This window comes from Pleurodeles waltl, chromosome 1_1, assembly GCF_031143425.1.
Source record: "Pleurodeles waltl isolate 20211129_DDA chromosome 1_1, aPleWal1.hap1.20221129, whole genome shotgun sequence".
NCBI classification, from domain to species: domain Eukaryota; kingdom Metazoa; phylum Chordata; class Amphibia; order Caudata; family Salamandridae; genus Pleurodeles; species Pleurodeles waltl.
The window spans coordinates 939,570,176-939,775,771 of record NC_090436.1 but is presented as its reverse complement, the minus strand read 5'-3'; the positions used below and the strand labels follow the sequence as shown (position 1 = coordinate 939,775,771).

General features: G+C 43.5%; 1 protein-coding gene across 2 annotated transcripts; it reads right to left on the bottom strand.

Moving 5' to 3' along the window:
• Positions 1-3,799: 3,799 nt before the first annotated feature.
• MYOZ2 (myozenin 2) lies at positions 3,800-204,930 on the bottom strand. Of its 2 annotated transcripts, XM_069230166.1 has the most exons (6): positions 204,785-204,930; positions 202,319-202,422; positions 146,525-146,694; positions 99,558-99,687; positions 92,524-92,704; positions 3,800-4,328 (listed from the first exon to the last, which is right to left on the bottom strand). In XM_069230166.1, the coding sequence occupies exons 2-6, from the start codon at positions 202,392-202,394 to the stop codon at positions 4,097-4,099; spliced, it is 789 nt and encodes a 262-aa protein (XP_069086267.1). In that variant the 5' UTR covers positions 202,395-202,422; positions 204,785-204,930; the 3' UTR covers positions 3,800-4,096. The 2 variants fall into 2 exon arrangements, with proteins under 2 accessions (XP_069086267.1, XP_069086266.1); XM_069230165.1 differs by lacking the exons at positions 202,319-202,422; positions 204,785-204,930 and adding an exon at positions 202,160-202,273.
• Between the last annotated feature and the right edge of the window lie 666 nt (positions 204,931-205,596).

Here is a 205,596-nt window from a genome sequence, read left to right as displayed (position 1 = left end):
CGTTGTATTATCGATGAGGTTTTTTAATGTTTCGAAAAAAATAATATCTGTAGACTGGTATCATTTTCAAGTGAAAAAGCACGCTAAAAATGTATTTGGTAGTGGGAGTGTGTTCATGCGAATGAACCCAGCACGGAATAGGGATTATATATAAAGGTTGTGGAATGTTGTGCTGAGGGTTTTTTGCGCAGCACAGAATTTCCAGGAGAGTGGGCAGTGTGTTTTAAATGTCTTACTTTTTAAAACTCTGTCACCCGCAAGTGCTTTATTTCGTTTTTTCTTACAGGCAAAGCTCCTTGTTACTTTAGGAAGCAGCCTTTACTGAACACACTAATGTCTGCTTTAATAAAGAAAAAATCCTGCTTTCTGCACCTTTGTCAATGTAAAACTTAGACTTGAATATGAAGAATATTTTCCCTTCCACGTTAAAACAAGCATTTCAGAGCAGACCTTTCGGCTTTTCCATTTTTTTTTGTTTTTCCATGGCAGAAGTCCATATACACGAACTGCAGCCATCTTAGTCTGCTTATTCTCAGAGTAAAGGGAAAAGCTTTGCAAGACGGCCGCATGTGCACAACGACCTTTCTGGAATATTGTTTTCTTAAAGGAACAGAAAAACCTTGGAATGGTTTTTCATATAGCAAAAACATTCTCTGATGGTGACTGAGCACACATGTACATGCATACAGGTTGCCAAATTGAAATGGCTTCAAAATAGTACAATGATGGCTACCTGCTAATGGCAGCAGCGGTCAGAGCAGGGCTAGGGAAGAGTTGTAACTGTGCACCAAAGGTAGAAATGATTTGAATAAAGAGAGTGGATTAGGTGGGAAATTTGAGGGGGAGCCGACAGGCTTGAGCGAGAGAGATTAAGTCGTCTTCCACACACTGCAATGTAAGTTCCTGAAGTCAGCAAGGGAAGGATAGGCCTTCTGCAATCAGCACAGAGTGAGTCGAAATTCTCCTGGGGTAGGGCACACTCAAAAAGATTGTGCAAAGCCATTGAATCAGGAGCAGGGAACTCAAGTAAACAAGAAAGCCATCAAATCACGAGAAAGGGGAAAACCCCAAACTCTCTGGGGGTCATTCTGACCCCGGCCGGCGGCAGAAGCCGCCGGCCTGGCTGGGACCGCCAGAATACCGCTGCGCGGTCAAAAGACCGCCGCTGGTATTCTGGGTTTCCCGCTGGGCTGGCGGGCGACCGCCAGAAGGCCGCCCGCCAGCCCAGCGGGAAACACCCTTCCATGAGGATGCCGGCTCCGAATGGAGCCGGCGGAGTGGAAGGGGTGCGACGGGTGCAGTTGCACCCGTCGCGATTTTCAGTGTCTGCATGGCAGACACTGAAAATCTTTGTGGGGCCCTGTTACGGGGGCCCCTGCAGTGCACTGCAGGGGCCCCCAGGGGCCCCACGACACCCCATACCGCCATTCTGTTCCCGGCGGCCACAACCGCCAGGAACAGGATGGCGGTGTGGGGGTCGGAATCCCCATGGCGGCGCAGCAAGCTGCGCCGCCATGGAGGATTCCCCAGGGCAGCGGGAAACCGGCGGTACACCGCCGGTTTTCCGTTTCTGACCGCGGCTGTACCGCCGCGGTCAGAATGCCCATGGGAGCACCGCCAGCCTGTTGGCGGTGCTCTCGCGGTCGTTGGCCCTGGCGGATTTTACCGCCAGGGTCAGAATGACCCCCTCTATCTTATTCTTTTTTGGATAGAATAGGTTTGTTGCCAACAGTGTAAGCAAGATCTTTGAAAAGTGTACTAGAACAATTTGTTCCTTACTGTCTTTTAAAAGGATGCAGCAATTATCATGTGTGCCTAGGTTATCAAAAGGCAATTGGCAAAACACTAAGGGCTTGATTTAGATCCTGGTGGATGGAATACTCCGTCACTAACATGACAGAGATCCCATCCACCGTTTTACCATCCCAATAGGTTATGATGGGATCATAATATGTTGAATGGGATATGCGTCACATTTGTGACGGAATAACCTCCTCCGTCAGGATCTAAATCAGGCCCTAACTCACAAACTAGTGCATGTAAAAATTGACTAGGAATTTCAACTGTGCTGGGTAAGGGAGGTGTCAGCAGTGAGCTTAGTAAGGAACAGGACAGCCCTCTTTTTCTTGTGTCTCAGAAGAATAGACTGGAAGTAGATGTCAGTGAAGTCACACTGTTGTATCTAAATTAACCCAGAATGAACATCACTTAACCTTCGCCTATAGTGACATGATACAGGCTCATTTAAATAGTTGAATAGCAAGTATGCAATGGTTCTTAATACAAGTTAGTTAAATGATCTCCAACCACCAGGTTGGTTATTAAATGACACCCACACTATGGCTTGAGTGGGCTCCTAGCCCTGGTGCCAGGAAACTTGATACACTAATGATAGCTAAGGCCTTGCTTGCTGTTGTTGACATGCCGGATAGGATGCACCAGTCTTTGTAACTCTGAAAGTATTTCCTTCGCAAGAGGATATAGTGGAGAGGGCTGGTATGGTCCATGATTGGACAGATTTTTGTAGATTTATGCATATAAAGGGCCACTTTTTTTTAGAAGCGGATTTACATTTCCTATTTTTAGGGAAGTCAGGATTGAGCTCTCAAATAATGAGGCACTGATGAGGTTCAGACAAGATAGTATGACTGCCACGTTGATGCCATTTAAGAGGTGGATGGAACTGGACCAGGTAATCGGAGGATGGATTTTTTGTGGAGAATATTTTAGTCAGTTCCTTCAAGCTGACTTCTCTTGAAACTAGACTAACATGCTGGGGTTTTCGAGACAAAGGTTATAGTGCATGGCTCTTTGGCATGTCTGTGAAGGAAAGATTAATCATTCTTATTTTGTAGGTGAAGAAGTCAGAGAATTCTTCACATTTTCATTTGAAGATGTGTAATTGCGCCAGTTGTGTTCCAGAATCACAGGAATATTTTGTCATCATTTAGTTCCTTTAACTACCAGGTAGCTGAGAGTTTAGTGTTTTTAAGGAATTTTATAGCTACTTTGTCAAGAATTGCTTGCTTCATTTCAAAGTAGTGTTGTGTGAAATTGTTCACTTTGCTGACTTGCGGATTGATTTTGATTGTTTGGGCGACTTTACTGGAGACTAATGATTCATTGATATCTCTTACGTTTTGCACCCATTGCTCAGTCTCGTGGATTGCCCAGATCTAGAATGGCCCCTTTACAGTGGGTAGACCTTAAACAGTGTTGTGAGAGATTATTTCTGGTGAGCTGCAAAGTTAGAAGTGATACCAAAGGGTCTTTCTTATTGTCCCAGTATAATTTGAGGTCTCCAAGAAAGATGTTGCTTTCCAATTTGATTGCTATCTGTAAAATAATATCTAGGAACAATTCTATAAATATTCCGTTGTTTCTCGGGGAAATATAGATGCGGTGGAACTTCAGAAGTCAGGCTATCCACTTTTAGCTCACTTAGTAAGCTATCGCACCGGTCTTTTATTATTTCCTAACAGGAGTCTCTACTTACAAATGCACAAGCATTTCCGGGACTGGAAACAGTGCTCAGGTAAGGAGTCAAACTTATCACCATCAAACAAAAGTAGTGAAATACATAACTCTGAGGTAGGTCCCACACTGATGGTCTACTTAAAACACAGATAATAAATACTTTTTATACATATCTCTGGATATCTTAAAAGTTGAAAATAATAGAAGAACATAAATGAAGAATGATTCCAGTATTCATTGAAAACGAATTTTTAATATTATTCATCTTTCCCCAAAGTATTCTATGGAGCAAATCATGCATGAAAAAAGAAAAGGAAGAGACTAATAGGCAAGTAGTATCTTTATTAACCCTACTCTGATGTGTACTGTTGTTTTCTCAGAATGACAGGACTAAGTAATTATTAGGCAATCTGTATCTGGGACAGCATGGCCTAAGAGCATGCAAGAACCACAATTCTGTTCATGAGCGATTGTAAATGATTTTATTTTGAATCTATAAAAGTTGCTCCCATAAAGAGACACCCCATCAAAAGCCAGAGCTACACAGTTGCTGATAATGGCGCCTTAATCAACCTGCTTTGACTCTTCCGCCCATGTTTCAGTTGCTGAGCGACAACACTCACAGGTCCTCTGTTTCTGGAGCCGTGGGGTCTGCAAGCTGGGAGATCAGCACAATAGGGGTGTACTCTCCTGTCCAACCCTGTGCCATCCTGTTGAAGGAGCGCCTGTAGCGTAGAGGATTGAGCATCAAGGCAAAGGCCGGGTCATTTAACGGAGACAGGTCGATCTTAGGGAGCCTGAATGTTACCAGCCGTGATGCTTTCTCAAAACCTCCAAATGGCATAGCAGCTCTGTTAATGTTGACACAGAAAGAGAAAAATAGAGTTGTTGTAAATAACAACGTTTTGGTTGAAAAATTCCTAACTCCTACGTTAGTATGGAGCATACAGTGTTGTGGCATACCCCAACATTTCAGCAAGATTTTTAACACCTTGCCACAAGTGAGTTTCATTTAACAGTGGCAGTCATAGAATAAAGATAAGATTCAGAATGTGTGCACCCAAGTGTACCTGAAGCAAGATTCAGAGTTATAAAGGAATGGCCATTTTACAAATAAAGACACAACATGTGGTATTCACATATATGTTCAGCTGAATAGTCTTTTGTCTGAAACATTTTCATCAATCCTTATGAAAAATTTAATACAGGGGCAGGTTTATTTTCTATATATATGATAACACCAATAATAATAAAATAATAATGTCTTAGCTCCCTGTAGTGCTACAAATCAGTTTTAATTCTTCTAAACAATGTAAATAACAAGTATGTCCCAATTTAACAGTATTTAATTTACCATCCCTGGAAGATGGAAGACTGAGCTGGCATTGAAGGAATCGGAAATTGTGACCTAATAGTCACAGAAAATGTCAATGATAAATACCTAATTCAGTACAGGAACTTTCTGGCTAAAATAGTGGTACAGGGGGTCTGGACGTGGTCATCACAAAAGGGTATCCTACAACCAACACACAAAATTTGTTTTATTCGGCGTCAAGGTGGAGAACAATAGCATGTAACCCATAGAAAGTCTCACTTGTTTTTAAAGCCCCTCACCCACTCTATTAGTGTCATGATTCATCACTGGCTCTCATCCTGGTCCATATAAACCAGGATGGACTCACTCGTTCTCCAAGGAGCACTTATGATACTTTCCTGCCAGGGTCTTTTAGGAGATAAAAAACGTATGAACACTGAGGTATTCCTTTAATAATTGATATACAGGTATGACTAAAAACAGACTTAGGAAGTTACCAGGGTAAAATCACCCTGTACCCTTTCTAGTGTTGACACGTTCCTGCCTTTTCCTATCGGCTATTTAAAAGAATAGTGGTGACCCACAGTCCTTTGGATTTCCAATAAAGAGATGGTAAAAGAACTTTTGATTTTCTTTGATCATGTGAACTCAAAACACTATGGCCAATATTTATACTTTTTAGTGCTGCACTTGCGCCGCTTTTTGATGCAAAAACACGCGCAAACTTACAAAATACAATTGTATTTTGCAAGTTTGCGACGCTTTTGCATCAAAAAAATGCTGCAAATGTTACACTAAAAAAGTATAAATATAGGTCTAGGAATAAATATTGTGGCACATGGAGCTGCTCTCAATGATTTCTGGCTACAGAGTGGCACCAAGCAGGAATTCATTCAGTTTCCAACTATTTTTAAACACTTTCTTTAAACTAGTAATTCATTTTTATGGAATGTCGGTTGCAGATAAAGAGTATAAGATGAAGTACAATGATGACAAATTGGTAGTCGTGCTCAATCCTGTCTCCTGTTTTCACATCCTTTTAGAGCTTACAGAAGGAATTTCCTTCTATTTCCGGTTATAAGGAGAATTGACCCAAATCACATGTTCTTGCCATCCCTAAGGGATGTGAAAAGTAAAAAAATATTCAATGGTCATTTCAAAGGTCTCTTAAATGTATTAAAACCCATTGTGATTCTTGTGGAGATAATCTAATCTCACTAAATCTGCATTATTTAATCAAAGGTACATTATTGATTTTGAAAGAAGATCCCTTCTGGATTTTAGTTTATAGGCAGAGATCGGTTATTGTAACATCATGTTCCTATTTTTAGCAGGAGACTATTCCTGAGTAAGTTACTTTTTAAAAAGATTTTAAAGGCATGAGACCTTTATTGCCAACTGTATACTCAGCAAATTAAGGTCCTTACAAAGGTAGCTAATAGTGTATTGACATTCACCTCTTTATTTCAGTACCCATATGGAACAGTATGCATATTAAAATGAAAGGGAAGTGGCTAACATAGAAATCTTGGAATGTTGGAAATTTCGCATTCTGGCATAAAGATTTACTGACGCTCTTTACATCTCTTAGTCCTCCAGTCAGGAAACCCACAAGTACTGGCTATTGGCAAGTTTGTTAAAAGCAGCTGGTTCTGTAAAGCTGTAATTGCCTCAGTTAAATTGGCATGTACTTCTCTTGTGCTCAAGAAATTATCTAGAGGGAACACTTGAAAAATGGATAAAACTCTTGGACCTCAAGGCACAGATTGTAGGCTAAGTGTGACAAATACAATAAATGTAGATGTGTGGATTCAATTTTATCCCAATTATTGAAACAATATTCTGACTTGCTAAACCAAATGTATATTGATCGACAACTCATCAATTTCAGGTTCTACTGGGCTTCCCTGAAGATCTAAAAGTTAGAGTTGGCTGACTTGGATTAATGTTGGGCATACTTAACATATGCCCAGTAGAGTCTACAAGCACATTTTTACTGAATACAGTCAAGTGTTGGAGTTCTTGGAACTGTTACAGAAAAGGTATATTTATTAATTTGTCACTGTCAGTAAGAAAACAGATAGCATTGTCTTTAATTTATTAAAGCTGTTATCTGAAAGCGGAACTATAGCTTGTGTTTTCAAAAGCACCATACGCATATTATTTCGAGAATGAAAAAGTGTAATGAAACCAAACATAGAGGAACTGACTTGTGACTCAGCTTCCTCGAAAGAGTATCTTATCAAAATAAGATATCAGTGTTCCTTTCTCTGTAGATAGATCATGGGAGCTTAGTGTTGCTATCTGAATTTGGAACTTCTTCTTTATTATTATTAGTGTACGTGCCAGAATCCCCTAAATGTGGACACCCCAAAATACTACCTCAACGACTTGCCCACAGACTGATTAATAAGAGACTCAGTAAACCTCAATTTTGAGGCAATGTGTCCCTGAGATAAGACACCCCACAACATATAAAAAATACAGTCAATTAATTAAGCACAGACTACTTGAGTTCTGGAGTGGAATATAAGTTTTAGCTATTTATATTATAACTTCGAAAGATGCAATACAGACTTTAAAAATGAAAATAAGTGAAGTCAAAGCCATGAAGGCTCTCAGCCTAGGCCAAGTCAGAATAATGTACAAATCAGAAAAAAATCCCATGTAAGCAGCAAAAACAATAGAGAACTGGGGAGCATCACTAATAGCTTCAGAAAGTCTCTTACGCAGAAAATCAGTAGTTCTGTTGAATCATCATGGTGTGAGCAAAATTATTACATTCTCAGCAAATCAGAGCAAAGCTTTATTAAACATCACTTGCCCTCCAAGCCCTATGCCCCTGGATGAATATTAATTCTACCTACTCTTTTCTAAAGTCATATGAAGATGGCAGGACAAACTACTTACATGAAGATCAGTGCACTATTATTAATGTATGGGATACAGAGAGATAGAGGAAGGACCTTGGAAAAAAAAACATTATTGTGCCCTTGCTGGAAACTTCTCATTGAGAACAGCAAGAGCAATGTTAATGGACAGAACAGTGTTAATGTAATAACAAACATGAGTCTTCTTGACAGTGTGCTTCAACAATTATGGACAGAAGTGTACATGCAGGAGAACACATCACTTTTGAACAAGATGGCATGTATGCCTAAACTGAGGCAAAGAAAACACACTTTAACAAGACATAGCAAATGTGTTTCAAATGCAATAACATCATGTCACATGTACATGTAAATTTGAGAGCATATCCATGTTCTGAACATTATTACTTATGCACAAAAAAATAAAAATGTACAAAAACCTTCACAAATGTTGCCCCGCTAATTACCCCATAATCAGTAAAATTCTAAATTGATCTAACATATGCTGTATAACTTTCTGCGTCTTCCAATCTAATTTCTTCAACACCTTCAGGTATAATAATTTGCTTCATATATAATATATTCAGTCTCAGGCATCCTCCATCTCAATGTCATATATTTTTCCTCTTAGATGAACCTCTTTTCTCATTTCATCCCCAATTTAGAAACCTAATTTCAAAGAACTCTAACAAAAGAAACAGGGCAATTTCACAAATCAACCTAATAATTACTGGGGTTAATATGGTCCAAACCACTCACCAACCTTATTAAACCCATTTCTTATATCACTATCCCAGGAACCAAATGCCTCCCAGAAGCCATGCTATTCTAAATATTGACTTCACAAGAGGATTGTCAGTTATGTTGTTGACATAGATATTAATACCCCTACTGGTATCAGGGATGACTGTTCAGCACTCTCTCACCTTCAAGACCCTGCAAGCAATGCCTTTCTTTGTGAGAGGGATATCTAGTACTAAGGGGTTTTGTATAATCATTGCACATATAGTGATCAATTAAAGTTAATCTGTTAATGTGTTAGTAAACCTGCTGAATTAGAAGACAATTTAAATCAAAAAGTGTAGACAGTCTTCTAATTTTCACATCATCCATAGCCACCCTATAGAAGGAAACATAGCTGCTATTATAGCTAACACTACCTGTCTGGAACCACGCTTCATTCTCCTCAAACGATTACATCTTTCACTCCAATCACATGATAGACTCTGAGAAATACTAAAGCCAAATAGCAAGAACCCACTCAATTATGAGGCAGCTTGAAGTAACCAGTCTTACCACGAGGTTAAACCAGACCTCTCAAATGTAGTTCTTACTCAGCCAGGAAATCACCACTAACAACTTCTTTCACACACAAACTCTATTGATTTCCCCTGTATGTTCATGATGCAGCATACACAGTTCAACCATTCTCTCATACTCAATTCTCAATCTTGGATGCAAATAAATCTGAGAATCTAAATCCTCCTCAGCCTTCATCTTTCCAATCGCTCAAATATTTTCATTCTCCTTTCATTACATAACCTAACAAATTCACAATCTTCTTTGCTCAAACTGCACACTATGAGCCTGATGTATCAAATACAATTTAGCATTTCCTAAATAGCAACTCCATAGAAATCCTTATTTAGGAAATGCAAAATGATATGTATGAAATTACCGATTTCCTAATAGGAAATCTCAAAGCATGTGTTCCAATGTTTAGCAAAACATCCAACCATTTGCTAAACCAAGGATGGCTATGGGCATAAGGCCCTTGTGAGTCACCTCAAAAATAGTGTTGCATATGTAGAGCACGCATATGCCCTAGGGGCATGTGTGTGTTGTACTGCACTTGAAAAAAAGCATTTTTGGTTGCTTTTTAAAATTTCACATGGTTACCACCGACTTGGAATCGATAGTAATTGCATTTCCTACATGCCCAATTCACATTTAGGAAATTATTTGTACATGTGAAATAGGAATCCCAAATAGGTAATTCCTATTTGCGATTTTCTTTTTAGGGGATCGCAATTTGCAATTTCTGCTGAGTAGAAATCTCAATTTGCGACTGCTTACAGGGCTTTGTACATCTGAAAAGCCCATTTAGTACTTCTTAAGAGCCTGAAATATTGATTCGGACCAATAGGAAATGCTAAATGGTTTTGTACATCTGGCCCATACTCCCTATTAGTCTGTTTCATCTTATTGTTAGTTTGTACAACTGTATTCAAATATTTACCATAAGTTACCCTATAACCAACATCTTCAGAAACAGAAAGATTCTCCAGCAAAATATTGAAACTTGCCACATATGACGATAGAAACTCTTGCTTATGAAAATACTAACAAAAACATTACAAAACAGTCCATATTACCCAGATAACTATAAATAAGTTTCACCTTCAGCTGCAGAAAAGGCTAAAAGTACACACCATGCAATTCGTATTCCCCCAGATGCCAATATATTAGCCCAACATTTCTGTAAAAATATTATCACTAAATTCACTAAGATTCCAATATGTACCAATGTATAATCAACCCTAGTGTATACTGTGGCTTCTTCACAAGAATCTAATCACATGGATGCAATGGATGGCAATTAGTTTCTTTTGACATTGCTGTTGCCAAATACACCTAATGAGAAACTAATTTCACCACATCAGCCACACTTTTGCAGTAATTTACTATGATGTCATCAGTTATTGACACGAGTGTTGCTGAAGAAATGTAGGACAATCCCATAGCTCTGCTCTTTAGCACTTTATGAAGTGAGAGACCAGTCTTTTTGTCTGGGGTACTTCTAATGCTCATCAGAAAAAGAGGAAGAGCAACTCCCTCTTTCAGACTAGTGGATGCAGACTTTTGCCAGCTTGTGATTGTCAAATTTACCTTCTCCATCATACCAGATGATTGAGAACAATAGCTACAATGAAACCTTTGCGCAATCTGGAGTGCTGTACAAATCAACTTTAGGATCTCATTTTTAAAATGAGTCCCACAATCTGTCTCAATAGAGGACTGTCATGTTGTCTGATCTCCTGGTGGGGTGGGCCTCAACCCATTTAAAGAGGAAACACACAATCATGAGCATACATTTAATGCCTTTGTAGATTGGCATCTCAATGAAGCACGCTGAGAGCCTCACAAATGGGCCCCTGATTTGCAATCATGACTCAGAACCACCAGATTCTGTTTTGCTGGATTATTTATCTGAAAAATGATGCAGCTCTAACACGTTTCTTGTGCAACATTTGTGAAATTTGTATTAAACTAGCATTGTCTGACATTTCTAGTCATCAGATCCCTTCCTAGATGAGTCTGGCCAACAAAGAGTGGGCCATTGATTAAAGCATTCTGTCAGGTTAAACATATGTATATTCAGGAATTACCTAGATATCATTATACCTTCTCTTGCAAACTGCTTGTTCTCATTTCTGTCGGTTTTCCTTTGGTACCATCTTCTGGAGTTCTCTCAGTATGCTAAATGAAGTCTGTATTGAGTTCAACAAGAAACGATTTTCAAAAGGTCTTTCACTAGATTAATTTTTGTCTGCTTCTCACATTTCAATCTCCTCATTTAATCTCACGGTTTCATTGTCAAGTGCACTGTATCTTGCCAGCCGGCCCACTTGTTTATTAACCAGTGTAAACAAATAATTTACAGCCTTACGGGCAGCACACTTGGCAGTCACAGTTTCTTTTGGTTGCTGTTTGGCTTTCAACAAATCAAGACTATAGGAACCCGTCCGGATGGGCCTACCAGAGGATGTCATAAAACCTCTTGGAATCACAACTTCTTAAAGTCATGCAGTACTCCTAAACCATATTGGCTGTCTGTATAAATCATCACATCACATTCAGATTATTTGCAGAGCAACAAGCTCTCGTCACTGCAATCAACTCTGCCACTTGTGCTGAAGCAAGATGCTTCCATAATTTTTTTAATGGAACACACACATATGCAGCCTTCAATGCTTCGCAATGGTCTCTCAGACAAGAACCATCCAAAAAGAAATTCAGATAAGCCATTTCAAGAGGAATTTCTTTGATTCTGGTCTTGGTTTGGTACATAATTCTGTGACATTTATACAATCATGTCCAGGTTCATCATTATCACTGACACCATCATTTCTGTATCTCTTCTTTGCTACCTGAGACAGGAAGCAGTTTTGATGGGTCCAAAAAGCTACACCTTCTGATAGAGATGTTTTCAGCTATAATTATGAAATTATGACGTGCTCATGCCTTGTCAGGGGGCTGTTTGTCATGTGCTGAGTTCTAGTCCGGGTCAGCAAAATCACAAGTGAAGGAGGAACAAACACAATAAGGGCATGTCCCATTACAATTCCTTCACTTTTTTTGTTGAAATGAAAACAGCTGCCACTGATTTCAAACACCTGGGAACACCTGTACCTACTGGTTCCAACACAGCAGACAAGTTTACAACCGCTTTGTGATCCCTCCATGCTTTTGGGTCAATACAGACAGAGAAACTTGCCTTTTTCAGGACAGAAGAGGTGGAACTCTTTAGAACTCTTTAGAACTCTTTATCGTAATCAGGCTTTCAAAGGCATTGCATAATTTTACACCTAAGTCCTTGAGGGCCTTCATACATTTTCTCATCAAATGTTATTGGGTCTCTGAAATCACTATGAGCTAGCCTTAGTCAGGGAAAGGTTTGGAATCCACTGACAACAATAGCCAACAACTCACAGGAACATCATCATCTCCTTCTGGATGGTATGAGGACCCATCTTTTTTTACTGCTGATACACTGTCTTTGAGACTTTCCTTCCTCCTTTTTCAATGAGATAACCAAGATAAATCACTTCCCTTTTACAATAGTGCATCATTGTGGGGGAACCCTGGTGCCCATTGTCAGCTAAATGATTCAGAAGTGCAACTGTATTCAATTTACAGTCCTCTTTTGTCTTTGATGCCACAACTCGGTCATCAATATATTGCACCCACCAGGACTGATTATATGGCAACTGTAAATTCTCTAAATCTTTCTTTAGAATCTGACTACTAATCAAAGACTCAGTATAGCCTTCTGAAATCCAACAACAAATGAGGACTTTAACTTGAAACTGGAATGTGAAAGGAAATTGACTATCCTCATAAAGAGGAATTTAGAAAAACACTTCGCATAAGTCAATGACTGTATATCATTCTTCATTTGTAGGAATCTGGAAATATATCACAGCAGGGTTTGGTACCATTGGTCAACATGGAAGCACTATTTTATTTATTCTCCTCAGATCTTGGACAATTCTCCATTTAACACTTGTTTTTAATGCCTAATATTGATGAGATGGAAGGGTTACTAAGCATCTCCTACAGAAAGCTCTGTTCTACCATTTGTTCAATAACAGGCTTTATTCCCTCTCCTGCTTCGTTTGAAAGTCTGTGTTACCTAATTCTAGGGAAGACTACATTGGGTTTGACATTATCCTTGATAGGTTTTGCACTATTCGTCAATCATGTATCTTTGCCCGTGAAATCCGATGCTTCTTCTGTGACAGTATGCCTTAAGTCCAGAAGCAGGTCATCTTTTGTAATAACTGGGATCACCTGAACTCTTGAATGCTGTTATTCATTTTTAAACACTGAGTTTTCATCTTTAGCTTCATTTGCAACACCATCCTGTGTGCAATAAATCACACAGTTCATCTTGTAAAGCAAGTCTCTGCACAACAGATTAGCAGGACTTGAATTACACATTATAAACCAATGATTGTTCTCCACAGATCCTATTAGAAAATAAACATCTGCTGTAACTTGTTTAGCAGTCTATTTATTGCAAATGCCTACAACTTGGACCTCTATTTCCGAATGGGGTAGGTTTGGATACTCCACAAAACGAACCGGAAAGCAGTAGCGCCTGTATTGATTAGAAATGACACTGGATGACCATTCACCTCTATGTTTACATATGGGCCACAATGGACTACCTCCAGGACTGCACCAAACATAAAATCCTTCTCCTCCCTCAGGTACCAATGTGGAAATTAGTCTCTAATGAATACTGAGGAAAATCATTATTCAGATTAAATGGATTCTACTAGAACCCAGAACTATAAAGCATTTTATTTGTTATCTTTTTCTACATCACTAGAGCTACAGGCATATTAGTACAGCATTGTCCTTAATTTTGCCAGCATATTTTGCACAGGAACTGGTTGGACTGGAGTCACTGACTAGGTCTGCATCTGATTTGCATTCCACTGCACACAGCCATTCTGGATTTGATCTGGTTTCTGTCTACACCCACACTTCCAGTGGCTGAATTTGGTGCAGAAATGACATGCAGTTTTCTTCTTCAGCAAATTCATATTCCAGAATTACTCACAACTCCTCTGCCATAACCGTGCAGCTGCAACATTTCATTTCCCATTCTTGCACCTTGAATAATATGAGCTATATTATCTTTTATTACTATACTTGGCATACTTTAAGATCTCATGAATAACCTTAGTCTGCCAACATATCACACTGTGCTGAATATGTGAACTAAACTCATGACACAAACTCATAACAGCTAACACCATCTTTCTCGGTATCTTCAACTCTGCTATGTGCTTTTATAAATCTGCAAATGCCTCTTCCAATAAGCATGCACTGACTCCTTTGGCTCTTGTGTAGCTCTCAAGATCTTTGCCTAAATCACTTCCTTTTCTGACATCCTATTTTTCAAATGTTCTACCACTGCTCTAAATTTGTCAGCAATAACATCAGCTGGAGCACTGTTAGAACCAAATCGTGACAGGTTCCTCAGTCTCCCAAGCAACATCATTCTTACACGCAGTCCACAGATCACTAAGAATAACAATTTCAAATAATGTCTCTAAATGAATCCAAAGCATTTTTGAAATTGCCACTTATCTATGAACCTCCTTGTACCATCTGTCAAGTTCTTCTCTCAAGTTTGGAAAATTTGTTGTAAATGCATAAAGATTATCTCTAGTCCAAGGTACCTGCACATAATTCCCTCAGTGCACTTCGCTCAAGGGAAATTCTGACACTGTCTCTGGTTCTGAATCACTAATAGATCCCTTTGTTTTCTTACTACATCCCTCCAGTATTTAATTTTCATAAATACATGCTTAACGTGAGCTTGTAAAGTTAACAAACCCAATTCTTGTATTTCCTCTTCAGGCAAATCCATTTTATAATGTATCTGTATATTCCTCATTCTGCTTATGTCCACCTCATATTTTTCAACGAATTCCTAAAGCTTATCATGTGCTTCATTTGCACACCTTGCTGTCTCTCTAATCAAATATCTCACTTCATCCATACTGTAGGACATCTGGCTGTTTAAATCAACTCTTCAATGTACCATTCTACAAATTCAGTACTTAAAAGTCTGATATTAACATCCCTCTCTTTAGAAAGTTCAGCAGGAACAGTAACAGGCATGTCAATTTAAACTTATGAGATGACAGTAGAATCGCTGCTGGTACTTGGCAAAGTTATCAATGTATTCTCGGGTGGGGCATGCATTGATGTATCCACTACTTCAGGTGCAATCAATCACTATGCTTGTACACTCATACCTTATCCTGACGCATGCCTATTAGGAACTATGGAGGCCTCCACCTATCTCTGCATCCTATCAATGTATGGATATGGAGAAGGTCTAAAATTCAAAAGATCATTTAAAAAGTTATCTTCCTCATCTGAACCCTGTTCTTGGCCCTGCTTCTCTCTGGCTTCCACATCAACTTTCTTGTTGTCTCCTGTTTTCTTTGACTTTTGCAGGAAGAACTGTCCCCCATTCTATCATATCCTCTCCCCAGCATCTCTCTTGGGTGTCCCAGTTGCTTTATAACTATTGTCTAAATGAACCCTTCACCTGCTTCTTCATTTTCTTCCTTTTCTTCTTAGTACCCATCTAATCCCTCAAACTGTGTATGGCTTTCTTTCATTCAGTGTCAGTCTCAAGAAATATATTTTTCTAATGTTAAAGGTACCTTCTAAAGAAAATTGCAAACCTTATCACCAGAGGTGTAATCATGCCAATTGTAAAAGTACATCAGTACATCAGTATTACAATGACCAAACCTCCAATTGAACCAAGAATCAGCATCACATAACCAAACATTTCACATGCACCATAACAACCCATCACTCAACACAAACCACTATCTCAATAAACACCAGAACACTCTTGAACACAAGAATAATTCTGCCCTATTCATTCTTACAGTCCTCTTTGTTCAGGAACAGCACTTCAAGTCAGGAACTCGGCAAGTAACCCACTCTGGAAAATCCACTAAGGCTATGAACCGGACAAAAAGAGATCCCTAAAGAAGAAAGGAGGTGCTCTTATACTACAACCATCCTCTGCTACCAAATAATTGTGTGCACAGGGGACACCTACATTTGTACACCCCCAAATATTACCTCAATAATTTGCCCATTGATTGATGAAATGGAGACGGTGTTAAACCTCAGTTTCATTAGGCAGTGTGTCTCCAAGATAAGGCACCCCACACCACATCAAACATGTAGTCAATTAAATAAGGGCAGGCTCAATAATTGAGTTCTAGAGTGGAACAGAAATGTTAAAGGTGTATTACAAAAATTTGAAAAATGCAGTACAGAGATCACAAAATGCAAATGCATGAAGTCAAATCCATGAAGGCACTCCAAATAGGGCAATTCAGAATAATATGCAAATCAGAAAAAGTCCAAGCCCAAAGTGAGCAGCAAAAAAATATTGAAACGGACAGCATCCCTAGTAGCATCGGCAAGTCTTCAGGAAAATTCTGGCTCACCCACAAAATCAAGAGTTGAAATACATTTCTCTTACATAGAGAATCATCAGTTGCAACATCATCATAGTGGGAGCAAAAGGATTGCATTTTCAGCAAATCTGAGCAAAGCTTTATAAAATGTCATATCACCTTAGCCTCTATACTCTATCCCACCACATGAACATTGATTCTGCCCACTCTATTCTAATGTCATCCAGAGATGACAAGACAAGCTAGTTACATGAACAAAATTTATGAATGAATAAGGTACAGTAAGCTAACGGAAGGTTCTTGGGAAAAGAAACATTATTGTGACCATACAGAAAATATTTCGTTGAGAACACCAAGAAACACAATAGAGGAACTAACAAACATGAATCTGCTTGACAGTGTAAAGAAGAAATGTAACTATTATGCATAGAGGAGGAGAAGGCATCCATTTTGAGCAAGATGGCATCTAGGCATTGAGGCCTAGTTAGCAGGAGCCAGGAAAGCACACTTTAGCAAGTACTCCAAATTCCTTTATTCATGCCTAAGTATGTAAAACATTTGCATGATTAGATACAAAACTTTAAAATTAGTGTAGAACAATGCATGATAAATCAATTTAAAACAGATAAATTCCTTCCACTTTATAGGATATGGCGTTCCTAAAATATTGTAGGTCATATAACTCACATTTAGAGACACAGTTTCATGCTCAAATGTTCATGCTTTCGTTTCTTTACTGCCAGTATTAGGAAATTTTACAAAAAGCTAATTGGGGTCTAACAAGTGAATAATAGATTGCCGTATATTAAACAGTTGACTTAACAGGTTTCATCTTTCCGTTAAGAGGACCAGACAAATGCAGACTAAATGGATTAGAGAAACATCTACTTTTTTAGACAGTCTGCACAATATATTGTCCCTCTCTGTGGCCCATCTCAAGACTTGATCAGGGGCTAGTAGGTAACCTAGACGGTCTAACCTGAATTTATGTTTAATGCAACTTATCCAGCTGAAACAAGGTTGGCCGCACAGTGTTGTGACCATCCAAGAATGAAATTGTTTTGTTAAAACCAATTGATCCTGACTGCGTGACAGTGTTCTTGTGCTCTCATTAATATATTTCTTAAAAACGTGTGTATTCCAAAGTTATTGCGCTTAGAAGTTAGGGCCTTTTTCATATATACTCAAGCAGGGAATTTGGGGCCAGATGTATGAAATTTTGGGTTTGCGACTTGCAGATTACGAGTCTGAGCGACTTGCAATTTGCGAGACGCAAAACCTGATGCAGGATGGTGTCCCTGACACCAACTGCGAATCGCAAGGGGGTCACAAAGACCCACCTCATTAATATTAATGAGGTGGTTCGCAATATGCTGGAGACAACAGACCACCATGTCTGTGACTGCTTTTAAATAAAGCAGATTTTTTTTTTGTATTGCAGCCCGTTTTCCTTAAAGGAAAACGAGTTGCAATACAAACGAAAAAATGAAACGTTTTTATTTCATTTTTTCTGAGCAGGCAGTGGTCCATCGGAAAAAAAATTCAGGGCCATTCACAAAGGGGAAGGGGTCCCAGTGTCACACTGGTGGTAACTGCGAATTGATTTGCGACCGCGTTCGCGGTCACAAAGCAATTCTACACCCCTTTCTATTTGCGAGTCGCATTCCCATTTTGCGAGTCGGTAACCAGGTTACCGACTCGCAAAATGGGAATGAGCATCGCGATGTGCTTTTTGCATGGCGCAAACAGCGAAATTCGCTGTTTGCGCCATGCAAAAAGCTTGCTACATCTGGCAATTAGCATCACAGTATGACATTTTGACCCAAAGCAGAAGGTTTAACGAATAAGTCTTTGCTGATCTGAGTTTATAACAGTAATTTAGAAAGGCCCCTTGCATTGCAATGACTTGCTTAACAATGCAAAATTCTAATCGCACCTGAGCGGGGCATGTAGCTCTTGGTTGGCGGAATAGTTGTTTATACGTTTTTATGACAATTGTATCCAGTGTAGTTGATTATCTCCCTCACAAGCGTTCACAGACATGGTTAATGATAGGTAGCAATTTTGTATCAACTACTTTCACCATTGGGTCACCTAGTGCCCTTAACAGTTTTATATAAAGTTACAAAAGCTGATAATAAAGCATGAGCCTTTGCGTGGATTTGCTTCTTATGAGCGGGGAATTATCTACTCCAATCGATAATTAGCCCAAGTATTTAACAAGACTATAGCAAATTTGTTTTAAATGCGATAGCATCATATCAGTGTGCCCATGTATATTTGAGAGTAAATCCACTTTTTGAACATTATTAATAATGCACAAACATATAGAATCTACAAATGTTCACTTTTGTATTTGCTGTTAGTACGGTACATTCCATTACAGTTTTGGAGTATCTTTTTGTAAGTTCATGCTTCTTTGCTCATCTTATATATTTATGTTCATTAAACTGCACTATAATCTTGGACTGTAGGTTCATATCTAGTGTTGGTACTTTACTTGTTTGGCATTTTCCATGATGTGTTGTGAATATTTTATGATGGCCCTTGCAAATGTGTAGTTGTTTTTATTGCTAAACAAATAATTTGAAAAATGGAATAAAAGAATCAGGATAAACAATGAATTGCATTCGAAGTAGGATTAGGCCGGTGGTAAAGTAATAAGACTGCTGAAGAACATTTGGGAAAACATATACAGATGCAGGGATTGGGTGAGTACTCCAAGTAAAAAGAAACAGAGAGGATGGAAATGGGGTATCATAAAGAGGTGTCAGAGCTGGTGTTTGGTGTCAGGCTGAGTGTTTCATACATGCCAACAGACCCAATTCAGGTGGAGGACTCCCGATTTTCGATGCCAAAACTGGCTTTCTTTTAGGCGTCTCCCACCTAAAATTGCCTCTGCTTCAATATAAGCCAAAGGAGAAAGTACACTACCCTGATTTATTTAGCAAAATCTCCCACTTCCCCGTTTGAAAATGTTGGCATGTATAGTGTTTAATTGTGCCCTACTTTTAAGCTGGTTTCTTTGTTTTGATTGGCTCCCAAAAAAATGTCTCACTTCTTAGCTGTTTCCTACCTCTGACATTTGCAGTTTTTCTTGTGAATGAACACACCACTAACAAAGAACATCCATATTAACACTTCTGCATGAAGCTTGTATTTTTTTTCAAAGTGGCAAATTCCCAAAAAAGAGTTTGGTCACCAAAACAGGATAAATATTTCCATCTTGGTTTGGCTATCACTTAATATTTGCATATGTGGTCCTCTGACTTTCTCACTCTATCCTGTACTCACAATTTTATTCGCAACCATAGGTCAGTTCTCACTCGAGATTTATTTACTTATTCATTGTGAGTTTTGTATAGCTTTGTTTGTTACCTTTCCATTGCTTAGAGCACTACGAGAATGACAACACGCAAAACCAGGAAGAGAAAACAAACAAAAAGAGGTTAGAGTCGGATTGCGTGCGCTGGACCCGCATATCCATATTCTTCCATGGGACCCTTAAAACACAAAGATTAAACAAGTATGTTATTCTTCCTAATTACGATACATGCTTTGCTGGTGCACTCTTTGTATAAGCATTGTAAGGTATCGAGATGAATCATATGTAGATTTTACATAAAAGCAAACATTTAGCACACTGATTGGATTCATGCATTTACTTATGTAAAAAGCAATACAGCAAAGTAATGAGGTTCCAAGAAAGCTCAACATTACCCTTATGAATCGAATTCTCAGTTCTCTCAGCTGGGACAAACTGATGCAACATTCTCAACCAACGCACCGTGTGATGTGCCACACATTCCCAGGGGCCGATTAGTAATTTCCTGGTGGTGTTCTCTCGAGCTGAACACCGAGTCAACATTGTTTGTAGAACTAAGCATTCTTAAGCGTAATACTACCATTTCCGCTTTCGGTGTTATTAGTACATGTGCAGTTTGTATGACTAACTTCCGCCATGAAAGAAGCTGGCTAACTCGACAGGCGCGTGTATTTTCTTTACTTTTTTGGAACAAGCAAGTAGTATTCTCAAGTACATTTTATATAAGCGCTTTAACGTTAGCAGATTACGACACAACCAAAACATTTTAGAAGGAAAGCCACGCATTGAAAGAACAGGTGTGCCTGTAAATATCTGAGGCGTTTTATTTTTGTAAAGCACGTGTCTTTGTGACGTCAGTAAAATTACAAAAGTGTGGTGATTACTACAGAAGTGGAAAAAAAAAAAAAAGGTTCACGTCCGAATGCCGAGTGCTTTACAGGACATACTCTTTGTTGGCCGGGTGTTTTTTTTTTCGAGTGTGATTTTTTTCCTTCTATGTATTGAATTGATCTGTGCAAATTTTCCGGAATCTTTTAAAAAGGATGTAGTGGCAAGTATGAAGGATGCGAGGGAGACAGATTTCATGTTAATATCTTTTATTCTTGCCACAAGAAATAAGGCCCACGAGCAGCCGGCCGGCCGCAACACCGCGCTTTGTTCGCGCCTCTGCCTTTCCGCCGCACCGCCCCCTGACGTCACGACCGTCCTCGTTACAGATTGGTCGTGGCGTCATGAGGCGCCTAAACATAGAAGACAGACTAGTTCTGTCCCTCCGGCCTCGTGCGTTAACTCACGTACGACATCTCCCTTTTCAACAGAACAAGAAACTTAAGGAACTTCACCTCATAACAAAATCTTCGAACCTCTTGGGTGCTCGGATACGCCTAATTGGCCTGCTCGGGGTAACATACTGAAGTGAATTCGCCTTGACGGCGCACGCATCCTCTAGGCTTGACCCCATTACATTGTGACTGTCGCTCTCCACAGATTCGGGCCTGCAACCATTCTGTCCTGAGGCAGCCGTCAAGCCACGCCATGCCTTCTCGCATCGCTCCGCACTCCCCTGTCCACTTATTCCTGGCCTGGAAGGCGTATTCACACATTCCTCCTCATCAATGACTACATCCCTGGCTTCGTGAGTTTGCCACTCGTCAACATCATCCGTGCCTTCGGCCCCATCCACACGGACATCTTCCATGATGATTTTCTCTTGCCCAGCCTTGAGCCTAACTATGTCGTCCTTGCTCCGCCATCCCGCTCCTTCCAGACAGACTGCCCCTCTTGTCACTCCTTGCACACGCACCGGGGTTTGAAACACAGACTCCCCCTTCATCACCCTGTTGGGTTTCTTCACCAATACCCAATCCCCTTGCGCTATATTTTTAGTTTTGGCTCTATTCACCATGTCAGCGTACCTCTTATTGTTTTCCTGTTTGGCCACTATTCTTGCTTTGACTCTCAATCTCTCATCAGATTCTGCCTCAATTTCCCGGTTCATGTCATACCACTTATTGAATTTGGGGGTAAGCTCACTCATGCATCTTCTCCCTCTCATCAAATAAAACGGAGTGTGTCCAGTAACCTCACTGGGCGTGTTATGGAAAGTGTTCACCTTGTCCGCCAGAAACGTTTTCACATTCATGTTGGAAGCGATCGCCTGTTGCACGCCCTCTTTGAGGAATCTATTCATACGCTCAACCTGCCCATTGCTCTTCGGGCTGTACAGCGGGGTTTTCTCCTGCTTAATCCCCAACCTGGACAGAAAATCCGTCATCCGCCTGGACACTAGCTGGGTGCCGTTGTCCGACACCATGATCTTCGGCTGTCCCTCAATCGCGAAAATTTTCGTCAATGCCTTGATCACTCGTTCAGTGGTAACTTCCCTGACGAACTTGTAGTGAATCCATTTGGAGAAGTAATCCGTAAGGACGATGAGATGTCTACACTCGTCAGGTAGCCTTGTAAATGGGCCCGCAAAATCAATGGCAATCTTGTTCCACGGGCCGGCAGGTATGTCCACCAGCTGCAGCTCCCCTTTTGTCGTCTTCCAGTGCTTGTCGGCCCTTAAGCACGGTCCACACCGATCAATGAATCTGCTGACATCGCTGCACATCCCTGGCCACCAGTAGTACTGCTTGAGGAGATTCTTTGTAGCGGTATTGCCCGGGTGGCCTTTATGGGCAATCCTGATTAGCTTGTCTCTTAAACTTTCCGGAGGTACAAACAGCTCGTGTCTCTTCACAAAGCCGCCTTCGATGGTGAGTTCGGGACTGATCTGTTGGAAACATCTGAGTGCCCCGTGCAAGTTCCGGATAGGGGGCCAATGAGCCTTCATGTGGTCCATCACCCTCCGCATAGTCACGTCCTTCTCCTGAGCCGTCAACCATTCTTCCTCTGATATGGATCCCTCGCACATGGCTGTTGCGTCAACCATTGCCACAACGCACTCCGTGTCGTCCAGGGAGTCATTCTCCTCATCCGGGATCGGTATGCGAGATAGGCAATCCGCCCTGCAGTTGAGGCCCCCTTTGATGTGTCTGACGGTGAAGTGATATTCTTGCAACTTAGACAGTAGACGTAGGAGCCTAGAGCTGGCTTTGCCATTGCCACGTCCTTCACCGTCCATCATGTATATCAAGGGTTTGTGGTCGGTGACTAATTCGAACTCCCTGCCCCACAAATAATTTCTCAGTTTCTCGACGGCCCAGACGCACGCGAGCGTCTCCCGCTCGATGGTGCTGTAGTGCTTCTCTGCTTCGCTCAATGACCGCGATATGAATGCAACAGTGTTCTCCTTCTTCCCTTGGAATTGGCAAAATACTGCACCGATTCCCTTGGCACTAGCGTCAACCGTGATTACATTCCGGAGGTCCTTGTTGTACGGTCGTAATACTGGGGCCGCGGCGATTGCCTGTTTGACGGATTCGAAGGCAGCGCTTTGTTCCTGTGTCCACGTATACTTTTCGTTCTTCCGTAGCAGTTTCCTTAGAGGCTCCACAGTGGTTGCGTATCCTTGCATGAACTTGGAATAGTATTCGCTGAGTCCCAGGAACGATCGCAAGGCGTCTTTGTCTCCTGGGCAAGGGGCATCTCGTATGGCCCTCACTAAATCATCTTTCGGCGCGATGCCATTTGGGGTAAGCACGTGCCCTAAGTATTCTATCTTGTCTTTCATGAATTTGCACTTGTCTTTGGAGACTGTCATCCCCCTTTTTTGTAGCACCTCCAACACTCTGCGCAGCAGTTCTAAGTGCCCCTTCTCGTCTTCCGTGTGTATCAGAATGTCGTCCTGAAATGCTTCAACCCCCTTCATATCGCAGAAGAGGAGGTCCATTAGCTTTTGAAAGACGCCCGAGGCCGATGCAAGGCCGAATGGAAGACGGATGTACCTGTATGCTCCAAACGGGGTAATAAAGGTGGTAAGTTCCTTGGATTCCTCCGTGAGACATACCTGGTGGTATGCAGACTTCAGGTCTATCAGGGTGAAAAACTTCGATCCTGCTGTGGCCGACAATATCTCCTGAATGTTGGGCAGTGGATGGCAGTTCACCAGGATATTTCTGTTCAGTGATCGCAGGTCTACACACAACCGAATATCCCCTGTCCTCTTCTTCTTGGACACCACGATTGCGGACACCCATTCTGATGCACCTGCTTCCTCTATTACTCCTTCCCTTTTCAGCTTATCAAGAACAGCCTTAAGCTCCCCCCTTACTGAAAGAGGAATCGTTCTGACTTTGTTTTTTATTGGTAGGGCACCCTTTTTTAACCGTATAGCATGCACAAATCCTCTTACACACCCTACCTTGTTTTCAAAAACGGAGTCAAACATTTCGAGGACCTCCGCTAATCCATCATGTAAATCATCAGGCTGCACATAATTGACCCAGTCATCTCTCAGAACTATGGGATCTTCTGCCCCAGGGACTAGCATCACACCTAGCTTCGCCAGGTCCTTCCATCCCACAAGGCTCCTCCCATTTTCAGCCACATATATCTTTGTTCTCACAGTGCGCCCTCGAAAGGTGAGGGAGTCCCAGAAGTAACCTTTCATCACTATGTCGTGTTCCCCGAAGGCCTTTGGACTCACATCCGTCTCGTGCAGTCGTACATCTTGCCACTTCGAATCAAATGTCCTATCAGAGATCAGGGTAAGGGGGGAACCAGAATCAGCCGTAAATGGCAATTTTATCACACCAATCATGACGGAGCCAATGGGACCCTTCACTCTACCGTCTTCACCATCAATGGACAACACCATGTCCGCATCCGCATCAGTATCATTCTCGCTTACCGAGCTCACTTTCATGCCCGTATTATATTTTTTTGCTTTGCATACTGCCGCAAAGTGGCCCAACTTCCTGCATTTAGAACAGCTTTTGTGCACGGCAGGGCAGGCCCTGCTATCCGCTAAGTGATCTTTTGACCCACATCTATAACAGACGAGCTGCCTCCTGCCTCCCCCTCTATCACTCGCTGCCCTTTCTGAATTTCCGGGCACATGTTTACGGCTGTCCTGTACATAGAACACATTTGAAGCCTGACTAGTGTTCGCCAGTTCCTTGGAAGATACCATGGAGCGTTCCACTGCCTTTGCAATGGCAATTACGTCCTTCAGCGAAGGATTCCTGCATGAAAGCAAACGTTCCTGCACTTTCTTTGAATGGCAGTAGAACACCACCTGGTCTCTAATGTACGTATCAGTCATCACTGCAAATTCACAATCTTGAGCTAGAACACGTAGACATGCAATATACTCTTCGATAGTCTCTCCTTCCTCTTGTTTCCGCAGTGCGAATTTATGGCGCCCCACCATGATGTTGCACTCCTCTGCATACTGCAACTCAAGCCGCCGTACAGCCTCCTGGTACTCATTCAGCGGAGCTGTGGCTCCATGGGGATTCACATAGACCGGCAGGCTATCGAAGACCTCTTGTCCAGCCTTCCCCAACAGTCCGAATAACAAATACTTTTTCCGTTCGGGGCTATACCCCTGACCATCAATTGAGATAATATAGTTCTCAAATGCGCGCAGCCATCCTTTCCACTTCATGCATGGCTTACCAGGAGAGTCCAGGAAGAGAGGAGGCACGCAGATATGACCTGTCTGCGACATGGCCGGAAAGCGGGAGGCTACTGGGCTGCGCAGAACGGTAGGAGTCGTCAAAGTCAATCGTGTGGAGACCGCAGCATCAGCGCCTTAGGGGTTGCATGTAGTCCCCAGTGAAGAGATATCAGCGCTTTCCACTGGCCTCCCGAAACACCAGGTAAGGTGGGCTACACTTGTGGGCCTTGGTAGAAGCTGTGACCCTCGTCGCCATTTGTAGTGGCAAGTATGAAGGATGCGAGGGAGACAGATTTCATGTTAATATCTTTTATTCTTGCCACAAGAAATAAGGCCCACGAGCAGCCGGCCGGCCGCAACACCGCGCTTTGTTCGCGCCTCTGCCTTTCCGCCGCGCCGCCCCCTGACGTCACGACCGTCCTCGTTACAGATTGGTCGTGGCGTCATGAGGCGCCTAAACATAGAAGACAGACTAGTTCTGTCCCTCCGGCCTCGTGCGTTAACTCACGTACGACAAAGGACCGTTTCGTTTAGTAGCACGTTAACCTGGGACGTCATTTATGGGTTGTCAGGGGTCGCAGCTGAGACCCCTGGCTTGCCCCTTGTGAGCCCTAGCACTGTCTCTGCGACTCCTGGGCTCTAAGTCAGTGGGCGAAATCAGTGCCAGGAACAGAGTGGCAGTTCGTCCTTATGGATGTTGGCTGGGGCTCCACTCAATTTGTTTTCTCTGGATTTTTTTTATTACACTAACGGTGAATAATGTCTTATCGTTCACTATTAGTGTAATAAAAAATGGACAATTAGCTGCAATAAGGCCTTTCCTGACAGCTATGGTAAGTAAAATACAAGTTTTTAAGCGTGCTTCAGGTGAGTTTGTGTTTACATTAAAGAGAGTGCGGGTAAGTAAGTGTGAATGTATGTTGTGTAAGAATGTGTGGGTGAGTGAAACTGAAGGTCAAAGGGCATGTGATGTCACTTCCGCTCCCCCTAGCATTTTGCGGAACTGACGTTCATGACAGTAACGAAACGGACAAGCATGGGCCTGGTTTTGAGCTGGACGATGCAAAGCTACTCTAGTTGCACGACAAGTTTAATCGACCAGAAATCAAGTACTGAGTAGAATTATGTTTTCTTTATGAATTAGTTTATCATAAAGTGGTAGCAAATTTGCTATGAGTGCGATTATACAAAAAGGCTCCAGTAATGTTTATTACATGAAGAATTGTTTTAAGTACAAGAACTGCATGAAACGTCAAACAAAAATTTAGTTTTCAGCAGTGCTTGAAATGGAAAAATAGAAGTGCAGGTACTCTGTGCAGGGGTACCTGCTTATTTCTGAGATGTGCCAGTACGCTCCAATTAAAAGTATTACGTTTTTCTTGGGAAGTGCAGGTACTCTCCCTCAAAAAATAAAAAAGTGCCGGTACTCCGTACCGGACAGTACCGGCCTATTTGAAGTACTGGTTTTCAGATAATACCAAAAACATTCTGGCTTTCAACATTTTTCCCAGGTGTATCACAAAGTCTGAAATTATACAGTGCCTTGTATGTGCACATTCAAAACCTTTTTAAAGAGGTGGGCACCTGTGTGCATGTCTGGAGCTTGGTTACTTAGGCTGTGGTAAGTCTACTCAAAATGTCAATGATCTAGTAGGTAATAGCTACTTCATAATACATAGAACACCAAATAATCAACAACAGGTCTCCCAGTGACAGCAGCAGGACTTTCAGAAGGCTAACTTGGAATATCACCAAAGTGAGGATGGTGTTAGAACTTGCATATTCACTCACTAATCAACATTTACAATCATCTGAGTGAGTAAAGCCCCAGCTCCATAGATCTGCCTGTCCCCTACATGCCAGTCATGCCTTAACTGTGCATGGTTGGTGAGAGATGTACCCTGCTGGTTTTGTTCTGTGAGAATTAAAGATTGAATTTATTGTCTGCTGCTTGAAAGGGGAGCTTGGTTTCCTAATGACATGCTGTCCCAGTTCCAGTGCACTGCTTTTGCCCAATATGTACTTGTTCTGTGATGGGAACAGCATGTGCTAATGCTACTGTAGCTGTACCTGTCCCCTGAAGGAGGTAAGCCAGCACTGTTTCTGCCTGTGGTGTACATGTTCTGTGAAGAGGAACGCTTACACTACTGTTGCCCAATCTTGCAAAAAAAAGGATGTCTAGAATGTACTTGCATAACATCCCTAGCCTAGTCAGAAGCTTTTGTTGGATTCAGAACAGAAACAGTCACTGGGCCCTGACCCTGGTTTCAATCACAGCTTCCCAGCTTGACCAAACTGTGTGACCACAGGGAGTTACATTTCTTCATTCTTCCTTCTTTTCTGTGATCATATTTGAAAATACCTTGAAACATTTCTGTGCAGAATATACACTGCATAAAAATCTCTTTTTTTGTGTATGATTTAATAGACCATAATGTTGATCCATACTGTAGGAAGTTGGCTCTGTATGCACTATTTCAAAGTAAGAAATAGCATGCACAGAGTCCAAGGGTTCCCCTTAGAGGTAAGATAGTGGCAAAAATAGATAATTCTAATGCTCTATTTTGTGGTAGTTTGGTCGAGCAGTAGGCTTATCAGAGGGTAGTGTTAAGCATTTGTTGTACACACACAGGCAATAAATGAGGAACACACACTCAAAGACAATTCCATGCCTATAGGTTTTTGTATAGAAAAATATATTTTCTTAGTTTATTTTAAGAACCACAGGTTCAAGATTTACATGTAATACTTCAAATGAAAGGTATTGCAGGTAGGTACTTTAGGAACTTTGAATTAGCAAAATAGCATATACACTTTTTACATAAATCACATATAGCTATTTTAAAACTAGACACAGTGCAATTTTCAACAGTTCCTGGGGGAGTAAGAGTTTGTTAGTTTTTGCAGGTAAGTAAACCACCTACGGGGTTCAAGTTTGGGTCCAAGGTAGCCCACCGTTGGGGGTTCAGAGCCACCCAAAAGTTACCACACCAGCAGCTCAGGGCCAGTCAGGTGCAGAGGTCAAAGTGGTGCCCAAACCGCATAGGCTTCAATGGAGAAGGGGGTGCCCCTGTTCCAGTCTGCCAGCAGGTAAGTACCCGTGTCTTCGGAGGGCAGACCAGGGGGGTTTTGTAGGGCACTGGGGGGGACACAAGTCCACACAGAAAGTACACTCTCAGCAGCGCGGGGGCGGCCGGGTGCAGTGTGCAAACATGCGTCAGGTTTGTAATTGAAATCAATGGGAGACCAAGGGGTCTCTTCAGCGATGCAGGCAGGCAAGGGGGGGGCTCCTCGGGGTAGCCACCACCTGGGCAAGGGAGAGGGCCTCCTGGGGGTCACTCCTGCACTGGAGTTCCGATCTTTCAGGTCCTGGGGGCTGCGGGTGCAGAGTCTTTATCAGGCGTCGGGATCTGGGAAGCAGGCAGTCGCGGTCAGGGGGAGCCTCGGGATTCCCTCTGCAGGCGTCGCTGTGGGGGCTCAGGGGGGGCAACTCTGGCTACTCACGGTCTCACAGTTGCCGGGGAGTCCTTCCTGAAGTGGTTGTTCTCCACAAGTCTAGCCGGGGGCGTCGGGTGCAGAGTGTCAAGTCTCACGCTTCCGGCGGGAAACGCAAGTTGTTTCAAAGTTGCTTCTTTGTTTCAAAGTTGCAGTCTTTGGTGAACAGGGCCGCTGTCCTCGGGAGTTCTTGGTCCTTCTAGAGCAGGGCAGTCCTCTGAGGATTCAGAGGTCGCTGGTCACTGGGGAAAGCATCGCTGGAGCAGTGTCTTTAGAAGGGGGGGAGACAGGCCGGTAGAGCTTGGGCCAAAGCAGTTGGTGTCTCCGTCTTCTCTGCAGGGCTTTTCAGCTTAGCAGTCCTCTTCTTCTTAGGTTGCAGGAATCTGGTTTCCTAGGTTCTGGGGAGCCCCTAAATACTGAATTTAGGGGTGTGTTTAGGTCTGGGAGGGCAGTAGCCAATGGCTACTGTCCTTGAGGGTGGCTACACCCTCTTTGTGTCTCCTCCCTGAGGGGAGGGGGGCACATCCCTAATCCTAGTGGGGGAATCCTCCATCTGCAAGATGGAGGATTTCTAAAAGTCAGAGTCACCTCAGCTCAGGACACCTTAGGGGCTGTCCTGACTGGCCAGTGACTCCTCCTTGTTTTTCTCATTATCTCTCCTGGACTTGCCGCCAAAAGTGGAGGCTGTGTCCAGGGGGCGGGCATCTCCACTAGCTGGAGTGCCCTGGGGCATTGTAACACGAAGCCTGAGTCTTTGAGGCTCACTGCTAGGTGTTACAGTTCCTGCAGGGGGGAGGTGTGAAGCACCTCCACCCAGAGCAGGCTTTTGTTTCTGTCCTCAGAGAGCACAAAGGCCCTCACCACATGGGGTCAGAAACTCGTCTCTCAGCAGCAAGCTGGCACAGACCAGTCAGTCCTGCACTGAACAATTGGGTAAAATACAGGGGGATCTCTAAGATGCCCTCTGTGTGCATTTTATAATAAATCCAACACTGGCATCAGTGTGGGTTTATTATTCTGAGAAGTTTGATACCAAACTTCCCAGTATTCAGGGTAGCCTTTATGGAGCTGTGGAGTTCGTTTTTGACAGACTCCCAGACCATATACTCTTATGGCTACCCTGCACTTACAATGTCTAAAGTTTTGCTTAGACACTGTAGGGGCATAGTGCTCATGCACCTATGCCCTCACCTGTGGTATAGTGCACCCTGCCTTAGGGCTGTAAGGCCTGTTAGAGGGGTGACTTACCTATGCCATAGGCAGTGTGCGGCTGGCATGGCACCCTGAGGGGAGTGCCATGTCGACTTAGTCATTTTATCCCCACCAGCACACACAAGCTGGCAAGCAGTGTGTCTGTGCTGAGTGAGGGGTCCCTAGGGTGGCATAAGACATGCTGCAGCCCTTAGAGACCTTCCCTGGCATCAGGGCCCTTGGTACCAGGGGTACCAGTTACAAGGGACTTACCTGGATGCCAGGGTTGTGCCAATTGTGAAGACAATGGTACATTTTAGGTAAAAGAACACTGGTGCTGGGGCCTGGTTAGCAGGGTCCCAGCACACTTCTCAGTCAAGTCAGCATCAGTATCAGGCAAAAAGTGGGGGGTAACTGCAACAGGGAGCCTTTTCTTTACACATACATAAAAACAAAGACTTACATAGGAGAAACAAGACAATTGACTTGAGTCAGTAATACAATTGTCATAGTAGAAAGGATGTGGGTCACTAACTCCAATAAAGGCCACTCATTGCAATGATGTAATCTAAGGTTCTAAAGTGAAACAATCCAAAAGATAAATTTTTATGGGAAAGTTCATACTTTAGCTACATAAGTAAAATGACAGTCAGTGAAACTTGCAATAGGAGAAGAGGGCCAGGCTGAGCTAAGAGCTGTTCTCCTCAACCTCAATTTCATTGCTTTTTCAAAGAGAGTGCAATATACATAAGGCTGTGGAGAATTATGGGATCCAGAGATCACTGCTCACCACAACTGCCCTATCGCACTGGTAGTGAGCAGGAGATGGCTTGATGTTGGGCGAGGAGTTTGAAGTCTTGAGGCCTGTGCAATCCCACTTCCCACACCCAGCCATCTGTGAGTGTGGCTTGGCAGCATGGCCATAGCCTGTTTCATAGTACAGGCTATGATTGCAGTGACTCTCCATGTGACAGTTGCATGTGAAAAACACATTTATTGATGCTTTCCTTTCTCACAGCAAACTCCAACATGTTTTGGAATTGAACATCCCCAGGATGTGGTGCACCATCTTTTTAAGCAAATTAGTTATGTCATTTTTTAAACTATCCATTTTAAATATGCACATACAGAATTGCAGAGGGCATGCGTTACTGCAGCATTCATATAGTGCTTCATACCCCATTGCGTACAGCATCACAAAAAATATTGGCAAAGCCAATTGTTCCCAAAGACAAGACCTATTGGCTTTGCCAGTGCTTGTTTCTTGTGGGCGCTCACAGGTTAAACAGCTCGTTGGGCAAGACAGCCTTTAAAATGCAAATGCAAGCATCTCAGTGCTAATGGATTAACATTACTACTTCTTGGCAAAATGGCAGAAAACATTGTTTACCATAAAGGTGCGAGCTGCAGAAGTTACAGGTGTCTAGGAGGCAGAAAAGGAAAAATAATGCTCTTTCACTCCTCGTCCGTAGCAAAATGTTAGGGCACCCTGTGTTGAATACGTGCAATATAAGCTGCAGGTGCTGTCCAGAGAAAGCTGCAGATGAAGCCAGTCATCGCCTATCTGCAGCATTTGTTGTTCAAGATGGTGGAGAGGGATCCTGTGTGTGTGAAATATTTTGTGCATTAGTGACTGGTTGTATTTTCACTCCAGGCAACCATTCGAAGTTGGTTCCCATCTTAAGGGTGAGGGCAGTGGTGAGGTCCTCGTTATAGACTTTAATTTGGAAGGTGGAACGTCTCAGGTGAGCCCCATTTACTGCACGTCATCTAGGATTTGTATTGTGTGTTGTAGCCAACGTGGGTCTTTTTCTATGAACCTGCAGCATAGCTGGTGAATTTGAATCAGGTGAGTAGCGATACAGACAGTGATATTGGCATGATGTATAAAGGGACTAAGACTAGGTTAATGGTGTTTTTTAACTTAATGTTACATTGCATTTCCAAGAACTGTTTAACAAAGAGCTTCCACAATAAACGGTGGAATATCTGTCATCTTTGGCTTACATGTTTCTTAATGAGCTTTATATAAAGGTCTTAAATTAGTTAGTTTTCCCTTTACTATGGGCTTTGATTCATAATAAAGGAGGACCTCTGATTAAACGGTATATTCATTTATTTATTTTCAGAAGTTAAACCCCTAGTGTGGATGTTTAATAAAAGGGTAAGTAGGATTCCTCACTAGCTTTAACACACCCAATTAATGTTTAAAGGGGGTGATCTATTCAAAAGAGTTTCCTAGAATACACAAGAGCTTCCCCTTCATTGTCTGTGCTTCTATGATCTTGAGAACGTAAAGTTGTGTAATTTATGTGGGTTTTGTTAGACATAGAGAAGCACATCTTCTGTTGTTGGAAGGGTTCAACAACGTGCCTAAGATAACTATTTTTAATCCTTTACAGTTTTAAGCATGAAGTGTTTTGAATACAGGAAGTGTCATACAGGACTGGAGTGTTTTTTTTTACCTATGACATGCTTCAGGTTGTTCTGTATGAATTGTGTTAATTTATATATTGATGCCATTTAGGTTTGTCTTCAAAGTTTCCCTGGTCCTAAAATTGGCTACTATCTTTTGAGGTTTCACAAGGATATATGGTCTCAGGTCCTTAAAGGTTGTCTTCTGTGCAAAACAACAATTTATATTTCATGTTGTTATATGTTATATATGTAACAAGTTATGTTTATGTCTGTTTTTAGGCAAATGTATACGAAATTCAAACTTAAAGATTCAAAATGTGTAAGGCCCGAAGAAGATGTTTTTAAGCATGTCAACCAACCAAAACTCGTTGACAAGCACAAAGGCTCATTTCTTGTCATGTATGAAGAAAAATACCATACAGTTTGCGATTGAAGGAGCCAGAGATTTTATTGTATACATTTTAATGAAATCTTCCCTATTCGTTTTGTTTATGTCTTTTATTGTATGCTGTTAATTTATTAGATATATGTCAATATAGTTTTGTACACTGTTGAACTGCTGTGCAACATGTCTTCAAGTTAAAAGAAAAGTTCTATGATGCAGTCAATGCTGGCTGCATCATAATGCTTTTTTTTTTAAACTTTAAGCCATGCTGCACGGCAGCCCCGCTGCTGTGCAACATGTGAAAAAAAACATTGACAATGCCGAAACATTTCTCACAGGTGAAACCTATTGTCTCTGCGTAAGTTTGCTGTGATTTGGTATAGTTTTGAATAAATGAGGTTCAAAAGCGTTGAATATTTCACACTGCAGAGGATCTGGGCAGCCAGCAGATCTGAACATGAGATCTGATTAGCTGCCATTACATCAGCAAAGATGTTTTGGCAGCCATTTTAGGACTTGGTGACTGTGTCCCCAGTCCTGAAAAGAATGTTGTAAAAAGATATATGGGGCAAGATAGTGATACCCTGACCCCTTAGGCCTAGTGTGTGTGTGGGGGTGTCCTCCACCCTGGGGCCATAAACAATATATCTTTTTTTATTTTACCACAAATTAGAAGTGGATCTGCGAACCCACTGTAAAATGTAAAAATGAAAGTGTGGGCTTATTAAAAAGTTAAAACACGTTGGGTGGGGCAGGGCACGTGGCCCCCCTCCCTTAGGAGAAGCAGAAGGCTGCTCCTGCTGGGTTGGAGAACAAAGGTTTCTCCCTGCCTAGACTCTCAAGGGCAGGGGAAAAACAGAATTGTTCTCACCAGAAGGAAGCAAAAGAAAACTGCTCCTGTGGGGTGTGAACAATGCTGTCTCCCACTGCACCCGGGACGGGTGCAGGCAGTGGTGTGGGGTGCCCAGGGTGGGCACCTGGGCACCCCATTAACAAAAATGTAAGAACGTTTTGCTGCCTCCTGCAGCAGCAGGGAGCCGGCAAGATCACTGGGGCCCACGGACTCCCCTTGCAGCCCCAGCATAAAAAAATGCTCCGGGGTCCTCTGGGTAGGCATCAGACACCTCAATTTAAAACTTAAAAAAATGTAAACAAAGAGTTGCTGGCTCCTGTGCGGCCAGTGGGCCAACTTTCAGGCAGCCCACAGGACCACGGGGCTCCCCCTGCTAACTCCAAGGAAAATTAAATATGTGAATGTCCTGGGTGGGCCACAGGGCACCCAAAAAATTAAATAAATAATAACTGAAGGACAAAGCCACTCATTTATCATTCACTACTCCAAGGAAGGAGTGCCACATAATGCCCTATGAGGGCTTTTAATTTAAATTTCTTAGATCTTTTTGTTGCCCCTAGAGTGGGCAAAGGCACCATCAATCTTTTTTAATGTTGTGGGGGGCTGCAACCCCCTCTCCCTCCAAAAACATTAATAAACAACAAATCCCCTAGGTCATTAAATCTAAGAACCCAAAAGAACTTACCATTTTTTAAACACTCCTAGGTGAAGCTCTATGCTCTTTAGCTGGAGTGCAAGGCCCTCTGTGGCTGTATTTATGATTGTGTGTTGTGGGTTGAAAAATGTTAAAAGAAAGACTCAGAGACATGTTGGTTTAAAAAAAAAAAAAAACATGTCTCTGAGTCTTTTATTTAACATTTATCAGTCCACATAATACAATCATAACACTATGTTAAGAGTAAGACTCACAGACAAGGTGACTTAATTTTTTTAATTAAAACTTTATTAAGTATTTTTACAACAATCACAATTATTTAACATTGCATTGTGTGAGGTACTGAATTATATATTTGGCAAAGTCGGTAACTCTCCTTGGGTGTGGCCAGGATGTGTGAGACCAGCCGCATGCTGTGCATACCAGAAAACTGTATGCTGCAGGCCAAGCCCTGCGGCCAACCCCACACCACTCACTGCTGAAGGCTGTGAGTGGTGTGCTGTTGGCTTTATGTATGGTGCTAAAATATTAGTTTACGTTTAAATAAAATCAAGAAATTCACAGAAAAAAACAAAAGTTAAAGTAATGTTGTATGTAGGAATTGTAATCATATCTTTCTTTGTATTGCAAAACCTTAGATAGGGTGCTAAGGTATTTTGTGGGGTTTATAGTTGGGAACGGGTATATGGTAGTAAGGGTACATTGGAGGTGGCACTTTTTAGCTGGCTGAGGCCAGGCTCTAGTCAGACACTGCCTACCACTCCCATCAGGGGTGGGTGATTACACTCAATGTATAACCTGCGCTCACCCTTGGGTATCTTGGCACAGAACAGTCAGTCTTATCACAGAGGCAATGTGCAAAGCATTGGCCCAGCATGTCCACACAATAAGTACTCTGAGCGTCAGAAACGAGACTTCACACAAGGTTCAGTGTAATTAAAATTTGTATTCAACACACACATTAATTAACACTGTATGAACATCAGGTACATCCGGGCATAAATCACAATCAGAAAGGTCGGTAGTAGTACGAGGGCCAACCGTGTTAATATATCAGCAGTATATACATGTGAGAAAAACAATACTTTTCCTCCACGCACCCACATGCGGTACTATCGTGATGACATGCCACGACCCAACTCAGCAATCACCCAACTCAATATAAAATAGTTGTAGGATGCATCCCGGTTCCCAACGATAGCAGCAATGTAGACATACAGAGAACTATAGGACTTTTGAACTAGCTCCGCAGCCAAGGCTGCACCAGTAAACGTCAATGCCAACCACTGTTGTAAACAATGTTCCTAGCAATGCTACTGCATGGGGGAATCAAGCCCAGAAACTTGCTCCCACACGCTCACTTGGCACAGCTACGTGGTGCCATGGAAACAGTCACTCTAGCCTACACGCATTTATACACACTTGCTTCCAGCACCCTAATCCGGTTCTCTGATAGCTGGCAGGTGAGGTGTAAATGAGTGTGCAGACCCCTGTTGGACTAAAACCTTGCTCCACCTCCAAGCAACTCCTACCCCCCTCAGAGTTAGAAACAAAGCAACGTTTACCTGGATACTGGGCCGCTCATGGGCGGTGGTTACACTTAGTCAGGTTCCTGGAGCAAAGGTACAGGGGAAAAAAGAGTGAATGGCTGACCAAACAACAGTCGATAAATGAAGGTTTGGTCCCCACTCGCAAAGTTCACTCAGGGGTCTCCAGACCAGCCTTTGGGCATGGGTCCCAGTCTGCAATGCACAGGGAAAGGGTTGCCTTGAGACACGCTGTTCACAGTGGTGCCAAGACAGACACTCCACTTCACAGATAGTTACCAATCTGGCACCCCCCAAGGCAGGAGGCACCACATCTGGGGTGAGATAACTTTGATCGCCCCAGGTGTCCTTGTTGCACATGAAAAGTTTACCAAATTCAGTGCCCTCCTGTTATGGGCACAAGGTCTGGTGAGCGATGACCTGAGTTGCACCAGACACTTCTGAATGTACATGTAAAGTGCTCAATGCAGGGCCTCCACTGGATGAGGCCCAACATCTGGTGCACGAGGACTTGAGTTGCACCAGACAGTTCCACTCGTACACAAAAGGTTATCAATGCTGTGCACCCCTGGAATGAGGCACAATGTGTGGTGCACGATGACTTGGCTTACACCCGACAATCCCACTTGCACACAAGTTACCAATGCAGTGCCCCCCTGGAATGAGGCACAGTGTCTGGTGCGCGATGAAGTCACACCAGGCAATCCCGTTTGCACACAACAAGTTACAATGCAGTGTCTCCCTGGAATGAGGCACAACATCTGGTGTGCGATGACTTGAGTTGCACCAGGCAGTTCTGAACACACAGCAACACAAAAGGATGATGGACGGAATGCTGAAACTTTTCAAACACTCACCCCCAGTCACAGATCTGGATTTAATCCATTGTTCCTTTGGTCACCATGCCACCCAAGTTTGGACCCAGCCATATGCAAATCAGCCTTGATCCTGCTTGGTTTACGTGGCGAGTAAAATAATGATGGATTAAACCCAGACCTGCAATTGGGAGTGAGTGTTTGAAAAGTTTCAGCACTCTGTCCATCATTTTATTTTGTGATGTTACTTCTGAACACACAATCAGTTCCCGTTCTGTACCTCCCTGTAATGAGGCACAACATCTTGTGCAAGATGACTTGAGCTGCACCAGACCAGTCCGATCATGCACACAGATGCCAGTTCAGCTTTACTGCTTGAAGGAGAATGCAGCAGTGCTTCGGGTACACCCCCACCTCCGAGAGTCGCAACCAGTGACACGGCCACCGCACGCAATCAGCATGAAGAAAATGTGTGTCTCACAAGAGAAATGAGGCACACTCAACAACAGCAGGCCATGCGGGGTCCAGCAACCAGTAATCTGTTCACTACTAACCTAACACTTATGTGCTGTGTGGCCCCACAATGAAAGTCCGGACTCCTTGAATGCGGGCAGTACTTTGCAGGCTCCACACCAGGCAAATCCAGTCTCCAGGCACAATTTTTGGTTCTATGGTCACACCGCTGCTACCTGGTGGATGCATAGGAGAGCATCACTCTCTAAATGACACAGTGGAAGGTGTAGGTCCCTCAAAGGAGGTATTTAATGTTCCTGAGACCTCTACACAGAATAGGGGGCAAGCCATCAAGCCCTTGGAGAGCACACTTCAGAGTGTCACACTGCAACAAGCAGAGCGCTCAGACGAGCCACAACGCAAAAAGGGTGCACGATCCCTTCCCAGGACAGTAAATACTACTGTGGACAACAGATTCCTCTGGCATTGTGCACAGTTCAGGGACTCAGTCCTGCGTTCGTGCAAGTGTATCTCTGTCACAGTGTCCTTTCCTCAGGATCTGCACGTCGCTGAACAAAAGGCCCACCTTCCGGCATCACCAACTCAGAAAGCTATTATAGCACAGAGTTATGATGAAGCCAGTCGGGGGGAAGGGCATTACAGTAGGGAACAGCAGGGAGAGAGATCTGAAAAGTAAAGGTTAGAACAAATATGCATTTACTCATTCATAGAAATGTAACTCATCAATAGACTCTTGACTAAATGCGTCTCCAAGATATCAGGTGGAGACCCCTTTTGAAATGAGGGCAAAGCCCCTTCTTTGAAACATGGAACAAGTGTAAACTACGACCTCAGAATCAAGAGATGGCAAGAAATCTGAACTATGATTATACACAGAATACCAATCCTGTAACATCTATGTATTCACAACATAAACCTTTGATCATGACTTAGAAAATCTCAAAGAATTAAATATGCTTTTCACATCTTAAGCTTTTCAAAGAACAATGAAAAACTATGATTTGTTTATCTTCAGAAATACTTTCACATTCACAACAATAAAGGCCAACATGTTTTTACTCCTAGAACTTGAAACGCTTTGGTTAATAATACCAGGAAGCGCTTTTACGTGTCTTGCCTTAAAGCACTATGCTCATTCTACTAAGGGGGAGCTTTTACTCAAGTGGCCTAAATCACTTTGATTGTTGTGCCAAGAACCTTCTGCTCCTGTGAACTAAAGCGATTGAATTGTCGTGCCAAGAGCGCTTTACATCTGTTAACTGAAGCGCTTGAATTGCTGTGCCAAGAACGCTTTACATATATGAACTGATGCGCTTGAATTGCCGTGCCAAGAGCGCTTTACATCTGTGAACGGAAGCGCTTGAATTATCGTGCCAAGAGCTCTTTACATCTGTGAACTGAAGCGCTTGAATTGCCGTGCCAAGAGCGCTTTACATGTGTGAACTGAAGCGCTTGAATTTGCCGAGCCAAGAGCGCTTTACATCTGTGAAATGAAGTGCTTGAATTGTCATGCCAAGAGCGCTTTACATCTGTGACCTGAAGCGCTTGAATTGTCATGCCAAGAGCGCTTTACATCTGTGAACTGAAGCGCTTGAATTGTCGTGCCAAGAGCGCTTTACATCTGTGAACTGAAGCGCTTGAACTGCCGTGCCAAGAGCGCTTTACCGTTTGGAAGTAACAAATTCCTCCAAACTTGGATTCAGCAAGGCCTTACCGCTACGAGTACGACCTACTCGTTTTTTAATGCACAATGGAAACAAGGATACTTTGGTTGGATGACACTCTGCCATTCAGGAACTCTGCTCTTCTCCAGAGAAACGACCACGAGGTCTGGCTGCATCGAAGCCTTCAAAATAGTGAGCAACGTGCTTGGGTGCGGCTTGGCTTTATAGGCCTGCCACACCCCAAGATGGCTGCTGCCTCTAAAAACATTGAAATTGTAGTCCCTTCATAGAATAGCACTGATAAGTGCATCTTGTCCACCAATGTCCTGAACCTGTAGCTCTGTGAGCTTTGCCACAGGGCAGACGACGCTGATGGTCACCTTTGGAACAAGAAGGGATGATAAGTGGTGCGCATAAAGCACCGCAAAGTCGCGCAGCGGAGTTTCGGGCGAGACCTGGACCGCGCATGGCCTTATTCCTGACAATCTCTAAAATTGCTGAAGTGTGGTACTCATAGTTATACTCAAGTGAGCCTTTGAAGTTGGAGGTGGTTCAAAGTGTTGCTCTTTGAACCATACACGTCTCCCCTAAATTTCGGTCCTTTCTGCCATGGTGCCATGGAATGCAAATCTTTATCTTTAGTGGTGCCATCATCTGGCTTCGAGAGGCGAAGTGTCAGAACCTCTCCCACCAGTCTATCCAGCCAGGCCCTCAAATGGCAGAGGTATGTTGTTCCAGTTGACTAAGTTTTATAGCTGTCACTTGTGAATGCACAGATGTGTTTTACCCCAGCCCTCAGTGGAATGAAGCTTGAATTAAAAAGGCACACAAAAAGGAATTTTAGTACATGGAAATGCCCACTTGCTAGAAGTGGCATTTCCAAGGTATTACTGACAAAACCACCTTTACCAATGGAAAGGGTTTGTCTTCAGGAATCTAATGGCAGCACACATTATGAGGCTTCTCCATTGCAATCCACTATTTCAGCTTGGATTAATTGTAAAATTTCCCCCATATTAACCTATGGGCAGAGCAGCTTTCAATGGTAGTGAAAACACGCAAGGGCATTCTTCACTCCGTGGGCACATGTGCCCAGGCGAACGCACAAGACTGCAGGGACAGGCTAGATACAATCTTTGAGAATACCACAAGGGTGCAAGTGCACCCATATAGGCATGCTTTAACAGGCTCAGTAAATATTTAAAACCACTAATGTGCAAGTTTGCACATACTGGCAAACTGTGTCAGGCTCAGTTTACATATGAACACACCAGTGTGCAAGTGTACACATTCTGGCAAGCTATGCTAGGCTCAGGTTATACATATGAAAGCACCAATGTGCATGTGTGCAGATACTGCAAGCCATGCTAGGCTCAGTATGTACATATGAAAACACCAATGTGCAAGTGTGCACATAGTGGCAAGCCATGCTAGTTTCAGTATATACATGCAAACACCTATGTGCAAGTGTGCACATTTCGACAAGCCATGCCAGGCTCTGTATATACATGAAAACACCAACGTGAAAGTGTGCACATACTGGCAAGCCATGCTAGGCTCAGTATATACATGGGAAATACCATTGTGCAAGTTTGCACAGATAGGTACGCCTTGCCAAGCTCAGTAAGTACATGGAAAACACCAATGTGCAAGTGTGCGCAAATAGGTAAGCCATGCCAGACTCCGTATATACATGAAAACACCAATGTGCAAGTGTGCACATATCGGTAAGCCATGCCAGGCCCATTACATACAGGGAAAACACCAATACGCAAATCTTCATGTACTGGTAGGTGCCACTTCCTAACTTATGTAAGGAGGACGTGCATGCATTGTCACACTTTAAGTACAGTGGGAAAGTGCCCAGGGCCCTAAGGCCACTCAGGAAGGATCAGCATAACCTCCTAGAAAAAAAGAAAAAAAGTTTGGGGAACTACTATCCCCGCGTATAAGGTCTAACAGGGTAACTTTAGGGTGTAGGGGTGGGTAGGGTTATACAGCGGTGGTGGTATTTGTAGGGTTTTGCAATAGTTAGGCGAATAGCGTGGTATGGGTATTTTTTAGGATTTTGGTGGTGGTAAGGGGATGGGGTGGTAAGGGTAATTTTAGGGTTTGTGGTGGTTAGGAGTATAGGGTATTTTTAGGGTTTAGGGGTCAGTTGAGGTACAGGGTAGTAAAGATTATAAGATTAAAAAGTGGGGGTTGAGGTCTCCCCTGAAAAACAAAAAAATGAAACATATATATCTAAATATTTCATTATATATTTATATCTCTCTCTGTCTCTGTCTCACTGTCTCTCTCTCTCTCTCTCTCTTCTCTCTCTCTCTCTCTCTATATATATATATATATATATATATATATAAACATATACTACCTAGTGGTGGTCACCACTAGGTCTAGGTAGATTTGTATAGGACCTAGTTTCCATAGCAGGAGCGTTTTTTGTTTTGCCTATAACTTTGGGGCTGCTTGGTGTATCTTTATGAAATTTTCCAAACTTATACCTATTATTTGGTCGATTCAGCTGCTGTCTTGAAAGTGAAAGTTTTGGGGTGATCCATCAAGCACGGGCCAAGAAAAAGGGTGGGTCCCAAAATGCGTTTTCCCCATTAATTTCCCCCATAGGACGTTTAAATACGCCTACAACCCAAACCGCTGAACTGAATTACACCAGATTTGGCAGGAAGCTAGATCCTTGTTGTGCAGAGCATGCTTTTTGTGGTTTGGAATGAATCCATTCAGTAGTTTTGGAGTAATTTAAGGCCAAAAAATGTAGATATATACGAACGCAAATCCTCTGTGGAATTGGAACAGCGAATCCATGAATCTATAACTGGATCGGTAGATCCATGGATCCACAGGTGGATCTATTGATTCAGAAACAAAAATGAAAAAAAACACCATCTGCATCCAAGCTCATGCTGTGCACGGCTGAAGGTAGTGCGCAGTCTGGGTTTAGGAGCATGCAGGAGGGTTGGCCACAGGGCAGGCACAACGCAGGGTTGGGATGTTATAGCAGATGGCCGCAGGGCAGGACCTGCGGTCAACCCTTGCTTCACACGGTCAAAGGCCATGCGCTGCACGGGGTTGGATGGTTATAGGGGTTGGCTGCAGGGGCTGGCTGCAGGTCAGGCCATGCGGCCAACCACTGCCGCGCAAATGTGGTGGTAGTTGGAATAATATTTAGTAATGAAAATTACTTTAGATTAAAAAAAACTTCGAAGTTCACTGAAAAAAACAAAGGTTACAGGGACGTTATAGTTAGGCACAGTTTTTAAACATACAAAACCATAGAAATTCACCTGTTATAGTTAGAATTATTTCAAGTAACTTTAACTTGTGCCCTATGCTAACTATAACTCGTAATCATGCACAGTTATGTGATCAATAATTTTACTGCAGATCTTACAGTGACATTATCAATGATATTATCAAAGGTGTCATGAGTGCTGTAATTTGTGGGATAATTATCAGTGCATTGTGAGGGAGCGAGTTATAGTTACCTTAGGGCACAAGTTATAGCTACTTGAGATAACTCTAACTATAACAGTTATGTATGAGTAAATTCAGAATCTAACTATAACGTCCCTGTAACCTTTGTTTTTTTCAGTGAATTTCAAAGGTTTTTTAAATTCTATTTCCTAAGTATAATGTCCCTGTAACCTTTGTTTTTTTCAGTGAATTTCTATGGCTTTTTAAATGTAAAGTAATTTTAATTACTATACGTTAATCCAACCACTGCCGCGCATAGTCTTTGACCGTGCACTGCAGGGGTTGGCAGCAGGACCTGGCCTGTGGCCAGGCCCGGAGCCCAACCCCTATAACAACCCACTCCTGTGCTGCTCATGGTCTTTGGCCTTGTGCAGGAGGGGTTGGCTGCAGAGTCTGGCCTGCGACCAGGCCCTGCGGCACAACCCCTATAACACCCAATCCTGCGCGGCGCACGGCTTTTGGCTGTGAGCAGCCGGGGTTGGCCACAGGGCCTGGCATGCAGCCAGTCCCTGCGGCCAACCTCTATAACAACTCCACCCCGCATGGCCCCTCTCCACAAGCCAAACTCAGCTTCAAGGACCCTATAACTAGGGGTCCAGCCTAAATATTTTTTGGGGAGGAGAGGGGGGCCACACAGCCCCCACCAGGCCAATCTTGGCCCGAGGATGCCATCCCCTGTGGCCTGGCCTAAACATTTAATTTGTTTTTTTATGAAGGGGGCTGTGTAACCCCCCTCCCCAGACCAACCTCAGCCTCAGGGACCCCATCCCCTGGAGCCCGGCCTAAACATTTCATCTTTTTGGGGAGGAGTGCACCCGACTCCCCAAGTTGATCTCGGCCACAGGGACCCTATCCCCCAAGGCCTTGAACTGATATTTTTGTAGGTAAAAGGGACTGCACAGCCCCCCTCCACAGGCCGATCATCCTGGAGACACCATCCCCCGGAGTGCTGGGGTAGTGGCCCCCCTGCATTAATTTTGAGCAAAACCCTAGGAGGTGGTGGTTCCTGGGGCTGCGGGGGTGCTGGGTGACCCCCTGCATATATAAATAAATGCCCCGAGACCTGGCCCACCAGGGGGCTCTATAGAATACAAGCACAGTAGCACGCACTTGTTTTTTTTTTTCTGCCGGATCCTTTGTGAATTGAGGCAACATTTAAAAGAAATAATGCTTTTTAGCTCTGGGGGGTTCCCTCTGGGTCCCCATCACCAGAGCTAAGGGCTCAGAGTGACTCTACCCAGGTCCCTTGTTTTTTGTTTTTTACTTTTTTAGTGGGACTCGGCTGAAGCCGAGTCCCAAGATGGCTGCCAACACTTCCTGGTTTGAAGTGTTGGCAGCCAATCAGAGCTGTGCATTTCCCTGAACGAGCTTGTCTTATTTCGCAAAGTTGTTGCGGCCAGAGATATACAAATGTATTTTCTCTTTGATATCTCCAAAACTACTGAACGGATTTACACCAAATAAGCAAAACCATAATCAGTGTCCCAAAAGATAGCTTTCTGCCAAACTTGGTGTAATTCCGTCCAGTGGTTTGGGCTGTAGCCTTGTTCAAATGTCGTATGGGAATTAACATGGGAAACACAACTTTTTTGATCCACCTTTTTCTCGGCCCCTGTTTGACAGATCACCCTTAAACTTTCCGTGCGCAACAAGAATCACTGGGACACATTTTGGGAAAATTTCAAATTGCATGAAGATCTGCCAAATGTTGCTAAAGATATAGGCAAGTAAAAAAAAATACGGATATATATATATGTCTTTAGAAAATGAAACCACCAGAACCACTCAACCCTGCTCGGCGTAGGTGCCCAGCAACAGGTGGTGAATCAAATTTATTTCAGATAACTCGTTTCCGCGCACTTTGCCTTCTTAGGAACCGGAATAAAGGAGTGCACCGAAACGGGGAATTGGAAGGAGGCATAAACGGGTATATACGTATGTATACATTTATATGTAGAGGTTTAACTTAACTTCCAGTTACAAAGAGTAACAAGTATTTCTTCACTCACTCATGCACCTTGATCACAGCATGCTCATTAACACAAATATACTTTGCACATACAGCCAATACTTTCACTGTGGAAACTATCAGACGCATTAATAAACGTGTGCTTCCGATTTCAAATGAGAAATATTTTTTCACTCAGAGATCACAGACACACCACCAAAAGGCTTACTATTTCCATCATATTACCTTAAAAAAATAGACCGCTTCCATTCAGTCGATATCAGCACTGACATTCTGATGAATGGGCTGTATCTGATACCGTAGGAGATGCACACGTTGAATTTACCTGTTCATTATGAAATTGATTTTCATGGAAAATTTTAGAAATATTTAAAAATAGTTTCAGCAAGATACAGTCTAATACTTACATGCACTCTAAGTTGAAAATCGTCCTATACTTTTGTACTACTTTTCAGATTACTATGTTTACGAATCCAAGTGACATTCATAATATCAAACCTAAAAAACTCTTTCCGCCCGTAACTCTGCGTGTGTGGTAGTCTAATCGTCAAAATTAATTTTTTGAACTACCATGCATTGTATAGCATTGCCCCCCAAGGGGAAAACTCACGCTAACTTTATTCTGCATTTACCAGTGAATCTCTGTGGGTAACCCTGCCAATAGTTAGCTGAATGCTGCAGGCTGTGTCAGAAACCAGTGACAGTAAATCATGCCTTAGGAAGTAAACTCACCACCTGACATATTGCATGTCTTCCTTCATGGGTAATCTGTCAAAGTAATGCAAATAGGACAAGTATCCATAATACGTCACTGTCCATGTGACATAATGATGTCCACGCAACTGAACATTTTTGCACGAAAGCAGCGCAGACTATGTGATCCAGTCTTCCCTACATGACCTCTACGTCCACAGAAATCTCACATTTACTTAGCCTGATGCCCTGACCTCAAGCGCCACCCCACAGGAAGTGACAGTGCACACACAGGCATGTGTTATTGCAGCCCAAAAAAGAACGAGATCCCCTGAAGCTCACTGGGCCAGAGCAGGAGCAACAACCTCTGCAAATATTGTATACAGCGGCGGTAGTGCGGGGAGAGGTCAAAGATCCATACTAAATTACAGGGCATCGCCAGCCTTTGTATTAGAAAGAAAGGGGGAGTGGAATGGGTTACACATAGGCCTTTGTGGATGGATTCAGTATTCATCATGAAGTCATGCACTATTAAAGGTGAGACAGACAGTCCAAAGCTGCCTATCACTGTCATGTCAAATGTCACACTAATAACCTGTTAAAGAAGTCTGCTCACTAATGAAGCTCTGACACCAATACATTCATGCTGCTTGAGTGTCACATATTGTTCCACAGCCAGTGCACAATACATAGGGCCCCCTTCAGCACTCACCTACTGGGAACAGAGTCTGGGCAGCAGTCAACCCACCACTACCACCACGGTTCACCAACATGCAAACAATGGATGAAAGTTGCACAGTCGAACAAATTGGCCACAAAACACTACTTTCTCCTTGCTTGAAAACTTGGCTCCTCTCTACTAACACTCAGTGCCAGCAAACATTACTCGTCTTATTACAAATGCACAGCCATTTCCACTTCCCAATAAATGACATCTCACCAACACACACACACACTTGTCTGTGAGCCTGCATAGGTGGCCACACTGTCTACCATGGCTCTTTAATCTATATTTGTTATTGGTACAGGCCCCTGCATCTGGGAGTATTCATATCCATAATTATGTTACCATGTACTTCCATGTGATATCCTACACACACAGCACAACCTAACAACACAGAAAGAAAGTGGTAAATAAGCATCAGAGGCAGTCAAACAGACCAGTGCCTCTAAATGATGACGGGCTGTAGGCACATCGACAGATAAAACAGGTAATGCCTGCTATGTTACCGAAACAGTGCCATCTATAAAAACAGGTTGAGGCACCGGCCACCTCTGCAAGCTCCACATACGTTTAGAGCTCAATGCAAAATTACAAAACGTGTGTTGAGTCTGATAAAATATGTGTTCGCAACTTCTGCTGGAATCATGCAATCTGTTTAAAGATACACCAGGTATCTATGTTGGAAAGGCACACAACTACAAATGACCACAATGCTAGCCCAAATGCACTTTTACATCCACCCAGCCTACTGCACCAAAAGCACCATGCCAAAAACATCACAGATGCCACCTCTGTTGGCCACTGGACATGACCGATGGAGTCTGTTGATGTTATCTCACAAGGGCAATCTTGGCACAAGATAACACCTACACACCATTGCATTGCATCCGTTCCCATCCAGAACTGGACCACACAATATCCTTGCACCGCCTTTTGCCCTCGTTGTCCGTGAATGGCCATTTCCAGTATATTTGCTCTTCATCCTGCCACAAATGTGAAGCACCTTGTATCCTAGAACACTTCCTACTACCATGGTGGATGCCAAACTACCTTTAACATTGCTACTGCATGCATATCATTACAGCCATGTAGAGCATGTATACCCAGAAGGGGCTGTAGGTTAAATAACATTATGTACATGTGGAGGTCTGCCACGTGCACTTTTCACACTGGTTTACAGAGATCTTGAAAACCGAGCAAATCACTGCAAATCAGCCACTTATAAAGGAGTCAGCAGAAAGACAGGCCAGGACAACCAGAGAAACATTGGAAATATTTTCTCACGGAAACCAGTAATCAAAAGGAATGTGGATTATCTTGATGATGGGGCCCGTTGCTGCAGGATGAATATTTTAAGGGCAAATTAGAAGAATGGCTCCTTTTAGTTCATTGACCACTCTCACAGAGTAGCATCTGTCAGAAAGGAACTGATCATTCATGTACCACTATTCAGAGAAAGCCTACAAGTTCAAATGGACGGTTTGGAGGCCAATGACACACCAAAATATGCATCCTGTGTAAGGTCATGCCTCTTTTTGTAGTCACATCTTAGAGTTTCAAACACCAGAAGTGTGCACTTCATCAAACCAGGAAATAACTTGAAGATGCTGTTTATGTTTCTCTTCATCGTTGGGATTTAGGGAAACAATTTAAAATTCATAAGATTTCTAACTTCCATTACCAAGGCAAATTCCGAGGTAGCTTGGAAGGGAAGTAATGAAACATTTAAAGAGTTTCGACATACCCTACCACGAAGTCCACTATAACAGACTAACTGCATTGCAGCAGTTACAACCCTACATGGTTCACAGTGCCTGCTTAATGTGCACCCTAGAAAGGAGTGGGCTCTAGACAAACAAAGAGCCAATTATGGGCCCTGTACATGTCTAGCTAAAGGATAGCCTCATTCTTTGCCACAGGAACTGTTCTACCCAGGGCTTGTTCTGTCCTGGGCCCATGCACAGAGGTCTAATCAAGAACTAGAGTGTTATCAAACCCAAAGAAAGTATGAAACCAGGATACAATGCTTCTGGACAAAGCCTACTTAGAATTCTGTAATTTTCTATGCAACTGAATGAGTTAGTAACACATTATGGGTGTCTCGTTCTATTGTCTCCCAGGTTATGCTTTCAAATCAAATCAAATAAAACAGTATACAATTATAAAATATAATCATGAAAGTCACAAATACAATAAAGGCAATAGCAAACATTTTAAGAAGGAACACATTGCAAGCTAAACAACAGGTTCAGACAGTATTTGCAAAAACTATAACGCAAGCCTACATTTGGTAATATGGAATTTCTTGAGCAATAGTATTATAACCCTTGTTCCAAAGTGACGACAAAATTCACAAATGTGCTAACTGTAAAAGAGATTGGACACATCTCTCATCGCAGGGGCACAAGCCTATTTTTTCAAAACCGTATTGGCCTAGAGAAAAGCACAGAAGTTGGTGACCAGTACCAATTCTGAATCCGGCCACAAGTGGTCTTTTCCATGATTTACAAGTGAACAGATAATGGGGGTCATTATGACCCTTGCGGTATTATGACCGCCAGGGCCAAAACTACGGGAGCACCGCCAACAGGCTGGTGGTGCCTCCCTGCGTATTTGGACCGCTGCGGTATAACCGCGGTCACACCGCCGGGGCCGGCGGTATACCGCCATTTTAGCCCCAGCGGTGATAATCCGCCAGGGCAGCGCTGCAAGCAGTGCTGCCCTGGGGATTATGACTCCCCTACCGCCAGCCTGTTTCTGGCGGTTTGCACCGCCAGGAAGAGGCTGGCGGTAAGGGGACTCAGGGGGCCCCTGGGGGCCTCTGCACTGCCCATGCACTTGGCATGGGTAGTGCAGGGGCCCCAGGCAGAGCCCCGTCGCGCATTTCACTGCCCGAATTTCGGGCAGTGAAATGCGCGACGGGTGCTACTGCACCCGCTGCACATCAGCATTGCTCTGTTACCGTCCACTGGCCCAGCGGAAAAGTCAAAATACGGAGCGAGCCATACCGCCAGCTCTGGCGGTATTTTGGCTCCCGCAACCTCGGCGGTCTGCTTGTTGTAATGACCCCCAATATGTCTCATTACCGCTGCAAGTTTATAACTTGACATTTTGCCTTAACATTACCTTAGCTAATTCGGACAATTCTCTCCCATACTTCAACACTCTTTCAAAAGGTTCTTAGCCCATGCTTTATCAGGCTTTATTAAATTGGGCCTATCTGCCCAGGTCACTCACACTTTATCTGATGTACATAAGACACCCAGGGAATATCCACACGTTTATCACTAAATCTGACTCACTTTCTGCAGAGATTAGCTTCTTCCAAACGTTCCTTTGCCAGTGATACCCGATGTCCCTGTTGTGCAAGACAGTCCTAAAACTCCCCTCCCCTCCAGCTGTTTCTATGTTTCTGTTAATCTACTCCTGATAGCCTCACCACTTTCTCCTTCCTGTCCTTTTTATCATACTGTGTTAATCAATAAAATAATTGCATTGAAAATGGCTTTCTTTTTCAGTCTCAATAATTTCTGTCATTGTTTCTTGTTAAACATAATGCCACTTCTTGTACAATAGGCAGTATGTGATATGCAGCTTTTTCCAGAGAAATACATCTACCAAGAATCCAAAAGAATATATAATAGGTACAGCTCAAACCCTAGTGTAGCTACCTGAAATTACTTAAATTGTGAACCTTTTAATTTCATTGCAAGGCTGGAGGATATCATTGAGCATAAACCTTTATTGCTGCCCCCAACATGCAGTCCTTCAAAGAACAAAACATACATCATAAAGAAAAATATTCCATTGTGGAATCCTCTACAGCATATATGGTTAGCAACAGCCATCTTCCTCTTTTACTAGCTGCTCCCATACAGATAAGTACTTGATTTCTATCTTCTGGATATTTTGGTGATATATGTGTTTTTAATACGTACATGTCAATGCAGCTATTCCAATTTATGGAACACCTCTCCTCCGCGGCCTCCATTCCCTCATGGGTCTCCTGACAACAAGGAGACCAGGCTGGGAGGAAAGGACGTGTGCCTGTCACGCCAGCAGCGTTCAGATTTACTCATCACATGGACATAACTCAGCAGAAGCTCCTGCTGCATCACGGCCTCGGTTGTGATTTCCCCTTTTTATTGAGATATGACCCATGCCCCCCTAAGTAATAGAAAGTAAAAACGTACTCTCAGAGAAAAAAAATAGGCTGAACCTTTGTTTCTACTGCTGGTTACCATAATTACCCTGTTTGAAAAAAAAGAGCTAGTTGGAATAACAGCCTCATAATATTTATCGAATGCCTCTCTTATTTCTCATTATCCCCAATCTAACTTGGCTAACTGCATACTAACGGAAAATTATACTAATTCGAATTATTATAAATTTCTAATCATTAGATAGTAGAAAGGGTAAATTTTATTACTTCGTTTTTTATTATTATAAGGCCTATAATTAATCTTATAGTACGGTTGAGGGAAGTAGATTACTTCAGATGGAGTTCGGGGAAGAGATACTGTGAGAAAACTGGGCTGATTTCAGAAGCCCCCTAACTTTTGCCCCCATTTTTCCCTTTTTGCTGATGTTTTCCTGATTCTGATGGTGGCCTGGGTACTGCTAACCAGTCCCAGGACCTGGGCTCTGATTAAAATGAGCATGCAAATTAGGCTAATTATAATTGGCCGTATCAACCTACCTATAAGTCTCTAGTATATGATTGGGCATGTAGGTTTAGGGATCCCAGCATAGGTAGTGCACCCAAAGGTGCACTACTGAGGTGCCCGGCGTCATTTTAAAGGCAGGTCTGTCTTGCTGGTTGCTTTTAAATTAAAGTTACATGCAAATTTGACTTTGGAATTAAAAGTACTTCCAAAGTCTTGAACTACCTTATTTTTACATATAAGGCACCCCTAAGGTGTGTCTAAAGTGCCCCTAGGGCGGGGTGCTATGTAACTATAAGCAGGGACCTTATACAAATGTTTTATGAACCGTGGTGGGATAAAATAGCAAAATTAGTTTTCCCCTCACTGTAGTAAATTGGCTCCATAGGCTAAAATGGGGAGACTTTATTTCAATTAATAGAGTCCCAATAGGAGCCAGATATATCAGGTTTGGTATCGAACTGATTGTTATAATAAATGCAACAACTTGCCATTGCTGAATTTAATATGACTAGTTCAAGGAAAGAGTTTTAGAACTCTACCTGAAAGTTGCCGACTTCAGCTCTGTAGTGCCCTTCTCTGATTGGCCAGCCTCTGTCAGCCTGGCCAGGCTTCCTTGGTGACGTGTGAAGTTGCCTGGACTGAACACAAAGAAAGTGCCTGGAGGAGAAGATCTGCCTCAGCAGACGGTGAAACAGGATGGGAAGAACGGCCAAACTGGTCTTCAAAGGAGGGAAGGACCTTTGGAGCAGCTCCGGACCAGACAACCAGGAGCCCTCTTGATTAGATTAGGAGAGTGCAGGAGAGGGGTGTGTTAAGGATTTTTAGCCACACCAGTGGGTGGGCTCAGCCAGACCTAACCTCCAAAATTCAGTTTCTGCCAATTTGTTTTTTTAGGAATGTTGCTTCCTGGGATTGATTTTTGCCACACTTCCCAGGAAGTGGTCACCCAAGAGGGTAGTGGCCTGCCTGTAATTGGACAGTTGCCCCCCCCATCCCTGCTTTCCACCCCAGGAGCTAAATATGGCAGAGTGTAGTGACTTCACCGACAAGGTATTTGATGTAAAGCACTTTATTGCCTGGAGCCTCTGGGGAAATCGACTCCTCCAACTGCTTCCCCGTTCGATTTCCACACACGTTCCACACAGCGCATAGCAACAGTGGAAGGCGTTCGATTATAAACATAACACATCCCCTTCCTTTCAATACAGAGATACAAAAAAATATAATAAATACAAATAAGAAAAATAAATGATTGAAATGAACATAAACCAACATTGAAATTTAACAGAAGTTCTAAAGAAGTTCTAACAGCTGTACTTAAAATATATTATATACATACGACTCCTATGAATACATACAATTCCTATAAGTTACTTAATGAACTCAAACAAACCTTCTCCCCCCACACAAAATCCTTAAGCCAACCGGGTGGTTTCCTCACTCTTCCTCTCCCTCCATCCAAAGCCTCACTAACACCGCCTTCAACATCCTTGTTTGCTTCAGCACTAACCACATATCCACCAATCTCCTCATTCACCTCCGCACTATTCTCACTTTCACCAGCACAAACCTCTGCATTATTCTCACATTCAACACTCTCCATACATAGTCCTTCACTACTTACAGTATCACCTTCTTCCCCTTCCAACCATCTAAAATTAGACGTAGAGGAATTGTGACTCCTAACTTCCCTACGCACCTTGGCCACCCGTTCAAGATTCCATACCTTTTCATTGCTCAACCTGACTGCATTGTTCAAAACCTCTACAACTTCTTCTGGTTCATAAAATTGACTATGTCCTTTCATGACCTTAACTGGTTTCTTAACACGAACCCAATCGCCAACCACAATGTCAACCGGTTTTGTACCATGCTGCTCATCGTAACGTTTTTTCATAACAACATGTTTTTCTTTCATCCTATTCTGAACTGATTCTAAAGACCATTGTACCACATTACGCTGATGCAACCAGTTTAAACTGGATTTGGTCCTAGGTTCCCGCCCTCTCATTATTACAAAAGGCGACAATTCTGTTACCTCATTCTTCATCACTCTGTATGCCCAAACAGCCTTGTGTAACTGTACCTCCCAATCCATACCACTAGCACAGGCTGATTGAATAACTCCCTTAACTACCCTGTTGAACCTTTCCACCATGCCATTGCAACTAGGATTATAAAGGGAAGTAGTTTTTATGTTGTACGCCAATTCTTTTGAAGTAATCTTTCGATGCCTTGGACAAGAACTGAACACCATTGTCACTTAGCACCACCGTAGGTAAACCTTCAGGCACAAAAACCTTATCTAAAAATTCCAAAATACATCTTGTGTCTACCCTCTCAACAATTTCTACAACAGGCCACCTGGAAAACAGATCCATCAACACTATTACGTATTTTTGTTCATCACCAAACAGTCCTGCAAAGTCAATTGCCACACATTCCCATGGTTGTTTCGGCAAAAAATGTTCATTCATTGGCGGTCTGAATGTTTGTAACGTCTTGTCGGCATTTAAACACTTGGAATAATTCCTCACAAACCTTTCAACCTCAACAAAATGTCCTTGGTGACATAGATCCACAATTACTTCTCTCAAGCTCTTGGGAGGAATAATCCGCTCACCCCTCATGATTGTACCATTCTCCATGGACAACTGCGATCTCACTTCCCAAAAAGGCCTAACCTCTTCCTGCAATTTGTTTTTATCAGGCCAATTTCCTTGCAAAAATTACCTGACATCAACTAGTACTGTATCCTTATCATATTCAGATATCCACTCTTCCCTGCACACAGCATGACTACCATCTGCATGAACAAAGGCTACTTGGAAATTATGCCAACATTCATCCACACACTCTTCCAATTTAGTAGGCATTCTTGATAGGAAGTCCGCTACTAGATTATCCTTGCCAGGTAAATATATCAGTTTATATACATAATCCTGCATTCTTATTGACAATCTTGCAATCCTCGCAGAAGCATTAACAGATCCCTCCGTTGTCAATAATTTCACCAACGGCTTGTGATCACATAAAATTGTTACAGGTTTTCCCCACACAGAAACCCTGAAGTGATCCAGAGCCCACGCACATGCCAAAGCTTCCCTCTCAATTGTGGGATACTTTTCCTCTGTTGGCGACAAGGCTCTAGAAGCAAAGGATATTATAAATTCCTTCCCATCCTTATCCTTCTGGCTTAATACCGCACCCAAACCTTTACCACTGGCATCCGTTGTGATACAGTTATCCAGGTTAGGATCGAAACAGTGTAAGCCTTGAACTTTATCAATTTCAGAAGTGATGTGATTGAATTCTTCCTGGCATTCTTTAGACCTTTCAAACTTGACTTTGTTTTTCAATAGCTGTCTCAGATGGAAACTTTTGTCAGCAAATCGTGGAATAAATTTAGCACAGTATTCAACTAGACCTAAAAAAGATCCAACATCATCCTTAGAACTTGGACGCGAAGCATCTTTGATAGCATTCACAAGAGACTCTTTTGGTCTGACACCTTGGGCTCCAATGTCATGACCCAAATAAGTGACGCTGTCCCTTGCAAATTCACATTTTGAAAGTTCCACAGTTAAACCACTTTTCTCCAATATGTTCATCACCCCCTTCAGTCTTGAATCATGTTCAATATTGTTCTTCCCATAGATTAGAATGTCATCCTGGAAGAATTTTACACCAGATTTATTTCCAAATAACTGAAACATAAGTATTTGGAACACTGCAGCAGCAGACGCTAAGCCAAAATGCATCCTGTTAAATTGGAAACACTCAAAAGGTGTAATAAATGCTGTGTACTTTCTTGAATCAGTAAAATGTAAAAAAAAATGTAAATTAGCACTTGTATAGCGCACTACTCACCCGTTAGGGTCTCAAGGCGCTGTACTCATACCGCTATGGAACCCCTCCTGGCTTTTCCCTGTGAGGCGCCCACTCCTGAGCACCCACAGGGTGAAGCCAGGCATCCAAGCGCTGTTGGGGCCGTTGTGGAGATTAAGCAAGCTATTGCCCAGAGTTGCAGAGTGGGACCCATGAATTAGATTAGGCACCGAGGCAAGAATTATCTGGTCAAGGGGAATTGAGCCCAAGACCTGCCAAAGCAGGACTTGAACCCTGGTCTTGAGCCAGATCTCTGCTTCAGGGTCTGCCGCTCTAACCATTGAGTCACACTTCTCCAGTAGTAAGGGAAATCTGATGATACGCAGCAGATAAGTCTATAGTGGAGAATGTTTTTGCATCCTTTAAAGAGAGAACCATTTCATTAATCCTAGGTAAAGGAAAACAATCAATAACAATATTATCATTCAAATGGCGTAGGTCCACATATAAACAAATCTTTCCATTACTGCGTCTTGTAACCACCAATGGAGAAATCCATTCTGACGCTTCAATAGGTTGTATTACTCCTAAAGCCACCAATCTTTCCAGCTCCTTTGAAACTTTGTCTCTAATCAATATAGGAACATTCCTAACCTTGTGTACCTTCGGGACTGCATTAGCTTTCAAAATTATTCGGTGTTCAAAACCCTTTAAATTTCCCAAGTTTGTGTCAAACACTGAAGGAAATTTTCGTAACAGATCCCTTGCAAAGTACAACTCTTCATCCACCACCTTCACTTGTTCTTCACTGTTTGCATCCAGGACAATGTGCAATTTACCCTGATCAATCCAGCCAAGAACTGGTGGTCCTTTCTTACTTATATACAGCTTAGCTTGAGTGGATCTGTTTTTAAATCTAAAGGTTAACCATTTATGACTTAGCATATCAATTTTATCACCACTATAACCTTGTGGTTGGGTATCAGGTTCACATAACTCCATACCAATTTTCCCTATGAATTTATCTCTCCATACCTCTTCATTCACAATGGTATAAGGTGATCCAGAATCAGCAAACATTTTCATTATAACTCCACCAGTGCTTATTTGACACTCCGGCTTGTTTTTCCCTGGCTCCCCATTGACATTCAGAATCAAATTCGTTGTAGAGCATATGACACTATCATTACAAAACACATGACCCCTTCCATCCTCTTCATCATCCCGTTCAGAATCTTTCAACACACACTTCACGTTATCTTTTTTCCTGCAAACCTTCGCAAAATTACCAATTAAACCACAATTTCCACACTTTCTTTGGATAGCTGGACATGTCTTGCTATACGCTAGGTGATCCTTACTACCACACCTGTAGCATCTATTTTTCTCTTTAGGAAACGATTTTGATTGGGCATTGAAAGACTTGCTGGAAGGTTGGGTGGCATTGTAAGACTTACTCGCAGGTTTGGAGTTTATTTTACAAACAAACTCAGACTCTTTAACTTTTGGCAATAATTGCTTGGCACATCTACCCGACATCTCTGCTTTACGCACAATGTTCATAACCTCCTCAAGTGATGAATCACCATTCACCCACAAACGTTCTTGAATACTCTGATTATGAACATGCATAACTAATTGGTCCCTAATTAACTCAGTTTGTAATGCTCCAAATTTGCCATCAATAGCTAATTTTTTAAGTTCAGCAACATACTTATCCACTGACTCATTCTCATTTTGCTTACGTTGGAAAAATGTATATCTAGTAATGCCCATACAAACCTTCGGTGCACAATAAGTGTCAAGTTCTTTCAATGCTGCCTCAAAAACGTTCTGATCCCCAACTACTGGAGCTTTTAACATTTGGTTGTACACTCTTAACCCATAAGGACCCAAAGAATGTAACAAAATACGTTTTTTTTGCTCTGCTGACATGTTGCCAGAATCACCCACTGCATCAATGTAATTTATAAAGTACTCCTTACACTCTAACCACTTAATAGATGGTTCAGAACCTGTTGGCCAAAATGCTGGTGGTGGAGAAATGCTGAAATTCTGCGTTGCCATTATTAATAACTACTCTCAATCTTAAATTGAAAAACAAAAAAAAACAATATTATGAAGAAGAGTCCAAATGCAACTAGTAATCCCTGGTTTCCATGGAGATTTTTCCAAACCGATAAAGATGACCGCTAAACACACTTGTTAAGTTGTTTTCAAAATAAATGAGGCTTGTCACGGTAACCAGAAGCATTGTATCTAAAAGAAATAGAAGTAATATGAGACGGCACGCGTTGAATCACTGTTAAATCTCACTTGTATGAATTCCAGCACATTTTGCACCACAAGGGAATCGGTACGAGTGGCAGGATATCCTCAAAGGGCTCACATCCAGTTATTATTCGTTGCTAAGCAACTCCAGAATGCCTCAGGATCCTTCCAAATGGCCGCCAGTACAAAATACACAGCCGGCATTCAGGTTGTCATGACAACGTTGACGCGCGAACGTCGCATCATGCTACCGTTGCCCACAGCCAACACAACCTTCGTTGTGCAGTCCAGTGAGGAAGCGTACGACAGTAAAAGACCAGTCAAGCCCACCAGGAAATCGGCAGTGCGCAAACTCAAAGCACGATTAATCACTCTGTCGTCAGCCCAAAAGTAATGCTGTGCTGAACCATACAACTCCTCACGCCACAGCATGCGTAGTCCTAGGCCCCAGGCGCTCGTCGCCAAATTGTAGTGACTTCACCGACAAGGTATTTGGTGTAAAGTACTTTATTGCCTGGAGCCTCTGGGGAAAGCGACTCCTCCAACTGCTTCCCCGTTCGTTTTCCACACGCGTTCCACACAGCGCATAGCAACAGTGGAACACGTTCGATTATAAACATAACACAGAGTTGCACTCACACCTCAGATTCCTGCTAGAAGAAGATACTGGAGAAGAAAGACTTTCCCGCTAGACCCCTGGCCTACGGCTGGTTACTGCACTCACAAGGACTACACCAGCTGCACATTTTGGGCTTCAACAAGAAAAGGACTTTGCCTTGCTTCTGCAACTTCAGGAGTTGACTCCCTGTAAGCTACAGGTACAAAAGAGCTGCCCAGAGTTCCCTGCATCAAGTCCTGCAAGAAGAGCCCAGCTGACCAGTGTCCAGTGGTCATTTGAGGATTCTGACCAGATGCATTCTAGGAATTGTAGTCCCGACTACCAAGGAGCATGTTGTAGATGAATCACGGGGTTGGAGCGTGCACAGTTAAAAGCAGAGCTCCCTCGCTAGCGTCTGGCTCCATGTCAGCTGTCCAATAACTGCCCCACAGAACCCTCAACTAGGTGTTCTTAATGTGGAATTGTCCTCATGAGGAGCGTGCCGACAATTCAATGAATACAACATATCCACTCCATTTATATAAATGAAACACACTATTTAACAATAAAATAAAAGTACCAATTAGAATGTACATTAAGAACATTAACAAACATAATGCATTACAAAAGATTACATAATATAATCTTGCAAATAGCTTGGAATTTTCTGACATCTTGGACCCATACCACGCGTTTGGGTATCACAACCAGTGTTCAGTGTCTGATAATCACTTTCCCTTAAAACGTGATTGTTCTTTAACAACTCCTCATCTGACATGAGTAAAAAACTGTTGCATCCCCCACCACTTTCACCACCAATGTCACCATCTCTCTCCTCACCCCCTCTACTATAAAAGACAACTTTCCTTTTGTTCCATCGTTGACCATTCTCCAACCCGACAAAAAAATCATGAACTTTCTTCACCTTGTATGGTCCATGAAATTTCGTAAGACCTCCACTAACACGTCCAGATCTTATTTTCACAAAATCTCCTTTCCTTAAAACGTTTTCAACATTTGATGTGGGAACTCCCCCTTTATCCTTGATTACCTCCCTCTCCTCTATTAACATAGACATCCATGAGGGATTAAATTTTGTCCCAGACTCCCTGCCTCTCATCACCATGAAGGGTATTTTACCTGCCCCCACATTCTCAGTCGTTCTATATGCCCAAATTAAGTCATTCGCTATGTCATGTACATTTTTGCCACTGCTCAAAGCCATTTGGATGATACCTTTCACCGTGTGGTTACTCCTCTCCACTATACCATTTGCTCGTGGATTGTGCAAGGAAGTGCAGGAATGGCATATCCCACATGATTTAAAAAAAACTTCCATCTCAACAGAGGTTTATTGTGTCCCATTATCTGTAATTACTTTTACAGGACACCATTCCTCCAGAAATATTTCTTCCATTGCTCTAATTGTACTACTGTTAGTGATCTCCCTTAAAAATGTTACTGTCAACCATCTTGAATGGACATCCACCATAACCAATGCACATCTCAAATCTGGGGTAACTCCTCCAAGCGGGCCCATAAAGTCCATACACACTGTGTGCCATGCTTTCCAAGGGTCTGGTCTCACTCCAACAGCACTTTGTCTCCCAACCTTTAACCTCTTTTCACCCTCCTTACAATCTATACACTTTTCAACCCAAAAATCCACATCACTATCAAGCCCTGGCCACCAGAAATGTTCCCTCAATTTTCTTTTGGTTAGGGTTTGACCTAAATGATCCTCATGTCCTAACTTAAAAAATGTGTGTCTTAAATCCTCATGGGGAATAAATCTGTCACCTCTCAAAACAATATCATTAGATGTCAATGACAACTCCTCCAAAACCTTCACAAACGAGTGTATTTGGACACTAAGGACCTCATTACAACATTGGCGGTATTGACCACCTACCGCCACTACAATGGCCGCCAACATACTGCCGCCGTGGCTACCAGCTGGCAACGCGTATTATGACCGTCTACGGTGTTCCGCCAGAAATGTGGCGGAACACCGCCGACGGTCATGACAGCAGATGGCGGTAAGGCAGCGCTGCTGTCAGCAGCACCGCCACACCAGCAAAACACCGCTGACTGTATCATGAGCAATGATACGGCCTGGCGGTGTTTTGTTGGCGGATGCTGCTGCTGACACCAGCGCCGCAGACCGTCTCCAGCCGGAGGACCCCCTGCAAGCAAGTAAATCAGGTTCTTCGACCGGAGAGGGGGTGGGGGGTGTTGTGTGTATGTGGGAGGTGTGTGTGTATGTTTTGGGATGCGTGTGCGGGTGTGAATCAGGTGGATGCATGCATGAATGAGTGATTGTGAGTGTTGTGTGTTGTGGATGCATGTGTGTGACAAGCTATGTTGGTGTGTGTTGTGGTGTGCGGATATGTATGTGTGCATGCATTGGTGGAGGTGTGTATGTGTGTGTGCATGTGTGTATATGGGTGCGCGTGTGAGTGTGTATATGTGTGGGGGGCAGGAGCGGGTGGGGGAGGACTCTGGGAAGGGGGTGGGGGGCAGGGGAGACCTCTATCAGTGCCAGGGAAGGGATTCCCTGGCATTGATAGTGCCTACCACCATGGTTTTCTTGGCGGTAAGTTTGGCGCGAAAACCAGGGTGGTAGGCTGGGTCGTAATCCTGAGGGTGGGAATGTGACGGCCGCTGGGCTGGAGACTGAAGTCTCCAGACCAGCGGCTGTTACCACCCTGGCGGTCGGTGTGTTAAAGTGGCAGTGTTGGATGGTGTTAACGCCAGAGTCCAAATCCCATTTCTTTTGCCGCCGACCTGTTGGCGGTATTACCGCCGCTTTAACACCGACCGCCAGGGTTGTAATGAGGGCCTAAGTGTACTCTCTCTCCTCCTTCCTTCCTTGATCAATTTAACCACACCATTCATAACCACATCATATTCCATACTTCTAAACCATTCTTTTTGAAAAATTGTGCCCTGAGTACATTCCAATACATCCTCAATGCTTGCCACTGCTCCTTCTTCTTCACACTCGTGCACACCTCTCTAACTACTTTTTGCCAATCTTGTGGTAGGCGGGACAGACAATCCACCCTAACATTACACCATCCCTGAATATACTCAACATCAAACCGATACTCCTGCAGATGTGCTGCCAACCTGGCCAATCTTGCTGAGACCTTACCTATACGTCCCGGTAATAACACTCAGAATAGTAGTTTGTGGTCTGTGTGAAGAGTAATTTTGTGTCCCCACACATAGGTCCTAAAATACTAAATCGCCCATGTAGCAGCGACGGTCTCTCTTTCGATCACTGAGTAGTTCCGTTCGGTTCGGGTCAAGGATCGAGACGCAAATGCCACCGTTTTTTCTTTTATACAATGCATTTGTGACAAGATCTCCCCCAACCCAATGGCACTTGCATCAACTGTAATGATTGTTTTTGCATTCACATCAAATGGTACCAAATGCTTCGCTCCACACATTTCATTATTTAGGATTTGAAACGCATCCCTCTGTTCCTCCCTCCACTGAAATTTCTGTCCTATGTGTAAAAGTTTCCTCAAATTTTCTGTTTTGTCTGCAAAATTTTGTATAAATTTCAGAATAACATTTGATCAGCTAAAGAAACGATCCAAGTTAATCCTTGTCCTAGGGAGGGGGAGCATTTTTTATTGCATCCAACAAACATTTTTTTGGCCTTACCCCTTGCTCAGATAAAGTGTGCCCCAAGTATTCAATCTCACTCACTAAAAATGTGCACTTTTCTCTCTTTAACGTTAACCCTGCTCTCTTAATTCTGTCCCATACACATCCTAATACACTGTTATGTTTTTGTACAGTGTCACCAAACATTAAAATGTCATCTTTAAAATAAATGACATTTTTTATACCCCTGAATACCTCAGTCATCATTCTTTGAAATACCCCTGCAGCAGAGGCAAGGCCGAATGGCATCCTCATGAATTGGAGGATCCCCTCCATTGTAATAAAAGCCGTAAGTCCTTAAGGAATTCTTTCCTGTCGTGGGTTCGTCACTCCTTATATCTTTGTCCATGAGCTAGCGATCGTTGACAAAAATTGTTGTTGATGGGGTCAGATATGGTATATTTTTGACACAGCGTTTATTTGACGTTCACGCAAACACAGTAAAAAGCAGAGCTCCCTCGCTAGCATCTAGTTCCATGTGAGCTGTCCAATAACTGCCCCACAGAACCATCAACTTGGCGTTCTTAACATGGAATTGTCGGCATGAGGAGCATGCCGACAATTCTATGAATACAACAGAGCACCTCAGAGCGTCTGGAACCGTGGATCAAGTTGTGGACACTTCAAGGACCAAAAAAGGACCTCTGGAAGAAGATCCAGAAGTTTGGAGACATTTGGAGCAACTATTGTAAACAGCTCCATAGGTTGAAGAGATGCATTGTGGGAGTTGTAGTCCCATACCCCAAGAAGCAAACCAGAGCTGGTGCTGTGTCCACTTTCCTGTATCAAGAAACACTTCTGAAAGTAAGTGTAACATTGGTACATCATGGGTGGCCTGAACGCTGGACTTGTACCTGTCCAGTGTGACCTTTTTTAACCCTTTGAGCGCTGTTTGCTTCTAAGCGCTAGAATTACTTTTAATCCTTAAAAATTCATATCTCTGGTTCCTTACAGTAGAGTTTTGTCATTTTAGTGTCATTTTAAAGATAAAAATATAACCTATTTTTATAAATTGCTATTGGATTTGTATTGTGTTTTACTTATTTACTTTTTTGTCATTTTTAAATGCTTTATACGCCTGTCTCCTAAACTAAGCCTAACTGCTCATTGCCAAGCTACCCAGGGTTGAGCTGGGATTAATTTATTGAGACCTGACTGGACCTACTGGGGTTAGTGGCATATTGCTAAGTGTAAGTACTTACCTGCCCTTACCAATAATCCACTTTCCAACAGATGTTTAAAAAATATTTTGAAGAGGAGTTGAAAAGCTCCATTAAGAAAGCGGTCAAGGCAACAATAACCAAGCGAAAGAGGAGTGCCCCTTCAGAGGTGGAGTATTTCTCTATTTCTGATGATGAAAGTAACTCCATCCCCAAAAAAGGTGGTAAGGCTCTATTTAAAATAAGGCATCTCAACAGACCCAGAGACACTGGGTTGAGGACAACGCAGGATGATACATTGTCCTCAATGCATGGTGGCCTCAGCGCTACAAGAGACCAAGGTATTCACAGCACTACAAAAGACAATGGTGTCCGTTGCGGCACAAGAGATCATGGTGTCCTTCTTGGCACATGAGACAGCCAGGATTAATTTAGCCTGGATATACTCGATGCCACTGACAATGGGAAGGGTTTAGATGAGTTTGTATTTCATTTAGAAGAGGACACAGACCCTCTGGCCAGACTAGATGATGATTTACCGGGTACTTCATTTAATAAACCGATTAAAGACCCCTTGGGTAAAGAAATGTTCTCTCCGGATTCCATTAAACACCCTTGCAGTTCCGGGTCATGGCCACTTACACATGTGGAGATATTTATTAAACAGTGGATTAGAAAACCACTTGAGCAGCACCAAAGAAGCCTGATGAGGGCTGAACACCTAAGGCTGAATATTGATGACAAAGCATGTCAGACACCAAACCTGGACCCGGAACTAATTATGTTCCTACTTAAATCTGGCAAGGATCCAAGAAAAGGAATAGACCAGTGGCTGAAATGATGTCAGGACTGTCTCCTTGATGTTATGAGACCTTTGGCCCGAATATTAGACATGGCTGAGGAGGCACATATGAACGACTCTGAGATAGCTCTGGAGCTCCTCGGGGGTTGGAGCCAGAGAGCAGTTTGTATGCTAGGGAATGCCAACACAGCCCTCATAACTGAAAGAAAGAAAGCCATCCTTATGAGGATGAGCCCCAAACTCTCAGAGCTGGCTACTAAAGAAGCAAAAGGTGAACTTGGATACCTCCTTTTTGACAAGATTTTATTAAAATGCTGAGCAAGTACGTCTCCACCTTTGCCACTTTGAGCAAAGCCCAGTTTAATTTAGGATGTGTGTTTTGGGCTCATGTTTTTGTGCCGACAGGAGAGGTCTGGCTGCCGCCCGCAGTCTCAACAGGTCCCAATTCTTTGCTTGGAGCCAGTACAACCAAGTTCAAGGGGCTACGGCAGACGTTTCAAGACCTCATCAGTCTTTTGCCCACAAAGAGGAAGATTGAGCTTTAGCAGAGGAAAGACAAGGTTGCATGGATCAATCACTGAAGGTAGGTGGAACAAGTTGCATTGGTTCTTCCGTAGTAAAGGTCACCGGAAGACTGAAAATATTCATTCACAGATGGGGGGATATAACAAATGATCCCTGGATTCTAGAATCTGTATCTGGCTTCAGCATAGATTTCTGGAAGGTCCCCTTTCAGACATCTCAACCCTGAGAAATTGTCTTCGATAAAGTACCTAGTAGATGTGGAGGTTTCCCAAATGTTGCAAGAGGGTGCAATAGTAAAGGTAGCAGACTCACACAGAGGTTTTCTAAATGCAATATTTTTGGTAAAAAAGAAAGACAAGGGATGGCGCCCAATCACAAACTTAAGAAAACTAGACAGGTATTTGATTTACCATCACTTCAAAATGGAAGGGTTTCCCATGTTACTGGATGTTTTGCAGGAAAAGGACTGGCTAGTGAAACTTGATTTAAAGGACGCATATTTTACGATCCCTATGGCAGAGTTCACAGAGATACCTTTGCTTCAGGTGAAGGGGAGTATTGTACCAGTTATTTTGGCTTACCTTCGGTTTTTCCTCTGCTTCATTGTATTTTACCAAAGGTCTTAAGACCTGTGGTGGCCTTTTTAAGAGAGAGAGGAATTTGAGTGATAACCTATTAGGACAACATCCTATTGATGAGTGAGGTAGAGACAGATCTTCTGGATCATTTGCATTTGACAAGGGATCTCTTGGAGAACCTGAGATTCATTATCAATGTAGAAAAATCAGTTCTGGTTCAAAGCCAGTCACTGGAACTTCTGGGCTTTCCAGTAGATACACTGCAAGCACAACTTCTTTAACCTCAATAACAGAAAAACAAGATAAGAAAAGAAGTTAGATGTATTCTAGGAAGAGATATTGTGACTATCAGAGACTTAGCAAGAATCATTGGACTTCTGTCCTCCTCGATTCAGGCTATTTCGCCAGGTCCCCTACCTTACAGGTCTCTGCAGAGACTGAGGACACTTGGTTTACAAAAGGGACTCTGGTATGGAGCTTCAATAGAGTTATCCCTAGAGGCTTGTTCAGATTTGGAATAATGGTTAAACAGCCTAGAGTGTTGGAATGGCAAAGCAATTTTGGGAATGTGCAAAAATTTACCTTGGAGACAGATGCCAGCACTTCGGCTGAACAATTTAGATACCGGGGGTTGTTGGCAAAGTTTAGAGAGTTCCCTACAATAAACTGTTTGGTGTTGATGACAGGTCTGAATGGTCTAAGGAGCTTCAAACTCACTTGGTAAACAGAGGGCTCTTGATTCGCATGAACAACGTCTCAGCAGTATCCTATATCAATCCCATGGGGCTCCAGATCAAAGCAGTTAGTGGAACTAGCAAGAGAAATTTGTTCTTTTTGTTGGGAAAACAAGATTATATTGACAGCAACCTATATTCCAGTCATATTGAATCTGATGGCAAGTTGGAATTCTAGTCACCTCAGGGACTTCAGCGATTGGCAGCTGAATTCAGAAATTTTCAGAGGGCTCCAGAAACTTTGGGGCCCAATAGATTTGGATCTTTTTGCCAGCAGGCTCACACTCAAGCACCCAGATTTTTCAGCTGGAGGCCAGCCCCGGAAGCTATGGCAGTGGATGCGTTTGTCCAGGATTGGAATAGAGGGAGAAGTTATGCCTTTCCACTGTTCTCCATGCACCAGTGGATAGTCTGGAAAGTTTGGAAAGAGAAGTTCAAATTAGTGCTAGTCACGCCCTTTTGGAGTTCGCAGGTTTGGTTTCCAGGGGTGTTGGAGTTAGAGGTGCAGGCACCAGGCATTGTCCCAGTACATCAGGGTTTGCTGATAGGCCCAGATGGAGAAGAACATCCTTAGTGATAAAAGAAAAGTTGGACCTTGTTTGGAGATTGCCAGGGGTTCAGCAGAATACTCAGACCGTTCTGGAAAGTCTAACGACTTACTGGATGTGTCATGGGCATCCGGAACAAGGAGACGTTTTAGGGGAGTTTGGTGCAAATAGTGTAGTTGGTGCATGGAAAGGAGACTTGTTCCTGTGGAGGCTCCTGTGACTGTTTTAACAAACTATTTAGCTGAACTGTTTCAGTCAGGTTTATCCTATAGGACAATAATTGTCATAGATTAGGTCTTTCAGCTGGTCATGCCTCAACATGTGAAACCACGATAGGGAATGAGCCACCACTTTGCAGGATGATGAAAGGTTTTTGAATCAAAAGACCTCCTAGACCTTGCTATACTTCCCTTTGGGATGTTAGTGTAGTTTTCAAACTTTTTGACTCATGGACAAATAATTGTTATCTTTCTTTGAGACAGATTTCACAGATATTGGCAACTCTTCTCTGTGTAATATAATTCTGAAGGGTTTCTGATGTTAAAGTTTTGGTAATTTGTAAAAGGTTTATTCATCAGATGTTGTTCATTCTGACATTTGGAAAAGAACAAAGAGTATGTCCGGTCATGTCTTCTATCCTTTATACCAGGATTGTCTAAAATTATGTGTGGTGAGTTTGCATGAAAGTATATGAGCCCAAAATGCTGGAATTTAGACATCATGATGAAGACCAAGTTCTGATATCCTATGTGAAACTGCATAAAGTAGTTTCTACCACCCCTATAGCCAGGTGTATTGGAGTAATAATGAGTGTAGCAGGCATAGACCTATTACATTTTGGTGCTCATTCAGCAAGAGGTGCGATGGCAACTAAGGTATTTTGTGCTGGCGGTAATCTCTCTGAGATTTTTAAGGCGGCAGACTGGTCGAATACTAACACTTTTGCAAATTTCTATCTCAGACCAGTGAAGCATGCTAGTAGCTTAATCGTTGATAGCTTTAAACATGCATATTTATAGCCTCTTTTAATGAAATGACAATTCTCCAATGAACATGCAGAGAGAATCTTGATTTCAGCAGAGACAACAGAGGCTAACATTATCCCACCCACCTCACCCTGTGTTTCTTATTTTTAGGAGGGGTAAGGTATTCATATTTCTTCATTTTGCTGACAAAGTAGCATGAGTTCAAAAAAAAGGAAAGAAAGAATTAATGTGTTTTGTTTAGATAATGTGCTTTGTTATGTACTTTGTATATCTTATTTTGGAAATTGGTGAAATAATATGTTTTGGTTTATACTTTGTTATATCTTGTTTGTAAACAGTTCTTTATAACTATCTTTCTTCCATAGAGAATCATTTCTAATTGGAAGAGACCACAACGGATTGGTTGGATGTATCCTGTTGACCTTGTTCCAAAAGTTCCACATCCTATCTCAGCCTAAAAGAGGAAGATGGTTGTTGCTATGGTCATATATGCTCTACCAGGATTTCACAATTGAATATTTTTCTTTTATGATGTATATTTTGTTCCTGTAATGGCTGCATGTTGGGGGCAACAATAAAGGCTATGCATAATGATAGCCTCCACTGTCTTTAATGCAATCAAGATTCTCTCTGCATGTTAATTGAAGAATCGTCATTCTGCTCTTATAATAATGCCCTGAGACACCGCCTCTTACTGAATATGAGATGTTGGATGTGTAACTAACAGGAATGGCTGGAATGTGATCTAAGTTAGAATTCTAGTATTGGAGATACCAATGCTGGAATGGGATATTTATTAGAATCCTTGTATCGAGACACAATGGCTGGGCTGAGATCTCCATTAGAATCCTTGTATTGGAAACACCAACGGCTGGAATGTGATCTAATTTAGAATCCTTGTATAGAAGACACCAATGGCTGGATCTCTATTTAATTCTTGTATTGTAGAGGCCAATAAAAGGATTCTACTAGAAATCACAATCAGCCAATCCTGTTCTTTTAGGAAACAAGATTTGAGGATTCCATTCTGTCACTTGAGGTCCCTGCTGAGATGTGATGATTATAACTTACCACCTCCCTTGCATTGGTTGCCTGACTGATTGACCCAATCTGAGGTAAGGGCTGGCAAAGCCTCCATTTCATATATATATATATATATATATATATATATATATATATATATATACATATATATATATACGGAGCTCCAACAAGAACCTGGTCCTTAAGGGGGGTGGAGCGTGAGCCGGTGGAGCAAAACTGGCAAAAAAATTGCACATTCCTCAATCGGAAAGAAACACTCTCACTCAGGTATGTGGTGACACAGGAATTTCCTCCAAAACCAGACAAATTTTATCCGGCTCTGCTGACACAAAACGCATCTGGTTTTGGAGGAAATGCATGTCTCCGCATACCTGAATGAGCGTGTTTCTTTACGATTGAGGAATGTGCAATGAATATGTATGTATGTATGTATGTAAATGTATAGAGTGTTAGAGTGACGCATAAATTATGCAAAAAAAGAATAGAGAACTCTGGATAGTTTCCAAGTTTAGGTGGAGAGCACCTCTAGTAAGAAGCACCCTGCAACACCAGCGACTCTCTCCATTTTGCCATTTGTACAGCAAAGTCTTTAAGCATAGGTTTATATAGATATATAGATAGATAGATAGATAGATAGATAGATAGATAGATAGATAGATAGATAGATAGATAGATAGATAGATAGATAGATAAAGCATTTTTTGTCTTGTCTATTTCTTTGGCACCATTTGAGGAATCTTCACAAAATGTTCCCAAAAATGTGCCCGGTGATTTTTTGTTGCTAACAGACAGTTTCAGGGTGATCCGTCAAGCAGGGGTCGAGAAAAAGGGGGGGGGGGCATCAAAAAGGTTGTGTTTCCCAAGTTAATTCCCCTAGGACATTTGAATAAGGCTACAGCCTGAACCACTGGACAGAATCACACCAAATTTGGCAGAAACTAGCTGTCAGTATGCAGATTCTGCGTTTGGGTGTTTGGTGTTAATCTGTTCAGTAGTGTTTGAGACATTAAAGGGAAAATAAATGTATATACCTAAGGTTGTGAATAATTAGCAAATGCCCGTGCAAATAGAAGCGCAGTAATTGGCTGGCCACAACATGAACAGAAAGTTGCAGCCACCATTTTAAGGTCTCGAACATGGTCCAGGGCGCTTACAAACAAAATGAAAAGTAGCATAAGGAGTCAGGGGGTGGTACCCTGACCCCAAGAGTGTGATATAGGGGTTTTTGAGGGTCAAAGTATGGGTTTAAAATGATTTTTGTTCACCATGCACGATATTCGTGATTAATCGAGATTAATCAAAATTAATCATGAATAAAGAAATTTTAAAGAAATCACAGACTCATTCATACACTAATTCATTCACTAACAGACCCACTCAGACACTGACACACCCACTCACAGACCCACTCAGACCCTCGTGCACCCACTCACAAATGACTCAGTCCCTCATGCACCCACTTTCACACCCAAACAGACACTCTTACACCCAGAGACACCCTCTCACACCTATTCTCACAGGAAGCAAGACAGATTGTTCGGTTGTACATGGTACAGGGTTGGTGGGTATGGGGGTTGGCTGCTGGGCCTGGACGCAGGCCAGGCCCTGTGACCAAACCCCGCTGTGCATGGCCCTGTGGCCAACCCCTTCTGTGCATGGCTAAAGGCCGTGTGCAGCACGGGGTTGTTATAGGGGTTGGGGGCCAGGCCTTGCAGCCAGCCTCTATCGCTCACGGCCAAAAGCAGTGCACGGCGATGTTTGGATTTATATATAGTAATGAATATTACTTTACGTTAAAAAACCTCAGAAATGTACTGAAAAAAACAACGGCTACAGGGACGTTATATTTAGGTTCTGAATTTACACATACACCACCATAGAAATTCAGAAATTATAGTTAGAGTTCTTTCCAATAACTGTAACTTGCGCCCTAAGGTAACTATAACTCACGCCTTCCCCATGCACTGCTAATTTCCCCCGATATAATAGCAATTATGACAAATTCTATAACGTCCTTAAAACTATAAATGAAACATTAGCAGTCAAATTTGTGAAGAAAATCTGCGCATGGCGAGGGCACATACTCTCAAAACAAGCGAGAACCAATTAATGTGCGCTAGTCCCAACATGCACTCTAAAAGCCCAGAAGGCTCAATCAATAAACTTGTTTCAATCACAATTTACCAATTCTTTGAATGTTTTTCACAATTGTGAAGTCTATTGTGTTTCACTGAATATGCAGTCCATTCATCAAAGTAAATATTCCTTCTTATTGTGAAGTTAACCGTCATGTCAATGCGCCTTTCTTCATGAAATTTCGTATATTGTTTCATTTTTGTAATCATATGTATTAGTGGAGGCATTAATAGAAGTTTTTTTGTATTTGCATCATTGTAACTTGCCAACAAATATACAATATGAGCTTGTCAGGTTCACATCAGTTTTAGTAATGTACACACTTATTAGGTCAGACTCACTTAGTGCCATACATTACGCAAGCGTATTCTTTTTCTATTTACTTTTTATTTTTAATGATGGCATTTATTGATATAAGTCATTTGCATGGTACATTGGTGGCGACAACATGGTAGATGTTCATTTTTATTAACTAATCATCTTTGTTGCGCGTTTCTGTTGATGCTACGTATTCATGGAAGACAGGGATTTTTTGAATTATTTACTAACCCATCACCATTGTTGTATATTTTTATATACGGGTCTTCTGTGGTCGACACATTTGCATGGCAGTCACCGTGGAGCAATTTCTGGAGCGGACCACTGGGCAAGTATGATGTATTGGAATCTGGGTTCTGGGGGTTCATGAAGCACGGTTGCGGACTGGTTCTATAATCAAGCATATTTTCACAGGTGATTCTGCCTTCTGTATTGGGCGCAACAGCATTGTGTCTCTGGTTGAATTAAGAGTGACTTTTATTTATGCTTTCAGAACTCAGTGTGTCGATTTGGCAGTTTGTTTTATTGGGTGGTTTAATTTTATGCATTGGGTTTTCTTATTAGGTAGTCACATATGTTAGTACACCATGGGCATTTTAGGTTTCTGTTGGACTGTATTTCATCGTTATTGACTGCATATTTGTAGCATCATGTAGTTCTTTTTAGCACATACTCTAATAGTGTACATAACAGACTCTTTTGGTTATTGCTGGGTTCCCACGTGATGGATTGCATGTTTGTTTCATTATGGGATTTTTTTTAGCATACACATTGTTAGCACATGTGATTTAGACTGGTCAAACGCAGGATGTGACGCGCACTACGAACATAATTTTTGCTTGGAAACATCACATGGAGAAACATGAATTTACACTCATAGAATGTGACACTGGTGGCAACATGTTATTGATTTCATTGTTTCCAACGTTTGGTTGATATTCTTAGCCTGATTTGTTTTTGTGATACATTTTTTACAGTTCTCCTGATGAAGGGTGTTTACCCGAAATGTATTGGGATTTAACAAACGTGTTTGTCAAGCCATCATGGTTGACTTCATAATATGAAGGAATATTTATTTTGATGAATGGACTGCAGATTCAGCGAAAAACAATAAACTGTACAATTGTGAATCATTTTCAAAGAATTGTTAAATTTTGATTGAAACAAGTTTTTTGGTTTAGCCGTATGGGCTTTTAGAGTGCATGTTGGGACTAGCTCACATTCATTGGATCTAGCTTGTTTTGAGAATCATTGCGGGATCAGGGCAGAATTCCATCCAGCATAGCACCTTCATTAGTTAATATCATTGTTTAAACACAATAAAGTATGTAAAGAATCGTGTGCACAATATTATTGTTACTTACCATTTGTTTTGAGGGTGCACACTCTGCATGTAGGAGATGGGTCTTGTTTGCCCTTTCAGTTACACACATGCCTTGTAATGCTATTAAATAATGTCTCCTAGATAACAAGTTAATTATGGTGTACCTAGCAGTAGCACAGATGGGAGGCGCACAGTCAGGAGGAATGTTTTGCTGTTTTCAAGTCCAGTTCCCTACACTGCCCTTTCCATTATGAACTTCAGAGTGCATCTGCATGTTTGAGATCAATAAGGGATGGTGGGCTACGGTAATCTACATGTTTTTTCATACCTTAAACTGGCAGTCCTTGAAAGAAAAGTGTTTTTTTTCTTTTTAATTCCTATAATGAATGTCTTTACTTGATTTCTGGTGTTAAATATAATATACTACGTTGCTGAAGTGTAATGTGTTTTAATAATTTTTAAAATACCTCCATAATTCTTAGCATTTGTGAGTGCTGGCTGAGAACGGTGAGTGTCTTCTGGGTCAGAGGTTTATGAAGTGTGTGTTGAGCCAGTGGTGTAACAAGACTTGTGTGGGCCCTCCTGCAAAGTGCATGGAGGGGTCCCCTACCCAGTCAGGGGCTCTCATGCCACAGTGCTCTTGCACAGTGCCGGCTGTGCTTAGGGGGTCCCCTGGAGCTCGGCGCCGGCCGCACCACAGCGGCTGTGGTGGCTAAGATTACACCACTGGTGTGAGTGCGGTGCGAATGGTGTGTGAGTGCATGATGGTGGATGGGTGAGATGTGTGAGTACAAGGTGAAAGGACTGTGAGTGCAGGGTGAGACAAACGGGGGCCGCTCCTTTTCAATAATGAAGGAGAGTCACCCCTCTGGCTAAGCCAGGAGACGAAAAATATAATTATATTTATTTATCTTTTTATCTTTCAGCTGCTGACTCAGCCAGCAGCATGTGAAGGGAGTGGCGGGGTGGCCCACGTAAGACAGGGCAGGGGGAGGAGGAGAGAGTGCACCTAAGGTCACATGTTTGTTTGACTGGCCGTCTTAGGCCGGCCAAACACACATGCGCACTTAAGTTTCTTCAGCCCGGCTGTGTTGAACAGGCTGTGATGGGAAAAGTATGTTTTTTCTGTTATTTTTTTATTCCCCCCATCCCTCCCCTTGAGATTTGCGGTGGCTGCCGCTGGTAACAAAGGCCCCTTCAGTCCTAGCGGTGTGGGGGGCCCCTGAGTTCCAGGGGGCCCCTCAGCACAGAACACTGTCCACAGGTGCAGGCTCCTGACTGGGTCCGAGGGAGGGCCCCCCTCCAGGTACTTTGGAGGGGGGCCTTCAAGTTTTGTTATGCCACTGGAGTGATCAGTGCATAATGAGCCCGAATGGGTGGGGGGGGGGAGGTGAGCAGTATGAGTGCAAGGTGAGAGGTGTTTGAGCAGTATGTGATTGCCGGGAGAGTGGTGTAAGTGCAGCTTGAGCGCTGCGCGTGCAGGGTAAGTGATGCATTGAGTGCCGGTTTGTTTTACAGATGTCATATATCTAGGTCAGAACAGAGAATTAAATGGTCTCTGAGATGCTGCAAGTAACTGATACAAAATGTAGCCCTTCCGGCTTGAACTTATCACACTGCAGAAGTCATCTTTGTGTGTCGCACACACGTTCAAATGAACACTGGCAAGTCAACTGCTCATCTTGGTAAATTGGATATTTTGCTCACTGTGCAATTAGGAAAATTCACGTTCTATTCAAGGCTTCCTCCACTTGCCCATTATTGTGTGGTCTTGGGAAAACAACTTGATTTCCATGTGTCAGTAAAATTATCTACCGAACCTGAACGCCTGTAGGCTAAACTCCAATATTAAATACTGAATTAAAGAAATTATTATTCATTCTGTTAAGAATGGAAGAACTAAGAGGCATGTCGTTTATGGTGATGTCTCCTACAAGCCAGTTCCCTCTCACATATATACAATTCCTGCTTATATTCAGTTTGTGAAGACTGGGTTGGCACTGAGGTTTTACTAGCATTAGTTTTAAACTAAACAGAAAGTATTTTACAAAGTCACAGAATTAAAGTTGATAGAAAAGAAAATGGAGCACAAGTACATACAAGCCATTCCTGTGGGGCTCTTAGGCCCTAATAGCTGTGTACCTCATCCGTGACAGGGCTCGCTCTTCCGCTTCACCCCCAGTCTGTCTTATAATTTATAGGTCACCAGAACACAAAGCCCTATGCACCAGTAAGACAACACAGGGCGTGTGGGAAAGTATGTCTTTACACGCCCAGGGTGTGTTGCACTTTTAAGTACCGAGGATATGGAACAGAATTCCAGAGTGTTTTCTCGGACATTCACATGCCCTAAAAACAGAAAACCACAGGGCTTCGCTTCAAAACAAAGCGAAGCCAGCACTGGCTGTACCAGTAGGTCTGCCTAGTATGTACATTCATTGTGGTAACAGAACAAACACAGGCATGCAATTATTGCTTTGGCAATTGAAAACAAATGGCGCGTATGTAAGCTACCAGCTTTTTAATCTCAAATCAGTGAACACCATATGTCACCACATCAAGCACTGTTCTGGCTGCCAACTGGCAGTCAAAGCATGAGGGGATCACGGTAGGCACAACTCGGTAGAGTACAACAAATAACGAAAATCACTACATCAGTTCCTATTTATTTATTTACTTGTTTGCTTTTTTATCTAGCGCTGACCGGACCCGAAGGCATTGGAGCGCTTTAGATAAGCACCAGTTAGTTACATTACAAAAAGTAACATTCATTTTTTTTAGGCACGGGGAGTTTAATGGATTTGCCCAGCATCACAGGATGTTAACCCCACGCCGAACCTGGTTCCTCAGGTGCAAATTACAACAAAATATTGTTGGGAAGTCAACAAAGGCTGCAGCTGCAGCCATAGAGCTGTTTGTCTCATGCTCTGACATTCACTCACAATGCTGCTGTAAGAACATTTCATGAGTCCCGAGAAGCGATTCATGATCAAACATAAAAGTGGAGCACCTCAACTTGTACCTAAGCGTTCAGAAGCAGACTGAGGACAGGCCTTCAGGCGTTGGATTGGGTGCCCCACTTTCAAAGCTGCTGACTTTGGAACTGAGCAACCAGGTTTGATTCGTTGTCTCAAAATCCTTTGATTCTTGACAGATCACTTAATCCTGTGCGTTTAAAAAATGTCTTTGACAAAGTCAATCGGTCTCGCCTATGGGGGAGCTGTTGGCATAACAATGTGTTTTAGCCACGTCATACAGCTGCTGTGTAGCATGGAAAAATAGTCACAAAAACGATATGACACAGCCAGCATTTATTACGAACTTTTAGCCATCCTGCACAGTAGCCTCACAAAAACGATATGACACAGCCAGCATTTATTACGAACTTTTAGCCATCCTGCACAGTAGCCCCTCTGCTGTGCAGCATGGCCAAAATAACATTGACAAAGCCAACAGCTGTCGCATAGGCGAGGCCTTTTGGCTTTGCCCAAATTTATTTCAGATACCTCAGGACTACGTATTAATTCCAAAGCAGTAATGAATTTAAAAGGATGCTACAAACCACGCGTAGAGTGCCCCGTGTTTCCCATAACAGGAATCCAAGTCATCACGTTATTTCCATGAATTGAATGAACAGAAAGTGCCTCTTTTCAAGCTCTTCGTTTTTGTTGTGTTTTGTTCAGTGTTCCTTGAAGTAGCAATCGTTTCCCTGCATGGTGTGGTAAACCCATCTAGGAAGCATCAGGGTGGGCTATAGAAGCCGAAGAAAGAGTGTTTTGTTTGCACTTTTATCAGGACTTCAAGTGGGCCCGGTCCATTTGGTCCTCAGGCCTGGCAGTGATTAAATACGGACATTGAAACGGGTTCCTATAGGGTCCTATAATGATGTCCATAACTTTACAGTCAAAAAATACCGATTGGTTTAACAATGACTGTAAAATTGTTAAAATAATCCATATTAGCCTTGTAGGTCCTGTTTACATTTGACATGTTTTACTTAGTCTTGCTTTCCATGAAAGTGATTGCTGTTTCAAAGATGTTGTGTTTTTGTAGTTTTTTTCCTGCAGCATTTAGGGCCAGATGTACGAAGCGTTTTGCATGGCGCAAACTGCAAAATTCTCAGTTTGCGCCATGCAAAACGCGCATCGCGATGTACAATCCCATTTTGCGAGTCAGTTCTGACTCGCAAAATGGGAATGCGACTCGCAAATATGAAGGGGTGTTCCATTTCTATTTGCGATTCGCACCGCAATGCAGAATTGCTTTGTAACCGCGAATGCGCTCGCAAAGCAATTCGCAGTTAGCACCCATGTCAAGTGGGTGCTAACTCATTCGCAAAAGGGAAGGGGTCCCCACGGGACCCCTTTCCCTTCGTGAATGTCACCATAAATATTTTTTCAGAGTAGGCAGTGGTCCAATGGACCACTGCCTACTCTGGAAAAAACGAAACCAAATGGTTTCCTTTTTTCTTTTGTATTGCAACTCGTTTTCCTTTTAGGAAAACGGGCTGCAATAGAAAAAAAAAACTGCTTTATTAAAAAAGCAGTCACAGACATGGAGGTCTGCTGTCTCCAGCAGGCCACCATCCCTGTGAGTGCAGGGAATCGCAAGGGGGTCGCAAATTGTGACCCACCTCATTAATATTAATGAGATGGCTCTTTTCGACCCCCTTGCGATTCGCAGAAGGTGTCTGAGACACCATTCTGCATATGATTTTGCGACTCGGAAATTGCGAGCCGATTCGCAAAATCATTTCTTATTACATCTGGCCCTTAATCTTGTATTTTTAGGTTAAGAACGCAAGTGCTTTGATCTGTTGTGATTATTGTGGGCTTTTAACCACACCCACCTCACACCCATCACTTTCACTTGTTGGTTGGCTTGCCTTTCAAAAATCCCTTGATGTCATTGGTAATTGCTTTACGTTTGTCCCGCCTTCGGGCGTTTTTGTTACTGCCTTGCATACTGATCGTGTTACATGGATAATTCCAAAATAGTCAATATACTTCAGCATGGGTGAACTATTTCTTTCTTTTGTCTCTTCCCTTCGTGCTCCATGGCAGTCATCGCACTCACAGCGTGAATAGCGCCAACAGTGCAAATCCCTTCGGCAGTATTGGAGCGTTGGTTACTTGTTCACACTGTTACCTAATCAGAGTCATTTCTTTTGGCTCTCCCCTTCACGCTCCATAGCTTTCGCAAAAACACTTATACTTGATAAATGCTTTACTAAAAAATACAGACATCTATAATGCAGCTCTCCCGGCACAGCAGGAGAACCAAAACTACACTATTCACTGCACTCGGGAAAAGTCACTTCACAATGCTTTGTTTGCAAACATTCTTTTTCAAAACATTTTTCCCATAACTCAGCCTGTGGTTGACAATAGGACAATGGGACCACCAACAAAACATTCAGCATGACACACTCTTTCTGTCTAGGTCATCTCTTGGTTCCTACTCTAGGCTAGTGGGGACCCCAAAATAATAACCCCCTCGCACCATTCAGTCCCTTTTTAAGCTCTCTTATGGTTGGAGCTTTGATTTTATTCCATTCCTTAGAGTAGTTTGTGTTCTAAGGGCTTTAGTATTGCAGTAGGCGTGAAAATGTGTAAGGCACTATGTACTCTAGGGGCTAAATATATGGTTGCACTACATCGTTTTGAGACATTTTATTTTCATGTGGTTATGCTTTTCCATATGGTTGCATGACCATGTTTCTTACAAATTATATTTTTATTGTGGTGTCCTCTAGGGGCTGTTCTGAGCATTACAGTCAACATACTACAATATTTGCTGCACTCGGTCAACCCATAATGCTTTGCAGGGCATTCATTACAAAACATGTTTGCTCATAACTCAGCCTGTGGTGGTCCTAGGACAATGAGACCACCTTCAAAACGTTCACAACAACCTGCTCTTTCTGTCTAGATCATCACTGGTTCCCTACACTAGGTTAGTGGAGACCCCAAAAGAATAACCTCTCCCTCCATGCATTGTCTTTTTACTCTCTCTCATTTGCAGCTGAGAGTTATTTGTGTTTCAAGGGTTTTGTTTGTAATAGCATTGTAGTAGGTTTGCTAGTTCTCTAGAGGCATAGTATATAGTTATACTGCAATACTTTCAGTCATTTTCTTTTCATGTGGTCATGCTCTCTAAGGGCTACTATATGGTAACATGAGTGTATTTCTTACAAATACTATTTTTATAGAGATGTTCTCTAGGGGCTGTTCTGAGCATTACAGTCTAATGCCAAACATGTATTTCTGCTAAAAGTTTTTATTGGGTTTACTTGATTATTGCATATGTGTATTAATCTCTCCTTATTGCAATTATGACCATGATTCAGGCAAATTAACATCCTTATTACACTATGACTGTTTGGACACTCTTGATATGTTTGGGTAACCCTTCTAGTTTATTTTTCTTGTTACTCCTCTGTGGCTGTCTTGTTTTGGGAATTGTGTTAGTCAGCCAGCAACTCTGATGGTGGGGTGGTGAAAGTGGTATTCTATTGGAGTTAGCATGGAAGATTTAAATTAAGATGCTAAGTGGCGACATTTTCATTTTTGGCTGCAGATAGAGGTAGAAGGTAAATGGAAATGATTTAGTTATATGCAGGGCCACTGGAATTGTGTGGCAAGAAAAGTCCAGTTATGAATTTACAACACCACTAGCTCTAACTCAAGCAAATGAGAGACTCATTGCATTGCAAATGCTTGTTAATGTGAACTGTCATCTCTATGTGTCTCTGTGAGTTGCGGTTTTGGGTGTTTATAATGGGCCACCATAGAGAACTCAGAAGCTGAGGCTGAAGGCACTGCGAGTTTCTCACAGTGCCTGTCAGTGGGGCAGTCATAATGGAGTTCAGAATACATGCTTATCCAATCTTTTGCCTTTCTGCAGATCACACAGACCAATGCTCATGTGTGTGAATTGCAAATGTGGTTCTATGAGAAAGTATGACTGTACGAAAAACAAAGAAAATGCAGAAGTTACACGTGAGTGGATAAACTCTGAGTTTAGGAGACAGTGAAGTGAAGGAGATGCAAGGAAGTATATGCAGTAGAGAGTTAAAAGAATGTGTTGGAAACAAAAGTGATGAGTTGTGAGATTTGAAAATGGAGGATTTTAGAGCGATGTGGAGAGAAAAGTGGCATATACTTGTAATAGAGAGACTACACATGAAAGTGGTGTGAGTGGAAGAATGGGAGAGCATTTATCAAAGGCAATAGGTTAGGTTTGTTGTAAGTGCACGTCTGTGTTTGTGTGATATGTCTTTGATGAAAGCTCACAGAGAGGCACCAAAATACTGGTCAAGTGATACTATGGGAAAAACAGAACGTTGCCTCACATGTTTTCAGCCAGGCCATGGAAGCACCCCAATGAACAAATGAATCAGTACTTAGCCCATGCTCCTTCGAAGAGACAAACACATGAAAAGGAAATGAAGCCCGTACGCTCTGGCCAATGAGAAGCAAGGAAATGAAATGGACGATGAAACCATTGAATGGTAAGTAATGGGTGGGCTCTAAGTCCCCTATACATAAATAAAATGTCTTGCTAGTGACATCATATGTGCTGCCTCAGGGGAAATCTAAGAAACAAACTGACCTCCTGTAATGTAAATTAGTGCTTGCGTAAAGTGCCCTTATTGCGCTATATTAAAAAAAATTATTTATGTGTGCCATTCATTTATCCACAAAAATTAACAAAGAAAGAGGTAATTTGTGCAGTGCTTTGCAAAAAACTGGAGGACCATGCAGCTGATAAATTAAAACGCCCACCTCCCTGCTTAGCACCAATTTGAGTAGTAAAGGTCCGGGCTTAAATTTTACCTCAATGGTCAGAGAAAATAGGCTGCAAGTCAATACCAAGAAAGAAAAAAAGTGTGGCTATTAAGTTCTAAACACTGCTCATCCAGGTCAGGATGACAAGGGAGCTGGAGGGAGCTCAGCAGCATGTTGGCAGAAGGAGAGAGGGGGTGGAAGCATGACAGGGGAGCCACCAGTTGCTCAATGTGTAAATGAAGTGGCCCGGAAGCAGAGGGAGAGAAGGCAGCAAGGTAGGGGACCTGCAACTGCTTGAAGTGTAAAATGAGCTGCATGGCAGCAGAGGAAGACAAGCAACCAGATGCTCTCAATAGTAAAGTCTTTTGGATGAAAAGCATTAGTTTCAGTGTTGGTTTTGAGTTTGAAATTGGGATGGCCTGACCCCAGAATAACTGCCTCATAGAAACACAAAATTGTGGCTTTTGATGTTGATCTTGTGAGAGTTCATGATGGCCATATTGGGATTAGGCCAACTCATAAGAGGGAAAGTCTATCACAGGTCAGACTTTGAAAGAGTTTTTCTCATGAAATGCTTTGCATTGAAATATTAACATAATAGTATTGTATAGACATGTAAATGCTACTTGGAGAAGCAAAAATGTTTATTCACGTGTAGATTTACTATAGGCCTGAATTTAAAATGACTACCCCTGTTTGTCATCTTGCTCTGTAACATGTGAACATTTTGGCCCAAATTTTAGAGGGCCTAGTGCCTCCTTGTGCCACAGTAGCATATTTTTTTACTCTAATGTGGCCCAATGAGGCCAAAATCTCTGCGTCAGATTTACAAAGTGGCGCAATGCATGCATTGCACCTCTTTGTAACGCCTTGTCTCACATTATGCCTGAGCCAGGCATAATGTATGCAAGGGGGGGCCAAAAAAATGGCGCAAATAAATCTAAAAGATTTCTTTGCGCAATTTTTTGTGCATTTTTAATGCCTGCACAGAGTGGCGTTAAAAAGAGGCACACCATTATTTATAATGGGTCTCAATGTGCTTTGCAGGATTAGCGTTAAACATTTTTACGCTAATCCTGCAAAGCACCAAACTAGCATAAAAAATGTTGACGCTAGTTCCCTAATTACCGTCATGGTGCACTGTAGCTGACATACAGCGCACACATGGTGGTGTTAGGGGGCACCAAAGGGTGCATAAAAAGTGGAGTTTCATCCAATAAATAAATCAGGCCCTTTATTTCTAGGTAAGCTGGAGTTGTAATTGTTTAACACAATGTTCTTTATCCTTCTCTCCAAGGAGAAAAAATGTTTTCCTTTCTCTGTCATGACCTTGTAGTGTTTTAGTGGCAAGCAGATTCAAGAAAACACCTGGAGTGTGCAGCCTTCATCTATCTAATCTTGTACATTTAGGCCCTTATTTACACTTTTTTAGCACCGCGTTTGCTTCATTTTGTGACACAAAAGCGACACAAACTTACAAAATACAATTATAGTTTGTAAATTTGCACTGCATTTACGTCAAAAAATGATGCAAACGCAGTGCTAAACAAGTATAAAAGTGGGCCTTAGTCTCAGGCCCATATTTATACTTTTTTTAGCACCGCATGTGCGTTGTTTTTTTACGCAAAATCGGCGCAAACTTACAAAATACAATTGTATTTTGTAAGTTTGCGCTGCTTTTGCGTAACAAAATGACGCCAATGCGGCGCTAAAAAAGTATAAATATGGGCCTACGTTTGAAGGACGCAGAGAGAAGCTTGTTAGTGAGAAGCCCATGAGAATTTAATGAGCACATATCATATTTCTGTCATCTTGCTTTAACCTGATTGGACAGTCATATGAGAACTGTAGGTGTGTAAAATGTTAACATTTGTTTAATATAGTGTAAACCTGAGTTAAGTGGATGTGATTCTGATTTGACTTAGAGTACTCACTCAGAAAAAGAATTGACTTCCCTTTTGTCTTTCATTAAAGGTGACCCTTTGATGATTCGCCCTCTGAATTATGATTTTGCCTATTTTTTGCTTTGTGTAAACATTCAAATAAACCTTCATGGTTTGAAACTGACTTATTCTCTGTCCTTTTGTGGAGCCTGGCGTGCTTCACATATTATTGAGTCTATTTTGATTTGTTAATCAAGTTCAGGTCTGGAGATTCGATCCATGCGATATTACTTAATGGTCCCAAAAACCGCACATACAGAAAGAGCTATTAACTTGCACTTGAGACCTAACATTTAAATAAGTAAATGCCATAACTTCCTATTGAATGAAAAGGATTGATTTGTGATTAAAAAGAAAGTGTGCGATTAATGACTGAATGTTACAACATGTTTGATAATTCATTGTAGTTTTCAGGTGAGAATATTCTCCGGCTGCTACTCCTAGTCTGGAAAGCAATGCAGTTTATGTGCTACAATGGAAATAGTCCGTAACGGGCGAAAGGATATAGTTAATAGTATTTTTTCAGGCAGTAGCGTGTGGTAACGAACATACTACTCTGTTTCTCCCCATGTCTATTTTAGAATAGTAATATCAATGAGTCCGGCAGACAGCTAACGTTGCCTGTAACGTGACTTGGAATTAGTTAATTGTTCAACTATTCTATGCTTTCGTAATGGTTTCTGAGCATCCCAGTGAACTGCGCAGTTGGAAGAAAGGTTTACAGTTCTCGACAGCACGGGTAATATATTTTCATCAATGTCATGATATGTATGATACGAGTTGATTACATAAACTGCTTAGGTATCATCTAAGTTTCTTATTAGTAAATTATGTATTTTTGTATTTAGTGGAATATTGCACCATATATTGTTTTGTTCATTGCAGCTAGTGATATCTCCTTAAATATAATGTTGCACTATTATAAATTGCTGTTTGTTGTCATTGCTATAATGTTTGGTCGATTAATCTTATTTTAGCGCATGTTCTAATGACTTTTTCCCCACCAGTCCCAAGCATGAGACCCACTGGTGCCATCTTCCTTATTTGTCCGCTTTTTGCTGCCTCTGTTTTCACCAGGAAGTGCAATCATATTATCGGGATAGCTGCTTGGTACAGATGCCTTTAAAACATCTGCACTGATTGTGTTTTTACATTAATTACTCACAGTTTTAAACTTCCACACAGCAAAAACTGTACTTGTTCAGCTGCTTTGATTCTTTGGAAGTTACCCTACCGTTTGGGCAGGTCACACATGCCCTTCCTCGTCTCTGTTAACTCCTCTTTGCTGCCCTATTTCTGAATCTGCTTTCTGATGCACTTTACAGTAGGAGTGTGCAAATTCATAGGTAGGTTACAAAATTTCTTCATTACATGTGAACTTTGACTTCATTTACCTGCTCATGCATTGGTCTACTGGCTGCACCTGACTTGAACCATAGTTCACCACTGACGTGTGTGATTTACACATTTTAGCCCACATTTGGCATGGGTTTGTGCCACCCTTCTGCCACGCAAGGGGGTGCAACTACAGCGCATAGCTTGGAATGACATTTACCAAGCCACGTAAGCCCATCTTGCATGGGCCTGCGCGACTTGGTAACTGAGGAGTAACGCATGGCAGTGCATATCTTTGGTCCATGGGTGGAGCGTGAGTGTTCCCGTGCATCCATCCATGGATTTTGGTGCAGTTCCAGATTTGCCATTTGTGGTAAACTGCTACACCTCCCAGGGAACGAGTAACAATATTTCTCCTAGTTTTTCCTCTCTCTACGTGAAAGAGGAAAATACCCCTCAGGATGTTTTTGTGGAGGAAGGTATCCCTTTCTGCACAAAAACAATCCTGCCTACAATGCAGGCACCCTTGTATTAAAGTTCAAGGGTGCCTGCACTGGCACAGGAATGCGCTGTATATTGTTGAATACAACACATTCCTGCCCGCTCCCTTTCATGCAGAACAGCACATTTGATAAATATACCCCTTTAGGAAGGAGAAAGAGTTTTTGCAGGTTGGTTGTAGGTTGACAGAACATTACTGGCCACCTGCATTTACATTTGTGTGCAAAGAAATATATCATCTGCACATGACTTGTGCACTAAAACTCACCACTGATTTGGAGGAAGAGGGGAGTTTTTTTGGATGGGTGACTGTTTGAGAATTACACCTGCAGCCTAATTAGGGATTTGTGAACCAGGCGATCAGGGCCTCTGATGTGGATCGCATCTCACCACTGATTAGGCGAAATGTATACGCTCTGTGGAAGAGGGGTAGATTTTGCAATTTGGAAGCAATGTGGCAGAGGAACACCAGCTGCCTTCACGTGCATTACTGGCCCACGTGGCATACTGGCCATCACCGATGTGCACCATATATCACTACTGATGTGTGGGGAAATTTGTGGAGGAGGGATAGTTTGTGCTGGTTGTTAACAATCAATCAGGTATTTATAAAGCGTGACTTATCCCCCACTGGGTCTCAAAGCGCTTTGGGGAGGATGCAGATCAGTCGAAGAGCCAAGTCTTGAGGTCCTTCCTGAACTGGATAAGCGAGGGAGATTGGCTGTGGTGGAGAAACAGCAACTTTTGCCACATTTCAACGATGATTCCCCCAGATAAACACACTTGTAGCAGAGGGTGTGTGTTTGTGCATTGCATACAAATGGGACAGATATTTTCCAAAGACTTGCTCAATTGGTTCCTTGTGATTTGAAGCACACTGCACCATTGATTTGAAGGGGTTCTGCCACTTTGTTTTGAATGGGGAGTGTTTATACGTTGGTTAGAGTGAATTCCACCTGACGCCGCGTTCATCCTGTTTTCTAAGCACTATATCAGCTGCGCATATCTTACTATCGATGGGGGTTAGATTTACAGACTTTGTGATGGAGGAATTTTCATGGGTTCGTCACAGTGTGCCAAAAATACACTGTTAGCCTTCTTGTGCATCTGTGTGACAATGGATTCACTAGTTGCACCTGAGTCAGCCATGTCACCCCACTGATTAAGGGAAGTGATCAGCAAGTGCTGAGAGCCAATAGTGGAAGGGGAGAGGAATAGATTGAAAATGCATTTGTTTCAATACAGGAAGGGCTGGCGCAGTATTTCGTGAAGATCGGATTGTACAATTTACACGTTGGGAATTACCACAATTAGGGCCCATATTTATACTTTTTTAGCGCCGCATTTGTGTCATTTTGTGATGCAAAAATGGCGCAAACTTACGAAATCTAATAGTATTTTGTAAGTTTGCGCCAATTTTGCGTCAAAAAATATATATTTCTGTGCAAAGTTGTTTTGAAGCAAAAATATGATTTCTGAAAGGCCTTGATTTTCACTAAAAGGCTCAAGGATGTAAACTGACCCCTTGAGAGACTGCATATCCCTAATGTCATGAATTGGGGAGCATGTGGTTTTTGATGACAAACTTAATAAAAGTTGATCTTTTTTAGCATTTTAAATAGAAAGAAAACATATTGTGAGTTAAATGCAGTAAATTCCCTGCCAAACACAAATAACAGTAATATTGGAATGGAGCTTTGGGGGGCAAACAAAGTTTAAAGAGCGGTTTCACAGTGGGAGGCCATCTTTAAGGCAGGGTGCAGCCACTGAGCAAACACCACCATCCTCATCAGTAAAGCTGGAAGTCAGCAGAATTCAAGAATGTCACCTTCCTTCAACCCCTCATCCACTACTATCAGATAACCCAAAACTAACATTCTGGACACACCAAGTTGCTTGGGTGCATATCTTTACTGTATTGTAGCTAAAACATTGTGAAAGAATTTGGCATTGGCATTCTTCGAGTTGTTGCAGCTTGTTTATTTTCTGTAATATGTGGTATTTGTACAGCCTGAAGGGCAGCAGGCTTCTGTACTGGGTCAAAAGCAAAGATACTATCCATGAGTGATTGTGGGGATAACTGGGGGTTGGGGAATTGATAAAACGTCTTGTGTAGTTTTCTCTGCAGGCGTGTTTTAGCTCTTTGCTAAATTACAGCAGGGTGGAGCAGTCCTAGTGGTTAACATTTATTAAATTAATTTACAGCGCAAGTTGTGAAAATAACTGATAGACCAAATATTCCCTTGTTTTTCAAGAGAGGAGAGGTGGTTTCCGTTCTTGAACTCTGCTGTGTAAATATATGAATCAAGTTTTTTGCCGCTTTCACATAAGATGGTGCAGAAGGGTCTCAGTCCAATTCAAGTAGTATATGGGAAGAGGGTCTGCCTCTTTTATTATTTTATATAATCGTGCATCATTGGTCTAATAAGCACTGTTTTCCCTTTTTAGGGTTGGCCTTTTAGAGAGGTTTATCTCTTTTATCTTTGTTTTCCCTAAAAAATACATAATGTTTATTCCTAAAGGGGCTTTTTGAGCGGTTTATATACATTGTTCACATCCCCTTAAAATAGTTCCTTTCTTTTAAGTGACAAAGCTTTTTCAAAGTGTGCTTTTTTAAATTGTTTTTGGTTTAGTAAAAACAACTGCTATTTACTTTGCCTGCACACCGGGTGCTCAGTTTCACGGCGACTCACTTCATGTCTAGTTTTGAAAGTTGCTGTTTTAAAGTGTTAAAGTGACACTGAAGCTTCCTGAAACGTGGGTGCTTTTTTGAATGATATTTGTTTTCTTGTCAATGTCATAAAAAAGTAATAGCAAAATGCATGTTTCAACTGAAGGGTTTGTTCAAACCACGTGTAAAACATACACATTCGTGAATATTTTTCAAATAATACTTTTTACCTTAAGATGTGGCGTCTACATTTAGGTGGCAAAATGTTTTCTTTTACTTTTTTCTTTTGGCAAATGCTTGCAAAAACACAATGAACGATTGCACCAGCATGCCATGACCAAACAAATTAGGTTTGCCAATGCTTGTCTGAAATTGCCATAATTCCACAGTGTGCAGTGAGAGTGCTGGGTAAGACTGCAAGGGTAAATCACAGCATTATCGAATTTGCCAGAAGCACATTTGAGCCACACACATTCCTGAGTGGTGGATGTGAGTCGCGCGAGCAAAGCGGGTAAGTTGAATTTACTCCATATTTACTCCACCTGTTTGAATGCATGATGTGTTACAGTCCAGATGTTTTCCCAGAACAGTTGCAGCCTTTATTTCCAAACGTACTGTACATGCGTTTTGGAAGGCCGCTTTGTGTTATTGGGTGTAGCCTAGGGCATGTGCAAAATATCTGCATCGTTCAAACATTTCTTTGCTTGAAATAGTTTTTAACTGAGGATATTCATAGTGAGCATAGTGGAAAAATCCAAGAAGGAACACAGCTCCCATCTTCTTACCTTAGAAATAAGCCATGCAATTGAACTGGGAAGACTGCTTTGGTTATAGTTGACATTGCTACATCAGTAAAGGACCTTTCATCGACTCAGAATTCTTCTGTAGGATTTCGCCATAGGTCTCAGATCCACAACAAAGCCTTTTGAATGTAAGGGATGTCCTAATGGTAGCTGTTTCACATTAACAACTACTCTGTGGCAAGGTGGTAGGACGTTTGTATATCTTCACTCATTCTGCAGCATAGTGCCCATATCACCGTTCAAAACTATCTTAGCCCAACAAATTCTCTTTTATTTGGACCTCACCTTTTTTAAAGGTGCATCCACATTCTTTATGTTTTCTGTATGTGACCCAAGTTGACTGTGTTCATGCAGGGATTCTGTACTTGGAAATAATGCAGATTAAATGATTTAAGAATTTTAGCTATAATCCTTACTCTGGGCATTATCTGGCACCGGCACAAAGGCTAGTTTCCCTGTTTCATTTTAAATCACTGGGTGGTGCAGTTCACTCAAGGGCATATCACCACACTGCCAGGACTACCATTATGCCAGAGGTCACCAACATATTGCTGTGGACGTCCACACTAATTGAGGAATTGCCAAGTTTCTGTAAATTGGCACTATAATATCATGGATGCACCATTATGCCAGGGCCAGTATTATGCCATTGGCCTCAAGGCACAATCTCTCAATAATGAATATCATTCCAGAGAGGCCAGCGTTAAGCAAGCCGTGTGCACCCTTGTGCCATGGATGCCCCCTTGTTAAAATTAAAATGTTGAAAGTCAGCAACATGACATTAATTACTACCATACTGCTTGGTCACTGTTGCACGATAGATGCTCACAATATACTAGAAGTTACCACCATTGTGTGAGGGTTCAGGTTCGGATAGTATTGCACAGTGGATGCCTAAAATTTTCTAAGAAATACATCCGTACCACCAGGACTGCCACTGTGCCATGGGTGAGCATGGTTGAGCTTCAGATGACCACAATTTGCCAAGAATGATGCCCAATCTTCCAGGACTACCATTATTACCATTATGCCAGAGATCAGGAAGGAGGTGCAGCATGTTGCTCTGATGAGGTTTTCTGGAGCTGGAGGACAGATGTCAAGAGGGAGGTGGTGTTCGTGGGGCCAGTAGATGATTTTCCATGGCCAAATGATTCCTATTTTCTTTTTAGTCCCAATACTACAAATGCTAGCAGGGGGCTCTTTTTTGGCCCTTTGCTGTGCTAGGAAGAGTTACACTGAAAGACGTGAGAGAAGATTTGAAAATCTCATGTGCTTACGCCAGCTAGCGCCTCAAATAATAACTGCATAAGAGTCTACCTGAAGCTCAACCTAATCAAGACAGAATTTGTTTTGTTTGCCAAGAACAACAAACAAGATACAGCACAAACCTGGCTCAGTGACAAGAACCTTGACAGTTGCGAACCCCAAATCTCACTCAATGCCAAATCGCTTGAATTCCCTCGAGGAGCACATTAGCAAAAAAACACAAAGATGGCCTGGTACCAGTTCTCTTGTCTAAAGACAGTCAAACTGTTTCTTCCAGAAAGCGACTTCAAAACTGTTTAAGCCCCTGTTCTGGCCCATCTGGATGGTGGTAATGCCTTCTCTACGGCCTCCCAGATACCACACTGGCACCCGTTATGTGCACCCTACAGGCTGCAGCATGTCTCATCCGGGCCTGAAGAAATATGATCGCATCACTCCCACCCTGATGGAGCTCCATTGGCTCCCCTTGCCAGCCCACACGATTTTCACAACTAGGTGCATCATTTACAAAGCAATCACATCAAGTGCCCCCCCCCCCAATCCTTATCGTGCAGACAGACGCACCATCTCGGGTGGTTGTCAGCACACCTGCAGCCAAGACACCATCAGGCTGCATACTAAGAAGTGTAAAAAAAGAAAAAACATAAGACAATGAACCTTCCTTCCTATTCATGCACCGCGGATCTGGAACAGCATCCCCATATCTATCAGGACTACCCTGACACTACTCCAAGTAAGGAAAGAGTTGAAAACTCACCTCTTTGAAGCACACTACATCACAATGCATTATCTGTCCACAACTCAGCTTCTTCTCCAATTACTCGACAACTTTAAGATTGCCATAGACCATGCACGGCGCTATGCTTTTAACACATGCTTTCATACATACATACATACATTTCTTGCATGGCAGTGATTCTTCATTTTCTGTGCAGTGACACTGAACAGCTTGCCAGCAGTCCTTTTCCAGGACATCACCAATAGAATGCTGTTCAGTAGCACAATTAAATGTCAGACCTGAAAAGGCTCACTTCTGTTATGGCTAATGCTGTACTTACGATAACCACTGAGTCTGTAAATGTTGGCATATATATTCGGACCTCTCCTCTTGGCTATAAAGGCGTTATAGGTATTCACTTTGGTATGCAAGCCCCGGCGGTAAGTGAGTGTGTGGATTCAGGCATTAGAAGTGAAACATAGGGCTATAGTGATATTCAGACAGCTCCCCCCAGCTTCTCCGGAGAAGTCCTTCTATGGCAGCATTTCCTTAATCACATCTACTACTTTCTGGTCTTAGCACAAGTATTGTATTAAAACAATTCACTTGGGAGTAAAAAAAAAACATTTTAAATGAAATTCCTGTTAGAACGTAGGATATTCATGAACCTGTGACAGGTTAGGGCAAAAATGTGATGACTCATAATATCTGGGTAAAAGCTGAAAAGGTGATACATTTGTACCTGTGATAACTGCAGTATCATATGTGGTGCCAGTTAGTAGATGTATCTCAAATAATAAATAATATAATATACACCAAGGCCCAGAGTGTGGACATTATTTTTTAACTGAACTGCTATGTTTTATATGAGAATTTTGGAATGTCTCTGTCCACTTCTTATTATCAGTACAATCACAGAATGGAGTAAACTATATGTTAAGCTGTGGAAAACTTAAAGTGGTCTGAAATGATACATATACCCATAATTACCCCCCCACACACACACTTGTATTCAGTTACCTGTCACCCAGCGTTATTCTTTTAGTCTGAGATCAGGTCTCTCTTTCTCACTTGTGTCAGAAAGTAAGCCTTTGTTGCCTCTCCTGCTTGCAGTGTGTGGCACCATCCCACATGCTTACAGTACATTCTGGGACATCACAAGGACGGTGCTTAGGTGGAAAGTAGTGATATGACTGCAGTGGTCATAGATAGTGCTTCAGTCAAATATTGTTGTGATCCTCATCTGCTGATCTGGCAACATCATGCAACCTCTTCTCAAACTGCTGTGTTCTACTTTGGTTCAATTTACAACAGTGTTAAACATTCCAGCACTGAAGTTTTGATTCTTTGAGGTTCTGCATAATCACTGGTATCCTCTAATTTTGAAGAATGAACCTTGGCGTTATATTCATCATAAGCGGCTATGGCACATATATTGTTTCAGGCACTAACTACACTGATTTATACAGCGAGCATGGATTGGCCTGCTTATCACTTCTCAATCACTGATGGATTTTTTCCCCTAAGTACTGGGACCTTGTACTGTTGTTTTTCAAATAAATCTCTGCATGGAGTGTGAAGTCAGTATTTCTTAATTAGTACCGTTGAATAAAGCAGGTAGTTGAACTGGCAGACCTGAAGTTCACCAAATAAGCAATGCAGCCACCTAGTCTGTATATTGCTCCTTTTTGAATACCTGAGGCTGGGTAATCTGTGCTTTTTGAGCCATTAGAAACACATGAATATGCCACATCACACCTGTTCATACAATTCTGCAGCTTGAAAGAAATATTAACATCTCCGGACCTTCGATTGAGGTTGTACACCACCATTAGTGGTAGAAGCAAATCGGCAGCAGATGTACCTGTGACATGAACCACCAAACTTCTTTATCTATCTACAGCCACAGAAGATACCACTGCAGTTGCGTCCACCAGCTTCATATTGCTTCCATAACAAAGGCCTATGCATTCAACGAGTGACGGGCTCTGTTCTTCAAATTCTGCTGCTGTCCACATTATCAACAAGAAGGTGAACCTCCTGTGATTTTATACAATATTCTGTTGCTGCTGCTTTCCAGCACTCTCACAGTTCATTTTTGGAGGTATTCTCTTTGTGGTATCTGGCTTTTTGTGCCAAATACATTTCAGGCTTTATTTTCACTATCCATGCTTTTTACAGCAAATATGACCATGCTTACCTGCAAGTCTAGCTTGAAACATATCCATCTTAAAGCAGTCTTTGATGGGATGTTCCCTGTAGAGGAGATGCTAGGATGAAGTTGACTTTTTGTCTTGACATACAACATTGCTGACCTCTGACAAGAAATGGTAAATGAGACCCAAACTGAAGACTTGCGCTGTGATTATAATGCACCATACTTACAGCTCCTTGCTCCATTTTTTTCAACATTTGAGGAGTGAGTTATCACCATCTGATTTCTATCCAGTGTGATGCTCAGTGTCTTCTACGATCATACGATGTGAGACTCCTCTATCAGGATGATAGCTAAAAGGCCTTTTTATCGCTGTAAGCAAAGAGACATTTTTGGTGGCCCTCATCTGTCTTGCCCCTATACGTAATGCATGCTACTGTCTGGGAAAACATTACTATCAACTGTTTCTGCCAAATGCAAGAAGAGTGTCAACCTTCAGCAAGCACCTTGCACCTCCTAAAACCCTGATCAAATGCTTAGTTTATGTTCTCATTACTGCTTGTGACGTCATACAGCAGCTCTATGAAGTACTCCAATAAGATGGATCAGTTAATTGAATGGTCACCACTGACCTCTGTTGTATTCTGCATGTCAAAATTTGGAAACTGGACAAGGTTTGCTGAGCCTTCCATCCCCCGTGGTCAACACACTGAGTACTGTAAAATTATGTGAGTAACATATGTCATTTATAGCACTTGGAAATGGAAGAAGTTTTTTATGACGCTCTGTGTAAAAATCAAGGTCTTAATATTATCTTAGTGGTTTTTCTTCTTCCTCTTCTTCACGTCTTATTCGTCTTCTTCTCATCAACATGGAAACGACAAGAGAACGTCAGCTGCTCACATGGGTCAGCAGTACTGCTTGTAGAAGTAACCAATAAACTGAACAGCAATATGGAAATGTAGCAGACAGTGACCGCCCCCCTCCTCCTCTGAACTTTTACCCTCCCACTCTTCCAAACACAAACTACCAACCACACACATTCCGCTTTTCCATTCCGACATTCCGGGCCCTCTTGCGGATACCACAATCAACCTCACCATGATCATCATTGGTACACCTAAGCTGACTCATGCAGCACGTGGGTGGTTAACACACCAAGTGACGGGGACATTTCAAACCATTTTGAACAGTGTGTAAGCAAGCACTCCCTTGACTTGTGTGTTAGTTCAGCTTATTTTGCTAAAAACCTACCTTGATGGTGCGAATAAGACTCAATAATAATTAGAACATTAACCTGTTAACTAAACATTTTGTTTTATGCTGTATTTATCGAATGCAGTGCAGCTGCTCATGTCACTTGATGTCACTTCTGGGCATGTATGGCGTGTCTTGCAAGGAATCTTTGGATGGTAACATTCACGATAGCATTTAAATCAGGGCTTAGCTTGGTTTTAGGACAGGCTGCGGAAAACTGTAGCTGTTGAAAGACCAACTCTTACCAAGTCTTTAAAATATGCTTAAAATGCACTTTGGCGCAGTTCTGAGTTGCATTTCTTATTTGCCTTAAGATACTGGTAGTGCATGATTCTCCTACAAGGGAATGCTTGCATTTCAATGCATGAGGGACTATTTTACACCTAGAAAGGACAAATAACCATCACACTTTGTCGTATTTAGGCCCGTATTTATACTTTTTTAGCGCCGCATTTGCGCCGCTATTTGACACAAAAGCGGTGCAAACTTACAAAATACAATTAAATTTTACAAGTTTGCGCCGCTTTTGCATCAAAAAATTACGCAAATGCAGCGCTAAAAAAGTATAAATATGTGCCTTAGTTCTTTATCTCAAACGTTCAATACCAATACCACCACCATCAATACAAATGCCATCAGCAAAAGTACCATTAATACTGCCTCCAATACACATCCATCACCAATATCAATACTATTCATAGTATCCCCATTACAAACACCACCAATAGTATCACCGCCCATCAATGCCTCTACCAGTACCACCAGTACCAAGCACTGGCAAACCCAATAGGGCTGGCTTAAATGTGATTTTCTACTGTAGTATATTTCTTCAGTCTGCGTTTGCATGTGCTGTCATATGAAAGCCACACGTCTGGTCTTTGCAAATGATTTTATTTGCCTGAATTGTGTTCCTGCATTAGTCAGCTTCCTGTGCTGAAACAGTGGCGCAGAAGGATGCATTTCAAACTGCCCACTTTCCCAAAACACATCAGCACTTGAAGGGCAATGCTGATTCAATCCCTTTTTCCTCGACTGTTTCCAATGTATTTTGCTTCAATTGTGAAACTGATTGTCCTTTCTAGGCATTTCTTTTAAATAGTCCCTCCACTATGGGCCACATCGCAGATATGCCATGTTAAATTTGAACACATAAATAACCATATGCCCACCATGCTTATTTTTTTCTTGTGGAAAAGAAATTACCTGTTAAAACTTTTGTAGTCAGCCAAGAGTGCTTGCTCAGGAATTGGCAGTTTGGGGTACAAAGCTGCCAGTAGCTCAGGATCATTGCCAATAGCTTCTTGCCAGGGTGACTGGTAGTACTTTGGAACAGCGGTTGTGTTGAATTTCTCAGGAGGAATTTCCTTAAGTGGACCCGAATACCCTGCAATGATTAAAGAAAAGGTATAGGCCGAGAAACCAACCACTACTTTCTATTCTGCAATAATGTGCACTTTTACATAACATTGTTTGGACAGGAACTGGACGTGCTGACTCTTTTCAGTGACCTTCTAAACTCAGGACCTGAGGCCATATGTGCAAAGCATTCCTGAGGTCGGAAACGGCCTGTCTGGGCCGTTTCCGGCCGCAAAAATGCTTTTACATATGTTCAAAACACAAATTGCGATTCTGTGACATGTTACCGAATCGCAATTTGTGTTCACAATTGCAATTTCCCTCACTGATATTCATTAAGTTATTCCATTTGCGGGCCCTTAAGAAATCACTATTTTGGAACCCTTATTTCGTACTTTAGGAATTACGATTCAGTAATAATTGAAAAGGGAAAATCGTCATTTCTATTTTCTGTACACATGGCCCTTTATTCATATTTAGTCACAGTTGTTGAACAGTGCAATCAATGCACTTCTGTCAGTTGAGTCCAGACCACCCTGCAGTGGCTACTGTTTTCCACATTCATTTATTAGCGAACTTTGTGTGACATTAAGGGGCATATTTGTAAGAAAGTGGCACAGCACCAAAATTGGCAGCACCGTGCTGCGTCACTTCAGAAACGCTGGGATGCACAGTATTTACAAATATATGGTGCACCCCTGTGTTTCCCCTAGCGCAGCCGCCAACGCAAGCACCCTTGCACCATATTGCAAGGGTGTCTGTGTTGCAGGGATGTTTGTCTATGTGCAGGAAGGTGTCCCAAACAATCAATATTAGCGATTTGTTACTCCTATGCATTCTGCAGCACACATAGAAATAGCAAATCATAATTATTTAATAATTGTTTATGTGCAGGAAGAGACACCTTTGTGCACATAAACAACCATTCATGGCGTTTTGCTCTTTCTATGTGTGCTGCAGAATGCAGCACACATAGAAAAAGCAAAAAAAGGAGAAATGAAAGTATTTCTTCTCGTTGCGCCATGCTAACGCCAACCCCGGGTGGTGCTAGTTTTTGGCACTGCCTCTGAGTTACATTTCCTTGTAAATCTGGGGCAGTGTCAAAAAGCAATGGGTGTTGTGTGGGTACTACCACAGCAACACTCATTGCAGGCCCCTCTGCTGCAGAAAACTAGGTCAGGGGGCCATATTTACAAGACTGCATTAAGCCACCCAAAGCGGCTTAATGCAGGTGCGTAAATATGGCGAAGGTCACAGCGCCATCGGAGCGTCATAAAAAGTGACACTCCAATGGCACCAGGGACTTGTAAATATTCCCTTTAGTTTCAGCTGTGTGACAAACTATTCCTTGCTTGCCATATGGGAATTTACACATATCCTAATTGGAGTGTTTTTTAACCTATCTAGAATGCTTCTTCTCCATGTACCTGTCGGTTTCAATTGATCTTCTATGCAATTCTTTTTTTGTGAAATCTTCAAATACTTTTTTTACATTTTACTATTGTTCAAAGCTATTCACACACAAGTCATACTTCATGTATATTTTCAATGCAGTTTGGAGAACTAAACCTCCTTTAAGAAAAGTCCTTACATTTCATTTCAATGCAGTAGGTTAGAAACTGCAAACAGTACAAGAAGTTAATGCACCTTCTTAAATTCCAGTTTACAGAGAACAAATAATCCTTACACTCAAAGCATTCTCTACCTTACACTGTTAAATGGCAAAATTCCTCCTCACCATTCTACCAGTGCTTTGATAGTCCTTCTCTCAAGGCGGCATAATCTTTGCAAATATGTACATTTTTAGCCAAAGCTGGACTTATGCTTCAGTCTTTTTAATTTATTTTAACCCACAAGTAACCCAGATCATGCGTTGCTTAAATTTCGTTGTATAACCTTAAAGGAACTTCTGTAGTAGTTCTTATATGTTAAACACACACAATATCGCAAAAATAAAATCTCAGGTATATGAAAATACTCTTTGATTATTCTTCCATTTCATAAAAGAGCAATAATGAGTGAAGTTTATCCATAAACTTTCACAGTGACATTGTTTTGAGCTTATTGTTGAGTTTTTAGTGGAAACCATTCTTTTAAGCAAATTAATGTTTATTGTGCTTATTATCGACTTCCCTAGGGGAAATCATTCTTTCTCATTGTCAATAACAACTTTAGGCCAGAATTGCAACTTATAATAAAACATTTGATGAAGATTTCATTTCTTAATGCTTGGCACGTGCATTTACCTTCATCTGCAGCACACATGTATATTCACTGTGATATTTACTTTAAAGTTGACAATAGTTAATGTAGGCTTCAATTTGAAATGACTCATGTTTAATTGCCGCATTTGTCTGCTTACCATGTATATTCCCTCTTTCTCATTACAGGAGCCAAGCTGTGACAGCCAATGTTAATTAAATGCATCTCTTGTTTAGTTGTCGTGTGAATATTTATCGGTTTATGTTCCTTGGAAATTGAAATAATGGTCAAGCACCTGCGAGTGGGAGCATTCTGAGTAACTGTTACCATTCCTCCACTGATATCCAGCTGAAGGTCATGCTGCAGAGACTCCATTGTGTGGTAGCTTTGAAAAAGAACTGGACTTTTGTTATCTCAACATGTTCCATTCTGATTTTATGGAGGTGTATCTCTTTGTGGACGAAATTATATAAAATATTAAATTCTACATGAGCTACATTCAGATGCCCTTTCCACTCTCCCGAGAGGAGATGTAGTCCTTACTCCTTTAGAACTGATGTATTTTTCTCTCTGTTCCAGAAGTTAGACTTCAGCTATACTATTTTTCACTTGCTTGACTAAATCTTTATTTGATGCTGCCTTTTGAGGCTTTGCTTGCTGACACCTTCTGCTTGAATCCTCCCGTATTTTCTGCAACTTCCTTAGTTTAGCAAATTAGGGAACTTCCCTTAATGGGAAACCAGGCCTGCTTTGATTTCGTTTTCTGACAACTTTAAACAGTTTGTTATTGTAGTTGTGATTTTGAATTGATTTGAATCATCCGGATTAACACATTCATGTAGTGACTACTAGTCTAAAATTAATTAGAATGATTTGAGTTTGTAATTTTGCTAATCTGTTAATAAACCTTCATGGTTTGCAAATCTAACATGCTCCATCATTTTCTGCGGGGCCAAATGTGCTTCAAATTATTTAAACATATTTGATTTGTTGTGTTATGCCTCAGTCCAGAACTAAAGATCCATCTGCTTAAGTAAAGCTTGCACTTAAGTTTGCACCAGAAATCTGTGCAATGCAAATGAGCTGCAAAAAATGTTCTCTTATAAGTAGTGTTCTAGCCCAGCTCTTTTGATCAGTCATACCTTACTGATTTCTGAATTTATAAGTAATACATCAGGGTTTCTGTTGCACTGAAGGCTTTTGAAATCAGTTTAAGTAACGTAATAATTGCATAGGTCTCTTTTCAACTTCACAGTAAAGTTATATCTGATTTTCAGGTTCCCTTAAGCCTCTTGAAGCCAACGTATGTAACATGTTATTTCAGTAAGTCTCTCTTTATTTTAGGAGTACATTGGCATCATGTATCGTATAAACATTTGGGAACAAATGTTTTTAATTTATTAATCCAGCAGGTCACTTATTCACTTAACGTTTAACTTATATCCCCAGCCTTCGGCACATAAAAATAATCAATAATTTGAAACTTTAGCCATGCCACAGAATGCATTTTTTCATGAAAAATGTCTGATAGGTATAAAGGACAATAGACTCGGATTTATGTTTCTTCCACATAAGCAAATTTTGTGTGCTCTCTGAACCACAAAGTACAGCTCATAAGGGTTTTTGTTGTTGCAGTAACATGGAAACATGTTCTTTTGTTTCTTCTTTATGATAAGGACAATTATGTTTTTTAGCACATATCGAATGATCTTTGTTAAAAATAAACACTGTATTTTCAAAAAGTAAAACAGAAAAAAACGAGATACCAAGCAACATGTATCTCCTATAGTATACAACAAAAGATAGAGTAGAGCAATTTTAATGATGGAATTTTACTCTAGCTAAAATATTGCATCTATATGAAAGGTGAGTATCTTTGCTGGACCCCAAAATTGACCTCTCATTGCTGCCATTATTATGTCGTAGTATAACAGAAGAAAAAATTCCCTGACTTAAATATTTGTCCAAACTAACAATATAAACTTTTAACACAGTAACCACCTAGGAAAAGAGAGCTGGAGCACAGGAAAGCGTTCCACACTTTTCAGAAATACCCATTTCAGGCTTCCAGAATAGCAATTAACCATTGACGTCACAGCGTGCCAAGTAAAACAAAATAACATGGAAAGGGTGAAGCCAAAAGATGCCCTTGCAGGCCTGGTGCTAGCACAGGGCCAGGATAGCTATAGGAGCCCAAAGTTTTCCTCTGACTCCTATTGGGAACCTGGTTGCAGGGGGCGGAGAAAGAGAAAAATGACTTAGGATGACCCTCCTCACTTGACATTGGGGCGCATATTTATACTCTGTTTGTGCTGAATTTGCGTCATATTTTTCTTACGCAAATTCGGCACAAACTTAACTATTTCTATTTTGAGGCTTGTGTCAAAATATTGGAGTGAGCACCATTTTGTGGATGGGTGAACCTACCAATGAGATGCAAGGTAGGCATTCCCATTTAAAAAATGGTGCTATCCCTATAGCCCCATATTTATCCACTGGTATGCATGGGTGGGAGGAGGGGCTAAATAATGGCGCAAAGCTTGCTTTGCACCATTATTTAACCCTGGGTCAGACAGGACGTTAGGGGACCTGTGGACCCATTTCCATGGTTAAACACCATGGAATGGGTCCACAGGTGCCCACCCAAAGCCCCAGGAGCACCCCCACTCACACCAGAGGACACCAGAGGATGGGGGACCCCATCTCAGGTAAGCAGGGTAAATATTGGTAAGTATTGTTTAATTTTTGTTTTTTAAAGTGCCATTGGGGGCCCTGACTTGGGGCCTCCTCCATGGCACAGGGTGCAATGGCCATGCCCAGGGGACACTTGTTCCCTGTGCTGGCCATTGGGGTGGTGGGCATGACTCCTGTCTTTCCTAAGACAGGAGTCATGTTTTTGGTAGTTGTGTGCCAGGAAATGGCGCTAGTCTGGTTAGAGGCATTTTTTTTGTTTCTAACCAGGCTAGTGTCATTTTCTGACGCACAACCCCCACCTTCCCTACTGCCACCCCCACCCGGCTAGCATCTTTCTTGAGAATGTTAGCCCAAGCTTAGCACTGGCTTGCGCCATTCAATAAATATGGTGCCCGGCTGGCATTAAATGACCCAAGCTGGAGCTAAACCGCATAAGCATAAATCTGGACCTAAGTATCCACCCTCTTTAGGGGTCATGAGGGGAGAATGAAATTTGCAAAAGGTGGGAATAATTTTTTCATGTATTTAAATGTGATACCTACGAAAGTCTTACTTTTGTGTGGAGCCCACTCCTTTAGATCATGCCTGTGACAAGAACATGGGTGAGCGGGGACTCATTTTTTGCTACTTTGATTGGATAGTGAATGTTGTTGTCACCCTTCTTGAGGTATATGTATTACAAGCCTACTTCATCCCTGCTATGGTATTGGCAGTCCCATTTCTGTGCCCTAGAATTCTTTCTATGATAATGGCACCACTGCTACGTTTTATGTTCCCCAAAATGGCCTATGTTACAAACCAGTAGCTATCACACAGACACAAAATACACACTCTTCTGGGCAATTATGTAGAACCTACAGTGAGTCCTGATATTGGGTTTGTAATTTGTGGGGCATTTGTGAAAATCCAAAAGATTTCATTATATTTCGGCCAAAAGAGGCAGAAATATTCTTTATGTATTATGTATAATGTTGTGACAAGGAAGGTAGCCACAAAATATCATGGGGCATATTTATACTCTGTTTGCGCCAAATGTGCGTCAAAAATTTTGACGCACATTCGGCGCAAACCTTGCCCCATATTTAAACTTTGACGCCTGACCCCGCGGATGTCAAAATTCCACTGTGTGCGTCATTTTTTGGAAGCAGGAAACTGCCTTGCGTTAATGATATGCAAGGTAGGCGTTCCCTTCCAAAAAATGACTTTAAGGCCTGTGCGCCTTATTTATACCCAGTGTCATTTTGAAGCACAGGACGGGGTGGGCCTTAAAAAACGGCCTGATGTGCTCCGTTTTTTAACGCCTGGATCAGGGCAGGCGTTAAGGTATCTGTGGGCTCGGAAGGAGTCCAGAGGTGCCCTCCCCTGCCACCCTCGCCCACCCCTGGAGGACACCCATGGATGGAGGACCCATCCCAGGTAAGTGAAGGTAAGTTCAGGTAAGTATTTTGTAAAAAAAAAATTAAGTGGCATAGAGGGGCCTAACTTGGGCCCCCTACATGCCACTATGCCCAATGGCCATGCCCAGGAGACAGAAGTCCCCTGGGCATGGCCATTGGGCAAGGGGGAATGACTCCTGTCTTTGGTAAGACAGGAGTCATGTCAATGGGGGTTGTGCGTAAAAAAAAATGGCGCAAGTCCGGTTTGAGGCCTGATTTTTGCCTCAGACCTGACTTTTTTTTATGCACAACCCCCATTTTCCCCTACGCCGGCGCTGCCTGGTGTGAGTCATTTTTTTTTTACTCAGACCAGTCCGCAGTGCCGGCTAACGTCATTCCTTAAATAAGGCGCCCGCAAGGGGCGTTGGAATGGCGTTAGCTGGCGGTAAAATTTTTGACGCACAACTGCGTTGGCGCAGTTGTGCGTCAAAAAGTATAAATATGCCCCATGTATTCTCATAAGTCAGAGGTCTAAGGTACAACCTTACATCTTCAGAGTGATATCAATGACAGTCATTCTATAGTTACTTGTGTATCCACAACCCTTACCGGGTGCAATGTTGTTTGGATTAGGTGGACTCCGAGGATCAGGCGTATTAGGAGGTGTCATGGGTGCTAGTTGCTGACCAGCTTCCAGAAACATATTTGCCATTGTTCCATCCTGTGTACCTCCGACATTCTAATAGAGACAAATGTAAATGCCTTTTAATAAACAGTAAACATAAATACAGCATTCACACTTGTTAAAACAGAAAATTTAAATCAAACGTATTACTACTCTGCAGCATTATGCCAGTAGATACAGCAACAGACCTGTTTAATACTTGTGTAAGAGACATCTTTCTAGCAAATATATATATGTTTGCTACTCAGTCCACAAAGACAGGCTCAGTGCTCTATTAGAAAAGACTCCATCTACATAGAATAGTATCTCGTAGCACTGGAGCAGTAGGCGATGAAGGAATGAGATTGTCACAGTTGGAATGCACTATGGGCCTGATTCTAACTTTGGAGGACGGTGTTAAACCGTCCCAAAAGTGGCGGATATACCACCTACCGTATTACGAGTTCCATAGGATATAATGGACTCGTAATACGGTAGGTGGTATATCTGCCACTTTTGGGACGGTTTAACACCGTCCTCCAAAGTTAGAATCAGGCCCTATGTGTGTAGTGCTGCAAGGCCATTTTATATGTGTAATATGGGGTTTTCTGTACTTTTACCAATTCTGCGTGTTGTAACGTCTGAATACCCCTGTGCAAACTAGCCAGGCATCTGACAAGGCTACCACTACAGCACATGCCACAGAAATGATGAAGCACCAATTTTGCAGTGCAAATCTCAAGCCACCTTCAATATTGAATAGAAAGGTGCAGACAACTAGCATAAAACTTCTCTTAACCCCTTAGTTGCTGCATCTTCCCCGTTCCCCCACCCAGGGATGAGCCCTTTTTTGGCTATTTGTGGTAGTTCACACTTAGGCCTTCATAACTTTTTGTCCACATAAGCTATCCACGCCAAATATGCGTCCTTGTTTTCCAACATCCTAGGGATCCTAAAGGTACCCAGAGTTTGTGGGTTCCTCTGGAGGAGACCAAGAAATTAGCCAAAATACAGCTAAAAGTTTATTTTTTTCAGACAAATGGGGAAAAAGGGCTGCAGAAGAAAGCATGTGGTTTTTCCCCTGAAAATGGCATCAACAAAGGGTTTACGGTATTAACATCACCATCCTCCCAGCTTTCAGGAACAGGCACTCTTGACTCCGAAAACCACATTTTTCAACACAATTTTGGCATTTCTCTGGGACAATTTTTTTGTGCTTTTAGCCTCCTTCCAGTTAGTGACAGAAATGGGTAAGAAAACAATGCTGGATCCTGGACAGCTAAACATTTCTGATAAGTAGACAACATTCTGAATATAACAAGGGGTAATGTGTGTAGATCCTACAAGGTTTTCCTACAGAAAATAACAGCTAAATTAATAAAATATTGAAATTGAGGTGACAAAAACAGCCATTTTTCTCCACATTTTACTCTGTAACTTTTTCCTGCAATGTCATATTTTCAAAAGTAATATACCGTTACGTCTGCTGGGCTCTTCTGGTTGCGAGGATATATAGGGCTTGTAGGTTCATCAAGAACCCTAGGTACCCAGAGCCAATAAAGGAGCTGCACCTTGCAATGGGTTTTCATTGTATACCGGGTGTACAGCAATTCATTTGGTGAAATATAAAGAGTGAAAAATAGGTATCAAGGAATCCTTTGTATTTACAAAATGGGACCAAGATAAGGTGTTGAGAAGCAGTGGTTATTTACACATCTCTGAATTCCGGGGTGCCCATACTAGCATGTGAATCACAGGGCATTTCTCAAATAGACGTCTGTTTTACACACTGTCTTACATTTGGAAGGAAAGAATGTAGAGAACGACAAGGGGAAATAACATTTGTTCTGCTATTCTGTGTTCCCCCAAGTCTCCCGATAAAAATGGTACCTCACTTGCACGGGTAGGTCTAATGCCTGAGACAGGAAATGCAACATGGACACATCATATTTTTATATTAAAATCTGACGTGTTTTTTGGAAAGCGCCTAGCTGTGGATTTTGGCCTCTAGCTCAGCCGGCACCTAGGGAAACCTGCTGAACCTCTGCATGTTTGAAAACTAGACACGTAGGGCAGTCCAGGATGGGGTGACTTGTGGGGCTCTCACCAGGTTCTGTTACCCAGAATCCTTTGCAAACCTCAAAATTTGGCAAAAAAAAACCTTTTCTCTCACATTTCGGTGCTGCAAAGTTCTGGAATCTGAGAGGAGCCGCAAACTTTTTTCCACCCAGCATTCCCCCAAGTCTCTCAATAAAAATGGTACCTCACTCGTGTGGGAAAGCCTAGTGCCCGCGACAGAAAATGCCCCAAAACACAACGTGGACACATCACATTTTTCAAATGAAAACAGTCATGTTGTTTGCAAAGTGCCTAGATGTGGATTTTGGCCTCTAGCTCAGCTGGCACCTAGGGAAACCTAGCAAACCTATATTTTTTGGGAAACTAGACACATAGGGGAATTCAAAATGGGTTGCCTTGTGGGGCTCTCACTAGGTTCTGTTAACCAGAATCCTTTGCAAACCACAACATTTGACAAAAAAAAACACTTTTTCCTCACATTTCGGTGATGGAAAGTTCTGGAATCTGAGAGGAACCACAATTTCTTTCCACCTAGCATTTCCTTAAGTCTCCCAATAAAAACGGTACCTCACTTGTGTGGGTAGGCCTAGTGCCTGCTACAGGAAACACCCCAAAACACAACATGGACACATCACATTTTCCCAAAGAAAACTTGCAAAATGCCAAGTTGTGGTCTTTGGTCTCTAGCTCAGCCGGCACCTAGGGAAACCTAGCAAACCTATACCTTTTTAAAAAACTAGTCATCTAGGGGAATTCAGAATGGGGTGACTTATGGGGCTCTCATCAGGTTCTGTTACCCATAATCCTTTGCAAACATCAATATTTGGCAACAAAAAAAACACATTTTCCTCACATTTCGGTAATAGAAAGTTCTGGAATCTGAGAGGAGCCACAAATTCCTTCCACCCAGCATTCCCACAAGTCTCCAGATAAAAATGGTACCTCACTTGTGTGGTTAGACCTAGTGCCCGCAACAGGAATAGATCACACAACGGTCAATGTTGGTCCTTATTTGAGGCAAACCGTTGACCCTGGGGTGATTCATTCCTGACGCAGGCACTCAGTACAGGCAATCAAGTGGGGTAGTGTTTTTATCAGGACAGGTGGGGAAACACTGGGTGGTAGGAATTTTGTGGATCCCAGCATATTCCTGTAGTTTGTGTGACAGAAATGCAAGAGAAATTGAGTTTCTAGTCAACATTTCACCTTTGCAGGGTATTCTGGGTAAGAAAACTTTGGGAAATCCACACAGGTCACACCTCTGTGGAATCTCTCTGATGTCTAGTTTCCAGAAATGTATGCATTTGGTAGGTTTCCTTATATGGCCGCCAAGCCCAGGACCAAAAACGCAGGTGCCTGCCTTACAAAACCAGGTTGTTTTGTGAGAGATAATTTTGATATCTCCACAATACGATTTGGGTGGTGGAATTTGGGGCTGAACTAAATTGGAGAGCTCCTAAGAGAGCACTCTCTCTGTGCTTGCCGCCGTATGCACCTGCTCTCTGGGATGGGCTGACCTGCTATTGTCCCGCTTCTCAGACTGTACTTACGAAGGGACAGCAGGACTGTCCTCATCACCTCCCTCATAATCAATGGAAGAGGAGTTATCGAATGGGACTCCTCCAACTAAAAAATCACTCCCAGAGTCTTCGCCAGTGTCCTATCCCTTAGATGCTGTCTCAGTATCTTGTGTCTCAGTCTCTGATCCTATGTCAGAGCTGTCCTCTATAACCCGAGTGAGGGCTTGAGCAACAGTCATCCAACGAGATGCCATCTCTGCTACTGGCTAAACTGTCGCTCTAAAACACTAGCCTATGTAGACAGACATAAAATTGCTGGTGGGTGTGTGTGTGTGTGTAATAAATGCAACAGTAGAGGTCACCTTACCTTCGCTTCTTCCCTCGGTCGTTCTTTCAAGACACTCAAAAAAAGACACACTATTACTTCACCTTGACACATACCAATCGTCACAGTCTTTAGCGCCTGTAGCGCCCAGCCTAACAATCATTATTGGTGCTCCCACTCCCATGACCTCCTCCTCGGATTCCCTCACTACCACCCAGCAAAAGTGCCCTTCATCTCTCCATGGCCCCCTGCACCTACATTTCATTTGTATTATAGCACAGATAATGGCTGACTTTTCTAATCTACTCAGCTATTTACATAAAATACAGATTTGGTATTTGCAGTAGACATATAAACCTTCTGCGCTACTTTATGGCATCAAAGTTGCCACTAGACAAAAGTAAGATCCTTTTGTAGCAGAAACATAATCACAAGACTTACTTGACTTTTTTATTGCTGCCTAAAAGCTCCAGTTGAAATGCGTCAGTTGAAGTATGTGCATTGCTTTGAAGACGCAAGCTGCCACTGCAAGAGAACTGGTGGCGAAGATATATATAAATATATATATATATATATATATATATATATATATATATATATATATATATATATATAGATATATATATATATCACTTTTATATGTGGGTGTGGTTTTCCTGGGGGCCAATCGCAGCCCCCACCCCCTGGGGAACCACACATGCGAAGACAAAAGTGCTTAGCTGTATGGTTTCCTTGGGGGCCCTAGTGGCCTCCAGGGAAACCATACAACTATTAAAAAAATTATTGCCCCCACAGGGGGTCGCCCTTCTCACGGGCGACCCCCTGTCAATTTCTTTTTTTTTTTTCTTCATTTTTTTAAAGCCGGGGGGGATGCGATTGCACCCCCACCTCCCACGGGTAAACCTACCTTTTAAAAAAAATAAATGCCCATTTTCCGAGGGGGCCGACCCCACCAAGCAAAATCCCTGGGGTCTAGAGGGCCAGGAAACCTGTTTAGGAAGGCCTCGTTTGAAAGGGGAAACCCGTTTGGGCCGTTTTCCTCACTGGAGCAGGAAGCGGCCAGCGTCCTGATGTCACAAAGGGGCGGGTGGGTGTACTGGGGGAGACACAGAAGGTCTTCTGTGTCTCCTGTTTTTTTTTTCATGAATAAAAAATCCTCAACCCCCTCCCTGGTATCATCCACAGGTCGTGACCCGAACCAGGGAGGTAGTGTGGGCATCGGCCAGTGGTGGACGCCTGCACTAATGAGGTTAACATCTGTCATACAGTGATGCCCTGCACAATTTACTGTGGAACTTGTTGAAAGAGCATACTAGGACAGGTTTATGTCATTGAAAGAGCGATTCAGCAAATTATGTCCTAATATGTCTCAAGTCCCCAGCAGATGTCATCAAACAAGAGAACATTCTAGAATGCCTATTGTTTATTGATTGTTAGAAAGGCAGGGCTGGATAAGAACTGGTCTTTTCTCTTCACTGGATGGTCCCTTTAAAGGAGCTAGTCCATATCATATCCAGTAGCCATTCTGGATCTATATATTTGTAGAATTGGAACCTTGCAATTACTTCAACTGGAAGTTAAAACAGCTCATAAATCGCACAAGGTATGGCAGTTAATTTGGTTTCAATTAAGTCTTCTTTGAGATAATGTTTTTTTTTGTCTCAAATAGGACTAATGGGAAAATATGTGACCAAAAAGTCAAAAAAGTGTTAAACTAGGTCCTAGCAACTTACATTTTGAGTTATATTATACAACTCTATATAATAGGATCTAATTATTAATACATATACACACACACACACACACATATATATGTGTATATATTTTACAGTGTTGTGGTAACCACTGTGTATTTTTATAATTAAGGTGACCAGAGATAAGGAGTTGTTTTTTTTTTGTCCCTTGATAACTTTACAGACCTGCTACTCCGGTTTCATTGTCAGAGACCTGAACACTTCACAGTGTTTCGTGACGGGGATACAAAAAAAAGGGGGGTTCCTAAAAGGGGCTTGAAATCCAATGCATTTTCCATAGTCTTTTGTATTTCGCATAGCGCGAAAACCACCATGTGGATTTTTCTGAAATTTGGCAGTATTGCATAGTAGGTGATGTAGATGATCCGTTGTGCAGGCAAGTACAGTAAGTAGAAGTTAACACATAAGTAATTTGTTTAGCTGTATCTGTGACTGCTGTAGTTTTGAGGTAGTACCGAGGTACATAGTGATGACAAGTCATTGTCAGATTGGATAATGACTGTCTTTAAAAGAAATTGCAGGCAGCCATGCTGTTTTAAGGCCACTTTGCTGTGCTCCAGCTTAAGGCCTAAAAGTATTAGGTTTGATATGCTTTCCCTACCTATAAGCACTTAATGTAAGTGGTAATAAGTAGGGAAATTTATATATATGTTTCTATATATTATAAAATAATATTACAGAGTATTAAGGTACTACCTAGGTAGTACTGCTGTACCTTAAAGCCTTAAAAAAAGTAGGTATACAAATTGAAAAAAACCCTGTAATACACAATATTTCACAAGGGGACAAAGTTGGGATTCTATTGCATTACCCTTGCATTGTGCACAGTGTCACAAGGACAGCATAATACTTAATTATCGTTTACAAAACTACGCAAAGCCACCATACGTCACCCTGCTTTGCTTGATACATGTATAGAAATGCAATGCAGCAGAAGTTCCTGCCTTCTGTTACTCTAGACACTATAAGCTAAGTAATCCAAAATTTCCACTACAGCTATACCCGCTACACTGTACAGCACTACAATAAACACAACTTCGCTTTACAATATTCCACTTCACGCCACTGCACTGAACACCACTCTACTGTATGCAACTTCACTGTATGTGACTCAAGTATATGCTAGTCCATTCTACACCACTCCGGTGTATGATATTCTACTATATGCAACTCCACTCTACGCTATTTTAATGCATGTCATTCCGATGCACGCTCCCCCACTGTACACCAATCCCCTCTAAGCCACTTCTCTGTACGCCATTGCATTCTACCCTATTCCCTTGGATGACACTCCACTCTGCAACACTCCACTACACGTCATTCCACTCTACCCCACTACACTGTATGCCACTGCAGTATTTTCAACTCCCCTGTACATACTACACTGGATGCAATCCAGTCTATGTCACTCCACAGTACTCAACTCCACTGTATGCTACTTGACTATACGTTATTCCACTGTACGCCACTCCACTGGACGCCATGGCCCTTTATGCTATTTCACTGTATGACTCTCCACTGTACACAACTGTAATCTATGCCAAATCATTCTACAGCACTCCAATCTACACTATTCATTGGACACCTCTCTTTTGGACTCCACTCCATCATATGGTATTCCAGTTTAAGACACTGCATTATACGCCACTACAGTCTACACCACACCACAGTACCCCACTCCACTGTATGGTACTCTGCTGTGCACTAATCCACTGTACGCCACTCTACTGTACTCCACTACACTGTACGCTATTCCAGTGTTTGGCACTACACTGTACAACACTTTAGTGTATGCTTTTTGACTTTCTGCCAATCCACTCTTCTACACTCCACTCTACACTATTAGACTGTATGGTATTCCACTGTACACTATTCCTCCAACATTTCAACTGCAAATATACCCCACTACCCTGTATGGCATTACATTATACACCACTGAACTTTTGTGCCGTTCCACTGTATGCCTCTGCACTGTACACCACTCCGCTGTACACAAACCCACTGCTCCTGACTCATTTATACGCTATTCCCCTCTGTGCCACTCCACTCTGACGCTTCCCTCTATGCTATTTCACTGGATGGCACTCTAATGGATGCTATCCAATGTATGCCACTTCACTGTATGCTATTCAACTGTATTCCACCCCACTCTGGGCTATTTCACTGTATGACACTTCAATGGAAGCTACTCCAGTGAGCCCCACTCTGCTCTCTGCCACTCCACTGTATGCCATTCCATTCTACGCTATTCCTTTGGATGACACTCCACTCTGCAACACTCCACTACATGCTGTTCCACTCTACCCCACTTTACTGTATACCACTCCAGTATTTGTGGCTCCCCTGTATGCAACACCATTTTACACACCACACTGGATGCATTCCAGTCTACTCCACTCCACTGTGGAGAGGATGTGGTATAGCAGCCTGAGTTGCCGACTTCAGGGCTGAGGGAGCCAGGTTCGGGTCTTGGCATCGGTGCTCAACATTCTGTGATTCTGTACAAATCACTTGGGCCCTCATTACGACCAGCGGCCGCACTCCCGCCGCAGCCATCAGGAGATCCCTGGTTGGTCCTTTAATGTGTGATAAGTTGCTGTATGACTATAGTGGTATTGCATAAGCTTTGCATGTCTCCTAGTTAAGCCTTGGCTGCTCATCCACAGCTACCTCTAAAGGGCCCGGGTTTTCTAGACACTGCCTACACTTCACTAATAGAGGAAACCTGGTTTCCGTCCGCCGGCCCGGCGGGGATCTCGGCCGCATCACGGCGGTGTAGCGGCCGTGCGACGGGTGCAGTTGCACCCGTCGCGCTTTTCACTGTCTGCAGTGCAGACAGTGAAAAGCTGCACAGGGCCCCCAGGAACCCCCAGGGGCCCCGCAACACCCCATGCCGCCAGCCTTTTCCTGGCGGTTCAAAGCGCCAGGAAAAGGCTGGCAGTAGGGGGACTCGTAATCCCCTGGGCAGCGCTGCTAGCAGCGCTGCCCTGGTGGATTACATCCGCCAGGACCAATGTGGCGGGAAACCACCGGTCCCGGCGGTGCGACCGCGGCCCTTTCACCGCGCTCGTAATACTGTGGATTTCACTGCCAGCTTGCTGGTGGTGAAATCCACCACAACAACCCTGGCCGTCTTTGACCGCCAGGGTTGTAATGACCCCCTTAATCTCCCCATGCCCACAATTCAGCACCTAAAGACCCTCATGGGTGATTTACAGTCCTTTACAAATTCTGTATCTATTTATTTACTGTACCCAACTGCACTGAACGCTACTCATCTATACCCTTCTCCACTGTACGCCACTCCACTGTACACCATGGCACTCTATGCTATTCCACTGTATGGCACTCCATTGTACGACACTGTAATTTACACCAAACTACTCTACAACACCTGTTCTATGCTGTTCCATTGGACGCCATTACTTTTCACACCACTCCACTATATAGTATTCCAGTTTTTCACACTGCACTGTATACCATTCCAGTCTACGCCATGCCACTGTACGCCACTGCACCGTATAGTACTCCACTGTGCGCTAATCCTCTGTACACCACTCCACTGTACTCCACTCCACTCCACTATACCTTATTCCAGTGTATGGCACTCCAGTGTCTACTCTTTGACTTTCTGCCAATCCATTCTCCTACACTCCGCTGTACACTATTAAACTGTAGGGCATTCCAGTGTACACTACTCCACAATATGGTACTTCTCTGTACCATACTCCAGTTTATGCCACTACAGTGTATGTCACTGCACTCTGCATGGCTCCACTGTTCGACACTCTGCTCCCCCATCTAGAACTGCACTCTATACAGTTATATTGTACTTTAGGGCACTGCATACAACTCTCCTTCATTCTGTCCATGTACACTGCACTGCCTAACTTTACAGTCCAATATATGCCCTTACACTCCATTGTACAACACTCTATTCCACTAAAGAACTCTTGTCAATATTGTATGATACAGCCCTCCACTCTACTGTATGGGACACCACTCCAGTTTATTAGAGTTTACTTGACTGTACGCTACAAAACTACACTATAATCCACTCAACGCCACGTCACTCCACGACACGCTAATACACTGTATTATACTTTACTTCCCACTACGCTATGTAACTCAACGATGTAGGAAGCGGGCCTGGTGTGTGGTGAGCACCTATGGTGTTATCACCTTATACCAGGTCCAGGTATCCTCTATTAGTGAAGTGTAGGCAGTGTCTAGAAAACCCGGGCCCTTTAGAGGTAGCTGTGGATGAGCAGCCAAGGCTTAACTAGGAGACATGCAAAGCTTATGCAATACCACTATAGTCATACAGCAACTTATCACACATTAAAGGACCACACAGGGTTCCAAAAATAAAGGTAATTTTTTTATAGTAACACAACATAAGAATACTTATAGGCACTTCTCCCCAACTGGAGACGTATACACTATATACATCTATATCTATCTATCTCTCTCTCTCCCTCTCTCTCTCTCTCTCTCTTTATATATATATATATATATATATATGAGCATTTCAACGATTGTCCCTGTTTTGGCATGTACTAGCGCGCTTAGTTCAGCAGTGGTGCTGGTGACGGCAGGACACTCCGTAATTTATCAACAACATTCATGAAATACTTCACGAACGACCGCACTCCGGGATCTCTTATTTCACAAAATTCATTTATTCAGGCTCCGTTAACTTCGTTTACAGCTCAACAATCACCTGCCCTACGCGTTTCGGTCTGAGAGACCTTGATCAGGGGCATTTCCCGTGATCAAGGTCTCTCAGACCGAAACGCGTAAGGCAGGTGATTGTTGAGCTGTAAACGAAGTTAACGGAGCCTGAATAAATGAATTTTGTGAAATAAGAGATCCCGGAGTGCGGTCGTTCGTGAAGTATTTCATGAATGTTGTTGATATATATATATATATATATATATATATATATATATATATATATATATATATATATATATATACAAAGTAGCAACCAGTAAATAGCATAGAAACAACAAGCATTGGCAATACTTAGTGAAAATAGTGAGGGCCCTAGGGGAGGGCCAAACCATATACTAAGAAAGTGGTATGCAAGATACAGTCCCCCACCAAAAGATGTGGAGTTGTTCGAAGGGAGCTGGAGGAACTAGGAACCCCAAGAGGTGAGTACCGGAGTAACCCCTAGCGACCAGGAGAGCAGAGATAAGTAGCTGGTTTTCCCAAGGACTAACAGGAGGACTTAGAAAACGTATTGTACGAGAATGGGACCAGACAGGAAGAAACCAAAGATGGATTCTAGTAGAACAGGACCTGTTAAAGAAGGAGGGCAGAGTCCAGTCCACGATGGAGTGTCCAGTGGGGGCAGGAGCCACTACTTCCCTTTCTGTTGGTGCAGTACCAGGCCGAAGAGGGAAGAAGAAGACCATCTGTAGAGCCCAGGAGCTGAAGAGGAGTCCTTGGAATGATGCAGATGGTGCCCCACAATGGTCAGTGGTGCAGAAGAACCACCAGCAAGCCTTTGTAAATGCAACAGGAGTAAAAGAAGAGTTGCAAGATTGAAGAGGACCAGCAAGGCCAATGGGACTCGACCCAAGGAGGAGAGTCTAAGGTGACCCTCAGCAGTTCGGAGAGAAGAAGATGCAGCCCCCACAGGCAACCTACTGGCAGCAGACATAGAAAGTCGCAGTGAGGCCCAGTCAGCACACCTGAAGAGGAGTTCAACGTTGCTGGAGCAGCAAAGAGGAGGCTGTGCTTTGCAGGAAGAAATGCGGGGACTGGGGCTACTCAGAGCCTGAAGATTCCTTGAAGCTCGAGCAAACAAGCCTTGGTAGCTGCAAGAGTCACTGTGCACAGGGGTACTGGCAAGGGCTTATCGTCTCCCAAGTTGGACAGCTGGCAGAGAGGGCCAAGGAGACCACATCAGACCACCACCTGTGATGTAGGATCCACACAGTTCCGGATGTGAGAAGGTCCATGTAGCCAGTTGTCATTGCAGTTAGTGTCTTTAGATGCAAGGGAGTGACTCCTTCACTCCAAAGGAGATTCCTTTTTACTTCTTGGTGCAGGCTGAAGTATCGCTGACCTCAGAGGATGCACAGCCAGGGGAAATGTTGCAGTTACTGGAAGGAGCCGGAGAAACAATGTTGCAAAGTGGAGTCTTTGCTGGAGTTGCAGATTGTTGGTTCCTGAAGTCCAGTTGTGGTTCCAGTGGGCAGACTATGAAGTAAATGATAAGAGGAGACCTGGTGGAATCTTGCACATCGAATATGGAGACCCACCCTCAAAGGAGTCCCTAAATAGCCCTAAAAGGGGTTTTGGTCACCTAGTAAGGTGACCGCCTATCAGGAGGGGACTGTGGCATCACCTGACTGACCTGGCCACTCAGATGCTCCAAGGGGCCTGTGCACATCTTTGTTTGTTAAAGATGGGAGAATAAAGTGGCCACCTGGAGGAGCTCTGCGCACCACCCCTGGGGTGGTGATGGGCATTGGAGTGATCACTCTCCTTTCCTTTGTCCACTTTCATGCCAGAACAGGGACCTGGTGTCCCTGTACTGTTGTAAACCACTTTATGCAAGGAGGGCACCAAATGTGCCTTTCAAAAAGCATACCAGTGGCTTGGGGAGGCTACCCTCTCCAAGCCATGTAACACCTATTTCCAGGAGAGAGGGTGTTACCTCCCTCTCCCACAGGAAATCCTTTGTTCTGCCTTCCTCTTCCTGACCTGGTCAAGCAGCAGGAGGGCAGAAACCTCATGCTCATGCAGGGGTGCCCTCACACACAGGAACCTGCACCCTGCACTGTGGGCTAGGAGAGTCTACCTAGTGGTGACTTACAGAGACCTAGTGCAGTGACCTGTGGTGAAAGGGTGCATGCCCCTTTTCACGCAGGCTGCAATAGCAGGCCTGCATACACGTTTTGCATGGACTCCTATGGGTGAAACAATACATGCTGTAGCCCATGGGGAACACCTGGTACCCCAATGCCCTGGGTACCTAAGTACCCTATACTAGGGACTTATAAGGGGGCACCAGTATGCCAATTGTAGGGTGTGTAAAGTCCTAGGCAACCAAACTGAGAGGGAGAGAGCACAGTCAATGGGGTCCTGGTTAGCAGGATCCCAGTGAAAACAGTCCAAGCATACTGATAGCAGGCAAAAAGTGGGCGTAACCATGCCAAAAAGAGGGTACTTTCCTACACACTAAACTCTACTCCACTATATGAGACTTTACCTCTCTCTATGGCACTGTGCAATCACCCTCTTTCCGCAGCTCCACTGTACAACACACTACTGTGCTATATACAACTCCACTCTATAACACTCTATTACATTGTTTCCCACTCTATCCTCTCTACTACATACTACCATATGGCACTCTATTCCAATATACAATACCCCACTCTGACACTGTATGACACTAACCTTCATTTTATTGTTAGACACTCCAGTTAACGATACCATAATAAATAGCACTCAATGCTATGACTTGAAACATGTTTTCATTAAAAACATAAAAAACATTGATATTCCATGAAAAAAACAAAGGTTACAGATAAGTTATGTTTATGAAACCCTTAGTTATTCCTTCCATATAAACCATACTTAAACTCCACAAACAAAACAGAAAGATCACTTCCTCCACATACTCAAGCTTCCTTATGCAGCCAAGATACAACTACGTAAAGTTAAATATGGTAATAATATTTTACTTTATTTTTAACAAAAACTAGAAATTGACTGAGAATAACAAAGATCAAGGTGATGTTATAGTTAGGTGGGGCATTAATTTCTTACTTAAAGTTTTTTTTTTAAACACCTAGAAATTCACTGAAAAAAGATTTACAGACTTTATAGTTAGGTACCAATGTCAGTGAAAATCTTTTACTGTTCAAATTACTGTGAAAACCAGTACCACATTTCAGACATGAAAATACTAAGTGGGGCTGAATCATGAAAGGCATAAATTATTCTTCAGATACACAAGCCCCCTTGGGTGAACCACGCTCCTCCTACACACAACATTCACCCAGTATAGAACACTTTTTGTGTAGCTGATTTAATGTGGGTAATCAACCAGACATGAGTGTGTAAGCTGCTGCTACACACGGTCATCACTGTGTGGCCAACTCTTCAGGGAGAACCCATTTCATTCAAACACACAAGCCCAACTAGTTGTCCAAACCTATAAAAGCACAGAATTTGCCCTGCACTGAAACTGTCTTTGATTAGCAAACCTTTTGTGGGCAATAAACTAGACATAGGTAGGAAAGTAGCATCTGTGAACAGTCTTCGCCCTGTGCAGAAACCCCCCAGGGAGAGTCCACTCCCTTTAGACACCCAAAGTCACTGAGGCAATAAAGTCCTTACAATGCATAGTTTTCATCCTGTAACAAGAACTTTGGAGATAGTCAGGCCCATATTTATACTTTTTGACGCTAAACTGCGCTAACGCAGTTTAGCGTCAAAACATTTAGCGCCGTCTAACGCCATTCTGAAGCGCCATGCGGGCGCCGTATTTATGGAATGGCGTTAGCCGGCGCTAGCAGACCGGCGCTGCCTGGTGTGCGTGGAAAAAAACCACGTACACCAGGCAGCGCCGGCGTAGGGGGAAAATGGCGTTAGGGCGTCTTAAAATGGGGCAAGTCAGGTTGAGGCAAAAAAATCGCCTCAACCCGATTTGCGCCATTATTTTCGACGCCCAGACGCCATTTAAATGACTCCTGTCTTAGTAAAGACAGGAGTCATGCCCCCTTGCCCAATGGCCATGCCCAGGGGACTTATGTCCCCTGGGCATGGTCATTGGCCGTAGTGGCATGTAGGGGGGCACAAATAAGGCCCCCCTATGCCACCCAAAAAAAATTAAAAAATATAAAAAATTATACTTACCTGAACTTACCTGAATGTCCCTGGGGTGGGTCCCTCCATCCTTGGGTGTCCTCCTGGGGTGGGCAGGGGTGGCAGGGGAGGTCCCTGGGGGCAGGGGAGGGCACCTGTGGGCTCATTTTGAGCACACAGGCCCCTTAACGCCTACCCTGACCCAGGCGTTAAATAGTGGCGCAAATGCGGGGTTTTTTGACCCGCCACCTCCCGGGCGTGATTTTTGCCCGGGAGTATAAATACGACGCATTTGCGTCGCCGTCATTTTTTTAGACGGGAACGCCTTCCTTGCATCTCATTAACGCAAGGAAGGCGTTCACGCAAAAAAATGACGCTATTTGCCCATACTTTGGCACTAGACGCGTCTAACGCCAAAATAAAAATATGGCGTTAGTTTTGCGCCGAATTTGCGTCGAAAAAAACGACGCTAATTCGGCGCAAACGGAGTATAAATACGGGCCTCAGTCTTTAGTGGGCAGTCAAGCACACATGGGTGGGCAAGTACCTGGTGCGTACACTGTTCACTCCTATGCACTTCTCATGCAGAACCCACTCTCACTAGACACACTCCTTAGGAGAGTAAGCACGTACTGTGTATAATCTTTGCCCTGCATGAAAGATTTTATAGATAGTCGAACTCTTGGGGGTAATCAATGAATCACTCAAATATGAGTTGGCCAGCCTCTGCTACAAATGGTGTTTGGGAAATGCATAGCCATTTTCGTGAGCTGACCCCTCCATGCATCCAAGACCCATTAGAAGCAAAGAATGTTGCAAACATTACACCAATTATCAGGCTAGCAGTAAAGAGGCTTTTGGAAATTACATCATGTTTGTTAGAAATGATGTCTCTAGTTGGCAGTCTTTTTGCACCCTGTCCAAGCAGAGACCCTCACTTTAGTCAGGATAAGGGAGATACCTCCTGAGATAACCCTTGCTCACCCCTTTGGTAGCTTGGCATGAACAGTCAGGTTTATCCCAGAAGCAATGTGTAAAACATTTGCACATAACACACAGTAACACAGTGAAAACACTACAAAAGGACACCAAACCAGTTTTAGAAAAATAGCCAAAATGTATCTATATAAAAGACCAAATAGGACATACAGTAAAAATCCAACATACACTAATAAAAATATGAATTCGGCAAGATTTAACTTAAAAATACAGTTCCTTGAAGTCGATAGCTCCACCTGGGGCTATCACGGCGTCATGATCAACAAAACCAACAGTTCAGGCCGGCGTGGCATTGCGGGCCAGCTATGGTGTCCGGAAGACCCGCAAACAGTACCTTTGGAATTGCAGGGCGTTGTGATCCTTGCGACGAGATCTGTCGGTTCCGAAGTTGGTGCGGGGATCATTGGGTCCTTGAAGTCACACATGTTGCAGATCGAACTCCGGGCTGATGAAGTCAGGAGCACTTGTGTTGATGGCTTTGGAGCTGCGGTGCGAAGTGGGACAATGCAACGTGCAGTGCCCAGAGATCACGATGAAGGCAGCGGCTCGGTGACAGCGTCCAGCGGCGAGCAGTGAGACCAGGGCTGTGGTGTGAAGCTGGGCGGTGCGATATGCGGTGTCACCAGGTCACGGTGCAGGCAGTGCTGTCATCGGTATGCCCAAGCCTGGTGATGTGTAGGACAGTGCTTCGTGACCCTCACGAGCGGTGTCCACAGGCCACTGTGCAGGCAGGGTTGCCTGGTGATGACACTGGAGTTAATGGTGCTGGTGTCGATGGGTCAGTACTACGGTGCGGGATGAGATGGTGGTTCGTGCTCCTCACGAGCGGTGTCCACAGGCCACGGTGCAGGGACTGGCGCCGCTGTCAGCAGGAATGGCATCGTCGGGGATGCCCAGGCTGCGGTGTGAGGAGGTGATGCCGCAGTGCAGGGCCCACAGGTCGTTGTGTGAGTAGCGGTTCGGTGAAGGTGTCCAAGATGGCGTCAGTGAGACCGGGGTCGTGGTGCGATGCAGGGCTGTGCGGCTCTGTGTGGCATCAGCAGGTCATGGTGTAGGCCAGTGGTATCGTTGGTGGTGTTGCAGTGGTCTCTCCTCTTGAATAGCACAAAACACATAGTTCCCAGTGCTGCAGATTGAGGAAACTGAAGTCTTTGGTGTCCCTGAGACTTCCAACAGGAGGCAAGCTCTACTCTAAGCCCTTGGAGAACTTTCTCAAGCAGGATACACAGTAAAGTTCACCCTTTGCACTCATTTCAGCAGAAGCATCAACTGCAGGCCAGTCCAGCAAAACAACACAGCAAAGGGAAAGTACTCCTCTTCAGCTGTTCAGCTGGGGTTTTGGGTCCAATACTTATACCCTTTTCTGCCTTTGAAGTTGGCAAACTTCAAAGCAAAGTCTTGAGTGTTTGCAAAATCCTTCCTTGTCCAGGCCAGGTACCAGGCATACACCAGGGGGTTGGAGACTCTATGGTGTGAGGGCAGGCACAGTTCTTTCAGGTGTAAGTGACCACTCCTCCCTCTACTCTAGCTCAGATGGCCCACCAAGATATGCTGGCTACACCCCAGCTCCCTTTGTGTCACTGTCTAGAGAAGAGGTGCAAACAGCCCAACTGTCAAACTGACCCAGACAGGGAATCCACAAACAGGCAGAGTCACAGAATGGTTTAAGCAAGAAAATGCCTACTTTCTAAAAATGGCATTTTCAAACTCATAATCTAAAAACCAACTTCACTAAAAGATGTATTTTTAAATTGTGAGTTCAGAGACCTCAAACTCCATATTTCTATCTGCCCCCAAAGGGAATCTGCGCTTTAAAGTTATTTAAATGTAGCCTCCATGTTAACCTATGAGGGAGATAGGCCTTGCAACAGCGAAAATCGAATTTGGCAGTATTTCACTGTTAAGACATGTAAAACATACCAGTACGTGTCCTACCTTGTAAACACACTGCACCCTGCCCATGGGGCTACCTAGGGCCTACCTTAGGGGTGCCTTACATGTGCCAAAAGGGAAGGTTTGGGCCTGGAAAGTGGGTACACTTGCCAGGTCAAATTGACAGTTTAAAACTGCACACACAGACACTACAGTGGCAAGTCTGAGCCATGTTCACCGGGCTACTAATGTGGGTGGTACAACCAGTGCTGCAGGCCCACTAGTAGCATTTGATTTACAGGCCCTGGGTACCTCTAGTGCACTGTACTAAGGACTTCCCAGTACATCAAATATGCCAATCTGGATAACCCAATCACCAATACAATTTATACAGGGAGCACTTACACTTTAGCACTGCTCAGCAGTGATAAACGAGAAAAAACAAACCAGAAAAAATAGGAGGAGGAATGCAAAAAGGTTGGGGATAATCCTGCAAAAAGGGCCATTTCCAACAATGATACACCATGTTGAATCCCTTGCAATATGATAAGCATATATCAAACTTTCATAGTCATTGGATGAAGTAATCAGTGATGTCATCTATGGCGTCATTTGAGATGTCATCGGTGATGTCATCTATTATGTCATTGAACATATCATGAGCGATATGCAAGGTCATAGCTGTGCATGTCAGGGTGCACATTAGAGTGAGCATTCTCTACTATAAATGGTAAAAGTATGTGTTTTTTGTTGGTTGGAAATGTTATGTTATCCCTGACATTACTGTCTAACTACAAAGTCCCTTTAATCTTTGTTTATTCAGTAAACATATACACATTTATAGATAGATAAACAGATATAAAAAATATAATAGGATTCACAGCAATAAAGATTAGCAGAAATATAATCGGATTCATAACAGTAAAGTGTGCAGTTTCTTGCTAAGCAGCAGCGGGCTCCCTACTAAACTACCCTTTTTGTAAAGAAGCTTGTAGTCAACATTTTATCCTAAAATTTGAATTCATTCCACTGGGATCGATCCTAAGCCCAAACTTTAACTGCTGGAACACAGTTAAGGTAACGGTCAGTCAATGTGTTACATCGGATCCCTTCCAGCTATTACCATAAAACCCCACCATCATTTAGAGATGAGGTATGACTGATGGTCTCATGTCTCAGACTTCTTTGCATCTTTACATGGTCAAACTCTGCTCTTCACCATTGCAGACCAAACATGGATTATCACACATGGAAATACACTGGAATATTAATTTCGTTTTTTCATGATTCTATGTTACTGTCACAATATTATATTTTTCATAATTATCATAATTAGTTTGCTGGAGTTTGTTGTATCTGACAATGTCTCTATTCTTTCCACTGTGGAGAGTTATCGAAATGAAGAGAGTGTGGAAATAATGCTGAATGTGGGAGGATTGATGATCCTGGGGGCCTGTGGAGTTGGTAAGTGGGCTTCTATTACCAAGCATAAGTCTTCTGTTTCCCTGGTAGCTGTGTCCTAAGAGGAAATAAACAAGATTTCACATCAAATTCCTTACTTGATTATAAAAGAGTTCACCCTTACTTATGGTTAAGTGGGACGGGTCTAGGAGTTGTTAAAAAAAAAGGTGACCTGATCAAAGGACCAAAAGTGTTGCATACGAGACAATATTAAATTGTTTTATATTTATTTAACAGAAGCAACTATTTAGGCCTGCCTGTGGGCTGCCATCCCAATAAGAACTGCATTCTTTAGATGCTACTTGAGTCTGGGATCCTCAAAACGGGTGTGCAGTATAGTGTGTTAGGTTTCAGTTGCATTAAGCACCACATCCACGAAGATGTATGCTCCTCTAAACCTTCCAGAGACGTGTTTAGCTCAATCCCTCCTGCAATAGACAAATTCCGGGAAATAAAGGGAGTACTTAAGGCACACTGAGACCCACTGGCTCTGTAACCAGCAGATTCCCAGAAAGGACTCCATTTAAAAAGTATACTTCTCATCATTCCCGCAGAGATAGAAGACATTTTCACTTGGTTATTTCGGGAGGAAGGCTCACAGGCACAATGTCAAAACTATCTTTCCTCTAAAAGCTAAAGGAACCGGAGACGAAAAAACAATGTTACCGTGCTTCAGAGCTCTTCCGTTTTAGGGAGGGGAAGTTTGAAGTGTAGAGCAGAACAAATGTGCATAGCACTCGTCTTTGTGTTTTCACGTTTTAATAGATGAATAGGAATGTACTTAAAGCATTCCTATTTCTGTTCGTACCTCCCAGATGTCCCTCTTCGTCAGTGCTGACCTTCAGACTTATATCGAGAGATAGAGAGACAGAGAGCGGGAGAGAAAGAGAGTGGGAGAGAATTGAAAAGCTCCTTTTTTCATTGTTGGAGAGTGGAAGAGTTACCTTATTAGTTACCCATACCTTATCTCATTCTACCTCCTAATTCAAGAACCACCATTTTATTTTGATTTTCATATGTACTGATTTCTACTTTGCAACCTGAAAACCTGGTTTCCAATTAAGGGGCATATGCAAGGGCCCCCTCGCGCCACCAGAGTGTCACTTCCAGTGACGCTCCGGTGACGCTATGCACTGCACCATTTTTACGAGGTGGCGTTAAGCCACTTTGTGCGGCTTAACGCCAGCTTGTAAAAACGGCCCCTTCCCACGCAGCACTTTGCGTGGACGGGGCGTGCAATGGGTGTTGCTGTGGGCAGGCCACAGCAACACCCATTGCATTTTGACGCTGCCTCAGATTTATGAGTTTTCGTAAACCTGAGGCAGCGCCAAAATCTAAGCCGCCCCAGGGGTGGTGTTAGCAAAGTGCCACAAGGAAAAATACTTTCATTGCTCCTCGTTTTTTTGCTCTTTCTATGTGTGCTGCATTATGCAGCACACATAGAAAGAGCACATCACCATTTAAAATTGTTTTTGTGCAGGAAGGTGTTCCTCCCTGCACAAAAACAATCTCCCGTCAACGCAGCAATCCTTGCACAATGGTGCAAGGGTTGCTGTGTTGGTGCACAGCAGCAAATACAGCATCAGTGCAGGGGGAAACACAGGGGTGCACCGTATTCTTTTAAATATGGCACATCCCTGCATGTTGAAAATGACGCTGCATAACGCTGCCAAATTTGGCGCAGCGTCATGCATCACTTTTTGTTAAATCTGGCCCTAACTTTTTCCATGTGACTAAACATTATGTGACATTAAACAAACCGCTGCATTTCCTTGAATCGCAAATGTTACATTTGTGTAATATAAAAACTGTCTATTGTGCAGTCTGGTATTGTTACATTAACATTAACATGGTTACTGACTCAAAGAAGCCTAAAGAACTTCTTGCATATTTTTTTGGCATTCACAGCTGTTCCTTCCTTTCTGATCTCCAATGTCGTTGTCGACTTTACAGTTCCGCATTGTGCGGTTTATTCTGCCTCAAAACGGCACCTAGTATTGGTTTAATAGCCCAGGTACATGGGTGCCAGAGAATTATGATGACTGCAGTTGTTATCTGGCAGTAATTATCTTTGCACTTTGCTTCAATAAAGATCTGCATTGTTATTATAATTCATGTGGTGATTATGTCTTCACCTTTCCCTTCCGTATATTTTTTCACTCTATTTATGTTGGTTTAATGGAGAGGGGTTGTTTGGGGTGTTACACCTCCCTAATTTATTTTCTGGTAAATAGTTGCGTACAGGTGATTTTAGTTGGGCAAGGTGACGTGTCTGTCGGATTTTTTATATACACACCGACAAAAATAAACAGACACACTTAGGTGGTCATTCTGACCCTGGCGGTCTTTGACCGCCAGGGCGGAGGACCGCGGGAGCACCGCCGACAGGCCGGCGGTGCTCCAATGGGGATTCCGACCGCGGCGGTAAAGCCGCGGTCGGACCGGCACCACTGGCGGGGTCCCGCCAGTGTACCGCCGCCCCATTGAATCCTCCGCGGCGGCGCAGCTTGCTGCACCGCCGCGGGGATTCCGACCCCCCCTACCGCCATCCAGATCCCGGCGGTCGGACCGCCGAGATCCGGATGGCGGTAGGGGGGGTCGCGGGGCCCCTGGGGGCCCCTGCAGTGCCCATGCCACTGGCATGGGCATTGCAGGGGCCCCCGTAAGAGGGCCCCTACATGTATTTCACTGTCTGCTGCGCAGACAGTGAAATACGCGACGGGTGCAACTGCACCCGTCGCACAGCTTCCACTCCGCCGGCTCGATTCCGAGCCGGCTTCATCGTGGAAGCCTCTTTCCCGCTGGGCTGGCTGGCGGTCTGAAGGCGACCGCCCGCCAGCCCAGCGGGAAAGTCAGAATTACCGCCGCGGTCTTTCGACCGCGGAACGGTAACCTGACGGCGGGACTTTGGCGGGCGGCCTCCGCCGCCCGCCAAGGTCAGAATGAGGGCCTTACTCTCTCTGTTTCGAAAGCCCCCAAGAATGTTTATTTTACAAAATAGTGTCTTTTTTGTTATCCAATACCCTACCAAATCGCATTCCTCTACCTTTCCACTGCCCCTTAAGCCCCGCTCAGCCACTCCCTTTGTCGTATAATGTAGTTTAACATTAAACGCCCGTCTGATCGCAGGAAAATGTGACTCTCATTCCCCCCCAACCACCAAAAACCATACTGACTAAGCTACGCCCCTGGGCACCCACTTCATATATTTTGATTTCACTTTGGCTCTTTGGGGCAAAGGACGTTGAACCTGGGGTGCTTCTTTTGCAGAAATGTCTATTACCGGAGACGTACAAGAGCCTTTTGCTCTGATAACGTAGCTGTCATCGAAACGGCCCTGCATCACTTTTCAGAAGAGATCCCAAAAAAAGAAATCATGAACTGCGCTGTTAATTGCACTGTTTAGGAGGAGTTTGGGTTCAGAGACATCTTGCTATTTGTCTACTCCTTATGCTGGACCTTCTGCTGAGGCTTCAGCACACTGAGTTGTTCAGTCTAGCACCCAGGATCAGAACCATTTAAATATAGGGCCAGACATATCATGCAAGATTGTTACCCTTGCAGCATTTGTGTCTGGTACATCTGTTCCATGCAGCTGCCACATAAGGCACTATTTGTGGGCAGCGTATTAAAAGACCAGAGTCCCGAAGTTCCGCAAATCAAACCCAATACAGACAGGCCCATCAGCTAATGTCTCCCTACAGTGGCTAGTGCTTAAACACTGTAAAAACCTTTAGGGTCACATGTCTGACCCACACGGTCCTACCACCATTGGAGTTTTTGTTACCCTAATTTCAATGACTATTTTTACTTAGCACTAAATTAAAGTCTCATTCTTCTTGGAAGATGTTTTTCTACCTGGATGCTGAATGTATGCAGTGTTATTTACTGGAGTATCTGAGATGTTTTCTCCAACCTCTTCCTGAAGTAAGTCTTGAATACTCAGCTGAACCCCGGACTGTCAAAGCAAATAGCGAGTTACCTGGTTTTCTAATGGAGTTGCAATACTATTGTAAGGGGCCTTGGGACATTAATTGTAAATGACGATATCCAAAAAGGATACTGCCCAATAACCAATGACTGCCTCACAGATAGACACTTAAGGCCAGATTTAACGTCTTGTTTCTCCGTCAGGGCGACTGAGTAAATTACTCTGTCACCCTGGCCGACATCCCATCAACCAGATTTAGAAATGACCCCTAAACAGGCAGCCATTTCTTAAAGCATTGTCAGGAACCGCTATTGTGGCATTTCCTGTCAATGCTTTTTAGGTTGAGCATAAGCATACGACCTCTTGTATACTTTTAAGTATATTTCTTCTGAGGGCTTCCAACTATTTAATTTTTTAGCTTCGGGTCATTTAAAAATCCTTGCTTGCTAGTAGTCAGTCATGCCTCTTTGTCCCTCCTTTTCCTGTGCGAAAGCAAGGGCCAACTAATGTATAATTATGCTTTGTCCTGTTTATCTGGTCTGTAAGGGACTTTTTTTTTTTTTATAACTTTGTTTCCTACTCCTGTGCAGGGAAGATTCCCTTTTCATTTGCAGAGCATCCTTTCCTAGCTTAGCTATCAACAAGGCAATACATCAGGCTGTTATCTTGATCACATTTAGGGGGTCATTATGACCCCGGCGGTCGTCGATAATGTGGCAGTAAGTACTGCCAACAGGCTGGTGGTACTTAACGCCACATTATGACATTGGCAGATTGGCTGAAGCCAACACGCCAATGTACCACTCCAGTAACAGCCGCTGGGCTGGAGATGTCCATCTCCAGCCCAGTGGCCGCCCATAGTGCTGCCTGCGGGATTATGACCCTGCCTACCGCCATGGTTTTCGTAGCGCTCATAACGCCACGAAAACCATGGCGGTAGGCCATAACAGTGACAGGGAAGGAATTCCCTGCCTGTCACTGATAGGGGTCTCCCCATCACACACACACGCATACACACACTCATTCACACATACACACACGCATGCATACATCCAATCACACACATCTGTACACACATCCAAACATACACGCATTCACATTTCACAACATACACGCACTCACACGTCTGTACATGCATACATGCATTCAACACTCACTACACACCCGCATTCACGCACACACATACATTCACCCCCCCCACACACACACAACACTCCCCCACCCCCTCCCCTGTCGGAGACCCGACTTACCTGGATCCAGGGGATCCTCCGGCAATGGCGGCAAGGTGACGCTGCTACCGCCAGCAGCGCCCAGCAGCAGAACACCGCCAGGCCGTATTAATTGTCATTACACGTCTGGCAGCAGTCTACTGGCGTGGTGCTGCTGGTGGTAGCAGCGTCACCTTGCCGCCATTGGCCGGTATGGCCACAGCCAGATTTCTGCCATTCTTGTGGCGGAAATCCAGCTGTAGTCATAATATGGTGGATGGCTGGTAGCCATATTATGACCGCGGCGATGGTCTTTTGGCGGATGTCACCGTGGCAGTAGGCGGTTTTTACCGTCAATGTTATAGTGAGGGCCTTAGTTTTTGTGGGCTCTCTGCACCCTCTCTCAGCTGCCTGGCCCTTCCTTGGCTTAGATTTTCTTTACTAATTCTACAAGAGCTCCGCAATCCATAGAGATAGTGCCACTTCTGCTCCATACTGGGATCCCATAGCAGCTCCATCAGTGCACCTCAGTTCACACACTCCAAGCCCTCAGCCGTGCCACTGCCAGGAACCCCACAACCACTGTCTGCCAGAGCACCTCAGTTCTTCCAGTCAGTACACTCTGTTGCTCCAGTACTGTGACCTCAGGTGCAGCTCCATCAGTGCACTTCAGTTCACACACTCCAAGCCCTCAGCCGTGCTAGTGCCAGGAACCCCACACATGCTGTCTGTCAGAGCACCTCAGTTCTTCCAGTCAGTATTCTCTGCTGCTCCAGTACTGGGACCTCACCGCAGCTCCATCAGTGCACCTCAGTTCACACACTCCAAGCCCTCAGCTGTGCCAGTGCCAGGAACCCCACACACATCTTCCAGAGCGCCTCAGTTCTTCCAGTCAGTACTTTCTCCTGCTCCAGTACTGGGACCTCAGGTGTAGCTCCATCTGTGCACCTCAGTTCACACACTCCAAGCCCTCAGCTGTGCTAGTGCCAGGAACCTCACACAGAGCGGCTCAGTTCTTGCAGTCAGTACTCTCTGCTGATGTAGTACTGGGACCTCCGGGGCAGCTCCATCAGTGCACCTCAGTTCACACACTCCATGCCCCTCAGCCATGCCAGAACCCCACACACACTGTCTGCCACAGCACATCAGTTTTTACAGTCAGTGCACTCTCCTCTTTCAGTACTTGGACCTCGTGCGCATCTCCATCAGTGCACCTCAGTTCACACACTCCAAGCCCCTCAGCTGTGCCCGTGCCATAACTCCACACACGCTGTCTGCCAGAGCACCTCAGTTCTTACAGTCAGTACACACTGCTGTTCCAGTACTGGGACCTCGGGCACAGCTCAATCAGTGCACCTTAGTTCACAAACTCCAAGCCCCTGAGCCTTGCCCCTTGCCAGGTCCCCACACATGCTGCCTGCTAGAGCACCTCAGTTCTTACAGTCAGTACACACTGCTGTTCCAGTACTGGGACCTCGGGCACAGCTCAATCAGTGCACCTCAGTTCACACACTCCAATCCCCTCAGTCGTGCCCATGGCAGAACCCCACACATGCTGTCTGCCAGAGTACCTCAGTTCTTACAGTCAGTACACACCGCTGTTCCAGTACTGGGACTTCCGGGGCAGCTCCATCAGTGCACCTCAGTTCACACACTCCACGCCCCTCAGCCATGCCAAAACCCCCACATACACTGTCTGCCACAGAACATCGTTTTTTACAGTCAGTGCACTCTGCTGTTTCAGTACTGGGACCTCGTGCACAGCTCCATCAGTGCACCTCAGTTCAAATACTCCAGGCCCCTCAGTCGTACCAGAACCCCACACACACTGTCTGCCAGAGCACCTCAGTTCTAACAGTCAGTACACTCTGCTGTTCCAGTACTGGGACCTCGGGCACACCTCCAACAGTGCACCTTAGTTCTACTTCTGTGATGTCACTTCCTTTCCTATACTGGGACTCCGCTCACATACAGTTCCATTACAGTAGCTCAGTTCTAATATTCAATCCCACAGCCAAGCCAATACTGGAACCAAAAGAGTAAAACACAGCTCAGCCAGTGCACCTCTCATCTAACATCCAACACCACTGCTGGTGGGAACGACCACAGCTCCGCCAGAATCCATCAATTCTAACATTCAGTGCACATTTCTTCTCAGTACTAAGGCTCACACACATGCCCTCCAGGACTTCTCGCTTCTGTGGTTCAGAGGCAATGCTACTCCTATGGTGGGCCCCACTCGCAGCTTCACCAGGGCACCTCCAGTCTAACAGATGGCAACACTGGCACGCCAATACTAGGTTCCACACATAGCTACATTAACATACCTCACTTCTAACCTTGTGCGCCCATTACTATTCCAGTACTGCAGCCCACATACAACTCTGTCAGTGCACCCCAACTCCAACCTGCAGCACCCCATTGTTCAAATTCCAGGAATTACACACCACTCCTTCTGCCTTTCTGTTATTCCAGCACTGGGCCGGGACACAGCTCTGTCTATACCTTCAATCCTGGTCTGAAGCACCCCAATATTGCTGTATTAGGGTTGACATACAACTCAGCTAATGCACCTCCTGCTGTTTTGCTTTTCCCCCTACTGTTCCACAATCTGACTTCTTTTTGAGGATGTGGGGGAGCCAACTAAATCTATTCTTAGCTGCCATCTTTATTTGGGAGGGTCCGTTTCACCTATCTAACTCTGTTCTTTCCTTCACTCTGTTTATTCTCAATATTTTCTTTCTCCCCCACTTTTCGCTTTCCAACTCTTAAAATATACATTAACAGTTGCGCTCTTTCTTTCAATTGTTTATTTCTACTCCTCTCCCTTTTTTAAATTTCTCTCTTCCTCTGGCTACCTGCTCTTTCAAACTCACAAAAATGTGGTTTGTTCTACCCTTGTTTCGTTCCTGTCTTTCTTCTCCACCAGTCGTTCATTGTTTCACTATTTTTTCTCTCCCCTTCATTCTTTCTTTGTCTTTTTTATTTTCTCTTTCCTTTGACTCGGCATGCATCCTTTCATTTTTTTTTTAGATCATTTTTCCTTCCTTTCTCTGGTGTTTTTCTTATCTTTACCTGTCAAATCATGTTTTACTATAAATCCCTCTTTTTCCCCATCTGTATGTGGAAGCCACAAGTTACATGTCAGAACCCGAAGTGACAAAGTGGTTTTCCTATTCTTTGTCTCTGGAAAATGTGTCAGTACACACATGCCCTGGTTCTTTCGCTACTGGTTTCTCTCACCATCTCTCTTTTCCTCTCTAATGTTCATTGTTCTCTTTCGTTTCACACTTCTTTCATTATCTTTTCCTTTTTATTTTTTGTTCACTAGCTTCCTTTCCATTTTTTCTTTAGTCACACATGTTTGCTCTAGTTCTTCGCTTAGTGGTGCTTTCATTTTCTCATGCTTTCTTTCCCTTCTTTCTTTCTTTATTTCTTTGCAACCCCTTCTCTTTCTTCCTTTTTTCTGTTGTATTCCTTTTGCTTCTCTTGCTCTGCCCTATCTGCTTTCTCTCCTGAGGCCTAGTTATCAATGGAGAAACAGGTGCAGCAGCACCGGGGCCCAGAGACCTATGGATCTCACTCAACTCTAATTACTGCTGTATTTTCCTACCAAAATTCCAGTCAACCAATTTACTTTCTTACTCCAGGACTCCTGACACTGTTACTACGCCACTTGCCCTCTCCATCTTTACTCCTGACTCCGTTTTTCCTTTCACCCTCCAATCTGTCCCAAATTATATTTTTATTATGGTGTTTTAAGCATTACATTCTAATGCCAAAAAGTTTATTTCTAATGATGGTTTTTATGGTAATTGTATATGTTTTAAGATAGATGAAGAAGGTAAATGGAAGTGCTTCAGTTAAATGCTGGGCCACTTGAATTATATGACAGGAATAGATTAAATTATGAGTCTGGGTTGACCAATTTATGTGGCAAGAAAAGTCCAGTTATTAATTTACAATGCAAATAGCTCTAACTCAAGCAAATGTGAGACCTACTGCATTGCAAATGCTTGCTGCAGTTTGGAGCAGGGCTCTGTCAACATGAGGGAGACCTGCACCAAACCGTTTTCTTTTTTCTTTTCAAAAAGAAAATCCTGAAGTTAGGTTTTCTTTTTTAATATAAAAAAGAAGGGATCCCTTCACCAGGGGAGTTCTCTCCCATGACGAGGGAAGCATTATGCAGTTTTCATTGCTCCTTACAGCCAGGCTGTGGCAGGGGTAGACAGTGAAAACCGCAGTCTGGGCAGAGAACTCCACAGACATATGTAAAGGTAATGCAGAGTTGACAATTCTGCATGTAATTTGTACATAGCACGCTGCAGTACATGGAGTACAAAATATACTTCAAAGTGCAGTTTGGAAATCAGACCCAATGCTTTCAGGTATACTAAGGACAGTTGAGGCGATGGAGCACATTTGACAATTTCTTGTTAGTTTTTCTTGTCTGTGAGTTTGTTTGGCACTGCTGCCTTGTCACAGAGTCTATTTCGTACCACGTGTTTGTCCAAGAGAGTGTTTCATAGCATTCCTTGGATAGGAGTTATTGTGGGATGTTCTCTCAGAGCCAAGAACTGATAGAGAGGAAAGATGTAGAGCCTCAAATCTGTGAGACCTGGGAGAGAGTCCCGTAAGTCAAGAGCGGGATAAATGGGGCAGTGGGAGCTCTTTTGGGACATGGTAAGAGCATAGATAGGTTCCTGGCTCTGAGCCCTGGTGGAAGTTAAAAGTGAGATGTGGTGATGAGGGACGGTTGCCCAGGTCCCTGCTCAGGAAGGCATTAAGAGGTATTTTGTCTGAAATATCTGGGGGCTCCTGGATAGCACAGAGATTTATTTGGTACAAATCCACAAGTGTGACCACAGGGTTTATCATCAGGCAATGTTGACTATTCTTCATGTCTCAATCTCAGTCAACTCAGTGAAATTTGTGCACTGAGAGTAGGTGTTACACAGTGTTGGACAGGGGGAAAATAAGCACCAAATTGAAAGTGGCCTCCCTATAGCACATTTGCAAATCAGTGCAGTTTTCAACAAGTAAAGACAGGCAGTATGTGTTTTTCAAGGTATGGGGTACTGCACGCATCTGTCCTGGCTGTAGACATTGTTTGTGTTAGTATTAGAGAAATCAGCAGAAAAAACAGGCCCACCAGACCATAAAACATGCCCAAAAACAGCCATAAAACAGCACATACACTGACCTGTAAGACAAGCTCTTCTGGCACTTCAAGATTGCCCTGTAGGCCAGTCTGAACCTGACATTACATAAAATGTACAGGGCTACTCATCCCTTGGCATTCGGAGTGAGATTTATGGAGTACCAATTTGTGATCTAGGTCTCAATCCATAGGTGCTGCCCATTCATAGGAGCCACCCAGAATATGGAATTAGGTCTACAGTATTAGCAGCGCGATATGTGAGGTACAGAAGCCTTCCTGAAAGCTCATTGTGGCAATATCCCAGCTGGAAATGGTCTATGTCACTGAGGGATGTCAAAGGAAGTGATATCAAGAGCTTTGCATGAGATTCTGTGGTTCTAGTCACTCATATGAGGGAGACAGAGTTATGGATATTTGGCCCTGATCACGAGTGATAGAGCAAGAAAAACATTACCCTCTGGGCCACTAAAATCAAAGAAATTCCATAAAAGATGGTTATGAGCATACATAACTGATAGCCAAAGCATACTCACCTGCAGGGCTGGCTCTAGGGCGGTGCAACCAGTGCTCTCACACCGGTTACCAAATGGACTGTCGCGCCCGTGACGAAATGGGATTGCGTGCACTACTATCTTGTTCACGATGCGAGGAGTGTTGCAGATGCAACCCCTCCTGTTGCGCAGTTATGTTGTGGCCCGGGGGTCACATGTGAAGCCCAATAAATAAGGTGTGGCAAGCGGGCGCGGTCAGAGTTGGAAGTAAGGAGTAACGGGTGACCACGACCGCTGGGCCGCAGCCTCATACAAACTACGCTTTCTTCCTGGCCTCATTTATATTGCGTGAGCGCTCTGAATGTGGGTGACAAGGCCAATGTGTTCGCGTGTCTACCGACACGACACCGACTTCAGGTAGGGGCTACCTGTTTGCAAGTATATTATAGTTTTAAAAGCATCTGCTGCTGCATTCCTTGCCTCCAGCAGTTTTCACCCAACAATACATTTTTCATGATAACTCTGGTGATTAATGTTCTTCCTGGAGTGTGATTGGAGTTTTGACTAGTGGAAGTTTTGGCTCATCCCAAGGTAGCACTGGCGCAGAGGGTTACTTTGCCTGCTGCAAAGAAGGTCTACCATGCAGATCACAAAGTGCATGTAATGAGAATAGGTTAGTGCAGAGGTCTTCAAACTGGGGGGCGGGCCCCCCTAGGGGGGCCTGAAGTGATCCCAGGGGGGGCCCCAGACTCTGGCCAAAATAAATATTATACAGGTAACAGGCCTTTGTTTTAAGCAGAAGCATGTTATTGCAGTTTTAAAACGGTAACAGTACTCAACTGCAATGTTTGAATAGGTTTAGACATATTTAAACACTGCCATGTTTATAAAATAATTGTGAACAATTCTGAGGGGGGCCCAATTATTTTTATTTTTCAACTGGGGGGGCGCGGCATTAAAAGGTTTGGAGACCTCTGGGTTAGTGGGTTACAGATTTTGCAAGAGGGGTCCTTTTGCTGATTAATCCTAATATAGAACAGTGAGCAATTAACTGTCATCAAAGACCTGCATTCAAAGTATAGGTTAGAGTTATGATTTTTTCCCCGAGTCATTCTTCAACCTAACCTTTGGAAAAAGGGTTCATTTGAGTAGAAAACAATTATCATTAAAGAAAAACTCTAACTATGGTGTTACTTCTTAAATTCTGACTTTGTGCTTCACCAGACTAAGCACTCATACTATACTGCCTGCCAGTATGGATGACATGTGACTCTATACCTTGTAGTCCTCTGTCTTATGTAACATTTCCTCTTCACTGATTTACACATGTATGAGCATTGTCTCTGGGTAATGTGCCTGTGATGTAAAGTGCTCTGACATCTTACATTGGTATGCATGGCGATGTAAAACTAATTAACCGCACCTGAGAGAGTATTTAAGAAGACTTTCCGGGGCATTGTTAAAGGGTGGTATTGATGCGTGAGGGAGGTGGTCATTAGTGGGGCACTGAAACGCACTGTGGCCACAGGCGCCACCAGAGCTAGGGCCGGCCCTGCTCACGTGGTAGAATGACAAAGCTGGCACTGAGCTCACCATGCACCTGTTCTGAGAAAGATTTTAGCTCTGGTGTTCGCAGTAAAATAAACACTTCCTTGTTCAGAGCCCATTGTGCGTTTCGTTAAAGTCATTGAATACACGCGGGCTCGCGTGACGCACGCTTCTTACATAACCTGTGTGACATTCCAGACAAGGACATTTTTTCCGACTGCGCAGCAGACAGTGTGTTCCCAAAGTGATTGAGATGACGTAAGAATTACTCGAGGGCGTTCACAGACTGCACTGCATACTGTCCGGAACGTGAATTATCCCAATTTAAAGGGAGTGAGTGGGCTAGGCATTTATTTAAATGTGCTCGCTTCAGATATTTGCTAGTAGGAAGAGGCCTTTGACACTCGGGGTAATTAAAATGTAGCACAGAGTGAGTGGCATCACAGAATATTTAAAATATATATATACAAGATAGAGACATGCTAAGGTCTCTTTGGCTTCTGATTTTTGGCAGCCTCGGCTCGGTGCGCATGGTTTTAAGGTTGGTGTTGTAACAGCAAACTCGACACAGGGAGTCAGGCAGTTTACGCTTGTGAGTGATTAGATCCATGATTTAGATGACTTTGTGTGCTTTATAGGGATGTTCAACTTTATAGGGATGTTCATTGCTGCCGAATGGTATCATATAGCGAGAACCGAAGACTTTAGTCAATTCAAGCCTTAATGCGCTTCTTGCTTGTACCATTGTACCTACTCTGTATAAATAGAAAGTATTCCCAATGTCATGCCCATTCAATCCATGACCTCTTTGCTAAAACAGCCAGCAGGGGCTTCAACTATTGTTGTAGTGGCGACGAATTACCATGTATCAAGGCCTGACTTTACTGTTGTGGTATATCATTAGGATTTCTGTAAAGAAAACTGACCTCAGCCAGTGGCTTCCTGGCACTGCAAAAGAATACGGTTCTGCTAGGGCACAACTCTTAGGCCTGTGCGATAATAAAGCTGTTTTAAGGAGTTTCATAAAAGAGTTTTGGCCCTTGATTAGCTTTAGGTATTTCATAAAGCATTCCAGGCATTAGCAGCTATCATTGAAAGGGAATGGTCCCCTGCTCACTTCTTCCGGAGTGTAGGAAACCTAAAGAAACCGTTGTCCCATCAAATGCATGAGTCATGTATATGTGTACTATTTTGTACTTCTTGTCAGACCCCATTCCGGGGCAGTAGAGCAAAAGGTGGCTCAACAGGTGTGGGGACATTTACATATGGAGTCCCAGGTCCTACCTACTATTGCTTTGCAAACTGGACAAGTACAAACCCTTCAGCACTTTACTCCCAGTAGCAGCGACAACAAGCAGTTTCAGGCTTCTCAGGGAAGTAGTGTGTTGGTGCATCAATCTCAGAACTAAACAGTTACCCAGTCCAACTGAGTGCTTATCTTTTTAGAGAAGAAAGGACAGTAATACATTCAAAACCGAAATAGTATACAATACACAGACATTAATTCTCTGGCGTGGGCAACTGTACTCAGGATATATGTTTCCCCTTTCCTGCTGCTCCCAACTTCACCTTAACTCTGTTTATGGATAGTGTGTCAGGTTTCAGGTGAATTGCTAGCCTTCTAGTGTTTACAGTGTGTGCACTCAGTTTTATAGTTTCATTCTCATCAATACAAGTCTTTTAGTCCTCCACCAGCTATGGTGGGGTGTGCGGCACTCATCTGGTCTCTCTACTGGGAGAACCATTCACTGGAAAATGTAGCGTCAATCCAGCTCCGGTGTTAACAGGTGTGATACCACTCCTGGGGACTGCCTGGGGAAATGGCCTTTTCCTCGCGTCTGGAGCCACGCAGGCCGGAAACATGCAAGCCGTAACCACGCAAGCGTTACCACGCTTGCCAGAACCACGCAAATGCATGGTTCAGGCACACAGCGGGAACAGCCGGGAGAGGAACATGGCGGCTGAGTAAGTGGGGGTGGGGCGGGTGGAGGGGGGTTAGGACAGGGTGGGGTAGGATTTCGGTTTCGGGGCGGGGGGGGGCGGGTGGTTTTTAGGAGAGGGCAAGGTAGGCTTTATGGTTCAGGGTGGGGATGGGGGGTCTGGATAGTTTTTAGGACCGGGCAGGGTAGCTTTTAGGGTTTAGGGTGGGGGAGAGGGTTCAGTGTAGTTTTTAGGACAGGGTGAGGTAGTTGTTAGGGTTCAGGGTGGGGTCGTTTTTAGGACCAGGCGGGATAGGTTCTAGGGTTGGGGTAGTTTTTAGGACAGGGCAGGGTAGCTTTTAAGGTTTAGGGTGGGGGCAGGGGGCGGGTTATTTGTAGGACACGGTGGGCTTGTTTTTAGGGTTCAGGGTGGGAGTGGAAGGGCTGGTGTAGATTTTTGGACAGGGCAGCGTAGGCTTTGGTGTTCGGGCGGTGGGATAGTTTTTAGGACAGGGTGGGGTAGTTTTTAGGGTTCAGGATGGGGCAGGAGGGTCGGGGTGGTTTTTAGGACAGGGCAGTGTAGCTTTTAGGGTTCAGGGTGGGGGTGAGGGGGTCGGGGTAGTTTTTAGGACAATGCAGGGTAGTTTTTATAAATCAGGGCAGGGGGGTCGTGGTAGTTTTTAGGACAGGGCGGAGTCGTTTTTAGGACAGTGCATGGTAACTTTCAGTGTTAGAGTGGGGATGGGGTCAGGGTAGGTTTTAGTACAGAGTGGGGTAGGTTTTAGGGTTCGGGGTAGTTTGTAGGACCGAGCCGGGTAGTTTTTGGGGTTCAGGGTGATGGGTCAGGGTAGTTTTTAGGACTGCAAAGGGTAGTTTTTTGGAGAGGGCAGGGCAGCTTTTAGGGTTTAGGGTGGGGGAGGTCGGTCGGGTAGTTTTTAGTACAGGGCGGGGTAGTTTTTGGACAGGGTGGGGTAGGTTTTAGGGTTTAGGTCAGGGGGTTGGGGTAATTTTTAGACAGGGTGGGATCGTTTTAGTACAGGGTGGGGTAGGTTCTAGGGTTCAGGAGGGGGACAGGGTTGGGGTAATTTTTAGGACAGGCTGGGGTAGGTTTTAGGCTTTAGGGCGGGGGTCAGAGTGGTCAAGGGGGTTGTATCACACAACCACTCATGTCGTAACCACATATACCTTTACTAAGCATGCATTTACAATGAAATTCATTGTAAAGGCATGCGTGGTAAAGGCATGCGTGGTAAAGCGTTGTTAAGCCATGCGTGGTTCTGCCATGCGTGCTTCTGTCATACAACCGACTGCCTGTTGGAAGGCTCTGGGGTCGCTGATGGTTCCTCAATGGCCGAAGGTCCTCTTCTGTGCATTGGATGAGTCGATGGGGGTCAGAGGTCATAAGGTGCTGTCAGAATTTCTCACACAGTAGGGGCTCCATCTATCTAAGATGACACAGTGGTGTAGGTCACATATCACAGCTGTGCAGTACATTTGGGCACTTCAACAGTGCTTCAGAATCACAGCTGTGTAGTCTGCGTAGGATACACTTTAGGGCAGTGCCGCAGCACAGGCCACTGCAAGTGAGAGACACTTCAGTTCAGGAGCACATCAATCACTCACTCTTGTTTGTTTCTGCGCTGATAGATGCACACCTCTGGAGTCAGCTGATTCTTGCTTTCCCTTGTAGCACATCCTGCAGGGTTGGCTCACTCTTCCCCCCCTTTTCTCAGGCAGGTTAACTTACATGTGCTTCAGTATAGGAAGACAGCTCTTCCTTCCAGGTCAGACTCCAGGTGGTGTTCACTCACCTCTTGGAGGCTGACTGTCAGCTCTGTGGAGCACCTCTTCCTTGCCAAGGACAGCTTGGAACTGAAACAACAATGTGTAGCCTCTGTCTGCACTTTCAGATCTGGTTTGGGTCTTTTTTCTTTTCATATGTCCTTTTCATGCTGTCTTCCAGACTTGGCATTTGTGTAGAGTGATGCTCGCTCCTCACAGCAGGGCCATCTCCAGGTTAGAACACCCACAACATAAGCATAAAGAGGTGTGAGCATTTTACACCTGCCACACTTAGCAGTGGTTGAAAAAGTCACCTAAAGGACCCCTGACACTGTGAACAAGAGACAGCAGTCCCATCTCTCATCCCCTCAAGTTAGCACATGACCAAATGGCAGTGCTCAGAAAGACTAATCAGCAGCTCCATGCAGCTAAAACACCTACGACTTCTAAATGGAAGCCTTCTCTTCTTTCCCCAATTTAGGCCCATATTTATACTTTTTTTAGCGCCACATTTGCGCCGCTTTTTGACGCAAAAGCGGCGCAAAGTTACAAAATACAATTTTTAACCAACGCAGCTACCCTTGCGCCACAGTGCAAGGATGGTTGTATTGAGGTGGAGGTTGTTTTTGTGCAGGAAGGGACACCTTCCTGCACAAAACAATCTTCTATGGCTATTTGCTCCTTCTATGTGTGCAGCAGAATGCAGCACACATAGAAAGAGCAAAAAACGAGGAGAAATTAAAGCATTTGTCCTCGTGCCATGCTAACCCCACCCCTGGGGTGGCATTATATTTTGGCACTCCCTCAAATTTATGAAATATCGTAAATCTGGGGCAGGATCAAAATGCAATGGGTGTGACTCTGACACGCCCACAGCAACACCCATTGCACGCCCGTTCCATGGAAAGTGCTGCGTGTGAAGAGGCCATATTTACAGGGTGGTGTTAAGACACAAAAAGTGGCTTAATGCCACCTTCTAAATACAGCACACTGCACAGCGCCACCAGAACGTCACAAAAAGTGAAGCTCCAGTTGCGCTGGGGCCTTGTAAATCTAGCCATAAAGGCCTCAAGAGAAAGGGCGACTATTCTGTTCGCCACTTTACAGTGCACAGCTCTGTATACACTTGAAATAGGGCAAAGAGCAAATCACCAATTTGAGGTTCACAAAAACTCATTAGACCATGATATTTCTTTGAACCCCACTATTAAGTTTCCTTCTTTTATTTTGTTTAAGTTTTGTTCAGCATATATTGTTGGTTGATTTACATTAATTTACAATCAGTGCTAAACTGTGTCGTTTGGCATTGTCACGCAGTGCAGAAATGTAAGTTTTTGAAACAGTGCTGCTTAAATATTAAGGACCTTGGCCAAGGGCGATATTATGCACTCTCCAATGCGTGCAACATTCCTGCTGAAAAACAGCTAAGGTCCCATGGGTACATTTTGTTCAGTACAGATTCCAAGGGGAAAACTAGGATACGTATAAAAGGGGGGCATTTGGTGTGAACACAGTTCAACATTGTCATTTTTGCCAGTATTACTCAAGTATTAGGCCTAGGACTCAATTTGCACACTTAATATTCAGCATTTCTTGTTCATGAAAGTCATGAACGTAAGGACCAGTGGTCACCTCATTCTTCTTTGCACAGCACTTTCTTCAGAAATAAGGCTGTGTTGTGTCAATATAGGCCTCATGGCTCGGGAGCGCCAGAGTGATGAAGCTGTACTTTCAATATAGTGCACATTGTGCAACTAGAACAGGAGTTGTCCACAACTATTTGATATACAAAGCGTTGCACATTTGGCATCTCAAACTGTCATGCAGCAGCTAGGGTACTTAAGGTGTAGTATATCTGTCATTTGCATCACATTTCTTATGTACAAACCATTATCATGATACTCTGCTCCCCACAGCCACAGGAGTATTAAAGTGCCTCATGTTTGGTCATTTTGTTGCTGAAACTCCTGATTGTGTCAGGTCAGTTTTGTCAGGGGTGTAGCTTAGTCAGTGAGAGTCAAAGACTGTGAATCTCAAATTTCCCAACTAAAAAAGCAGTGGGCCGAAGGGTGAATGGGGAGATAACCAGGGTTCAGGATGGACTCTTCCTATGAGGAGCAAAATCAGTACAGATGTGCATTAACTGGGGGTGGGGCTGATTTAGAGTTTGGTGGACAGGGTACTCTGTCGTAACAGTGATGGAATATCCTATCCGACAATCTCAAGGTCCACTCACCCGATTTTGAACAGAGTGGAACGCAAGTTTTATAGTGATGCAGCAAAATGTACTCTGTCTCTGTACAACTTCTGCTGTTGACCTGATGGAGTAGAAGTCGTCGAAGATAAGCTGTCTGACCATCCTCCCTATTTAGAATCGATGGTCGGATTGCTTTTTTTTTTTACTGTCCATCACTGCTACGAACACATTGGCGGTGATCGACAGTTAAAAAACAAAAAGAAAGAAAAATTACCCACTCACCAATTTTTCAGAAACAAACTTTTGCTTTTAAAAAATAAAAAACTTTGGAAAAACTTGACATTTGGCTGTCATGTTTGATGGAGCTGTCCATTAAAACTATTCCTACACTGACAGGAACCGCCATACTGGTGGGTCCTGACACTGTATTCCTGAATTTGATGGGTGAATTAAAAGCAGGGTGGCTGATGTAAAGTCTTTCAACACTCTGTCTCCCTTTCCTCCGTCCATGAAACTCTAAATGAGGACCTCTGTCTAGAGTGGCACAGGCGGGAAAAATAATGGTTGGAATGTCCCCAAAGGAATAGCCAATGCTTAGACTATGTGCAAGCATATATCCCACATTCTTTTGGGTATTTGATTGCCAGCAGTATGCTTCAAAACCTGAGGCTGGGACATCTTTCCAAACCTTCTGCCAATGTTTGCAAATTTCAGTAGTAAATTGACATCCATGCAAGAAGTACTTTTATGGGTGCAGATGTACTAGTTTTTGGTAAACCGATCATATACATATTTAAGTTTCTCATCCAAAAATTAACAGATTGAAACCTCTAAAGGAAATAAGAACAACAAGAAAAAACAACAAAGGCATAGCAGACCTGACTCACGACTCCCTGACCCAATTGCCAAGCCAAAAAAGTATTTATTTTTGGGGTGTGCCACTTCAGTCACCCCTACCAGAAGCTGCGCCCCTGAGGTTTGTACCTGGGTGTAGCAGTAATGACTTCAGAAGAGTGCCTTGGCAGCACTTATCCCAAGAGAGACCACAGACGAACTTCAGATGGCTAGCTTGACCTAGACATTCTGCCTTTCATGGCGCTATTTGACTGACAGAGTTTAATGCCAGCCTTCATTTCCTACACAGTTCTGGGGTGTTTGGGGGGCAAAGGTTGGTATGTAGCAGAAAGTTCACTAATTGCAGCTCATAGCTTCATATCTCCTGAGAAGCCGACTCAACATTTCATCTCCCCATTAAGGGAGGAATGAGTTTTTGTACACAACCATTAGGACTGCATTATTTCTTTGACAACCCACTGTGTTTTCTCAGAATCCCTGGTAGACAGAAAGTTTGTCTTCATTCTTCAATAATTCAAAATTAAACTTCTTTTGAACTATGAGGTCTGCCTTTTCTTTTATTATTAGAAGTGATTTTTCATTGATTGGTTTGTTTGTGTAAAGGCAGCTGTGTAAATGCATCAGTGGCTGAGAGATTCAGTGGGTGGAATAATGAGTGCATAGATGAATAAATAGGTGAATGACTGGGTGCATGTTTTAATGAATCACTAATCCTCCAATTCATCCATCCATGTATTCAGCCAATCATTCTTTGATTCCTCAATGCACTCATTCACTGTTGCATTCTTTTTATTGTCCATCCCTCCACTCCTCACCCACCCATGAACTAATTCTTCCCTTCGTCCATCTGTGCACTCACTCAGCCAAACAATTATACTTTGACCAGCTCCCTCAATTATTCACTCACCTATACACATAACGATACACAAGCCACTCAAAGAAGAAGCAGTTTCACTTACTGCGAACGCCAAATCTACTGGCTTTGTCAGTACCTGGTTAAACAAGAAAGATATTTGATTTTGTAACATCCCATAGAATTGCATTTTTTCACACTTGGAATTGCTAATCCACGTAATTACCCACGACAGAAGTGAAAAGAAATGGGTGACACTCAGCAACAGTAAGAGTTGATTGGTTTATACATACTTCTCTTGCCGCATTAACTCGAAACGTCAGACCTACCTGGTAGCTATTGTCATGTTCAAGTGCTGCACGCTAAGATTATCTGCACAAGTGTCACTCTAGGAGAGGTTTGTAGTACGGCCTTACATTCTGTACAGCTGTTTGCAAGGGTATGCGTGGATCAGCCTGTGACACATTCTATTCATGTACAAATTGCATAGTTTGTGAAAGGTGCTTTCCTAGAGCTGAGGTCTTCAAACTGTGGGGCTGTCCTTTATTGCCTGAGGGGGTGGGCACCAGGCTCTGGCCAAGAAGTACGAAAGAGTGTTCTGTTTTCAGCGAAAAGAAACCAACTGGCAGTAAACCATACTCAATGGACCATTTTAAAACGTTTTTTTAGTACTCACGTCCTAACTGGTAGTAGGTGTCAAAGTGTGGGGGTGGGCGGTGGGGTGGTGTGTCGGGGGCTCCAATAATCCTTAAAGTCCCAATCCTAAAGCAGAGCAGTTGGAATGTTTGTAAATGGGTGGGAAAATGGCAGTAAATCCAACAGGCATGAAACAAGCGGTTCAGTGGCTCATTGCTCATTTAATGTCCTACACTGAAATGGTTTTCTTGCCTTATTTGGTTGGTAAATGCAGGTTCACTTTTTTATTTTATTTATCTTTTGGGTATAGAATGGACCTTCTGGCAGGGTTGTTGGAGTGCCATATATATGCCATAACACAGGTAACTACAGAAATGAACATGAGAAGAAATACTGTAACCCGAAGAATTAGGGGTACATTCAGCTGCAGTTCGCAGAGAGGAGCATTCAAGAGGAGCACAGAACGTGCAATGGGTTATGCAGGCTGTTTTGAAGTTGATGTGGTCCTATAAATGTAGCCAGAGAAGTTGTTTGAGCATTGGGCCTGCTGTAGCATTTTATTTGCACTGGTGTCACAATCGGTAGCGGTTTTGGAGAGGGTGACAAGGACAGCATTGTCTCTTTCGAGGTGGGAGAACAGAAAGGCTTGGATTACTGCCATGAGGTCTGTGTGGGGGGGAGGAGGGGTAGCCTTCATTTTCTTTAACAGGTGAAATAGGTAGGGTTCATTTTCACACACCTACTGGCATCTTCGTTCAGAATGAGGGTCGGATCGATGGTGAAACCAAGAGATTTGGTGAATGGAATTAGTGATGGAGAAATGCCATCCTGGAAGAGGGCGTGAAACATTTTTAAACTGCAAGGGGAATCACTGAAGAACAGAAGTAAAATTTCCACCATGTTTTTTGTTCATTTTAGAGCGAAAGCAGACAGCCAATTCTCTAGGATTATATGGTGGTTAAGCATTACGATTTGGAGCTTTTAGATAGAATTGAGTGTTATCAAGTGTATGGAAATGTCATTGTCTTGGACGTCACACTTAGACGTTATATGCAACGAGGTGTGGTCAGACAACTGAATCTAAGGGTACACTCAGTTTATGGAATATGGTGATGACTTAACAGGGTCAGTCTTCATGAACTGAGATCTCACCTATAATAATGATTGGACCTGGTATGGCACTTTACCGTCTATACCAATTATCAAATGGAGAATGTTGAGAACGTACCCATGATGAACAGTGTTGCATGTTGCCGACAGAAGTGGAAATACTAGTAAGCAGGCTTTTGTCCATGGTTTTTAGGATATCATTCAGGGTTGAAGTGTGGCCTTCTCGATGCTGTGTTTTGATCTGAATCTACAATTACATTTATTCAGTATGTCGTTGGATATATATGGGTCAGTGTTTGTTTAGCTGTAGCTTTTCAAGTAATTTGTCTCAGGAAGTGTAGTTTTGTAACTAGTCTGAAGTTCTGGAGGTTGTTCATGTCTAGGTTTGCTTTCCTGAGTAGGGGGAGGCTTGGCTGGTCTTGAAAGTGGATGGAAATCTTCCCTCTTTTAGTTGTATTATAAGGAAAAGAGGAGTGATGTATTGAGCACAGGTTATGCTTGATTTAGAGCCCTTAGCACCTCCTTGCACCATACTAGCGTCAATTTGTTTACACTAATGTGGCCCAACAAGACCAAAATCCTTGCACTTTATCCTCAAAGTGGCGCAATGCATGCATTGCACCACTTTGTAACCCTTTGCGCTACATTATGCCTGCGCCAGGCATAAAGTATGCAAAGAGGGCGTTCCCCCATTAGGGGGGCCGAAAAAATGGCGCACAGAAATCAAAGAGATTTATTTGCATCATTTTTTTTGGTGCACTTTTAACGCCTGATCAGAGAATGCATTAAAAGGAGGCACACCAATGACTACAATGGGGCCACAATGGGCTTTGCAGGATTAGTGTCAACATTTTTGACGCTACTCCTACAAAGCTCCGGACTAGCATGAAAAATGATGCTGCTAGTCCCCTGACTACCACCATGGTGCACCAAATTTTAAATACAATACACACATGGTGGCGTTAGGAGGAGCCAAGGGGCGAAGAAATGTGGCACTGCACTGTGTGCAGTGCTACCTTTCTTAAATATGCCCCTTAGTGTTTCAGTTTACAAATGAATCCACTTCACAAATCTGTGGTTAGCCTCATGGTCAAAGGTGCAAACCCCAAACGTTGATAAAAATGAGTACTATTGAGTTGGGTAACAGTAAACATCTCTTATGTGTCAATAGCGCCAAGAGTCTCCTTGTGCATGAATGTGCACTTTACAAATGCTCCAGTTTTGTTTCAGGTTTAGAATAGAGTTGCAGCCCTGGTGTGTCGTCTATCTGAGCTGATGGCCAGTTGTGGGAAGGATGACTAATTTTCCTGGCAGCCGGAGCGGGTGATTTTTTGGTAAAGTTCCAGGTCTCCTTTAATATTTTGCTATTGGGGCAGTGTGCCATATTTTCCTTTTTATAGCTGAAACTTTATGACAGTATGGACTCTTATTCCTAGCAAGAGGAACGTTTGTCAAAACCCCACGTCCTGGCATGCACATATTGTGTGAAGGGGAACCCTGGTGCCAACATTTCAGCAATGTCAGAATTTTCTTCAACCAATTCATAAAAGAGGTAACAATTTACAACCCGTAGCAGAAAAATGAATCACACTGGCTTTACATGTCAGTTTCAGGACAGTGAATACTTCCAGCAAAACTAACAAGCATTTGCAATGCAATGAGTCTGAGACCTGCATTTGCTCGAGTTAGATCTATTAGCATTGTAAACACCTAACCGCACTTTTCTTGTCAAGTAAAACAGTTTCACATAAGCGAGCCGATGGCTGCCATGAGCATGAAGGAGACACAAAAAGGGAAACAGAAGTTTGCTCGGAGTCAAACATATTGGTAAAAGTGCAATTATCCATGTAACTCGCAAAAGTGCAATTATCCATGAAACAGGGTCTATGTTATGCAAAACACTCGACTACTGCCCAGCAAGATAGGGTTTTGTGGGAAATAAAAAGAAAAGGTAGTCCAGAAGCCATTCGGAAAACATGGAGCATCTTATGTTTTCAGTAGTTTACCGGTGCTCTCGAGGAGGGCTAAACACAGTAAAAGGCATGACATATGCATGCCTTTCACCAATGAAATCAAGCGAATTTAAAAAGGCAAGCCGACAAGCCAACCAAACTGATGGGTGTGACATGGGCATGGTTAAAAGCCCACAGAGAGATTACAACAGGGCACAGAGCGCTTACGCCCTTGACCCTAAAAATGTATCTACTAGGCTTAAAAAACAATACTATTTGCAGAAGATCATAATTGCACACCTGTTAAGACACCTTTTCATTTTGCAAGTACACAAAGTAACAGTAAGCTTCAATCACTTCTTTGTTTCTTACTAGCTCTCAAGCGTCCTACTACTACAGTTTGTATTAATCTTAAGTCTACCTCCTGCCTTAGAAACATATTGCGCTTCTACCACTTGCGACTTATAAATTTGGAATTCTGTTACCTCTCAAATTATTTTCTTTAACCTCTTTAATCTTAAGTGCCAGAGACCTTAAGAAACACATACCCTAAAAAAATTGTCAATAACTCCCTCTCCAAGCAGAACGTTTCAATGTAAACGTGAACTTGTTATGGAGCTCAAATAAATTGCCATTCACAGAACTTAGGGGTAGTTCCCTTTCCCTGTTAATTTACACCATCCGCTTTAATTCCTCTCTGAAGAACAAAACCAGATTTGAAAAGTAATACGAATTTTATCTTTTAAAGGAGGATTCTATCAAGGTCTCTACTTTAAGCCATGTATTTTAAATTACTACAATTAGGATTTAAACTTGGTCTGCTTGATATGCTTTGCAAGAAGAAAGAACTTAGGCCCTGATTTGTACTTTTTGGGGCAAAACTGCACTAATGCAGTTTTGCACCAAAAAGGTTAGCACCGGCTTGCACCATTTCAGTGCACCAGCTGGGCACCATATTTATGGAATGGTGCAAGCCGGTGCAAAGGGTAGGCTTGAGTAAAAAAAATGACGTTAGTCCGGTGGGGCTGGCTGTATGAAAGAAGGGGGTTTTCCACCAAAAAATTACGTTAGGCAGGTTAGAGTAAAAAAACATCATTCTAAACTGCCTAGAGCAGCGGTTCCCAACCTGTGGTCCACGGACTCCCAGGGGTCCGTGACACATTCCCAGGGGGTCTGCAGGCCTGGGCCGGGAGAAAGGCACTTCTCCAGCTGGGGTCTCTAAGAGTAACTTGTGTTTTTATTTGTGCAGCAATGTAAAAGCCCTCAAAGTTCAGTGTACAACCAGCAGCTTTCCAGAAAACATAAAAGAACTCTGGTGATTAATGTACCTGCTGGAGCAAGATGGGAGTTTTGTCTAGTGGCAATTCTGACTCATCTAAGGTAGCGCACACGGTTAATATGCCTGCTGCAAAGAATGGTATTTTATGTGCATAGGACAGTGGGCTACTGCTTTTGTTACAGAGATTCTTTTGTTACTATGCAGTTTATAAATTACAATCATAACATAGCAGAGTGAGCTATGAACTGCCATCAAAGGGCTGCATGCAAATTGCATGGCACAAATTAGAAAGTTTGTTTTAACCAGTCTCTCATTATCCTTATGCTGCTAAAAAAAAGGGTTTGCTTTCGTAGAAATACATTATTCTTAAAGTCAACACTAACCACTGTTATGTTCTGAAACCTGAGTTTGTGCTTTTCCAGACCAAGCCCTCTAAGAAAATGCCTACCAGTGTTGATGACGTGTAAATCCTGCACCTTGTAGTCCCCTGTAAAGAGTATGAGAGGTGCTATATAACAAATTAATTACATGTGACAGAAAGGTTATGGCGATATGAGAGGCTCTTGTGGTTTTACTTCCATTCCCCACCACATTTATGTGAAAAAAGCTTTCTCAGATCTTATATACCTAAAAAATAAAAACAGAAATCGCCTGGAAGATGTAGAATCTGACCTGAGGATTCAGCCTTCCTAAACAAAACCAAATATTGAAAGGTTAGTTGCCAAGATGCAGCACCGACCTTCCCATTAAAATGTTTAGATTTTTGCATATTTTTTCAATATAAAATAATTATATCATTAGCAATTTGAGTATTTGTTTGATGTGTACTTGTTTATGTATTTTGTGTGAATTACTTTTTTAATGTTTGAAATTTAAATTATTCAAATTGCCTGGGGGTCCCTGGCTTCTAGTAGTGATTCAGTGGGGGTCCTCAGGAGTCAAAAGGTTGGGAACCACTGGCCTAGAGTCATTTTCTGACGCAAAACCATCCATACCACATGACTCCTGTTTTAGAAAAGACAGGAGTCATGCCCACCACCCCAATGGCCAGCACAGGGGACCAGGGTCCCTGAGCATGGCCATTGCCTCCTGTGCCATGTACGGGGGCCCATATCAGGGGCCCGTACGGCACTTTAAAAAATAAAATAAAATACTTACCTGTACTTACCTGGGATCCTCTGCTGTCTCTCTGGTGTGGGTGGGGGTGTCCCTGGGACTTGGGGAGGGCACCTGTGGGCCTATTCCATGGTGTTCAAAGCTTTGCACCATTTTTTGATCCCTCCTCCCTCCCGTGCACCATTTGTATAAATATGTTGTTAAGGCCATAGAGTCATTTTTTGCATCTCATTAAGGCAAGGTAGGTTTCCAAGTCCCAAAAATGACCTTAACTCCATAAATTTGGCACTATACGGGTCTAGCACCAAAGTATAAATGTGGAGTTCGTTTTGCACCAAATTAGAGTAAAAAGAAAATGATGCTAATTTTGTGCAATCAGAGTATACATATGCCCCTCAAGTTGCTATACTTACTCACCCGTCGTCCATTTTTACATAATGTTTTTTTTTTGTCAGCCGTCTTAGTTTAGGGACTAAAGTACAGTTCGTAACTGCTACAAATACAACATTCAGTTTTCTAAGCCTCAGAAATCCGCATAGTGTGCATCTATAAACATGCACTACTGGATTTGTTGAGGCAAATGATAGAAAATTTACTAAAAAACAAACATATGTAAAAATAGATTGTCAGCCTGTTTTTTAGGTCTGTCCTTAGCCAAGACCTTTTGACTTTACTAGAATTCTATGTAAAATATGCTTACTTATAAAGGCTTTTAGCCAGAGCTCTCCGCTCATTTGTCTGTAATTGTATAATTCGCATTCTTCCTCTGCCCACTATAGCATACGGTATGTACAAAGGGGTCAACTGACTTCAACCACTGCCTCACTTCACTGTGAGTGACAGCATTCTGCCCGTTCACAAGGAGCAAAGAATTTGGGTATCTCACTGGATTAAGATTCCTATGCCTTATCTATCAGAAAGTCAAAACAACATACTATGCCTAGGCTTCATGGAAGCATTCCCGGGCAGGTTCAAGGTCCTTCATAATGCAGCTATGCTCTTCATTATAGGTATCTGTCCAGTGCTTAGTTTGTAAAATAATGAGTGCTGGTGCCCAAAGCTCTCACCATGATTGGTACAATTTTATGTCAGCAACAAGGCCGGTATTCCTAAATCCACCTCATGCCTTTTTAATTCATTACTTGCACTCCCTGCCCCTTAATCTCATTCTTTCAGGTACCTGTTTCTCCCTTTGTGACGTTTTTCTGTTTTTCTCTTCTTCTGTCTTCCCGTTTTGTGTGATTTTCCTTTTCTTGGTCTCAGTAAATGTCTAATGCAGAAAAATAAGTGCAGGTCCCCAGAAATGAGTGATGGTGGCCCCCCACCAGCAACACTAGCTCGAACTAAGCACTATTTATGTCAGTCTACTCACACCCTCCCTTCTGAACCCTTCATACAAAGCTTCTGATTGGGGGGAGGGTTCAGTGCTTTTCCTCTTTATTCATGAAATCCTAAGGGCCTGATATAGAGTTTGACGGATGGTGGTCATAAACACAACGGATATCCAGTCTGCCATGTTACGTTTCCATTATATTCTAAAGGCATTGTAATACGGCGGATGGGATATCCATCACATTTGTGACAGAGTAATCCATCTGCCAAACTCTAAATCGGGCCTTGAAGAATTGTACTCCAATACAGAAGAAAAAATAGAAAAAATAGACAGATGCCTCAAGAATATATATGACCAACCAACTGTAATTGGACCTCGCTGCTGGAAATGCCATTCTATCCACATGAGATCTAGAAATAGCTTTTCTGAGTGGTACCATTTAACCATCTCCTTTCACCATACCATTCCACGTGCCTGACCCTCAGTGCATCCTGGTAGACTGAGACTTGTGCAAATGAAGTTCATATCCACGACATGGTGGATGTTCCTGCACATCAAAGTCGGATATGAATATTGCAGCATGGCAAATGTGTATTGCTGTGGATGCTGCATACAAAAGTGCACAACCTGTGGGCACCTATACACGTTATATGCATCTCACGGAGTCCAGGGGTGAAAGTGTTTTTAGACATTACTTACTTTAATTTGTGCCTTTAATGAATATGGAAAGTTCTCGAAGGTGTACTTATCAGATCTCCGCTGGCGCATCTTAAAGAGCTGTGCACCTCTGTTGCTGAGCACGGACAATTCCTCCAGCATGATGTCCTGAGGAATGCTCATCTTTTTTCCAAGGTCCAATCCATTTAATTCTGAAACAAAACACAGACCAACAAACTCAGTCCTCACAGGCGTGTCTCTTGTTTTAGAGATTTGTTTCCAAAATGATAGCTAAACATGATTTTTTATTTTATCTTTATGACAATGAAACGGTAGCCACATGCAGATGGATACAAAAAGCAAGTGCTTACAAAACATGCCATACTATGCCAGAGGCGAAAGCTTTGATCCTAATTCTGATAATATTGCATACATCAAGTTGAAGATATAATCAGTGCCCAGAGTTATTTTAACATGCAGTGTGTACTGCGGAAATAGGGACTGATTAGATTGTTGTGGGCAGGTTACTCCATCACAAACATGACAGATATCATCAAGCAATTTTTGATGTCCAAACACACAGCAGATAGTTCAATCATTTTTGCACAAGTGCTTTTTAAAGCCCAAATTCTATGATAACACAGTTGGCCATTTTATTTCCAAAGTCTTTTAAATACTGTTTTGGTTTTTTAGGTTTCTTATGAAAAAAAGAGCAAATATTCATAGTTAGAGGCATGCAGTCAATAAATGAATCTCTATGTGCAAATTTGGATGTGGATACAAAATGTGTAACTTTTACCGAAGCATTCATAGTACAACTGGGGAGAGTAGAACCATGCCGATGAATGTATAAAATAAAACTGAAACTCATAGGTATACATATTTATTTTCGTTTTTCAAAGTATACTAAAAACACTGAAACTGTACCTGTCATTTCCACTTAACTCTCAATCTACCACTTTCTATTGAATCCTTCATATAGATAGTTCACATTATCTAGGGACAATTTAAAGTTGTTAACCAGTTAAAAAACATAAATATATATTGAATAGTCCCTTATGTGACTTATTTTCGTTGATCATTATTTTGAGTATATGATTGACATACAGCACACCGATGACGTCACCAGCAAAAAGTAATGCCACAACTTAATCAATATTCTCTGGCAGTTTACTTCAAGATTTTATGTAAAGATGAAAAGATCACACCTACTTTGACCAATTAGCCCATCACGTAGTGTAGTTAAATTTCTGTCCTGTCTGCTTGATGCCTTAAAGAGTTGCCTATCTGCTGAATCAGTTCAGTCAATATATCCTATCATCTGGTCCTCATGACTCAAAGCTGATCCCTTACTATTACATTTTGCTACTGATATCTCATAATATGCCATAAAACTATGAATATTAGGCCCCGCAAAAGCAAGAGCAGCTGTATTATAATTTGTTAATTCATTTAAGCTAATTTGTTAATGTTTCAATTCTTTTAAGCCATCATGTCTGCTTTAGGCATGGGACGTTGTGATTATGCAAAGTTGCATATTTTGTTATAATTCTTAAAAATTACTGACTGAATAAAAGATTTCCCTATATTCTGCCAAGTTAGGAATATTTGGGAATCTTTATATTCCAATGAAACTTTAAGATTCAATAATATTCAATTGGTACAGGTCATAGAGTTTGATTCTGTAGGTTTGAGATTGAATAATAGAGGAAATTAAACATTTCAACTAGAAAATAATGCCATAGATATGCAGATTATTTCCTATGCACTTTCACTGTAGGATGGAAGGAAGTCCTTTGTTGCTCCTGTGATTGTTCATCAGCTCATGGGGATGTCTATTGCTCATTATGGAGATAAACCTTGGCAAATGCAGATTTGTATTCCTCTTGTAGCCACTCTGAATATTAGGAAGATAAACAGTCTACCCCATTCTACATTATTTTTGATGTTACGAAAAAAGTTACGGTGCAAATGTGGCTCATTATTAGGCATTGAAACCTGTAAGATTTTGAACTAATCTGTTGGCCAACCCAAGGCCAGAGTACTTCAGGTTGAATTGCAGGATCTAATGGAAATGAACCATTCTATGAACTACCTTGGTTATCAAATATTCATAGGTCATAACCAAATCTTTGCACCATGAAATTAAGACTTTCTTGCCACTAGCATTATGATATTGAAGACAACAACAAAATAATGCATTTGAAATTGAGTATCACTTGTGGGCAATACAAAATACTTCCCAGTAAGGAGGAATACATACACAATGCAAAACTCTGGTCTCTACGATGATTGTACTTGAAATTCAATTTGAGAATTATTCTCAGGTCACTGGACAGGTTAGGATACAATTAATCCAGAAATCTGGAAACGTGGAGGGGGTGGTTCCAGTGGACAGCCCCATCCACTGTATGATCATTAGACCCAAACTGTACAGCTCTCCCTTGTCTGCCAACACTGATTGTTGTTGGCTTCTTACTTTCCTACACCTTTGTTGTTTTTGTCCCTATTTGGTTACCTGGATTCTCTAGTTTGTTGTTGTCCTGTTATCTGCCTTTATACTCTCTTGTCAGTTTGTCTCTTTTCCCATTTGTCTTGCTTCCCAGTGCCACAGTGGCTTAACATCTCGTTTTGGCTCCTGAATGGGGCATAAAGAAGGCTCTGGAGCTAGTTACAGCATACCACCTTTGCCGCACATTTTGTTTGTATTGCATCGGACCTGTATTTGTCTGTGTTCTCTCACCTATAGTTGGAGACTTCCCTAACTACAGTTTGATACTTGAGATGCTGCATCCTGTAATCCAATCCAGATTTTCTAAAGTGAACCTGCAGGAGTGTGTCTCCCTTTCTCCATCTCCTCACACTTTTTCCTTCAGTCTGGGTCTTCTTACCAACATTGACCTAGTCCAAGGGGGTTCAATAGCCCATTGATGGGGAGAAGGAAGACGTGGTCTTGATATACTCATGTTCACAGCATTGTGTTCTTGGCAGTTCTGCAATTCAATAAATTTACAGCAAAATGGCTCAATGAATCAACAAAACCATGACCCATATTTAAGAAAAAGTGGCTCATCAGAGCTGATGCACCACTTTTTCTGCACCCCCACTTACTGGCACTTAAGGACAACATGGTTGCACCGTATTTATAATGCGGCATACCATGTTGGTCATTAGCACAAACGTGTCAACATTTTTGACATTATGGCGCTTTGCTACACTAATTTTGCCACAAGTGTAGCAAAGTGCAAGGAGGCCCGTAGGTTTCTATGGGAGCATCATTTTAACGCCTGCTATGAGCAAGCATTAAATATTATGCCAAAAATGGGGCAGTGAAATGGGATACATTTCTCTGTGCTATATTTTGTGGGCCTCCTAACGCTGGAACACCCCGCTTGCATACATTATGCCTGGCGCAGGCATAATGTTGCGCAAGGGTTTACAAAGTACAAATTGTAATGTTTCGTTTGAAAGCTTTCATATTTGAGAGTTTTATGGTATTAAGTGTGAGTATATGGATTTTTTTTCAAAGTAAGAGCCTGATTTAGAGCTTGGCAGAGGGGACTACTCCGTCACAACCATATTACTGTCCCCACAGGATGTGACAGAGTATTCCTGCTGCAGGCTTATAAATCAAGCCTTCAGTCATTAAAAGAAATTTGGACTCATTAGTCAGTTTGAAAAAACTGCTTCTGCAAACAGTGGCGGCTGCCACTTAACTGGGGAGATGGGGAGGACAGAGCCAAAGGGACGGGGCATTAAAAAATAAATTAATAAAAAAAAAAAGAAACACTTACCTTCAAGGGAAGAGGCGTTCCTCTCCCCTCCGTCCTCTTCCCGGCTGCACAGGCTCCCAGCCAATCACAACACTGAAAGCAGCATCGAATGGTCACAGCGGCCTCCTTCGCCATTCAGACTGGCAATGGGAGCTTGTGCACAGCTGGGTAGAGAACATGCAAAGTGCGCATGTCTTTTTGGCCAGCTGAACACGGCCGGCCAAAAAGAAAGGTGCACTTTCTGTACACATAGCTCTCCTCTGGCCCCCTCTCTCCAACACAGCCCCACCCCACCCCGCCCTACAAGGAAAAATAAAATTATCATCACGTAATGTTCGTTATTATCATTTTTATTTTTCCTTTTTGGATAAACCAGTGGTACAATGCTCCTCCGCCTTAGTGGAGGAGCCGCCCCTGTCTGCAAATCTTCCAAAACAATTTTATGAGAAACTGCTTCCGCAAACCTTCCACGACAATTTTATGCTGTCTTTCTTGGTATGTTTCCCCAAAGGGACAGCATATGTTCCAACTAGACTTCTCTTCTGACGTAATTTGATTGTGGTGCTCATAACGTTTTAGTACATTATAGTTAAGAACACATGTTTCAGATATCACAAATGTGGGAGCTTTATTCTGCCCTTAAGTACCTTTGCTTGGAAAGTGATGGGCTATCTGTAGTGTACTCCTGATACAGTCTACAGATAGTCATTTGAAATACAGAAAAAAATTCGAGGGGTTTCTGTTTTTGAAGCCACGTGAAAGATAGAGTTCCTTTTTTTTACATCTTATTTTATTTAGGCACGGCCTTGAAGACTTTCTTCTCTAGAGAAATATAAAATAGTTGCAGAGTTTGTGCAGTTGAGGGAAAACAGACGTTCGTTCTTTTGAGTTCAGTTGTCTTACAATGTCGTGGAACTGAACAATTTTTCTTTGACAAAGTAGATTTAGAACTAAGAAATAGTTCATTTGAATAATGTTATACTGCCCGTATCTAAATCAAATAGCAGTATGTATTTGCAGTGGTTATGAATCCTTGGGATGCACTGCCACAAACATTGACAGAAAGGGAAAGGACTGTTCCAAAAAAAGTAAATAGTTTTCTCTGCAGCAGCATTCATCTCCTAAACAGGGGCGGCTCCTTCTATAAGGCGGAGGATCTTCACCCCCGCTGGATTTTCCAAAAAGGAAAAATAAAATGGTAATAACGTACACTTTGTTATTATCATTTTATTTTTCCTTGTATTAAGGTGCGCAGTGGGATGGGCTGGGCTGGAGGGAGGGGGCCGGAGGAGGGCTATGCACCACAATAAATGCGCATGTCTGCTTGGCCGGCCGTGTTGGCGCGCACTTTGCATGTTCTCTACCAGGATGTATTGCAGAGCTGAGTGGAGAGAATGCTCAGGCTCCCATTCCCAGTCTGAGCGGGGAATCAAGCCGCCCAGACCAATCACGACGCTGCTGTAGCTGGTGACAGCAGTGTCGTGATTGGCTGGGAGCCTGTGCAGCAGGGAGGAGGAAGAGGATGAAGGGGAGACAAACGCATCTGCCCTTGAAGGTAAGTGATTTTTTTTTTTTTAAACCCCCCTGTCCTGTCGCACTGTCCCGGCCCGCCATCCCTGTTCAGTGGCAGCCGCTGCTGCTCCCATAGTCTGAAAGTGCAAAATTGTCACATATATTTTGCCTCTCTTTTGTACTGGTTTCAAGACAGAATCACACAAGTCCAAATAATAAAGCAGGCAACTTCCTAGAGCACCTTCTGTGCACAGAGAAGAGTTTGGGTTTCGTGCCAACTAGGGTGGAGGGGAATTTTTGTCATGTCAGGCAAATGAAGATAATCTTTAGTAACCAGAGACACCCTTGAGTTCACAAAGGAACACACTTCTCGATCCCTTAAAATGCACCTCTTTGCACGAGATTTGGAAAAACAGGCACCCAAAATCCCAAGTCCCGCAAAGCGGTGTAGTCTCTAAACTATATGATGAATCCGGTCCACACTAGTACTAGAAGCCCTTGCCTGTGGCTCTTCACCCTAGATTGCACTACAGGCCACACTACACAGCAACCAAACAACAAAAAACAAGGTGAAGAATGGAGTACTTGAAGTAATCTTGAAGTAATCTGAACCGCTGGCAGTCAGTCAGGGCCACATCCCAATCCATTGTTTTTCACCCACCATGCCACCACAGTTTGGACCCAGCAATATGCAAATCAATCTTGTCCCTGCTCCAGTGGGAACAGTGGAGGCAGGGCAGGGACCATTAAATTGACCTTCTTCAGCCCACGCCATGGGATACATGTGAGATGTCCCAGGACAAGTGCTCAGGGGGAGAACGGGCCATGAGCAGGCCTATCTGGGCTCATCCACACCCAAAAGTGTATGGGCTCCACCTCTTGGCTTTACATTTTTGGGATGCCAAGGTCCAATGATAATTATTGCAGTACTTCCATTTATTTTTCTCATAACATTGTAAGCTGCTTGCAACAACATGGGGAAACAGAAGTGTAATCCACCTGTAAGTTTAAGTAAGAAAAGTGCATTTACAAAGTCAATTAAGAACTATCTGTCTTCAGTTATGAAGGCTATTGACTCAGAGGTAAGGCAGGTTGCGGGTAGGCTATATGCTACATTGAGAGATCCATCTCTTTCTCTTATGACACAAACAGCTGCATTGCATGTCACCAACCTGCTTGTCAATAGAGAGGCACCTGAATCTTTCTATAACTCAAGGTGGAGTTCAAGACATTACTTTTTACACTACGAATCCATGTTTAACACAAAACCCAATGACAGACAATATATCAGTGGCCTCTACACACCCACTAGCCCACCAACAAAAAGGATAATTTTGGGTGAGGGGGGGCGAGAAAGCTTTGAGGCCCCACATTAAATACCCGGACACCGCATTCAATACCCTAGACAAAAAGTGAGGTAGCACAGTTGGTAAAAAGGCCCTGCCAGCTCTGTTTGCATTCAAGGCTAGTAGATTCGTAGATTTAAGGATTACTGTGCAAATGCCTTGAAAAGCTTGATAAATTGGATAAATTGTTTAATGGTTTTTGCTCGCAAATCCTTGGCAAAATAAAGGACCTGGAAGATAGATTTACAATTTTTTGTATAACCCTTCGTAATACCCCCAGTTAAGCATCAAGTAAGCAATCTGAGAACTCTACGGCGGGGACATGGCCACCAGGGAATGCAGCTCAAAACTACATATTTAATAACTCAGGCCTTTGAGGGGGTAATAATATGAAGAAGGCACTGCCTGACATTAACTGATATGGCACCCAAAGGGATCAGCCTCCATCTGGGTGACGTGTGTAAAAACTGTAAAATTTGCACTTCTCACCCATCAGAGTCTCAAGGTGCTGTATGCATACCACTGTGGAACCCCTCCTGGCTTTTCCCTGTGAGGCACCCACTCCTGGACAGCCCCAGGGTGAAGCCAGGCATCCAAGCGCTGTTGTGGAGATTAAGCAAGGTATTGCCAAGAGTGGGACCCATTAATTAGATTAAGCACTGAGGTGAGAAATATCTGGTCCAAGGGAATTGAGCCCAAGACCAGCCGAGGTGGGAATTGAACCCTGGTACCAGGCCAGATCTTTGCATGAGGGTCTGCTGCTCTAACCACTGTGCCACACTTCTCCACGGAGTATAACTCCTGTGAGCTCAAAGCGTCCTACGGTAAATGGTGCATACCCTAAGATTCCCCCAGAATGCATTCCGCACATTATTGTGATGGAGAATGTCTCCAAACTAGCGCACCTCCAGAAGGAAGATCACATGTCGCTTCAAAATAAATCTGTCCACTGGTTGCTAGATGTTAGAACTGAGGTTTCTGGTTGTCAGAGAATGCACACTGTACAATCATCAACCACCACTTTTAGTCAGGGTAAACTAGATACACACTTAAAGACAATTTGTGCTTCCCCTTCAGTAGTTTGGCACAGAGCAGTCAGGCTTATCTAAAGAGGCAATGTGTAAAGTATTTTTGCAACACTCACCCACAGTAACACAATGAAAACACCACAAAAACACTCCACAGAGGTTTAGAAAATAGAGAATAATTTTATGAGTAAATTGAGACCACAATGTCAAAAATCCAATCAGTAGAATTCAAAATATTACTTTTTAAAGAATAAACAAAAAAATAGTGCTTAGAAGTCAATAGCACTAAAAGGTTACTTGAGGTCAAAAGTTCAGGCCGGCCACAACAGAGGGCAGGCTGGCTACAAGACTTACGCAGAGCCCACTGAGAAAATACCTTGAATGGAGCAAGTGATGACGTCAAGGAGCGATGCGAAGGTGATGCGTTGGTTCTGATCCGTGCAATTGGGTTGATGCGTCGATGTCAAGCCTCATAATCGGGGCCCTCATCAACATCAAACTCTGTGGAGATGTCTGCAGTGTATCTTCACCGAGCTGCACAGCAATGCCCTCGGATCAGAGTTGCGTTGTCATCGAACCACCCTGTCAGGTCCTGCATCATCATCGAATTGGCAATGTGCCGAAGGGCATTGCATCGTTTCCAAGCGGTGCAATGGCTCAGATGCATCAATTCTTTCAGCAAAACAGCTGCAAAGCCCACTTCAGAGGCCCTGGACTGGATTGTCACCTCATGCTAGGGTAGGACTCACACATAGCACAGTCCAGCAGCAGAAGCAGAGTTGCAGGCAGCCTTTGATGTCCCTGAGATTGCAGAAAAAAAGGGGGCAAGCCAGTAAGCCCTTGGAGTTACTCTGGGTCAGATGAGTGTGTCCAGTTCTTCCTCAGCAGGGCACAGATCAGCAGGCAGCAGGGTGGCTCATAAGCCCTGTGCACTTTACTGTTCAAGTGTGTCAGCTTCCCACCACCCTTCCTGCCCAGGAAGAGCCATCAGTATGCAGATGAATGTAGATGAGTGCTTAGACACACCTAATCTTCCTGTGTTTGTGGTTGTCTATAGGGAATGCACAAAGCGTAGCTGTCACCCACCCCAGATGTGAGACAGAGCAGAGCAGTAAGTGCAGAGAAATGCCCGCTTTCTAAAAGTGGCATTTGAAAAATAGTAATGTTAAATCCGGCTTTACCAGAAAAGAGGATCTATCATTATCATTGCAATGATCTGAAACATGATGTAGCTACTCTTTTCTGATCAGGAATTGCAGCTTAAAAGTATATTAAGGCAATCCCAATGCTGACCTATGAGAAGAGCAGGTTTCACAGTAGTGAAAAACAACTTAGGGAGTTTTTCACTACCAGGACATCAAAATCATAAAAATAAATGTCCCTCCCTTTAACTTACATAGCACACTGCCCTATGGGCTATCTGGGGCCTACCTTAGGGATGAAATATATGTAATAAACGGGCAGTTGCAGGCTTGGAAAGATGATTTAAATTCCAAGTTGAAGTGGCAGTGAAACCGCATACACAGACTCTGCAATGGCGGGCCTAAGATATTTGAAAGGCTACTTAAGTGGGTGTCATAACCAGTGCTGCAAGCCACTAGGAGCATTTAATTTACAGGCCCTGGGTCTATGGTATACCAGTTTAGAAGGGACTTACAAGCAAATTAAATATGCTAATTGTGGCTACACCAATGTTACCATGCTTAGTGGAGAAGCACATGCACTTTAGTACTGGTCAGCAGTGGTAAAGTGCTCAGAGTCCTAAAGCCAACGAAAACACACAGCAAAAATATGAGGCAAACAGCCAAAAAGTTTGAGGGAAGATCACCCTAAGGATGACAGGTCTAACACTAGACATGCAATTTTTACGCAGAAATGTATTTGTTAGAAAAGTTACTTTGGTAAGATGGTGAATAAATTACTTTTCAGGGGACTGTGTAATAATTAACTTTAGAAGTCCCTCTTTCACTTGAGAGCTGCTTCATTGGCTATTCCCACTAGTCCAAAAAGCTGGAAACATCAAACCATTCCCCCTATGTTACTTCTAAGTTCGGATTAGTAGGCCTGATAAATCTCAGAACTCTAACTTGAATCTAACAACCCAAATTTAAACCCAACAGAAAATGTATTGTTTAAAAATAGATACAAGACTATTAGACTTGATTCTTTCTTCAGGGTCATCCCCAAATGTTTTACCTTCACCCTCCTGTTTACTGAACCCATTTTTGTTGGCTTTTAGGACTCTGCGCACTTTGCCACTGCTAATGTGGCTAAAGTGCTTGTGCTCTCTCTTTAAAACAGGGTGCAATTGGCTTCCACCCAATTGGCATATTTCATTTACAGGTAACTCTCCAGAAAGGTGGCCCTATGTGTGCCCAGGGCGTATAAATTAAATGCTGATAGTGGGCCTGCAGCACTGGTTGTATCACCCATTAAGTACCACTTTCAACATGTGTCAGGTCTGACATTACAGGCTTTCTGTGCAGTTTTAAACCTCCATTTAAACCTTGGAAAATAAATCTTTTGCAAGGCACAAACCTTCCTTTTTGATACATATACATCACCTTCAGGGTAGGTCCTAAAGAGTCCACAGGATAGGGTGCAGTGTATTTAAAAAGTTGGACATGTACTTTTAGGTTTTACATTTTACACATAAATTCTTGAATTTGCACTTCACTACTGTAAGGCCTACCTCTCCTGTAGGATACATTTTACATTTAATGAGCTGTAACTTCTAGTTGGGACCAGGTAGATAGAGCGAGTTTGGTGTCTGAAGAATTGTAATTAAATGCAATCTTTAATATTAAAGTCAGATTGTTAATTATCATTCTGAAAACGCCACTTGGCATTTTCCTGTCCTACCTATTTGGTACCTGCAGCCTTATCCTGGGGCACATCACTATTGTTGCTGGCAGTTGGTCTTTGTGTATTGCTCCAGACAGTGAGACAAAGGGAAGGTAGGTGTTGGCAGGATAGACCAATCTGCGTTAACCGGTTCTGTGCCCAGGACGTAATGGTTACGTCCTGAGGCACAGTGCTGCTGTGCCCAGGACGTAACCATTACGTCCTGTGCACAGAGCCCAGAGGGAGCGCTAGCGCTCCCTCTGTGGGGTTCCCCCCCACCCCGCCCAAGTCAGGGATGGAAGGGGAAGCCCTTCCCCTTTAACCCCAACCCCCCCTGTGACGTCAGCGCGCGAGCGTGCGCTGATTAGTCACAGGGTCTCCCCGATCGCGCTGGAAGCTTTGCTTCCAGCGCGATTGAAAGAGAAATGCAAAGCATTTCTCTTTCAATCCCATGGGGGAGGCCCGGAGGGGCTTCAAAGGGAAGGAAATGTATTTCCTTCCCTTTGAAGTCTCTCCCAGGGTCTTAAAAGCAATCCGGCTTTTGAAACCCCACTAGACACCAGGGATTTTTTTTTATTTATCTGAAACTAACAAAAGGGAGCGACCCCTTGGAGCCAGTGGGGGCAGAAACCTCTAGGCACCAGGGATCATTTTTTTTTCTTTTTTCTTTTAGTTATGTTTTCTTTTCTTTTTAGGTGGGGAGCGACCCCTTAGGCAAGGGTCGCTCCCCTAGGGGGCAAATTATATTTAGGCCATTTCTGCCCCCCTTGGGGGCAGATTGGCCTATTTTGACGAGGCCAATCTGCCCCCAAGGGGGGCAGAAACCATTAGACACCAGGGAGTTTTTTTTTTTTTGCGTGAATTTCACGCAAGGGGACCGACCCCTTGGGCAAGGGTCGCTCCCAGGGGGGGCATTTTTTTGGGAAGGCCTTTTCTCCCCCCCTGGGGACAGATCGGCCTATTATTAGGCCAATCTGCCCCCAGGGGGGGCAAAAACCTCTAGGCATCAGGGATCATTTTTTTTTTTTTTTTAATGTTTTCTTTTTTTCTTCTGTAAGGCCTACCTCTCCTGTAGGATACATTGTACATTTAATGAGCTGTAACTTCTAGTTGGGACCAGGTAGATAGAGCGAGTTTGGTGTCTGAAGAATTGTAATTAAATGCAATCTTTAATATTAAAGTCAGATTGTTAATTATCATTCTGAAAACGCCACTTGGCATTTTCCTGTCCTAACTATTTGGTACCTGCAGCCTTATCCTGGGGCACATCACTATTGTTGCTGGCAGTTGGTCTTTGTGTATTGCTCCAGACAGTGAGACAAAGGGAAGATAGGTGTTGGCAGGATAGACCAATCTGCGTTAACCGGTTCTGTGCCCAGGACGTAATGGTTATGTCCTGAGGCACAGTGCTGCTGTGCCCAGGACGTAACCATTACGTCCTGTGCACAGAGCCCAGAGGGAGCGCTAGCGCTCCCTCTGTGGGGTTCCCCCCACCCCCCCAAGTCAGGGATGGAAGGGGAAGCCGTTCCACTTCAACCCCCCACCCCCCCAATCCCCCCTGTGACGTCAGCGCGCGAGGGTGCGCTGATTAGTCACAGGGTCTCCCCTATTTTGATGAGGCCAATCTGCTCCCAAGGGGGGCAGAAACCATTAGACACCAGGGAGTTTTTTTTTTTTGCGTGAATTTCACGCAAGGGGACCGACCCCTTGGGCAAGGGTCGCTCCCAGGGGGGGCATTTTTTTGGGAAGGCCTTTTCTGCCCCCAGGGGGGGCAAAAACCTCTAGGCATCAGGGATCATTTTTTTTTTTTATGTTTTCTTTTTTTTTTAGGTGGGGAGCGACCCCTTAGGCAAGGGTCGCTCCCCTAGGGGACAAATTATATTTAGGCCATTTCTGCCCCCCTTGGGGGCAGATTGGCCTATTTTGATGAGGCCAATCTGCCCCCAAGTGGGGCAGAAACCATTAGACACCAGGGAGTTTTTTTTTTGCATGAATTTCACGCAAGGGGAGCGACCCCTTAGGCAAGGGTCGCTCCCTGGGGGGGTTGAATTATTTTAGGCCATTTCTGTCCCCCTGGGGGGTAGATCAGCCTATTTTGATTAGGCTGATCTGCCCCCAAGGGGGGCAGAAACCACTACGCACCAGGAATTTTTTTAGTTTTTTTGTTTTACAGATGGGGAGCGACCCCTTGGACAAGGGTCGCTCCCCTGGAAGGGCAAATTGTATTTAGGCCATTTCTGCCCACTTTGGGGGCAGATCGGGGGGCAGAAACCACTAGGCACCAGGGATCTTTTTTATGCGCCGTCACGCAAGGGGAGCGACCTTGTAGGCAAGGGTCGCTCCCCGGGGGGGGCAAATTTATTTTAGGCCATCTCTGCCCCCCCTGGGGGAAGATCGGCCTATTGGTATTAGGCCGATCTGCCCCCGGGGGGGCAGAAACCTCTAGGCGCCAGGGCAAATAGTTTTTTTTTTGTTTTTTTGTTTTTTGTTTTTTTAGAGATGGGGAGCGACCCATCAGGCAAGGGTCGCTCCCCTGGGGGGCAAATTGTATTTAGGCCATTTCTGCCCCCCTTGGGGGCAGATTGGTCGATTTTAGGTCAATCTGCCCCCAAGGGGGCAGAAACCTCTAGGCACTGGGGATTTGTTTTTTGGCGCCAATGTTACGCAGGGGGAGCGACCCCGTAGGCAAAGGTCGCCTCTGGGGGGGGGGGGGGCGAATTTATTTTAGGCCTCTAGGAGCCAGGGCAGATTTTTTTTTTTTTTTTTTTTTCCGTTTGTTTGTATTTTTAGAGATGGGGAGCGACCCATCAGGCAAGGGTCGCTCCCCTGGGAGGCAAATTTATTTTAGGCCATTTTTGCCCCCCCTGGGGGCAGATCGGACTATTATTAGGCCGATCTGCCACCAGGGGGGGCAGAAACCTCTAGGCGCCAGGGCAAATTTTTTTTGTGTGTTTTTTTTATGTTTGTTTGTTGTTTTAGAGATGGGGAGTGACCCATCAGGCAAGGGTCGCTCCCCTGGGGGGCAAATTGTATTTAGACCATTTCTGCCCCCCTTGGGGGCAGATTGGTCGATTTTAGGTCAATCTGCCCCCAAGGGGGCAGAAACCACTAGGCACTGGGGATTTGTTTTTTGGCGCCAATGTCACGCAGGGGGAGCGACCCCGTAGGCAAGGGTCGTTCCTGGGGGGGGGGGGGGTTGGGGGGGCAAATTTATTTTAGGCCATTTCTGCCCCCCCTGGGGGCAGAAACCTCTAGGCACCAGGGCAAAAAAAAATGTTTTTGTTTTTTTTGTTTTTAAAGAGATGGGGAGCGACCCATCAGGCAAGGGTCGCTCCCCTGGGGGTCAAATTGTATTTAGACCATTTCTGCCCCCCTTGGGGGCAGATTGGCCGATTTTAGGTCAATCTGCCCCCAAGGGGGCAGAAACCACTAGGCACCGGGGATTTGTTTTTTGGCGCCAATGTCACGCAGGGGGAGCGACCCCGTAGGCAAGGGTCGCTCCCGAGAAGGGGGGGTTTGGGGGGGTGGGGGTCAAATTTATTTTAGAGCATTTCTGCCCCCCCTGGGCCAGGCTGAGCTAGAGGCCAAAATCCACAGGTAGGCACTTTGCAAAAAACACCTCTGTTTTCTGTGAAAAAATATGTTGTGTCCACGTTGTGTTTTGGGCCATTTCCTTTCGTGGGCCCTAGGCCTACCCACACAGGTGAGGTACCATTGTTATCGAGAGACTTAGGGGAACGCTGGGTGGAAGGAAATTTGTGGCTCCTCTCAGATTCCAGAACTTTCTGTCACCGAAATGAGAGGAAAAAGTGTTTTTTGGCCAAATGTTGATGTTTGCAAAGGATTCTGGGTAACATAACCTGGTCAGAGCCCCGCAAGTCACCCCATCTTGGATTCCCCTGGGTTTCTAGTTTTCAAAAATGCACTGGTTTGCTAGGTTTCCCCAGGTGCCGGCTGAGCTACAGGCCAATATCCACAGGTAGGCACTGTTTTCTATGAAAAAATGTGATGTGTCCACGTTGTGTTTTGGGCCATTTCCTTTCGTGGGCGCTAGTCCTACCCACACAAGTGAGGTATCATTTTTATCGGGAGACTTGGGGGAACGCTGGGTGGAAGGAAATTTGTGGCTCCTCTCAGATTCCAGAACTTTCTGCCAAAGAAATGTGAGGAACATGTGTTTTTTTAGCCAAATTTTGAGGTTTGCAAAGGATTCTGGGTAACAGAACCTGGTCCGAGCCCCACAAGTCACCCCATCTTGGATTCCCCTAGGTCTCTAGTTTTCAGAAATGTACAGGTTTGGTAGGTTTCCCTAGGTGCCGGGTGAGCTAGAGGCCAAAATCTACAGGTAGGCACTTTGCAAAAAACACCTCTGTTTTCTTTCAAAAAATTGGATGTGTCCACGTTGCGCTTTGGGGCATTTCCTGTCGCGGGTGCTAGGCCTACCCACACAAGTGAGGTATCATTTTTATCGGGAGACTTGGGGGAACGCTGGGTGGAAGGAAATTTGTGGCACCTCTCAGATTCCAGAACTTTCTACCACAGAAATGTGAGGAACATGTGTTTTTTTAGCCAAATTTTGAGGTTTGCAAAGGATTCTGGGTAACAGCACCTGTTCCGAGCCCCACAAGTCACCCCATCTTGGATTCCCCTAGGTCTCTAGTTTTAAAAAATGCACAGGTTTGGTAGATTTCCCTAGGTGCCGGCTGAGCTAGAGGCGAAAATCTACAGGTAGGCACTTTGCAAAAAACACCTCTGTTTTCTTTAAAAAAAATGGGATGTGTCCACGTTGCGTTTTGGGGCGTTTCCTGACGCAGGCGCTAGGCCTACCCACACAAGTTAGGTATCATTTTTATCGGGAGACTTGGGGGAACATAGATTAGCAAAACAAGTGCTATTGCCCCTTGTCTTTCTCTACATTTTTTCCTTCCAAATATAGGAGAGTGTGTAAAAAAGACATCTATTTGAGAAATGCCCTGTAATTCACATGCTAGTATGGTCACCCCGGAATTCAGAGATGTGCAAATAACCACTGCTCCTCAACACCTTATCTTGTGCCCTTTTTGGAAATACAAAGGTTTTCTTGATAGCTATTTTTTACTCTTTATATTTCAGCAAATGAATTGCTGTATACCCGGTATAGAATGAAAACGCACTACAGGGTGCAGCTCATTTATTGGCTCTGGGTACCTAGGGTTCTTGATGAACCTACAAGCCCTATATATCCCCGCAACCAGAGGAGTCCAGCAGACGTAACGGTATATTGCTTTCGATAATCTGACATTGCAGGGAAAAGTTACAGAGTAAAACATAGAGAAAAACTCATGGTTTTTTTCAACTCAATTTCAATATTTTTCTTTTTCAGTTGTTATTTTCTGTAGGAAACCCTTGTAGGATCTACACAAATGACCCCTTGCTGAATTCAGAATTTTGTCTACGTTACAGAAATGTTTAGGTTACTGGGATCCAGCATTGGTTTCATGCCCATTTCTGTCACTGACTGGAAGGAGGCTGAAAGCACAAAAAATTGCAAAAATGGGGTATGTCCCAGTAAAATGCCAAAATTGTGTTGAAAAATTGGGGTTTCTGATTCAAGTCTGCCTGTTCCTGAAAGCTGGGAAGCTGCTGAGTTTAGCACCCAAACCCTTTGTTGATGCCATTTTCAGGGGAAAAACCACAAGCCTTCTTCTGCAGCCACTTTTTCCAATTTTGTTGAAAAAAACGACATTTTCACTGTATTTTGGCTAATTTCTTGGCCTCCTTCAGGGAAACCCACAAAGTCTGGCCACCTCTAGAATCCCTAGGATGTTGGAAAAAATGGACGCAAATTTGGCTTGGTTAGCTTATATGGACAAAAAGTTAGGAGGGCCTAAGCGCGAACTGCCCCAAATAGCCAAAAAAAGGCTCGGCACAGGAGGGGGAAAAGGCCTGGCAGCGAAGGGGTTAACAAAGGGGAGGAGCCGTCACATACCACACTTGCACATCACAAAGGCTCTGCCTGAGCACTTTCACAAAGGCTGGCCTCCTCACTTGAGCCTCAGAGATAGAAGGCTTCAACAGCCTCTACCCCAGCACTTGGACTCTGCCATATGAGAATACTCTGCCAAGTGGTGCCACATCAGTCCTGGACCCTTGATAAGTGGGCCTAAGGTACACTGCCAACCTCTGTGGATGCAGTGGAGCCAACGTACCTCCTCTGCTGCATAGATTGGATCCATTGCAAAGACTCACATCACCGTCATAGCCCGGGACCTCTTCGGAACCGCCGCTTCACCATGCATTTTCAATGTGGATCCTCGCAAGGCTCTGCAAACCAGCATTTGAGGTGCTTTATTCAGCGGGCCGAATGGGGTCCTGTAACTGACCTGTTCTCTTCTGCGGAATGATCTATTTTCACCTAAATCTTCAAAATTGCACAGCTCTGGTTATATTGATAGGATTTTTGAAGTTTCTATCTTGTTTTATTTATTAAGGAATTCTCTATTTTTCTTACTTGGCATTTGATCTTTACTGTGTGTTTTTTTTTCACTGTATTACTGTTTGAAGTGTTGCACATATACTTTACACATTGTCTCTAAGTTAAGCCTGACTGCAGTGTGCCAAGTTACCAGAGGGTTGAGCACAGGTTAATTTAGGTTTGACTTCTGCCTCACCTTGGCAAGGATTGTGGTTGCTGCTTGACCAGGCCTCATGCCCCCACAAGTCAACCAACAACCCCAATTTCTTACAGAAGCCCTTCCAGCTGGGTTGACTGTTAAGTATCCCTACTAATGTATTTGGATTGCATGGGGAGTGCAGTCTGCACTTGGCTGAAGATTTTAGCAGTTCTGTACATCAGAGACTAAAGGTGATCCCCTGGAACATGGTGAGGCTTCAATCCAAATTGACAAATCTAGACTGATTGCATTTAATAAACTGTAATAATGTGTTTCGTTCCAGGAGATCTGGGATAGGGAGCATTGGTATATAAATGTGTATTATTAATTTTGAATCCCTGCCACTCCGTCACCAGCAGGGAGGACTTTGTAAAATATGTTTCAGTCAATCTTGTAGAATTGGTTGTTAAGTAGGTGTATTGTACCTATTATTAGTAGATATTACACTTCAAACTTCAAGAAACCTATGATCTTTTGAGCATTCATTTCTATCACAATATCTTTGATTCCACAGTAACCAGGGATGTTGATGAACTTGAAGCTCACTTGTTAGACTTTGAGGATAAACAAAAAAAGAGGTCCTTATTCTTTCGGCAGGGGACTTTGATACCCACATTTGCAAACCCAAATTCGTCAGGATTCGTGGCTTATATGAAAATGTATTTTTCCTGGGTAGTCCCTTATTTTTCAATGATTTTTAGCGATGAGCCCTATATTGTTGTCTATTTCCAGTAGAGCAACTTTATTTGACATAAAATATTTTTAATTAAGTCTTTTTTTGTATGTATGACAACCTAGTAAATTGACTTTTGAACATGCATATTTTGTATGTACTGTTTTTTTTATGTGCATTAATGGTTATTTTATTTTATCCAAATAAAGTTGAAGTGATGATGATGCCTACATTCTGCTCTAGTAATCCAGATTTCCACCAACTTTAATCAAATTTCCAAATACAACAAAGACTATAATTGGTAATTGTCCTGGTCCTTGTGGAGATCTTTTGCCAGATTGCCAGCAGAGTAGATTGGTCAGAGAAGAAGCCAAGCTCTTTGTGCCATTTAGGGTTGCTTCAAACTGTCTGTAGAGAAGACAGATGCAACTTCTGGTCCTCACTTTGTTAAGGGGAATTCTAGAAGGCATACCCTATGATATGATCTTTTGGACTTGTGTCTGATTTCCCTATGTAATGTTTTAGTCCAAGTCAAACTTTCACAGAAGTAGTGACACAATACTGCCCTTTAAAACACAATATTGCTGCTAGCTTACTATCATACTATATCCTTTCTCAGTGCTAGCTCAATGTTTTTAGACACATGTTTTGTGCTACTTTGGGTCTGCAGTAGGTTTCAGAGAAGGCACATTTTATTTAAATTAATGTTTTAATTTATATTGCCTCGCATTGCAGCAAACTCTGTCCTGGTGAAGAAACTAAGGTTGTTCATGCCCTATTTAAACACCCCGCCTGTCTTTGACACCAAGAGCTAAACTAAAAATCCGGTAACACCTTGCTTCATATTTATGTTGTCCTCTTCCAGGTGGGTATGAAGATTGGTTCCCCTGTAGTGTTAAGTAGTGTTTGCAGGTGATATTGCTATTCAGGGCATAAACTGGCATAAGATGACATCTGCTTCTCTCCACTTTCATCAACTGTTGTGCCAATTAATATCAGTCACAGCCGCCCTTTCTGTGTAAGGAAATCCTGTTATGTTGATACTGTTGCTCAAGAAATTGTTTACTCGTGTGATTACCTAGTAATGCATTCTGAATGTCCAGTCAATGGGTTGATTTTGTAATGCTGTATTCCACATCACTCTTGGCATGTTCAACATATGTATGGTGCACACGTTCTTTGAATGCGTGAGCAGGAAGCTAAGGGGCTGGAGAACGTCACTAAGGAGCTCAACTCACAGACAGCTGGTTGCCTCACTAGTGCTCGGAATGTTTTAGTTATTACCTGATGCTGTAAATGCAATTCAGGCTCAGGTTCCTAATTTACCAGTCGGCAACAGATGTTACTTCTCTTTTGTAATTAATCTTCTGAGTCAAACTTTGAGGGTGAACATCAGAAGACATTCACTCAACATTCACAGAATATCCTTTTCTCTGTCTGCATCATCTACCCTGCATACTTTCTCATGTTGCTATGATCACGAGGTGGAATACTGCCTTTGAGTGCAGCCTAAACTTTTTGAAATGTACTCACATGTGCCGCAAGCAAATACTTTACACTTCCAGTTATTGTCTCTCTCCTTCATGTCCACCCTCTGCATGTCTCCTCTCTCTCAGCACATCTTACTCTAAATAACATGCATGTTTGTCTTAATCCTTATTATTTCTATTTCTACAAATTGCTCACTCCTCATTGCAAAAATCATAACATATCCTTTAAAAAGTCATACCCCTGCAACCTAATAGAAGCTTATTCTCAGTTTCTTATCTATTTATATCAACCATATGCATGAATTGATGTCTCCCCACTCCCACTAAAGATCGTCACACCAAAATCCTATTAATTTAATCTACCACACAGAAACTGGAGTAAGTGAATGGAATGGTTTCCTTAAAAGCACAAGACAAATCCCAGTACCCAACAATAACCGCTGAAGAAAAAAGCTAACCTTGGCTTCAGAAGCAGCGTGCTGCCTGGCATAATGTACCCTAATGCCTTATCAAGGGTAGTAAATGCTACGTAATACAACTATAATGCAATATGTACCCTCCTGAGCCACACTAATGCTAATACCATAACGCTCTGTGGTCGGGCAGTCGATTGTAGTTCATCATGCTGCATATTAATTCCCTTACACTTTGTGACAGTTTTATACTTACAAAAGGCAAAATTACTATGGTCCCACCCATCACCAACTGACTAGGCATGGAATAACTTTTGAGGTCTAGCACATGCCACTGGCCAACGGAGAATTTTAATTTAGCCCACCACTGCAGGACCGACAATCTAGACACTATAACGGAATCTACGACACCTCACAGTGACAATCCAATGTGGGATGATCTTAACAACATCTATCGTAGCAGATCTCTCCAACATTTCTCCCTTAAACCTATGCCTGCTCAAGACCACAAACTTTAAATAAAACATCTTGCACAGGACAACCCTGTGCAGTAAGCAGCTAAGTGGACTATGATCATAGGAAATACCATAAAGGGACCTGCAGAGCTGTTTAAAGCTGCCAGCTGACTGAAAATCATAACCTGCATAACCTGTTTGCCTCATTCTCACACCTCTTCAGTCATCACACTGATAAAGTGCTGCATCCTATAACATGATAACCACACCTTGTGATTATCATGCACAGTATGGAAACACTTCCCACATAGGATCAAAACAAAGACAACACACTTTCAAATACACAACATACACAGTGTAGCATGCCACCCATGAAAGCATGTGCCTCAGCATGTCACATAGGAGTACTAAGCGCTATATAAATGTTGCAATATAATAAAGTACAATGCAACCAAGTCACGTTTAAAATAAAGTTTGAGTTCCTGCACTGCGCCTGTCCTATTTTGAGCAATCCGTGAAATGAAGGCATCTGTGGTGAGAGCAGAATGCTCAAGCCTTATTATGAACCAGACAGTACGAGCGAAGATCTACTAGATCAATGATGCAAGAATATACATTCAAAGCACGGCCTGCACCAATGTGTGGAAGACATTAGGGAAATCATCAGGGCCTCCTATATTGCTTGAACTCCAGTATTGATATACTTGTTTTTGGGAGGACCAGAAAATAGCATCATGACACTATTGACTAAGTTTGCAGTGCACCTCCATAAGATAATCTAAACAAAGACACACGTTATTAACTCAAGCTATCACACATGTTTTCCATCTCCAAAGGTGGATAGTGCCCAGGCACCGACAAGGTTTAAATCCAGTTGTTAGGTGCACCTGCTCTTGACAGCGTGTCAGCTCTCAGGTCATTCCTGGATAGGGCCATCTCCAATAACAGATACATTCTGGCCTTTGCTTAATTTGTGCAGCCCTGCTTATTCTCACTAAAGCTCTTGAGCGCTATAGATGCTGTCAATGGTGCCAGCCTTTTTTTTTTAGAAATAATCAGATCCTGCATTGCTAAATGAAACAACATGGTGTATCTGAACCGTGTCCCACACACTAAAATAGAAGTTGGTGGCATTTCTGTGGTCTTGGTGCTATTAAAGCCCAGCATGATCCCCATCCTTTTTTGTATTAGGTTTTTTAATGTAGGGAAAAAGTACATGCATCACAGTTCCGTGCATATGGAGGAGTCATTCACTGTACATAGCTCAAGTGTATGTGTTGACAAGTTACACAAGGGTTGCAAATAATGATACTCATACAGTTATAAGCGCATAATACAGCAGGAATATCTCATGATTCGCTGAGCTAGACAAGACCTCCAACTTGACAGTTCTGAGTAGAAGAGAGCGAAACAGAGCCTAAATATCCCTGGGATGAGCAGTGTGAGGTAGTTCCTTGATATACTGTTCCACCATATCATGGCAATAGGTTATGTCTTGTAGCCACTGGCGCGTCGCAGGGTAAGCCCTCTGCATCCAAACTTTGGCTACCTGCCTCTTAGCCAATACCAGCACAATGGATGCCAGGTGCCGTGTCACAGTTGGCAATGCAGAGGTATCACCAATCAGGGCCATCTGAGGAGGAAGCTCAAGGGAGTGCCTCAACCATGTCACAGGATTTCAAACACACCTTGCCAAAACAGGAAAACTTTCCTTGGCAGTGCCAAGCCATTTGCAGAAATATTGCGTTAACCAAACCGCAGCGTTTGCAGTAGCACTGATCCCCATTTGTAAAGCGAGAGCCACTTTCGGGAGTATAATAATAGTGGTTCAAGTAAATGTGTCAATGTTTGTTTGTTATTACAGGGCGCCTCTTTCACCCGTGCACAACAGCAAGTCCAGGACTTGTCAGGGATCAAATTTCCGAAGGAGTCCTCCCGTTTTCGTTTGGCCTCAGAGTCAGCTGTACAGGACATGCAAGTAGGGTACAAAATGGAGATCAAGTGGCCAAGGCCAACACTTCCAATTTAAGTGGTGAGGACGGACATTTGGTTGGGGCATCACAACATGCTGGGAGGCTACCTTTGGCTGCAGAGCATAGTCTGGGATAACTAAAGGCAGCCAGAGGAGTGTCGCGGCCACAGAGTTGAAAGTCTGGGACATGAAGGTGCCAACAAAACGCTGACTGACCTTAACTGCGAGTGGCAGAGCAGAACCTGTACTGCTTTTTCAGTAGTTGGGGGGAGCAGAGGGTTGTCATCGAGTGGAAGTAGGGGTGAGTATGGCATGCATGAACCCCATCCGGAAGTGTTTTGGCAAATCACTGCCAAGCCCAGCTGCAGCCTGAGAAATCCAGAAAGGAAATTTTCCCAAGCAGAGGAGGAATGTCTGCCAGGTTTATGGGCTTGTGAATCCTTCCATTTGTTTGTATATAATTAATTAATAATAAGTTTTGATAATCAGGCTCTCAAATTGATTTCTGACAATCCCAAAGCCAAGCTCCTCCTCACATCGAGAACTGAGGTTTGGGAATAGAAGCACTATTGACTGAACGTCCTCCGCGGGGCTGGAAAGGATCATACTCTAGACAGTTTTTATTCATGCTTCTCCATACATAGCTGTGACACCACGCCTTCAAAAAATGGGTGAATGAATGAATTATTTGTAAAGCATGTTTTTACCCGACTAGATTGTCCTGGCGCCATAGGATTCTCAAATGAAGGAATGCAGGATTCAGAAAGAACACATTTAATAGGTAGAAAAATACATTGTGCTGTCGCCCAGGATAAAACTGATATCATAAAACCTTGCAGGAAGGCCCTACTCTTCAAGCAGTGGCTGAGCTAATAAACTCTCCATGGTGGTGAGATCTTGAGATGATCAAGACCATGCATTTTTCGATATACATGTTGAACAACTTACATAGCAGAGAAAGGCCTGATCATCCTGGAAACTCACCTTGACATCCTTTCAGCATTGACATTAGTACGTTTGTGCAACTGACTCACGAAGGGCACCAGAAAATGGTAGTAGCCAAAATACATTTTAGGGACAAAATATTGCTCCTAATCCTAGATGAATGAGTAGAGGAGGTACCTGCAACCTTCCCTATTTGCCAGGGTCTGGGAAAAGACAACCATGCCCAACACTTATTTGTGTCAAAAGTTGTCTTTGAACTTTTTTGACCCCATAATAACGGGTTCTCTTGGTTATAGATGAATCTTCCTTATTTACAGAGGTCATAGCTTTCCCCAGCATGTCAAATGTGTGGTTGTTCCTACTTGAACTAAATATTCCCTACAATTGGCACCTCTTCAGTTTGTGAAAATGGACCACCTTTCAGGAGTAGAGAATTCAAGGAGTTTGTGGGTACATAAGGTTCCATTCATGTAGGTTTACACCCCTCTGGAATCAGGCCAATGGACCTGCGGAATATTTCATGACCACACTGAAGGAAGCCATGCAGCTTGCTAAGGTCACCAGTCCCTACATCTCTGATGTGCTGTCTCAATCTTTGAGCCAGTGTTGTGATACTCAGCAGACCATTACCAAAACTGCTATTTTATCACAAGCCATGGACTTGTCTTCCTCAAGCCACCTATGAACTGAACCGTGGCTTTCAGGAATTGGGACAACGTGGTGGCTCGAAGATAATGAAGATGTAGGACTGCACTGATCAGACCAGACACGCAAGTTACTCAAGAATATACCAAGGTCAAATACTGGTGGAACTATAATGTCACCTGGAAATCATCTCATTTTTGATGCGCTTGCTGACACATCCAGTGTGTGTTTTCTGGGAATGCGGAGCTGGGACGCCAAGGGGCAGATGAGGCCAGCAAGGAACCTGGTACAAGCGGCCTGCAAGTCTTGGCTTGCTCTCTGCGTGCTGTAGCTATTACCTAATGCTGTGAAGGAAATTTGAATACACGAGTTCAAACTTACCAATCTGCAGCTGATGTTCCATTTGCACAAAGTTAAAATCCACTTTGTGTTCATATACCCTTTGTCTGTCATTTCTTTGACCATAGAGATGGAACAAGGAAATTGAGCATTTGTAATTTGGGAGCAGAGAGCTTATTTCTTATTGTGTAACAGACAGTACGAGTCTAGAGTAAAAATGCAAGAAGTCTGAAATATTACTAGGGCAGAAAGGTGGAAAACAAGCTATGAATCTGCAATGCTGTTCATCACTCAGGTGATGGAGTGGGTTTCAGTACTTTCATAGACTCCGACTAGTATTGATCTGCAGAACGTTTGGTGCTCATGTGAGCTATGGTCTAATTGTGACTGCCCATGGCAAAGGCATCGCATGTTTCCGAATGTTTGTTGAAAAGGTTACTAAAGTCTTCCAAAACCTCCTTTTCTTCGTTATTGTGCATAGGCTGCTTTATGTTCTAAGGGGCGTATTTAAGAGCCCCTAGTGCCACCGGAGCGCCACTTTTCGTGATGCTCCGTTGGCCCAGTGCTCTGCGACGTATTTACAAGGTGGTGTTAAGCCACTTCTTGTGGCTTAACATCACTTTGTAAATACGCCTCCTTCACACGCAGCCCTTTGCATGGAAGGGGCGTGCAATGTGTGTTGCTGTGGGCATGCCACAGCACCACCCATTGCATTTTGACGCTGCCTCAAATTTACGAGTTTTCGTAAACCTGAGGCAGCACCAAAATCTAACGCCATCCCGTTGCAAGGCGCAACAAGGAGGAATACTTTTATTTCTCTTCATTTTTTGCTTTTTCTATGTGTGCTGCATTCTGCAGCACGCAGAGAAAGAGCAAAATGGCAAAAATTATTGTTTATATGCGAGAAATGACAGAAATGATTGTTTATGTGCGAGAAGGTGTCCCTTTCTGCACATAAACAATCATTGCAAAATGACGCTTTGTCACTTCTGTGTGTGCTGCAACATGCAGCACCCCCAGAAGTGCTAAATTGCCATTAGTGATTGTTTATGTCCAGGAAGGGACACCTTCCCGCACAAAAACAATCAAACCCCTTAACGTAGACATCCTTGCACAATAGTGCAAGGATGCCTGCGTTGGCGCTAGGCAGCTCAGTTTAGCACCAGTGCAGGGGGAAGCGCAGGGGGTATTTTAGTAAATATGGCACATCCCTGCATTTCTAAAGTAACGCAGCACAGCGCTGCCAATTTTGGCGCAGCACCGCGCTGCGCCACTTTTTAGTAAATCTGGCCCTAAGTGTGCTCTTCTGCTTGTTCTACACCCAGGTACAAGTACACTGCTAGTCAGTGCTTTATGTGTAAAATAAAAGAAGTGCCTGTGCTCAGTTTTCGTAGGAGTCCATAGCTGGCTCTTAATGCCGCGCAGCAAGGCAGCCTTTTCTTACTTCCATCTCTTCTCTTCCTTTCTTGTACCACCCTACACTTTCTTCTGTTTATCTTATTCATGCAAGTTCTTTTTTGTTAGACCTGACAGCCTTAGGGTGGTCACCCCTAACTTTTTGTCTGCCTCCCTCCACTTTTATGATGCTGTTTTTGCTGCTTTTTAGACTCTGCGCACTTTACCACTGCTAACCAGTGCTAAAGTGCATATGCTCTCTCCCTTAAAACACGGTAACATTGGATCATACCCAAATGGGCTATTTAATTTACTTATAAGTCCCTAGCAGAGTGCACTATATGTGCCCAGGGCCTGTAGATTAAATGCTACCAGTGGCACTGATTGTGCCACCCACTTCAGTAGCCCCTTAACCTTGTCTCAGGCCTGTCATTGCAATGCCTATGTGTGCAGTTTCACTGCCAATTCGACTTGGCATTTAAAAGTACTTGCCAAGCCTAAACCTCCCCTTTTTCTACATATAAGTCACCCCTAAGGTATGCCCTAGGTAACCCATAGGGCAGGGTGCTGTGTAGGCTAAAGGCAGAGCATTTACCTATGTAGTTTACATGTCCTGGTAGTGTAAAGCTCCTACATTCGTTTTTACACTGCTGTGAGGCCTGCTCCCTTCATAGGCTAACATTGGGGCTGCCCTCATACATTGAGTGGTAGCTGCTGATCTGAAAGGAGTAGGAAGGTCATATTTAGTATGGTCAGAATGGTGATATAAAATCCTGCTGACTGGTGAAGTTGGATTTAATATTACTAACTTAGAAATGCCACTTTTAGAAAGTGAGCATTTCTCTGCATTTAAGTCTTTCTGTGCCTTACAATCCACGTCTGGCTGGGTTTAGTGCATTCACTCAGACACACCCCAAACACAGGATACTCAGCCTCACTTGCATACATCTGCATTTTGAATGGGTCTTCCTGGGCTAGGTGGGTGGAGGGCCTGCCCTCACACAAAGGACTGCTACACCCCCTACTGGGACCCTGGCAGACAGGATTGAACTGAAAGGGGACCTTGTGCACATCTAAGCCACTCTTTGAAGTCTTCCCCACTTCAAAGGCACATATATATGGGTATATAAACAGGGCCTCTGTCCCTACCAACTCCGACACTTCCTGGAAAAGAGAACCTGGACCAGAACCTGCATCCTGCCAAGAAGACCTGTCTGGCTGCTCAAAGGACTCACCTGTCTGCTTTCTGTGAAGGACTGCTGCCTTGCTGTTGCCCTGCTGCCTTGCTGCTCTCTGGCTGTGGTGAAGAAGTGCTCTCCAAGGGCTTGGATAGAGCTTGCCTCCTGTTCCCTGAAGTCTTGGGACCAAAAAGACTTCATCTCTGCAAGAAGGACTCCTTGTGCGGTGAAAATCGATGCACAGCCTGCCAGAAATGAAGCATAGCCTGCACAGCAGTGAAAATTTCCCCGTACGCCAAACTGGAACGACACAGCCTGACTTCGCAATGAGAAGATTGAAGCAGCTGCAGCGTAGCGACCGGAACTTCGACGCATGGCCACACCTGATCGACGCACAGCCGAGCAGGAACAATGCAGCCCGACTTCCAGAGAGGAATCGACGCAGTGCCTGCCGTACAGTAGAAGATTCGATGCAACGCCTACCGGATCGACACAGCTCCTGTGACTTTGCCCTAGCAGCGCCGGAAATCCACTCATCGTCCCCGGGGCATCTCAAAACCCTGCAACCCGAAGAGGATCCACGACCGAGCGCTGGAAATCAACGCCCAGACGTTCCTGTGTGAAAACTAAACTACGCATCGCCGTGTGCAGCACGAGAAATCAACGCCCCACCCCTTTGTTTCCACGCATCTCCTCCTCTGCGGTCCCTTGTGGAGATTTTTCACGTGAACCAGGTACTTTGCGCTTGAAAGAGACTTTGTTTGCTTTAAAAAGACTTAAGACACTTTATATCACTTTTCAGTGATATCTCAACATATGCTTATTGCATTTTAAGTGTTTTGACCTGCATTTATCTAGATAAATATTATATATTTTTCTAAACACTGTGTGGTGTTTTTCTGTGGTGCTATATTGTGTTATTGTATGCTTTATTGCACAAATAGTTTACACATTGCCTTCTAAGTTAAACCTGACAGCTCAGTGCCAAGCTACCAGAGGGTGGGCACAGGATAATTTGGATTGTGTGTGACTTACCCTGACTAGAGTGAGGGTCCTTGCTTGGACGGGGGTATCCTAACTGCCAACCAAAGACTCCATTTCTAACATTATTCATTCACGTTTCTCCTTTTTCTGCCTTCCTTTCTCGTGCTCTGTGTCAAAGTGTGTTTATGAACACGCATTGGCAAAGCCGATAGGTTTCACTTATGTGAGCACTATTGGCTTTGTTAATGTCTTTTAGACATATAGAGCAGCCTGGCTGCTGTCGTGGCTGCTGTGCACCATGGCTGAAACTTATTTTAAAAAAAGGTCTGATGCAGGAAGTGAAAAAAAGCGTAGCACATGGAGTGTGGAAGATGGAACAATTGAGCTTGCTAACAGTACCTCATTCACAGCTCCAGCAACAGAAGATCCTAATTAAAATGAAACAATCAGTACTTTGTCCATGCTCCATAAGAAATAAGAGGAAATGAAGCCGTCATGATCTGTCCAATTAGGAGGCAGCAAATGAGAGTGACAATGAAGCCCTCAAATGGTAAGCGATGGAGTGGGATCCAAGTACATTCTAGTAAACGATGTCTCTCACAAGTGAGAGAGCGTGTGCTAGCAGCACATGCAGTCACAGGTAAGACTCAAAAAAGGCCTGGGGCATTTACACATGTAATTTAATCAATTAGGGCTAAAAGGGAAGGGTAAAGCCAGAGACCATGTAGGGAAATGTGTAGGCTGGTGGCCGTTAACTATAGCTGCCAAGTGCCATCAAGACATGTGATAACCTTCAGCCAGGTATTGCCTTTAACTAACTCCATTTTGCGACTTAGGAGAACCACGGAGACAGTGCAACATATGTGCTATTAAAAGGGGCACCCAGGTAAATAAACATAGCTTACAATGTGAAAAGTGAAACTACAAATCCTAGAATGCAAAGTGATGAAAAGCACAATTTGTCACAATTTGGGAGTAGTCATGTCGTTCCCAAATCTAGGTATGCATGTTATTTCCAACTTTAATTGCAGGTCCTGAAATGACTGACTTTAGGGAACCAATTGCCAGTCAGCTACTTCTAGGATGTAGCCACCGGCAATACACATGGGGGCACTGTGGATCCATACTCCTAGCAAGAAAAGCAGAACTTCAGGTTGCAGCATGTTTAGTACTGTTTTCTGTCTGTTTCAATTAGTGTGTGGCCTAATTTCATCTTTTGTCCTGTTTTCTACCAAAGTCAGTCGTGTTCCATTCAGGTTATAAAATTCATTCATTTTGGTGTTATGCAAACACAATCCTAGATCTGGTAGTCAAAAACTCCTGCTGTAGTTTGTGAGACAAAGTTATTTCATATTTACTGCACATTTACAAAGCAAACACTTCAAAGGGCAGCTTCATGTCACATTTATCTTTTGGTCTTATTCCATAACATCAGAGAGAGACCCCACCTCCACCAGCCCTATACTTCCTGTGCCACTGGGATTCGGGATGCACATCCAAAGCTTTTTTTAACTCGCCTTATGGAATTTACTTACTACTAAGTGCTTGACAGGCCATTGTTGTATTCCAGGTGACCAAAAATGATGAACGTGCTTGCTTTCTATTCGACCCAAACTTCTCTGAAGCAATACCAACAGGACATTTGTTACCTGCTCCACCTCACAACACTGAACGCTGAAGAGAGGAGTGTAACTCTTGTAAGAATGGATTCACGTGTACAAAGATCCAACTTGAGAGGAGGTAAACAGGCTATGATCCATGGGAGGGACAAACATGAGCTGGACGGCCTAGTACAATTAAAGTCATCCAATAGAAAATACGGAAATGTAGATGACAAAAAGCAAAGACAGTGGTAAGCAATGGGCGGAATGCATTCCAATGTCAGCTTTCTTAAGACCCCAATATGTCTTTCGCACCCAGACTGCTGTGCAGTCTGGTAGGCTTGGACATAAATATAAGTCCTTGCCCTTCCACCTGCAACCACTGGCACAAACTAAGCTGCTCACAAAAGAAAGGTTTAGAACCCTTTTCCCTGAATGAAGATAAATCAGTGGAGGGAACACGCTTTGCCATTTTGTCAATTCTGTCACTAAGTCAGTGTAACGTGTTTTTATTTTACCCATGTAGCTACCTGTTTAAGAGGAAGTCTCTTGATCCTTCAAAAGGACAAAATAAGTGATAGAAGAGACATTATACACCTTGATCTCACATTTTTAATGCTAATTTTAAAATTCAATGATTGTTATCATTACACATGTGTACTTTATTTTTTACCTATGCTGTTTAGTCCCCTAGTGTGTTCAGCAACAGGATGTTTTTTAACATTTTTATCCGTTAGCGCAATTCGATGAATTTTTAAAAGGTATTATATGTCTGTATTTAACGTTTCTATGCTTTTTGGATGTGGCTTAGTGACTGGATAAACAATCAAATACATTTATTGACTGGTTGTTAGAAGAAAGATGTATAGATTTTGTTTGCATTTAACTAAAGTTATCCTGTGGTGTTTGCAGGTCTTCAAGGACATTTGATCATGTATTTTTCTCTCTCTTTTAAGCATGTTATTTTTAAAGAACTGTGTTTTGATTTGTATGCATTTTGTTTTATGGAGAAGTGCGTCTATATTAAACCTGCAACTGACACCAGTTTCAACTGCACCTGCTTTAGCCAGGGCCTGTTTAAAACTAAAATCACTGGATGCAGCCTGCTGGAGCCTCTCCTCACCCCCATCTTATGGTGGGAGGGAAGATAAGAAATACTGGCAGCCTGTAGGAATTCATTCTTCATTACCACCATTTCACGTGAAGCTAGAACATGAACTCTGGAGTCACTAACAATGGTGGCTCTTTCAATTGTGGGCTTACAAAGACGATTGATTTTGCAGCCTATCGTTTCTGGACACCCCTCCAGCCCACCAGTGTGTTCACTTGGTTATTTTACGAATCAAAGTTAGTCAACCAATAGTGCTGGTCCAGGACAAAGGCAGCTGGTGAACAAGCAGTGGTACCGCGCTGGATTGTATTACGACAGTTTTATAGTGCTTATTACTCCTGTGTTGGATGCTGAAGTGCTTGTCCACTCGAGGAACGTGCTCCACTGTATGACTGTGTGGACTTAAGTATTGTCTTTGCCTTGAGCTTTTGATGTGCGTGATGATCACCAAGGTGTTCTCGTGTTAAGGGACACAGAGCTTGGTGGGGTGATGGATGAGGAAGTGTGTGAGAGACAGACAAGCTTTTCTATAGTTTGTGGATGCTGGCAGCTCTAGTTAGCTCTGCAGATTTCGGTAGTTTTCGTTTACATTTTCAGTTCAATTTCAAATGCTGGAGATGGTCTGCTGTAAGATCTTCCAGATCCACAACAGGTGTTGAGAAAGATGAAAGAGGAACAAAAGATCTACTCAAAAATATTGTGTCAGATTTCTCCTTTTTATGATTGCCATTGTTAGATGTCAACTAAGGAGATTTTGTAAGATTCATTGCTTATTGTCATTATAGGAGGTTAGCTCTCAGAGTCCTCTGGTAAGGAGCAGTATGTGGCTGATCTCTTTTGTCTTCGCACCTGTGTCTGGTTAGTACTGAGTGGTTAGTTAAGTGGGACAGCATAGCCTGCATCTGTGCCCTCCAGTTGTCAGAAAGGTGGCCCAGGTCCTGTCAAGTATATTAAATTCTATAACACAGTGAGTACTCGAACCATTTCTTGGTGTACCTGTTACACTAAGGCCCAGATTTATACTTTTTGATGCAAGCCTGCTTTAGCGCAGGTTTGCGTAAAAAAGTACAGTGCCAGCTAGCGCCATTCCAGGATAAATAAGGTGCAAGGGCCTTAGAGTCTTTTTTTGCCCGGGAATGCCTAACTTGCAACTCATTGACGCAAGGTAGTTTTCCGCAGGGAAAAAATGCCGTTAACTCCAATATTTTGACGCTAGACGGGTCTAGAGTCAAATTATAAATATGGAGTTAAGTTTGCGCCGGATTTGCATAAAAAAACAAAAATGACGCCGATCCGGTGCAAACAGAGTATAAATATGGGCATAAGGGCATTATACAGAGGATAAAAAAGTGATTGGCGGATGCTTGAATTAATCTCACCACTGGTAATTACTTTGAGTCAAAGTGCAGTCCGTTGTTTTTTCCCACCATGCCACAACAGACAAGAACTAACCATATGAAAACCAGCCTTGGCCCGGCTCCAATGGGGACAGTCTAGCTTGAATGGCGTGGATATTAAGTATGCAGCAGCCAGACGCACCTTACGTTGCCACGCAACTTGGCCACTGACACAAGATAATTATTAGACTTGAGAAATGTCAATGATAAGTTCAACAGTTTGTCTGAAACATGTCACGAGCTGGACTGGCCCTATCATTCCTAGATATGAAAAGCATAGTAAAATATTATTTTAATGGTTTACGTCCATCATATTTTTACCTCCTCCGAACAGCTCCTCCCATGGATCTCAGATGCATCTCAGGGTAAAAATGCCTGTCAAAGAGGCAGAAAACTTTATATTGGATGAGTCGGTTCAGCCTGGAATAGTTTAGGAGGTGCTGCCAAACTTTGTGAGGTGCTGGATTTATGTAAAGGACAGAATAGTAGGTAAATGCCTTCCTCTCTAATTGACCTCATGTTCTATCTCCTAATATCTCTGCAGCGCTTAGTTTGTGTGCACTTTCTTGTTTGTAATGCTACTTTTGGTCACTCATGTTAGAATGATTTGCCTACATGTTTTGGTAGAGAGGCAACAACATTCCCAAATATCTGCAGAACAAATACCAGGCAATCAAAGCATAAGCTAATTTAGTGATCTGAAGCATGGTTGCTTTTTTTTTGCTTCAATTCAGCACCTAAACCACTGTTTAGCTATCAAAAAGTGTGCTCGCTACAAGATCATCCTTCACAGGAGAAGGTAGTTTATATGCTACACTCTGAGAACTTGATTATGAAAGCAATAACTAACCAGCAACCTCCTTAAAAATACCTCTTTAATGCCTCTATGCAAGAGATTTGTGAAGACATTAAATAAGCGGATAGTTGGCACTCAAACATGGGATGAGATTACAAAACTGACTTTGTCAACAGAATCTGAGACCAAGGTTTCTTAAACTCTGGTATGACAAACTGGCTTCCGGCTAGGTAGTCATAAAGCACATTTCTGCCTTTAAAAAAATGTAATTAATATGTTACAAGCAGGGTCACTAAAATTAAAGGACAGTAAATGAACAAGTTGTGTGGCCGGGTTAACTAAGTTATGCAGCAAAGAAATGCAAATTGTGCGGTGTAATGCAGCACATTTTGCGGCAGCAAGACTTCACTAGTTTGCCATTTTTACTATGTCAACACTGTCTGGGCAGCGTTGCGTCTCGTTAGCATCGGTTTAACACATACATGCAGCCTACCACTGTGCTGCAATACGTATTGGCATCTTCTTTTTTTATTAACTTTTGAAAACTGCAAATTAAGCAGAATATGATGGATTAATTGGCAAGTGGCACATTCAAAATTGAGCCAAAACGTAGATGCTGCAGAATGTCTTATGTCCACTGGCCCTGGTCGTAATATAAAATCAGTGTTTAAATAGCATTAACTGTGCAGAACCATAGTCATTTTAGTGTCTGATAAATGGACCATAAGTGCAGGTCTAATACAAAAAAAATCAGACGCGTGCACACACACACACCAAATAAATTAAAATATACAAAAGAAAGAAAGAAAACGGAAACCTTGACCTTAATCTCCTCAATACATTGCCCTTGTCTGTATGACCAATGTAGAATTTGTAACCTTGGCACACCACACTCCAAGTCTTTGTAAAGTAAATATTCTGTAACTGATTATCAATTCATCATGGATCATATCTCCTGGGGAAGTTTGTGAAACATGTCAAATGCCTCATATTTCCAACAGACAGGTAACTGATTCTATGAATTGCCAAAAATATTGCCCTGGACTACAAATACCTCTTGTGGTCAGCACTCCTAAGCATTTCTGTGAACGTCTTCCTCACTGAATGAAGCTGGAATGGCATTACAATAGGATAGCATATATCCGATGCATACACAGAACCAGATCAGGAGGACGAGGGTTCTCACACATCACTCCTAAAGCATGGAACGACCTCCCTCTCCCCATCAGAGCCTCCTCCTTTCTTCGAGGCCCGTAGCCTGGTATTCAGTCTTATCTGCTTTTGCTGGAGTGGCAGTGCAGAGTATCTAAGCATGAATATGCGGCCCAGCTTTGAGCAGAAATCTGGATGCTGCGGTTGTGGTGGTAGTCGTCCATGGCACTCCTATGGTCACACTCTAGGTCTTCCTGAATTCTGCAGCTTGTCTTGGGTGCCCCTGGAGTTGAGTAGTTAAATCATTGCTCTTCCTCTATGGATGACGACCCAGTCCTCCTTCATTGCTGCACGCACCTTCAGGGCAACGGCCCTTTCACTTCATCATGGCCACTCTCCTGCTAGCGAACAGCAGCACACAGGGCGGCAGCCCCTTCAGGTCAAAGCGCTGCACAGGGCAATGGCTCATCTCTTGTCACTGCAATGCACCAAGTCAACACGTCACAGTCTTCTTCACATCCTCTACCTGGCATGCAGGGATTGTGAGCAGTACCAATAAGGCGATGATCCTCTTCAGGTCATGGTGCTGTTCAGGCCGACAGTCCTTTTGTTACGGCTTGGCACCAAGGGTGATGACCTGTAGTCTTCATCACAGCCCCTACTTGGCATATGAGGGTCATGATAGCACACATGGGCAGGCAGCCCAATTGGTGCAGTGGTCCGCATGGACCCGACTCTCAAACTCTGCTCCCGGGATCCACTTGGCAGAATCCCACTGGACCTCGCTCCATCCAGAGGATCTCATTTTTCTCACAGGGTCCACAGACAGAAGCTTGTGCTCCAAGTGAATGTTCTTGATTCTTCTGGTTGATGTACCTTCTCCCAGGATGGGAGATCCACAGAACCTTAGCCCACATTCCTGTTCATAACAGCCAGAACGTTTGCTTAGCTTTTTGTTGTTGAGTTCCAGCTTCAGTTTGACAATTTTTGGAGTCTCAAGCTCCCCTTTTTATAATTAATTTTCAAACACCAATGTGTCTCTGTCTCAGAAGTTTGTTTTTCTGGGGGCTGACCACTTTGAAATACCCACTCATCTGTTGCACTCTTCATTCTAGAGAACAGACCATAACAGCAGGACAGTCTCCATTCTTGATAGCCCCAATCACAGGCTATGAGAGTGACTACAGTTTCACATCGGACTGTCAGCCTCAGTGATATGTGAATCAAAAGGTTACCATAGGCCCTTAGCCCTATTCTTAAAGATTCCCTTTCCAGCCCTATGTTCTTCCTGAGAAGTGACCAGACCCCATAGACCAGTGAACTCTTTCAGAAGCAATGAGCCCCAATTAAAGTATACTGAAGAGCATGGCTCTTCCTGCCTCCAATATGTGTCTCACCCTGCTCTCAGGAATGCAGCACTCCACAAATCTTTCTGGAGGGAATCTTCTACCTCCATGTGCTCTTCCAGCAAACCCTGGGGTTTCCAATCTGGCCCCCCTTGCACTGTACCACTCACAGGCACTCACACAGTTTTAGAGCTGCATGCAAACTTGAGTTAGGCTTTCCATGTACTGCTACCACGGGCACAAAGCCATTCCAAGGTGTTATGTAAAGACATGGGTGCAACCACCATGCACTGCTGCCACAGGACACATACATGACAGCAGGCCATGTAAAGCATGCAGTTGTGCTGCACTTGATCCATCCTGATGTTGACCAAGGGTGAGCCAAGCATGCAACAACAGAACTTTAATACTGTGGTTCAATAGGCTCCACACCCATGACACTGGTAAACTGGTCTGGCCATGCAACTGATTACTCCTCAAAAAATGGTAGGCTTCCACCGCCATGCTCGTCCTTCTTAGCTGTTGGTAAATTCACTAGCCCTTTATCACAATGAGTGTAGCTCATTGTGTGCCCCTCCCAGTTTAACCAGACCACAAACCAAACAAGTCTTGGTGCACATGCCTGATCCATGTTTACTTATGACCACAAGTTGTTAGCAAAGCAGGCACCGCCCGTCCTTTGAGGCTGAGGGGCTACGCCCCCTCACCTTTTACCCCTCAAGAAGAGTGTCTGTCAGGGTGAGCAAAGGTCAGCCTGACAGACACTCTTCATTTTCAGGTCAGGCAGCCAGGAGCTAAATATGCTCTATTTGCGGATGCTCACGGCTGTTTGAACTGAACTTTGTTGGGCTGAGACGGTCCCAGCTCCTGTGGGTGTGACCTCCTGAGCCCAGCAAAGGTTTTCGAGGCCCTCCCCCTCCGTGACAAGGGGAAGCATCACCCACTGACTCTGACCTGGGTGCTTCAGTTTTAAGCCCTGAAGAACCCAGGGCAAGTGTCGATCAGTGACACCTCATCACAGAATAAGGGAGGGTCAGCAGTCTCACTGACCCCATCCCACTTTCACAAGGTTGGGACTGCTGCCTCCACTCACTGGCTGACCTGCAGCAGTCCCAACACTCCTGGGACCTCCGAGGCAGAGCTGAAGGTAAGTGTGTGTTTTTTTTAAAATTATTGTTTGGTGCGTGCATGCATATTTATTTGGTAATGAGTGTTGTAAATGGATAGGTGTGTGTGTGAGTGTGTGAATGAATGAGTGGGTATGGGTGCCTATGTGCTCGTGTGTCCCATCTGCTCCCTTCCCTCCTGGAATTAACAACCGCCACTGTAGCAAAGATCCAGATATCACAACTGCTGGGTCACTCATGGCAGGGGTACCCTTCTAAGTCCATGAAACGGACTTTTCAGTCCCAACAGCCTCCCACTGCGAAAATGTCAGCCAGTTATCTAGCCCATTGGGACTGAATCACCTTAAAAGACCTTAGTAGTGAGACATGTACTGACAAGTTAACAGTTCCCAGGGAAACTGTTTACACCATATTGCAGTGACCTCACACCTGTGTCAGATTTATGCCTGAATATTTCTGTTGGTTTATAACCCTGTAGCACCTATCTTAAAACTGTGTAGTTGATTAACATTTCCTATGAGTAGTATTACAGTTTGGTGAGTGAATAAAGTACTTCTCGTTTTATAAAGGAGAGCACCCAGCTGGTCAGTACTTATGGTGTCTGTTGTTTGCCTGTTTGAGTTCTGAGTCAAACTACCACCTTGAGCACACCTTGATTGCTCACCCTTTCTATCTTGAGTGTCCAGTGCAGGACATAGAAAATGGGTGCTGGGTTTAAAATGCCTTTGTAGGTCAGGTCCCAGAATGTCAGCGGTAAGACCCTCAACCCTAGGTTGGTGACCCAGTAACTCTGCTTGTCCCATAGCTCAGAGCAGGTTCTGACAACTACTCTAACAAATCTTATTACGAAAACAAATTCAGAAGACGCAATAGTAAGGACTCACTTTTCACTCTGTCACCTTTGCCTGCTATCACAGCAACACCATCATGTTGACCAGGCCCTGAGTTCAACCCCCTCTAAGCACCCAACCTTGCACTATGCGCAGCCTTTGCCTGTGTGCAGCGGACATTGCCTGCAAGACCTGGCCTGTAGCCAGACCTTGAGGCCAACTCCCCTAACCACCCAACCCCATGCTGTGCACAGCCCTTTGGCCAGGTGCTGTGTAAGTTGGTCATGGCTTCTGTCGGGGTCAGAATAGGTGTGAGAAGGTGTATTTGAGGGTGAGAGTGGCTGTGACAGTGTATGTCTGGGTGTGAGAGTGCATACATCAGTGTTTTAGTGGTTGTGTTAGTGTGTGGGCGGATCTGTGAGTGGGTGCATGAGGCTGTCAGTGGGTCTGTGAGAGGGTGTGTGAGAGTCTGAGTGGGTCTGTGAGTGGGTGCATAACTGTCTGAGTGGGTCTGTGTGTGCACGAGGGACTGAGTGGGTCTTTGAGTGGGTGCGTGAGTGTCTGAGTGGGTGCATAAGGGTCTGAGTGCGTGCATGTGTGAGTGGGAGAAAAAGATTGAAAGAGAAAGAGAGAGAAAAAGCAAGAGATAGAGAGACAGTAATTTTAGGTTTTGATGTAGGATCTATTTAGAATGAGACCTTTCTATACAATTTCAAATAAAAAAATGCATCTTTTATTTGCACAAATCAAAATCATTTGTAATTTAAAAAAAAGAAGGGAAGCGAGTCTGGCTAGACTCGAACCCTGAATGCTCAGTGTGAAGGAGCTATTGGTTTTTAATTGGCTTTTAATATTTTTTTAGCCCTTTATGGGCTATCTGGGACTGCGAGGGAGCCCTCAGGGGCTCTCCCACGGTCCCTCCTTATTTAATTTTTTAATATATTTTACGGAAATGCCCTTATGGGCTACCTGGCACCGCGAGGGAAGGCTTGAGGCTTTTCTTGTGGTGCCATTGCTTCAGCAAGCACAGAGCTGATTTGATAGCAAGTCCCTGCTTGCTGAAGCATTTCATCTCTGTTCCCTGCAAGCATGCAGTGGACAGAGATGAAAACTTCAGTTTTTGACCGCGGAACCTGCTTTACATGTTCTGCTGTCAGAAACGGAAGTGTTTGCTGTGGTTTGGCTGCTGCTGCAGAGCTGAAGCCAAGCCACAGAAAGCAGCTGGGTCCTGGGGGTGGGCACCCCCAGACATAGCAGAAGCCAGCTCTGGGGGTGGCGGTCCCCAGGGCAATCAGTGGTTCCATGAGGAATGTGAAGATAGCCCTGGGGAGGAGGTGGGCCCTGGGGCAAACGGGGGTCCCAAAGGGACCCCCCTTCCTTTTTAAAATATTTGCCCTGGGGAGGTGTGATTCCCAGGGCAGCAGGGGCCCCCGGTAAATCAATTACATTCTGCCCCGGGGGTGGTGATCACCAAGGCAGCAGGAAGGGGCAAGTGGCACTCCCATATCTAATCAAAGCCCTGGGGAGGTGGTGGACCCCAGCGCAGTGGGGGGACATGCGGCCCCCGCATATTAAAATGGTCTCATCCTGGGGAGGTGGTGGTTCCCGGAGAAGCAGGGGGGCACGTTCCCCCGCATATTTGATCAAAGCCCTGTGGAAGTGGTGGTCTCCAGGGCATCAGGGGCACCCCCCCCACCCTCGCATATCAACCATAAGCCCTGGGGAGGTGGCGGTTCCCGGGGAAGTGGGAGGGGACCAGGAACCCCCCTCACTTTTTTAATCAAATGCCCCAGGACTTGGCCCACCCTGGGGGCTTTATAATAACGAAGCCGGGGAGCCCGCACTTTGGGTTTATTTTTTATTTTACGGCAGATCCGCGGATCCACCATGACTCCATCTGTAAAATAAAAATATGCTTTTTAGCCCTTTGGGACACCATCACCAGAGCTAAGGGGTTGAGGGTGTTTGTACCCTGGCCCCTTTTGTATTTGTTTTTTTTTGTGGGGGGACTCGGCTCGAGCCGAGTCCCAAGATGGCTGCCAACACTTCCTGGTTTGAAGTGATGGCAGCCAATCAGATCTCAGCACGAACTTGGGAGGAGTCCAGAATCCTTCACGTCCCTATATATAGAAACTTGGATTTCCTTGAATTTCTCAAAAACTACTGAACAAATGTACATCAAATAACAACAAGCATTTGCAATGTAGTGGGTCTCGCATTTGCTCGAGTTAGAGCTATTAGAGTTTTATACTCGTAACTGGACTTTTCTTGCCACATAAACTGAAAGGTAAAAGAGTTTCACATAAGCGAGCCGCCGACCACCATGAGCATGAAGCACACACACAGAAAGAAACAGAAGTTCGCGCTCAGTGAAACATATTGTCAAAAGTAAAATTATTCATGTAACAGGAAAAAGTGCAGTTATCCATGTAACCAGCAAAAGTGCAATTATCCATGTAACAGGGTCGATGTCATGCATAAGTGCCTACGAAATAAAAAGAAAAAGTAGTCCATAAACCATACGGAAAACATTGAGCCTCATATGTTTTCGGTAGTTGGCCGGTGCACTCGAGGAGGTCTGAACACCAGAAGAGGCATGACATATGCATGCCTTTCACTTATGAAATCAAGCGAATTTTAAAAGGCAGGCCCACAAACCAACCAAACTGATAGGCATGACATGGGCGTGGTTAAAAGCCCAGAGAGAGATTACACCAGGGACAGAACGCTTTGTGCGCTCAACCCTAAAAATAATCCTTCAGGGGTGGGCCAAGGCCTGGCAGGGTCACTCAATTTAAAAAAAATTTGGAAGGGGAAGTGACCCTTTTTCCGGCCTTGAGGACCCCCCATTCCTTGGGGCTGCATTTTATTGAAAGGGGGTGGTGCACGTGCCTTTCCCTCTCTGAGCCTTTACTAAAAGGGGAGGAAGACATGTGGCTTCCCCTCCTACGGCCTAAAAAGTCCTGTGAGATGCCCCGGGTGGGCACCATGAGCTAAAACGTTTTTAAAATGCTATGGCCGGCTACTGCGCTTGCAGGGAGCTGGTGGGGCATTTCAGGTGTCACTGGAATTGTAGGGTGCTCCATATACAGAAACTTCTCTCTGCCTAAACTTGAGAACTACCCAGTTTGTTGCATCCTGTTTTATATGATAGATAGATAGATAGATAGTTAGATAGATAGATAGTTAGATAGATAGATAGATAGATAGATAGATAGATAGATAGATATGGTTGGTGACTGTGAGGAGGTGATACATTCTCTTGGGTACCCCCCAGAATGACAGGGGCTGGCTTTCTACCCCTCCTGCTGCAAGGGCTTAGTCAATGTACCATTACCAATTAGAAATCCACTGGGACTGCAGCCCATACACAACACACTGAGCAATACTGTGAAAGACGTGTTTCCTTGTAACAATCAAGATTAGTTCAGGGACACAAATGAACTCCAAACCCTCTTTTGTTGATGAATAACAAATTCAATGATTGTACTAAGAAACAGAACATACTTTAAAATGTTTATTTTATAATCCTCACACAGAGCATAAAATGTGAATGGTAACCCCACAGAATATGAGAGTAATGTAGTGAAATGTTACACAGAAAATGAAAACAGTAAGGAAACTTATAGCATTGTATAGATTCTGTTAAAACAGCCTACAACTGCTATTTTCAGCTCCAGGTGCATAGTAACATGAGTGCTAACAACTTCCAAACTAGCTTAAAGATTCTTTTTCAGCATACGTTTGTAGTTTCTATGGTGTTTAACATTTTCAGTGATTCCAGGACTGGTCTTGTGTTTTAGCACCTCTGTTAAGGTGTATTTGGACAAAGCATTTTGGGGTGAGAGGTCACAGTCAGAGTTCATTGACGTTGTTACTTTTGGGTACCGACTTTGGGTCAGAGATCATGGGTGATGTAACTTTTCTGGCAGGACTTTGAATCAAAATCTGTGGATAATCTCAGTTCCAGGTAAATGCCACTGGCAATGTTTCCTCTCGGGCAGGGCTTTTCAGATTTTGTGTTTCCATGATGAGGAGCTTGGCATCCAATCATCCCCATTGTACAAACCATGCCCACATTTGAGGGGAAGGATTCCTTTATCCTACTCATATTTCCGGAAACTGTAGTGGAAAAATTTGAATCAATTCACTTGTTAGGCCCTCATCATGAGTTTGTTGGATTTTGGTGGTGGGATAGCAAAGGGCTCGAATTCCAGATTGCAGTCGGTATTACTGTTCCAAAATCTGCTGTTTGCAATTATGTCCCTGGAATCTGGAATAATAACTACAGTGTCGTGCCGATAAAGACTGCGGCCTGCATGAGGGCCGCGGGGGAAGCCGTGGCCTGCATGCAGACCGCGGGGGAAGCCGCGGGGGAAGCCGCGAGTCCAGCCAGGGGTCGCAGCACTCGCCGCACCCCCTTCTTTTGTCTTTACAGCAAAGACAAACGCGGCAGGAGGTAAGACCCCGAGTTGGGTCTAGATCCTGCCGCGCATAGCGCATTTAGTGCGCTTTACATTTGGACATTTAGGTACTTCTGCACTTACCGGTATGCAGAGGCAAAAGCCGGATACCTGCACATGGTGGTGTTTTTATGCATGCCTTTTCCCTTTCCCAGCATGCTGCCCACTTCTGCTCTTCCCAGCATGCATTGTTTCCTTTTGGTGGACGCATGTTCTTTATTCAATGTTATACTCTTTTCCCCAATCCAAGATGGTGGTGTTTCTACTTCCTGTTTCCTACTTCCTGTCTAGGGGTATATAAGGGGAATTCAGCTGCTGTTCATTGCGTTGCAACACTCCTTTGGTGGTAGTCACGCTCCGGCTGGTTTCTTCTTGTGAATCCAGTATTTCCTGACCTGTCTTCGTCTCCAGTCTTCCTGTACTCTCTGATCCTCAGTTCTAACGCCCTTGTGCCCTCCTTCTGTTTCAGGGAGTTCCTGTTGGAGGTTTTTTACCCTATTGGGGTTTTTCCTCTGGCACTCCTTCTGGAGGGCACGGACTGTAGTGGCTTGCTCTTGTCAAACAGCACCGTGGCTACCGGAAGGGGTCGCCCCCTACCTCGGCCAGAGCAGAACCTGCCGGATCCGGGGTCGTTCCCTAACCCTCATCAACTTCGACGGTAAGCCCAGTGGAAACCGTGACAGATTGCAACGCCTACAAATCCAGTTGCAGTCCGGAACCATGGATAATCCAGTGGCAAATACGGAACCCACCAGTCAGACCCTGCTCATGACAATACAACAACAGGCTCAAGAACTCCAACAGCTACGTACTGAAAATACCGTCTACCGACAAACCTTTGCATCCAGGACCACTGATGTCCCCTCAGTATCTGCCACTACACCTCGTTTCTCCGGGGAGCCTAACAAATTGAGAGAATTCCTGGATGCCTTGACGGTTTACTTTGCCTTTCGCCCCTCGCAATTTGTGCAAGACAAGACCAAGGTGGGGTATTTGATTAGCGCCTTATCGGGGGCCAGCCTTGGCTTCGGCCACTCCTTTAGTGACAAGAAATGATCCCTGCCTGTCTAATTATTCCACCTTTGTCACTACCTTTAAACAGATGTTTGAGCGCCCCGGACTCGAGGCTTCAGCAGAAGAAGCTCTTTGTGATATCCAACAAGGGAATCAAGATGTATTACAATACATCACCCGTTTCAGACAATTAGCAGCAGAAACGTCCTGGGTGGAACGTACCTTGGTGACACTGTTCCGCAGAGGTCTCAGAGAGGACATTAAGGACGAACTGGTGCACTCTGCTAGAATAGAGAACCTTAAAGGATTGATGGATCAGACTCTGACAATAGAATATCGGTTGAATGAACGAAGAATGGAGAAAAGGAAGAGTCGTTTGCCATCACACTCAGTGACATCTCGCACCTTCTCTCATCGTACCGAGGAAGTCCGTCCTGAAACTAAGGGGGCTACCGAGGAAGAGCCAATGCAAATTGATGCGGCTCGAGGACCTTTATCAGCTAGTGAAAGAGAACACAGACGAAGGAAGGGACTTTGTCTATATTGTGGTGCAGCTGGTCACCTAATTCGCACCTGTCCCATTCGTCCAACCAAGCCTTTGGGAAACGCCAACTCCCGTCCTCAGTGAGAAGGGTGAGGACGGGATATCGTGAAATACCTTCCATTTGTTCTTCCAGGGAGGAAGGAACTGCTCTTTTTCTTTTGCCAGTTATCGTTCACTTGACTGATGGCCGAGAAGAAAGAACCCTGGCCTTATTGGACTGTGGAGCCAGTGGCATCTATTTAGATGAAGCGTGGGTCAAGGAACGACAGATAGCACAACTACCTAAGGAAGTACCAGAACAAGTACACACAGTGGATGGGTCACTCTTGGCCTCAGGACCCGTACAATATACCACCCCTACTTTCTGTCTACAGTTTGGGAAACACCAAGAAAACCTTTCGTTTGATTTAATTTCCTCGCCACACCACGTCATGATCCTGGGAATTCCATGGCTCACACGACACAACCCCTACATCAACTGGGAAACAAGAACTATTTCTTTATCCTCTCATTTTTGCCAGCACCTCTGCTACCTAGCAGGGGATTATTGGTCCCCAAAAGGTCTTCTAACCGCACCCCCTAAAGTGGGATGCTCTATTAACGTCCTACAGGGAGTTCCCAGGCAATATCAGGAATATGCCGACGTATTCCAGAAGCCAGAAGAACCTGGACTGCCACCCCATAGAGAATATGATTGCGCCATTCCTTTAGAACCAAATACAGTGGTTCCTTTCGGGCGAATGTACTCTCTCACAGAACCTGAGAAGCAGATTCTTAAGGAATACCTTGATGAGAACCTACAGAGCGGGATGATTGCTCCCTCCTCTTCACCGGCAGGGGCTCTTCTCTTCTTTGTTCCTAAGAAGACTAAAGATTTGCATCCCTGTATTGATTTTAGAGGATTAAACAAGATCACTATTAAGGATCGGTATCCGTTACCCCTCATTAAGGACATCCTAGAAGCAGTCAGAGGGGCAAAAAGATTCACCAAGCTGGATCTCAGAGGAGCCTACCATCTTTTAAGAATTAAAGAAGGTGAAGAGTGGAAGACCGCTTTTAGAACACCTTTTGGTCACTACGAATATCGAGTAATGCCATTCAGACTCACCAATGCCCCTTCCATTTTTCAAAGGTTCATGGATTCTATCTTTTCCGATCTTTTGCAACAAACAGTAGTGGTTTATCTCGATGATATTTTAATTTTTTCTGTTCACCCCGAGGTAAACTCTAAGCATGTTCGCCAAGTTCTAGAGCGACTCCGACAACACCATTTATTCTGCAAACTGGAAAAGTGCGAGTTTGACCAGACAGAAGTAAAATACTTGGGGTATTGCATTAACCAAACCGGAGTCGCCATGGATTCAGACAAGGTGCAAGCTATATTGAATTGGCCATCTCCTTCTTCCATCAAGGAGACTCAGTGTTTTTTGGGATTAGCCAACTTCTATCGACAATTTATAGCAGACTTTGCACAGAGAACCAGCTATATTACTCAAACCCTTAAAAAAGACCATCTAAAAAAGGGCTTTTGTTGGACACAAGACACAGAGTTAGCCTTTCAAGACTTAAAGAAAGCCTTTATTCAAGCCCCCATTTTACGACACCCAGACACCAGCAAACAATTAATTGTGGTCGCAGACGCATCCGAAAGAGCCATTGGGGCTGCCTTACTGCAAAGACAAGATGATGATGATCTAGAGCACCCGGTATTCTACCTTTCCTATATCTTATCCGACTCAGAACAGAACTATTCCGTGCTAGAACGTGAATTACTCGCCTTAAAGATCGCATGCACAGAATGGAGACACTTTCTGATGGGCTCGAAACAACCCTTTGAAGCCCGGACAGACCACAGAAATCTACAGTGCTTAAGAAACTTTCAGTGTCAGAATAGCCGGCAGGCTCGATGGGCTTTCTTTTTCAGCCAATATGACTTTTATATGACATACATTCCTGGTTCGCAGAACATCCTGGCGGATGCCTTGTCCCGACGTTACCCTGAGTGCAGTGATTCTCCTGTTCAGAACCTATTTGATAATGACAAAATCATTGGTTTAGTACAGACTTTTTTAGACCAAGTCAGGGCCGAATATGCCCGTCTAGAAGACACAGAATTGAATAAGTTGCGGCCGCAACTTCATATAGATCAAGGGTATTACTATCATGATAAGGCCCTGTTCTTGCCCACCAAACTAGTACAAACGGAAGCCTTACGCATGTGCCATGATTCCCCCATCGCAGGTCATCGAGGAATGAAAGAAAGCTACTCAAGAACTTCTGCTTTGCTACTTCTGGTGGCCAACTCTCAAGACAGATACGGAAGAATATGTATCATCCTGTCCTATATGTGCTCAAGCCAAGACACCCCGTACTAAACCAGTAGGTTTACTTCGCCCACTACCAGTTCCCCCAGGCCCATGGCACACCATCTCCACAGATTTCATTTGCTCATTACCCTCTTCAATGGGAAATCACGTAATAATGGTAACTGTGGACTCCTTCACTAAGGTGGCTCACTTCACAGCCTTAAGAAAGTTGCCAACGGCAAAAGATTTAGGTCAAATATTTACACAAGAAATCTTTCGACTTAATGGATTACCTCAGGTCATTATATCGGATAGGGGTCCTCAATATATCTCCCGATTCTGGAAACAATTCTGTAAGACCTTGGGAATCGAAGTGGCCTTATCATCAGGGTTCCATTCTCAAACTAACCGACAGACGGAACAACTCAATCAAGGCCTCGAACAATATTTACGTAGTTTCTGCAATGCTACACAGAGTAATTGGGCTACCTATTTACCGCTTGCAGAATTCTCCTACAACAACTCCATACACAGCGCCTCAAAGGTCTCCCCTTTCTATGGCTCCTACGGTTTCCATCCTAAGGCCTTTCCGACTCCCCTGAAAGATACTTCCAATCTTCCTGCCATCTCCTCCTATGTCCGACAACTACGAGGTGTCCAACGTGTTATACATTCCAACCTTGTGGCCACTAAGTCTCGCATGAAGAGGATAGCTGATAAGAGACGTTGTGAGGCTCCTCACTATCAGGTCCATGATAAAGATTGGCTCTCCTCTAGATTCCTACCTCTCCGACTCACTCAGAACAAATTCAAACCCTGTTTTTATGGTCCCTTCCTGATTCTCAAAAAGATTAACCCAGTGTCTGTGCGTCTTCGCCTGCCCTGGACGTGGAAGATACACCCTGTTTTCCATGTCTCTCAACTTAAACCTTACCTTCCTGATCCTTTTCACAGACAATTCTCCTGTCCTCCCCCTCTGTTGGTTGATAATGTGCCCGAGTACGAGGTCCAGGAAGTCTGTGACTCTCGGTTTTTTCATGGACGCCTCCAATATCTTATTCATTGGAAAGGCTACCCTATGAGTGAGTGTTCCTGGGAGGATGCCCCTTCAGTTCATGCCCCTCTTTTGGTCCGTCGCTTTTTCCGACTCTTCCCTCACAAGCCTGGGGTCTCGGGGGGGATCTACTATCGTGCTGCGGCGGCCGCGGCCGCAGTCTCAGGCGGCCGCGGCGCGACACTTGATAAAGACAGCCGCGGGGAAGCCGTGGCCTGCATGCAGACCGCAGGGAAGCCGCGAGTCCAGCCAGGGGTCGCGGCACTCGCCGCGCCCCCTTCTTTTGTCTTTACAGCAAAGACAAACGCGGCAGGAGGTAAGACCCTGAGTTGGGTCTAGATCCTGCCGCGCATAGCGCATTTAGTGTGCTTTACATTTGGACATTTAGGTACTTCTGCACTTACCAGTATGCACAGGCAAAAGCCGGATACCTGCACATGGTGGTGTTTTTATGCATGCCTTTTCCCTTTCCCAGCATGCTGCCCACTTCCGCTCTTCCCAGCATGCATTGTTTCTTTTTGTTGGACGCATGTTCTTTATTCAATGTTATACTCTTTTCCCCAATCCAAGATGGTGGTGTTTCTACTTCCTGTTTCCTACTTCCTGTCTAGGGGTATATAAGGGGAATTCAGCTGCTTGTTCATTGCGTTGCAACACTCCTTTGGTGGTAGTCACGCTCCGGCTGGTTTCTTCTTGTGAATCCAGTATTTCCTGACCTGTCTTCGTCTCCAGTCTTCCTGTACTCTCGGATCCTCAGTTCTAATGCCCTTGTGCCCTCCTTCTGTTTCAGGGAGTTCCTGTTGGAGGTTTTTTACCCTATTGGGGTTTTTCCTCTGGGACTCCTTCTGGAGGGCACGGACTGTAGTGGCTTGCTCTTGTCAAACAGCACTGTGGCTACCGGAAGGGGTCGCCCCTACCTCGGCCAGAGCAGAACCTGCCAGATCCGGGTTCGTTCCCCAACCCTCATCAACTTCGACGGTAAGCCCAGTGGAAACCGTGACATACAGTGACATGGAGGGACCAGATTCTCTTCCATGTATGTTTTAGATCCTGTACAAGCTGAGAGTGTCATTCAAAAGGTCAGTGGGGTCAGGTATGCCTGTGTGTGGGTGTGTGGGTGTTTTGCCTAATCTTCCTCCACGTACCGCTGCAGGGATCAAGCAGGGACTGGACTGTTAAGGAAAATAACAGCAATTTTGAGTTTAGGGGGATAGCATTCAGAAATCAGACTTCACCTAACAATTTCCGTATGTTGTCCTCAGTATTCCCCCCAGTGAACTTTGTTTGGTGCATATGAAATCTTTGCATAGAATACCACATACCAGTGGTGTTTCCGCTCACTTTATTGGTCCAAATCCTCCTTTACTGTGCCTGTGGGAATTTATGCAAAAACAACACTCCTAGGGCCAGATGTAGGAAGAATAGATTTTGCGACTCAGAAATTGCGAGTTGGTGCGACTCGCAATTTCCGAGTCGCAAAATCATATGCAGAATGGTGTCTCAGACACCTTCTGCGAATCGCAAGGGGGTCGCAAAGACCCACCTCATTAATATTAATGAGGTGGGTTGCAATTTGCGACCCCCTTGCGATTGCCTGCACTCACAGGGATGGTGGCCTGCTGGAGACAGCAGATCTCCTTGTCTGTGACTGCTTTTTTAATAAAGCATTTTTTTTTTTTGTATTGCAGCCCGTTTTCCTTAAAGGAAAACGAGTTGCAATACAAAAGAAAAAATGAAACCATTTGGTTTCCTTTTTTCAGAGTAGGCAGTGGTCCATTGGACCACTGCCTGCTCTGAAAAAATATTTAGGGCGACATTCACGAAGGGGAAGGGGTCCCATGGAGACCCCTTCCCTTTTGCGAATGAGTTACCACCCACTTGACATGGGTGCTAACTGCGAATTGCTTTGCGACCGCGTTCGCGGTCACAAAGCAATTCTGCATCGCGGTGTGAATCGCAAATAGGAAGGGAACACCCCTTTCTATTTGTGAGTCGCATTCCCATTTTGCGAGTTGGAACCGACTTGCAAAATGGGATTGTGCATCACGATGCACATTTTGCATGGCGCAAACTGCGAATTTCGCAGTTTGCGCCATGCAAAACGCTTCGTACATCTGGCCCCTTGGGAGTGCCTTAGGGGCTTATTCAAAGCCTGCTGTTTTCAGAGTTTTTCACCTGATTATTTTTTATAGTACAAATATGATGTTGACAAATATACCTTAATATAAAGAGTTACATTGAGAGTGCTCCGAAAAACGTTTTTGCATGGAAAAGATCTAAAACTATTTTGTTAGCCAAAGTTTTGAAAAGGTGGCAAACTTTGTAAATTCATTAAGTTGTTTCATTAGAGATCATTGCAAACCTTAGTGGATGAAGTTTTGCACGCTCCTACATTTTAACGTAGTCGTTGCATTTTCGTTTTTATAAGGTATTTTGTACTTTGTGTTATCATGGACCTCTTCTTGTTTTCAGCAATCCCTCATTGAATGTGTGTGATCTCTTAATGGTGCACGGTTTGCATCACATGACAGGATATCATCTTCAAACATTCCTCCCTACAACCCCAAACCTTTTGCCAGAACTCCCTTCAAACCCTGAATTACTAGACACAGTAAATTTAACTGCTCTAAATCTCGCTTAGCCGTGCTGCTCAGTTGCAATGGAAAACTATTTTTGTGAAAAGATTCACACAAAATCATTGTGGTGTAATAGAATGCTGGATCATGTTAAACATTGCTCACAATAAAACCGATATACCCCTATTCAGTGGTCTCATATAAGACGCACACCAATATTGTTTCCAACAAAATAAATAAATCATCTTTGTCTGGGAATATAAAGCCAGAAGCAAAAATCCACTGTTCACCTTTTGAGGTCCAAGCATGTGTGCAGTGTTTTAATTTCAGTACATATGGTTAGCATACAATAAAGAATATGATTTTTTTTTTAAACAAAATTAAAAGTGAAACTAAAACCGTAAATGAATAAAATAGAGCAGAGACCTTCACTTTCAAGAGAAGTGTTCCTAACAACTACAACTGTTCCTTCATAATTACAAGTACTGCCGTTTTTAAAACTACAATAAGCAAAACAAATTTCAAAACAGTTTACTAAAAAATCCCCATTTTCCATTTACGGCAATCATTAAAAATAAACAAGCACAACTTATCCATTCAGTGCAATCTTCGAAGGCTATTGTGTGACCTTCTTTAAATATCAGACATGTCTCCCTCCTCTACAGTATGCTAATCATTTTGCCATGCGTGAACCAGTGCTTAATTTGTAAATGAAAACGTTCCAGTGCCCAAATCCCTCCTCATTAATATGCAGCTGCTGCAATTAAATGTGCAAGCACTGAGGGGCATATTTATACTCTGTTTGCACCGAATTAGCATCATTATTTTACTCTAATTGGTGCAAAACTAACTCCATATTTATACTTTGGCGCTAGACCCATCTAGCGCCAAATTTATGGAGTTAAAGTCATTTTTTGGTTGTGGAAACCTACCTTGCCTTAATGAGATGCAAGGTAGGCGTTCCAGTGGAAAAAATGACTCTATGGCCTCAACGCCATATTTATACTCCTGTGCAAAAATGGTACACGGGAGGGAGGAGGGGTCAAAAAATGGTGCAAAGCTTGTTGTGCCCCATTTTTTAACGCCTGGTTTAGCGCAGGCTTTAGGGGACCTGTGGGCCTATTTCTATGGTGGAGACACCCCCACCCACACCAGAGGGACTGCGGAGGATGGGGGACACCATCCCAGGTAAGTACAGGTAAGTACAGGTAGGAATTTAATTTAATTTTTTTAAGTGCCATAGGGGGCCCTAAAATGGGCCCCCATACATTGCACAGGGTGCAATGGCCATGCACAGGGAACCCTTGTCCCCTGTGTTGGCCATTGGGGGTGGTGGGTAAGACTCCTGCCTTTTCTAAGGCAGGAGTCTTGTGGCATGGTAGGTTTAGCACTATAAAATGACGCTTATCTGGTTAGAGTCATTTTTGGTGCACAGAAATGGTACAAGCCGGTGCTAAACTTTTTGGTGCGAAACTGCGTTAGTTAGGAAATCGGAAATAGGAAATACAAGCATTGGCAATGCAACGGGTCTCGCATTTGCTTGAATTAGAGCTATTAGCATTGTAAACCTTTCTTGCCACACAAATAGAAAGAAAAAAACGAGTAAGATCGCGCTATGTAATTGCGCTGCGTGGAAAATAAAAAGATAAAGTAGTGCAGAAACCAGGCTGAAAACATCGAGCTTTGTAAGTTTTCAGTAGTTGGCTGATGCGCTCGAGGAGGGCTAAACACCGGAAAATGCATGACATATGCATGCCTTTCACTAATTAAAGCAAGCCGATTTTAAAAGGCAAGCCCACAAACCAATTAAAGTGACAGGTGCGACATGGGTGTGATTACAAGCCCAAAAAGAGATTTCAACAGGGAAGGAGCGCTTGTGCGCTCAACCCTAAAAAGGGCTATTTCTGGACCAAGGGGTACTTTTCTGGCAAATTTGGTGTAATTCCATCCAGTGGTTTTTGCGTTATGGATGTTCAATTTTTCCTATGGGAATTAACATTTGAAATGATCTAAATTTACCCCCCTTTATCTCGACCCCCACTTGACGGATCACCTCACAATTTTCCAGACAGTAGCTCACGTGACTGTTGAATTTTTGGGGAAAATTTTGTGAAGATTCGTCAAGCGACTCCAAAGATATAGGCAAGCAAACAACAGCTTTATCTATACAAACTAAGGGGCATATTTATTCTCTCTTTGTGTCGGATTTGTGTCTTTTTTTGCAAATCCGGCGCATACTTAACTCCATATTTATATTTTCACAAAAAATTAGAGTTAAAGTCATTTTCTGCCTGTGGAAAACTACCTTGCGTCAATGAGATGCAAGGTAGGTGTTCCTGGGCAAAAAACGACTCTAAGGCTCTAGCGCCTTATTTTTCCTCCTGTGCACAAATCATGCATAGGGGAGGAGGGTTCAGAAAAATGTGCACCATTTTTTAACGCCTGGGTCATGGCAGGCGTTAGGGGACCTGTGGGCCTATTTTCATGGTGGAACATCATGGAATAAACCCACAGGTGCCCTCCCCAGGCCCTAAGGACACCCCCACCCACACCAGAGGGACATCGGAGGATGGGGACCCCGTCCCTGGGTACAGTGGCCATGCCCAGGGGATCTGGTCCTCTGTGCTGGCCATTGGGGTGGTGGCCATGACTCCTGTCTTTCCTAAGACAGGAGTCATGTGGTATGGATGGTTTTGCGTCAGAAAATTACTCTAGGCAGGATAGAGGCTTTTTTTTTTTTACTCTAACCTGCCTAACGTCATTTTTTGGTGCAAAATCCATTTCGTCCACACCGCCAGCTGCACCCGACTAATGTCATTTTTATTGACGCTAGCCTACCCTCTGCACTGGCTTGCAACATTCCGTAAATATGGTGCCCAGCTGGTGCTCAGAAATGGTGCAAGCTGGTGCTAAACTTTTTGGTGCAAAACTGCGTTGGTGCAGTTTTGCACCAAAAAGTATAAATCAGGGCCTAAGTCCTAAATATAACATATATATATGTATCTATCTATATCTATATATATATATATATATATATATATATATATATATATATATATATATTGACAATGTCACTTACTGCTCTCTGAAGTTGTGCAAGGCGAGCTTAGCAGACAGGTGGAGGTGATCCCTGATGACGTTGCATATACTTACTAATCTGAAGGTGTACAAGAGGGGATTCATGGGCACATTCCCTGATCTGCGAATTCACACCCATGAACTGCTATCCATCATGTAAAGTGGCCCTAGACTAATAAGTAATGTATTCATTATGCCAGGATTCTTCTTTTAAGTCAGTGAACTGTGGGGTTCTTCGCAGTCCCTCTGGTGTGGGTGGGGGTGTCTCTGGGCCTTGGTGTGGGCACCTGTGGGCTTATTCCATGGTGTTCCACCATAGAAATAGGCCCACAGGTCCCCTAAAGCCTGCGCTAACCCAGGCGTTAAAAAATGGGGCACAACAAGCTTTGCACCATTTTTTGACCCCTCCTCCCTCCCGTGTACCATTTTTGCACGGGAGTATAAATATGGCGTTGAGGCCATAGAGTAATTTTTTCCACTGGAACGCCTACCTTGCATCTCATTAAGGCAAGGTAGGTTTCCACAACCAAAAAATGACTTTAACTCCATAAATTTGGCGCTAGATGGGTCTAGCGCCAAAGTATAAATATGGAGTTAGTTTTGCACCAATTAGAGTAAAATAATGATGCTAATTCGGTGCAAACAGAGTATAAATATGCCCCTCAGTGCTTGCACATTTAATTGCAGCAGCTGCAAATTTATGAGGAGGGATTTGAGAACTGGAACGTTTTCATTTACAAATTAAGCACTGCCCCACCCCATATTGCATCCTTATTTTAAAATGTTCTCTTTAACCAAGAGATTCTAAAATGTTGATTATAATCGTGCCAGACTGAATCTTGATTCTCATCCTTAGTGCCTCATTCCTCCAATTGGATCAAATTTCAGCCTCCTTATCCCCTTCTGTGATCAGTTCACCAGAGAAGGATACAACTGATAGTGTGGACAAGGGCCAGGGCACGGCTGTGGGGGTTGCATAATTGTTGTGACTGACGACATGATGTTCAGAGAACCAAACTGGTCAGCCATTCTTGCTGATTCCTCTTTTCAAGTCCTTGCTGCTATCCTGTCAGCAACGATATCCTGTTGAAGTAATTGGAGGCGGTGGTCTAACATGAAGGAAGCAGAAGTTTGGTTGTGGAACTACACTGACTTCTGGGTGCAGAAAATGCACAGACTCCACTGTGTGTGATTGTTTTTCCGGTTTTTATTAATAGATCACAATCCAGCTGTTTTAACTGTAGGTGTGCTGAAGGAGCACATTCTGAACCCTGAGAGCCTCACATCTTGGGCTAGACAACGAAAAGATGCCAGCATAAGTTACATTCTTTTGGTAATTATTATTGTAAAAACTTTTGGTTTCCAGAAAACGTATTTTACATGGCTACTTTGATAATCCTGCTGGAATCTTCAGCCAGCCTTGAAGCTTGACTGAACCGATGGTCTCATGTCCATAAAACCTTTGTTTTGAGATACAAAGGACTGCACGAGATGGGAAGCCTTTAGCCAGGAGCACCTGTTTGGGACAGAACAATGCTGCACAGTATCTTGGACACCAGGGTAACTTTTTACAACTGACCTTCTAGTGAAGGTTACAGTTGCACCTTCTGGTGTGATCTACACCCCAGGGTTACATAGAAATACATTAGGGACTCTCTTGTCTTCTCCATTCCTGATGTGTACTCCCATGAAAAGTGAGGGCCTTACTTCAAAGCAGAGAACTTCAGACAAAAGAGGCTTGCTATTCTTTGCTGTTAGAGAACGAATATTGCCAGAATCGTTCCTTGTTTACCATTTGCACAATGTATGCAATAAACTAAACTTGCCCACGCTCAAGCGTGCAAATGACATTTGAAAACGAGCAGCTAGCAAAAGAAAAAATATATTTTTAAAACACTGAGTAGTGAAGCTCTGGCATGGAGTTATTGGCAAGGAGAGGATCCAGCTTGTCCTGAGGAGGGGTGAGAGGTAATGCAGGCACAAGCCAGGGGCCATGTCTATGAGCACCCTCAGTCACTACTAGTGTGTCTTCTGTAGGCCCGCTCATACCTCTGGGCCGAAAGGAAGTAAAGAGTTTATAGTGTCACAAAGATGTCTGTCCTTCCTCATGAGAAGACACTTCTCTGTGCGAGGTACCACTCAGCCCCTTACCAAACCCCACCCTTTCCTCACATTACTAGGGCTTCCTTTTACAACTTCCACTTGGGCCCTAACCAACCGTAGTCGGACCCACCTGTGTTACCAGCACCATCACAAAAGGAATGCAGGAAATATGCCTCGTCGGTGGGCATATTGCTGGTGGACCCTGTCTTTAAAAAGTTCCAGGTAAGTTTATGTGTCCATAAAACTGGCGAGTACAGACAGTCTCTTCTCAAGACAACTCTGACATTGTATGAGGGGTGAATTCATGATCGGGAATATAAATCAAATCCTTTACAACCAATCACCCTACGGATTTAGGATTAAGGTAAATGGCAGATGGTATCAAAGGCAAGATTGGATTAACTCAATGTTCTGCCATACAGAGCAGTCAGTACTGGGCACCAGTAGACAAGCAGGTACACAAATGTGACAACTTTACAAATGAAAATCTAAAGCCTGTTTTACTTTAGCCATTCTTTCGCCTCAGCCATTTTCTCTTCAGCTTCAACCAGCTAGAGCCGCTGCTCCGTGTTGGCAGAGCTCATAGGGCATATGCCATTGGAGCTGCTGTCTGATGCAGTGGTTCACTTGTGAAAAAGAAGCAGGGCATAGTAGTTTTCTTAGGAGCTTATCACTGGTGCTATCGGATGCCAGGTTGGACGAATAGCAAGGCTGTCTAGTTCTTATTCCATCTCGTGGCTTCCACAACCTCAGAATTCATGTCTATTAATCTCACTCTTTGAGGTTCTTTTGATCACTACTTTCGCACTTTGTCTCTGGTTTCTTATATTTCCTCATCTTCCTTTTTCCTCCCTTTTCTTGCTTTCTCTCGCTTGTTCTGGCCCAAAGGCTGAAGATGAAAAGTGAGCCTTGGTTCCAATAAATGAATGATGGCGCCAATAACCTGCAACCACTGGCACAAATTAGGTACTGATGGAGAGCTAATTCAGAATTTACAAAGAGGTATACTGAAGGCCTTGGAAAATGGATATATGCTTCCACTTGCACCTATGAACCCCTGTGTTCTCTCTAAGATTTACTCAAGTGTCCATCGTGGTCACAAGGATGATGCAATATCTGGCAAAGTTAGAGGAGAAAGGTGCATTCCCACAACCTAGATATTTCATACTAGAGAGAGGCGGATAACCATTCCATTGAACAGTAGGGTTTTGTGGGCTGTTTCTAAACTATGTCATGCAGAGAGGAAAACACTGTATCATTGAGGGAACATCCTTGAAAACGGCTAATCTGGAGCACCATACAGCAATTCAGAAAATAACACTTTCACTGCATAGCTACGACAGAGAAGCTGCACAACTTGGTAATAAAACATTTGCATGCATTGTGTTACAAAATGGCGGATAGCCAAGTTCTTAGTATGTAAATCTACCCACGCAGAAAGCCCATCAGCTGTTAGGGTGCGCCATTCTTTCACAGCAGTTGCTCATCTGAAAATAGCTTTCAAATGAATGAGATCCACAAAAGGGTTAGTTACCATGTGTGTATGGCCTGTGAGACACTCCAGCAGATTATTTAAGGGTCATCCACCCTGCGGAGGAGACAAGGACTTTAGCGGACTAAAAGTGTGGATTAGGTAATGTTAGGGAGGGCGGGGAGGAGAACAGGCTGAAGTTACAGGTTTGCAGATCTGTACCAGATCCCTGGACGGCCTTCACAATGGCGGCGGCTTGCTGCTTCCTCTCCTTCATCAGGTTGCTGTGTGATAACATTGTGTGCGTTTCCCGGGCTTTTCCTCCCCTGTGTCGGGAAACAAAACAAGGAAGACACTCAGGCTTTGCAGCTGCCAGAGTCACATGCTTACTGATATTGCTATTGATAACTCTTTTCCTAGGGAAAAATTGCCACCTTCTGTATCCGATTAATTCAATATGTGTTAAATGTAATTTCCTTTGGAGTTTAGCGCTAACCAATTTACCAGTGAGCATGCAAGGCCCCTCCCTCCCCCAGGTAGTCAAACTATTTTGGGTCAGATTGCATAAAGTGTCTGGGTGGGGCTAATGTGCACAGAGATGCTTTGAAGGCCACTGTACACATTATAACCATATATACGTTTGTACCGTTTACTTTTTTTATCACACTCTCAATCACAGACAGTTTCCCATATTTTGTCAAAACCGGCAAAACAAGAACCATGAGTGATGTTTGATGCCACAAAACAGCACTAGCCTCAAATAAATAAATAGAGCAAATGAGCTGTGAGGTATTTTTCTCGGTCCGTCTTTATGGGAGTTAGCACTGTTTAGCCGCAACAACAAATCTTTGTTAGCACATCCAGGCTGTTTATGTAATCTAGACCAACACCCACTGTAAGCATAGGTGAGAATACTATTTATTGCCTTGTTAAATTCTATCTTGCTCAGTGCTCTATACACAAAGCAAGAACATGACTTTCGGAGAGATATCTTTCTCCATTGCTAGGGCCAGACTGTGAGGTTCTCTCCCATATCTCATGCCAGGCGAAACTAAGTTGGCCTTCTTCAGGTAAATGGTAAAGATCTTCAACCAAAAATGTAATCATCCATGCCCCATAGCTTCCTTCAGCAGTCCATGAAATTAAATAAAATAATGTTTTGGTTCCGTTTTTACTAAAGCGCCATGAAGCATGGCATGTCTATTCTTCAAAAATTAAATTAAGATAATATTAGGATACTTAGAAAGGACTTTTGCAGTGGTGACATCAAACATATGGGCCTCTGGTGGAAATTCAGTTTGACAATTTTTTTTGCTGGTGACAGGGTCGAACTGGTAACTAAAATCAGTGCCTGCAAAAATGTTTAAACCAGTCCTACGCTTTGGGAGGCAGACCCCACTAGAACAGGGACACAAGGGGCATCGTTTTTCTGCCATGGCAGCCAATTAGCTCAGAAAACAGCCTTCTAGCCTGCAGCTCACCTGGAAAATGCCAGAGTTGCGGAATGGCAGCCCAACCCAGTTAGGTGCTTGATGTGGCAAAAATGTGCCTTGATAAGAACTTAAGAGGCCTTGCATAAAGAAAGGAAATTTGTAGTGGCAAAATAAAACAACCATTTGCAAAGCCAATAGTTTTGGCATCTCATCGCCTATTGTCTCTGGGCAATTCTGTTTTGTTTTGTCATGGTTTTTGCAAACCACTATTGTTGAGGAAGATGCCAGGCCCTCATCAATCTAAAGAGGAAAAAAACTAAAAAATAACTAACGTAAGCTAATAGCAAAAACATTTTTGGTCTAAAAAATCACACATCTACTTAGGAGGAGGCCCTTGCACGGAAGGGAACTTATTTATTTGTGGATGTGCTCTTTGTGAAAGGGCAGAATGGCTTCACTCCCAGTGAAGATAGCCAATGGCTGAAGTGGGTTGCATTGCCCCATGCTGTATGCTATAGAGGGTGGAAGAAAAATGTGAATGACTAAAAGAAAAGACCAATGGATAAAGAGGGATGATTGAAAGCCCCTTTAAGTAGGTATATTTTACATATAATTTTAGTAAGTTCAAAAGGTCTTGGCTAGCACCGGACCTAAAAATATCAATTAAACCAATAGACACCAGCAAGCGCCAATAACTAGTTATATGATTCGATGGTAATCAACTGGAATGTTCGATGTAGGCATCCATTGCCCGAACAAACCCTATGCGCTTGCCAGATCCTGGAGAAACCATATGTAACTGCACAACTGGACACTTCACCAACTTCTTTTTAATTTTCTCGGCTCAAAGATGCCACCTTCTTCATCCTGCTGTTGTTCCAGTACATACACCGTAACAAACAACCTTTCTGCCGCTCTCAGAATCAGAAACACTCAGCTGCTGTTCCCTTAACTGTCCAAACACCCTCTGCTTCTCGTCAAACACCCTGTACTTTGATCTCCGCAAGGAAAGATGCCCAGACGCTGGCAACTGTTGCCATGGCAACTCAATCCGATGTAAACACCCTTTCAAACGTCCTGTCACCAAACTCAAGAAGCATATTAATCTAATAGAAAGTATACATAAGATGAAATATGGGATCGCTCAAAGGGCCTTTTGCACAATTCAGCTGTTAATTTGTCCTTTGTCGAAGGGACAGCAGGCAAGAGCAAGAATTAAATAATAACCATGAGAACCAATGCACCCACTTTATACCTGCGGCGGGTCCCTTTTGTTGAAGTTCTGTGAGCTTCTTGTGGTTCCAGATGCTTGTTTCGCCTCAGCCCAGAGGGTCTGCACAGCTCCCTGAGAGAAGACCAACTGGGGGGCTTAGCTTCGCCGCAAAGACTGGCAGCCACATGACATCAGGCAGTTAAATATAGTATCAAACACTGGCTGTTCATATCTCCCTGGCTTAGGGGGGTGACAAAAGGAGCTTCTCCATAGAGATTTGAATAAAGCATGGGCAGGCATTCTCCATGAAGTATGCAGAGAACTGGCGATTTAATTGTGAAAGGAGGTGGAAGGGTCCTGGCAAGGCAGGCCAGTGATTCAAAGTCCAAACATTGGGCTGATATTAGTGGATTCGTCAGTCTGCACTGAGACTGGTGCTTGGTGCCTCCCCTGTGTGAGATAGAAGGGAAGCCTAAAGACAGATGTTGCGCGTAGGGCTGGCTTCAGCGCTGGTGGCGCCCGGTGCAACAATCTTTTTGGCGTCCTCCACGCCCCCATTACCTCCTTCTCGGATTCCCTCACTGCCACCCAGCTAAAGTATTCCTCATCTATAGCCTCTCTCTCACATACATTTCATTTGTTTCAAAGTGCCTGTAAAGGCAGGCTTTACTAATCCACTCAGCAATCCCCATAAAATACAGATCTGTTCTTTGCAACAGGCATAGTACCGCTCTGCGCTACCTTATGGTGGGTTAAAACTGCAACTAGACAAAACTCCTCCTCTCTCTAGCAGGAGCATTAATTTGCAAGAGCTACCTTGACATTTTTATTGCTGCCTAAAAGCTGGACACACA

What these genes read in the sequence shown, in the direction of transcription:
- MYOZ2 (XM_069230166.1), bottom strand. Translation starts at nt 202,394, where the DNA reads ATGTTATCACACAGCAACCTGATGAAGGAGAGGAAGCAGCAAGCCGCC. An exon ending in GAAGGCCGTCCAGGGATCTG is followed by an intron (nt 146,695 to 202,318) that starts GTACAGATCTGC and finishes GTTTTGTTTCAG; the next exon opens with AATTAAATGGATTGGACCTT. An exon ending in GACTACAAAAGTTTTAACAG is followed by an intron (nt 4,329 to 92,523) that starts GTAATTTCTTTT and finishes CAACATTAACAG; the next exon opens with AGCTGCTATGCCATTTGGAG.